Raw genomic sequence first — 288,358 nt, 5'->3', positions numbered from 1 at the left:
TTTTCTTTCATTTGCTTTCCTTTTTTTGTATGTATTTAAGGACATTTCCTCTGTTGATGGTATAGCATATTCCTGTACCTAACACGTATAGGGCGCTGTGGTGATAAGACCATTGTAAATGGATGTTACAGTATGCTGTATGTTTTGAAGGTTATTTGTTGCATCTGTGTTGATGAAGCTAAATCTAGGTAATTCTGAGGAAAATTGGTAAGAAAAGCAAGCGTTTTTTATGCATTTTAAAAATTTAGTTTTAGGCAGGAGACAATGACATAGCCAGCCAATGGATGCCCCTACTATAAATGCATCTAGGCATCTTTTTTTGTGTTCACCATTCCATGCAGGAAAATAAACAGCTTGATTATGCAACATGATTCTTTTTCTTTTCCATCTCTTTCTTTTTTCACTGGCCCACAAGATCACCACCTCCTCTTCTTCCTCCTCCTCCTCCTCCTCCTCCTCCTCCAGCCCTCTCCAAACCTGGAGGTCCACTCTGATCTCCATCCATCCACACATCCACTGCTGCTCATCACAGCATCACATACATGCAGCGGATAATCGGCAGAGGAGCGACACGTCACCAGGATGACGGACACTTCCAGTGTGATCAGAGTGTCTGCTCATTTCCTTCAGGTTTTACAACTTTTATCGCAATAGGAGATATCGACTTTTACCTGGAGGTGGATTCACCTGTAAATAAGGGAGGACCAATTACACTCCTCAGCTACACGTGATGTGTTCATTTATATAAATTCAGCAAACAGAAGAAAGATGCCCATCAAATGCAAGATTTCCAGTTTACTTTTGCAAAGATAAAGAAAACTTTATAAAATATTCACAGTTTTGAAGCTGCTGTGTTTTTGCTTTAAAAACTGACTTAAATGATCTATCAAATATCTAAATAGTTTAGTTAGACTTCATTATTAAGCCACACTCACAAGTCAATACACAATCAATGTAGTTATCCATGCAAGCAGGAAGGAAATGTACTCACAACAGAAACTAGAGAAACGTGAGGCGTTACACGTCTCCGTCCTGATTCAAACCCACAGAACCTCGTTTTAAAGTCTAGTGGCAAATCCAGACACCAAAAGAAATCAAATCCTGTCGTGAATTTGAGGGAAATGTGTATACAATAACGCGTAAGAAATCCAAAGTGTTGCAATTTGATGAAACGGTGAAACCACACAAAATCATGTTGGGTTTGAATATTTGAAACAAGCAGAACCAGAACAACATGGGATGCTTTCAGAGGCATATTTTAAACAAGGCGACGTCTAAGCGGGAAAAGAAACGTCAAACTGTGTGTGCCCACTGAAAGAGAAGCGCAAATTTGACCGTTACGCCCAGGAATATTTTACTGTGATATAAGTCCAATAAACATTTTACTGTGATTTAAGTCCAATAAACTGATCAAAATAATGCCGAAATGACTACATCAAAATGCCAATTTGTTAATCATTAGATTTAATTCTTTTAGGTCTGTCTGCAAGATGACAAGCAATCAACTTTTAAAACTGTTTTTTTTGTTTGGATCAATCAAGGGTTTCATAGTAAAATACATTGACTTTGTATGCTTCGTTTTCTGTGTGAACACAGTAAGACATGTAGATTTATTGATTTCACACACTATAGCTGCAGGAAGAGCTTTGGTTTTGTGCATGTAAAAAACAAATTAAAGTAGCGGAAGAATGTAAAAAGAAATGAGCAGCAACTCAAATCCCACTGGAAGTGGAGTCCTAGAAGGGAAAGCTGTGAAGAGTTCCAGGTGGTGGTGACGGCGAGGAGGAGGGGCTGAATGTGAAGCGTTCTCTTCCTCCTCCTCCTCCTCCTCCACAAAACTAACAGCAGACACACAAATCAAAGCCGAGGCTGAGCGAGCGATGAGCCCATAAGGCCAGACGCTGCATCCAACCAGCTGAACCAACAAACACCACATGCTAACACACACCAGCAGGGACGATTTCTGGAAGAAACTGTCATGAATTCACATGAATTTTCTTCCAAACACAAATCTGACAAACCCCTCTGAGCTTCTAACCGCCCGACGAATCCTGCAGCTTCTTCCGTTTACCCTGAATCTAGAAAAACTCTCATCCAAAGCTCATCCAACCAGCAAAGACTCTTAAGAACTCCAGAAGAGAAGCACTTGCATCCGCCTCCCAATAACCCCCCCCACTTGCTTCACTCCCACCCCGCCAAGAGTTAACTTTTGGATTTTGCCTTTGAGGAATTCTGCCGCTCCATCAGGAAACAGGGTCGAATAAAGGCTGGGCTTTTTATGCCAACGCCTTTGTTGTCTTCACGTTTTATCCAAATTCTCCCGGGCAGAGATTACCCCCCCCCCCCCCCACCACCACCACCACCACCGGAGAAACAAATCCATCAGACCGGACCGCTGTGCGGTTTGGAGGGGTCGGGAAGTAATCAAATGTGTAATCGCTTGACGTGAAGAGGGGCAGAATTCTTCAGGCTTAGACCAGGGTATTTTTAATCCACCCCAGGACTTTCAATCACTTTAGAGACCTGAGTATGTGACTTATAGCACCGCTGAACGTACAGGACTCGCAGAGCAATCGTACGAGGAACGGGGAGAGCTTCAGTGACACCTGAAATCCGCCTCCAGCAGCTTTTTATTCGCTATGTGAATGAAAACGTTTCCCCTGTTGTTGTCTTCGGCACGAAAGCAGAGCAGAAGGAAGACATCCTTCACCGTGTCGGCCGTGCCGGAGCACGAGCCGGGGAAATGAGTATAAATGGCTTCACTTTAGAGAGATGAAGGAAAGTCATTGGACGAGGAGGCAGGTAACACTGAAGCTGCTCTCCAGCGCTCCACTGTAATGAATTACAGTGTCACTGCTCCTTTGCAAAGATATTTATTTATCCTATTGCAAAGACCATTACATGGTGCTAAGCGTTAAATCAAGCCAGTGAAGGGGAGGTAAGCTGGAAAATGTGACAGTTTGAACTTACTATCATGCTTCCTGACAGCGTATCAAAGCATAGCAGTCTAATCTGCATGGGAACTATGCACTGACTAAAATACAAACATCCACTCGTGCACGCGGCGCGGCTCACGTGCGTGCGCCCGCCCACGTGGACTTTGGGTATCTACTTTGTGAAAATTTTAGCCTCTGCCTTCTTTTACGATCAGTCCTTCCGTTTCCAGATCCCAGCTTCTACGGACCGAACGAGTTACACGAGAAAACCTGAAAAAGAAATGAAAAATAAAAACAAACCAGCATATTACATGATATATTGAAAAGATCAAATGTAGTGCCTGTTAAAAACTTGTATTATAATGCTCTTCTGAATACTGAATACAATAATTGTTTGTAACTGTTGAAATTTCTGACCACCAGTAGCCTTTGCTGTCTGTCAGGCCCCTCTGATTATAGCTAATGTACAATAATCATAAGATATAACTGCATGCTCTTCCATAATCGCCTAGTAAACTGTTACGATGACAACAAATGAGAAAAAAAATTTACAAAAACCAGATTGTTATGTTACTGTTTTGGTCCCTCCTTCTCCTTTTTCTTATCTCCTGTATGCCTCAAACCTTTTTCTGCTCACCGTCTCACCTCCTCTATCTTCATCTCGTCACACTCACACATGGGACCCCTTCATCCTGACATGAAACCACCACCGCGGGTTTCTACTGTGTGTCGCTTTATTGTCATTGATTTGATGTGTGTGCCACCATGATGACTGCCTCAGGCCATCAGCGGACCGCCGCAGCCTCGCGGGGTTTTAATCCGACAATCTCCAGCTAACTTTTAACATCACCCGGCTGGTCTGGCCTCCCTCCCCCTTGTTCCCCTTCCATTGACCAGCAGGCTGAGAAATCTCTGCGTGGCTCTGGGTGAATCCTCCTCCTCCTCCTCCTCCCCAGGCTGTTTCCTGCAGGAGACGGAATCGATGGCCTCGGCCTTTTTCTGCAGCGCTCAGCATTATCCGGGACTGAATCCCCCTCCTTCCTCATCGAGCCTCCGCTGCGTCTCCCTCGACAGGACTTCAAACGAGCCGCCGCTCCTCCAGGATGAGAAAGGTCTAGAAAGAGAAAGAGGTAGCCAGCACCTGGGAGACTCCCCTGCGCCTCCCCCCTCTTCCTCTCCCAGGCCCGGGCCGGCTGGGGTCGATTGGCTTGTCTAGCTCACCTCCAGTGACTCCTCTCTGTTTTCGACTCGCCGCCTGTCGATGCAGCTCGGCTCTTTGAAACTAAACAGTTTCTTCGACCTGTGCATCTGTTTTTAGGCAGAAAACTTTGTTGATGACCAGACGGTTTTGTTAAAGGACAATACCACTGATTTTGCAAGTTGTCTACTTTACATTGCTGCTAAAGATTTTCCAAAGACCGCTGTAGTGTTTTACATCTTTCTGCTAGGGCAGGGTGTTGTATGAAAGTTTTTAGTACTAGTTCAATATAACAATCTTCACAGCCTTTCATCTGAGGGGTGTTTGCTGTGGAACTGAACCCAACTGGAAAAATCATGCGGCCGAATATATTTGCCAATATTAGCTTACTGCCGTGGTATTGGAGTTGTAATACTTCAGCCAATACAAGAAATGTCAGTAGAGAAATGCCAGAGATGCTGTATGTTTGAGGTTATGTAGAAAGTGTTGTGTAGCTTGTCCACTAGAGAGCGCTGAAAAGTTTTAACTCTGTAAAAGGTCCTAAACACTACAGACCTGTGTCACAGGTCTTGAAAAGAAAAACCAATCTAAGGAATCCTCATCTAAACTTTTTTGAAGTTGAAAAACAAAAGTCATCATCTACAGCATCTGTATCATATCTGCCTCACACATCCAGAACTAATCGGGCTGAATTTAACACTTTATTACTATAAGAACTTCAGCTAAATAAATCCATCTAAATCTGATAACTAAGAGATTACACATTTTTCATACCAGTGGTGGGAATCACCAGAGGCCCCACGATAAGATATTATCACGATACTTATGTCACGATACAATATTATCACGATACTTATGTCACGATACGATATTATCACGATACTTATGTCACGATACAATATTATCGCAATACTTATGTCACGATACAATATTATCACAATACTTATGTCACGATACGATATTATTGCGATACTTATGTCACAATACGATATTGTTGCGATTTTAAACATATTGCGATTTAATAAATTTTTTCCAACTTCAAATTGTGTCCCCCAAAGAAAAACTATTTTTCTAGTAGACTGAAAAAGCAACTGATTTTATTATTATAGTACCAAAAAGTAAACTTCTCTTGTACAATGTCTATAATAAAAGGTCGATACTTGACGTTTGTGTATCGATACAATATTACCACTGAAAATATCGCGATACTATCATGTATCGATTTTTTTCCACAATGCCTATTTGATACAAGTTTCCATGTTGCTCCTGCTGGTTTCCATTCATTTAGACACATTTTCAAGTTGGTTAATCAAACATGTTTGTTAATTATTGTTTTTGAGCACATGATGGTTATTGTTTAGCTTCCTTCATAACCTGAGAAACAGCAGTTAACAAAAAGTCTCACCCTAAGGTCCATTTAGCAGCTTCATTATTGTTGTGAGGAACTTTTAAAGTCAGTCATAAACATGGACATTCAACGGCAGCCAGGAGATAAACTGTATTTTAAAGATGTAAAACACAACAGCATGTTTTTAAAATGTTTGCCAGTGTATAAGATCTTTAGTAGACGGCCTGAAATAGCCAAAAACCGGCATAGTCCTTCAGAAAGTGAACTAGAATAGATTAGAGTAGAAATCTTAGCAGCCAGATGTAGAAATTTTCAGCTAAAACAAACCAGGGATCCGTTTTCTTTTTAATCTACGGACCAGAACTGCCCACGTTCACCTGTTTTCCAGCACGTTTTCAATAATCAAGCCGAGTAGCGACGCAGATAATCGATCGGCTCCATTAGCATCTCTCGTTGCCTTTCGCCCAGCCCTCTGGAGGCGATGCTAACTGTAGCTAACCCACGACAATCGTAAAGGAAGGAGAGCTTTATCTTGACCCAAAGCATCGGCCGGCGGACCGCGTCCCGCTGCAGTCTGAGTCACACATTCACATCATCACCACACCGTCCTCACATTTCCCATCATCCCCTTCTCACTGCCCAAATCTCCAGACGACATTCGGTTCCTCCATCTCCTCCTCACCATCACCTCCATCCTCACCCTGAACTGACTTAAACCTTGTGCCTCTACAACTCTTTTATGGAACAGGGCGGCGTTTTCTGCCGCCGCCGTCGCACCGGGCCCACGGCCTGGTGTTACACCTTTGTTCAGTGTTAACTAGTGTCCATTAGTTGTGTCCGGTGCCATTGTTGTCCATCCTCTGTGTTCTGAAGCTGTGAGTTTGCACTGACTCCTCCGTTCCTCTTGTTTGTCACTTTGTTGTTCTGTTTTTGTTTCTTTCTGTTCTTTCCCTTTCCGACTGTTGTTTCTGTTGAACTGGTGAAGTGTAGGCCCATTCCCTCTCGGCCCCATTAGTGACTCCATGTCCACGCAGACTCAATTTACTGGAAGCAAGATGTGCATTTCCTATGCAACAACGACAAAAAATAAAGACGCTAATGCTCTATCGACCGTCTCTCTGGGTGTTTTTCTGTCGTGTTCATGTCTGTATTTATATTTGTGTTGTGTTTATGTGAACATCTTTTTTTGCAGCAGGACTACTGTGCATGTTGTTTCAGAGTTTAGAGAAAGCCTTGAGTTGTGCAGTAATAAGTGGTCATGTGATAACCTTTATGCGGCAGCTTTTGTTTAGATTGTATGTTATTATTTCTAAGTTTGTAATTACAGCAGAGATGGGGACTCGACTTGAGACTCGTCCTCAAAAGACTTCAGACTTGACTCAGACTCTAGGTGCGGGACTCGTGAACTCAGCGTGCTGTCATTCCCCTCTCTGCGTTACCTATAACCTGCCTACGTAACGCAACTACGTATCTGCTGCGTGCGGCCACACGTGAGAGAAACGCAAACATTGTGATGAAAAGTTGTGAAGAAAAGTGATGATCCGCCGAAAGCTGATGGCCACTGGCGGGAGCGCGCGCAGCGTGTTAAAGCTGCATCGGCCAGTCTCTTTACGACTACAGCTGCATCTGGGTCAAACCGACGTGTAAATAAACATCACTTTATGTCCGTGGTAACATCAAAGGTTTGTCTTTGTTAAGCTTTACCGTTTCTTTTAACAGAATAATCACAATTGTGGACAAATAAGTGTTTGCAATTTATAGCGTAACCAGGCCGGACATTCACGTGATTATAGGCAATAACAGAAGCCTGTTGCTGCCGATGGATTATGTGTTTGGTAGGCCTATGTCTAATATCCTTATATACAGACTGTGGCCTATAATTAAAGCCTAGTTCACACTTTTTTGGCCCGATTTGCCGCTCGGCGACAGTCGGGCTGTGATCGGGGGTAAATCAGCGGTCAGTCTGCGGTTGCCAGTAGTTTTGTGTGAACTACATGACGACGCACCAAAACAGCTCCCCGACACATTTCTGACACATCGCCGACGTCTGCCAGATATCTAGCACGCCAAATATCTGGAGGAGTCGGCGAACTCCACATCCAGCCAATGAGAGCAGGCAGCTGCTTTTTCACTGCAAAACACTTTTTCCTCCCCTCCAGCTCTCTGTAGCTCAGATGATCCCTGATACCTGCGTGTGCTGATCCATCCTTTCACACAGATTCTGTCTTTATAATAATAAACAACTATAAACAGCTATTTCGTGTGTAGTGTTGCGTCATTTCCCGTTTCATATTTCACGTGTTTTCTTGACTAAACCTGGTTTGGAGACCAGCGTCTGGTGACTCAGCCGCTGTCAGCTCCTGTAGTGTGTGACCCCCTGTCACCGATCAGTCACGCAGTGTGAACGCCACGACTTCAAGACTCCCGTCACAAGACAATAGGTTGTGTAGTGTGAACGGCACGGCCATCGGCGACTCTGAAAGTCGTGTAGTCTGCAGGAGGCATAACGTGACTTACTGCTAAGTTATATATAAAATAAAGACATGATCTCTTTTGCAATTATCCTTATGACTCTACATTATTTTACTTGCTGCGTACCAACCAATCCAGTCCTTTTTACCTGTTAAAATACCTTTAAATGGCCAATAAACCAATAACATGCAGTATTTCACTTGCCAGAAAGTGATTGCAGCTTCTACTTATTGACTGAAAGGTAGATTCTGCCTCAAAATGACCTGATTTCATAAGTTATATTTGACAGATTATAACTCACCTAGTACTTTTTACCTCTTAAAATACCTTTGTTTCCTATACAAACCATAAAATACAGTTTTCCACTTGCCAGAAAGTGATTGCAGCTTCTACTTATTGACTGAAAAGTAGTTTCAGCCCTTAAAGGTGTTGATTTCATTAGTGAGACACTGGTTTGAGAGTCTGCGGGATGTGTTGACTTACAGTAGTTAATAAGCTGTCATTAATTGCATTCCACATTACATGGTTGTGCTCTGTAAGTGGAAGTGGAAGGGACTTGTGAGCATCTCTGAATTACAGATTATAAGATACAATCCTAGATCATGGTGTAGATCCCCCTCAAACTTTTCTCCCACCTCACCGTTTCTGTACTGAAAGGTTCTCATTTCCAGGCCGCCAAATAGCTTTGCTCTGTCAAGACCTTCGGCATCTGGAACCAACGCACATGGCAGCCTGTAGCGCCATTGTTGAATGCTAAAAGTAGGCCTATTATAAATAGCACACAAGTCCATGTAAGGAGGTGGTTGGAGTAGACCAACACGTCACCTGAACGACAATATAGGCCGATTGTCAATTGTCCCAAACCGACACACATGGCCATTAGAAAGTCCAACAACACATATGACACGTTCCCCAAAATGACGCGTATGTTTTCTGTATCAGTCCAGCAACAGGCTTCCCGGATGTTACCAAAGTCACGTGATGTTTAATGCGTGTAGTTTGGTTTGGTTTAGGAAAAGATTGTCGTTTGGGTTAAAGTAAGTAAAGTTTCGTAAGTCATGTGACGGAAGTTCGTAATGCTATCTAACTTAGCTTGAAGGAAGGGCTGGACAATAAAACAATGACAAAATTTATAATTTTTTTCAATAATAATGTAACAAATGTTCAATAAACATTCAATAAATGTTTGATTTTATTCACTTAAATCATACACAAATTAGGACTTAATTTTTTTTATCAAGATGTTTATTTTGTTGAGGAAAAAGGACTGAAAAAAGCTTTTACTTAATTTTCCTTGTGCCTATTTGTTGACAAATATTTTATCATAATTGTTTTGAATGTTCTACCTCAGATTTGTGAAGGGATCCTCCACTGATCAGTGGATGGTTAAACCACAATAAACCATTAGGTTTATTCAATTTTCACTCAGGAGCAAAAATCAGCCTTTAAACCTGAAAGAAATAACGATTTCACACTTATCGGATCTATCGAAAGATATTAAACTTTTTATCGTAATAACATTTTTGGCCGTATCGTCCGGCCCTACTTAAAGTTCAAAATAACTCTACACTTGGTTTCACACGGGGCTCGAACGACGTTCTCCTGTATGACACCCCACCCTTCCTCCTTATGGGGACTTTGTCGCTATTTTTAATACATCTTCCCACTTCAGACCTCTAGAGGTCGCTAAAATGTGATTCTGGTGAGGACGCGCTGGGTGGACAGGTGGGTCAGAAGCCAGGCTTTCACCCAGGAGACTGGTGTTTGTTTCCCGTGTGAAACAAAAAGTCAACATTGATCGAGGGTGCGGGAAGGTGGGTGCGGAGGGGGCCACACCACCTATTGACAGGGAGGAACACCGTGTGCAAATTACACGTGCAGACTACATAGTGGGCACTATTGTTACTATATGAAAACATAAAATACAACAGGTTAGTGTTGAATGCAGAGGATGCTCTTGATAATACAGCATAATAATTTGACGTCAGCAGCTGTTTGCACTGTTGTCATGATTATAGGAGCTACATTGATGCGATGCGCAGATCGGCTCTGACAATGTCTTAATAATAATGTAATAATATAATAATAATCTTTATTTGTAGAGCACTTTTCAAAAACAAGTTACAAAGTGCTTTAACAAGTGTAAAGACAATAATACAAAAACAATACAAGATAAAAGCATGAAAACATTGAAAAGACTAAAATACACATTTAAGATAAATATAAAATTAGTAAAATAGAATAAAATAAAAGGGATAAAATAAAGTCAAATAAGATCGGGAAAGGCTCTCCTATAAAAGTATGTTTTAAGAAGGGACTTAAAAGAGTTCACTGACTCAGCCGACCTGATTTCCTCGGGCAGGCTGTTCCAGAGCCTCGGGGCCCTGACAGCAAACGCTCTGTCCCCTTTAGTTTTCAGTCGAGACTCTGGAACAGACAGCAGACCTCTGCCCGAGGATCTAAAGGTACGTGCTGGTGCGTATGGGACTAAAAGGTCAGAAATATAACAAGGCGAGAGGCCATGAAGAGCTTTAAATGTGATCAATAGAATTTTAATGTCAATTCTAAAAAGAAGCTAAAATAGGAGTAATGTGGTCATATTTCTTTGTTCTGGTTAAAAGCCTGGCAGCTGAGTTCTGGACAGTCTGGAGTCGATCAATAGATTTTTGGGTTAAACAGGTGAAAAGGCTGTTGCAATAATCCAGGCGTGATGAGATGAAGGCGTGTAAAATGGTCTCGGTGTCCTTAAAAGTTAACATAGATCGAATTTTTGCTATATTTCTAAGTTGATAAAAACATGATTGAACAAGCTTTGTGGTGTGCTGCTCGAAATTTAAATTACTATCAAACCAAACACCAAGGTTCTTTGCCGCAGGCTTAATGTGATTTACTAGGGAACCAGCAGATGGCAGTATTTGATTTGCCATCTGCTGAGACCCGATGACCAGGATTTCTGTTTTGTCTGAGTTCAGCTGGAGGAAATTATTTGACATCCATTTTTTAACTTCACAAAGGCAGTTGTTAAGTGAACTCAGCATTCCAGGATCTGTGGATCTGACGGGCAAGTATATTTGTGTGTCATCAGCATAAATATGAAAAGAAATTCCATGTTTATGGATAATATGTCCAAGGGGAAGCAGATACAAGGAAAACAAAATGGGTCCTAAGACCGACCCCTGAGGCACACCATATTTAACTGGACAGAACGAGGAGACATAGTTGTTTACAGACACACAAAACTTCCTATTTGACAGGTAGGATGAAAACCATTCTAGGGCAGTACCAGAGATCCCCACCCAGTGCCTCAGTCTGTCTAACATGATGTTGTGGTCAATGGTGTCAAAAGCAGCGCTAAGGTCCAGGAGTACCAGGACTGAGCACATGTCTTCATCAGCAGACATTAAAAGGTCATTGGTGACTTTAAGCAGGGCAGTCTCAGTGCTGTGGTACTTCCTAAAACCAGACTGAAACTTTTCAAATATTTTGTTATTTTCCAGTACAGTGAGCAGCTGTTTGGACACAATTCTTTCTAGAATCTTTGCAATAAAAGGCAGTTTTGAAATTGGTTTAAAATTATGTCGGAGGGAGGGATCTAAACCAGGTTTCTTTCAAAGTGGGTTCACGCAAGCCGTTTTAAAATAATCAGGGACACAACCAGTAGATAGGGAGCTGTTGAAAACAGAGATCAAATGGGGCCCAACAGAATCTATTACTTTCAGTAAAAACTTTGTAGGTATTACATCAAGTGGGCTGGAGGACACTCTCATTTGTGATACTGTTTTTAAAAGCTCAGACAAGTCGATGGGATAAAACTGGTTAAAACTCTGTTGTTGCTGGTGAGGAACCTCTGAGTAAGAGGCCACGGGGGTAATAGAGGCTCTGATTGACACCACCTTGTTGGTAAAATAAGATAAAAACAATTCACAGTCATCATTACTTCCAGCTGAGGCACAAGGAGGGGCTGGGTTTACCAGCTGATCCACAGTCTTAAACAGAAACCTGGGATTGTGTTTATGTGTAGTAATGAGTTCAGAAAAATAGTGTGTTCTCGCATCCTTAACCATGTTATTGTAGTTAATTAATAAATCCTTCAGACTGAGGTAATGGACTTGGAGACTGGATTTTTTCCATCTGCGCTCTGCTTTCCTGCATTCCCTTTTTAGGCTGCGAATGCTGTCATTTATCCAGGGTTGCTTACTAGCTTTAGACGTAGGCCTAACCTTTAGAGGAGCAGTAATATTTAGTGACGACAAGCAGATATGATTGAAGTGATCGACCAGATTGTTGGAATCAGACAGGTGTTGGCTTTGGCTCTGAAAGAATGCGCAAAACTTTGAAACACTTTGTTCATTAACGAAGCGAGAACACACAGAGCTTGGTGAGGCGGCATGAGTAACAGGCGAATCGCAGCTAAAAACAATACATCTGTGGTCAGATATGGTCATGTCCACTAATTCCACAGAGGAAATGCTGACACCCAGGGTAAAAACCAAGTCCAGTGTATGACCACGGTTATGTGTTTGCCCTTTGACATGTTGTTTGAAGTTAAAAGAAGTGGCCATATTTAAAAAGTCAGTTGCATTAACATTGGTGAGGTCATCAACGTGAATATTAAAATCACCACAAAGAACAATTCTGTCATAATTTAAAACCAGAGTAGATAAAAATTCAGGAAGTTCTGATAGAAATCCTCCAGGTGGTTTTGGGGGGTTAGATACATTCTAACAAATATGATAGGTTGCCGCCCTCCAACTTTAAGAGTGAGAACTTCAAAGGAGCTAAATTCATCACAGCGTACTTGATGACATTTAAAATTTTTCCTATACACGCTCACTAGCCCACCACCACGACCACTGACCCTCGGTTGACTAAAACAATCATATTGAGGCGGACACAGTTCAGCTAGCTGGCTATAGTCATTCATCTGCAACCAGGATTCAGTTAAAAACATAAAATCCAGATTTGCAGACAAGATAAAATCATTTAAGATAAAAGTCTTACTTGACAGAGATCTCACATTGAAGAGAGCCATACATGCTGTATGTAAGCAGCTAACATTTCTGAGCCCCGTTTGTTTGGGTGAAGTCCGTCTGTCTTAAAAAGAGACATTCTTTGCCAGAAAACATTAAAGTTATCGACATAACACACACGATGAGCCCTGCAGGCGGACTGGAGCCAGTCGTGGAGGCCAAGGAGTCTACTGAAGCGGCCAGCACCGCGACCAACTGTGGGAATGGGACATAAAAACGGACTTTCCACACTGCTTTAAAAAGTTAAAAAGACAGTTAAAATCTGATTTTGTCAGCTCAGACTGCTGAAGAGCTGTGTCATTTGTTCCCACATGGACTATCACTCTTGTGATGGAGGACGGAAGCGACGGCATCAGGTCCTCTAACCTCTAACTGCTAACCTCTAACATGCACTTCCTTTGCTCTTCTTCTTCCATCCCCTACAATTATCCTATATTGATTGCACTTTTTTGTTAACTCTTACTTCCTTCCCTAGGTATTTACCCCATTGATGCCATATGTGCTATTAGCTCTTACTAGTATGTATTGTCATCTGTAGTTCTCGTGCTGTATTTGATGCTCTGTTGATGCTTGTATGTTGTTCCTCAAATGTAAGTCGCTTTGGATAAAAAGCGTCTGCCAAATGAGTAAATGTAAATGCATATTTATTCTTGCTAACTTGCCCGTGGAGCCCTACACGTACAAAAACCCAGGGCTTTTAAAAGCGATGTCCATATGTGAAACTGTGAGCTGTTGAGGTTGGAAACACCAGTTTGTACCTTTGATTGTCCTGTTTTTTCCACCTGACTGCAAGTGTAATATTCCTTCTGAGCCAAAACATTTTAAAGTAATTAAAGATATATAGATAGATATAGGACTTTATATGGCAAACTTTTAATACAGGAAAGTGAAGGAGGACGCTATAGCTAGCAAAGCCAAGCTGATTATATAATCACAACACAGTGTTTTTGGGGTTGTGTACGCTGTAGATTTCCTACAAAGATCGGACTGTTTGTAAAAAGCAGCTGCGTTAGTCTGCAGCTGCAGCAAATCAGAGGACTCGAGTCACCAGAAATCAACAGAGCGACGTCATCTGGGCGACCTTGTCTGACTGCTGACCCACTGTTTAACACCACACAGGGAAACATGAAGACTGTACTGAAGGGTAAAACCCTCTGACCACACTTGGTGAATCTCAAACTCACACACTACATGAAACGAGTTAAGTTTGAATTAATACGAACAAAGTGACAGCTTTAGTATTTACAGCAGCTAAATCCAAGGGCGTCCCTTTGTGTTGAAAAGTTGTGGGGACATAAGGGCTCAGACTGGCGACTTAGCTCATGAGACGGGATGATGCAAAATATTGGGTTTGTGAGAACAAAACGAAAAGATATTTTAGATATAAGAATATTAAATGTGGGATAATATGAGAGTGGGTTCTGGGAAAATTTGGGGGCCCCAGAAAAATTTGAGCTTTAAACACTTAATTTCCTGCATCCTGGGGACGTTTCCTGCATGAATTTATGGTGCAAATTTCCCAGGTGACAAATCAAAATATAAAAATATAGCAGCTTGGTTTGTTGTTTTAGCTTGAGTTACTTTTTTTGGACAATACACATTTGTTTCTTCTAAATTTTAATTGCATTGCATGTTTTTATGTTGTGCAAATAAACCTTTCTCAAAGCATTTTCGTTGATTCAAAGATGTAGATGAGGAACAAGTAAAACACCAGAAATAACTAAAACCTTTACTACAAACAGAAGTAAAACTAGTAGAACTCTAGAAGCTAAAGTTTAAGGAAGACTATTGTTATTTTATTTTGCTCAGTTATTATCCAACGTTTAGGATGATATAAGCCACGCCCACCTCTCTGCGGGGAACAAAGTCTGTTGGTGTGTGATGTCCCCTAAAACCCTAAGCAGAGTGAGACCTCTGTTTCTGGCTGCTTCCAGTGTTCAAACAGAAGCACTCTCACTCTAATCCAGCCGCTCAGCATCGGTCAGATCTGCTGATGTCAGCCGCCCTCATGCCCACAGGAAGTGTAAGTGTGTGTGTATGTGTGCTATTGAATACCAGTAAAACAGTTTCACAGCTCAAGGATTTTGGGGGGTTTCACTATCTCTTGTGGCTAAAGCAGATAAATATATTCTGAATATACTTTGTACACCAATAGGTTTATTTTGTCCTGAAGGTGAAGTTCAGTAGCAAGTCCATAAGGACTTGGTTGGAAACTGGAGGGTCGCCGGTTCGAGTCCAGCTCGGACCACAGATACGGAGTGTGGACTGGTAGCTGGAGAGGTGCCAGTTCACCTCCTGGGCACTGCCAAAGGTGGCCTTGAGCAAACCTCTGAACCCTCAACTACTCGGGGCTCTGACATCTCTCCATGTGTTGTCCCTATAGGTCCTGTTTGTATTTGTTAAATACTAACAATTAACAATAGAGTGAAAACATTGAGTTTCCCCTTGTGGGATTAATAAAGTATATCTATTCTATTGAGAGAGATGTCGATCATTCTCACTCCAGCCTCGTCACATATGGTCAACTTAGCAACGGTTAGCAACAAGAAATATGCAACTTCTGGTTAGATTTTCAAAATAAAACGTTAACGTTGCCTTTTGCCTCCAAATTTGCACATCGTAAACAAACCAAACATGGCGACACTCGAGCAGGTTGTGATTTTAATGAGACATCATAACAATCTCGGTAATTGCGGACAAGCTCCAGGAGTTTGACTCTACACATCCCGCCATAAATCCATCCATTGTCAACCACTTATCCTGCGTACAGGGTCGCGGGGGCTGGAGCCAATCCCAGCTTACATTGGGCGAAAGACGGGGTAGACACTCAGGACAGGTCGCCAGTCCATCGCAGACAACCACTCGCACTCACATCCACACCAGAGACACCAATTAGCCTGCATGTCTTTGGACGGTGGGAGGAAGCACCCGGAGAGAACCCTTGCGGATACGGGGAAGAGCACACAGAAACCCCGGGGCAACCCTTGACCTTCTTGCTGTGAGGCGACAGTGCTAACCACTGCACCACTGCGCCGTCCCACCATAAATCTCCTTTAAGTCTGACCTTCTTCTTCTTTTGTATTTCATGGCGTTTGGCAAACCAACTGCATACCGCCTGGGCTGGTGTGTAGAACAGTAGAGTGGTGCTGACCTGCCGGTCAGGTCGACATACTGCCCCCACGTTCATGTGCTGAATTGCGTTTCGCGGACACGTAGCGTTAATTTCTGGAGAGGTCCACAACTCACGCTCCAAAGGAACGCAGGATACGCATGGCAGTCATCTTGCGTACGCGAACGCATAGTTAAAAGCAAGTATATCCAGGGCTTAACCCGCAGGTTAAGTAATGTTACTTGCGTAACTTATGCAATTTTTGTAACATATTTAATTTAATTTAAAAAAATATCTTGATAGACAGATAGCTGGACCAGCTGTCCATCATCATCATAGCCTGCCAAAAAAAAAACAGCCTAAAGCCCCTAAATTTTCTAAACGTCCACAGCCTCTTATTTGGGGCCGGGTCACACTGGCAGCCCGCTAACCAAGGGTTATTCAGACGTCCCTCTCCCCAGCATCTTGTGTCTAGTTTACACTGTGTGTTCGTGCTTGTTGGTCTGATGTTCTCTGTGTGTCTTGTTGGGAGTCTGTTTGTGTAGTTCTGATCTGTTTAGTTTCATTATTCTGATTTTGATTGTTCTGCGATAGTCTGTCCTCGTTATTCAGTTGCCTGTCTGTCCTGTTTTAGTTTTGCCTTATTATGTTTAGTGTATTTTCTGCTTGTGTCTATCCCCACAGCAATTCCCCTGCCTGTTTGACCACTAACTACTTAAGTTCCAGTTAATGTATGGTCATCTGTAAGAGTCTCTCTGCCTGATTAGTCCTGATCCCGGGTCACCTGTGTTGCTCCCGCCCTGCTCGTTAGTCCCAGGTGTTAAATGTTTGCTGTGTGTCTTCAGTCCTTGTCCGGTCATTGTGGTGTGAATACACGCCGTTGTGTCGTTTGATGAGTGTTCTGCCTTATTCAGAGTTTCCTGATGTTTTTGGATTTTGCCTGCCTTCAACCTGTAAGCCATCTTGCTTTTGTAGATTAAAACCCTTGAACTTAATCTCTGCTCTGGTGTCTTGTATTTGGGCTCTCACCTTCTCTGCGCTCACCCATGAATCCTGACAGAATTACAACAGTTCTGCAAAGATGAGTGGGACAAACTTCTTCCACAGTGCTGTAAAAGACTCATTGCCAGTTATGGCAAACGGCTGATTGCAATGGGGTGGATGCAATAACTGAAATTAAATGGTGCAAACACTATAAGCAAGTTGTAAGGAGACAGAGGAAGGGGGAAGTGCATGTTAGAGGTGATATTAGAGGAAGGGTTCCCCGAAGAGATGAAGTCGCTCATCTCTGTGTTGTGTTGTTGTCGGCTGAGCTCAGATTCTCCCCCGGGGTGACGCGTGGAGGGTGGGATCCTCCGCCTCACCTTCTCCTCTCAGGTTTCAGGGAGGGAGACGACCGCAGAGGAGCGTGAATAATTCAGCCAGCCGCCAACACCGGGCATCGCCTTTCCACAACACACACACACACACAGAGCGTGACCTGATACGCCCCCACAGCAAACAAGCTAAAGGTCAGCAGGTCAGACTGTGAACTTGAAATTGAGAGAAGACCACACCCGGTCACTGCAGACAGATATTACTACAACTACTGATACTTATAATAATGAGAATATTTAAAATAATAAAAACTCAAAATAAGTTTGCTTTTGAAAATAGAAAATTCAAATTATTATTTAGAGCATTTAAGGAGAATTCTTTAAAATTGGCCACAAACAGTGCTTCCAGTGTGACAGAGGACAGGCAGAGCTGCACTGTCTAACCTCATGCCCTAAATATAAAACATTAAAAGAAAAACACTTTGCAAACATTTCCCAAATATATAAAATATACCCCAAATTTAAATTTCAGACACACAGAAACCCTATTTTTTGTCTATTAATACACACACACACACTTACTGTTTTATTTATTTATTTCATTTTTTATATTTATTTTTACATATATATATATATATATATATATATATATATATATATATTTTTTTATTATTGTTATTTTGTTTTTTGACACACACTTAAGTGTTTTATTTACTTATTTAATGAAATGAATTGTTCTTTTGTAATTTATTTGTAGCTTTGGCAATATTGTTGTTTTACATTCATGCCAATAAAGCTGAATTGAACTGAATTGATTGGCCTTCTCAGCTGCCATAGGTTGTGGTTTTGTCAGGGGCTGAACTCGCTCCTGAGCTCACTTCCTGGTTAAGTGGATGTAAGAGGGAGTGGCAGGAAGAGGAGGGGCAAAGAAAAGTTTTAAGCAGATCAGTGAAATGTGGGAAACCTTTCCTTGCAGTTAAATTTTGTGGTGGATCAGCTGGAGGAGTCTGCAGCATCAATGTTTGTCCTTCACCGGATGAACATGAACAACATGTGAACGGCATCGATCAGGTAAGAAGAATCCATCTTGGGTCTTTATTGTCTTCAGGATTTCAGATGCTGGTTTTGTTCCTCAGCTGCTGTTTTATTGGGACTTTGCTCCACCACAGCTTCAGCGTTTAACCTGGCTGTTACATCAAGTCTGCCGTTGATCAGATTAGATTTACTGTCGGCTGAAACCCACTGTTCATGTTGGTGTCCAACCTGGCAGGTGTGCAGGCTCTGAGATCTCCTGTGTTGTTAATGAAATACTCCATACTGTGTTTGAAAGGTGGCAAGATTCATGGAGGATGGCAGTTACTATCAGCTTGGGGTTTTAATTACAGTAACTGGTCAAACCTCCCGTAGCTAAATCCTCTTCTCTGTGGTCCATTCAGCTGCACCTGAACAACCGTGATGAAGAGGTGAAACAGGCGGAGAGTAGAAAGTGTCGGCTCTGTAGTGTGGCGTGCAGCAGCAGAAAGAAAGGCAGAAAATATATAGAAGTAAAAATATAAAATATATCTAAGTCTACATAGGCCTGGGCAATATGGGGAAAAATATCATATCATGATTTATTTTAGGCAGGATCACGATTCTTTCTTGTTTTTTGAGACTATTAAGTTATTGGTTTAAAAGAGAAATAAACACTTTATTAATCGTATCCAATGTAGGCTAATGATTCATTCAAATAACCAATTCATTTTGTTCTTTTAACATTTTAATATACATTTATTGATTTGATTTCTTACGAATGTGCTGTTTGCTTCTGCATATTTAAAAACACAAGGACAGGGAGGGACTTGCAGATATTGATTGGCGTTTACAGTAGCAAATAGTGCTGAATGTGTGTTAACCCAAAGCAAAGCAAATGTATCTGTTCTACAAGAAACTCTGTAAAACACTTCCGTACTGGATTCACGGTTGGTCTCTGTGTTCGGTCTCGTTCACGCCGTGTTCACTGGGAGGCTGCTGAGCTCGGTTTCAGGTTGGCTCCGGTTCTGGTGTCCAATCCTGCGCCGCTCGCCGACGTTATCCAGGCCTAAAAACCTCCAGTGCCTGAGTAGAGGTGTATCGTTCAACGCAAAACACTCCCCAGGTGCTCCGAGCTCCCAGTCCGGGCTGAGTCAGCTATGACCACTGGGCTTCCTTCATAAATCACTGAGAGTTAAGGCAGAACACCTGGTGGACAAGGGGAACTTTAATGTTAATTTTATGACGGCCAACAGTTCCAGTGTTTCCTTTGTAGACAGCGGCCAGAGCAGCTGTCAACTGCATGTATGAGCATAACTAAACTGATTGTGCATTGTAGCACGATCGTGGAGACGTTTTCATCGTCGACAATCTAACATCGTAATATCGCACACACCAAAGTCTGTATAACTTGCAACATCTGTGCATCGTGCTGTGTGACGGAACAGCACATTTTGGAGTGGCCTTTTATTGTGGCCAGCCTAAGGCCTTTTATTGTGGCCAGCCTAAGGCCTTTTATTGTGGCCAGCCTAAGGCCTTTTATTGTGGCCAGCCTAGGCACACCTGTGCATTACCCATGCTATCCAACGAAGGTTAAAGTCAAGGGCAACTGGACTTGGTTAAAGATACTGGAAGACGTTTACTGAACTGAAGAAGTCCTTTGGATGAGGGACGAAACGTCTTCCAGTATCTTTAACCAAGTCCAGTTGCCCTTGATTTTAACCTTCGTTGGATAACTATGACCTGGATGACTGAGAATCTTCATAGACATTACCCATGCTGTCTGATCAGCATCTTGATATGCCACACCTGTGAGGTGGATGGATTATCTCGGCAAAGGAGAAGTGCTCACTAACACAGATTTTGACAGATTTGTGAACAATATTTGAGAGAAATAGGCCTTTTGTGTACATAGAGAAAGTCTTAGATCTTTGAGTTCAGCTCATGATGAATGGGGGCAAAAACAAAAGTGTTGCGTTTATAATTTTGTTCCGTGTAGAAGAAACAAATGTGAATTGTCCAAAAAAAGTAACCAAGCTACTGATCATAAAATGACCCAAAAACTTGCATCACCAATCAGTAACTTTAACAGCTTGTTGACAAAGTTTGTTTGTGGCCAAGTTTTCCGTTCTCTCTCTGTAAACATGACAAAAGAGGAGTGAAAACTAAATCATACCTGCATGTGTGTTGCCTCAGCTGGGATGATGTCACATGAGAAAAGTTGATCTGCAGGAGAAACAGATCTGAAAGCAGCACAGAATGACTGAGAGCTGCACTCAGTTAGATTCTGATTTTTATATATATATATATAAAAATGCCACCTGAATTTTGTTTCCTTTTCCATGAATAAAAACATTCCCACCATAAATTGGTGCAGACACTTTCACCAGAATGCAAAGATCAAAATTTCCTCATGTATGTTGGCATTGAGGATATCTTTAAAACACTGTTTGAGGATCTTTCTTCTCGTTCTTGTGAACCTAATCTCTACCAAACCTAACAATGCACTTGATCATGATTTTTGCATAATGTTGGATTTCTTCAGAATCACTTACTGCACCTTAAGTACAGTAAATTCAGGGGGGGGATGTCACTGGTGGCAGCAGCATGGGTTAGGACAGAGGTTCTCAAACTGTGGGGCGGGCCCCCTGGTGGGGCACAGAGACACTGCAGGGGTGAGCAGGAGAAAAATATGGTGAATGAATATGATTTATGTAGGTAGACCTGAATGATTTGTGTTATTTTAGGGTGCTTTACGCCTGTAGTTTGGTTCATTTGGTCCGGACCAAGTGAAAGAAATGATACGCTGTTGCATTTCAGTTCTGGTCCGGTTCATGTTCATACTGCAGTTTTACAAACGAACCAGAGAAGTAACCATGATGTCAGACAGACGTACAGGTAATTTGTTGATTAGACAGCTTTGGTAATTGTCATCTTGCATCACCAGGACTCACGTGAGGAAATCAAACTCCGGTGACTGACAGAAGTTTACTTTAACGCTTATGATCTGTATCGCAAAGAGATCACGAAATACTAATTTATTTAAGCATGATTAGTAATGTTAGACAACAGATCGACCGCAGAGCCTATTATGAATAATAACGTAAAAACAGGACATGTACAAGAATAATTCTGGGCTTATTCGCCTATAGTATACTGTGGTCACGCTGTCACACATTTTTTGTGGACTTAATGAACTGACAGGGTAAACTGAATACTACTTGCCCTCTTTTTTTTTTTTTCTTTTTTTTTTTAACCTATTAATCAGGGAAATACCCGCGCTGACAAGTAGGCCATACCTTATAAAATGATTTTCATAAACAAATCTGCTTTGTACAGATCAATTATAAGATCGCTGAACACTGTCGCTGTCAGCAGATGGATTTATTAGTGGTTTAGCTTTGGAAATAATGCTCAGATCACATCTCTGCTATCATAAAATCTGTGTTTGGTTCGTTTGCTTTCACACCACAAGCGAACCGCTCTAGAGTTTGGTTGAAAACGTACCGAGACCTCCTCTTCAACGTGGTCTCGGTACGCTTGTTTGGTGCGCACCCGAGTGCGATGCTGCTTCACACTGAAAGCACCCTTCTTTTTTTTTTTTTTTTTATTTCTTCATCCCTCAATGTTGTAAATGATTGACTGTGTCATGCACTTTTTTGGCTTCCGATGGGGGGTGCATAACAGAAAAGGTCTGAAAACCACTTTGTTAGGAGGTGAGGACGGTGTAGCTGTGAAGGGGAGTAGCCAGAGGGACATGGCAGACATCTGCTAACTTTTTCTTATTTGTTTTAGTTTTGTCTTGTTAATGTGATTAAATCTAAAAGGCCCCTGCAGCTGAAGAGGGGCTGCAGCTTGCTGGTCTTTAGTAGAAGAACACTCAGGCGGCACCTTGTTGTTGTGAAGGGACACTTTGTGCTGGCGGCTGCACTGTAAACACCAGAATCACCACCAGCCAGTGACTAATGAGCAGACGGGACGGTGTGGGCAGGACTCGCAGGGTTAATGAGGGAGCCGGTGCTGCTGGGAAACGATTGGCCCCAGGTGACGACACGCCTGACGGACACATGGCTGCAGGCGGTGCTGCGAGCCGTGGAAATTATAGCTGGAGGAGGGAGGCTAAAGAAAGGCGCGCACACACACAGTCACACAGGAATATACAGGCAGCACATATCTGAACACACAGCTGATCCTGACAAACAAACGGCTCCCTCAGCTTGTGTTTCAGTGTCTTTGGTTTAGTCAGTTAAATACAAACTGTTTTCTAACTTCAAGCAGTTTTCTGTGACATAAACATGTCTCAAACTTCACAAAAAGTCCCCACTGAAAATTACAATTTGAGTTATAAAGTAAACAATAATGTAAAAGACAAATTAACTATTTCTTTTCTTGAGAAGTTGATGCAGCCGCTCGACCTGTTGCACTAATCAGCACCATCTTGTATTTATGTCTTCATGTCAGAAGTGTTGGCTACCAGAGATGCTCACAAGTCTTTGAGCTAGAGGTCAAGTCTCAAGTCTCTCGTGTTATTACAAAGGTTTTATCACTTACTGCGTTCAATCCAGTTTGGTTATAAAACTGCAGAGCTATAAAGAATTCTGTAACTGTAACCTGTTTTTCATTTACAGAGCACAACCATGTAATGTGCAATGCAATTAATGATGGCTTATTAACTGCTGTAAGTCAACAAGCACTGTTGATTTTCAAGTTAACAAAATAAAACTGTAAAGTTACATGGTCAACAATAAACCTGTAACCTCTTTCCAGCCAACGGTAATAATTAACGTGATGGCAGCCATTGTAAATGATTACTTTAATCGACCACCACAAGTTTGGCAAGTAAACAAACGCTCATTCATTTTTTCATAACAGACGACAGTTGGAGTTAACCTCCCGTAGGTCGTAGCTGAAGCAAGAAGCAAGCTAACGTTAGATGGCCGATGCTGAGCTAAACATGTTCACTCACCTCAGGTTACTAATCTATTTTGTGTTTGTTTGGGTCTTGTTGTATGAAGTTTTAAAGCCAAAGTTTATGTTGTTCGGCTCAGCAGCTGCCGCTGTTTGTTGTCCTCTCTCACGTGCGGCCGCGCACAGCTGATACTACGTGTTACGTAGGCAGGTTATAGGTAACGCAGGGAGGGAATAACGGCACGCTCATCAGACGTTTAATAAAAATAAACACTGTTCACGAGTCCCGCACCTCGAGGTCGAGTCTGAAGTCTTTTGAGGACGAGTCTCAAGTCACTGTGTGCGCGACTTAAATCGCACTTGAGTCCGAGTCTCTAACTCGAGTCCCCATCTCTGTTGGCTACTGTTAGCGACATATTTCTGGCCTTCATCTACAATCCCACTGAAAATGTGTGTGGATTTTAACGTTGGATGTATTTAGTGTTTGTTCATAGAAAGGAGTCAGGATTAATGTTGACTGCTGAATGTCGACAAAATGATTAGAAGACACATTAAAGACGCACAGCAAACACCAGAATGAACATTTCTTCAGTTTTTGTTGGCTTGAACTAACAATAATCAAATAACTATAATCTGACATAAACTAATGTACATATTATTATAAGAATATATTATAATGTGTATATATATTTTTTCACTGTGGCCTCATCTGTTGCATCAACAACCACAATGTTCATCACTGTCTCCAGGCAGAACACATTCTCATCCCAGCTCGTCACATATGGACGTTTGGTCAAGTCCAGTTTCTGCCCCACCCGTCCACCTCCTAACTGAGTTTTCTGCTAATTATTACATGTACTGTTCAAAATTTCCTCTACAAACTTATATCTGCTTGGTCCAGAGATAGTCCGTGCCAAGTTTGGTGCCAATCGGACTTGCGGCTTCGGAGGAGTTTATTAAAATAGGTTTTTCAGTTTTCGCGATGTAGCGAAATGGGTGTGGTCTATACCACAAAATTCAGCTCGATCCCCCGAACACATGGATATAAGGTTTTGATAGGCACCTCCGTATGCGGGAGTTGCAATGATTTGAAAGTGCCAAATTTTGGACCTTGCTTATAGCGCCCCCTAGAGGTAGAAGTGTGCAAATCTTTTCGCCTGCCGTCGTTTTATGGGTCTGAACCTACCCTGTGAGTTTCGTGTCTGTTGCCCTTACAGTCTAGGCCACAGTATCAGTTTCAGGCAAAAACGCACGGAAGAATAATAATAAAAACGAATACGATTAGAATTAGGTTCTAATCGGCTGGTACTGGGAACGGTTCCAAGTCCACTTGGGCTTGGACCCCTAATGAGCATAAAAACAGGTGGGTGTAAGCATAGCTGTAAACAGAATAGCCTTGTTTGTTTTTTTTGTTTTTTTTTAAACAAATGTTTTCGCTATTACAATCAGTCATAGTGACCTTTAGATCATAGTTTATCTGTCCGGCTGCAGCCTTCTTGTTCTGGTTAATTCTCGGCGCTCTAAGAGTGTCGTTTCCAGAGAAGAAGCTGTAAGAAGCAACGAGAAAATGCACAGCTGCCCAGCAGCAAACAGCAGACAGACACAGTTATGCCTAGTGCAGACTACATGATTTTCAGCAGGTCGCCGTGCCGTTCAGACTGCACGACTTGCTGTCTTGTAACGGGAGTCTTGAAGTCACTGTGTTCAGACTATGTGACTGATCGGTGACAGGAGGTCACTCACTACACGAGCTGACAACGAATCTGTCACCTGACGACTCTGTCTGGTCTCCAAACCATGTTTGGTCATGAAAAAACACGTAAAAAGTGACACAGGAAATTAGGCTAAACCATGTGTGAAACAGAAGATGTTTATTATTTTATGAAGATAAAGATTATAAAGACCTAAGGAATGGATCAACACACGCGAGCAGCAGGGATTGTCTGAGCTACAGAGAGAGCTGGATGTAAATAAAAAATGTTTAGCTGCCTGCTGTCACTGGCTGGATGTGGATGTCAAGTTGGCCAGATATTGAGAATGCTAAATATCTGTCTGGCGTTGGCAAGCCTCTTTGATGGGTCGTTCAGTAGTTCTAACGATCACAGCCGGATGGACAGCGAGCTCGGCGACTTGTAAATCTGGCTTAAAATTGTGTCGTGTGAACTGGGGTTTTAGAGAGCAGCTGACCATGAAGCGTCATGTTGCTCTGCAGCTGCTGGAGGAGGAAATTAGCTGCTGTTTGCTAACTGGTTCAACATATCCACTTTAAAAGGTGACAATATGTTAATGTTGTTCCTTCTGAACTTTTTGGGGCCTTTTTTCCATCCAGCTTTTAATGTTTTAAAAGTTTTATCTGTTTGTCCGACTGGTCGACTCATCCATTCACACTGAGCCACCATAACCACAGTGACACCACCTTAACGAAGGGCCACGGACACGCCCCCACCACCATCCCCCATACCCCCTCAGCCATAATGAAAGACCAATTAGAGAAGAGGATTAAGGCGCTTCACGTCCACACACAAATTAGCATTAATCAAAGAGTCACTGTGGTGTGTGTGTGTGTGTGTGTGTGTGTGTGTGTGTGCGCTCTCCACAGTGAATAGTGATGAGCTGCAGGCTCAGTGTGAAGTCGCTGCTGGTGTTTCTGATCAATACCACACCTACTGCCGGGCTCAGCCAATGGGAGCAGGCCTCCAGCAGGTGTGTTTGTTGGTGGTTGATCAATGTGTCAGCCTATTACTTTTACTTTTTTTTTTTTTTTAATGCAGCGATAATAAAAAGCCAGACTAACAGGAGGGTCTGTTCTCACAGGAGAAGTTACTCAAATATCGCTAAACAGAATAAATGCACAAGACCATGTGCACGCTCAGCAGCAGAGCAGCAGTCACCTGCATGTGATCAGTTTATAAAGCCATGTGGTTGCAGCACGATTCCTCCACATTCAGACGGGGTTAACGTTAGAGGGGGAGGTTGGGTTAACCTTTTATTTAATCTCAAGGAATCATCAGTCAAAATAATGAGAAAACAGACAACTACAGAAGACTAACTGTTAATTACTGTTGCAAATATTGTTTTTAAAGTGTGATAAGTTTAAATGTGTGTTGTCAAAATTGTGTGCAGCACAAAAGCTAAAAGAAGTTTCCCCAAATTTAGTTTTTGCATGCTTGAACAAGTCAAATAATGATTATTGGACCAGCTAATAAGGAAATGATTTATGGTGGCAAGATATCACTTAGGGCTTTATAAATAAATAGAAACCAATGCCTGTTAGAGATGCCCACCCAGCCTTTAAGGACAAGATGCAATGATGAGTAGAAAAAACAGCTCCGGTAATAAATCTTAGTGTGGAGTGATAAACTGAGTCTGGTGGTTTAAAAGGTAGTTTTGATATTTTTAAACCTATGTTGGTGTTGAAATGAATCGTAGCTATAGAAGGTTTTGAATCCGTGCAGCAGATGCTTCAGTGGCTACAACATATTCCTTCGGGGCAACTGCGCCCGTCAAAATGGCGTCCACAAAAAGTGCTTCTTGTTGCCAACGACAGGCTCAGACTGTTATACCAGGTGTCTGACAACATCATGGGAAGGACAAGTGTCGCTCTGAAATCTCGTGGGAGGTGAGTTGTTGCAGGAAGACGGTGGTGTTAACCTAAGTCAGAGTTAGAGAGGAGTTTGTTGTGTTGGAGTAATGTTAATAAAATCTAGCTAGCAGCTCCTCTACATACACAACAAACTCCTCCCCCTCGTTTCAACCGGCGTCTTCCTGCAACAACTCGCCTCTCACGAGATTTCAGAGCAGCTGAAGCATCTACTGCACGGATTCAAAACTTTCTGTACCTACTAGTCATTTCAACACCAACATATAAAAATAGGCCCCAGGTTTGAACGTACAAAAATTACCCTTTGAGAGTGGAGGCAGAGCTGTGTCGGTACATAACATCACCGTAATCCAAGACCGACAAGAAGACGGCATCAATTATCTGTTTCCCGCTCAGCATAGGAAAATCGGCTGTTTCTGTAGTCCGTGTGATTCCAGCCAGATACCAAGGTATCATCATCGAGTCCCTCTCAATAATTTGTCCATTCAGTGGTAATATGCATACGATTGTCCAGAATATCTCTGGCTCTAGAGAATAGCATCTATTTAATCTTGTTTGCATTCAGGACTCATTTCAAATTAAAGCGTGCATCTTGCAGTTTGTCAAATGTTTGTTTTAGGATGTCACTGGCTAGAGTGGGCAGAGTTAACAAAGCAACACAGAACTGTATCATCTGCATATAGATGGACATTACACTTTGTTGTAGTGGATGTAATATCGTTAATGTAAATTGTGAACTATACAGAGCACATTATTGATCGTTGTGGAAATCCCACTGACAGTGACTGGTGGTCCTGAAACCATTTACATGACTTACAATAAAAAACATCAAATAACCTCTGTAGGAACAGAGCATGGTCGACAGTAAGAGCTAGTTATCCAACGAAGGTTGAGGTCAAGGGCAACTGGACTTTGTAGAAAAAACTAGAAGACATTTCGTCCCTCATCCAAGAGACTTCTTCAGTTCTGACTGACTGGTAAGGAAACTCAGCTATTTAACCTCTGTGGGACTGTTAGCTAGGATCGTCTATACCGCTGGTTCGTTAGTGCTCCTGGCTGTGGTAATGACAGTCGTCATGGTCGTTAGAGCCACCCGTGGCCAAGTCTAAACGACCATCGTTGGCATCTTCACCTGAGGCCAAGTGGAAATGCTTGTTCTATAAAAGCTGCAAAAATAAAGTAACAAAACAAACACTACAATCAAAAGAAACACCAGGAACAGACGACCACGCTACAGCAGGAAATGAAACCGGAACCGAACAGACAGAACCCACAGATCAAAAGCTGACTAAACGGAAACGAGCATGAAATGAAAACCTGACACAGACAGCTTAATAAAATAAGCCAAAAACAAACAGGAATATGGACACAAACAGATCAGATCCTGACAGATCCAATAAGCAGCGACAGTCCTGTGTTTGGCTCTGAAACCAGATGGGTGTGGACACAGAATTTCTTGAGAGGAATGATTTGAGTGGATTATTGACGAATGACTTCACGGCTGCAGCGAGACAGGTCAGTTTGAAAATTGGCCGATCATTGGGTCTAAATGTGGAGACATCCACTTCTACTCCAGCAGGTATGAAAAAATTAAACACATATAATTTTCTCTGCAGTAAATGGGGCACAGTGCTTTAAAAAATAAGGTTGTAGCTTATCCTTCCCAGATGCTTTCCTGCAGTCAATAGTTTGAAGTGCGTCCTTTTACAACAGAGGAAGAGGAGGCCTGCAGGGTGAGCTGGGAGGTGCAGTTTGAGGAGGGCACATGATCCTGAGTATACAACATCAGACTGAGTCCAGTAGCAGCAAAATGTGTGTTGAAAGCAGTGACTTCTACAGTAGCTGTCACTTAACGTAACATAAGAAGGAAAAGATGCAGAAGGTTGGTTTTTATACACACTTACTGCTTTCCAAAATGTTTGTCTGCTTTAAAAAAGAGCTAGAGATTAATTCCATGTGATAAATGTTTTTTGCTTTTCTTAAGGAGGTTGTGCATATATTTCATGAGTTGTCTAAAAGTCAACCAGCTTCTCCAGTACGCCTCGCCGGAGCCCAGGGTTTGTCCCTTTCCTGGAACATCATTGATAATTCTGCGGAGTACCAGGGGCTTGATCTTTCTTTAACCCTGAGCAGAGGTGCATGTTCATCAATGATGGCAAATAATTAATCTGTAAAATATTCCAATGCCAGTTCTACATTTGATATTTCAGAGGCGTGATGTGAGCAAGGTTACTGAGAAGTCTGTGTTAAAGGTTTTTACATTTCTTTTGCTGACAGTCCGAGAGCTTGATAGCTTAACTTTGTTATTGTGATTATTGTCTTTGACGGCCTTGTTTTGTTGGCCTTACCCATTTTGTTTGCTATGTATAGATTGTCTTTGTTATGGCTTTGTTGTTGAGTGGTGTTTGTACCCTTTTCCTCCTGTTTTTGATAGAAGTTTAGAGTTTTGTCTTCTCTTTACTTTTTGTTTTTGGTTATAGAAGTTTTAGGTTTTCTTAGTGTTTTGGTTGTTGTTTTTTGGGCACTGCTCATCTCCAAGTGTAATAAAAACTGCTAATTTGTATTTTCTTTCATGTCCGGCCTTGCTTGGGAATGGGAAGAGTGGGGAGCCACACCTTTATGTTGCGTCCAGGATACCCCATAGATCTTAGGACGTAACACTTTCCAGTCCAGCACTTCCTCACGTAACTGAGGCCGAGCGCAAAAACTCCAGAAAAACTCCTCCTTTTATTAATGTTGATTTTGAAGGATGCTTCAAATTAAGTGTTTGCGTCGTCCATCAGCTGTGACAGATTAAGATTGTCAGACATCTCTTTTAGACCATTTGAAACATATCAATTTAGCTTTCATTTCAGCCCGTCCTCAGCTGAGAAATGGCCGTACAGACTGATGATGTAGCAGCTTATTACAACCCATATTTTGGTTTCTTGTTCTTCCGCGACCTCTAGTGGCTGAAGAAGTCAGGTGACGTTGCATAAAGAGCGACGAAGTCTGTGTAAGGGGGTGGTGGGGTGGATGGACGAGTCAAGTAAGGGTTCGAGGTTCAAGTCCTGTATGAAAGAAAATCAAAGTTGACATGTTTTAACTTAAATAACATTTTGTAGATGACTTGTGTCACGTGATTTACATAATGTACTGATTTTAAACCAAACCTAAGTAACTATGTATTTTCTCCTCCTCTAACTTTCACCGTCACGTTCTCCCCGTTGTGCTGCTCGCTCGCTCTCTTTCGCTGGCGCACACACTCGCTTTGCACACAGGAACCAAAACAGCAATGAGTGTTGCTGCACGTGTGCCGGTGAAAATCAATGTCGTGGTCATATTGATGACCGTGTGAAATTTTAGTAGCGTGGTCGTTCATTCAGCAGTGGCGAAATGCGTCGAATACAACACTGGTCTCATACCAGTAACAGAGATCACAGGTCTCTGTTATGTGCACATCTCCGACTGTCCGGGCGCTGCACTTCCGCAGTTCTGAAGGTTCCGCCATTTGCGTTCCGTGAACATTATGGTATAGTACAGTACAGTATACTTCTTTGCGATGCGGACGTGGAAGATTCTGAATTGATTATGAATGAGAGAGAGCGAGCAGCAGAACGTGACGGTGAAAGTTAGCGAAGGAAAATATTACTAGTTACTGCGTAAGTTGTCAGTCAGGCAGACATGTGCAGTGTAGGTCACAGTGTGTCCGTTAAGTCTGTTGTTTCCGCAACTGCTGGAAAAGTGAAGGCGGTTAGCGCTAGCTAACAGTATTCCCAATTCCCATTTCAATTACGTCTTTTAATAGGCTACGTTTTGTGCAGTGGTTGTCTTTAATCGTCCACTGCATCTGTTAGGGCCCGTCCATAGGCTGCCGTTCATCTGCGACAACATCTGAGCCTCTTCTTACATGATCTTGGTCGGCAACAGGTCTTCTCTTCAGCGATCTTTCACCACCCTGACAATGAGTTTTCTGGATGTTATTATGTTGTGTTTTTGTGCTAAACTGCAAAATGTTCAAAATTCAAACAGATTGTTCATCAAGTGAATAAACATAAATAAAAGTTGTTTTCCTGCGCAAAATGTGTGTCACTTTACTTAAAACAAACAACTACGTGTTAGGTCTTATAATTAGTTCATATGGTATTATGTCCACCTGTAATATTATACAGGGATGGATATAACACTTAAAGCAAACAGACATGCTATATAACTTTAAACATTACTATAAGCTATTATTCCATTTTATATCACTAATTGTAAATACTGACTAAAGTGTATCATAACGAGGCAGAGTCGATGGTTATAATGTGTTATGGAACATGGTCGGAAATTCTTGCCGCACATTGATATAAACTGGTATTTCTATTAGTTATAAAACATTAAATCAAAAGGTCATAATACGTTTTGAACTTTGCTATAGCGCCTAATACATGTTTGTAAGTGATTATAACAACTATGTCTTATGGACGCATTATATCGTATTATAAATATATGCATAAGTCATTATAGCGTGACCTTCATAGAAAGTGTTACCAAGGGGAGCTCACAGTCAGTGAGCAAGATTATCCCACACACAGGATGCAAAGCCAGACCATCAGAAGGGAACAAAACAAGGAAAAGAAAACCAAGACAGTGACTCACTACAATCCAAAACACAACTCCATACAGTTGTTGCATTCATATTATTTTGTACACATGTATGTATAAAAGATAATAGAAAATGTTCAAATCCCACAAACTACGCAGCTATTTCAGTTAACGACAGTTTTTTCACATCTAGTTTTCGTTATTTCGTTCATCTTCTGTAACGATTATAACCTTGGTTGTCACATGAAAAGATATAATCAAATATTTATTTATTTAAATAAAGTATGAGGGGTGTACTCACTTTAGTGGGCTACTGTAGGCCGGTTAATTTATTAACTGCATCAGAAAAGGATGAGGGTGGTTTGTATACACCCACCACCTTAATGGCATTGTTTACTTAATAATCTCACTTTCAGAGCAATACATTCAAAAGAACGAGACCAAGGATAAACCAGCCTGTTCTCATTCCCAGGGTGTTAAATATCTACGCTTTGTCACTTCTGGTGCCAACGCTCATGGAAGCCTTTCCTAGGGTGACGCTGGCTGTGTTTGAAACGGAAGGCAGTTGCCTCGCTACCGTAATAGACAACTGCCTCAGAGGGCATCTCTGTTAACTTTGGTTTCGAACTTCTAGGGAAGCACTTATGGCAACGTGTGTTGTCAGCACGCTGTCTTGCATCTCTTCTGGCTATCAGATGCCGGCCTTAGCATCAGCCAATTAGCTATTGAAAATGCCAATGGCTTACTGAACAAACTCAGTTGGTTACAGTCACCGGCTTTCTCGCTAACTTATCAAAAATCAATGCGAGAAAACTACTAAAAACTTTTAAAAACATATATTTGTATACGAATCTTGACCATTGTTTGTTAGCTGCCACAGCCCCAGCCACACTGGTTTATGGGAAATGGGCAACATCAAGTCAGCATCGATGCTGCCTTTCAAACCTGCGGTTACAGGGGCAGTTTGAAGGCATCTTACGAGCCGATCACAGCACAGTAGAGCGGGACTTGTCAAAACTCTGGCAGGGAAAAAAAATAAATCCTGTTTACGCCTTTTAAGAATAACATAGTTAGCTAGATAGCTAACGTAACTAGCTAACGCTACGAAGCTAATGCTCCTTAACTTTATTAAAAAAACAACTTGTTTCACATGGGAACCAAATGCTGGTCTCCTGAGTAAAAAAGCGGCTAACTTGGGAACCATCCACCCAGCCCACAACAACCGAAGCACAACTTTCTGGCTATTTATAATACGTCACCGTCTTTGTCATGTGTTTGTGTTTAACAGTTGGGTTTTGGGGGCTGATGCCGATAATAAAGTGAAAAAGAGCTGATTTATGAGCCGATATTTAGATTTGGAGAATGATTTGGATGGTAGACCCCTTTACCCCTTTAGATTATTGTTTTCTTCTGTGGTTTTTGTGGTGAGGCAGTGTTGTTAACAGGAGAGCTGCAGCTGGTCGCCCTCTGGTGGGCAAACTATGCAACACCCATGACATGAGTGAAGGATCTGACTTTTTGTTTCTTTTTTAATTGTCATATATCTGCCGATAGTATCGGCTGGGCTCTAGTCATGAGTGTTAATTGTGGCTGAAACAACCTATATGGAAGAAATAATAATAATAATCTTTATTTGAAGAGCACTTTTCAAAAACAAGTTACAAAGTGCTTTAACAAGTGTAAAGACAATAATACCCAAAAACAATACAAGATAAAGAAAAGACTAAAATACACGTTTAAGATAAATATAAAATTAGTAAAATAGAATAAAATAAAGTCAAATAAGATCGGGAAAGGCCACAGGCTTAATGTGATTTACTAGGGAACCAGCAGATGGCAGTATTTGTTTTGCCATCTGCTGAGACACGATGACCAGGATTTCTGTTTTGTCTGAGTTCAGCTGGAGGAAATTATTTGACATCCATTTTTTAACTTCACAAAGGCAGTTGTTAAGTGAACTCAGCATTCCAGGGTCTGTGGATCTGACGGGCAAGTATATTTGTGTGTCATCAGCATAAATATGAAAAGAAATGCCATGTTTATGGATAATATGTCCAAGGGGAAGCAGATACAAGGAAAACAAAATGGTCCTAAGACCGACCCCTGAGGCACACCATATTTAACTGGACAGAATGAGGAGACATAGTTGTTTACAGACACGCAAAACTTCATATTTGACAGGTAGGATGAAAACCATTCTAGGGCAGTACCAGAGATCCCCACCCAGTGCCTCAGTCTGTCTAACATGATGTTGTGATCAATGGTGTCAAAAGCAGCGCTAAGGTCCAGGAGTACCAGGACTGAGCACAATTCTTTCTAGAATCTTTGCAATAAAAGGCAGTTTTGAAATTGGTCTAATATTTTGTGGGAGGGAGGGAAGTAAAGTTAAAAACTTAAGTTAAATAAAAAGGATATAAAAAATGTAACGAAAAAGTGTGGATTAAAACTGGATAAGAGTCCGGTTTAAGACGGAGCTTCCGACAGGTAGCTACAGACGTGTAGATTACGTCAGCGATCTTATGACTTACCCAAAAGTCAGGATAAGCCTGTAGAGTTAAAAACAAAACTACTATCCAAATAGTTTAAAAAATTACTGTGTACTCTTTGCATCCTTTGGGCTAGATTTACAAAAGGTTTGCGTGAGTAAAAACGTGTGCAAACTTGATATCACCAGCAAATTAACTCGTAAGCTGATCTACTCAGGGAGTGCAGCAGAATGACGTCTTTCAAAAGTGCAAGATAGCACTTGTTGTTCATTTAGTACTTTTGCCTTGATGAATATGCAGTTTGGGGCGTTTCAATTTTATTGTGCAAAGTAATGGGAGGGTAACATGCAACTATATTTATTTACTACACGCAATGTGATCTAACAAGCCTAAACGTTTGAAAGGAAGGTGCAAACCGCTAAGTGCTGCAGAGGTGGCTGCTGTTATCGATGTGAGGAGACACAGCTGTAATGAAAGAAGACTGAGAGAAATTAACAATATTAGATAATAATCTATATCCAATAAATTGAAATACAATTATTTTATTTATTGGATGAACTATATTAATTGAATAGTTTTTTTTGTTTGTTTGTCTGTTATGTTAACATTCATGTCAATAAAGCAAATTTCGTTTCGACCTGACTTCTTTTCTTGGTGAGATGGAAGAGTTTAGAAAGTTGCGTGGCGCTGCAGAGAGCCCCCAGCTGCAATAGTGCACGGATCACGCGTAAAATCCACCCAGCCAGAGATCCCCAACTGTTCACAGCGCGCCGGTCGTAACGGCGACACAACCCACTGTAGGTGTCGGAGAGCGAATGGGGCGTTGGGGCGTACAGGGCCAGGAGATCGCAGAGCGACCGGGCACGCTGCGGACGGTCGGTGGTTGTTCCCTCTGGCTGGATGAAACGCGATCTGCTGGCATTTCCTGGCGTCCGGGTCATTGGGAAACCCCAGCAGAAACGGCTACAGTACGCTGCAAAGCGGTTTTCCAGGTGTGCTGTCCCAAGACGATTTCCACTGAACGAAACCAACCGAGGTTTTTAGTCAGCGGCTGCTTTCCCTCCCGACTCTCCACGGCGGAAACCATTAAAACACGCGAAACCCTCATTTGAATACTGCCGCCTCCGTTGTGTTTGCACCTGTTGTCTTCTACGCAATAATTGATAGCTGATCACCCATAACAGGTCCTACAATTACACCTGCAATATTTTAGAATGCACATGCAGTTTAGTACGCTTTCTCCGGGATGTTAGTAAATCCGGTCCTGTGTATTCTCTATATTCTCTCTGTACGTTCATACTTGAGTTGTATTCTGGTACTTCAGTTTAAGTGAAACAGTAGAATAGTTTAACCTGTTAGTACTCAGATTACTGCATGTTGAGGTCGAACACCATCCCTCCTCCTCCTCCTTCGTCTCCTTCAAGGTTCTTCAAACAGAGAGCTGGTCGGGATTTAAAGCTTCTGATCTTTAAATATGATTTTATCTCCCTGCAGAGGAGACATTTACTCTGACAGGTCGACGTCTCCCCTGAGGAGGAAACTTACCCTCCTCCTCCTCCTCTTCCTCTCATCTCCTCCTCTCTTATTATCTCATGTCATCTTGACTCTCTCTCCTCCACTTCCTCTCATCTCTCGTCATCTCCTTTCTTTCTGTTCTCTCCCTCTCTTCCCTCCCGATCCTCTGATTTACAGGCTGACTCACTGACTTCCTGTAAGTACTGTGAGCGGTTTCTCTCTTCGTCTTTCAGTGGAGGAAAACACAACATCTCAAGCAAAGGTGGAGGAAGTACTCAGATCCTTTACTTCAGTAAAAGTACTAATACCACACTGTAAAAATACTTTGATCAAGGGCGTCACTTTGTGTCGAAAAGTGGGGACATAGGGGCTCAGTTTAGGGGTGTGGACAGACACTTAGCTCACAAGACGTCATATGCAATGTTGGGTTCACGAGAACAAGATGCGAAGATTTTTAAAGGGGCTATATGTAAGTTTTTCAATGAAATTAATTTTTAATAAATCAAATTTTCATTGCTTTGTCAATGGTTTCATTAGCCACTATTCTGCTTTTAATGTGAGGTCTCCGGGTCGGATTCAGCCCTGTGTGCGCTCCAGAGCCTCTCAGACTACAGCGACAACACGGCAGCTAACGACATGCAGTCCGCTAATCCATAAAACATTGACTCCAACATAAACTCCACGTAAGGATAAAAACAACAGTAAAGGTTCATGTGCTGAAGCCCATCAGACCAAACAGGTTCAGATGATGTCGAGTAAGAAAAAAGTGAGCATTAGTGAAGCTGGAGAAACACAGAGAAAGTCACGTTAGCTTGCTGGCTAGCGCCGAGCAGTTGCTAACATTATCGGGTACAAAGTTGTATTGCTTTCCACATTATTTCACCAACTAATGCGACCCATGTTACTTTCCTGCGCAGCACTGGTATTATGTCAAATTGTTGATTTAGCCTGCAAGAAATTATGTAACGGTAAAAAACAAATGTGGAGCAATTTGGTTCAAATGTAGTAAATGTACCGTGATCATGTAACAAGCGTGGATTACTTCAACCTGCAGCTGATAAAAACATTACTGTAATGTTGAAGTGGGAGTTCAGCTGAGTTTCCAGCATGTTGTGTGAAGCGGTCTCCCTGTGCTAATATGCCGGTGTCTCGCTGCGCTGAATGATGTAACGTTACGGCGCCGGTGTTGATCTGCCTCTGAGACGGGAACGTTGAAGTAACAGAGCCTGAACATGTCTGAAAAGCCACAGCCTGCATGCTGGTGTTCCTGCGTTTATTGCAGCATCTCTGTATGAAAGCGGTTGTGTTTCGGATTATGCTCGCTCATGAGTTCAAGCGAGCACACGTACGAGACAATCTTAGAACCGCACCACTAGTGGCCGCTGGAAACTCCATAATGCCCCTTTAAATAGTGTTTTAAAGAAATTCCTCCCTCCCCCAAGAAATTTTGAGCATTAAATACTTAATTTCCTGCATTCTTGTAAAAGTTTTTACACCAATTTATTGTGGTAATGTTTTTATTTATGTGAAAGGAAACACTATTTCAGGTGGCAGGTGAAAACTGAAAATATAAACCTCCGTCATGTAATATCACCCCTGCTGAGTCAGCACACATGCAGCCATGATTTAGTCTTTTCTTCTCTATGGTCACGTTCACAGTTACTGATTGGTGCAGCACGCTTCTGGGTCATTTTATAATCGGCAGCTTGTTTTTTTTAGCTTAAGTTAAATGTTGTGGACATTTTTTTTCTTCTATAGTCAGTAAATCAGTGCTTTAAGTGGGGAAAAAATACTCCCCATTCACATTTTCGCAGAAGAGGGTAACGGCAGCTTGTGAGAAGTGTCGGAACCAGGGGCGGACCGCCCATCGGAAATTTCGGGAACATTCCCGAACGGCCGGTCCATTTGTGGCCGAACCGGATGGTGTTCAAGAGTTTTTATTTTTCAGTTTCTTATGTTCAACTTTAAATGATTCGCCACTGCGCGCTGCACTGATAAGTAATGCATTACTTATCAGTGCAGCTGTGGCAAACACAGCACAGGCACTGATAAGTAATGCATTTATTACATTTATGTATAGCATATAGGCTATATTATATATTTTTATATATTATAAACAATAGTAGAAGGAACAAGGAAGAGGAGAACAATGGAACCAGTGACAGGTACAGGGGCAGTGTGCAGGGCTGGGTAGGCAATCATCCATAGATGGAATTAGAGAATGCATTATTGTTGGTTATATTTATTACTGATGTTCTTAACATTCATATGTAGTTGTACAATCAATACAAGCAGAGTCGGGGTCCAGCACAGGTGAGCTGAGCCAGATACAGGCCTGCTCAGAGCAGAAATCTGAGGGTTTTTTATGCGCACACTGCTCTATTTTATGGGATCACATTGTAGTTTTTGATTATATTTAACTATTTTAGCAACAAGATATTACAACAGTAGATATTAAAATAACTGCAAAGAATCTTTCTCTGCGCTCCCACACGGCGCTCGCATAAAAGGCCTCTCCGTCTCAAAGTCCTGGGCTGAATTTGAGTCCCAGTACACCCCTGGTCGGAACGCAAGAAGTAGTCCCGGCAAGCCAGAGAGTAAAATGTAGAAGTGCAGGTACTGTACACGAGAGTACCGGCCCACTTCAACCACAGATTTAAGTTGCATCACATGTTTTATTATTGTGCAGATAAACCTTTCCCAAAGCATTTTCACTTGATATTTAACATTTCATGTTGCAAGCTATTTCACAGAACATTTCTAACCAATGATGCTTGGAAAACAGTGACGGGGACAAAATCAGCCAATTCATAGAGCGATGGAGACATGGTCCTAGCGTCCCCGGTTTAAAAACTCCTATTCTAGCAGATGTGTCTGCAGCAGAGGTGTAGGTGTGTGCGTGTGTGTGTGGGAAAAGGGAACTGAAGAGGAAAGCAAGGTGATAGTAGTAGTTTCATGTATAAAAAGCCTCAGTAATTTCCTCAAACAGTTTCTCGCTGTAGTTTCAGGAAGAAATAGTGCATTTTTTTGGGACTACTTTCAGCAGTGGATGGATAGAGGGGCGCTCTAGTGAGTGTTGGAGTGTCGGTGGAGCTCTAACTGTGCATTCAGAACAAACAGGAATGAAATCTTTGCGTCACGTGACTCACGTGAATTTGATTGCTTGACTACTCGCCTAGTGTTCCCATACAACGCAAATAAGATGCAAGTTTACGGGAGTAAACACAAACTGGTTTTCTACAGCTGTGTGATTTAATTGCAATAAACTGATCAAACTGATGCCGAAATAACTACAACATGATGCCGTTTTGTTAAAGATATGAATTCATGCTTTGTCAGGTCTGTCAGCAGGACAACAACCTTTTAAATGTTTTGCTATGCTATGCTAACTTGTTCCCAGCAAAGTACAACGACAGCTGGAATAAAGTTAATGACATAAATTTTCTGAACTTTCCAGGTAGTCCAACTTCCTCTCTTACTTTTCTCTATGCAATGTCCAGTTTTGTCAGTTTTTAAGAAGCCATAGGTGATGTCCGGACAATCTCTAAGCTGATAGGCTATCGAGTCACAGCATCAGAAGACATGAAAAATTTCAACTCATGTTAATGAGCGTAGGACACGAACAATCGCTTGATCGTGCACTTCGCAACGTGTCCTGGCAGGAAATCTCGTTTCTGAGTCTTTGCAGTGACTTTGTTTGTAATCGAGCTGCAGCCAACGCTCGCCACACATTTAGTCTGAAAGAGACATCAGGCTGTGAGACACACGGGACTCGTTAGGACGTACGTTCACTGTTTGAGTCTGTGCATTAAGAGAAATATAGAATACCACCAGACTGATCCTTTAAATAAACTTGTGACGATTTCTTTTCATTATGTGAGAGGAGAAACACTTTATATATAAACACACACACACACACACACACACACACGCGCACACACGCACACTCTCTCTTGTGCAGCTGAGCCCTGACAGGCCGAGTGTGAATATTGAACTGACTTATCTGGTGACACACCAGGCCTGACTGTCCAAATTAACACACACACACACAGGGATTATAGGGAGGGAGAAAGACCAGAGCTCTGGGATTTCTTTATTTAGTAGACCCCCCTCCCCTCCAACACACACACACACACACACACACACAAGCTGTATACACAACTCACACTTAAACACACACACAGCTTGATGAAGGTTTGCGTGAAGCCGCCACCTTATCGGTGAAGTTTCCTCCTGCGCTCCGTTCCAACCGACGCAACTGTAATTTCATGCTTTCTGTGTTTTCCATGCAGACACTGTGTGTGGGGTGGGGGGGGGGGGTTAACTGGGTTCATTATTATTCACATGTTTTGTCTCGTACAGACGCAGCTACACAACAAACATGAGGAAATGTAGGAAAAAACAATTCACACACCAATTACAACCACAAAAAAAATAGTGCCGATGCGTCTAAACCAATCAGCAGCCGCATCAACTGACCTGCAGCTCCTCTAATGTCCACTAGATGCTGCATGCTGCTGTGACCAAACTATGGCTTTAATTGAAGTGAATGGGGAAAATCCCCTCCTTCTTTTATATTTACTCATTTGGCAGTCGCTTTTTATCCAAAGGTTCTTACATTTGAGGAACAACATGCAAGCATCAACAAAGCATCAAATACAGTACGAGATCTACAACTGACAATACATACTAGTATATAAGAGCAGCAATACTAGTAAAAGCTAATAGCACATATTGCATCAATGGTGTAAATAATCAATACAGGATCATTTTAAGGAGATAGAAGAAGAGCACAGGAAGTGCATTTTAGAGGTTAGGATTTAGAGGTGTTATCAGAGGAAGTTTTCAGGAGCTTCTTGAAGTTAGAGAGGGACGCCCCTGCTCTGATGGCGTGCGGTAGCTTGTTCCACCATCGTGGTGTCACAGATGAGAGCAGGGACCGAGGTCGCTTTGTGTGAAGGGATGGCAGAGCCAGGCAGCGTTTGTTGGACAAGCGTAGTGGCCCAGAAGGAACGTAGGCTTGGATTACGGAGTTTAGGTAGATGGTGCAGACCCAGACGTCACTCTGTATGCAGCATTAGGGACTTGAATCTGATTCTGGAGGCCACGGGGAGCCAGTGGAGGTCACTGAGTAATGAAGTGACATGAGTCCTTTTGGGCTGATCAAAAACCAAACACGCTTCTGCGTTCTGAACCATTTGTAAGGGTTTCACCGCACAAGCTGGAAGACGTGGCAGGAGGGCATTGCAATATTAGAGGCGAGAGATAACCATGGCCTGTACCAGAAGCTGGGTGGCGTACTGAGAGAGTTACGGCCTGATTTTCCTTATGTTGTATAGAGCAAAGCGGCATGACTGAGAGACAGTAGCAACATGGTCTGAAAAGGACAGCTGGTCATCAATCATGACACCCAAGTTTCTCACCACCCTGGTTGGAGTGATGGTTGCGGAGTCAGTTTGTAGTGTGATGTTATGGTGGATAGATTGCTTGGCTGGAATGACCAACAGTTCAGTCTTAGAAAGGTTTAGTTGAAGGAGACAGTCCGTGATCCGCGTGATAAAACCAGACTGGTATGGATCTGATAAGGAGGTCATTCCGTGAGAGGAATTCTGAGACCAGTTTGAAGACTGCCCGTTTGATAGTTTTGGATAAAAATGGTAGAAGAGAGAGTCTCAGGAGCTGATTTCAAACTGTTTACATAATAACGCTGCGTGTACGTCATGGATTTAACTTTTTATTCTGCAGAAGTAAATAAAGTTTATTTATAAAGCACCTTTCACAGACACAGGGAGGTCACAAAGTGCTTTACAGTAAATAAAAACAATGTTAATGCTCCGTATTTGTATAGCGCCTTTCTAGTCTTGACCACTCAAAGCGCTTTTACACTACACCAAATCACCATTAAGTGCTGGTGGAACAGCCACCAGGGGGTTCAGTATCTTTCCCAAGGACACTTCGACATGCAGACCGGAGGAGCCAGGGATTGAACCGCCAACCTTCCGATTAAGCTATACCTCCTGAGCCACAGATGCCCATTGCAATTATAAATCTCCCGTGACAGATCATCTTTTCAAACAGACGGCCGCTATAGAAGCACACCGCCACCCATCTCTTTGGTCTCTCTTGCTGCTGTCTTCTCCTTTCCTGTCGGCGACATTTTAATGTTCGCACAATGAGGACGTTTAATTGTGACTAGCCTTCAGTATAGTTGGTGCTGCAGGTAGTAATGCCATAAAATAATATAGTGGCAAATATGCAAATGTTCTTTTTTTGTTCATTTATTCTTGTCAAAGATACCCGCTGAACTGTTTAATATACCAATCAATGTCAAATACAGGAAGACGCAGCCCACATAGATGATGACAACAGGTCTGTCATGTAAAGTCTGTTAGTGCGGTCGCAGAATTGCAGCGTGAAACCAAACCAAAACTAACTGAATGGATCAAAATGTCTCAAAACATGAACTTTGGTTCCGACTTACAGATGTGAAAGCCCCCTTAGTCAAAAAGCCTTGCAGCTGCAACTTGCAGTCGGTCCATGGATGATTTGTTGTTGTTTTTTTGAAATCCCATCAAATCATATCTTTGCAACAGGAACAAACCACAGATTTTACATGACTTTTAAAATAAATGACAGATTGACAAGACAAGATTCTCATGCCACGCAATCAGAAGATGATAAAAACCCAGTCTGCCTAATTTTTGGAGGGGATGGGTTTTAATCTAGACTCAAACTTCATCTGAACTGCTCGAAACTTTCCCCAAGTTTGTTGGTTTTTGACCAGAAACTAAATGTGAATGCTCCGTATAGCACCTTTCTAGTCTTTTCCACCACATTTGCATTCACCATTCACACACATTCATTCACTGGTGGAACAGCCAGTATCTTGCCCAAGGACACTTCAACATGCAGCCTGGAGGAGCTGGGAATTGAACCGCTACTTCCTGAGCAACAGCCGTCCTACTAGCAAAGTAAGCACAAACTAGCAAAGTAACTAAGCACTGACGCCCCCTGTACCGGGGGCAGCAGTCAGTTTTCGCGCAAAATGCAGATTGAGAAATTCATGTCTGAATTTTGTCACCCTAAGCATGACACAGAACTTTGTGAAGCTAGGAGACTCAGTTAGAAGCTTAAATCAACCATTTTATCCACACCAAACACAGAGCATCTAAATGAACTGATATCACAACATAAATCGCTCTGTAATCACTGCACATGGCTGCAGTTATTGCCTCCCAGATATCTCTTATCTCATCCTACATCGCAACTCTGATCAGCTGTGTAACTTGCATCACAAAACTCAGTTATTAGTCAGATGATGATGTTGTTGTTATTATCATTATCAACAACAACAACAACAACAAATGCACCAATGTAGAGAGCTGCATTGGGATTGGGATCCCGCGGGTCCCAACACAAATTGCGCAGGAGAAGGCGGTTAAAAAAATATACTGTGGGTCCCGCAGTGGCGCTGATAAGATGGAGTCAACAAGCGAAGTTGAAAAGAAGATTAAAAAGACCACATGCGACTGCTCACAAGAGCGTACTTCACGGGCCTAACTCAAACCAGCTGCTGGGCATCCATCCATTGTCAACCGCTTATACTGCGTACAGGGTCCCAGCCGAAAGGCGGGGGACACCCTGGACTGGTTGCCAGTCCATCGCAGGGCCCCGCATAGACAGACAACCAGTCACACTCACACCTAAGGACAAATTTTGGAGACACCAATTAACCTAGCCTGCATGTCTTTGGATGGTGGGAGGAAGCCAGAGCACCCGGAGAGAACCCACGCGGACACAGGGAGAACGTGCAAACGCCACACAGAAAGGCCGGGGCAACCGGGGTTTGAACCCCTTCTTGCTGTGAGGCAACAGTGCTAACCACTGCACCACCGCACCGCCCAGCACTAATGATGTTCATCCTAAAGATAGATCACATTTTATTTTGAAACAAAATACTCACCATTACTTATTAAAATAGTAGTAAAATATAGCCTGTTTCTGTGAATGAAAACCCCCCTCTCCGGAAAATGGTATGAGTAATGTTTGTACGCAACGTCAAAACATCAAAAGTACACAAGGGCGTCACTTTGTGTTGAAAAGTGGAGGCGATATAGGGGCTCGGGTTAGGGGTGTGCAGAGACACTAACCTCCGAGACATCACGGTACGAGAACGAGATGAAAGATCCTTAAACAGTGTTTTGAAGAGATTCTCAATGCCAACATATATGAGCGGGAAATGCAAGAAATTAAACACTTAACTTCCTGCATTCTGGTGACAGTTCCTGCACCAATTTATGGTGGAAATGGAAATTTTTGGAAAAAGAAACTCTAAATTCAGGTGGCAGGTGACATCTATAAAGATAAAAGAATCTAAGTGAGTGCAGCTCTCAGGTATTCTGTGCTGCTTTCAGATCTGTTTCTCCTGTAGATCAACTTTTCTCCTGTAACATCATCCCTGCTGAGGCAACACACATGCAGGCATGATTTAGTCGTCCCTCCTCTTTTTTATGTTCACTGGGAGAGAACGGAAAACATGGCCACAAAAAAACTTTGTCCAGAAGTTGTTAAACTTGTTGATCGCTGCCGCTGCATGTTTTTGGGTCATTTTATAATCAGTAGCTTGTTTGTTTTGGCTTAAGTTACTTTTTTTTGGACAATGCACGTTTGTTTCTTTTATATTTTAATTGCATTTTTTTTTTTTACGTGCAAACCTTTCTAAAGGCATTTTTTTTAGAATAGATTCAACTTTACTGTCATTGCGCATGTCACTGGTACAAGGAAACGAAATGCAGATAGCATCTAACCAGAAGTGCTTAAGCAGTAATTAAATACAATATGATACATTATTATACAAGTGCAAAGTATGAATTATATCTAAATATATGTATACATGAATATCTATGGCTACAGGTAAATACAGGCTATGAACAGGTTATGTTTATGGCAGTACGGTATGAATAAGGCAAGTTTATTTGTATAGCACATTTCAACAACAAGGCAATTCAAAGTGCTTTACATAAAACATAAAAGCAACACAGGGAAATTGAAAAAATAAAAGGCAATACAAAAACAGACGTTACAGTGCAGTGAAAGGTACCAATCTATGGCTTTGATTTAATTTAAAGCAGCAGTAAAAAGAAAAGTCTTCAGTCTTGATTTAAAAGAACTGACAGTTTCAGTTCCAGATATACGGAGCATAATAACTGAACGCTGCTTCTCCGTGTTCAGTTTTGTCTCTGGGGACAGAAAGCAGACCTGATCCCAGACGACCTGAGAGGTCTGGATGGTTCGTAACGAAGCAGAAGACCAGAAATGTATACAATATGTACAGTAGTGCAAATGTGATTTATTGTGGGGACGTTCCTACAGTATGTCTGATTTACAGTATATACAGACTGTGCGGTACAAATGTACAGTAGTGCAATGGTATGCTTAGATGAAAGGTGCGGTTAATAGTGCAGTGGTGTCACAGTCCATTATGGCAGTGCAATTGGTAAGTAAATTGATAAATTTTTATTTGGTATTTAACTACAAGCTATATTTCAGTATGTTTTTTAGCTAGCATCCCCAGTGTAAATGACACTGATGGAAGCACACTGCATGCCGCAGGCCATGTATGTGTTTATGTAGGAGAAGGAGAGAGAGAGCACAGCACGTGTTGATATTAGAAATGCAGATTTGCGGAGGGATCATTTACTGGGTCCCAGTCATTTCTGTGGGCTGGCCTGGGCGTGGAAACAGGCATTGCTTGATGGTCACGTGCAGAACCGCTAAGTAGCGGATCGCCACATACATCCACATCGTGAAGCCTATGTTTAATATTTATAATTTATATATATACAGTATTTAGTAGTAGTATTTCAGACCGTAAACTTCTCTCCTTTCATTGTGCCTATATATGCACAGGGTATTTGTTAATGAGCCATGTTTCCAGCTTTCCATCCATTTACAGCATAAATTCCCACAGTTTTAGCAGCTGAGGATAAATCATTTACCAATTTACGTAATGTTCTTATTAACTATTTAACCCGAGTAGCAGCTCTCACAGTTAACATTAGCTTGATACTTTCAGCCTGTGTCGGTTGTGATAAAAATATTTATTATTAAAGTGTTTCAGAGTTGAACTGTTAGTTACTTCAAAACTAACATTCGTCTGTGTGATCACAGGGAGATGGGAATATTTGGCCGATAGACAGAAGGGTTTAAGTGCTTTCATGGAATTACTTTTTAGTGCAGTAGTACTTGTACTGCACTATTTTTGAAATATAAAAATACAGTAGTATATTTTGATACATGGCTTGGCTGCTGTATTTTGTAGTTTAACTTTTATAGCTTCCTCTGTGTATCTACCCCACTGATGCCTTAATAGCTCTTACTAGTTGTTGTTGCTCGTAGATCTCTCACTTTATTAATGCTTCTATGTTGTTGCTCAAATGTAAGCAACTTTTGATAAAGCGTCAGCCAAATCAGTAAATGTGGTTTATTTTGTAACACTTTAAATTAGGGTATTTGGTATCTTATTTTAAAACACATTTTGATGTATCTTCACCGAGTTAGAAACCCACCTGAGACTGTTTGACCTGGGCCGGTATTCATCAAGCTTCTCAAAGTGCCATTTTAGTCTTAAGTGCTGAGAATTCATGAAATTTACTCCTACTTTTAAACTTAAGAAGTTATCAAATTTCTTAGTTAAGTATCACTCTCATTCTCCCAGTTATTTAAGAAGCTCCAGAGGCCTCTCAGGAGTTTAGGAGCTGCCAGTAGGAGCTTGTGACGGACTGTGGAGACAGAGACAGGCGCATTATTTCTGAATTATTTGACGATGTGCAGTTAATTATACAGTATCGGTTTTAGCTGAACTGAAGGTTGTGATGACGCTTTGTTTATTTGCCGCAGGAAAAATGCAGCAATGCTGATGGTTTGGCCCGTCACAACAATCAATTAGCTGAATTGTCTTACAGCACCACACGCGTTCCATCGACTTCCCAACAACACCCCCTAAAATCCGACAGAAGCAAAGACAGTTCATGCAAATAGCCGGCTTCCCCGGAGCAGCTGATGGTGCTCATATAAAGATCAACTTTTTTATCTCTTAAAAATTCTTTATTGTCAAATGTCTGTTGGATGTAAACTGCTCTTTCACCGTTCAGTGTGAATTTATCTGAGAATATTCTTAAATTAGGAAATCTGTTCAGCGATTGGTCCTTGCCTCAGTCGTCACAGCAAAGTGTCGTAAAACAGCTCTGAGACTGACACTTAAGATTTAGTCCTACACTCCACTCAAATTAGGACTATGATGTTTAACAACTCATTTTTAAGCGCAGCTTAGAGCCATGAATTTTTTTTACTCTTAAGTCAAGCTTTTATATTACCATTTGGTTATTTACCCAAACTAAAATCTGGTAGAGTTGCAAATTGTCCGTGTGACAATATGTCATTAATAATGTGAATAAGTGATTAGCTGTCGACTGTTAAATTTATCACTGACTATTGGGATAATCGATTAACTGGTTTAAGTCTTTTTTTTTTTTTTTTTTTTTTTAGAAAAATGATTTGTGAATATTTTCTGGTAAACTCAATATATTTGGGTTGTGGACAAAACAAGACATTTAAGGACGTCACCATTGACTTTGGGGAAACGCTAACATTTTTCACCATTTTCTGACACTTTATAGACCAATCGATTAATCGACAATTCACTGACAAAGGCCACGCCTGCGAAGATGTAGATTTTAGATGGTTTATTGCTTATAATGGAGTTGAGAAGGGATTGTACGAAAAGAACGGATCGAGGGCCGGGAGGCAGGGATGAGGGCTAGTGGGGGAAGACAGGTGAGGGGAGGAGTCGGATCCGTAGCCGATGGATGTGGGAGAGAAACGAAGACCGGTGTCTGCTGGCGAGAAGGTGTGCGGGAACCGGTAGGCGTCGAGACTCTGAGTGGGGGAACAGTCTGTACGTCGAGCTGGGGGAGAGAGAGAGAGAAAAGAGAGGGATTTGGGTGGGATGAGAAAGCTGAGTCAAGGGGAGGTGAACGGAAAAAGTGTGCAGAAGGAAATGGGATGCGTTCAAGGCCTGGTCTTAGTTCCTGAATCTAGTTTATGAAACTTGCATTAATTGCAGCATTAATCCTTTGGTCCAACTAACAATACAATGATTTTAAAGGTAGAACTTGAGCTTGTGTGTGACGCCGGGGTCAAAACAGCGTCTGATGTTCCTGATCCTCGAGGTTTTCAGTTGGAAACACGAACGAGCTGAAAGGAACTTTAATCACTTGGAGTTCAGTCGAAAGGATTTGATGGAAAAGGACTGAGAGCAATAAATGAAAAGAGAGACGGAGAGACGATGTGGATGAATTTTAAACAACCGGTGCTGGGTGGCTGCACTCCACCTCTAACCTCGGAAGATATTCATCATATAACAATCCGTAACACACACACACACACAGACCATACTGAAACTATTAAGACACTCCCTGTTTCTGCATTCTCCTGGACCTGCAGTGTGTGTGCGTCCTGTGAAGCGTGTTACAGTATGATAATTGAATTTTGATGAAAGCCACATGGCTGCTAACTCGATGTGGAAATACAAACACACACACACACACACACACACACACACACACACACACACACACACACACACACACACACTCTGTATCCGGTCCTGTGTTAAAACAGAAAAAAACTCGCTGCTCAAGATTTTAAAGAAATGTTAAGATCTGTCGATATAATAATAATATCCACAGATTTCTGTTTCAGCAGCAGGATTAAACCCAGTTTGCTGTTAAAACATTAAAGCTGTGGAGCTTTACTGTGAACAAACAAAATGTTTACATCCAGAGTTTCTCTCCAAAACCGCCTGGTTTAGTTTAGAGTTGGGTTCAGCTGCCAGCTCATTTCCGTCCGCCGTCCCTCAGCACGCCGACACTGATACAGCAAAACAAAGAGTTAGAATTGGCTTCAAGTTGTTTAAGCCATGTGCCAATTAACAATAAAGAGTGTAAACGGAATACTGCATTTAAAAAATAAATCTCTTAATGGATATTTCTGCTGCAGCGACAGAAAGTTGCACTGAAATCAAGTGCTGTCATGGAGCAAACAGGTAAAAACACAGATGACCGTGCAGCTGATCGGAATCAGAAAGAGCTTTAATTCCCTAGTTTTACACGTACGAGGAATTTGCTGTGGTGATAAGGTGCTACACGTAGACAAACATACAGTTGACATAAATAAATGTAAATATATAAATATGGAATAAAGAGATGCAACTTCTAAAAGAATAAAAGAACCGTGTGTACAGAAAGAACATGGCAGATATTTATGTGTTTGTGTCACAGGGGGAGAGGATTTGTATTTATATAAATTGACAAAATATAGAAGAATAACAATGATTAAGCTCAATTATGTGTGATCTGCTGTTAAAAAGGCATATTATTTATCTAGTAACAGAGCAGCTTACTGCCGGTGCTGTGACAATTATGCTTCTTTGTGGACAAATGCTATTGTAGTGCAGATCAATGGTGTCTAACCCTAAAGTAGCACATCTTGATAGGTAGCACATATCGACACACCTAACAAACTAAACAAAGTTCACTTTTGGCCTCAGGTGATAACGCCAACAACAGTCATTCAGGCTTGGCCAAGTCGCTATGACAGCCAGGAGCACCGACGAACCGGCGGTATTGATCACTTGATAATGACCCCACAGAGGTTAAATAGCTGAGTTTGGATGAGAGACGAAACGTTTAAGACACTTACTACTTCCCCAATGATGCTGTGCGTGCAAAAAGCTCTTTATGCTGCTTTATTAACCCTTGCATGTTCCTCAAATTTAAGTCGCTTTGGATAAAAGCGTCTGCCAGATGAGTAAATCTAAATGTAATCTTTAACCAAGTCTAGTTGCCCTTGATTTTAACCTTCCTTGGACTCAGCAACTTACCAAACTCTGTGATTTAAAAAAATAAATAAATAAAATTTATGGTGCCAACTCAAATTACTCAGGCGCCAGTTTTGGAGGACAGAGATCCGATGAACGGGAGCTTTGTGTATAATTATTTGCTCCTCTCAACGCCATCAAGAAGTCATTGATCAAGAGGAATTTACAGCTCATAACGTGAAGAGATGCTCCACCATATCTGCTATTATTATATTAATTTTATTTATCATTTATTTAACCAGGTGAGTCTCACTGAGATTAAAATCTCTTTTGCAAGAGAGACCTGGCCAAGATGCAGCATAAAAGAACATAAAGGACAAGTTTCCTGTCACAGGTTGGCTGAGTGAAGGCTGAGGTGTGGACCCAAATGCAGACCAAAAGCGAGGAGGATGCAGTTCAAACGAAGATTTATTAACTCAGAACTAAACTGAAACAGGCTTACATGGAGCTCAGGGCAAAAGTCCAAACAAAGCTAATCCAAATCCGGGGAACAAACCAGAAATCCAGGGACCAGAGCACAAGGCGGAACACTCAACATCAGACTGAAGACAACTGAGGACAATACACTGGTAAAGGAGCAGGGAGGGAAGCACAGCTGAGATACATCAGGTAATCAAACAAAGCTAGACAAGGACACCAGGTACAGAGGGTTACCAAAATAAAACAGGAAGTAAAGTTCACAGGAACACACAAGGACTGATCTACCAAAGTAAAACACCAAAACATGAAAAGACAGAACAGACAAAAAAAAAGACAGACAAAATCAGGGCACGGACAGAGATGGGACCAAACAGGAGACAAGACTACACTAAAACATGGAAATATAAGACTAAGGACTAAGACACAGACCATAATGATAAAACACAGAAGTACACAGATCAGGAAAACACTAAACAAGAACTAAAGCACAGGACTAAGAACTTACTAAACAAGACTACACAGAGAAACACAGAACCAAAAACGGACTTAAACAGGAAAGACATGAACACAAAACCACATTCCTAACAGTTTCCAACATATAAAAGACATCAAGTACACACGCATAAATAACACAAGCCCCTGTGATGAATAAAGCAGAATGCAACTTTATAAACAGCGACAATGACCAATGTTCACCTGCTCCAGATCCTTCAGAGTTGAAACAAACTGTCTATAAGAAATAAAGGCAGTCAGTTTCAACAAGTTCTGAAGAAGGTTCAGCAAACACAGAGGGCCAACAAGTGTAGGACGTCCTTTGAACGTGATCCATAATGGCCTACTTTTTAAAAAGATAATAGGTAGGAGCTAGTCCAAGAAGAGCCTTAAAGATGAAACACAGCCAGTGAGTGTACCTGCTTGCATAGAGAGAGGGCCATTTAGCTTTATAGTAAAGGGTACAATGATGTGTCCTATAACTACAACCAGTGAAAAAACACAATGCACAATGATAAACAACATCCAATTTCTGTAGGCACTGGGCAGAAGCGCTCATATCAGCATGATCTAATATGGGAAGAAAAGTGGCCGTCACCTGGTGTTTTCTAGCTCGAATGGATAAGCATGATTTTGATCTGTATTAGTAGTTCTGTAGTTGAGATGCTTGAAGTAGTGACTGGAAGTTGTCTTGAGTTTGTGAATACCATTACTTTGGACGTTTTTCAGCATTTAAGACCAACTTAAGCTGTTTTAAATGGTAACTGGTTTGCTTTCATGCCAGGAAAGCTCAGCGAGTCACAACCTTTTTGGCCGAATGAAGAGTGAAACGCTGCCACACTTTGAAGGTTTTAGGTTGTGAAAGTGTTACTACCACGGCTGATGTTGCTAACTTTACTGTTCACTCCAGTAAGAGGATGGTGTCACTAAAATCATCTCAAAAATACTGGCGAAAGTTGTTGCCAATCCGCTCACTGACACTCTCACTGCCCACAATATACTTGACAAGTTCCAGTCTGGTTTCCGTCAGAATTATTCCACAGAAACAGCACTTCTTAGGATCTCAAATGACATAGTGATGTCTTCTGATGCGGGGAAGTGCACTGTTTTGGTGCTGCTCGATCTTAGTGCAGCATTCGAACAATAGACCACTTTGAATTGAATCCTAAATTTAACAGGGAGCCAATGTAAAGAGGACAGAATGGGTGTTATACGAGTTCTCCAGCTGGACCTGGTCAACAGCCTTGCAGCAGCATATTGGGCCATTTGTAAACGGTCCAGGGACGACTTGCTGAGAGACGTAAAAAGGGAGTTGCCATAATCTAAGCAGGAGGAAATAAAAGCATGGATTATCATCTCAAATTCTGGTTTTGAGACAACAGGTTTGAGCTTTGCAATGTTTCTTAAATGAAAGAAACACGACCTGGTCAGAGTTTTAACATGTCGATCAAAGGGCATTGATGTGTCAAACATTACACCCAGATTCCTAAGATTTGATTGTACTGCTGATGAAAGTGATCCAATATGCTGAGTGATCGAGGGAGCTATGCTATTGGGTGCAACAATAAGGACTTCAGTCTTGTCTGTTTTCAGTTGTAATAAGTTTTTAGCCATCCAGCTTTTAACGGCAGTGAGGCAGTTGCATAGTGTGGTCAGTTTGTCATCCGACCCAAATGAGACATACAGCTGGATGTCATCAGCGTAACAGTGATAAGAAATACCCTTGAAATTACTAATAATGTTGCCTAAGGGGAGAATATACAATATAAATATAATCAGGCCCAAGACGGAGCCCTGTGGCACACCACAGGATAGAGCAGCAGTTCTGGACAGCTGGAAGCTCCTCTCTGAGAGGAAGGAATAGAACCAGTCCAAAGCAAACCCAGAGATACCCACCCACTTCCTAAGCCTGTCAATCAGGATGCTGTGCTTGTTTTAACATACAGAGCGCTGCACCCGGGCACATCTCCGACATGCTGCATCCGTATATTACCACCAGGCCACTAAGATCCTCACACCAAGGCCTACCAGCTGTAGGACGTCTCAAAACTAGAGGTGACCGTGCTTTCCAAGTGGTTGCACCGACACTGTGGAATACTCTTCCGTCAGACCTACGCTCTGAGGTCTCAGTCGAAGCATTCAAAAATCAGCTGAAGACTTTTTTTATTTAAAGAGGCCTTTGTCTCCCTGTAAACCTTTAACTGTGAATATTGATGTTTTCTTTAAAATGCATTAATTTTTGAATTAATTTTTGATTATTTATGCACCTGTTAATAGACACAAGTACATTGATTATATTGATTGGTGTCTTTATAATGTTTCATGCTTATGTATGATTGTCTGATTGCTCCACTGTTTTATTGTTGCTTTTATTATTATCATTGTAAAGCACTTTGACTTGCTCTGTGAAAGGTGCCTGTTTTAAGGTGCCTTACTTACTACAGCCCGATGTCGCCACAATAATTGTGGGAAGTAATTGCATCATCGATTTTTGTCGACTACGTTCAGTATTTGTTGCACCCCTAATCCAAAAACATGATAAAATATAAAATGAAAACAAACATCACATTCTCAGCTGATGAGCGTCAACGGTGACGTTTAATAAAGAAGTCAGAAGTAGATGAACACAAAAAGAAACTTTATTTACAAAGTCAGCTTTCATGAAATAAATTAACTTAAAGACAGAAAAGTGACACGTCACAATATATTAGGACCGTATTTTCATATTAAATAAAAGCCGCAGAGGCGTACATTACATGTGACCTATTCAGAGGAGGTAAATTATTCTGTTCATAGAGAAGTGAAACCTGTCAGGAGATCAATCTGATGGATGATTGCGTGAACGATCAGCAGGAATGTGAAGGTTTACAGTTTTTTTTATTTTTATTTTTTAAACGTTCTGTCTGTTGAGTCAGCGTGTGGATAAAGTTGAACTAAATGAACAGAAGTGATTTTTAGGAGCGTGTCCTCGGCCGTGTGCAGTCCTCTCTGTGTTCACATGACTGACCTGAGGGGAGAAAGAAAAGGAGAAGGTCACGTTAGGTCACTGTAGATCCTCAGGACGTCGTGTTGGCACAGATATCTGTTTGGATGTTTACGTTTTCACATTAGGAAGAGAGTCATATTTCCCCCCTGTTAGCTTCTCTGCACCAGAATGCAGGGTTACTTGTGGTTCCTAGAGTCTCCAAAAGTAGACTAGGAGCCAGAGCGTTCAGCTATCAAGCTCCTCTCCTGTGGAACCAGGTTCCAGTTTGGGTTCAGGAGGCAGACACCATCTCCACATTTAAGAGTAGGCTTAAGACTTTCCTCTTTGATAAAGCTTATAGTTAGGGCTGGCTCAGGTAGTCCTGAACCATCCCTTAGTTATGCTGCTATAGGCCTAGACTGCCGGGGGATTTCCCATGATGCACTGAGCTCCTCTCTCCTCTACTTTCTCTCCCTCTGTATGCAACCTCATCCCATTATTCCATGTTACTAACTCAACTTCTCCCCTTTCCGGTAGTCTTGTGCTTTCTCGTCCCTCTCCTCTCTCCTCCTGTCACTTCCTGCAGGTGTTTCTGGTTCTGGAGTAGAGATGCACGATTTGGAGAAAAAGTCTCTTGGGGACAATTTTGCGATTTTCGATTAAGTTAAACAATATTTATAACGATAACAAGTAAAACAGAATAAGGGGAGCGTGTTGCTATCAGGAGGTGGCGGCTAGAAGCAGCACATATTGGCACGCTGGCACCGGCTCAATGGACGTCTGTCTAATGCAGAATCTCGGTCCACAACCTGGAGGAGGAACTGTACACGAGTGTATTAGATAAAGAGTATAATGTTTAGTTAATAGTTTACTATAATATATTAAATACTAGATTCATTAGAATTTCGTATAACAGTATACTTTTTACCACATGTTGAATATTAAATCCAGTTACAGCCGTTTCATTTCTGTGGGTTATTTTTATTTATTTAATCCTTGTGTAAGGTAAATGCTCTACATCGGTCTCTAATTTGTTAATGTTCAGAACTAACTTGTCAATAATCATATTGTTCAACATTTAATGATTTGCTGTAGCACATTAAACTTGTCCCACCCCATCCAGCCTGTGATTGGTCTGTTGACGAAAAGTGAAACCGACAGGCACGTCGGCTCTGTGAAAAGTCGAGCGTGTTGAACAACAAAAGGCACCGATACAGCGAACGTTAAACGGTCAGCGAGTCAAACCTTCCTTATCCTCTCCCAGTTTTCTTCTGTCTGACCGCTTAAGCTGCTGCCGACGTCGCTCTGTCTCTGTCACAGAGCGACCGGAGCACGAGTCCGACTAGGTTTTGAATGATTGGCGGCGGCGGGGCAGGGAGGGGAGGGGGGTTAGGGTAGGTTCTTGTCTTAAAAGTTAGTGGCACACTGCTCAAATATTTTTTCTCATTTTAAGCTTATCTGCCCGGTGTGGGTGAAGATAATGAGCAGACTGCAGAGCACAGAGAGTGTCGCATACTTTTTCTGTTTTATTAAATCACACACTTTTTGCGGTTATGTAATCGCACATGACGACATCGCGATTAGATTAATTGTGCAGCCCTACTCTGGAGTCTGGATCTGTGGTTGCGTGCTTCCTGCTGCCCCACCATCACAGGGGAAGCCCTTTAGTGCCATTGTTCAACGCTTAAGACACAGAAAACTAAGGATAAGGAAGAAAAAAAAAAAAGACTTTCACTCAGGAGACCGGTGTTTGTTTCCCGTGTGAAACAAACAGTCAACATCGATTCATTTTAGTGATGTAAAATACGTTTTGTAAGTTACGTTGGTATTTTAACCCAAACCATAATCTATTCCTAAACCTAACCAAATAGTTTTGGTGCCTAAGCCTAACCAAATTCCACCGTTTCACAACGTTAAGTCTAACCAGACTTTGCATATTAGTTATTGCTACCTTGCCCTACACGTGCAAAAATGACACTAAAGGGGACCCAGGGCGTTAAAATGGGTTGTTTATCTCTACCAGACATTTCTATCATCTAATCTGTAATCTTAATAGATAATTAATGCACAAATAAACAGAACATAGCCTGAACATTACAGTTTTTATCACATATCTCCATCTAAGATCAAAACCAAACTGACCCACTCGTTTAGGCCTGAGGCTCCACTGTGGTGCAGGCACCTTTAACTATTAAGTTTTACTTGTGAACTGTTCTGGTCTGGATGAATGAAAGTGTTTCTCACATTATTCACTTATTGTCTGACACTTTTTGAAGCATCTGGGAGAGCAGAGACAGTAGCTGATGTTTAATTTCAACGTGGCAGCTGTTTCGGTTTCCCTCCGTTTTCAGTGAAAGCTGCACATCAGCAGCTTCAGGGTCGTACTGGATCAATTTGGAAGCGGTACTGCTGTGGACTCAGGAGCAATTAGGCAGCGTTCAAAGTCCAAAACACAAAAACTGAAGTTACTTTGGAAGAAAACTGAGTCGAGGCTTAAAAAGACACTCTGGGCTGCAGTTCCACGAGTGACGCGTGAGTCTACGGACAGCTGTATTGATTAAAACAGAAACGTAGTGAACTTCCAAGTTCCTCCACATCATTGCCAACACTTTAAAGACTCCATATTGAACACTTTGAGAGTTCTGTCAAACAATGTAACCCAACATCAAATCAGACATTTCAGTGGGAACCAAAACAGATTGTGAACTTAACGGTGTTTCCTGTCGGTGTGTGTTCACAGAGACGGGTGTGGCTTCCTGTAGGTCTCGTTGGTGATGGACAGGCGGGTCAGCCGAGCGCCGTAATAATCCACGATGTAGTTTGATCCGTCTGCGGGACCCACGATCTGCAGGACGACAGGAAACACACGAGGCAGGTGAAAATAATATTAACACACAGAGTGCAGGAAAAAACTATGACTCTATCACGATAGAAAGAAATTTAGAAGTCGATACCAATACCAGAGAAATTCCATTATTTGCAATGCCACGGTAAAAAACCATGTACTCCAACATACACTCCTTTAATAAAAACATCTGAACATTACAAACAGCTGTGAAAGCTGTGATGTCCAGGTTTGATTTCAATATATTCATAAATGAGCAAACAACCTTGCACTGTGCATAATAACTTTCTTTTTTTCCCATTGCAGGTGTGTGAAATGTTTAAGGGTGGTCACTATCTATATTTGCAGAGGTTTGACATTTCTGTATTGAAAAACTAAACGGTTACTGATGATTGAACAGTAACAGGCGCGTTGGACAGACGTTCAGTTCTTGGTTCTGCAAACTGCACCGTCACCTTTGATGATTTTGAGCTGATCTAAACTGTGAAACGTCTGTCTGAATTAGCTCTCGATCAGATCCTAGAACTGGGAGAAATCCAGGCTCTGACATGGATCTGTTCCATCTGTAACTTCATCCTGTTTTCAAAACTGTCACTGCAGCTGCGCTTGTTACCATCTTTTATGTGTTGGATCTCCGGTACCTAGAAAAACGTGTACCGACAGAATTTGTTCTCGGCTCTTCTGACATTTAGGAATGCACCGAATGTTCGGCCACCGAAATGAATGGGCCGAAAATAGCAAAATAAGCACTTTCGGTGTTGACATGTCAGCAGTGTGGAAGCATTTTAAAGTGTCTGAGCCGTTTGCAGATGCTGTTCTGCTGAATTGTTTCCCAGCACATCCACTCCATCTGTGGCTGACTTCTTAGAAAAGAACCGCTTTGTGTTTCTGTCTCTCCTCTGTGAGAAGGAGATTAAACTAGCCGCACCTAAATTTGGAGTGCACACGTATTCAAGCCTTTACGGTAAGTGAAGCAGCCCAGAGCGAGCTGACAGGCAGGTTAGAGACTTTATCCTGTCAGTTTGTCTCTTTAGTATGAAGAGAGGCTGTGAAGTCTTCATGTTACAACATTATTTATCAAACCGGGTCGGACTGGATGGATTTAGCGTGTGACATGTGACAACGTCCGGTTTTCAAAATAAGATGTCTGTACAGGATGGAAATAAGATTAATTGGATTATATTCACAGAAAGCCAAGAATAGTGACATCCCTATTCCATTTAGACTTGAACACCTGTTACCTCAGCAGCTGGACTGACAGAAGACATCGACTCATCGGTGTGTTTTCCTACACTTGTTCCTGATCATCTGATTTGTTAAAAACAGCTGACTAACTAATCCATAACACTGAGGCCCCATCCACACAGTTATAAAGCGAATACGATCTCCGTCCACAGCAGCGTTTTAGCTGCGTATCAGAGTTGATCTATATTAAAACAACCGAAAACGCACATCTAGTGGCCGTTCATGTTCACTGTGCATCCACGTGCCGGTGTAAACATGAAGCAGATGGTCTATTCCGTAGTTACAGAACATTTGGTGAAAGAATAAAGTACTACAGACGAAGAACCACAGCAGGTTCAGTTAAAAGCGGCGGAAAACAGACTGGGAGTCGTCTCAAAGTAAATACGGCGACATGCAACGTACAAGCGTAGGCTGTAAGTGTTTGCACGGTACAAAATATTTTAATAAAAATACAAAATCTAAAACTCAGCAGCATTGTGTTTCTGCTCTGCATGTATGTAAGCGTCTGCATCGTCGTTTCTAAAGTCCTCCGTTTTTGCCCGCCTTCACTAAAACACCACCCCGGCATTTTAAAACGAAAAACGGGGTCAGTAGCGTTTCCAAAACTTTTTTTTTTGCCATTTCAGTCTGGACGGGAGGTGCAAACGTAGCAAAAGATCTGTTTTAAAACAAAGACGCAGCAGTGTGGACGGGGCCTGAGGGTGTCCACTCTTAGAATCCCAGATCTGGGAAAACCTGCACTCGACAGGTCCTCAATCTCACTGCGAGACTCGTCCACCGGTGGCTGACAAATACATGCCACGACAAAAAATTCTGACAGAATCAGAAATTTAGGACCAAATTCTCACAATGTTTCTTCTGCTACGAGGCCACAGCTACGCGCCAACCAATCAGCATCAAGCATGCCATGATGCAGAATACACAGGCAGACATATACATGAAGATCCCACAGCGGTGGATGTTGAATGAGGTTAAATAAAGACCAAACGCAGGGGCCACAAAGTCTCTTGGTGCTGATATATTTATAAAACAAGGTTATTTAGGGGGGGGGCTATTTTATAAAAGGATAACAAGTGATATCCTGGCGTTCTGTATGTTACAGCCCGGCGGGTTAATGACAACATTAACTGCTGTCACGCTCAAGTTTAAACTCCCCAATCAGTCAAACATGGCTGATGACTCTGATCCACCGCTGGTCCCCTTCACACCTTCCTGTGATGGATTTCCAGCTCCTATTATCTAAAACACTTGAACAGGAAGGAGTGATTCGTCCCTTCACCTCTGGTTTCCCCTCGCTCCATCCGTCTGTCTCCGTCCTCTCAGAGTCCATTAGGAACTTCTGGAAGCATCATTCATCCTGAGGCTGAGACGCCGCGCCGCAGAAGGATGGATGGGCGTAAATAATAATTCAGAAGGCCGACGCCTGTTTATTCATCAGGCTCGGTGGTCCCCCCCCCCCCCACCTCCACGCCGGGCAGTTAGCGGCTAAAGTATGAGGGGCCGCCACCGCCGCGTGCCACGCTGAAATGGATCCTCTGGGGAAACAAGGAACTCTTCATCACAGGCGTCACTCTTAAAGAGGACATGTGAATGTGCGCTGAAGTCGGGTTCAAGCGTTTTGGAGTTTAAATCACTGCTCGCGGATCAGTTTGAACAAAGTCAGTGCAAATGGTCGACAGATACGGGTTTTACAACTGCCGATATTTAGAGAGCAGAAAAGTCACGCACAGCAGGGGTATTTAATTTAAGAGGTCCAGTTAGAGAAAATTTCACATCCAAACGACTAACTTGCGTTAACATTCAGTACCATAACGTGTGGTTGTCTCAACATATGTTTTTAGTCAACTGACTTTATTTCAACAATATTTACTGTCACTTTTCACATCAAACTGGACGGATAATAAATAAATCATAACAATAATAAATAATAATAAATTCTAAATTGTAGGTAAAATAAAATAAAGTGCTTAACTTCATAGAAAAATGAAATAAAAAGTGCAGCCTGAAGTGATAAAGTGCAGTCTCAACCAATTTTATAATAAACACTCGACACATCTTAACAAATGAACAGCTGTAACACCTCCTCTTCTCTTTATAAACATCTTCCATACTTTCTCTTGTTCGGTGAGAAACGTGAGCTCTGGCTCGGATTGGAAATATGAGATATATCCTCTGTCTGTCTATATCCTCTGGTGTTTCTCGCAGACTCGACTCGCAACGCTTATCGGAATGCACAGATTTGATTGGCTGAGCAGCGTCACATGAGACGCTTTATTTACATTTTCAATAAACAAACGGGCATCTTTGTAATGTTACATAGACCCCTAGGGCTGGGCAATAAAACAATAATGATCACAATATAATTTTCCTCAATAACTATATAACAATTGTTCAATATATCAATAAATATTTGCTTTAATTCATTTGAATCACAAACAAATTAGCACCTAATTTTTCTATTAAAATATTTATTTTGTTGAAAAATGAGGCCTGAAAAAAGATTTACTAACCATATTTGTTGAAAAAGATAATAGTTTTGAACGTTCTGCTTCAGACTTGTTTAGTGATCCACTGTTTGGCATCAAGTGTTTGTCACATTCTGACCATAAAGAAAAGTTTTACCACATAATTAACCATCAATTAGTGACCTCTGATGTACAGTGTATAATCCATTATTCCTGCAGAGAACAATCTAATCTATTGTTTCAGATGGAAGTCTTATTAATGAATGAAACAGAAGTTTACGTTGGGTGCTGCTGGTGTTTTAAAGGAGAGCGGGGTTCAGTTTGTCAGACGTCATTCGGCTGCATCATTCTCGACAGTATCTGTATTTAACGCTAACCAGTAATGCTGTTAGATTAGAGCTGCTGGCATTTAGGAAAAACAAGTTAACATTTAGAAAAGACGATGGTGACTGTGGACGTTTAGGACTCCAAACTAACTCTTTCACTGACTACCGAAAAATCCCAGAGCGCGAGCGCCAACATCGCACAGCGTCCGCAGACACTTTCTGTTAATTGGTCCTGCGAGTGCATGTATTGGTCCGGGTAATCGATCTATCGCTAGTCAGTGCAGAGCTCAGCACTCTTCTTGTTGACAATCATTAAAGATGGTTGTAAAGTTTTCTATTTTCATGTTGTATAACCACATGGTACCTTCCTTTTTCCAGGAAAAACAAAATAATAAATCAGTAATATCTCCTCAACGGTCACACAATCTTTCAAAAATACACAAGGCGAATGTCCAGGTTTTGGCCATATTTACTGTTTATATGTTCACTTTTATTGGGAGTTAAAACATTATTTCTCTCCACACAACCACGTTCCAAATAACATCAAGCTTCCAAAACATTGAAATATTGATAAAAACTGGCAATATTCCTGTGGCCTGTAAAGCACTCCCACGCTTTACAGGCCACAGCTTGAGAACAGAACGTCCTACAGGGCTGTAAATGGGCTCTTTCTCTTCGCACTGAAGAGATGAATCTATTGATATCCTGCATTGTCATGTAGCATCTACGGGTCGCCAGCAGAGGCACAATAAAGACCGCCTCCTCCAAAGCAAACTCTTCTTCTCTACTTCAATCTGATGACAGAAACAAAACTTATCGGCTCAGCCGATCTCAGCAAGATGGCGGCCCGCCAGACGGTCTCTGTGGATACAAACGGCCGCTGTTTTTGGACAGAAAACAGCTAGAACAGCGAAAATTGATCACCTGCCAGATTTTGGGCAGATCCGGTACCACATCGTTAAAACAATGAATCGCTTTCAGGGAAAAAATTGGCAAATTTTGACAACTGATAAAAATCTTGAATATGAAAGTTTGTTTTAGGAGTTTCACAAAATATTCTTAACTCAACGTCCACCTTCGCTTTTTATGGAGCTTTCAACATCATTTCGTCAGCAGATGGAGTTTTCTCAGTTGTCAAAACGTGACTTAAGTACCGAAGTTTAGTCTGTGATATTAGCTGGGAGGCTAATTTTGGCTAGCGACAAACTGGGTTAGAACAAAACGTACTCAGTGAAAAATGAGCAGCCGACTCCTGATGAGCTTTTTCAGCAGCGCTGGTTAAACGTACACAGAGCAGCAGATACGAGTTGCCTCCATCCTGATTGACAGGTCGCCATGGTAGCGACTTGTCAATCACAAGGTAGCCCCGCCCTAAAGCCTCCCCTGCTTCCTGGTCTCTGTTCCTCTAAATGGGACCATAATTTACTAAATGAACATCATGCTGTGTTGAAGAAGACTTGAAACTAGCGACTGAGACCAGAAACTCATCAGGAAAGTGTTTACTGAGGGAATAAATCAGCTGACAAGTAGAAACAGTTTCTTTCTGCAGCCGCTGGAGTCGCCCCCTGCTGGCTGCTGGAGAGAATGCAGGTTTAAGTTACATCTGCATTGGCTTCAGTCGTGGGAGCTGGAGGTTGCTGTTTGCAGCAAACTGCATACATTTGGGTTTTTTGCACGATTTAATACAAAAACACTGTTTAACGTGTGAATCAGTGCACGTTACAGGGGCTGTTTACCTCCGGACAGAGCCAGACTAGCTGTTTCCAGCCTTTCTGCTATGCTGTCCAGCTACTGTCTGTAGCTTAATATTTACGGCACACGAGAGTCTGAACATCTAACGCACTGCAAGAAAGTGAATAAGCGTCAAATGTTTCCTGTTCACAGGAAACTGAATCTCTTTGGACTGCTGGTCGGACATTTTAGTGATTTTATTCGAAAATTAATCAACCAAATAATTAACACAAACTGCTAATGTACTATAATATATACCTGAACCGGGCGTCGACGGGTACCTCAGTAAGTTTTGTGACTCACCTGCATGGCGATCAGTATGAAGTCGATCAGAGTGCCGATTCCACAGAAACCAACTGTACAGAACTTCAACAGTCCTGAGAGAGACAAGTAGTAACAAGAAAAGTAGGTTTATTTCATGGCTTACGGCAAAATTCCACCCAAAGAGTCAACCTCTGTAAACAATCACTGAATCTCAACTTCAGTTTCCATCATTATAAGGAAGTTTATTTATACAGAGCACCTTTCAAGAGCAGATGTCACAGTGCTTCACGGTAAAAGCTAAAAAGATGCAGAGCAAAAGACATCCAGCTAAACTAAACAAAAGTACATCTGAACTAAAGGTCCAATGGAAGAGTTTTTAACGTCTCCTTTTGACTTCAGGGTTGGAGGCTTGTAACGCACTGGGAAGACCTGTAGCGTCATAGTTCAACCTCACCAGTGGAAGCCCTGAAGCAGCTTTAATGAACGCTAAAAGCTGGTGTAATAAATAACAGAAACGTCTGTTACAACAGCCAGGAGCACAAACGAAGGGGTATCGATCTTCTTGACAAACGAGTTTCCATGCCAGTCAGTCAGAACTGATGAAGTCTGTCGGATGAGGGACGAAACGTCTTCCAGCATTTTCAACCAAGTCCTGTTGCTATTGACTTTAACTTTCCTTAGATGACGTTTCACAACATTAACCACTAGTTTGGCCTTTTATTGTGGCCAGCCTAAGTGTTTTTATTGTGGGGTTTTTATTGTGGCCAGCCTAAGGGTTTTTATTGTGGCCAGCCTCTTGATATGCCACACCTGTGAGGTGGATGGATTATCTTGGCAAAGGAGAAGTGCTCACTAACTTTTGACAGATTTGTGGACAACATTTGAGAGAAATAGGCCTTTTGTGTACATAGAGAAAGTCTCAGATCTTTGAGTTCAGCTCGTGATGAATGGGGGCAAAAACAAAAGGGCTGCGTTTATAATTTTTGTTCAGTGTATATGAAATTATACAGACTGGCAGGGGAGGAGAAAAAATCTAAACAAGTCCTGCTTTCAGGGTCAAATGGCCAAAACCTTAACCCGCTTGTACACAAGAAGCTGCAGGTTTCCACAAAAACGTCCCGGTCCGTTACCTGCTGCTCAGAGGATGAACCCTGCAGATGTCAGTGACCTTTCCCTCTAGCGCCACCATCAGGACAGACTTTACATGTCTAGTACCTCTTCCCGGGTTGTATCTGCGTTTGCTCTGTGAGGCTCTTTAACAAAAACCTGGAAAACGAATTTTTCAGAAAGACATCTGATTTGGCTCGGCTCAGCTTGGCTCGGTTTGGGGCCGACCTGTGCCAAATCAGGCCAGGTGTCTGCCAGTGCAGCTGCCCCCCCACCACCACACAGCCTCTCTCAGCCTTTGTATTGTTGCAGGTGTCTCATTAAAAGAAGCACGAGAGCGGACTCCGTCTGCTGATAATAACTCGTGTTGTGGTGGTAATCATAACTGTTGTTCTTCGGGTTGTTGCGGCCTTTTGTGTGCAGATCAGAGACAAACAAAGACTAATTTAATTTAATTTCAGGCTGGAAACCCACAGAAGTGTGGAAACAGGTGAAGGCCAACGCTGCTCATTTCATCTTTCTACAAAGTCTTTATAGATTTCTGTCAGTGGACAGTTTCACTTCTTCTAATTTGACTAAAGTCATGAGTTTGAAATTTACTTTATCGTTAAGATACTAAATGTTGCTCCTCCCTCTGCTGGTGTCTGTCCAGCTAACTAGACTTAGCTCTCCGTTCTGCAACTTCAGTGACAACAGATTCGTCATCTTAATGCCGGCTGTGGCTGAATCTCTCCCATGTTTCCTCTGACGCTAGCCACCGCGATGCTCACCGCTCTTTCACCGGTCAAGCTAGCAAGCAGCGAGGTCGGCGGGGCGTTCAGAGATCTAGAGTTTCCCAGAGAAGTAGAAACAGTAGATGTGTTTCCAGCCACCTTTCACAGTTTTCCTTTTCTACTTTTTGTGCAGGAAAACCATATTAAACTTTATTTGTAACCCATTAGAATTATTGGCTTACTTTATATGTTAACCTGTTTTTATTTTCTATTCAACTATTTTTTTAAATTCTGTTTTTTATATATATCTACGTTGCTTTTAGGGCTGTCCCGACTAACGATTCACATAGTCGAATCAGAATTGTCCTGCCTCGACTGATAGACGGCTAAACTGAGGCTTTTTGAAGATCTCTCTCGCTCTCTCTCTCTGCTTTATTGGCATGAATGTATTGCCAAAGCTACAAATAACAATTAATTTTATTAAATAAGCAAATAAAAAAATTAAAAATTTAAATATAAAAATTCTGTAAAAATAAATATTAAAATAAAAGTAAATAAAACCGTAAACTTGTAATTAATAGACACAAAAAATTCATTAAAAAAAATTTCATACAAAACAATTAATAAAATATCAGACAACAATCAAAATAATAATCCCTCTCACCAGCCTTGTGCAGATAAAACCTTTTACGACTTAAAGGAGCATTTGGGGTCCTCAGCCGCTTTCACGCTGCCTTATTTTCCCGGAGTCTTGCGCCAATTTGCAACGCAACAAAATAAACTATAGAGTATAATTTTAAACGATATATATCGTCACATCGCACAGCCCTAGTATCGGACATATAGGCGCCAGTTCCGTATTGTCACCGGGTTTCGGTTCCCAGCTCTGCACATGGTTGCAGGATTATGCCACAAATGTTTGTTCAGTAACAATGAGTGAATGCGGCGTGTTGGCGGATATTCTGTCCCCTTTTATTTTGGGTTCTCTGTATGAAAGCGGCTTGTGTCAGCCGTGGAGGGGGACGCCACCTGCTTGTCCCACCTCAGATCCGCCTCTTTGGCGTGTGTGTGTGTGTGCGTACCTAGCGCAGGATATCCCAGGTAGAAGCGGTCTGCTCCCAGCCAGCCCAGAAACAGAGATAAAGCCACAGCTACTTTATAGGAATAACCACTCCTGAGAGGAAATACACAGTCATTATTTTACCAGAGTAATCAAAGCGTCCATCACAAGTATCAAAATCAGACCGTTGCAACACGTCTGCACAGCACAAATTCAGAATAATGCACATTTAAATATCTGCGACGTTGTTCTTCTTTTTATTATTCTTGTATAACTTGCATTGTCTAATCCATATTTCTATATTTATTTATGTCAACTGTATGTTTGTCCACGTGTAGCACCTTTATCACCAAAGCTAATTCCTTGTATGTGTAAAACACTACTTGTTAAATAAAGCTAATTCTGATTCAAAATAAATCAGTTACCATAACAGATCATGTTATTATGTTAAAAAACGCAGTTAAAGTGCTACATAATACAATGAAGTCACGAAAATCTGATAATTCAGCCCCCCTTGCTGAGCTGATGGGTGGGTGGTTGGGTGGGGGTGTGTGTGTGTGTGTGTGTGTGCACTCACACATTCCTGCAGGGGATGGTTTTGTTGAAGCCCACCTCCTCCCCGCTGAACCTGAACTCTGTCCCGTTAGAGAGTCGACAGCTGATGTTCGGAGCTGGGAGGCACTCCACTGAGAAAACACACACACTTTATCTTACTTTTTAAATCTTATGTCTTCTGTTTACTTTATATTTTGTCTTCATGCTTTTTATCCTTATGAATAAACTCGCTTCGCTAACTTCAGTTTTCAAACCAGGGAGGTCAAAGGTCATGAGATGCTATCACCAGGGCGTCACTAACCATCAGTAGTGAACTCGACCGTGTGTCGGTCAGTTATTTCTTCAAGCCACAGACGAACAGCGATGGATGAAGTGTTTAGAGCCTTTACTTAAGTAAAAGTACAAATACCACACTGTACAAATACTCTGTTACAAGTTCTTCATTGAAAATTAAAATTAAAAGTATAATCAGGAAAATGTACTTCAAGTATTAAGTGCTCAAAGCAGAAAAATGTGACCGTTAAACTTATTATTATTATTATTCCTCATGCATTAATGTAAAAGCAGGATTTTACTGCTGTAGTTGTTGAGCTCATAATTATTTTCCTTACAAATTCATCTATTGATTATTTTCTCCACTGAAAACAGTGCAAAATGGCCCAAAGACGCAGCTTCACAAGGCTTCGTTCCGTCTGACTGACAGTACAAACCTCAACGTTATTGACAAACATCCGTTATTACTACAGTTCAGAAGAAAAGCTGCAAACCTTCACATTTGTCAAGTTGGAACAACAAAATGTTTTTGCCTGCATTTAATTTTCTGTCACTCAACTAATCATTTAAGCTGGACTTCTATAAACCGCTGGAGTTTAATTTAACACAACACTCGTGTGTTAAAGTGGTGGGAGGGGCTCAGATTCAGGACACGATGACGCACTTGTGTCAAGAGGACCTGAAGATGCTCAAAAACAAGATGAGAAGATTTTTAACAAGACGAAATATGAAATGTTGAAATAAGAGCGGGGGGTCAGGGGGTCCTTCCCCCAGAAGATTTTGAGCATTAAGCACTTAATTTCCTGCCTTCTGGAGACATTTTCTGCTCCAATTTACGGTGCAAATGTCTTCATTTATAAAAAGACAAACACAAAATTCACCTGGCAAGTGACAATTCATTAACAGAAAAATATAACAGAATATAAAGCAGTAATCAGCAGCCTGTTACTTTTTTGGACAATGCACATTTGTTTCTTCTGTATTTAAATTGCTTTGCATGTTTTCTTATTGTGCAAATAAACTCTTCTCAAAGCATTTTCATTTGTTAGTTGACATTTCTTGGTGCGAGCTGTCAAATCATTTTTCACAAATGCTTTCAGAATGTGGTGGGGGACAAAATAAGCCATTTCAGAACGTGGTGGGGGACGTGTCCCCAGTGTCCCCAGTTTAAATGACAAAACATCATATTTTATAAACTCTTCATGTGTTTTGTGTGTAAAAATCTGTCAGATAAATGTAGTTCAGTGAAAAGAACAATATCTCCCTCTGAGGTGGAGGAGAAGGAGGAAGTGGCATGAAAAGAAAGTACTCAAGTGAAGTACAAACTTGTACCGTACTTGAGTAAATGTCCGGCCCTGCAGACGAATGCGAGAGCGGCTGCAGATGAAACATCAGAATCGTTCCAGCTGTCAGAAAGACGTCACACTCACCCCACGCCGTCGTGTCCCTGCAGTTCTCCGGCTCCTGAGTGGCGTCGTCTATCTTCGGATCTTTACAGAGATACGTGAGGAGAGTGAAGGAGTCCAAACCAGCTGACTCAACATCGATACAACAGAAAGAACTAACAGGAGCTTCAGTTCAGACACGCATCACCTCTGTCAGTGTTTCCACTTGCTGTTTATGTCAGAGGTCGCACGACTCCTGGTGACAGCTTTGTGAAGATGTGCTACTTTTCCTTTTAATTATTTGAATGTATTTTTAATAATTATGAGTCCAGCATTGTTCTGTCGGGCTCTAGGTTGTGACGGCATTTCTCACTTTCTTCAGAATTTTTACAGTCGATTAATGGAGCAAATAATCAGCAAATTAATCCATAATGAAAGTAATTCAGTGCACTATGATACGAAATAGTTCAACCTCGACAAAAGTAAAATCCTGCTTTTAAATTAATGCATTTTAACGATAAAGCCTATTTGTTTACTTTTAACACTTTAAGTACATTTTTTCTGATTATACTTTTACTTAAGTAATATTTTCAATGCAGTACTTTTACTTGTAACAGTATTTTTACAGTGAGGTATAAGTACGTTTACTTAAGTAAAGGACCTGAATCCTTCCACTGAAAACAATTTTTCCTAAACAAAATAACTTTCTTGTCATAAAACTTAAGGGCTAATTCGTTCATTATTCAAATGAGTTTAATCAACCGTTTATTGAACCTTTTGTTTTTATTGTTGTTGAGGAACATTTTAACATTTTATTATTATTATTTACTGTTGCTTTATTGCCCAGCCCTACATGTCTGCTGCAGGACCCCCCTCTAAATTAGATGGCACATCTCAAGGGGCTGTCCTTTAATAAATTAAATGTACTACAGCACTAAGTTTTAGATAAATAAAGAATAATTAAAAACCCTGTTATGAAAACAGGACGGTTCAAAATGTGCTGTGTTGTAAGTTACAATATTTATAAATGTACAAGGTGGTTTTAATTGAAGCAGTTTAGCGTACAGCCTCTTTACAGGAGCTGAACATCCCACAGTTAAATAATACAAACGTTGTACGATATAATAAATCGCTCTGTTGATATTTATGTTTGTAAGTTATTGCTAAGCTAGCTGCGGCTAACGTTGGGCTTCCGGTAAGTAACCTCCCGTTAGATCTGCGCTGCGCCGGTAAACAAACGTTAAAGGATATTGTCCGAGTCTCAGGTTCTCGCAGCTTTCAGCCTCCTCCGCCAGAACCACCTTCAAATGAGAGTAAACGCAGTAAAACAGGAGGCTCCAAATCCCGGAGCGTAAACAAACCAGCCGTCTCCGGGAGGACGCCATGTTTCACTCTGTCACGTGACGGGGAGACGCCTTCAGGAGCATCCGGAATTTAAAATACCGTCACATAATAACTACATAAGACGCCGGAACAGTGATTTGATTTACTTTTTTTTTTTACTCCTGTCACTCACTTCATATGTTGTTAATTGATAAATATAATCTGTTAAACTGTCTAATTTTGAAAGAGTTTTTTTGCACAACACAATTTGTTATATTTTTATGGCTAACAACACAATTTTATTTGAATTATTTACTGCTTAATTTATGTAATTAGATTACAAAGATTTTATATATATTACATATACATGCATTGATATATGTAAACATTAGGGCTGCGACTAACGATTTGCTTGTTAATATCCCGTAATCGTGTCCCAATGTTGCTTTTACGTTTCATGTAAAGCACTTTAAATTGCCTTGTTGTTGAAATGTGCTTTACAAATAAACTTGCTTAATATCCTGTATAATTTTTGCATTCTTTTTTTCCATTATTGTTATGGTATTATTGTTTTGTTTTGTTGTGCAATTTTGATCTGTGCTTTATCTTTTTTTTTTTTTTTTTTTTTTTTATTGTTGTGATTTTGTATTATTGTATGAGTAAGCACATCGTGACCAGTGTACAATCCTGAGTCAAATTCCTCATATGTGTACACATAGCTGGCAATAAAGCTGATTCTGATTCTATATTTATGTTCTAAAGCACCAATATATACCAAGGCAAATTCCTCGTATGTGAAAATGTACCTGGCAATAAACCTCATTCTGATTCCAATTCTGATTCATTTTTGATCTATAGCGTGTCAGAAAATTGTCAAACATGTCCTAAAAATGTCTCCTTTTGTCCATAACCCAAAGATATTCAGTTTATCGTCATAGAGGAGCAACAAAACCAAAAATATTTATATTTAAGAAGCTGGAATCTGAGTTATTTTTTTGAAATGACTCAAACAGATATAATCAACTATCAAAATAGTAAATTTCATAGTTGACTAATTGATTAATCATTGCAGCTCTGGCAAACATGTAAATTATTTCACATATTATTATTATTATTCTGCAGCTTGTATATTTTGTCAATTCATATTTTAGTTTTTTCCATATTTTATGGATTTTGTTTATTGTTGTTACGCACCTTGTCGCCAAAACAATTATTTGTAAAAACTACTTGGTAATAAAGCTGTTTCTGCTTCTGATTATGTGTGCACGTGGATAGATAGACAACTAGATATTTCTTTTTCCTTAATCTGTCTTTTAGTCACTATAATATATGCATTTATAGCATATCTAGAATGACAACATGTACCAAAAAAACCCCATCAAACTGTCTTCAGGAAGAGGGAGAAGGTGAGAAAGTTGCACACAGTGTTAAGTCAACTCAAAGATTAAAGTTCATAAAGTTGATAAAACTTAACCATCAGCGTTCTAGATTTCTAAAACAAATCTTATTACCAAAAGGAATGAAGAAACATTGGTTAAATTAATTCTAACTATATAGAGACATAAGTAAATGGGGCTGAAATTATTGACGGCTCTACTTTCCCACGTTAATTCAGACGTCTTGAAACCATAAACACGCACTGGGAGTCGATATCTCCGATAGTACGCGAACGCAGCATTAAAGCGACACTGGTGCCAAACTGGATCCAGTTCATGTGAGTTTCACACCAGTTCAGAAACCTTTTTTAAACCCGTCTGTTCTCTATTAATTCACCTTTTCTCTGGCTGCTACATCCTCCGACTGTTCCCGCGCGAAAAGTTAGGAAGCGACAGTTTTATCAGACGCCGTTTAACAAGCTAACTAGCATGCTAGCGGCTAGCCGACTGTTAGCGAGCGGCTGTGTTGCAGTTTCTGGAGTTTGGGAGCTGATGGAGGAAGAAAAGTTTGTTTTGTAAGGTTGTTTTAGCTCCTTTAACGCCCGTGAAGACTCGAAGAAGTTCGGTTTAATGTTGTCACTGAATGAATAATGTGTGTTTTCAGACGTCGCAGCTGGTTTGAGGTTGTTTTTATTTTAAGTTTGATGCACCTGTTGCGAGTTGAACCTGCTGATTGAAGTTCGCTCCCGACAACAGGTTTAACTGTTTAAAGATACACTTTCAGACTCTTTAACAGTATTAATGGCGAGCAGGTGTGTGTGTTTCTTGATTATTAGTTTCACCCCCTCCCGTCTGAGCTGTTGAGTTTCACTTCCTGTTTTTTCAGGGACAGGTGAGCTACCCGCGCGCACAATCACAGCTTTTAAAGCGTAAACGTGAGCTTTTCAGTTCGGTTTCTGTCTCCTTATTTGATGTAAAGGTTTGGGAATGTTTGTGCTGTTTGGTTTTCTGCCTGTATGTGCTGATAAAGCGGGTCACGCCGAGCTAACCGTCTGATAACCACACCTGTGGTGCAGACAGAGACACCTGAACGCAGCACAGAGGCCATGCCTGCTGTGTTCACGTGTGGATGTTAAACCGGGTTTTCAGATGTCTGTAGAGCTCAGCAGGTGTGAAGCTGTCTCTTACATCTGTTTGATTTCACAAACAGAGACAACAACAGGTTGTTGTTGTTTTTATTTACCAAACAGATCATTAAGGTTGCTGGTTGGCAGGTAAATAAAATACAGGTAGTTAGGGCTGGGCAATAAAACAATAATAATTATCGCAATATAATTTTTCTCAATATAATAAATGTTCAGTATATCGTCAATAAATATTTGCTTTAATTCATTTGAATCACAAACAAATTGGCACCTAATTTTTCTATTAAAATATTGATTTTGTTGAAAAAAAGAGGCCTGAAAAAAGATGAACTAGTCATATTTGTTGAAAAAGATAATAGTTTTGAACGTTCTGACTCAGATTTGTGGAGTGATCCACTGTTTGGCGTCAAGTGTTTGTCACATTCTGACCATAAAGAAAAGTTTAACCACATAATAAACCATCTGCTTTCTTCAATTTTCACTCAGGAGCAAAAATCTTGAAGGAAATAATGATTTGACATTTATCGTGATAATTATCGATATCGAATGAGTGTTGAAACAAATAACTAAGTCTGTTTCCAGCTTTACACGTGAGGTTTTGGTGCTTTTTCTTTGCTTTATTGCACATTAAACTGAATATAATATGGCTTTTGGGCCGTTGGTCTGACAAAACAAAACATTTGAAGACGTCACTGTGGAATTATTTAAATAAAATGGCAAGAAAATAGTTAATCCTCATTTGCATATTTTTATAAAACGTATTACATGCAAACCCAAAACATGTATTTTAAAATATTTAGTTGATCGACCAGCTGTGGTGAGGAGAGCAGCTGAAGCTGCAACAATAAGTCGATTCACTGATTAATTGTCAGCTAGTAAATTAATTGATTAATCACTAGCGAGTCCTTGAGCAGCTCAGGTTGTGGACAAAAGACGACATTAGAGGACATCTCTTTGGGATTTATATTTTTTTTACAGTTTTCTGGACCCAAAAACTAATTGAGAAAATAATCGACAGAGCAATCAATAATGAAAATACTTGTTAGTCACAGCGAAACAGCTTTATTGCCTAAGTGTGTGTAAACCAGATTCATAAGTTACAGCCCAAAGTATATTTTAAAATTATTGTATATTACATCACCCGTAAAACAAATCAGACTCTGGTTTTTAAGTTCCTCTCATTGTGACACATTTCCAGGAAGACGTTCAGCTAACAGGGACAACAAAGCTGCTTGGTAAACAAAGATAAAACTATTTTATACAAGAAGGTGAGAAATATGTGTGTATAGTAAAAAAAACAAAACAGCAATGAATAAAAACGTATGCGAGTGTTTTCTGTAGATGTCCGGTATCTGCATGAGTACGTGTTTAAACCGCATGCAGGATTTATGTTTGACAATGAAGGATGATCTGTGCATGTTAATATGTACAGTGTGTATTTAAACTGTAAATATGTGATTTGTAATTTGTTGGTAAGTGAATGTTTGACAGATTTTTTATATATATATATATACTGATACACACACACACGGCAAACTAGAAGTACTAGATTTTGTAAATGGAGTCTGGTGTGATGTTGAGCAGCAGGTGTTTGGCTGCTGTCGCCCTGCCGAGATCAGAATATATGAAATGTAAATGAGATCAGCTCGCTAACGATCCGACTGGGCAGATGTTTGAATGTTTAACCCCTGTGCAGTCCTTCCTCACCGTCTGACGAGCTGCGTTATTACACGGATAAATCGTGCTTTCAGTCAGTCGTTCTCTTTTTAAAGCTGCTCTACTAGTCAACTGTAAGATTGCAGTTTATTTCGAGCTCGTTTGAAAGGTTCATCAGCACTCGGCTCTGTCGGCGCTAAAACTCAATAGCACCTTACTGTCTGTGTTTCTGTGCTGTCACCTGTTCGTCCACCTGGATGTCTTATGTTGCACCGAAGTGATGTTATACATGTTTTTTATTAACCTTAATATCAGAGTTTCATAGTTTTAACCAAATAATGTTCTGTCTGTTCAGATCAGTGATCGAGAACGTCAGACGGAGAGCGAGGGACGACGATGTTTGAAAATGTCCCGGCAGGTAAATCCTCTCGGCTGTTCATTCAACATTTGCAGATATTATCAGGTTCAGACTGACGACTCTACGTCCTGTGCTCGTCCTCAGTGTCCACAGCGGAGCGTCAGCAGGTTCTGGGAGCTCTGGAGCGTCTGCAGGCCAAACTGGCCCAGAGGGAGGAGTGGACCCACAGTGAGACGATGGGAAACCTGAGGGAGACTCTGCAGAATCCGCTGTTCAACCACATCCTGACCCTGCAGCACTCCATCAAACAGCTGCGGCACCAGGTGAGACACAAAGAAAGACCGCGCTGCTAGTGAGTCTTCTACTGAATTTAAAATATTTACCTCTCTTTACATCCCGACAGCAATCAATAAATCAAATTAGACTGATGTCGCAGGACTGAAATAAACACTAGTTTCTCCAACTTTACAACAAGTTACAAACTCCTGCATTCATTCTATCTTACTTAAAGGTCCAGTGTGTGATATTTAGGAGGACTTACTGACAGAAATGCAATACAATATCAATAACCATGTTTACAAGGTTGTTTATTAGTCATTATACAGCACAAGGCTGCATAACAAACGAAATTTGTAGTTTCTTCATGCAGCACACACAACATAATAAGTGTAGGCCTGTATTAAAATATTGTATCATATAAATTAAATTATAAAACGGGTAGCTCAAATCAAGCAATCTGATTGGTTCATAGTAGTGATATAATGAGCGTATACAACGGGCATGATGTCGAATTCCTTCACACAGATCCAAATCACTACGCGACAAACAGGGTTCGAGTTATAATCTGAGCTTTGTGGCGGTCTCACGCCGCGTTTACACCTGGTATTAAAATGCAATCTGATGCAGATCAGATTTTACTGGCGGAGATGGATAAATAAATAAATAATAAGAGAGAGAAATCATTGCTTATTACGTGATTCCCTCTCTCTCACACGAAAACACACAAACACTGGGACTACTTTTTGTATTCATAAAGAAATGTTGATGAAATAAAGTCAAATTGTAGCGCGTCTGTTAGCCTACTTTCTTTCTGCCATGGTAACCGTTTTATAAAACCTATAGCTCACTTCAGGCTGTTGGTGAACAACGCCCCTTAACTGTGCACCACGGCCTGTCGTGAGCTATTCGTAGTTTTCAGTCACGTGACATGCGCGGTGACCTGGAGGGCAAAACAACGGACCAACATAGCGGCTCACAGCGCGACTCCCCCGTAGAGACGCCGCAAAAGCAGTCAGATTTTATTTAGATCACCTTTCAACTCAAGAAAAAGAAAGATATGAACACAAACTGCACGTGCTCGGCACTTCCGATACATATAACGTCACAGCATCCACTGCCGCATTTCTACCGTTACAAACCGCCAGGTCCCTGCCTGCCGCTCGACTGCGGTAATGTTTACTTTAACCTTCTGGGGAATCCCTCACCTAACGCAGCCCAGGCTCGTCTCCTCGATTAGTAAATCCCAAAGCACAACAACCATCCAGCATATTTGTTGGCAGGCAGCGGAAATTAACGTCTTTTTGCCCTCCAAGGGGGCGTTTTCATTGGAATGTGACGTCACGTGAAATCTATGAATTGCTTAAACAATATATGCAGTTATTTATATACATACATACACATATTCACCCAGAATATTCCACAGTGCATTTTTTTTTATTTGCATCTGGGGTGAATGTAAAGAGCAGCAACCAGATGATGATATGAAAGTTTCATCTTCACAATAAGCAGTCTGAACAGAGTCCGTCTTCACTGTGTTTGAGCACCGAGTACCATCGATGTAAAACCCAGAGTCCACCTCGTCTCATCTCGCCGGAGTCTTGCGCTGACAGCTCGGAACACGGACCGCCTGCAGAGTGCTTGACCCGGGGCAGGTCTCTGTAACGATGTGGACTCTGAATTCCGTTTTCTGGTCAAAATGAGTCCCGTTTTGTCCAGACCGGCTCTATAGGAGCAGAATTAAGTCCAAGCTGGGCCAGCATGGCTCCTCTCCTGGCTCTCTTTCCTCTCCTCTGAGCGATCGGTCACCTGGTCTGGTTGTTTGGGCCGGGTGGGTCGTGGTCTGGCCCCGTCTTCATCTTCCAATGACTGTATTTATGTCAGTGCAGTTCAGTGGTGTACAAAGACCTCCCATAATGAACCTTTGTTTTTATTACCTTTTAGAATGAGAGATTTCTATCTATATACATCACCATGTTGCACTACCATGTTTCTACAGTAGCCCAAACGGACAAACTGCTCTACAGAGCGCGTCTCATCGCTACGTTAAATACGTACAAAGACGAAGTAGAAATGTTATTAGTTGTCGTCTGAAAAGTAAGAAAAGAAGATAAATTTGGACAAATGGACGACCACACGTGTTGTTTAGCTCAGAGCCGACGGAGCGTGTCGGCCGCTGTAGCGTCTCCTGCACGCTTACAAAGGGAGAGCGGTGACTGATGGTGCATTCATGCGGTGTCGGAATAATCAGAATCTTTTTTTTCTTCCTTAAATCATTATTGCACAAAGAGAAATAAAGTGTACATGGGACATAAAGAAGTATACAGTACTTTGATTCGTGCAAAATCACGTGTTGCATATTCATATTTAGCAAACATATAATGTGTAATCTGGTTCTAACGGTTAGTCTGCTGTCCATGTAGAGTGAACTGGATGTCTGCATGTTGTTTATAAGCTCTGATAATGTTCATCCAACACATCTCTGTAGCAGCGTCCATGTTGATTCCACAATAAGAGCACATGAACACGCACTGAAGTCGGAAGAACGACTTCACAACTCGGGAAATGGGACCGTTAGAGGAGCACGTGAATGCACCGTGAGCCGCTGGTTGCAATTCACCACCCTCACCACTAGATGTCGCTAAAACTTACACACTGAACCTTTTTAAGCGTTTAAAACCCTGTGAAAAAAATAATTTTACCCACCAGATGTTGTTGTAGGATACAGATAATCAAGGATTTTAATAAAGGTTTTAAAAGTTTTTAGGTAACTGTAATATTTCAACAGCAGAATTTCCACATTTGCGCTCAAACTGTCAGAACAAATATACAGAACATCTGAGGGTCCATTTGCAGTGTGGATTGCTTACAAAGCACTAAAACAGTAAATATCAATACGTTATCAGTCAGTGTGAACGCACTTATGGACTCGTGAGTGTCAGGACGCAAATTGAGACGCAGCATTAATCTTTTCAGTGAGATGTTGTTACATGACATCAGCAGGTGTTTGTCCTCCGCTGCTCAGACAGTGTTATCTTTATTAGTGTATAACCGGCTTTTTCCACAATCATGAGTTGCAGCAGCTCTGCAGACCGATGAACGCTTCCCATCTGATCTGACATGTGTGACTCCGCCCAGGTGTCGACAGCCTATTGGGTACCGGTACGCCGCCGCCTCCTGTCCAACACTGTGACCTGTCAGCGGGGCTGAGCGGGGACATTGAATTGAATCCCCTCTGCATCGCCATCTGTATTCAGCTCCAGCCCGTTGTGACGCGGAGCCTTTACAATAAACAATCTGCAGGCCAAATTAAGATAATGGCAATAACTGACGCTGGGCTTCATATTCTAAGTGCTGCGAAGGTCAGAGCTGAGTCTATGAATGCGTCGGTGGGAGCCGGTGGAGGGTATATGAAGCAGGGACTCTCTCTTTCTTTATTTTCCCTCCCTCCCCCGGCTCTCTGCGGATCTATCAAGCTTTAATATCTAGTGTCTTGCTTTGAGTAACGGCCTTGTCGAGGCGGTATTGATGAAATGGCTCGGGATCCTGCTCCGTCAGCCTGGCCTAAATAAGCCGCAGACTGATAAGTTTCCACAATGTGAGTGTAAAGGTCATTAATACATTACCTGTTCAGAGAGAGAGCCTGCAGAGGAATCTATTGATTTCTTTTTCTTCTCTCTCTCCTCCTCACTTACCCCCCGGCCTCCCTGCCTCATTTTTTTTTTTTTTTTTTTCCCTCCATGTCTTTCTTTATTGTCGACAACGTCCTTGCATATAACACCTCTCTCCCTCTCTGTCTGTCATTTCTTTCAGTTTCACTTCTATGTGCTTTACTGGCATGAATGTTTCTGTTAGACCATGTTGCCAAAGCAGTTTTCAAAGCAAAATCACAAAGTTTACATTTTGAACATAACGAGAATTAAAGCAACCCCGACTGTTCAGTTTAGCAGTTACAAGTTACAACAACCAATAGAACAAATACAGATAGAAAGTAAACTACCAACAATAATGAACCCGATTTAACCTGCCGTGCAGCGAACACTGAGTGCAACAGCCCGCCAAGTCCCTCAGGTATGTGACAGGGACACTTACTTGGCTGCGAGGTTTACCGTCTGTCCTTCTGCTAGGATAATTAATAATTTATTGTTATCTTGAAGAAAGGTGAAGTCTAGTTTGGTCTCTCTCTCTTTATCAGTAGTCGTGTTTCCATCAACGTTTTCTTGGTCACATTTTGAAGTATCGCGTTAGAAAAGGTTGAAATGAAAAATCTTGTCCCAAACCGAATATAATGAGAATTTTTTTTTTTTCTTTTGTTGCCTTTTTCCCCACTGCATAAATTAAATAGTCAAAATGTGCTTTTTTTCCCTCAGTCTTTCCCACAGGATGTGGAGAGACTATGGGGGGGGGGGGAGTCCGGGGCCCGAGAGGGTCCGGTAAAGTAAATTACATGAGTCCGTTTACTTTTAAAGGTTGTTTTTAACATGTTTTATACTTTCTGTGAATATAATAAGTTAATCTTATTTCCATCCTGTACAGACGCCTTATTTTGAAAACCGGACGTTGTCACATGTGTTTCCTCCTCGTGCTAAATCCATCCAGTCCGACCCGGTTTGATAAATAATGTTGTAACATGAAGACTTCACAGCCTCTCTTCATACTAAAGAGACAAACTGACAGGATAAAGTCTCTAACCTGCCTGTCAGCTCGCTCTGGGCCGGTTCACTTACCGTAAAGGCTTGAATACATGTGCACTCCAAATGTCGGTGCGGCTAGCCTTCTTACAGACGAGTGACAGAAACACTCAAAGCGGCTCTTTTCTAAGAAGTCAGCCTCATATCTCCCTGTTCTGAATGCTGTTTTAAACCATTTTTTCTATTAACGGCTCGGTATGATGTCATTCCGAGGCTGGATTTCCATATATGGTCATTTGCTCCAGGCAGAGCATGCTGGCCACGCCCACAAAGGAACATGCAGCCCTATCCCTGCGGCAGCCTGGTAAATACATAAGACAATGGCCAATCAGAAGACAGTGGGCTTTGGAGCGGGGGCTTAAAGAGACAGGAGCATCTACAGCTTGTTTCAGACAGAGGCTGAAATGAAGGCCTACATGAAGAGTCAGTATAAGATAAAAAATAATTTTTTTTGAACTTTGAATCATGCAAAGCTGCCATACAGGAGTCACAGAACTACAATGTAGGACTGGAAATGCAGTATAACGGGTCTCCTTTAAAATGCAACATAATTTTTCCGTAATTTGACTTATTATTATTTTTTTTGCTATTTTTGGCCGATTAATTTCTGTGGCCGAACATTTTGTGCTCCAGTTGTACTGAACGTTGTGTGTTTGACAGTGCTGGGTATGAATAACGTGTTTGTTTCTCTACGACGGCCGATGCCTTTAGTTTCAGTACCAAATGTGTATGTATGTTTTCTCAGTACCTCACACAAAAGAGAAGTTATCAAATGTAAAAGAAACCATCTGACTTTGGAAAAGAATGAGTGAAGAACACCGTTGATTTCAACTAAATCTACAAAACATGTTTCACATCGTATCTGACAAACCTCTCCTCCCTCCCTCCTCCTCCTCTGTCTGTAGCTGAACAATATGCCGCCTGACACCTGCAGCGAGTTCAGTTTCTCCAAAAAGGGTCAGCTGATCATGAGCGCTGTTAATTCAGCCAGCAGCTCCGCCCCGCCCTCCCTGTCCTCCTCCTCCATCCTGACCAATGGCTTGTCTCCACCCATCCATCAGACTCCGCCCTCATCTGACCTCCTGCCGAAATGGATCCTCGCCGCTGCCAAGGTGGGTGGAGCTGCGAGACACACTCAAACACACCTGCAGAGTCCACGGCATGCATATAAACCTGAATGTGTTTGTGTGTGTGCAGGGCCGTCACACAGAGCTGGTTCGCCTGACTCGGCCTCTGTCTGGAGGTCTGGGCTTCAGCGTGGTCGGCCTGAACCCTGAAGGAACCAGCAGTCAGGGCGTCTTCGTTAAACACATCCAGCCTGGAGGCGTCGCGCACAGGTTCAGCTAAAGCTTTGTTTGCTACAGTCAGAATGAGCAGCAGGTCATGAAGAAGCAGCTCCTACGACTGAAATGCAGTTTAACATGGAGATAAAAGATATTAAGTTCCTTTCACACATTGAAGATCATGTTTGCTTTTATTTCCGACAAAATTAGATTTTATTAGATGTTTAAAGTCATTTTTTTATAATTCAAATCACAGCTCATTGTGAAAATTGTACTCAAATAGTGTTTTGGATATAAAAATAAGAGTGTAGGTAATAAAACATTTATTGTAAGTGATCTAAAACAACCTCCCCTCAGACAAAGCTTGGGAAAAGGTGCCCCCCTCAGTTTACTTCTTTAGTTTGCTCAGTTTCTGGATGCCTTTGGGAACCATGATTATGTTATTTGATCTCATAGACACTCAACAGTTGAGGCAGTATAGCATAATATTGCCGTTTGACATAATTTCAGACTGCACCAAATAAATTCAAAAACGTCAGTCCTAAGGCTTTTATTACTTTCTGACTCTGGTAACGTTAGAAAAACTCTCTCATTAACCAGGTCACACACGTAGGCTATTCTGTGTGATCACCATTTGAAAACTAATACAATAACTAATCACTGTGTGATCACACTTCTGGGCTAAAACATATATAACTATTTTGACCCTTTTAATCAAGTCAAAAAGAAATCGAAAAGGTAAACAAACTTGATAATCAGCAAAACTGGAATACAGTTTACATTGTGCTGTTTTAGCATTTAACAGCTACTGTGTGTTATGGCCAGCCGTTTTAACATTTATTCCTTTAAACTTACTACTAGCTATTTAAAAGTTTTCATTAGGTACTAGTAACTAATACCATTTTACAAGTAACTACTATTTAAATGCTAGTACATATTCTAATAGTCACTAGTAACTTTTCCAAAAGATACTCGTAACATTTTTATTCTTACTAGTGCATTTTGGGGGTTACTAGTCATTTATCAATAACTTGTTATTGACGGTTGAATTCTTACTAGTAAAATGGAAAAGTTACTAAAACAAGAGCACTAGTAGCTAAAGAATATATACTAGTAAAATGGAAATAATTACTATTTACTAAAACAAGAGCACTAGTAGCTAAAGAATATATACTAGTAAAATGGAAATAATTACTATTTACTAAAACAAGAGCACTAGTAGCTAAAGAATATATACTATTAAAATGGAAATGATTAATATTTACTAATGAAATGGTGTCTGAACTGCAGAGCCCCATAGATTTCAATGGTAAAAATGTGCAATTAGTTAAAAGTAAATAAAAAAACAAAACAAACACTAGTAACTAGGGGTGAGAAACACCAAAGGCCCCATGATACAAATTTTATACGATATAATATTGCAATTTATTATTAACTTCAAATTGTGTCCCCAAAGAAAAGCTCTATTTCTATTGGACTGAAAAGCAACTGATTTTATTATCGTAGTTCTCATGTACAATTTATATAATAAAAGATTGATACTTGACCCCCGTGTATCAATACAATATTGCCATGGAAAATATTATGAAGTGAATTACTAAAAGCTAACCAGCTAGCTGTGTAACCGTGGAGATTTCTGCGGGAGAGTTTGGTTTTTATCGTGTTACTGGAAAGTCCTGACTGGTGTTGTGGCTGCAGGAACGGGTGTCTCCAGGAGAGGGACCAGATCCTGGTGATAAACGGCAGTCCTCTGGAGGCGGGGATCAGCCAGCAGCAGGCGCTGACCCTCCTGCAGCAGCCCGGAGAGACGGTGGAGCTGGTGGTCGCCAGGGACCGCCCACTCAACGCATCATCACAACCTGCCGCCGCCATCAACACGGTAAGACGATCAACTATTGCTCGTTTTATTTGTGACTCTTAAAGCGTCACAAATTGAAATCTGAAAAAGAACAAATATCTTTCTGCAAACCATCTCCAGGACATTTGTAATTTTAAAAATACTTCTACAAGCACCTCTAACCCCTAATAATTAGCCCCAAAACCACAAACTTGGTCTTTACATATTTGTTTGTGTACAGATTAAACAAGAAACATGTTAATCAGCATTAGACGTGCTGGGAGGTGGATTTGAACAGAGCCAGGTTAGCTGTTTCCCCTGCATCCAGTCTTTATGCTAAACCAGGCTAACCACCTCCTGCAGCACAACATATTTATTATTTAAATCTCCCAACACTCCGACGGGATTGGTCAGGATGCACTGACAGCAGCCTCTCTGATCAGGAAAGGAAATTGTAAAAGAAAACTTACATAGAATTACATTTATGCATGATTCATGATCCATATTGTCACTATTTTAGAGACCCCCCCCCCCCCAAAATTTCAGTGATAATTTTTTCAGGGGAGCTCCCGTCTTGTTAAGAGGAGCCCAGTTTGCACCCTGCCTACAACTTCAACCATCAAATTCCAGCAACAGGAAATAACGTTTATCTTGTACTTTTTTTTTTCTGGTGTCACAATGTTTCTCTGTGTTGGTGATTTATTAAAAAAACAAAACACTTTATTTTGGGTTGAAATGCGTTGTAACGCGCGTTACTGAAATTGTAACGCGCGTTACTGAGATTGTAACGCGCGTTACTGAGATTGTAACGAGTCTAATATCACCAAAATCTGCATTACAGCAAAAAGTAATACATTATTGTACGGCTGTACAATGATAAAAATGTTATCACCATAAAAACTTTCATATCTTTCGATATAGATAATTATCATAAGTATCAAATCGTTATTTCTTTTGAGTTTAAAGGCTGATTTTTGCTCCTGAGTGATGGTGAATGGTTAATTGTGGTTTAAAATCTTCTTTATGGTCAGAATATTTGAGGGCAAACAGCGGATGACTTCTCAAATCTGAGGCAGAATATTCAAAACAATTATGATGAAATCTATATCTATCTAGAGTATAAGTAAAAGCTGTTTTCAGTCCTTTTTCCTCAACCTCTTAAAGGGGCTATATGTAAGTTTTTCAATGAAATTAATAAAATTTTCATTGCTTTATTGTCAGTGGGCTCAAAACTCACTTAGAAATGAAGCACACGCCTGTTTTCTCCGTTGCTTGCATCAGCCACTATTCTGCTTTCAATGTGAGGTCTCCGGGTCGGATTCAGCCCTGTGCGCTCACGAGCCTCTCAGACTACAGCGACAACACGGCAGCTAACGACATGCAGTCCACCAACACCATAAAACAACCGGCTCCCAGCAAAACACAGGCTCCACGTAAGGATCCAAAACAACAGTAAAGGTTTATGTGCTGAAGCCCATCAGACCAAACGGGTTCAGATGATGTCGCGTAAGAACAAAGTGAGCATTAGTAAAGCTGGAGAAACACAGAGAAAGTCACGTTAGCTTGTCGGCTAACAGCGAGCAGTTGCTAACATTATCCGGTGCAAAGTTATATAACGTTAGCTTTCCTCATTACTTCACCAACTAACGCGACCCATGTTACTATCCTGTGTGCCACTGTTGATTTAGCCTGCAAGAAAGGATGTGACGGCAAAAAGCAAATGTGGAGCGATTTGTTTACTAACGTTAGCCTATAGCGATGCAGCCAGCTAACGCTACAGCAGGACCTGCTGCTGTTTGCTTCGTAACATTCAGTTTATGTTTATTGTGGTTTTACCGTTACTCAGCTCCACAGCTTCTCCACGTCTACGTCGCTGTAACTAACGAGACCCACATAACATAAAACACTGCAACAAAGGAAGAGCCATCTGCTATCACTAGTTACAGGAAAGTTACTGACTGCGGTCTAACTGTTATAGTCACTTATAATATTCAGTCCAGCTCACTAACAGTTTCATTATCATCCAGTACATGTAGCTGTGCTGACATTGCTGAGCCTCCGGTGACAGATTCACAGATAGTAAAGGTGGTTACTGAAAGCAGCAGGCGAGCTAACGATGTAGCACGTCGGCTAAATGCAGTAAATGTAACGTCATCATGTAACGAGCGCGGATTAGTTCAACCTGCAGCTGATAAAAACATTACTGTAACGTTGCAGCGGGAGTTCAGCTGAGTTTCCAGCTCTGTCTTTAGCTGCTGTCACTCTGCCTTTTTTCCGGGAGGATTGTTCCGATATGCGGCTCGCTGCGCTGAATGAAGTAGCGTTACGGTGCCGGTGTTGAGACGGGAAGGTTGAAGTAACATCTGTGTGAAAAGCCACAGCCTGCATGCTGGTGTTCCTGCGTTTATTGTGGTATTTCTGTGTGACAGCGGTTGTGTTTCAGATTCTGCTCGCTCTTGAGTTCAAGCGAGAACGCGTACGAACACACGCCTGGTTGCAATCTTAAAACCGCACCGCTAGAGGCCGCTGGAAACTCCATAATGCCCCTCAATCAAAATTTGTGTGATTCAAGTGAATAAAATCAAACATTTATTGAACATTTGTTATATTGTTGTTTTATTGTCCAGCAGCCCTACGTTATTGTACCTGCATTACTGTTGCGACACGTTATTCCCAGCCGTGGTTTGTCGCTATAGAAACAGTTAGCTTATCCATCTGCAGCAGATTCTTTAATCTGGAATAAAAGAGGCAGTCCAGATGGGCCTTGCACTTCTGATACTAAAGTTTTAATGTCAGTTGTTTGAGCGAAACAAGAAAACAAGCTTAGGTTGTAAAATAAAGTCAATTCCAAATCTTTAGCATCCATTTTAGGGTAAAAAAATTATATATAAACCATTTAAAATCTATAAAATTATATTGTCCAGAGTTAATAAACGTCCCTGCTGTGCAATTTAACATTAAAATGAGTTGGTGCATGTTGAGCTGCAGAACAAGGTGTCAGGTTTTTTCATTTTCCAACAAAACTTGAAAGAAAAGAGTTTGCACATTTGTTCCTTGTTGAGTTTTATGGCTCAGTGTGAAATTATATTTAAGGTCAGATCTTAAACCAGCTACTGTAGAGATTTGGAGCATCACTGAAATCCGCTTTATACTGTACTGTGTGTTCAGCCAGCTACACAAACACACCTCATCCAGCAGCTTGGCTGTCACTCAAAACAAGCATTGCAGCGAGGGCGTCAATCATAACTGGAGGGCACTTTGAAACCACGCCTCCGCCTCAGAGGGAGACCTCCTGTTTATGATGAGCCGTAAGTCTGCTGACATTGACTCGGATTATTTTTATGACCTTAAAGCCTATAGGAAATCAAGTTAGTGCTCCACTTGCAGCTTCGCTCCTGACAATATGTATTTAAGTCTGAGTGGAGGCGCGATCAATGAATGTCGACATGACGGGCGAGTCAAAGACTGGCAGCGAGGCAGGAGAGAGCGAGGACAGAGACACGGATAAATGTCTGAAACGCACTCTGAAGTGAGATGAAGGGTCAAAGGTCACACTGTAGATAACTTCACCTGTGGTGGATTTGGTAGGTGAAGCTTGTGTTCTGTTTAATTGGCTTTAATTAATCCAGCATTTCCCGATCTGAGGAGCCTTTGCTCATAATTGTTTTCTCTAAAGCAACAATAAACCAGCAAATAAAGCTGCTGCTGCCAGTGAGGAACAGTCAGTCAGTGAATGTAGGGGAGAGCCGGGACCATTGATCAGAGAAACGTCATTTTAAAAGATAACGTTACAGACAGCTGATGGTTTTTTTTGTTGAGATCAGCAGCTTGTGTGTGTGTGTGTGTGTGTGTGTGTGTGTTAGTCTTAACGCATTCACAGCAAGACTAGATTTGTGTAGTTTGTAGGACTGCAGCTAATGATGGTTTTAGTAATTGAGTATTCTATGGAATATTTAATCGATGCGAAGAATTTGTGTCGATGCTTTTAGTAATTGAATAAATCGATAAATTGTTTCAGCCCTTGTAGTTTGTTGGAGAGAGAAGGAGAATAAAGTGAGACAGGCTTGCCTCTGTGTTTTAATGCAGCCGAATTCACTATTTAATTGTTTTTATCTACATATTTTTCTGTTTCTGTTGTCTAACTGGGGACGGAGCTTCATCACGGGGACCACCTGCTACAGAGCCATTTAAACCAAGTTTACATGACCCCGGACTCGCTCCAAATGTCCGTCTGCCTCGCTGCTGCCGGAGCTGATCGCAGTTATTCTACTAAATGTTTGTGCTCACACCAGGAGCTCTGCAGTGCGTCCCAGAAGCGTCCCAGCGTCAAGCAGCACAGCGCAGATGAACCTGACAGGAAGCCAGACGCAGAAACGGCACAGAATCCATTTCATTTTCAAAATAAAATACCCAGTACAGACTTCCGATCGTTTATCAACAGTCAACACAGTAAAATCAGACAAAAAAGAAACATTTTTACTACGTAGATTCTTAATCATAGTAGAAGCACAAAAAGCACTAATCACCAAATCAACAAAATTTAAACATCCAACAAAAATCCAGCATGCAAAATGCTCTTGACGTTGAAGTTGACGCTGTAAATAAACCGCTGCGCAGCCTATGTCCGTCCCTCAGAATTCCCATAATGCAGAAAGGGGAAGTGGGTTTTGTTAAAATGTGCTAAAAGGTTTGCCATTTGTTTGAAATAGAAATGTCACTTTATGATTTATGTTTATTAAAACATTATCTCCTTAGAAATTAGTGTTTAAGTTGGTACATGTCATTCTTGTGGTGGTTTACCGTTGACACCATGAGTGAAGAGACTGTTTGATAAGAGCTGCTGAATTTTGCCGGCTCAGCAGAGCTGCATGCAACGTTATTGTTCATCCGCGTCCACCTTAACTGAGCTAAACTGTACGGCCCACGTATCGGGCCCCCTACCAACCAGGGCCCTGGGGCGGCCGCACCCACGCTATCTCCACTTATGTGTCTAAGGATGAACACTCTGTTAACCAGCCGTCAGTAGCTATCCGCGATCATCGTCAGACAAAATGACCAAATCCAGCAGCTCTGCTGAGAGATCGGCTGTAACACGAGTGATCACAGAAAGTTAGAGACAAGTAAAGGTTTGAATTGAATTGACAAAATACGTTATAAGTTATGGAAGAATAATAAAGACACAAGTCTTGAACAGTTTTTGTCTGGGAGGAGTCGGCCACAATCTTCCCTGCTCGCCTCAGAGTCCTGGAGGCGCACAGGTCCCGAAGTGATGGAAGATTGCAGCCAATCACCTTCTTACAGAGCGAATGACACGCTGCAGCCTGCCCTTGTCCCTGGCAGTGGCAGCAGCGTACCAGATGGTGATGGAGGAGGTGAGGATGGACTCAATGATGGCGGTGTAGAAGTGCACCATCATTGTCTTTGGCAGGCTGAACTTCTTCAGCCCCTGCAGGAAGTTCATCCTCTGCTGGGCCTTCTTGGTGAGGGAGGTGATGTTCAGCTCCCACTGGGAGATGATGGTGCCCAGGAAGCGGAAGGAGTCCACAGTGAAATAGTTTACTGTGACGGACCGGCTCAAAAGCCTGACATGATTGATCACACAGCAACAACAACGGGCTGCAGCAACGGTACTATTACTTTATTTACAACAACTTAAACATTTACTTAACACAATTACTCAAATAAAGCCGTGTCGTGTGGTAATCAGTAAGTCAGTAGTTTCTGCAATAATGAGGAGCGAGGAGTAGAGAGAACTGCGTCTCCCAAAGTGCAACAGGTAAGATGTGCTTTATATATGGAGAACACCGGGGCCCAGGTGGCTCCAATACATGTTGTTGACGACGACCCCGCCTACTGAAACCTACTACAGAACACGCATAAACACTCCACAACCTAATGGAGACGAGGACGTCCTGGGGACGTCGCATTACAGACAAAAACAAGAGAAAACAACGCCCACCAAACTTCCGCTGCGCCATCATCCTGGACGAACACGCAGTAGATGTTGTATTTTCAGAGTAGGCCGAAGAATCACCAGCACTGTAGATGTTAAGTTATTGGACCAAAGACACGAGAGGACGTGAACATGTTTGAGAACTTTGGCATTTAAATGAGCAAAAGAAAAAGATTCCAGTAGGAAAAACGACGTGGTGACAAACTGGAGCAGGTCTGGACTGTTAATGTGAGCTGAGGATCACAGGTTAGCTTCAGCCGTAATGATTCTGCCCGGCTCTATTGTCGGGTCATTATCACACAGAATTACACTGTCCCCCTTGTTTGTTACCCTCCTCCTCCTCCGGGCTCATTGGATCCGGGCCACGTCCTGCATACCAAGGCTCCAATCCTCCTGCTTTTGTTTTATTCATGTCCCGTTTCTATCGAGGTCACGTTTAATGGAGCTGTGGGCATTAAAAACACAGCTCTGGCTGAGATTTTATTGCTCATCGTCTGGCCTGGCTAACTATCCGTCTCCCAAAGCCAAGACTCCTCTGCCGGGGAGATGCAGGTGGCTCTGACCCGCCGTTCACAGCTGATATGTTGTCCTGGCTTCGAACTCTTCAGCTGGAATCGACCCAATGCCGGTACAGGAAACTGTAACTGTAAAGTCACTCATAAAGACGCGAATAAATCAGCGAGTCAGATATGATTTTACAGCTTTTGTCTTGTTAGTGAATGTTTTCCCACCCTCTGATTAGGACGGTGTGTTGGCGGATTTACTTACTTTAAGTTTAGGCTTAATTTATGGCTCTCCTAAAAATGATGAGAAGCAGAAAGAACAGAGATAAAAACCCAACAGATTGCACAATTAAGGGAACCTGAAGGGGCCTTTTAAAACCAAGAGGACATGAACTAAAGAACAACTGGATAAAGTTTCTAAATGTTCCTGTGAAGTCCTCTCAGTCATCCTGCTCACATGTCATACATAAAAATGTTTTTCTCCCAGTACGCATCTCTGCGTATCGCTGAAATGTGAATATTGTCTTTGCTCCTCTAAGACCATAAACTGAATATTTTTGGGTTGTGGACAAAATAAGACATTTTAGGAACGTCACCTTAAACTTTGGGAAACACACATTCTCTGGACCTAACAACTGATCAATTAATCGAGAAAATGGACACATTTCCAGTTTGGTGTTAAGCAACAAAAGTCCGCCACCAGATTGGTGTTGCGATTCAGTGGTGCATCAGGACTCGCCGTGTCTGCCGCATGGTCAGGATATTTGGAGTTTAACTTTATTGGTCACTTCTGCTGTGGGCTGGGCGATACGGCCAAAAATGTTGTCACGATTAAAACATTTCATATCATTCGATATCGATAATTATCATGATGTATGTCAAATCATTATTTCTTTCAAGTTTAAAGGCCGATTTTTGCCCCTAAGTGAAAATTGAAGAAACCAGAAGGTCAAAACTTTTCTTTAAGGACAGGACACTTGATGCCAAACAGTGGATCACTTAACAAATCTGAGGTGGAACATTCAAAACTATTATGATAAAATCTGTTTTCAACAAATATGATTAGTTAATCTTTTTTCAGGCCTCTTTTTTTTTTCCCAACAAAATAAATATTTTAATAGAAAATTAAGTGCTAATTTGTCCGTGATTCAAATGAATTAAAGCAAATATTTATTGACAATATATTATAATATTTATTATATTGTTGTTGAGGAAAATTATATTGCGATAATTACCATTGTTTTATTGCCCAGCCCTACTTCTGCTGTCTGTTACTGGAGCCAGAAAATCCTAATTTTCAAGGAGGAAGGAGAAGGAAGCCTGGGTGGAGCTGCGATGGATGATGAAGCGTGATGTAGTATAGAGAATCCCTTCCCTCACATACACGACTTTTGGGTGTGTGTTCTTTTGTCGTTACATATTTTCAGTCTTGTACTTCGACAGTTTTACGACAATGTGCGACTCAAACTGACAAACATCATGTGTGTAATTCAGGACACAATTCAAACGGGATTTAAACATTAGCTGTGTCTCGCCGAGCAGAACCAGAAGAAATCCAACACCTTTTACTGTAGTAAACTACCTGCAGTAACAGATCCTCTCCTGTGAAAAGAGTGAACTTTTGTTGGAGAGCGAAGCGTCAAGCGCATTCAGTGTGATCCGACTTTATCAGGCAAACGGCCTCGTCCGGCGTCCTGGGATCAGCCCATGAGGAGGTTTGTTTCATTAGACAGAGGGAGACCTCCTCCTATCAGATCAGAGCTGTAATAAGAGACCAGGGCCACCTGTGATTAAAGCCACTTCATAAAGACAGCCTGTGTGTGTGTGTGCACGCTGCAGCCTCTCATTGATCAGCAGCTGGTATCGGAGAGGAGGAAGTGCTCTCGGCTTGTAATTACCTGCTGAGCTTCAGTAATGAACTTTCACCTCAGGACAGATAGCCAGCAGCTCTGTGAGGCGGCTGCTGAGCTGCCCAACACATTCTCAGGCCCAACTCGTCACACACGGATGCCTGGTAAACACCCTTTGGCGTCGCTTTTTAGAGTTTTTCGGGCTCTGCAGTCAAGTTGGCAATAATAAATGTGCAATTTCCAGTCAGGCTTTCAAAAATAAAACTACTTAACGTTGTGAAATGTCGCAATTTGGTTAAGTTTAGGAAAACTTAAAATATTCAATGTTTTTTTTCACACGGGAAACAAACACCGGTCTCTTGAAGTCTGGTTTCTGGCCCACCGTCCACCCCAACCAGCTCTTTACTCAAACTTTATTATTAAAGGTTCATTGTGTGAGATTTAGTGGCATCTAATGGCGAGGGTTGTGTATTGCAACCATCCGTCCAGTCTACCACTGCCCCCTAAAGAGCTTCTTCAAAGAGCGCAGGACAGCTATGGTGGCTGACAACAGCACAAAAGGTGTCTCTTCTGAGACAGCAGAGAGTGGCCAGTCAAGAAATGAGGTTTCTTTAGGTAGATTTATTAAGAAATTACATTTACTGAATTATTCACTAAAACCATATGTTATTGTGACTTGGCCACTGACAGATAACATGGAAACACTGTCACTGTTTCTGCACCACAGTCCATTATAAACCACATATTAAATAAAGTTTATACAAACACTGACAAGGGAAACACATTCGTGCTCTGTGATTATGGACACTCGCCAAAACTGCCCGGCAGCAATAATATCTGGCCCGCTGCCAGATTACGGTGCTTTGATAGCGGTAAAAAATATAAATGTATGATAGGGGTGCTGAAATAGAGTTCAGTCAACTGTTACTCACATAATCACTTCCTCTGTAGTGGTTTTGTCTACAAAATAAATAATTGTTTACTGTAATACAGTATTGGAGTTGAACTGAGCTTTTACTTTGAAAAATTCTGAACGTCATTAAAAGAGTCAGTAAATACCGAAACAAAAACAGTGCAGCACATGCTGTGATCTGAGAAACATTCGCTGCAGAATCCATTTGTTGAAGAGAGGGGGAAAAAAAAAAAAGAAAAAAAGTTAGCCCAAGGTGGGATCAAACACTCAACCCTTGGATTGAGAGTCCTGCACCTTGCACCAACTGAGCTAACTGAATAGTATGCCTTATATTCTCATCCACCATGTAATGGTTGAAAATATTGCTCCGATGCAAAACTTATTTGCCGACCGCTGCAGTATATTACTACTACTTCTTCTAACGTACGTATTTAACGCAGTGATGAGTGTCTGCACTGCCTGAATTCTACCAGAAGTAGAACAAGAGAACGTAGCGATGAAACGCGCTCTTTAGCGCTGTTTGTCCGTTTTCAGCTACTGTAGAAACATGACATGCAACGTGGCGACGTCCATGGAAGGGGGGACCCGCAGTTATGTAGATATAAATGTCTCATTCTAAGGTAATAAAAACATAACGGTTCATTATGTAAGGTCTTTACACACCATCTTTATATTGCATTTCTGTCAATAAAGCCTAAGACACACTGAACCTTTAAATATTTTAAACCTGCCTTTAGGGTTCAAAAGTGACACTACACTTTCCCCCAGTGTGTTACAAAGTGACGGCTAGAGGTCTTGACCATGTGAGAACTGGTTGAGCTGCCTGCGCACAAAATATAAATAAAAATAAAATGATCAGAAGTGTTTAAAATCATTGATGCACGAATCGGTTTTAAATTATCCTGGTTTGACTCATTGATCTACTGATAGAAATAATTTGATCAGATTGTTCTGCTTCCATCAATAACTGTACAAGATTCTGTGAATCAAATGATTTCAGCCCATTAACGTTCATCAGGTTTGGTGGTAGGTGGCTTGAATGTCAAACAAATCAGAAACATTAAACATTAAAGAACATAAGGCAAGACAAATTTATTTCTATAGCACAATTTATACACAAGGCAGACTCATAGAAACAGCATGTTGTACCATAAATACATTTTATAAATATAATATAAAAGAGTGCATAAAATTACATTAAAGAAAAATAGAAAAATAAAATCAAGACCTATTTGATCATTTAAAAAGAATAAAATCAAAATGTAGTGCAAAGTTTTTAGCCTAGCAGAAGGCACAGGTGAACATGAACGTTTAATGACGTTAACATCAGTTATCTTCGGTAACGTTAGCCGCAGTGACGTTGGCTTCAGTTATCTACAGTAATATTGGCTTCATTTAGCTTTAGAAACGTTAGCTTTAATTTCAATTAGCTTCAGTGATGTTAGCTTCCGCAACATTTGCTTCTGTAATGTTCGCATCAGTTCTGTTAGTGACTTTAGCTTAAGTGACTTCAGTGACGTTAATTTCAATTAATCTCAGTGACGTTACCTTCCGCAACTTTAGCTTCTATAATGTTAGCATCATTGAAGTTAACTTCAGTAACGTTGGTTTTAGTGACGTTGGCTTCAGTGAGTTCAGTGATGTTAATTTAAATTAGCTTCAGTGATGTTAGCTTCCGCAACGTTAGCTTCCGTAATGTTAGCATCAGTGACGTTAACTTCAATTAACTTCAGTGACGTTGGCATCAATTAACTTTAGTGACGTTAGCTTCAGCGATGTTAGCTTTAGTAACTTTAGCTTCTGTAACATTAGCTTCAGTGACGTTAGCTTCAGTAACATTTGCGTCAGTAAGTTAGCTAGCATTAATGTTGGCTTCAGCTCGGAAAGCTAGATGTCTATAAAGAGAAGTGTAGATGTGATGCATTGTATTATCATGTATGTGTGTGTGTGTGTATATAAAATGTCAGTGAGACTTTTAAATGCTGTTTTGCTGCCTTTCTTGAAAAAGAGATTCTATCAAAATCAAATATCTTCCTGGGTAAATAAAGGTTAAACAAAAATCATCATGCTTTAAAGAAAACCTACGTTATTGTCCTTTTTTTAAAAATCAATCCAAGTGTGTCTCTTTTCTATACAGATTTGGAAAAAGCAGATGAGCAGTCATTGTGAAGGCGTTTACAATATTTGTAAATCAACGCCCAATCAAAAGACTATAGATCAACTGTTTCAGTGGTTTTTTTATTTTATAAAATACACATCTGCAAAACACATGAGGACCAAATGAAAATGTTAGCAGAGTTATTCATTGTAACAGTAAACCTGTTCGACATTGGTTTTGGGCGACAGGGGAAATACAACTGGTTCAGTCAAACACCTCGCTAACGTGTGTCTGCGTCTTCTCGTCCGAAGGATCAGTGGGGTCACGCGGAGGAAATCGAGCTGGTGAACGATGGATCTGGTTTGGGCTTCGGCATCGTGGGAGGGAAGACGACCGGGGTGGTGGTCAGGACGCTCATCCCAAACAGCGTGGCTGACAAGGTGAGTTACAATAAGCTGATGAGCACGATATCAAAATCTCTATCTTGATATTTTGTCTCCTAAATGATCTTTGTTGGGAGTTGCACATGCTCAGTTCCTAGTTAAGGACTACTAGCCAATCAGAAGCAGAGAAGGGCGAGTCAGCGAGAAGCCGGTAAACGGCTCGGGTTAAGCCGTACGTGTTGCCGACCGGCTCGGCAACACGGACTGTAGCGAGAGTTTCAGAGCGGTGAGTTATTAATCTGTATCCATAAAGTTTTAACTGAGCTCTGTCTCTACATCACAGGAACAACTTTCTGTCCACTGACTGCCTGGAGGGTAGCTAGTGTTTGGAAGGGAGAGGAGAGCTGTGTGCTGCAGCTCGCTGTTTCTGAGGGCGTGTCGGAGTCGCCGCTCGGCGAGCGTTATATGAGGCGCGTTTAGCTTGAAAGGGAAGCGGCTGGACTACAAACGAGCTGTTTTCAGTTCAGAGCAGAGTTTTCTGTGGGAGATGGGAACTCACTTTGGGCTTTTTCACTTTGCAAACCTGTTACATGCACAAAAAAAAAATATATATATATATATATATATATATATATATATATATATATATATATATATATATATATATATAAAAAAATTAAATAAAGGAGAGGGGAAAAGCCAAAAAGCAGAATACCACCTCTTTAATTTGTTATTGTGAACAAAAAATTTTTACTAGCTTGCTGCTGTGTCACTAGTGCAGTTTTATCCTCTGTCCAAACAATGAAGCCTGATTAGAGTAAGAGCCAAAGATATCAGTCCAGACATTTAGGTTGAGGAAGTCAGTGCAAGTTGATTTTCATGGAAATTAACTGAGACCAGCGGTTGTAACCAATTTAAAACTGATTGGATCTGGAAAAGGATCAGTTGGATTTTATAGAGGAGATGTTTTGAAGGGCTGCCTGCAAGGTTAGTGTAGTTATGCATTTCACATTAGTTTTTATTTTCGTTTTGACTTTTTGTTTTTAATTTAAGTTTACTTTGAATTAGTTTTTAAAGCGGGTTTGTTTATTTTAGTTTTTGAAAATGCTTATAGTTTCAGTCTGCCGCCATTTCATGCCTTTCGCAGCCATGATGCCAGGCGAGGGGCTGACAGTTAAAAAAACAGGAAGATAAATGTCATATCCACCCATAATAGCAGGCTCATGTCGGCCTTATGAAATAAACTGACATTTTCTCTATATTTTAGTTTATTTTAGTGAGCTTTGCAAAAAGACAATACAGTTTATTTTGTAAAGCCTTGTTTTTGGTTTTATTTTCGTTAAATAAATGGTTAAAAACATCTGTTATTATTAACACTGCCATGTCTCAATAATAAATTTCCACAGCGTTAAACCCATCTGTATAACAACAGTTGTGTCTTTCTGTAATTAAAGGCCAACTCTGTTTTCAGTCACTAATTATTTCCTGCTTTGCTATATATTGATCTGATTTCTTTTTGTGTGAAACATGCTTCACAAACTAACTCGCCTTTTCTTTAAAAAAAGAAAATATACTATTTTTAAATAAAGAGAAAAGAGAAAAAAAAGAGTGTTTGAGGAAAGACGGTCTGCTGATGTTTGGTACAAATATAAATGTATTGTCTCATTAAAAAAAGGAAATATAATATAAAGCCTGATGTGAATCAGAATTTAGTCAAAGATCTCTGAGCTCAGTTACATCCAGGTACACTTTGATTAGCTGCAGCTCTACAGGTCAGTTTAAGGTCTCCCTGAAGAGGAAATGCTGTCTTTGTTATGTGATTTAGGTGAGACTTAAGGCCGCTTTATGTTTTATTACTCCCAGGATGATGATTTAAGGGCTTTACCTTTTAGCAAAGTCTCCATCTCTGGTGACTCGTTCTGGTCGGATGAACATTAAAGACTTGAGCTGTGTTTTAGGACAAAGCTTGTGATGTTTTATGTAAGAAGTTCTATTCTTTTCTGACAATTGATTCACACCTGGACACTTGGATGTGATCTACTGCTCCAACTACTACTAAAAACTAGGAAGCTTAAATGCAGGGTGGATAATAATGAGTGCTTGAGGTTCAGTTAAAGGGGGGAGGAGAACATAAAAGTTTGTAGTAGTCTGCAATTTAGTTCCAGCTCTGTGGGATCAAATAGTGGTCGACCGATATGGGTTTTTCAAAGGCAGATGCCGATATTTAGAGAGCACGTCGAGGCCGATATCACAACAAAGAAAAGTCACACATTATTCCATGCAGAGTAGAATCTAATATACATGTTATTTGAGCCAGTAATGTGTTGTTTCAGATTATTAGAACCTTTATTTAACCAGGAGAGTCGTATTAAAAATATCTTTTCCCAGGGCAACTTGCTGCACAGGTGCAGACAGACGACTCAAGACGCTTTTCCACCAAATGTACTGGGGACTTTTTAGTCCCTAGATCTCTTTTGAAGGAACTAAAAGGTTCCTTCACCCCCACTATTGTGAGTTTCCACAGCGGTCTTAAGGCCTGCTGAGATTAGGCAGATTAACCAGCTAATGTAGGCTGTAGGCCGGCACGCTGTACAAAGTGATGCACAGGCATCATTATTTAGAAACCACTATCCATGAGCAACATTTATAACACAGACAGTTTGGAAGGTTATTACAACATTTCCAGCCAACAAGAGCTGTAGCATCACGTCTGTGTCGCCTGAGCGTCGGAGGAACAGCTGTTCCACTTGTTTTTGAGAGGAGGAGACGGACTTCAGCTCTGTGCAAAAACCTCCTGATTGATGAAAAATTCAAACGACAACTCTGGACTCAGTATTTCGCTTAACTCCATCAGCTGTTCGCTGTAAACACACTGCTGCACGCGGGCTGCGGTTTCCCAGCTACACATTTAATACCGACGTTCGATCTCAGGTGACATCGTGAGACTCGTGCGGCTCTCTGACTGATGGTTGTGATTTATTGGTTTGCAAACAGTGGAAAAGAGAGGAGCAGTCGTAGAAAAACACCGGACATTCTCCAGTTAAAGCCAGTAGCCTCTACTCACCCATTCAGAAATTCACAAGGAGTGATTTTTTTAAATTAAGGTACAGCACATGTGGCTTAAAAGTTAGGGAGTCATCAATTCAAATACCCAGCTATTTATAAGAGCGAACAACCTCTGTTTCACTCCTCCCCACAAGTGACTGAGGGAATAATTTGTGGCATATTCCTAGACTTGTAAAACAACACGAGTTTGAGTTGATCTGCATTAAGAACTGGATTCAGCTAAATTCGGGTATGATGGTATGGTAGATGGCAGTGGTTGGCAATACGCTGCCTGATTACTTTTATAGCGGCAAAAAAATATATAGGCTATAAATATATTGATAGCAGCTGCTGCTGAAATAGATGTCATGCCAGCAACAGTTACTTACATGCATACATCACTTTCTCTTAAGTGACTCTGCCTACAAAGTAAAAACGCAAGAAGGTTTTTTGTAGCAATGCTTTATTATGAGTTTAATTGAGAGATTTTACTTTGAAATGTTCTGAAAGACATTGAAAACAGTGTGTGGTTTGCTTGACACATCTCTGAAAATCGATTCCCCTGAATGAGAAGCATTGAAACGGCTTCTTCATAATCAATTTATTTAACAAGGGAGAAGACAAAATTCGCAGTGTGTAGGGATCAAACGCAAAACCTTCCCGATGGAAATCCTGCGCGCTACTGACTGAGCTAACTACGAGCATGTAAACTAATTGATTTTAGATCATCATTTGACGATATTCTGGCCTGCAATCTAATGGGTTTTAAAAAAGTGGCCCGATACCAGACTTATTTGCCATCCTCTGTTCTGCATTATAATTATCGTGACGTGCAACTCCTCAAAAATGTAACTACACGTTGAGGCGACTCAGACCGTAAGGTAGGCTGGGTAGCCTTGCAATGCTTCCGAGCCGACAGGAAGTGACCGTGCTCTGAAGTAACTTTTTATAAGCGGCCAAACCAGCGCAGTGAATCAATATATTTATAAATGACTCGTTTCGCTATCAGAATGTGATCCATTCTGTCGATAACATTTGAAAAGGCTACACCAGCCGCACGTTTACAATTTTACCCCCATTCACGTTAGCGGAGCGCTAAACCGGAAGTTAGCCTGCACGGCTGGCAACAGTCAACACAGTGGACGCTGTAGCGCAACTGCCGACTAGCGTTTGGGGGTGTAATTGCAGAACGAAGGAGACGCCGACACACAAGTATAAATGCATGGCTACGTGCGTAGCCTAGCATGTAGCCCTGGCGCAGGAGTATAAATCAAGTTTGACTCTGGACACTTTCTGTCTTTCTCTGTGGCCTGTCTTCTTCGTCCCTCATTATTTTCTGTCTCTTCCTCCACTTTGCAAGCCGCACCGTCAAATCATGTCATCTTCAAATGTCCAAAGCGTGACAGTAATAGTCGTCTGCGCGAAACACTGTGTTGTGTGTGTGTGTGTGTGTGTGTGTGTGTGTGTGTGTGTATAGTTGTATGGATTAAATGAAGCATTGATGTTTTTTTAGTAATAAAATTAATTTGAGTTTCTTAATGACTGGTTTAAGCCCTAAACTCACCATAAATTCACCCAAAAAAATCTTTGTCTTTGTTAGAAGAGAGTTCTGAATGAGCTGAGGGTAACCGCAGTTAGACTCTTATTGTGTTGGTTTCATTGGAATGAAAATATGGAAAAGTAGAACCAGTTGGAATTTGCTAAAGAGAAAGAACCGTATTTCTGTTAAAAACAGGAAGACTTATTTATAAAATCCGATCATATATTTATTGAAAAGGGTAAAGACCTGTCTCTAATATAAGCCTGGTTTTCTCTGCAGCAATAAATAAATAAAGACTCTGGGCCACTATTTGAGAATTTACAGTTGTTGAAACTTGAAGACCGACACTTTTTCCTGTAAAGTGATGTATATTTCCCTCTGATTGGCTCTCATGCTCCTCCAATCAGGACGGACGTCTCCGCACAGGTGACTACATCCTTCGCATTGGGGCGACGCCCACCAGTGGCCTTACTAGCGACCAGGTCGTCAAGGTGCTGCAGGCGTGCGGGAGTCACGTGACCATGCTGATAGCTAGGGATCCCCGGGGTCAGAGGTCAACTGCCCCGCCTCCCCCACCACCTCCAAACTCTGCCCCCGTCTCCTCTTTACCCCCCCAACCCCCAGACCTGCCCCCCCAACGTCGACTCAGCAATACGGTAAGCAGCCATGATCGTTACAGAGTTCTCATTTTAGTCCACTAAGTTGTTGAATCATCTAAGAGAAAATCTCAGAGATGAATTTCTGTTTCTCTGCGTCCTCGCCGGAGAAGATGAAGGAGTTTGTTTTCTCTCTGCTTTGTGCTTTATGTGCTGCCGGCTATTGAGGCGGTACCGTCCGAGCTCAAATATATGGTTTGTGTTTCAGCCCAACCTGGAGGGGTATGAGATCCACGAGGTTCCACTAAGCAAGAAGGATGGCCAGAGCCTCGGCATCTCCATCATTGGCTACAACCCCCTGACCAGCCAAGGTAGGACAGGAAGGAACAGTTAAAGCAAAATCAAACACAGCAAGCTAGAAATACATAGAAAACAGCACCACCAGCCCAAATCGGCGCACACAGCTCTTCATTCTAACTCAAAATAGTGGCTGCGGGGGTTTTACCAGGATGCGGGTGTTTTACCAGGATGCGGGTGTTTTACCAGGATGCGGGTGTTTTAGAGTGAAGCGAGTGTTTTGCCGGGAAGCTGCTGTGCGGGTTTTACCAGGATGCGGGGGTTTTACCGTGATGCGGGTGTTTTAGAGTGATGCAGGTGTTTTACCGTGATGCGGGTGTTTTAGAGTGAAGCGAGTGTTTTACCGGGAAGCTGCTGCGGGTGTTTTAGAGTGATGCAGGTGTTTTACCGTGATGCGGGTGTTTTAGAGTGAAGCGAGTGTTTTACCGGGAAGATGCTGTGCGGGTTTTACCAGGATGCGGGGGTTTTACCGTGATGCGGGTGTTTTAGAGTGAAGCGGGTGTTTTACCGGGAAGCTGCTGCGGATGTTTTAGAGTGATGCAGGTGTTTTACCGTGATGCGGGTGTTTTAGAGTGAAGCGAGTGTTTTGCCGGGAAGATGCTGCGCGGGTTTTACCAGGATGCGGGGGTTTTACCGTGATGCGGGTGTTTTAGAGTGAAGCGGGTGTTTTACCGGGAAGCTGCTGCGGATGTTTTAGAGTGATGCGGGTGTTTTACCGTGATGCGGGTGTTTTACCGTGATGCGGGTGTTTTAGAGTGAAGCGAGTGTTTTGCCGGGAAGCTGCTGCGGGTGTTTTACCGGGAAGCTGCTGTGCGGGTTTTACCAGGATGAGGGGGTTTTACCAGGATGAGGGGGTTTTAGAGTGAAGCGAGTGTTTTGCCGGGAAGCTGCTGTGCGGGTTTTACCAGGATGAGGGGGTTTTACCAGGATGCGGGGGTTTTAGAGTGAAGCGAGTGTTTTGCCGGGAAGCTGCTGTGCGGGTTTTACCAGGATGAGGGGGTTTTACCGTGATGCGGGGGTTTTAGAGTGAAGCGAGTGTTTTACTGTGAAGCTGCTGTGCGGGTTTTACCAGGATGAGGGGGTTTTACCAGGATGCGGGTGTTTTAGAGTGAAGCGAGTGTTTTACCGGGAAGCTGCTGCAGGTGTTTTAGAGTGATGCGGGTGTTTTACCGGGAAGCTGCTGTGCGGGTTTTACCAGGATGAGGGGGTTTTACCAGGATGCGGGGGTTTTAGAGTGAAGCGAGTGTTTTGCCGGGAAGCTGCTGTGCGGGTTTTACCAGGATGAGGGGGTTTTACCAGGATGCGGGGGTTTTAGAGTGAAGCGAGTGTTTTGCCGGGAAGCTGCTGTGCGGGTTTTACCAGGATGAGGGGGTTTTAGAGTGAAGCGAGTGTTTTGCCGGGAAGCTGCTGTGCGGGTTTTACCAGGATGAGGGGGTTTTACCAGGATGCGGGGGTTTTAGAGTGAAGCGAGTGTTTTGCCGGGAAGCTGCTGTGCGGGTTTTACCAGGATGAGGGGGTTTTACCGTGATGCGGGGGTTTTAGAGTGAAGCGAGTGTTTTACTGTGAAGCTGCTGTGCGGGTTTTACCAGGATGAGGGGGTTTTACCAGGATGCGGGTGTTTTAGAGTGAAGCGAGTGTTTTACCGGGAAGCTGCTGCAGGTGTTTTAGAGTGATGCGGGTGTTTTACCGGGAAGCTGCTGTGCGGGTTTTACCAGGATGAGGGGGTTTTACCAGGATGCGGGTGTTTTAGAGTGAAGCGAGTGTTTTGCCGGGAAGCTGCTGTGCGGGTTTTACCAGGATGAGGGGGTTTTACCAGGATGAGGGGGTTTTACCAGGATGCGGGGGTTTTAGAGTGAAGCGAGTGTTTTGCCGGGAAGCTGCTGCGGGTGTTTTACCGGGAAGCTGCTGTGCGGGTTTTACCAGGATGAGGGGGTTTTACCAGGATGCGGGTGTTTTAGAGTGAAGCGAGTGTTTTACCGGGAAGCTGCTGCGGGTGTTTTAGAGTGAAGCGAGTGTTTTACCGGGATGCGGGTGTTTTAGAGTGAAGCGAGTGTTTTGCCGGGAAGATGCTGCGCGGGTTTTACCAGGATGCGGGGGTTTTACCGTGATGCGGGTGTTTTAGAGTGAAGCGAGTGTTTTACCGGGAAGCTGCTGCGGGTGTTTTAGAGTGATGCAGGTGTTTTACCGTGATGCGGGTGTTTTAGAGTGAAGCGAGTGTTTTGCCGGGAAGATGCTGCGCGGGTTTTACCGGGATGCGGGTGTTTTACTGGGATGCGCGTGTTTTAGAGTGAAGTGGGTGTTTTACTGGGATATGCGTGCGTGGGTTTTACCCGGAAGCGGCTGCGCAGGTTTTACCGCAGAGGGCTTTTATATTTTCCGCGCTTTGTTCAAACTTAGAACAGGAAAATTGTTATAAGTTGTTCTTCATAGTCTGCAGGTCTGTTTTAAATGCTCCAATAAAACCTGAACTCACTCACACTCTCTCCCCCCCCCCCCCCCCGCTTCAGATGCAGTCGGTGTGTTTGTGAAACATGTCGTCCCAGGCAGCGCAGCAGATCACAGCGGAAACGTCCGAATCCACGACCGACTGCTCGCTGTAAGAACTTGCTCAGAAATGTTTTTTCCTGTCTCATTGATTGAACAAATTAAACCTGATATTTGTACGTGTCATTTACTGTTAGAAAGTCAGACTGCTAATCAGGTGTTTGCTGCAGTGTTTCCTCTAGGATTTTTTTTTCTGCAGCAGAGGCAGTCCAAAATCCCACAACAAAACCACCCCCACTTTGAAAAATTAATTAAGTTTTAAGTAAAAGTATAAAAGTACTTGGTTAATAAAACAAACTACACAAAGTAGTTACTTTGTGTTTTAATATTGTTGTTGGCCAGATACCTTTTTTTGCTATTATAGTGTTTTATCTGCTGAGTATCGTTATTATTAACGTGTACTAGTTATTGAATGCACTTTGCTTGTTGATTATCTCATATTTAGCTATTTCTGTTTAATACAGTTATTTTACTTGTTTTAATCTACATGAAGGTAAGTACTGAGGCAAAGAATTACTGAGGCAAAAACACAGGAGCAGCCCCGTGTTTAATGAAGTAGTAAAGCCTACATATTAGAGGAAGACCTGTGCATCACGCATCTGAAAAGTTATTGTTTGCTGAATAAATAACAGCTGGTAGCCTGAGTGAAAGCCAAGATCAGTTTCACCGGCGACATTCAATTAAATTAATTTACTGTCGGACATCGCTATAAAACAAATGGCAACGAAGCAGAAAATTAAAAGAAAACTATCAAAAGATAGTCAGGCTCTGCACAATGACAATTAGGAATCAGAATCAGTGCAGTGATCATCTGACCTGCATGAGTACTGCTGAGACTAAATGGGCTTTAATACGCCGTTAATGGAAAGTGAAAGTATTTATGCAGCTTTTCATTCCATTCAAAAGGTATTTGCCTACTTTTTTGTAAATGTTTGCATCAGCTCATTAATATCTGGCACAAGCACACCGGCTAAAGCTCTTAGGCGTAACCGTGTGCACACAGGTTGGTGTACCAAACGTTACTATGTGGTTTGTCGGCCCAATTTTTCAGCAGGCCATCAGGAAAACGGTACTCCTGACCCCCAGTAGTGTCGCCGAAAGATTCTACAGCATACCTGTCTTCACTGTCGTGTCAAACTAAAAGCCTTCGCAGAGTTGTATAATTACGACTTCATGACATTTCGTAAAAATCTGAAGCAGCGACGGCGATAACTTTGCAGTGGCAGGCCGCCGCTGCTGAATGTATGTAGCGGAAACCCTGCACTGTACATTTCAATATAACATGTGACCAAGAGGGGCGGAGTTAGACACTTAGCACAGTGGGGGCAGAGCTACATCGTGGGCCCACCTGCTACAAAGACATATTAACCAAGTTTACATGACCCCAGACTCCCTCCGAAAGTCCACAGAGTCCGTCTGCTTCGCTGCTGCCGGAGCAGCCTTTCTACTAAATGTTTGTGCTCACACCAGAGGCGCTGCAGTGCGTCCAAGAAGCGTCGCAGCGTCAGGCAGCAAAGCGCAGATGAACTGGACAGGAAGTCAGACACAGAACCGTTACAGACTACCGATCATATATCAACAATAAACACAGTTAAATCAGACAAATAAGAAACATTTTTACTACGTAGCTACTTAATCATAGTAGAAGCACAAAAAGCACTAATCACCAAATCAACAAAATCTAAACATGTCGGCAAAGTCTGGCTTATTCTGAAATGCTCCCTGTGGTAGCTGCTAGACGCACCCGTCAAGACGAGGAACGAAAGCGAGCCACGGAGAGCTTTGAAGAATGTAGTAGAAACACAAAAAGGACAATTAAAACAAGTCGCTAACGTGGGGCAGAGAGGCTTCCAGAGGAAGTTGACGCCGTAAATAAACCCTTGCGCAGCCTACGCCCCTCCCTTGGAATTCCCATGATGCACGAGGGGGAAGGGAGTTTAAAATGTGCTTCATTTGATAAGAGCTGCTGAATTCTCCAGCGTATCGTCATATACCGTTATTGTTTGTTCGTGTCCACTACAATCAACTGAGCTAAACTTAATAGTCCCCGTAGTGGGCCCCCTACCAGCCGGGGCCTGGGGCGGCCGCCCCCATGCACCCACGCTACCACCGCTTATGGTGACAAATTAAGTTTTCGAGACTTTACAGCCCAACCTGATCTGAGCCCATAGTTGTCCACAGCTCTCCCTGACTTACCTGTCTATCTCCTGTTGTCTCTTCTCGTCTTTCCTGCCCTTATTAATTGTTTTACCCGTCTTTCTCTCTCTCTCTCGTCTGTCTCAACAGTTGGACGGCGTCAGTCTTCACGGTCTGACCAATCAGGAAGTTCTGGAGGTGATGAAGAAGACCGGTCAGACCGTCGTCCTCACTCTGGTCAGAAAGAAACCCAGAACCCTGGAGAGATCCCTGGACAAAGGTAGATGGACGGACCGGAACAAAGACAGCAGACAGTCTGTGTGCCTTGTGATTTAGTGGTTCATACAGCTAAAATTACCACAAAGGGATTCCCACATTAAACCGGGAGCTTTTGGGCCTTTGCCCCCTTTTCCTGGTTGGTAATCCTTAGTCCCATTAGAAAGCGCACTACAGATGAATCTCATACAGGTGTTCATTCACACAAGTATTGGGAAACACCTCTTGATCATTGAAGTCAGGTTTTTCATTCAGTCCTGTTGCCACAAGTGTATAAAATCAAGCACCTTCTGCCTTTACAAACATTTGTGAAAGAATGGCTCGATCTAAAGAGCTGAGTTCGAGTGTGGAACTGTAACAGGATGCCTCCGTTGCAACAAGTCAGGTTGTGAAATTTCATCTCTCCTAGATATTCCACGATCAGCTGTAAGCGGTGTTATTGCAAAGTGGAAGCGCTTAGGAACCATACAAACTCCGCCATGAAGTGGTAGACCACGTAAAGTTATAGAGCGAGGTCGCTGAGCGCTGAAGTGCACAATGAGTAAGAGTCTCGAGTTCCAGACTTCCTCTGGTATTAACATCAGCACAAAAACTGCGTGCCGGGAGCTTCACCACAGGGTTTTCCATGGGCGAGCAGCTGCATGCAAGCCTTACATCGCCCAACGGCAAGCGTCGGATGTGTGAATTACAAACGCCACAGGACTCTGGAGCAGTGGAAAAGTGTTCTGCTGAGTGACGAATCGCGCTTCTCCATCCGGCAGTCTCATGGACGAGTCTGGGTTTGGCGACTGCCAGGAGAAAGTTACCTGACTTGACTAAAAAGTTTGAATAGAAGTCCTTCAGTCACCCTGAAGGGAAAATTAATGTCTCAGCTTTCCAAGACATTTAGGAAACTTCTATGCTTCCAACTTTGTGGGTACAGTTTGGGTTTGACACTGATGTTGGACGAGTTTCCTCTCGTCCAACATCAGTGTCTGACCACACAAATGCTCTTGTGGATTAATTGGGGGAAAAATTCCCACAGACAAACTCCAACATCTTGCAGAACGTCTTCCCAGAAGAGCTGCAAAGGGGGACCAACTCCATATTAATGGCTTTGGCTGTCAAATTAAGCTCCTGTAAGGGTAACGTGGAGGTGTGTCCCAATACTTTTGTCCATATAGTTTTCATATCAGGCTAAAATGTAGTATGGCTTTCTCTGGGTTTTCTTTCAAAGTTCATGATATTAAAGCAATAATCTGCTGCTGTGAGAGAAGTTAACTCTGTGTGAAACTTCTCAGAGCTCTGCTTCCCTATTTCCTGTCTGAAGCCTCTCTGCCTCTGTCCTCTCACCCAGATTAAGATGACAAATTTGTTTACAACTCGGTGTAATTTTCCCAAACTCCCCACAGAAAGCCTGCGATGCCTCCTCCACCAGCGCCCAGAGAGATTAATACCCCGGGTTCAGGGTCATTTTTTGTCTTGCGATCGGCCGGCAGCCTGCACTGGTCAGCCTCCGGGCCAGAGAGAAACAAGTGATTTTTAAAAAAGCAGAGGAGTGCAGGGCTCTTATCTCCTCCAGACGTCTTTTTATTTCATTACTGAGAAAACACAGAGAGCTGGAAACCAGCTGAGTTCAGTCTGCAGTCTGGAGTTTTGAACTTCTTATATTCTGGTCATTTCTGTTTCCCTCTTATCTGCAGATACTCGCGATGAGTTATGAAGAGCCTGACAGGAAAATAAACATTAATTTTTTATAGATTACCGGCAGTAGTGATGAGTCAGGAGGTCAAAGGTCAGAGCACGCTGTACCCTCTAAGGGTGAATCGGACAAATGGAAGATGGAGAACGCTTTCACAGTCTCTCCTGGAAGATGTTCATGTCATGAATACTGAAAAATGGAAGATATTTGAAGAAATATTCTTATGTTTCTGCTGTTTGTGTGTTTGTGTCAGTGGAGAGGGAGTCATCTCGTGTGTCATTCAGGAGATCGTTGGAGGTCAAGTCTCGCTCATCTGGGTTGGACTTTACGACGCCAAAACTGGAACCAACGTACCCAAACGCAGCACAGCTAACAAGGGGTGAGCTCATACCAGGGTTTCTTTAAAAAGGCTCCATAAATCATCTGAATTTGAGTCTTAAATATAATTTTGACACGCCTTAGAAACTGACTGGATTGTGAAGTTAATGCTACTTTTATAAAGTTCAAACTTCAGTCTTGCTTTTAAATGTGTTTCTGGTATAAAAAAGAAAAGAAGTACTGATCATGCTGTAACAAATCAAGCTCTGGGGGGTCTTTACTGCTGCAGGGGGGTCCACACTGCCAAAAATAACTACTACAAGCAAATAAAGTCTTGATGAAGTTGAACTACAAAACGCAACCAACATGGAACCAATAACCACCAATACAAACTGTGTGATCCCAGTCAGAAGCTGCGTTTCCATGAAAATTACCCGAGCCTTTTACTACCAGGATTGACTTTTTAAGGAACTAAAAGGTTCCTTCAGCTGATTGTTGTGTGCGTTTCCTCCGCGGTCTAAAGACCTGCGAAGATTAGGCAAATTAACCAGCTGACGTAGGCTGTAGGCTGTACGCCCTCCAAAGCGATGCACAGGCGTCATTATTTAGTAATGAAATAATGAAAAACTACACTCACCTAAAAAGATTATTAGGAACACCTGTTCAGTTTCTCATTAATGCAATTATCTAATCAACCAATCACATGTTGCTTCAATGCATTTAGGGGTGTGGTCCTGGTCACGACAATCTCCTGAACTCCAAACTGAATGTCAGAATGGGAAAGAAAGGTTGTTGGTGCCAGACGGGCCGGTCTGAGTATTTCACAATCTGCTCAGTTACTGGGATTTTCACGCACAACCATTTCTAGGGTTTACAAAGAATGGTGTGAAAAGGGAAAAACATCCAGTATGCGGCAGTCCTGTGGGCGAAAATGCCTCGTTGATGCTAGAGGTCAGAGGAGAATGGGCCGACCGATTCAGCTGATAGAAGAGCAACTTTGACTGAAATAACCGCTCGTTACAACCGAGGTATGCGGCAAAGCATTTGTGAAGCCACAACACGCACAACCTTGAGGCGGATGGGCTACAACAGCAGAAGACCCCACCGGGTACCACTCATCTCCACTACAAATAGGAAAAAGAGGCTACAATTTGCAAGAGCTCACCAAAATTGGACAGTTGAAGACTGGAAAAATGTCGGCTGGTCTGATGAGTCTCGATTTCTGTTGAGACATTCAGATGGTAGAGTCAGAATTTGGCATAAACAGAATGAGAACATGGATCCATCATGCCTTGTTACCACTGTGCAGGCTGCTGGTGGTGGTGTAATGGTGTGGGGATGTTTTCTTGGCACACTTTAGGCCCCTTAGTGCCAATTGGGCATGGTTTAAATGCCACGGCCCACCTGAGCATTGTTTCTGACCATGTCCATCCCTTTATGGCCACCATGTACCCATCCTCTGATGGCTACTTCCAGCAGGATAATGCACCATGTCACAAAGCTCCAATCATTTCAAATGGTTTCTTGAACATGACAATGAGTTCACTGTACTAAAATGGCCCCCACAGTCACCAGATCTCAACCCAATAGAGCATCTTTGGGATGTGGTGGAACGGGAGCTTCGTGCCCTGGATGTGCATCCCACAAATCTCCATCAACTGCAAGATGCTATCCATCAATATGGGCCAACATTTCTAAAGAATGCTTTCAGCACCTTGTTGAATCAATGCCACGTAGAATTAAGGCAGTTCTGAAGGCGAAAGGGGGTCAAACACAGTATTAGTATGGTGTTCCTAATGATCCTTTAGGTGAGTGTATAAGCTTGATCATTAAAAACAGCTTTTTTGTGTGGGAGTATAATGAAAAGACACACGATTAAAGTTCGTTAGAAATGTAATAACAAACTGGATAAAGCCATCAAGTTCTTTAAATAACTCCAGCACAGAAAAAAGCAACACAAACATACAATCACAACAGTTTGGCAGGTCATTAAACATCTCCAGCCGATCAGCTGACAACATGATTTTTAATGAGTTTTATTACCTGCTGTAATCAGCTGTTCCACTTGTTTTGGAGAGGACACCAACTTCAGCTCTGTGTAAAAACTTCCTGACTGATAAAACGAGAACTCCAGACCCAGTTTTTTTTTTCACACCGCAGGACTAGCTGCACAACAGCTGCTATTTCCGAGCTATAATGCTGACGTACGATCTCAAGCCGACATCGTGTGTGATATCTTTTGGTGTTGATTGTGATGTACTGGTTTGACGGTGGAAAAGAGAGGAGCGGTAGCAGCAAAACATCCGAAATGCCTCCACTCGACCATTCAGAATGCGTTTTGTACAAGATATTGGAAAAGAAAAATGGCACAATTTTAGTACTCGATTCTCCCCACAGTTGTTGTTTTGCTTGCTCCAGGATCATACGGAACATCATACTATACTTTAATCTCAGAGCAGGCAATGCAAAGTTTGTCCTGAGGGTGGCGCTAGAGGAAAGCTCATGGGGTCAGTAACAATCTAAAGGGTTTATCCTCTGAGGAGCAGGAATATCCACAGCAGGTTTCATGGCAGGATGTGCCGGCAGTTGTTGAGGCTCAGGATTAAAACGATCGGCTTCGCCATTCCAGCGTAGTCCAAAGTATCATGATGTAATCATTTAATCAATTACTTAACTAATTGCTGCAGCTGTAATCCCAACGCTGTACTAATTCTGTACTGTATTCTGCATGGCCTGTGGAGAAACTTCACTGCTCTGTGCATCTGAGTTAATTACAAAAACACATTATTAAATACACGGCACAAACATCAACCCCAAAGTCCCCAAAAACAGTTATATTTTAGTGTCAAATCCATTAAATGACAGTTATAAATGACTGATTTTACAGTTAGAGCTTAATATTTCTCAAATGATTTACTTAGAAAACTAAAAAGCATGTCCTAAAAAGAGTGAACCTTACAGTGTATCTACAGTTACATAAAACAGGATGGGGATTCGTGGAATTAGCACATGATCACACTGTCCTTAATTTTAAAGACTTTAAAGAGTATGAGTCAATGAAAACCCTTCTCGGTGAAAGCTCCTGCAGACGTGTCAGCGCAGGCCTCTTAACAGCACTCCTCTCTGAATTATTTCCTCTCTTTTTATTCCTCATTAGCTTTGCTAAGTGGCCAAAACGCCACGCTAACACTTAGCACGCCACCCGCCTGCTCCTGGCCAACAGATGTAAAGTGTCCGAGCTGTCTGACAGCCTCGTGGCGATGTATTACCCTGTTTATTCAGCCAAACGCTGCAGATTAATTGCCCTGTGAAGGCAGAGGTTAGCAATGCTAATTTAATCAGAGGCTGCTGTTGTAACACCGCCAGACCTGCTGCAAAATACCTCAACATATGAGGAGATTTGTGAGAACATGGAGGTGTTTTTCTTTGGCTCAGCAGTGTTGGTTTCCTCCCTGAAATCAGCCTGAAGGGTTGGAGAGCAGACTGACGACCGTTGAGCAGGTTTTCCTCTAAGAGTCGGTCTGTAATCTGCTCCGACGTCAGTGTTTCATATTCAAACTGCTGCAGTCACTCTGCTCTGGAAAACCCATTTATTATATAAGGTATTGTTGCTGGTACACATTTTGTGTGTGCAGATACATTAAACACACACAGCTAAAGTTGCTTACTTTACAGTTTACATTTGAGGCATTTAGCTTTTTTGCTTCTAACTGGTGAATTCCAATGAGGTGACCGTAGCCTGGAGAAGAGATGTAGTGAAATGTTTTTACTGCAGCAGAACTACAGTACCGGGTTTCTTCAAGCTCCACTGCAGTACTACCACATGTGTAACAAACTAAATACATGACTGTACTGGCCGGGGGGGGGGGGCCAAATGCAAAAGACACTTCACTCACACGTGCACCAAATCACAAAACCTGAAATGAAGGAAACACCAGCAGCCAGGTAATCATTATCACAGCTTAGGCTATGTTCAAATATCCATATTTATGATTTGATTGAGCTAAAGTGCAGCAAAAACAGGTGGTGGCTGCAGACAATTGCTAGCTGGACGGGGCCATGGGGGGGCATTAACCCAGCAGCAGGACCGGTATCTGCTCCTTTGTGTGAGGAGGACACTGCCAGGGCCCTACAAAATGACCTCCAACGAGCTACTTGTGTGCACGTTTCTGACGAAACTGTCAAACAGACTCTGTGGGGGCCCGACGTCCTCTTGCGGGATCTTTGCTCACAGCCTGGCACTGTGCATTCTCCAGAGAACGCCAGAACTGGCAGGTTCACACTGAGCCCATGTGACAGACGGGAGTCTGTAGATGCCGTGCTGAACGTTGTTCTGCCTGCAACGTGATCCAGCATGACTGGTTTGGTAGTGTGTCAGTGATGGTCTGGGGATGCATATCCTCAGAGCTGCTGTCAGACCTTACGCTGGTGCATTGGGCCCTTTGTTCCTCCTGGTGCAGTGGGCCCCGGGCTCAATCCTGGTGCAGGACAAAGCCCAGCATCATGGTCTGTAGCCGATTCCTGGATGATGAAGGCATTGATGCCATTGACTGGCCCTCACGTTCCCAGACCTGAATCCAGTTGAGAACCTTTAGGACGTTCTGTGTCGGTGCCTCCGACACCGCCAGGTAGCGCCACAGAACGTCCTGGAGCTCACTGATGCCCTGGTCCAGGTCTGGGAGGACAATCCACCATGACACCATCCGTCGTCTGATCAGGAGCGTGCCCAGACGTTGTCTGGAGTCCATACAGGCACGTGGGGGCCGAACACAGTGCTGAGCCACGTTATGAGTTGCTGTGATGAAAGTCAGGCAGGTTGGGTCAGCCTGTGGTTTCAAATCTTTTTACTGTGGTGGGATTCGGTGGGATTTTGAATCCAGCCCTCAACAGGTTCATAAGTGGAGGTGATTTTGGTCATTTTGTTCTCAACGAATTCTATGATGTACAGTAAAGATTGTGAACTGAGAACTATTTTGTTCATCGATATCTGATGTGTGATTGAAGTGTTCCTTGAATTATTTTTGTGTGTGTGAACAGCTACAGATGCAGAACTGATGGATAAATGGGAGCAGGCTCTGGGACCAAAGTACCAAGTTCTGGTGGGACCACACAATCTAACACGTATTCACTGATACTGCCCATGTTGGATGTTCAATCCTGATGGTTTTAATGCTGCTTTCATCCTTCCTTGTGTTTGTGTGTTCTCAGGTGGTGAAGTTGGATCCTGTCATTGAAGACGATGCAGAGCTGCAAAGATCCTCCAAGGTGAGAAACACTTTGAGGAAACATCAGACCTCTAAGCTGAAGCTTTAGTTTGCTGATCTGTCTGAGTTGTAAGCAGAGAACAGCATCGGAATAGATTAATGTGGCTGCAGCTTGTGATGCTGCTGACTTGCATTATACTGAGAGGTGTTTCTAATATATTTTACAGCCCCAATGTTAGAAATACCTCGTAGCACAGTACAGTTCAGCAGCATCACATACTACATCCTCAAATGAAACGCTTCTGAACTCTTTGTTTCGTCCTGTGTCTTTTCTCCCTGATGTGTTCAGCTGCTGCCCATCCACACTCTGCGTCTTGGTGTGGAGTTGGACTCGTTTGATGGTCACCACTACATCTCCTCGGTGGTCCCTGGAGGCCCCGTGGACAAACATGGAGTCTTGAGACCAGAGGATGAGCTCCTGGAGGTAAATATACATGTAGACAAACTCAAACACTGTAGATTTATTGTTTTTGTGAAAGAGCTTCAATGTCGGGCTAAAATCAAAATCACTATTAATTGAACATTTAACCTCGATTACGATTATTGAACGATTATTCTGTTTTTGAATGTTGTTTTTTTGCCCTCATAGTTCACTGACAAGGTTTGTGCTCTAAATTTGCTCAGTTATTGAAGCTGTTTATTTATTTGATTCACAGATTTAAAAAAATCGATTATCTAAATGTTAATTGATAAGGTAATGTTGACGTCCACGTTATGGTGACACAGTCCCGCTATCGCCACTGCTACAAAAATTTCACTAAATTATCAATGTCAATGCGAAACTACTGATTTACACCCACGCACTGTGCGAGCACCGCAACACACGCTTTGCTAGCTTCCTCTCCTCATTCATCAAAGAGCATTCAAGTTACGTGAAAGCTGCTGTTATAAGAGCAGAGGAGATAACGTCAGGTCTTAAAGGAGTGCAGTGTCGGTGCGTAACGAGTGAGTGGTGGAGCAAAGGAGAGAGAGCAAGCGGCAGGAAGTGGCAGAAAAAGCAAGCGAGTTGTTGTCAGTCTGGCAGTAAATGTACAGAGTAGGTCACGCCGTCCACGTTAATAAAATGGATGTCTGTTGTTTGGCCATCTGCCTGACTCCGGTCTGGAAGCTCAGTGGGACTGGATGGGGCGGAGTCACATGACCCCACACACAGTAGTAGTAGCATGTTTTTAAGGGGAAAGTACATGAACACACACTGTAGGGAAAATATTTATAAATAACCGACATGGTAAAATTACGTCTGTTAGAGGCTCTGAATTTCGGTTTTGATTACTTTTCAATTAATTGTCTAGCTCTACTTCAATGCTTACTGTCTCCTTTTACATTTCTATTTCTGCACCTGTTCAGTAAGCAACATAGAACATGTAAATCAGACCGTTATTTTAAGCAGAGCTAGCAGTTTGGCGGCTCCCTGTTGTGCACCTATCGCTACCACTCCATGTGGAGTCCCACAAGGCTCAATTGTTGATCCACTACTTTCTGGTCTTTGTATGTTACCATCGGTGACATCATCGACCCAACTCTTTATAGCTGTTGAACCTGATCATCTTTACTGCTTTAAAATCTCTATTAATGAATGGCTGACCCTGAGGCCGTGTGATATTTATCACATCATCTTATACTGAACAAAATTAAAAAGGCAACACTTTTGTTTTTGCCCCCATTCATCATGAGCTGAACTCAAAGATCTAAGATTTTCTCTATGTACAAAAAAGTTTTCTCAAATATTGTTCACAAATCTGTCAAAATATGTGTTAGTGAGCACTTTGCCGAGATAAACCATCCACCTCACACGTGTGGCATATCAAGATGCTGATCAGACAGCATGGGGATTGCACAGGTGTGCCTTAGACTGGCCACAATAAAAGGCCTTAGGCGGCCACAATAAAAGGCCACTCCAAAATGTGCAGTTACCAATTACTTACCAGTTTTCCTGCTCAGTAGCGCAGTCTTAAGGGGAGGGGAGATGTTAGCTAGCGCAAACTGGCTTCACTTTTCCAGCAGGGGGGAAACAACAGACAGACATTTCTTGATCTTGAGAAGCTGATCCATCGTAACCGACACCGTAAATTTACTGCCAGAATATTTTCCTCGCGTTCAGTCACTTTCTGCCGCTTGGACAATCAAACACTCGCTTGTAACATCACCTGTCACGTAGATGCTCTGTGAAGAACGAGGAGAGGAAGCGAGCCAAGCGATGAGTGTTACCGTGCTCGCATAGTGTGTGAGTGAAAATTAGTAGCACATTGATATAATGCGGCATTCAGACCAAACGCAAATTTAATCCACGCAGCGCTCTCCTCGCGGGGTTTTTATCGCTGGACAACTGCTGAGTGTTCACACGCAACGCGATAACGCGAATAAACACAACTCGACATTACTATGGCTGTATGAACCCAAAGTAAACATTTTGCTGTGATTAAATAGCAATAAACGGATCAAACTGATGCCAAAATAACTACAATATGATGCAGATTTGTTAAACATGAATTCACGCTTTGTCAGGTCTGTCAGCAGGACAACAGCTTTTAAAATGTTTGTTTTCTGAATGGAGTTCGGATCGATCAGGGCTATGCTATGCTAACTTGGTCACAGTAAAGTACGATAGCTGGAATAAAGTTCCATACACATGTTTTCTGAACTCACCAGGTAGTTCAACCTCCTCGCTTTCTTTTCTCCCAGCAATGTCCAGTTTTGTCCGGTTTTTATATAAATATGAAGTAGTGCCAAACTACGCTAACAACACTGGAACTGAATGTGCACAGAATGTAGCTGCTGAGAAGCTCGAGTGAAGAAACATCACTGAGCATAATCCAGTCCTACTACGGGTGTTTATTTGTCCAAAAGCTGGAGCGCTGCTCCCTGCTCCTCTAGCCCAAGTTTAGCAGCTCTCAGCCGGCCAGCAGATTTTCAATCGCCCGCTCTGCCTGGCGCTCTCCACACAACGCTCTGATGCCTCTGTGACATACGGATAATCTCAACGTTGATAGGCTATCGTGACTCAGCGTCATGCAAATTTCTCACGAATTCCTTCGCGTTGCCTTCGCTTCACCGGCACCGCCCCCCAACAGGAAATCGCGGCTCTACGCGTCTTTGCATTGCATAATGTGGAAAAATCATGGACGCCACTACAAATATGTGTTTGATTAGCATTATCAGAGTGTAAACACGCCCTTCAAGGACAGCAAACTAACCACTATAACCTAATACTGTCTTACAAATGACGTTAGCAAAGAAATTATATGCAACACGGGCTTTTGCACCATTAATAAAACGTTTCTAACCATCAACCATCTTGTCCGCCATGTTTCTACGTGTCTGACGTCAACAACTTGGCAACCTCTTTACCTAAGTTTTCTTCGACTTTCTGAGGTGTTGTTCCAACTTTAGGGAGCGTTCGCCTGAATTTTCCCAGTAGTGAAATCATTTTTCTGATTATTGCAAGTTGTTATTTGCCAGTAAGAAGCTACAATGAGTGCACATATACTGTAACTAGACAGCTGATTTAGTCATCCGTGCTACTTTTGACTGAAAATTACTTTTTTCTACATGTCGTAACACCTCGCAGACAGAATCACATTTATTCTAGATGAACCACAACTTCCTTCAGTTAAATAAGTGGAAAGTTAAAGATCTAATGTTAGAGTGAGCTGGAAGGACGTTTTGGAGGTTTGCGGCTCTATATCTTGGAAAACGAGGCTGTATATTTGTAATTTAATTGTGCGTGTGTTTGTGTTTTGTAGGTGAATGATGTTCAGCTGTACGGTAAGTCCCGTCGAGAAGTGGTGTCGTTCCTAAAAGAAGTGCCTCCTCCGTTCACTCTGGTCTGCTGCCGACACCCGACCTCTGGCCTGGAACTACAATCTGAATCTGAACCAGAACCTGAACCTGAACCACTGCTGCGAACTGGACCTGGACCAGTAAGACACTCTCAACCCAGTGTGGAGGAGGTGAGAGAGCATCCAGGAACACACTCAATATCACAGTATTAATGTTATTGATAATTCTTCCTAAGATAAATCACATACGAAATAATCACATGTATGTTTATTACAATTAATTGTCAGTTTTACCATCTTAAATGCTTTCACATGTGTGTGAACCTAAAAGTTCAGTAACTCCATTTAGTTGGTTTTCTTTAAATTACAATTAACTTTTAAGTATGTATTTTGACATAAAATGATTGTTGAATGAAAACGCGTCACTGTCATATTGTCGCGATACAGTTCCAGTGATAAAAAATCAAACTTAAAGGAGACCTATTAAACTGCTTTTCCAGTCCTGTATTGTAATTCTGACTCCTGTATGGCAGCTTTGCATGATTCAAAGAAAAAAAAAAAAGTTTTTTCTATATACTGGCTCTTCATGTAGGCCTTCATTTCAGCCTCTGTCTGAAACAAGCTGTAGATGCTCCTGTCTCTTTAAGGCCCCCCCCTCACAGCCCAGTGTCTTCTGATTGGCCAAGACCTGAAGCACGTTACCAGGCTGTTGTTGTTGCTGGGCGGAACAGGCAGACTGAGTGTTGCTGTGCCGTTGCTATGGGAGCACATGACCATATATGGAACAGCGGCTCCGTCTGGCTCCGTGTGTTGATGAACGGCGCCGTTGGTAGAAAAGGCGTTGAAAGCAGAGCGTTCAGAACAGGAGGAAATCTGAGGTTTTTGGCTCAGTGATTTCTTATAAAGGCTTTAACCTCATATTTGAAGCTTTGGTCATGTTTAACATGAACATCCAACATTATAACATTGTAGATAAGTCATAAAATTAGGAAAAGCATAATGGGTCTCCTTGAATCTTTGTCCTACACGCACACACACACAGAGTAAACGTGAACCACACATGTGACCTCATGTGTCGTGTTGTGTTTGTCAGATCGAGCTGAAGCTGTCGTCGATGCTCTGCAGTCAGACAGAAGTGAGACAGAGCGGCGTTGAACCTCAGCAGGCAGTTAGACAGGTAACCTGTCGCACTCTGTCTCAGGTGTTTTTCCTGCACACGCATGATATCACACACACACACGAGTCATGAAAGTGAAATTACTTTAGTGGAAAATGAAACTGTCTTTTTTTAATATATGCAATTACAGGAGGTCGGCTCCTCCCTCCTAATCAGAATGTCGGTGGTTCAGTACCCGGCTCCTCCAGTCTGCATCTCGTAAAGTGTCCGTGGGCAAGATATTGAACCCTTGACATGTAGTGTAAACCCCAAATTGCACCTGAAGGCTGCCATCATCGTGTGTTATTGTGACATGTAGTGTAAAGTGATCTGAGTGGTCTACACTAGAACGGTGCGTTACAAGTGCAGACCATCTACCATAACGGAGTCATTGCTTACAGTGATGTTTTTGGATTCATTTAGGAATTAGATTGTAAAAACAAAAGCGTAAATTTAAAATATTGCATTTGTTAAGGAATTCACAATCACATTATCTTTTTACAAAACATGCAAAATGTTGATTTGACTGCAATAAACAGCTGTTTGAACACGAGACAAGCATTAAATTCATTACTGCAGGTTTTTTTACTTTCTTGTTTTATATCAGAATCTCATCATTGTTTTAGAAAATAGCATAATGTTATAATAAAACGTTGGGGCAGTTGGTGTGGACATTAGGATAGGATCCCTGCAGGTGCAGTTTGAGCTGTGAAGTGATGTTGCAGTGTATACTTGTCTCTGTCCTGTCTTGTGTGTTGTCTTCATGTTGTTTTATGGTGTATATGTTTTAATACCTGAATAAAATTTGTCTTGACTTGGTTGTCCTGAATTTAGGAGTCTGTTGTCACTTGTGTGCGTCAGGAGCAGGAATACCCTGAAGAGGAGGTGCTGACGGAGGAGAGGAGTCAACACAGCCAAGCGGGGGAGGAGGAGGAGGAGGAGGAGGAGGAAGAACAGGATGAAGAAGATGAGGAGCTGGCTCTGTGGTCTCCAGATGTTCAGGTGGTAGAGCTGCGTAAGGAGAGAGACAAAGGCCTCGGCTTCAGCATCCTGGATTACCAGGTAATACGTGTCCTCCTGCAGCTGCTGTACAACATCTGTCTGACATTATTTACATTATGATGGTTTGTTTGCACCTTTCAGACAAAACAACATAGAGCACTACAAACTGTTTAACTCTGTCTGGTTCAGATTCAAAACCAACACTAAGAACGATTAAATTACGTGGTACGCGCACATAATTTAATTAAACAGATTGGCCCCCCTGTCAAAGATACTCGATCCAGCTATTTGAGTAAGTATCAGGCCAATATTTCGAAATCGGATCGGTGCATCCCTAAAATGGAGGTGAAAAGAAAAGTCAAATTTCTGTGATACCAAGCATACAATATTTGGTGAAGATGTTTAAAATCTTGGAACTTATTGTGCACACTCTACTCCCCCAAGAAAGAAAGCTGTACGTGAGGAAACGGCTAAACCAAAGCTCAGAGCCTGGAGCAAAAACATCTGCTAACCGCAGTGTGGCGGGAGTTAGACAGGTCCAAATGTTATGTCTTTATTAGCCAAATGTCTTAAAAGCAACCCATAAAAATTATCCAGATACGCTGTTAGATAAGGACATTATAGGATGTATAAAAGTTCAGGTCCAAAGTGTGTGTCGGTCGCAGGATCAGAATACACTCTGTGAACTGAAGTTTAAAGCTTTTATTACAAACGAGCTGGAGAGATGCAGGAAATTGAGATCTGAAGGCGTGTTAGGCATGGATCATGTGGAGGTGGTTGTCCCTTTGTAGTTTAACCATCAGGTTTTTTTAGAAATGCTTCTTCCTCTGTAACAATTCACCTTGCACCAAAACAGCAACGTTTTAACGTGTATTGGGGATAAATCAGCATTATACCATGTCGGGCAGCACACTCAGGTTGAGTTTGTCTGGCAAACCTGACACCAAACACAGAGTTCCCCCTAAACGTCACTTCCCACTCTGCTTTTAAAATCCGGCAGCAAAACAATAATGAGAAGGAAAAAAATACATAAAGGAAAGTCCTTAAAACAATCTGAGCTTACACCACAAGCCTCTGATACAACGGTTTCTTTTTTTTTTTTACATGTGAAGGAAAACAACAACACACACAAAGCATGTTCACCATCACATTAAAAGCCGTTCATGAAGGCAGAATAGGCGGCTGTTACACCTCCTATGTTTTAATTGTGTCTCTGTAAATTATAAACGCTGCCATGTCAGTTAGTAGATGGTGGCTTAAGCAGGAGTCTCAGTCATTAAAATATATTGCATTTGCTCTGTGAACTTTTTTCCTGGAGGATTAATGTTTTATTTTATAAAACCTGTATAGTTGTGTATGCTGACGTATGCAGAGGTGGCCTTTTATTCCCAGTGAGGTTTTTCCACCTCAGCTATAAAACAAGGCAGAAAAGATATTTCACTGTTGACTGCTGTGCAAGGAAAAGTCAAGGAAGCACAGAAGTCTTGAGGTTTCATTCTGCGGGGAACAAAATTGTCTGAATGCAATTTCATGACAATCCATCCAGAAGTTGTTGTGATTTTCGGTGGTGGACCAGACTGAAGTCTGTGTCACAGAACCAAACGCTCTCACACAGAGTTAATTAGCTCCCTGTGGTTGTTTCACGGCGGAGGTGGATGAACACACGGTGAAGCTGGCGTGGTTCGGCTCTCCGCTCTGTGGTTTGTTGATGGAATTAAAGCACCAAACCGTCTCTGCAGAAAGTACAGTGAATGTTTCTGAGAGTGACGCTGGACAGCAGGACAGAGAGTGACTCATCTGATCTGTTCTTCTTCTCTGGTTGTCTGCTGCTCTCTGTGTCCCACAGCTGCTCTGCAAACGCAACACAGTGTCGGGTCCTGGTGCAGAACCACGCTGCAATAATAATAATGAGAATACATCCTATTATTCAGTTAACTTGACTTTTTTTTGTCAAAGTGACTTTCATCCTTCATGTGACGTTACTTAAGAGTTGACAGTGGAGCTGTAGTGGTAGAGGTCTCTCTTTTTCCCCCCCTGAAAGGTTTTTTTTTTTTAAATCTGAATCGAGGTTCTAAAGACTTGAGTGCAAAAGCTCCTCAAGGCAAATTTGTAATATTGGGCTATATAAATGCTCTGTACTTGCATAGCGCCTTTCTAGTCTTTTCAACCACTCAAAGTGCTTTTACACTACATCTGCATTCACACACATTCATTCACTTCAAACAGAAACTACCATACATACACTGGGGCAGTTCGGGGTTCAGTATCTTGCCCAAGGATAGTTCGACATGCAGCCTGGAGGAGCCGACCTTCAGATTGACGGGCAACCCGCTCTACCTCCTGAGCCACAGCTGCCCCTAAATAAGAATTGTCTTAAAAAACATTAAGTAAGATGTGTTTTTTGTGTGTGATTTGGTGCCCCTACCATTTCAGAGTGTAATTCCAGGGTGTCCGCGGGGTCTTAAAAAGTCTTAAAAGGTAATCAAAGGTAAATCAATTAAGGCTTTTAAAAAGTATTAAAAAATCTTAATCGCCATTTAACAAGGTATTAAATTTTGTAGATATTGTTCAATGTGAAAATCCTTTCTGCCCAAGAGTTTGTCTGCTAAAGGTGTGGGTGAACGTATTTATTTATATTGCATAGCCAAAAACACTTGATAGGCAGGACGTAACTTTAGCGGCTGTGCAATGTTCAGTGTAACGTTAGGCGCGGGGATCTACAATGCGAGTGTTTCACTGTCATACGGCCCTAAAAGTAGATCCCTGCGAACCAGAAAACAGATTTGCGAGCACAACCGACCGTATTCTTCCACCACGCCGGACCCCCAATGCTAATCGTTCAAAACATAGTCGGACTGAGCTCTGTGGCCGCTTGAACGGCCCCGTGACTCAAAAACAAGATGCGCCGTCAGCAGGTGAAGCAGTAAGACAGAAGACAACAGGGGAAATATAAGCAGCGTTTTGGTTTGGCTGACGAAGGCTGTCTATTTAGCTAAATCGGTGCCTTTTATTGAAACACGTTCAACTGTTCATAAAGCCGATGTGCTCGTCAGTGTCGCTTTTCGTGAACAGATCAGTCACAGCCTGAATGATGCGCGACATTAAAAAAAGTCATTGTCCTTCATAAACAATAAATATGATTGACGCATTAGTAGGCTACTTAAAATTAAAGTTAGAGACTAACTACTACCATGTAGAGCATTTTTCTTGCACAAAGTTAGTGAATAAAACAACGGCAAAATGAAACGACTTCCACTGGAATTATTATAATAGTGGGAAGATATATACAGTACTCTTACATGAAACTATAATGAATATACTAACATAATTTACATATTAATATCAAACTAACAGTTTACTTTTAATATAACCTCCAGGTTGTGGATGGATCCTCTGCAGCAGACTGGTGTAGATTTAGAGCCAGGATGCCGTTGTGCTAATATGTGCTGCCTCCAGCTGTTATTATGTTTTACTAAAGTTATTGTTGTAAAAATTTACATAAAACCCTTTTGTAAAGGTGTGTGTCCGACTTAACCGGTTACAGCTCAAACTGGTGCCGCAGTCTTAAAGTATGTTGCACCATCCTCCATCATCTCTTTGGTCTCTGTAATTGCTCGATCCATTAAAATCTGATTTTAATGCCTTTTTACGACACTGCCCGCCCCTAAACTGTGCATTCAGACCAAATGCGTATTTAATCTTCTCGTTGTTTTTCTCGTGTGAGCTTTATCGCCGGACTACTGCAGTGTGTTCACACACAGTGTGATAATGTGAAAAAACACAACCCGTGATTACCACAGCGGCATGAAACCAAAGTAAACATTTTGCTCTGATTTAATTGCAATAAACGAATGAAAACGATGCCAAAATAACTACCTTATGATGCCGATTTGTTAAACATATGAATTCATGCTTTGTCGGGTCTGTCAGCAGGACAACAACTTTTGAAATGTTTGTTTTCTGAATGGACTTGGCTTTGCTATACTAACTTGTGCACAGTAAAGTACAAAGATTTCTCACCACCTTCCTCGATTACTTTTTTCCAAGCAATGTCCAGTTTGGTCCGGTTTTGTGCTGCAGCTACAGCTCAAATTCTTTAACACATATGTTCCTGATTGAGCATTGTTATTTTTAGTTGCAGCAACCCGAAGTCTCCACAGCAACGGTGAAATGACTTTCTAATTAAAGTGAAGTAAAATAATTTAAACCAGACTTCAGTTCATGTTTAGACTCATCGCTGTCAGGGGAGAAAATTTGGGAAACCCTGCTGTGCCCCCCCCCAAACCTGTTCAGCACTTTATCTTTAGGCACAGCTTCACCTTCAAGACCTCAGCCTCCTCCTTTTCTCCTCCTCCGTCGTCTTCTTCCTCAGTCAGATCCAGCTGAGGCGGTGGTGGTGGTGGGGGGGAGCTCCAGGTTAACTCCCTGTTGGTCTGCACACACAGCATCTGCCCGGGGGGGGGGGGCTTGTATACGTGTGTGCTGGAAATCATTATTTCTCTTTAGAAGACAACATTTGAATTACATGATAAGAAACGAGAAATTACCTCTTAACGTTTATTTACATGTGTTCCGATAGCAGAGGATGTCTTGTGCCCGAGGCTGTGTGTGTGTTTGCACTCTCCGTTTACCAAAAAGGACGTCCTCGCTCCCTTTAGCGTCATGTTGGGGAGACAACAGCTACTCATGACGCACGACAGCATCTGAACTGTGGAAAAAGAAGAACCAGTAACAAGGAGTGTGATATTAAAACGTGACTGTTTCTAGACGAAGTGAAATGGTGTCTCACGATGATCAGCATGACGGAGTGTGAGGGTGAAATTAGCGTAGAAGATGCCTCCTACTCTTCTTGAAAGGTTTGTGTAGCAGCCTCTTGGGAACACGATGGAAACAACAAACACCCTTACCCGTAGCAGTTTAAAAGGGAATTACCTGGCGTCGCATGACTGCTGCTCTTATACTGATTAAAGATTCATTGAGGTGCCTGCCATCACAGTATGTGACTGTGAATGGACCCCATGGCCCGGCCTTAAAAGTAATTACAAGAGTTTTAAAATTAATCCTAAGAAAAACCAGGGTGATTTGGTAACAGTATATGCAGCAATTCAAGCTGCAGTGTTTTGGACTGACTGTAGGCGATGAAGTGGTTTCTGTCTGAGACAGGTGAATAGGGAATTACAGTAGTCAAGCGGGAGGATATAGAAGACGTGGATGAGTTTCTCCAGATCTGTGGTTGAAATAAGACTTGACAATGACAAAAACATAACTAAACAACTTTAGACCAGCCTGAGATTTCTGACTGAGAGCTAAGCATTAGCTGCTAGTTCACCTAGTTTTGCCTTGATTGGAGTTCTCTGAGTGGGGGGGGGGTGGTACAATGACATCAGAATTTATCTGATTTAGTTATGGACAATTGTGTGACAACCAGTAATTTATTTAAGCAAGGCAAGGGTTGCGATGTTAAGACAGGTCACTAGGTCTGATTGCGATATAGAGCCGTGTGTCATCGGCGTAACAGTGGAATTGTACATTTTTATTTGCGGAGAATATCACAGAGGAGGAAGCATATAGATGGAGAACTGAATGGGACCTGGAAATATCTTTGCAAAAACAGCCCATGCTGCTCCTGATAATCCACAGAGCACACTGTTGATGTCATACCTCAGAGTGCACACAAAAATTTGTCGAGTGGGACAAATTTTTTTCCCCCTGGTCTCTTGGTGCACATAACATTTCTCAGGCCATAACTTTATGTGTGTGTGTTTCCCCAAACTCACTTGTGGAAGTAGGTGAAAGCCAATCAGAAGCAGGAAAGGGTCGCTGGATTTACACTCCTGCTGTGACTCGAACACGATACCTATGGCGTTGGAAGCGCACGTACCTCGCGTTCAAACTTGTGTGTTGGTGTCTGCGCTGCTCTGCAGTTAAACCTCCAAAACGCTAGTTAGCGGTGGGTGTTTCTATGTTGCACTGTGTTAACTTCTGCCAGTGAGCCGGTGTTCTGATGATTTATGCTTCCTTGTTGAAAGATGCTACCTTAATGGAAATCGATGCTATCTAACCCTACCATTACCCCTAGCCATAACCGCATGCAAAGAACTTCAAAATAGCAATAGGATAGGTAGCATAAAGCGTCAGAACACCGGCTAACTTCTGGTTTAGCCCTCTGCTAAATTGAATGGGGTAAAATAATAATCATGCGGCTCTTCTAGACTTTCCAAATGTTATCAGACTGAACGGGTAAAACTCTGATAGTGAAACGAGTCATTTCACAGGGATTGTGACACTCAAAAGAAAATATACCCCGTTTTTCTGCCGCTTGTTTGGCCGCTAGTAAAACTGGCTTCTAAGCATGGAGCACTTCCTGGAGGCTCGGAGGAAATGCGACGCCACCAAGCCGACCAATCACAGTTCTTGCTGCCTGCGTTGCCGGTTTGTCAGCACTTTTTAAGTTTTATTTTACAATAATGATGTTTTGTCCGTTTTTTTTTTTTTGTTTGTGCTGTGATTGAAATAAAGACAAACATTTACTTGCCGGTGTTCCCGTTTACAATAATTTACAAAACTATCAGTACGTATGAGAAATGGCAGAAGGTTAGAATATTCTGTTATGGTGCTAAAGGTGCTGTGAAAAACGCACCAGTGCAACCAATGCAGAGAGTTAGTCTGGAGCCCTGTTTCTGGTGTGAAGTGGTTCACACTGACTCCGGAGGTGGATTCTTCTTGTTTCTCATCTGTCACAGTTCATTTAGCACCTGTACGTTTTTCAGGCTTAAACAGCAGCTGCGACTCTGGCACACAGGACACGCCCACACTCTGACCAGCCAATCGGAACCCAGTTTCTGATTCCTCTCCCTCTCACATTCATGATGACATCAGGTGTGTGTGTGTGTCATGGCTGCCTGGTCTTCTTGGCTTCAGCCTCAGATTTGGACAATGCAGCCTGTGTTCAGAGACCAGCTGGAGCACACACGCATGTTTGCACATCTACACTTGTGAGGACCCTCTTTGACGTAACACATTTCCTAAAAGTCTTAATTAACCCTAAAACCAACTCAAAAACAGGCTTTTAAAAGAGTGGTCGACTGGTGCGGCTGATGCTGATGTTTAGAGAGCGTTTAAAATGACTTTAAATGCATCCAGGGAGAGCAGCTCTGAAGATTCAGGTGAATTTGCGACACACCGAAACACCCCTTTTCCCAACTCACTCCGGACTTTAGGGACAGAGAGTAGGAATAGGACCAGGGAGCAAAGGCAGTATCTTCCCATACTTTTCTCAAGAATGGAAATATGTAGTTAGAATGGAAGCAATACAGTAAATCAGCAAAAACAAAACAACCAAAATACAGTTTTCAGTTGAAATACAGTGAGAAGAAATATAAATAAATATTCCTTCCATGTGTAAAGTGCATCGAGTTATGATTTAAAAAGAAAAGTAAATCTGCATCAGTGTAAACCAGAAACCGTCTCAAGCTCTGACTCAAGTTAAACTGAGCCTTCGACAATTTCCACAAAGTAAAATAAATCAACTTCTCTCACAAATCTTCAGTCTCTCTCTCTCTCTCTCTCGCCCGGGGGCATGTCAATGTTCCTGCCAAAGTGTTTCCTGTTACTGGCTCTCCGGCTGTCAGAGCTGAGTGAAAGATGGTTGGAGGCAATAAGAGAAGAGCCGATCAGATCTGTCCGTCTGGACTCAGACTGATAGCTTCCACTAAAAACTGACACCTTTTTTAAATGTGACTGTTTTCATACCTGGAAAAACACGTTTTCTCCAAATATTTTGTTTGTATCAGAGTAGAAAAAAATCTCTGATGCAGCATGTTGGTCATCAGATAAACAATTAAAAAATCAGGTCCCGTACTTAAGCAGAAAGATACTGATCAACTCTTTTAAAGGTGGCGTAGGATACTAATTTTTAGGTTCATATTTGTACTTAGGGTTTCTACTGAGAACATGTTCTCATGCTTTATTGTTTAAAAAAAACACATTATTTTTCTCTTCCTGTCCATTGCTTCAGCTCTGCTTTTCACCCTCTGTCTGAACAATAAGTTTTAGCTCCTGTCTCTTTAAGACCCTGCCCGAAAGCCCACTTGTGATTGGCCAACTTCCCCGAGCACAGCAAATAAAAATCAAATCAAATTTATTTAAAGTGTAAAATCACCAGCTGTGTGGTCCCAGTACATTTTACAGAAAACAGACATATAAAGTTTGATTGAGAATTGGATTAAAAAGGCTAACAACACATAAGAAACACATTAAAAAAAACAACAATAAAATACACAATTATAAAAGTAATAAAATAAAATAGCCCATTAAAATGTATAAAAATTCATAAAATCCCCAAACTATAAGCCTTCTCACAAATTATAGAAAAAACGTCCCTTTTTTAGCCTACTCTTAAATATGGAAATGTTGGTTGCTTCCCGAACCCAGACAGGGGTCTGATTCCACTGCCAGGTTCGTGATGGCGAAAGGCTCTGGCTCCCATTCTACATCTAGAGACCCTCGGCACTGCAAGTAGCCCTGCAGTTTGGGAGCACAGTGTTCTAGTGGGGCAGTATGGTGAAAGGAGTTCTTTCATATAGGATGGTGCCTGACCATTAACACTGCAAAAAGTGAGCTCTCAAAAACAAAAAAGCATTAAAACTGGGGGAAATATTACTTAAACCAAGCAGAAGTATCTGCCAATAGAACAAGAATATTTCACTTGCTACTTAAGGACAAAAACACTTGAAACAAATGAAATTCTCTAACATAAAAGCTGCCTGGTAAGAAGAAATATCTTGTCAGACAAGTATATTTTTCCTTCAATTAAGATAATTAATCTTACTTAGATTTTAGTTTTTGCAGTGAAGGACTTTGCATGTAAGAAGGAGTATTTTAAAATCAATTCTCAGTTGTACCGGGAGCCCGTGCAAAGTTACTAGGGGTGATATGATCTCTCCTACTGGTTCTTGTCAGTATGCGTGCAGCAGCGTTTGTATTAACTGGAGAGACTTCAGAGATTTGTTTTAGAGTAGCCTGAAAGCACAGAGTTACAGGAGTCGAGCCTTGAGGTAACAAATGCGTGGACAAGTTTCTCTGCATCATCTCGACGCAGAAGGTTTCTAATTTTCACAATATTGCGATGGTGAAAATAGGCAGTCCTTGTGGTTTGCTTTATGTTTGAGTTAAGGTCTTGATCAAAAATAACTCCCAGATTCCTGACGGTGGTGCTGGAGGCCAAGGCAATGCCATCCAAGGCAACTATGTCTGCAGACAATGCAGAGGGGCGGAGCCGGGCTGCACAGCGCTGAATCGAGGCCTGTTTACGGCGTTTGTATGTTAAGGTGACCAGATTTCTCAAATGAAAACCAGGGACATTTTTGGTTTGGTGGTCAGTATGTCATCAAAAAATATAATGTTGTTATATATGAAATAAAAAAGGGGGACAATTTCAGTTTTATAATCTGTCAAATATAACTCTTCTGAATATTAAGTCATTTTGAGGCAGAAACTAGCTTTCAGTCAATAAATAGAGGCTGAAATCACTTTCTGGCAAGTGAAATACTGCATTACATGGGTTGGCTGGCCATTTAAAGGTATTTTCAACAGGTATAAAGTAATTGATTGGATGGTACACGTCAAATTAAAGAGTCATAAAGATAATTGCAAAAGAAATTCTTTATGCAGATGTCTTTATATATAAATCAGTAGTAAGTCCTGTTAATTATAGTCTACATTCCATTTTCCAAATATAAAGAAGGACATTAGACATGCAACAAACACACACGTAAATGTCCGGCCTGGTTACGCTATAAATTGCAAACAATTATTTCGCCACAATTGTGATTATTCCGTTAAAAGAAACATTAGGTTTGTCTTCGTGGTAACAACAAAAAGTATCACAGACATAAAGTGATGTTTCTTTGCACGTTATGTCTGTTTGATCCAGATAAAAAGCAGCTGCAGACGTAACATTAAAGCGATGCAGCTTTAACATTCTGCGCGCTCTCGCGGACAGCAATCAATTTTTGGCGAACGATCACTTTTCGGCACAACACCTGTGTGCTCTGCTGTCCAGTCTTTCTGGCCCCGTAAAATCTGATTTCAAGTCTGTTAACACCACATACAGTCTATGATTAAGTTAAAAACGGGGACATTTTCATACGGGGACCGGCCACCAAAACCGGGGAGTGTTCCCGGAGAACGGGGACGTCTGGTCACCCTATTGTATGTCATTACTTTATCCGCTAACTACTGCTAACGGCTGCTGCTGGTAGCTACTGAGTTAGCCATGCAGCTAGCCGTCCTATTGCTGATTCTGCTGGAATACCGGAAGCATGGCGCTTCGGAGGTGTGTTGGTGTTTACATTAGTACAGAAGCTTTGGACTGCTGGTTCAGAGCCAGCTGATAACAGCAGCTACCGTTAGCAGCAGCTAGCAGTTACTGTAGCGATAGCAACAAGTAAAGCTATCTGTCCATCAGGAAACCTCATAAATGACTGAGTTGAGGCCGAGCAGCCGGAGGACGTCGGAGGGAAAACCGTAAAAACGGTTGCTCACACTGAACAACCTCCAGCTCCGTTAAATTGACCGCTTCTCTGGAACGTGGGCTGGTCTGTGTAACTTTTGGGGGCGTAAACATTAATGAGCCCAGATGTTACGTCACATCTAGCGCTTGTTGGTGTTCGCCCGTTTTTCTAGTGTCTTTTGTATGCGCAAGATTTATAAATAAGAAGCAATGAGGGACCAATGGAGATTGAGGCTCACGGTTTGTCAGTTTCATGTATTGAACTCTTTATTCAACTATAACAAGGTAAATACAGTTTCCCATTCTACGGCACCTTTAACGATACCACTTCCATCAAAGTGGAGGGCTATGGCACTGATGTCCAGTCCACTGTGTATCATATATCCTCAAAATAACAATCGGACTTTTAAATACATTTTTGAAAATATACAGATAAAGCAAATCATCCACTGACCCAAGCCTGGGTTGGTGGTTTGATCCCCGTCCTGAGCAAGGCACTGAAACCAGTTTGTCAGCTAAAGTAGGAAAGTCACCCAATTAAACAACAAAGCAGACAGACACACAACAGGACAAAACCATTTTACAAGGATGCAGGAAAAGTTGCATCAGTGAAAACTTGTCCGTTTGTCTTAATTTTTGAGCTCTCGCTATTTTTCTCGGGCTGCAGTGCGAGTCAGTGGTGTAAAAACCACTCAGTTTTCCTACTCAAGTACAAGTAGAGATATATAACTGAAGTAAAGAAGTAGTAAAAATGTACCTGGTTTTAAAAGTACTTAAGTATCAAAAGTAAAAAGTACTCCACATTCAAACCTATTGATCTTACAAAAAGTAACGTATCTTTTTAAATTCACTGAAGACCAGTTTGAACAGCAGTGTAAGTTACAGTGAATCACAGCAAAACTGAGTCGCAAGAGGACAAGTGGATATTTCCTGAACTGTGTGGGGGGGGATTAGCCTGCATCATTGCACTACTGATGATGATGATGATGATAATAATCTTTATTTATAGAGAGCTTTTAAAACCAACATTACACAAGAATCAAATACTCTTCAATAGACGTGTCTGATTCTGCTGTTTCCCCTTCACACAGTTGTGACTGTATGTTAGTATGAGGAAAAGAAGTTAAAACTAACTGAAAACAGTTGTGATGTCTCATCACACATGTTAACTTCAGCAGCTCTGATCAAGTGCCGCTCACAGTCCCAAACAGCAAGGCCGTTGCAAAACTCGGTTACGTTGTCACGACACACAGCGCGAGAGTGACTTGATTACTATCGCAGCGTGCGCTGGTGTCTCGATGAAGCAGAGAAACAACACAAATAATATTGTATGCTGGAGCATTAAGATGAGAATTCGGTGGAATAATACCAGGACTGTTTGTATTCAGAAAGTGGAAAAAAGTATGGAAGGTTTTTTGTTCATTTTATCGAACCTCAGAGACCCTGAAAGGTCTCAAGTTTAAAATAAAAAATCTGAAGCCAGAGTTTCGTTCTAACTGGAATCATAAAGGTCTTAAAAAGTTTGTGTAGACACTTTGCAACCTCCATACCCAAAACTAAAAACCCTCCGTTGTTATCTGCGCATGAGAAGCCAACCGTGGAAACATTTCACTACTTCTGGCAAAGTACGTTTTTAATTTCTTTATCTTTTCTTTTTTGTTTTTTGTTTTTTTTCTCCTACGTTTCTGATATCTCCACTTTTGACAGCAGAGGCCTTTCTTTTTCCGGAGGATCCTGTAGGAGTGGAGGACTTGAGTTCTGACTCCTCACCACCTGTAGCCATGTTGTTCAGTCTAAAAATACAGCGTGGCTTTGTTCTGGCAGCCTGAAACTTGGCACAGCAGCTCGTTCTGCAGCGCGGGCGATGCCCAGGGTTCAACACGGGGGAATTCACAAAATATACATCCGCTCTAACCAGAAGAGGATTTTGTAGTTGGTATATGAACCTCTGCGGTGTTTGGATTGTAGCAGGTACCGGGCCGTCCTTCTTCTGGTTTCTCTGGTTAAACAGACGGCGCCGACATGACGTGCTGGTGCCGAGTCCAGTCAGAGCTGGATAAAGTTAGGGGGTAATTAATTACCTCTGGACTTCTATTTTAAAACTTGTTTTAAAGTTCAAAACATTTTAGAAAAGCTGAAACCACTGATGCTCCATATACTTATGATGGATAATTCCTAATAATTTCCTCAGAGGTTTCAAGGAAAGAACTCGTATTGTTCATTAATAACAGGTGAAATAGAAAAAGTGAACAATTGATGTGCTTCTAATTACTGATAAATGCAGAGCTGGTCAGCTGAACAGGAACAAATCTGCCATTTCTAGATGTAAGAATGTAATTAAATGGATATATCAATGACAAATATTTTACTTTACTATAAATTGAGCAGTGTTTTTTTTTTTTGCTGGCAAAACATATTAAAATGTTGGAAGACGTTTGACAGACGTTTGTCTCCATCTTCCCCATGATTTAAACACAAAATTTCAAGAAGTGAGAGAAACTAGTCTCGGTCTTCTTGTCCTGGAGCAGAGCTGGTTTCTCTCTTGTTAAATTTTTCCTCTCGGGGTGAAAGATCATCAGTGTGTCAAGTTGCTCTATAAAGGACGTGGGAATAGTAATGTAAACTCAAAGGTCCACTTATTCGCCATTTGGAGCTTTCAGCTTCATCTCGCAGTCGCCAAAATCCATCCTTGGACAGAGACGAACGTTCGAACCCTGGTCGACCCAGGCCCTTCTGTGTGGAGTTTGCATGTTCTTCCTGTGTCTGCGTGGGTTTCCTCCGCCATCAAAAACATGTTCGCTTCTCCAGTCAGTGCCACTGGTACAGATCTGGAGCTGGTGCCTCGCGGCTCCCTTGAGGGAGGGTTAAACGCAGAGGACAAAATACCTTTACCTGTAACATTTACCCCAGTGCCTACAGCTGCTCGGTAAGTTTGTGGGTATTTTCTGCTTTGCTTACACAGCGTCCGAGCAAACAGCATCCGACAGATGAAAGTAAAGAGTGACGGCAACATGTGAAGATTTCAGACGGTCCGTGGCCTGAAAGTTGAGACTGGATATTTCTTTAACTACTGAGAACTGGTTAGAAGATCTGTCATGATTTAAATCTGAACGTTCACATCGACCTCCAGCTGCTGTTTCATGCTCCACCAGTTTCTCTGGTGGAGCATGAAAATGTCTCTTTACATGACTTCAGACTTACTTGACTAACACCGATTTTAAAAAAAAAAAAAAAAAAACTTGAGACTTGACTCTGACTACATTTTTCTAAATCAAGAGAAGTCACGTTTTGTTTTTGAAACACCACTGAGTGATTTTTTTTCTAGATTGATATAAGCCTCTTCCGTCACTGACCTAAAGTTTTTTTTTTTTTTTTATGGCGTGTTTGTTCTGTGGTCGGAGCGGCCGTGGAAGAGGCATACGGCATCAGTAAAGTCTTCCAAGTTTGTGATGTGATCTGCTTTTTCCTGCCCCACGTTAATGACTTGTTTTTAATATGTCTCTTTTGTGCTTCTACTCCCTTCTTCACGGCTCTCTGTGACCCGCTTTCGTCCCTGCGCAGGGTGTTTTATTTTGATAATGGCTGCTTGTTCTCTCCAGAGAGGAGCGGCGAGACGCTTCTGGTGAGAGCACAAACATTTACTGGAGTGGCTGCGATCGGCTCCGGCAGCCGCAGATGGACTTTCGGAGCGAGTCCGGGGTCATGTAAACTCGGTCCAAATGACTTTGTAGCAGGTGGTCCACGTGATGAAGCCCCGCCCCCACTGTGCTGAGAGTCTAGCTCCGCAGTCAAACATCATTAAGGTTTTTAAGTTGTACAAAGACTGCAACAGTTTTTGTTGAACTCCACTTTTTGTGAGCGCTGTCTTTCAACTGATTCTGATGTGAAACTGGGGGGAGGTCATCAGAACGACCTGGGACTGGATTCTCACTCCCACCTCTGCTTTTTCCAGCCCTTGTTGCAAAGCCATGAAACTCTGCACCATCTCCTATCTCACTGTAGAGCTATTAGTGGATTAATCAGTTAACTCTCAACTGTTAAATTAATCGCTTTGAGTCAAGATTCTAGCTCCTTAATTGTGAATATTATCTGGTGTCGTTGCTCCTCTGTGACAGAACATATTTGGGTTGTGGACAAAAGAAGCTCACTGTGTAAAGATGGAAGTTGAGGAAGTGCGTCCTCCTCCCGCGTCGACCTCCCCTCTGCATGTTTGTGTGTTGTTGTGTGTTTGTGCAGATGGTTTTCCCGTCGGTTCTCCGGTCTCTGTCTCCCCCTGCCTGTCTCTCTGCTGCTTTGCCTCCCTCTCTCTTTGCTGGGAGCCAATGATCTCCCCCCTCTCTGTCTGTCTGACCCGTGTTGGGCCAGAAACAGGGAGCTTTCTGTATCACACCTGTGTCACGCTCTGAGCAGCTCGAAGGCAGAGATGGAGTCTTTTGAGTTCTTTGGTCCAGTTTCTTGCAGGACCCTTCACCTCACGGGTCTTTAGCTTGTGGTTTAGCTTCAGGGCTCTGCGAGGTTTGTTCATCTCCATCTTTTAAAATGAGGGAAAACCTACATTGGTCCGTTCCGACCTGCGGCGCCCTGTAGAAAAGCATTTTAAAACCTGAGGCCCTGTTGGAAAACAACCTCCTAAAACCTGAGGGGGGGTTTCTGAAAAACTTTATTTCTCAGCGCCTGTAGCAGATAGAAACATAACATTAAAACCATTTGAGAGCTTATATATTATTTTTTGCCAGTAGTCTCTGCTCGCTTGCAGCTGAAGAAAGAAGGCTCACAGGGTGACACACGGCCCAGAGAAGGTTTTCATTTCTTTCACTCCTGCTTTGTTCTGCATTTAAGTTTGTCTCCGTCACACCCGGCAAACTCGCCGAAATCCTCCTCCTCTTCCATGAACACCTCGTCTCTCACCCACGGACCGTTGGCTAGCGGGTCAGCAGTCGCGTCATAATCTGGGACTGAATCTTCTAATCTGTTTCAGAGTAACTGCTGTAATCGGCATACATGTTGTACCGTTATCAGCCATTATCACCTGCGGTCCACACAGAGGCTAAAAACATTTTAAAATACAAATCCCATAATGCAATTTGCCTCCCCTCACTGGTATTTCAGCGGATCACGATGCATTTCATCAGTCACGCGTCTTAAAAACGTTATCTACTAAAAGGCCACATGTTGCATCCGGCCTTAAAGCTCGAAGCACGTTCTGTTCTCAAGCAAATCGAAATGTAAGAAATGAGCAACTCGCTGTTGGCAAGTTTGCAGCAGAGTGTAAAGTGTACAGTGACAGTCAGGGGTGTCCAGTTTTTTCCTTGTTGTAAAGGAAACCCAGTCCAGCTCAGTGAACTAACGTCTTATACTATCCTTGCTTGTTAATGTAGTGTGTGCAGTCTATAGATTTCTTACACCTGTTCAGGGTGCCCCATACCACAGCTCCTGGAGTCTGGGGTGGAAAAGTATTCTAGAGCAAAACTGCCAGCACCAAAAAAGTGTTGAATATTTCCTTTGCTCTTGCTCATGTCAACTGTGAATAAATGTAATGTGTAGTCACACATTAGAAATAAAATAAGCTTTTTCAGTGACCTGGACAGGTAAAACTCCTGAAAAAAGACTCATAAAAGACTTCAAATTAAATGATAAGCTCTATATTGATGTCAAAATAATATTTCTACAATAATGAATCCTCAATTTCACAGCTCATGTCTTAACTATTAGATAAAATATGACATTTTATAGTGGTGATGAAACGCCAAGCCAGCACTGGAAATGACAGGGCAGCTGTCTGAAACCGCATTTCAAGAGTCAGGAGGCATAAATATGGGAAATACTTTGTAATATTTATAATTACAGGTAAGAGACTCCCTCAGCTGTTGTTTTTGCCTCTTTTGGAGCGTCCACGTCAATTAAAGGGGTCAGATCCCCCCCGTAATTCATACCTCGTTTATGAGAGTTTTCTGCTCAAGGGTTTTCCAGGTACAAACCCCTCAGAGCAAACGATGAAAAGATTCTTTATCTCTCTCTCTCTCTCCAGGACCCGCTGGATACCGGTCGGTGCGTGATGGTGATCCGGTCTGTGGTTTCTGGCAGTTCAGCCGAGCGTCACGGCGGTTTACTTCCTGGAGACCAGCTGGTTTCTGTCAACCAGACCCTGTTGGACCAGCTCACCTTGGCCCAGGCGGTGGAGGTCCTGAAGTCTGCCCCGCCTGGCACGGTCCGCCTCGGCATCCGCAAGCCTCTGGTGGAGCATTCACACCTTCTAGTTTCTAATTACAAACTTATGGCCCGTGTCCACCAAAGCGTCTTCTTTTCAAGTCATTGCAATGGGAGCGCCGCGTTTTTACAACACGGTGAAAACAGCAGCAGCAGCGTGACGAGGCGCCTTTTCCGCTCGCCGAGAGTTGAAAAATGTTCAACTTTGGGGGAAAAACGCTGCGCTCATCACTGTGACTTTTTACCCAGCCGTCCAATCACAGTGCAGGAGGGGCGGGACAGACACCACACCGAGCGTATCCGATCTTGAATGAAACGATGTTTCCTCGCCCGCAAAATCTCATGAACCCGCGTACGGACAGTCTGTGCTCTCATGTTTCAGTGCTTTGTGGTGACATTTTTACTCAGCGAAATTAGTAGCCTACCTGCAGCACATCACCTCCATGGAAATTATGTATCATAGCAACCACAGCGCCTCCAAAGCGCACCTTAGCGCTCCCAGCTAGACATTGTAGAACAGCAGCTGACTATTTCAGCTGGTAAAAAAAAAAAAACTTTGTTGGACACGGACCCTTAAGCGTGATCTTTTTCTTGCAGCTTCATTGATTCTGACCTGAGCTCTGTTTGTGTTCAGGTGGACGGAGCAGAGAGGAGGGAGGACGGCAGCCGGGTGTCTCTCAGCGCGCCGCTGCCTGTGCCAAAGGTAACACATATACAGTATATGGGTCCCTCTGTCCACATCCTTCAGCGTCTTTTTGGTCCGGGTCTGTTACAGGTCTCATTGATTCATCTGGCGATTCATTTCTCAGTTAACCAATGAATCGTTTTTATAAGATAGAGAAATATCCCACTGCCTAAGATGATCTATTAAAATAGCTTGTTTTATTCAACCCACAGTCAAAAATATTCGGTTTACTATCAAATATGACAAAGAAAAGCCTAAAATCCTGACATTTGAGAGGCTGGAACCAGAAACTGCAAAATAACACTAATTTATGGACCGAGAGTTGCAGCTGTAGTCTGTTTTTCTCCTTTGTAGGGAATCTTAATGCCACACACAGTAATAACCTTTTTGACAAGGAGCACTGTAGCCTCTAACTGAAACTTCAGGGCGCACATCTTAAATGGACTTGAAACACAAATTTCCCCATTTTAACAGTAATACTGAAAAATTATTTTTTAATATACAGAAACTACAATGTGCAGTTTTATTTTAGTTCACAGTCACATTTTAATAAAACAGTGCTTAACAAATAGAATAGATAAACCTTTCTTAATCCCGCGTAGGGGAAATTCGCAGTGTGGCGATTTTATTTATGTCGAGGCAGATCTGCCTCAGCAAACTTGGTTTTCCCCGCATGTTGTGGACCACATCGAGTGCAGCAGATACAGTCACGGAACGCATTTAAACTTGGTCGGGCCCAACAGGCAATATTCACAATACCACCTGCGTACCACCACATGCGTGCACACTAACCCTCATCTGCATGCTCGTCGTCCTCATCGGGGTCTCGACCTGACTGCAACTTTGCACAGCCATTAAAAAGGAGTGGACCAACACTCCACAGGCCACAATCAACAACCTGATCAACTCTATGCCAAGAAGATATCTTGCACTGCGTGAGGCAAATGATGGTCACACCAGATACAGACTGGTTTCCGGACCCCCCCAATACAGTGAAACTGCACATTTTGGAGTGGCCTTTTATTGTGGCCAGCCTGAGGCCTTTTATTGTGGCCAGCCTAAGGCACACCTGTGCAATCCCCATGCTGTCTGATCAGCATCTTGATATGCCACACCTGTGAGGTGGATGGATTAACTCGGCAAAGGAGAAGTGCTCTCTAACACAGATTTTGACAGATGTGTGAACAATATTTGAGAGAAACAGGCCTTTTGTGTACATAGAGAAAGTCTTAGATCTTTGAGTTCAGCTCATGATGAATGGGGGCAAAAACAGAAGTGTTGCGTTTATAATTTTGTTCAGTGTATAAAATAAAGTTTGCTATTTTATCGCTGCCGCTAGTTAAGTTGACAATTATGTTCAGGCCACCAGAAATTTACTGGTGCTCTTGATGGCCAAAACTAATTGTTGTTAAATTAGCAGGCCGAACACGTAGATTTTAAAAATACTTGCCCTGTTTAAAAAAAAATGGTTGCAGTCTTGAGCCCTGCTCCCCCTCCACCCCGGACTCACACAGGCGGCATGTGCGCCGCCTTACGGCTGCGCCACAGCTGCCGTAGCTAATCGCTGCCATTGTAGTCGATGCTTGTGCTCACACTACAAGTACCGCAGCGTGTCCCAAAAGCACCGCTACGCGGAGAATAGGCAGCCGTTCTATTTTTGATGTAAGACGCGTCAAGCAGCACAGAGCAGATGAGCCGGGCAGCCGGGCGATTTTCAAAATAAAATGCATTGTACAGACTTCCGGTTGTATATCAACAATAAACAGTTAAAACAGACCAAAAAATAAACAATTTAACTATGTAGCCTTCTTAACCACGGTAGAAGCACAAAAATCAAGGACAACTTATCAAATCAACTAAATCTAAACAATTCAGCAAAATCAGGCAGGCAAAACGCTCTTATTCTGAAATGCTCCATGTGGGAAATTCAGGGCGGAGGACGGGTCAAAACCGTGGCGCAGCCATAATGCGGCGCGCACGCCACCTTTGTGGCAGTGGTTTGGTGAAGGCCTCTTCAGAGCGCAGGCTTTTACTTGATGACTGATATTACAATTGTGATATTAAAAGAAATAATAATTTTTACATCAGTATTCATTATGGTGTGATTTATGAGGGGATCAGTACCAAACAAAGATGTCTTCTTTAAGAAATGAAATTACTTATCAAATTATCATTGCTTTATTGTCAGTGGGCTCAAAACTCACTTAGAAATGAAGCACACGCCTGTTTTCTCCGTTGCTTGCATCAGCCACTATTCTGCTTTCAATGTGAGGTCTCCGGGTCGAATTCAGCCCTGTGAGCCCTCCCGAGCCTCTCAGACTACAGCGACAACACGGCAGCTAACGACATGCAGTCCACTAACACCGTAAAACATTGACTCCAACATAAACTCCACGTAAGGATAAAAACAACAGTAAAGGTTTATGTGACGAAGCCTGTCGGACCAAACAAGATTCAGATGATGTCGAGTAAAAACAGTCCCACCAAAAAGTCAAGGAGAGAGTCACGTTAGCTCACCACCTAACAAAGCAAATGTGCAGCGATTTGTTTATGTTACTAGCCTATAGTGATACAGGGCAGCTATCGTTAGCACGGACCTGCTGCTTTTTGCTTCGTAACTTTCAATTTAGATTTATCGTGGTTTTACTGATACTCAGGTACACTCCGTTCGCCGAGAACGTTGAAATAACAGAGCCTGAACATGTCTGGAGAAAAGCCACAGCCTGCATGCTGGTGATCCTGCGTTTATTGCGGGATTTCTGTATGAAAGCGGTCATGAGTGCGTACGAGCACACGCCTGGTTGCCAACGTTTTTGGCCGCTGGAAACTCCATAATGCCCCTTTAAGTCTCTAGAATATGTTGTGTACGCCAGGACGTCTGCAGCACGACAATATTTATTTAATTTAAAATGGTATTTTGACACACGCACATATCCTTTAACAAATATTGCACCTCCTGCGATTTGACAATTGAAGTAGGCCGTGATGTGATTTTGATTAATTGTTCAGCCCTGGTGTTAAATCTGAATATTTACAGCGTGCAGCAGGGAATTTCATTCTTGACCTTTGAATCAATATTATCAGTAAATAAAGGTCCACTTACTAGCTTCCTCTCTTCAGGGCTTTGAACAGCATGTCTTGGTGTTCTGTACTCAAACCCCTTAGAGGCACATTTGGGTTTATTAAATAAAATGGACGTTCATATCTAGAGACCATCTTTGAAGAGAGACCGGTGTTACGTCTCTCTAAGTATTAATTAATTCAATCCAGACTCATTTGATAATTAAGATTTTCTCCTCCTTCACATTACTCCCCTCCCTCCCTCTCTGACTCTGTCCTCCCTCGTTCTCCTGCCTCTTCCCTCCATCCCTCTTCATCTTTAGTTAAATCTCTTCCCTCGTAGCTCATTTCACTCCAGTTTGCTTTATTGGTCTGGATGTCAGATGAGCGGCGCTGCCAAGGCGTTTTGACTATAAAGAAAAATGAATAGAGAAATAAATAAATGGAAATAAATACGTGGAGCATGACAGGGTCGGAGAGAAATGGATGCAGAGTTCAGACTGGATTAATCTCTGTGGAAACATCCAACATTTACTGCTGTAAAATAAGACGATGCAAAGACTGATTACAAGTCCTGCACTGTCCAGATCAGTACAGTTTATATCTGAGCTGTGTTTGCATCATCTGGAGAAAGTAGCGAAGATAAAGAGTCAGTCAGTCAGTAGAAAAAGTAGAGCTGTGTATCGTTTCTATTTTATATAATCCGTTTCTACTAATGGAATCCAGTTCTTCTGATTCCAACCCCTTAACCACAGAGCTCCTTCCTCCTCGCTCCTCCTCCCCTGCATGTCTCTAAAGTGAAAGGAGTCTCTGTCCTAGAGCGGCGTCTCTGGGACTCGTCTCATCTGGAGCCATCGTTGGTTTCCCTGCAGTATAAAAGTTGAACGTCGGCTCACCTGTGTTTTGTACCTGAGGCGTCGCTGCTGTTGGCGTCAGCTGGATCTGGGAGAGCGCGACACGTTGAACACGGTGAAGCGTTCCTTCAGATTCACGCCGTGTTGAAGGAAACGCTTCGTCACGTTAGAGCCGCTTCCTCCCTCGCACCAAACCTCCTGACTGCAGCTGCTGCAGTTTGTTAGTGAAGCTAAAGCCAAACTTTGGAGCGTTTGCTGCGGTCCGCCACGATCCAGGACCGGAACCAGAAGGACCCTCTTCTTCACGCTTTGTTGACGTAACAAACAAGGTGATGTTAGGTCGGCGTAGCAGCTCCTGGCAGATTAGAGACACTTTGATGTAAAATGCTCACTGCAGTTCAGTCAGGAGCTGAGATATGCAGGAAGTTAGGAACCGAGGAGCAGAATCCAAACGCACGGGTCTTAACGAGTCCACGGTTCTTGGAAATTTGGTACCTGTTCCAACTTGGAGCCGGTTCTCGATACCCAACCCTAACAGAAAGTAGAAACTGTGTATGAAGGTTGACAGCATACTATAATTAGAGGTTCATTTATTAGTAGTTAGTAGAGAATAAATTAATTTACTTTCCTGTTGTGTTCTAAAAGAAAATAATAGCAAAGCAGGGAAATAACAAATAGCAGAGACTGGTGGCTGAGACATGTACCAGGTTATATCTGTGGAAGATATGTATATGGAATTGCTTTTTACATTATTTTTTTAGCATTTTTAGTTCAGTTTGAAGGCAAGAAACAGACAGGAAACAGAAAGAATAGGAAGTCCGATCCATTTCGGGAAAAAAAATCTACACACACGTTTGTCAAAGAAAGTCGCAGTTTGTCGTAAAACAGTAAAGTTATATTTAGTTTTGTGTGAAACCGCTCAATGAACAACGTCACCAACATGGCCGTCACGTCCTTCTTCCGGAACGAGGGGGGAAGTATTAAGGCCTTTTCACGCGGGAAGCGATTTACGCGCCTCTTAATTCATTTTCCATGAGAGGCGAGCAGGAAGGGAGGCGCCGGCATTGCGACAGGTGTAGCGACAAGCGGGCGTGTTCATCTCACGCAAACGCCCGCTCCTGCCAAAGTTGAATTGACTTGAACTTTTTGTGCCTACGCAACACGCAGCACAAAACAAGATGGATGAGACACTGATCCTCGCCGTCTGTGACTTCCCCGAAATATAAAAGTGTTCACTGAACAGTTACCAGGACATTAACCGGAGGGCGTTTGCATGGCTAAGTTTATCAGCTATATGAATGATATCTATATTGTATTTATAGTTTTATTTTAAGCTAGGCTATGAAGGAATACAGTGGCGCACAAAAGCCGTTGCCGTGGTTACTATCTATTGACCGCCTTCCGTTTACTCGCCGAGCGCTTGTCTCGTTGTCTGTTCACATGAGAAGCGCAGAGCGGCCCCGCGGGGCCAGACGACTACGCAGGCGGAGTGTCGCTTCCCGTGTGAAAAGGCCTTTAAAGTAGGCGGCCGTGTTGCTCGTATGTTTACGTTCTTGTACAAAACACAAAGGGCGTGATGGCGTTACGTTATTACAGGCGTTAGCTTCAGTGACGTTAGCTTCAGTCATTGAGAGAAACAGTTTTGACGTCACATGCGCAGCTTTTGGGTTTGTGGTCTTTGTAATTAAGTATTTTCAGTCTAATACTTCACCAGTTTTACGACAAACTGCGACTTTCTTGACTTAAATTATCATTTGAATTGATAAATATTGTGTTTGTAATTCAGCGTAAAATTCAGACGGGATCTAAACATTAGCCGTCTCTCTCCGAGGACGTTGCACTTACAGGGTATAAACCACCTCCGTCAGAGGTGGAAACTGTAAAAATAAACTTTCTGTATACGGATAAATATGTGACGAGCCGATAACATCAGCGGTGTCAATACACTCTTCACTTTTCCTGAGGTACATGCTGACTCTGAAGCGTCCAGTGTCACATGCACTCAGTTTAGAGAAGGAAATATGGTTATTTAGTTGTATAATGGCTCTTTTCTTTCAAGGCCTTTACTCTGAAGCAGCAGCAGTGCATGCTCTTATGCTGGAAAATTCTGCACATAAGTAGTACTGACTATTAAATATTTGGACATATCGAATGTGCAAAAGATTTGATGAAATTTGCAAAACAGTTGTGAGAAAATGGCAGAAAGCCTGTGCAGGTGGAAACGGGAGAGATAGACGATGAATTCAGGCTCAAAAAAATTAGCTTCTGCAGCCAAAATCTAGTTTGTAACCAGAGTTTTGCACATGGCCACGTGGCTCCTGCTCCGGCTGCTGAGCAGTTTGTGAAATTCATCAGAAATCTGGTGAGGAGTCTTTGTGATGTTGTGCAGGCGGACAAACGGGAGTGAAAGTCTTTGTGTTGGTGATAAATCGGCGTATCATCTGCAGTCGGGTGGCTGGAGACACGTTTCTCTTCAGGAAGTCATGTTTACTTCCTGTCTGCCGTTTTCAAAGCTTTCTTCCTCCTTTTAGATCGTCTCACCTCTGTCGTCCTCCATCTCTCTTTCTCCTCCTGCCTTACGTCTTTTCTCTGTCATCTCTGTCCTCTTCCCCTCCACTTTCATTGTTCACCTTCTTTCACCCTCTCTCTCTCTCTCGCTCTCTCTGACTCTGTGAAGCTGCTGACTCAGCTCGACGGCTGGATGGTATAAAGTGCTCTATCAGCTCAACCAGCAGCATCTCTCTTAAGTGAGTCGGGGGGTGGAGAGGGTTGCGGGGGTACTCTAAGGACACTTTGGTTCTCCAGCATCAGACACTCAGTACTGCAGTACTCAGTGGGAATACTACTGCAGTACTGTTGAGCTGAGGACAAAAATGATCCACATGGATCGTTAAATTAAACCTCTCTTCAGTTTATTGTCTCGTCTTCGCTTTTACTGTAAAAGTGAAATCATCACTTTGATGTTTGGCAAAGCTCGCAGAGCTGTAAGCACAGAAGTACAATGTGGAAAAGAGATCACGTCTTCCTTTCTGCTAACAGAGTTGTTCAGACAACGTGGTCAATCTTCTGGATTATTTCGTATTCATAAGTTATATTAATTCTCCTTTATGTGTTTCACTTGTTAATATTTTATGTTTTTCTCAGACAGATTAGTGAAGTAACATGTATATGTGTAGCTGTGCTCCATTAGTTCGTCCTGTTAACTCAGAGCTATTCAAGTGCCGTGAAATTCAGCTAAGTGTAGTAAAAATGAGGTGAGAGCACCTGTTGGCACGTGTTGCGGTAAAAAGCTCAGCCAAGCAGGACACGGAGCAACAGTTCTGTGACCGTTGCGTCCTGTACAGCAATAGGAAAGTTGGTACCTGTGTGCAAGTACGTTTGATAGAACACATATTTAGGACTCTGCCTGGAGACGTTTATTTTGTGTTTTAAAATATCCACACAGAAAATGCTTTTAGATTATTTATCTGAAATAGAACTCATGGGTTGGTCTTTTAATCGTGTTCACAGAAATGATATTATATTTGTACATTTTTATCTTTGTTTAGTGTTTAAGTACCAAGTCTTATCTTGTACCCTGAAGTTATTAAGATCCTTTTCTTCCAAGATATAGATATTTACAACCTGAAAGTGCAAGATGATGAAGTGCGTGGTAATTTTTAATGTGTAAGATCTGATATATTGTGCAAACACATTATTTTAAGCACACAAGCTGTGGATTTTGTGCAAACAACGATAACACAGTAAATTAAATGCACTACATAATATTTTGTCTGCAACATAATTTGAGAAAGTAACTTCTGCTGTGCTCTGCAGTACTCTGCTGTACTCTACTCTGCAGTACTCTGCTGTACTCTACTCTGCAGTACTCTGCTGTACTCTACTCTGCAGTACTCTGCTGTACTCTACTCTGCAGTACTCTGCTGTACTCTACTCTGCTGTACTCTACTCTGCAGTACTCTGCTGTACTCTACTCTGCAGTACTCTGCTGTACTCTACTCTGCTGTGCTCTGCAGTACTCTGCTGTACTCTACTCTTCTGTACTCTGCAGTACTCTACTCTGCTGTACTCTGCAGTACTCTACTGTGCTCTACTCTGCAGTACTCTACTCTGCAGTACTCTGCTGTACTCTACTCTGCTGTACTCTGCAGTACTCTACTCTGCTGTACTCTGCAGTACTCTACTGTGCTCTACTCTGCTGTACTCTACTCTGCAGTACTCTGCTGTACTCTACTCTGCTGTGCTCTGCAGTACTCTGCTGTACTCTACTCTTCTGTACTCTGCAGTACTCTACTCTTCTGTACTCTGCAGTACTCTACTCTGCTGTACTCTGCAGTACTCTACTGTGCTCTACTCTGCAGTACTCTACTCTGCAGTACTCTGCTGTACTCTACTCTGCAGTACTCTGCTGTACTCTGCTGTACTCTACTCTGCAGTACTCTGCTGTACTCTACTCTGCAGTACTCTGCTGTACTCTACTCTGCAGTACTCTGCTGTACTCTACTCTGCTGTGCTCTGCAGTACTCTGCTGTACTCTACTCTGCTGTGCTCTGCAGTACTCTGCTGTACTCTACTCTTCTGTACTCTGCAGTACTCTACTCTGCTGTGCTCTGCAGTACTCTGCTGTACTCTACTCTGCTGTGCTCTGCAGTACTCTGCTGTACTCTACTCTTCTGTACTCTGCAGTACTCTACTCTGCTGTACTCTGCAGTACTCTACTGTGCTCTACTCTGCAGTACTCTACTCTGCAGTACTCTGCAGTACTCTACTCTGCAGTACTCTGCAGTACTCTACTCTGCAGTACTCTACTGTGCTGTACTCTGCAGTACTCTACTGTGCTGTACTCTGCAGTACTCTACTGTGCTGTACTCTGCAGTACTCTACTCTGCAGTACTCTACTCTGCTGTACTCTGCAGTACTCTACTGTACTCTACTCTGCAGTACTCTACTGTACTCTACTCTGCAGTACTCTACTGTACTCTACTCTACTGTACTCTACTCTGCAGTACTCTGCAGTACTCTGCAGTACTCTGCAGTACTCTGCAGTACTCTGCAGTACTCTACTCTGCAGTACTCTACTCTGCAGTACTCTACTCTGCAGTACTCTACTCTGCAGTACTCTGCAGTACTCTACTCTGCAGTACTCTGCAGTACTCTACTCTGCAGTACTCTGCAGTACTCTGCTGTACTCTGCAGTACTCTACTTTGCTGTACTCTACTCTGCTGTACTCTGCTGTACTCTGCAGTACTCTACTCTGCTGTACTCTACTCTGCTGTACTCTGCAGTACTCTACTCTGCTGTACTCTGCTGTACTCTGCAGTACTCTACTCTGCTGTACTCTACTCTGCTGTACTCTGCAGTACTCTACTCTGCTGTACTCTGCTGTACTCTGCAGTACTCTACTCTGCAGTACTCTACTCTGCTGTACTCTGCTGTACTCTGCAGTACTCTACTCTGCTGTACTCTGCTGTACTCTGCAGTACTCTACTCTGCAGTACTCTACTCTGCAGTACTCTACTCTGCTGTACTCTGCTGTACTCTGCAGTACTCTACTCTGCTGTACTCTGCAGTACTCTACTCTGCAGTACTCTGTTGTACTCTGCTGTGCTACTCTGTCCCCTCTCTGTATCTGCCGCGGCCGTCCTCTGCGCTGCTGTTTTATTTCCTGTTTTATATGCAGCCCATTTGGCTGAAGAGGGTTTTTCACAGCCCACAGGTCTCTGATGGGTTTCCATAAAGACAGCCGGGTCGGCGCTGTCACTTCGCCGCGGGATCGTTCTCTGTCACGCCAGCCCGCTGACCAGAGAGAGACCCCCGTTACACATCCACACCTCGTTAACTTTTAGAGGTCATACGTAGAAGACGGCTGCTGCAACGAGCTGCTGCTGCTGTAGTTACAGGCTGCGATCACATTATTCTGATCTCCTCTGTGCAGATAAAGAGCTGCTGCGCCCACAGTTCAAACCGATTCGAACGTAAATACACAAGAGAAAACAAAGTCAACACGGTAACGACAACCGTTAACTTTACTGCCACTTTTTTCTTTTACTCTGGTTGTAAAAGCAACGTCTGCTGCCGACACTGTTCACTTCGAGTCTTTTTGTTTTTTATTTTATTGATTATTACCTGGACAGATATCTGATTCCTTTTCAATCCAGTTCTTTATTGTCATTCACCTTGTAAACCATGAAGGAACAAAATTTGTTTCCCAGGTCCAGCAGAGTACTGAATAAATAACAATTTAAGATAAACCCTTTATAAAAACACTTAAATAATCTAAAACTATAACAAATTATACTAAACACATAGTTAAAACCATACAGCCTCAGTGCCTTGTGCAGTAGCAGCAATCTAAGAGCAAAGGGGAGGGAGTAGCAAGTACGCCAGTCGTCAGTAGCTTAGAAGCCGCTGTGCTGCTGCACGCCGCCATCAACAACAGTTTTAACATCTAAACAGATGACACATGTTGTTACAGCTGATTTCAACTGAAGAAACCTCATTAATGTTGGCATTAAAAGTCTGATCCAGAGCTCTGACTGCGAAAACAAAAAGGATCTGAAGCACTGACAATGTTTTTTTTTTTTAGAAATGGCTGTGTGGAAGTGAGTAAAATTTACTTGGGTGGCACTTTTCACAGACAAATGGCTCACAAGGTGCTTTAGAAAAACTGTTATACAGCATACAGGAAATAAATTAAAGATGAAGTGACCACCTGAGCCATGTGTGGAATAGAATAGCCGTTATTGTCAACGAGCTTTGGAGGGTGAGGTGCCAAAACACAGCTACACACATATTTCATTCATGTCCATAAATAAATAATAATATAAATGCACTTAGAAATTTAGAAGCTAAGAACTACTGTTTAAATTATTGCACATATGGAAGAAGCATTCACTTTGGATGTCTGAGTCGATTCTGGTGCGTATTTCTGTAGGGAGGGAGATGTGATTAAGCCGGCTTTTGAGGGATCTGTAGCGCTACCTGGAGGGCAGAAAGTCAAACACAAGGTATCCTGGGTGAGGACCGTCTCTGACGATGACTTACGCTCCGCTGAGGTAGCAGGTCTCTTCTGGGGAGGACAGCCCCTCTCTTACAAGTGCAAAAAATACACAAGACCTGGTGCACACAGTTTACCCAAACATCTGTCCGAACAGGTATGTCTTTATCTGCCTTTTAAAAGGCAGATTCAGCAGACAGGATGCTGGCACAGCAATTCACCACAGGCCTCAACGCGAGAGCCTGAGAGAGAGCGAGAGAGCTAATTTAGCTTAGTTGACCTGAGAGAGCTGATGAGTGAGGGCGTAGTAGTTCAGCCACATGTGGAGGACCCTCACCGTGCAGTGCTCTGGAAGAAAGACAGAGTTTAAAAGTGAATCCTAAACGCAACAAGGAGCCAACGGTGAGATCTGAGGATCCGGGTGATGTGAGGCCGTGGCTCTGGATCACCTGCAGACGATCAAGGGCTGGCATGCTAAGTGAGGAGAGAGGTGTGTTTGAGATGAGATACAGACGAGAATATAAGCCTCTCTAATTCAGCAGTCGAGTGTACTGATCTCAGTTTACTAGTTGTTCTTATTGCTTTCAGCTGCTTTACCTGGGGTGTTAAATGCCGCGGATTGATCAGATATTATCCCGCAGGTTGGAGCGGGCAGCAGAGGAAAGAGGCCTAATATTTGCATTTTGATCATGGGGGCGACTTTTTCTGGAGCAGCAGAACCTCCATCGTATCAGCACTGAGCTGTAAAATAAAAAAGAAGTCCCTAACAGAGTGTAGACAGTCACAGGAGCCTATCTGTCATCATCCGCAAGTATAATATGCATTATGAAAGGGCAGCAGATATAAAGTGGATAACAGGGGCCCCAGAAACGAGCCCTGCGGGACGCCACAAGACCTGTGTGGGCAGTTTATTAGTCACGCAGAGGTGCAACAAACAGTCATTCCAAACACATATGTTTAGTTATAAATAAACTACCCAAGTACAGCTGAAACGATTAGTCGATTTAATCAATAAGTCAATTATTTTTTTATTTAACCGGGGGGAGAAAGGGAGCAGGACAACAAGTCTAACAGTATGAACATAAAACAGTACAAAATACAATCAAAGCATTTACCCTTTTAACTACAAAAGCAACAGACGTAACCCACTGTCTAACCCGTACATTAAAGGAGATCTATTATGCTTTTCCACATTTTATGACTTATCTACAATGTTATAATGTTGGATGTTCATGTTAAACACGGCCAAAGCTTCAAAAAATGAGGTTAAAGCCTTTATAAGAAATCACTGTGAGCCAAAACCTCAGATTTCCTCCTGTTCTGAACGCTTTCTTTTCAACTGCTTTTTCTACCAACGGCTCCGAGCCGCTGTTCCATATATGGTCATGTGCTCCCACACTAACAGCATGGCAACGCTCAGTCTGCCTGTTCCGCCCAGCAACAACAACCTGGTAACATGCTTCGGGTCTTAGCCAATCAGAAGACAGTGGGCTGTGAGGGGGGGGGGCCTTAAAGAGACAGGAGCATCTACAGCTTGTTTCAGACAGAGGCTGAAATGAAGGCCTACATGAAGAGTCAGTGTAAGAAAAATACATATTTTATTAAACTTTGAATCATGCAAAGCTGCGATACAGGAATCACAGAACTACAATAAAGGACTAGAAAAGCAGTGTAATAGGTCTCCTTTAATAAAACAATCAGTAGTTAAAATACATCAGTGCTTGCTTATTCAAAAACAGTTACATCCATCTGGCAAGTCATTTTTCATGTAAATAAGATTCCGGCTTTTGGATTGGACACAGCAAGTATTGAGAAGGTGTGTCTTTGAGTACAATTAATACTTTAAGTACATTTTCATGATTATACTTACATTATTTTAGTTTAGTAACATTTTCAATGCAGGATATTACTTAAAGAGTATTTTTTACAGTGTGGTTTCTTTACTTTTACTTAAGTAAAGGATCTGAATATTTGTCTGCCACTGCTTAAAATACGCCTGGATCAGAAGTATGACAGGAAGTACAGGGAAACGTGCAGACTATGCTGCCAACACATTATCAGATTTCCCGCTTTAAACTGATTCCTGGTTCTCTTGGATGGTTTGACACTTCTGTCCAGACTGAAATATCTCAACAACTATTGGTTGAAACATTCATGTTCCCTATTAATTAAACTTGTCATTTAGCGCCACCAACAGGTCAAAGGGTCCACTTGTCCATCGTTTCAGTTCACGAGAAAATACCTTTTGACACGAACTGTTTCACTGCTGTGCTCTGGACAGAACCAGCAGTCAAGACAGTAATTTACAGATTTATCAATAAGTAAAATGAGCATTAATTGCAGATGTTATTTACAGCTTGCTGAGATCAAAGTATGAGCCAGGCTTCCTCCAGATGTGGTTTATCTGGTCTGATCGCTTGAGTTTCTGAGATGTCCAGATAAAACAGAACCAGGCACATCTAATCACTTCTCACCATTTATTGACGTTTTAATTGTTGGACAGTAGATGCCATTTGTGCAGCAAAACACGTCCAGATCAAAAAACCGTCTCTTTGAGAGCTGCATGATCTGAAAACAGGCCTTGTAGTTTGTAGCTGCTCTCCCAGCCGACTCGTCATCTCCACTGTCCTCATCGCCTAATGGCAGAGATATTAAATGACAACGTCTTTAAATCTTATGAATATGAGGCCAGGCAGTCACGGCCAATACACATCAGTCTGCAGAACATCCTGTTAGCGTTATGAGCTCTCTGCTGCTGCTGCCGTCTGCTCCTCACCTCCATTATACGGCCGTGATGGGCCAGCTTCCCAAGCCCAAATTAAAAGAAGAGGAACAGAGTCCTTGACGATGAGGCTTCGTCGATGGAAATTAGCCTAAGTGTTGTCATTAATATTTCCCAGCGCGGGCTAATGTCTGTGTCGTAATGTTAAGAACAGGATATCCCCTCAGTATCTGCTGAGGAAGGCTCTTTGGGGAGTTGGAGAAAACCTTTATGTGTTCAGAGATGAAGGCTAATGTTCAAAGTAAGTCAAGTTTTAGATTTAGTGCGAGCTGTGGTTTCACAGTTTAGTTTCTTCACGGAGGAGATGAAGGCAGACGGCTCAGTGTCTGGAGCCTAAAGTTTGACTGATTTAATGAGTCTTTTTCATTTACCTGCAATTCAGGATGTCCAAAAAAATAGTCCCAGACCCATCTTTCTTGTTTGCTTGCTCGCTTTCTTTCTTGCTTGCTTTCTTTCTTGTTTGCTTGCTTGTTTGTTTGCTTGCTTGTTTGTTTGCTTGCTTGCTTTCTTGTTTGCTTGCTTGCTTGCTTGTTTGCTTGCTTGCTTTCTTTCTTGTTTGCTTGCTCGCTTTCTTTCTTGTTTGCTTGCTCGCTTTCTTTCTTGTTTGCTTGCTCGCTTTCTTTCTTGTTTGCTTGCTTGCTTGTTTGCTTGCTCGCTTTCTTTCTTGTTTGCTTGCTCGCTTTCTTTCTTGTTTGCTTGCTCGCTTTCTTTCTTGTTTGCTTGCTTGCTTTCTTTCTTGTTTGCTTGCTCGCTTTCTTTCTTGCTTGCTTTCTTGCTTTCTTTCTTTCTTTCTGGCTTGCTTGCTTGCTTGCTTTCTTGCTTGCTTGCTTGCTTGCTTGCTTGCTTGCTTGCTTTCTTGCTGGCTTGCTTTCTTGCTGGCTTGCTTTCTTGCTGGCTTGCTTTCTTGCTGGCTTGCTTTCTTGCTGGCTTGCTTTCTTGCTGGCTTGCTTTCCTGATTTCTTGCTTTCTTTCTGGCATTCTTGCTTTCTTTCTTTCTGGCATTCTTGCTTTCTTTCTTTCTGGCATTCTTGCTTTCTTTCTTTCTGGCATTCTTGCTTTCTTTCTTTCTGGCATTCTTGCTTTCTTTCTTTCTGGCATTCTTGCTTTCTTTCTTTCTGGCATTCTTGCTTTCTTTCTTTCTGGCATTCTTGCTTTCTTTCTTTCTTGCATTCTTGCTTTCTTTCTTTCTGGCATTCTTGCTTTCTTTCTTGCTTTCTTTCTGGCTTTCTTTCTGGCTTTCTTTCTTGCTTTCTTTCTTTCTTTCTGGCATTCTTGCTTTCTTTCTTGCTTTCTTTCTTTCTTTCTGGCATTCTTGCTTTCTTTCTTGCTTTCTGGCATTCTTGCTTTCTTTCTTTCTGGCATTCTTGCTTTCTTTCTTGCTTTCTTTCTTTCTTTCTGGCATTCTTGCTTTCTTTCTTGCTTTCTTTCTTTCTTTCTGGCATTCTTGCTTTCTTTCTTTCTTTCTGGCATTCTTGCTTTCTTTCTTTCTGGCATTCTTGCTTTCTTTCTTTCTGGCATTCTTGCTTTCTTTCTTTCTGGCATTCTTGCTTTCTTTCTTTCTGGCATTCTTGCTTGCTTTCTTTCTTTCTTTCTTTCTGGCTTTCTTTCTTGCTTTCTGGCTTTCTTTCTTTCCTGCTTTCTTTCTTGCTTTCTGGCTTTCTTTCTTTCCTGCTTTCTTTCTTGCTTTCTGGCTTGCTTTCTGGCTTTCTTGCTTTCTTTCGTGCTTTCTTTCTTTCTTTCTTTCTGGCTGTCTTTCTGGCTTTCTTTCTTGCTTTCTGGCTTTCTTTCTTGCTTTCTGGCTTTCTTTCTTTCCTGGCTTTCTTTCTTGCTTTCTGGCTTTCTTTCTTTCCTGCTTTCTTTCTGGCTTTCTGGCTTTCTTTCTGGCTTTCTGGCTTGCTTTCTGGCTTTCTTGCTTTCTTTCGTGCTTTCTTTCTTTATGGCTTTCTGGCTTTCTTTCTTGCTTTCTGGCTTGCTTTCCTTCTTTCTGGCTTTCTTGCTTTCTTTTTTTCTGGCTTGCTTCCTTGCTTTCTTTCTTTCTTGCTTTTGGCTTTCTTGCTCCCTTGCTTTCTTTCTTGCTCCCTTGCTTTCTTGCTCCCTTGCTTTCTTTCTTGGTCCCTTGCTTGGTCCCTTGCTTTCTTGCTCCCTTGCTTTCTTGCTCCCTTGCTTTCTTGCTCTCTTGCTTTCTGGCTTTCTTGCTTTCTGGCTTTCTTGCTTTCTGGCTTTCTTTATTTCTGTCTTGAAAACTCACCAAACTTTGCACAAAATTCAGGCGTGGCAAAATGGGTTGATAGCGACGCCAACAGAGCAGTCCCCAGACAATGTTTCACCTACATGTAAGAAATTTCTGTGGTACGTTTAATTTGGATTTAATGGTAATTTTTGCCGATTTACACACTTTGTACTTTAACTCCTCCTCCTAAGGATTTAGTCCGACCGACTTCAGATTTGTGCTGTGCACTCTAAACCCATTGGCTAGATTAAAAGTTGTGCAAACGGTGAGTTTTCGTGGAACGGCGTGGCGTGGCATCCAAAATGTATTATTCCCCATAAAACAGGAAGTTATTGTAACTTCAGTCTACATGCTCACATCTGCACCAAATTTGGAATACATAAGAGTCGCGCCCTGAACCCATCCATATGCCAATATTCACTCAAAGTCATAGCGGCACCTGCTGGCAACAGGAAATGACACGTTTACGCTGTAATGTACTACTCCTAACCGGTCGGACATATCAAGTTCAAAACTGTCCCAGAAAACCCTTAACACATTGTTGAAGCCATGTTGCAAAACTTGTGAGTTTGCAGTAAACGGCGTGGTGGTGGCGTGGCAAAGGAAGTTGTTGTAACTGTGTACATGCTCAAATCTGCACAAACCTTTACGTGCTTGATAACTGTCCCAACCCGAACACATCTACACACCAATATTCATTTATAGTCGTATCGCCAAGTGCTCTACAGTGCCACAAAGGGGGCACAGGAAGTGACGTATAACACCTTCATGCAGCGTCCGAAGCGCGTAGCAAACTCACAGATGCACTGGCAGAGCTCCAGAATCTGCAACGCAGCCGCCTCACGCTACAATTGTGAGGGCCCGCCCAACACTTTCGGTGTTCGGCCTAATACATCACGCTGACATGTTGACAGTGTGGAAGCATTTTAAAGTGTCTGAGCCGTTTGCAGACGCTGTTCTGCTGAACTGTCTCTCAGCACATCCACTCCATCTGTGGCTGACTTCTTGCTTTGAGTGTTTCTGTCACTTGTCTGTGAGAAGGCGATTAAGCTAGCCGCACCTAAATTTGGAGTGCACACGTATTCAAGCCTTTACGGTAAGTGAACCGGCCCAGAGCGAGCTGACAGGCAGGTTAGAGACTTTATCCTGTCAGTTTGTCTCTTTACAAAGACAAGTGTTGCAGTATGAGAGTCCTGCCTGAAGAGAGGCTGTGAAGTCTTCATGTTACGCCGTACGAGAACCACGTACAACATTATTTATCAAACCGGGTCGGACTGGATGGATTTAGCGCGACGAGGAGGAAACGCATGCAACAACGTCCGGTTTTCAAAATAAGGCGTCTGTACAGGATGGAAATAGGATTAAATTCACAGAAAGAGGATTATATTCACAGAAAGTATAAAACGTATTGCATGCGTCTATTAAAAGGAAATGGACTCATGTAATTTACTTTACCGGACCCTCTTGGGCCCTGGACACCCCACCATAGACTCTCCACATCCTGTGGGAAACATTGAGGAAAAAGCACATTTTGACTAATTTATGCAATGGGAAAAAAATGTGAAACTTTGTTCGGCCAAGAATTTTCTTTTCGGTGCATCCCTAATTTATAATACAGAAAGTTCAACCTGAGAAGAGCTCCAATCAGCTGATTAACTCAAACTCAGAACCCGAGCCTTTAATGTTTAGCGTTGTCATTGTGAGCATGTTAGCTTTAGCATTTAAGTGTTTAGCTGATCTTTAACGTGTTGTTTTTCAGGGTTTCGGCGATGGCTCCATCCTGCCAGAGGACCTTCGACAAGAAAAAGAAGATGAAGAAGAGGAGGAGCCGGAGCTGATCCTGGATGGAGGTCTGCCTCGCTACACCTCCTTCTCTCGGACCTCTACCCTCCTGCCTCTGGAGGAGGGTAGGGAGATGGCCGTGGACGAGGAGGTGGAAGGAAAGAATGAGAGGGAGGTGAAGACGCAGAAGAAAGTCGAAGACAGCTCGGCCTCCCTCCCCAGGGGACCTCCTCCGTCATGGGAGGAGTGGAAACGCACCTCCTTCAGCCAGGCCGGAGGAGCAGAGGAGGTGAGGGCGTCGAGCTCAGCGCGTGAACCAATGTTAAGCCATATTATGCTGTAGATTCTGGCCAGAGAGATCAAGACAAGCTTTTTATTTCTAGTTTCCCTTTGAATATTAAAGTTAGTGAAGCTTAGACATAAACATAATTTGGCTTTGTCAGGAGAGACCTGTGTACAAGAACAACAGGAGGAGATGTAGACAGGAAAAACAGGAGGATAGAGAAAGGGCAATGAGTCGTGTATCAAAGATCCCTGACCAGCGTGAAATCACGAGGACGCTCCTTCTCGCTCCATTTGAAGATTTTAAAACATTGTGCTGTAACGCCACCAACTGAACGCCACAGTTTTTCTCAACTTTACTCATATCACAATAAAACTTTACAAATGAAATGTAAACATAGCTTTTTTTTCTCAATTACAACTATGTATGTTTTTCATTTTTTAATATGCAAATGAGGTATTTCCTCATTAAATCTGCGCTGATTTGCATATCACACAAATCCATTTTCCAGCACATTGATAAGAGTCAGATGGATTTTTTTGGTTTTATTGTGATAATATACCAAATGGCCCAGATATTTACAGAACGGTTGATAAAAATATTGTTTTTTCATGGATTTATACAAAAATATTCCACTCCACTTTTCCCCACATATTTACAGATAAAATGAGAATGATAAAATATATTTTTAAAAACTCTGTAAATGTCTCGCTATAAGACCTCAGAAGAAGAGTGTAAAGTGAAGATCTAGCCGCCTTTAAAGGGCGAGAAAATGACGGCATACAGGAAAAAACGTCTTGTAAAGATTAGCTAACGCATTGAACACATCTGTCACAGACATTTGATATACTGTGTGAACTGGCTAACGTTGTGCTCTAGAAAACGATTTATGATTCAATATGGAGAGTTTTAAAAAGACCGGCGTAACTTTTAAATGTAAAATGCAACAAAGATGAAATTTACTCGAACTGCAGTTGACGAACTCGGTATTAAATAGACAAATAATGATTTTTATAAATATTATTGTATTGTACAAAATTCTTTCATACATTTATGAATGTCTGGTAATAATAGTAGCAAAATAATTCTTATCATTTTGGACTGTGGTGTCTGGTTTTTGGCTTTTTCCCTCTCCTTTGTTGAGTTATATATCTTTTTTGTGCATGTAATAGGTTTGCAAAGTGAAAAAGCCCAAAGTGAGTTCCCATCTCCCACAGAAAACTCTGCTCTGAACTGAAAACAGCTCGTTTGTAGTCCAGTCACAGGGATGAAAGCTAAACGCGCCTCATATAACGCTCGCCGAGCGGCTACTCCGACACGCCCTCAGAAACAGCGAACACTAGCTACCCTCCAGGCAGTCAGTGGACAGAAAGTTGTTCCTGTGATGTAGAGACAGAGCTCAGTTAAAACTTTATGGATACAGATTAATAACTCGCCGCTCTGAAACTCTCGCTCCAGTCCATGTTGCCAAGCTGGTCGGCAACACGTACGGCTGAACCCGAGCCGTTTACCGGCTTCTCGCTGACCCGCCCTTCTCTGTTTCTGATTGGCTAGTAGTCCTTAACTAGGAACTGAGCATGTGCAACTCCCAACAAAGATCATGTAGAGACAAGATGTATCACTCCATAGCTAAAACGAAGCCTTCAACACAGGCTGAAAAGAGGAGCTGCAGCAATGTGCAGTATGACAAAACTCTCTCTCTCTCAATAGCCCACTGCTTGTAGTGCACAGTACAAATAGGCTATGGTTAAGAATAAAAGAAGCATTCACAAGCGCAATCAGAAGACGACAGAAGACATTTGCATTGTTTTTCTCTCTTTAAAAAAAGAGGTCTTGATCTCAGTGAGACTTGATGAGATGTTCCTTATTGATCCCCTGTAGAGGAAATTCAAATTGGCACTAAAAAGGACAAAAGACAATAAATTAGATCCAGCATTGCAGGAAATGTTGAGCTGCAGTGAGGGTAAATTAACGGCGAGGTGACTGGATTTAGTTGGTGAGTGAAAACAGTGTTGTCGTTGACAGTATTTTCACAGCACTGTTTTCACACACAGCAAACTCTCTGATATATTGATCATTGATGTGCAGTTTTAAAATCACTTATTCCGTTCTCTGATATTCCAATAATTTGTTTGACTGTTTTCAGACTTGGAGAAGAGAGAATCAGGAGGAGCTCAGAGACAGAGAGGACGAGGAGCTGCAGAGATCAGACCATGAAAGCATCGTGTCTGTAGGAAACCTGAGTCTGGGTGAGAGAGAGAATCAGAATATTTTTTTTCCAGAGAGCCACCTGATGCTGATATCCTTTGTTAGATTCTTGTGATTTTTAAAAGTTATGACTGCTATGATTTGGGGTTTTTAAACACATGCGTAAAAAGGATTCTTGCAAAGGGAAATGTAAATATCCAAACCAAAGAAGATAAATCAAGTAGAGCTTTGAACCGTATCCCACAGCTGTCTTCGGAGACCCGAAGCCTTTGCTTAGGTCACAAGTTCCATTCACTGAAGAAAGCCATGAGATGTGGGTGAAAGCTGCATTAATAGCGACAGTACTGATGGAATATAACAAAGTCAAGATGAAGATCTGATCAAAAGGTGTCAACATAACATACAAAAGAACTCCCTGATCACAGATTGGTTCTTCTGTTTCGTGTCAAAATTCTTTTTGCAACCACAGAAAAATCTTTTTGAGATCACAAGACAACAAAGCGTTTTAGAAATGTACACGATTCTTGTTTGTGTCCTTCCATCAGCCTTAAACACGTGAAATAACGCTTTCTCTGTCGAGGAATCAAATGACGTGACACTACAAAGCTTTTTATTACAGACTCTCAGGGTCCAGATTTTACCCACAGAAATACACGAATACACACTAGAGCTGCAACGATTAGTCGATTAATACAGTACATAATGATGCCTGTCTGTCCCTTAGTTTGGTATACAGTGTATAGGTCAGAGGAAGAACATACGTCAGCGGACTAATTTGCATAATCTTCATGGGTCTTTAGACCGCAGTGGAAACGCAAACAGCAGTGGACTGAAGGAACCTTTTAGTTCCTTTCTGGCTTTCTTGCTTTCTGGCTTGCTTTCTTTCTTGCTTTCTGGCTTTCTTGCTTTCTTTCTTTCTTTCTTTCTTGCTTTCTTTCTTTCTTTCTTTCTTGCTTTCTTTCTTTCTGGCTTCCTGGCTTCCTTTCTTTCTTGCCTTTCTGGCTTTCTTTCTTTCTTGCTTTCTGGCTTTCTTTCTTTCTTGCTTTCTGGCTTTCTTGCTTGCTTTCTTTCTTTCTTGCTTTCTGGCTTCCTGGCTTCCTTTCTTTCTTGCCTTTCTGGCTTTCTTTCTTTCTTGCTTTCTGGCTTTCTTTCTTTCTTGCTTTCTGGCTTTCTTGCTTGCTTCCTTTCTTTCTTGCCTTTCTGGCTTTCTTGCTTTCTTGCTTTCTTTCTTGCATTCTTGCTTTCTGGTTTTCTTTCGTGCTTGCTTTCTTTCTTGCTTTCTTTCTTTCTTTCTTTCTGGCTTTCTCTTTCTTGCTTGCTCTCTGGTTTTCTTTCGTGCTTCCTTTCTTTCTGGCATTCTTGCTTTCTTTCTTTCTGGCATTCTTGCTTTCTTTCTTTCTTTCTTGCTTTCTTTCTTGCTTTCTTGCTTGCTTGCTTGCTTGCTTTCTTTCTTTCTGGCTTGCTTGCTTTCTTTCTTTCTTTCTTTCTTTCTGGCTTTCTTGCTTTCTTTCTTTCTGGCTTTCTTTCTTGATTTCTTTCTGGCTTTCTTGCTTTCTTTCTTTCTTTCTTGCTTTCTGGCTTTCTGGCTTTCTTGCTTTCTTTCTTTCTGGCTTTCTTTCTTTCTTGCTTTCTGGCTTTCTTGCTTGCTTCCTTTCTTTCTTGCCTTTCTGGCTTTCTTGCTTTCTTGCTTTCTTTCTTGCATTCTTGCTTTCTGGTTTTCTTTCGTGCTTGCTTTCTTTCTTGCTTTCTTTCTTTCTTTCTTTCTGGCTTTCTCTTTCTTGCTTGCTCTCTGGTTTTCTTTCGTGCTTCCTTTCTTTCTGGCATTCTTGCTTTCTTTCTTTCTGGCATTCTTGCTTTCTTTCTTTCTTTCTTGCTTTCTTTCTTGCTTTCTTGCTTGCTTGCTTGCTTGCTTTCTTTCTTTCTGGCTTGCTTGCTTTCTTTCTTTCTTTCTTTCTTTCTGGCTTTCTTGCTTTCTTTCTTTCTGGCTTTCTTTCTTGATTTCTTTCTGGCTTTCTTGCTTTCTTTCTTTCTTTCTTGCTTTCTGGCTTTCTGGCTTTCTTGCTTTCTTTCTTTCTGGCTTTCTTTCTTGCTTTCTTTCTGGCTTTCTTGCTTGCTTGCTTTCTTTCTTTCTGGCTTTCTTTCTTTCTGGCTTTCTTTCTTTCTTTCTTTCTGGCTTTCTGGCTTTCTTGCTTTCTTTCTTGCATTCTTGCTTTCTGGTTTTCTTTCGTGCTTGCTTTCTTTCTTTCTTTCTTTCTTTCTTGCTTTCTGGCTTTCTTTCTTGCATGCTTGCTTTCTGGTTTTCTTTCGTGCTTCCTTTCTTTCTGGCATTCTTGCTTTCTTTCTTTATTTCTTGCTTGCTTGCTTGCTTTCTGTCTTTCTTGCTTTCTTTCTTTCTTTCTTTCTTTCTTTCTTTCTTTCTGGCTTTCTTGCTTTCTTTCTTTCTTGCTTTCTTTCTTTCTTTCTTTCTGGCTTTCTTGCTTTCTTGCTTTCTGGCTTGCTTTCTTGCTTTCTTGCTTTCTGGCTTTCTTTCTTTCTGGCTTTCTTTCTTTCTGGCTTTCTTTCTTTCTGGCTTTCTTGCTTTCTTGCTTTCTTGCTTTCTTTCTTTCTTGCTTTCTTTCTTGCATTCTTGCTTTCTGGTTTTCTCTCTTTCTTTCTTTCTTTCTTTCTTGCATTCTTGCTTTCTGGTTTTCTTTCTTTCTGGCTTTCTTGCTTTCTTTCTTTCTTTCTTGCTTTCTGGCTTTCTGGCTTTCTTGCTTTCTTTCTTTCTGGCTTTCTTTCTTGCTTTCTTTCTGGCTTTCTTGCTTGCTTGCTTTCTTTCTTTCTGGCTTTCTTTCTTTCTTTCTTTCTGGCTTTCTGGCTTTCTTGCTTTCTTTCTTGCATTCTTGCTTTCTGGTTTTCTTTCGTGCTTGCTTCTTTCTTTCTTTCTTTCTTTCTTGCTTTCTGGCTTTCTTTCTTGCATGCTTGCTTTCTGGTTTTCTTTCGTGCTTCCTTTCTTTCTGGCATTCTTGCTTTCTTTCTTTATTTCTTGCTTGCTTGCTTGCTTTCTGTCTTTCTTGCTTTCTTTCTTTCTTTCTTTCTTTCTTTCTTTCTTTCTTTCTTTCTTTCTGGCTTTCTTGCTTTCTTTCTTTCTTGCTTTCTTTCTTTCTTTCTTTCTTTCTGGCTTTCTTGCTTTCTTGCTTTCTGGCTTGCTTTCTTGCTTTCTTGCTTTCTGGCTTTCTTTCTTTCTGGCTTCTTTCTTTCTGGCTTTCTTTCTTTCTGGCTTTCTTTCTTTCTGGCTTTCTTGCTTTCTGGCTTTCTTGCTTTCTTGCTTTCTTGCTTTCTTTCTTGCATTCTTGCTTTCTGGTTTTCTCTCTTTCTTTCTTTCTTTCTTTCTTGCATTCTTGCTTTCTGGTTTTCTTTCTTTCTTTCTTGCTTTCTTTCTTTCTTTCTGGCTTTCTTTCTTGCATGCTTGCTTTCTGGTTTTCTTTCGTGCTTTCTTTCTTTCTGGCTTTCTCTATTTCTTGCTTGCTCTCTGGTTTTCTTTCTTTCTTGCTTGCTTGCTTTCTGGCTTTCTTTCTTTCTTGCTTTCTTTCTTTCTTTCTTTCTGGCTTTCTGGCTTTCTTTCTTGCTTTCTTTCTTTCTTTCTTTCTGGCTTTCTGGCTTTCTTTCTTTCTGGCTTGCTTGCTTGCTTGCTTTCTGGCTTTCTTTCTTTCTGGCTTGCTTGCTTGCTTGCTTTCTGGCTTTCTTTCTTTCTGGCTTTCTTTCTTTCTGGCTTTCTGGCTTTCTTTCTTTCTGGCTTTCTTTCTTTCTGGCTTTCTGGCTTTCTTTCTTTCTGGCTTTCTTGCTTTCTTTCTTTCTGGCTTGCTTGCTTGCTTGCTTTCTGGCTTTCTGGCTTTCTTTCTTTCTGGCTCTCTGGTTTTCTTTCTTTCTTGCTTGCTTGCTTGCTTTCTGGCTTTCTTTCTTTCTGGCTTTCTGGCTTTCTGGCTTTCTTTCTTTCTGGCTTTCTGGCTTTCTTTCTTTCTTGCTTTCTTTCTTTCTTGCTTTCTTTCTTTCTTTCTTTCTGGCTTTCTTGCTTTCTTTCTTTCTGGCTTTCTTGCTTTCTTTCTTTCTGGCTTGCTTGCTTGCTTGCTTTCTGGCTTTCTTTCTTTCTGGCTTGCTTGCTTGCTTGCTTTCTGGCTTTCTTTCTTTCTGGCTTTCTTTCTTTCTGGCTTGCTTGCTTGCTTGCTTTCTGGCTTTCTTTCTTTCTGGCTTTCTTGCTTTCTTTCTTTCTGGCTTGCTTGCTTGCTTGCTTTCTGGCTTTCTTTCTTTCTGGCTTGCTTGCTTGCTTGCTTTCTGGCTTTCTTTCTTTCTGGCTTGCTTGCTTTCTGGCTTTCTTTCTTTCTGGCTTTCTGGCTTTCTGGCTTTCTTTCTTTTCTGGCTTTCTGGCTTTCTTTCTTTCTGGCTTTCTTTCTTTCTGGCTTTCTGGCTTTCTGGCTTTCTTTCTTTCTGGCTTTCTTTCTTTCTGGCTTTCTTTCTTTCTGGCTTTCTGGCTTTCTGGCTTTCTTTCTTTCTGGCTTTCTTTCTTTCTGGCTTTCTTGCTTTCTTTCTTTCTGGCTTTCTTGCTTTCTGGCTTTTTTGCTTTCTTTCTTTCTGGCTTGCTTGCTTGCTTGCTTTCTGGCTTTCTGGCTTTCTGGCTTTCTTTCTTTCTGGCTTTCTTGCTTTCTTTCTTTCTGGCTTGCTTGCTTGCTTGCTTTCTGGCTTTCTTTCTTTCTGGCTTGCTTGCTTGCTTGCTTTCTGGCTTTCTTTCTTTCTGGCTTGCTTGCTTTCTGGCTTTCTTTCTTTCTGGCTTTCTGGCTTTCTTTCTTTTCTGGCTTTCTGGCTTTCTTTCTTTCCTGGCTTTCTTTCTTTCTGGCTTTCTGGCTTTCTTTCTTTCTGGCTTTCTGGCTTTCTGGCTTTCTTTCTTTCTGGCTTTCTTGCTTTCTTTCTTTCTGGCTTTCTTGCTTTCTTTCTTTCTGGCTTTCTGGCTTTCTTTCTTTCTTTCTTGCTTTCTTTCTTGCTTGCTTTCTTTCTTTCTTTCTGGCTTTCTTGCTCCCTTGCTTTCTTTCTTGCTCCCTTGCTTTCTTTCTCGCTCCCTTGCTTTCTTTCTTGCTCCCTTGCTTTCTTGCTCCCTTGCTTGCTTTCTTGCTCCCTTGCTTTCTTGCTTTCTGGCTTTCTTTATTTCTGTCTTGAAAACTCACCAAACTTTGCACAAAATTCAGGCGTGGCAAAATGGGTTGATAGCGACGCCAACAGAGCAGTCCCCAGACAATGTTTCACCTACATGTAAGAAATTTCTGTGGTACGTTTAATTTGGATTTAATGGTAATTTTTGCCGATTTACACACTTTGTACTTTAACTCCTCCTCCTAGGGATTTAGTCCGACCGACTTCAGATTAGTGCTGTGCACTCTAAACCAATTGGCTAGAAGTTGTGCAAACGATGAGTTTTCGTGGAACGGCGTGGCGTGGCATCCAAAATTCTCCATAAAACAGGAAGTTATTGTAACTTCAGTCTACATGCTCACATCTGCACCAAATTTGGAATACACAAGAGTCGTGCCCTGAACCCAAACAGCAGTGGACTGAAGGAACCTTTTAGTTCCTTTAAAAGTAGAAACCTGGGACAAAAAGTTCCTGGTACTAACGCAGCTTCGTCTAGGCCAACATTATTTGATTTCCTTTCTACACAATGCTTCAAGTGTGTGTTTGACATCCTGCAGATATGACTTGACTAACTTACTGTGTGCGCAGGTACTCCTGGCTGCAGAGACAGTGAAGCAGACTCCGAGCTTACTCTGACAGACACCGACACAGAGTCAGTACCTGCCGCACCTCCTCCTCACCTCTCTCTCTTCACCTATAAAATCACTTCTTCTTACTTTGCCTCATACTGGTTGTTTCCTCGTCCTCCTCCTCCTGCACCGTCACCTCCTCCTCTTCCTCTCCTGTGTCTCATTTCATTTCATTTATTTGTTTATTTGGCAGGGACAGTGCTTATTAATTAACAGGAAAGTAACTGTAAATGAGCCAGAATTAGCTCAGCTGGCTAATTTTCATCTTTTGTTCCTGCCCAGTTATTAAAAAGGCAACCTAAAATAAAGAATTAAAATTAAAAGTTCCTCTTCTTACTTTGCCTCATACTGGTTGTCTCCCCCTCCTCTGTTCCCGTTTGTTTCACAGTCCTGTGTCGCCCTCTTCTGGTTTAAGTTGTCAGTTTCTTGGTGTTTCAAACACCACTTACTGTGTGTGTGTGTGTGTGTGTGTGTTTCAAACAAGCATCTGGTTTGTTGAAATCAGTCGGTTTTTTCCTTGATGAATGTTAAGCACCACCGTGCCAATTTCACTGGCAAAACTCTTAATACTGACAGACACAACATCTTTGTTTTTTCCAGAGAGCCCCCTGATGCTGATATCCTTTGTTAGATTCTTGTGATTTTTAAAAGTTATGACTGCTATGATTTGGGGTTTTTAAACACATGCATAAAAAGGATTCTTGCAAAGGGAAATGTAAATATCCAAACCAAAGAAGATAAATCAAGTAGAGCTTTGAACCGTATCCCACAGCTGTCTTCGGAGACCCGAGTCCTTTGCTTAGGTAACAAGTTCCATTCACTGAAGAAAGCCATGAGATGTGGGTGAAAGCTGCATTAATAGCGACAGTACTGATGGAATATAACAATTGGAATATTGGATATTGATGAATGTTATGCACCACCGTGCCAGTTTCACTGGCAAAACTCTTAATACTGACAGACACAACATCTTTATTATCTTTTATGTTATGTTTTTTCCAGATTTGTTTTTGCTGTATTTTTATGGCTTTACAATGGCTTTTAATGACCGGTAGCAGACGTGGGCAGACGTGGGCGGCCGGTAAGAGACGTGGGCGGCCGGTAAGAGACGTGGGCGGCCGGTAAGAGACGTGGGCGGCCGGTAAGAGACGTGGGCGGCCGGTAAGAGACGTGGGCGGCCGGTAAGAGACGTTGGCAGACGTGCGCGGCCGGTAGCAGACTTAGGCAGACGTGGGCGGCCGGTAGCAGACTTAGGCAGACGTGGGCGGCCGGCAATAGACGTGGGCGGCCGGCAATAGACGTGGGCGGCCGGCAATAGACGTGGGCGGCCGGTAATAGACGTGGGCGGCCGGTAATAGACGTGGGCGGCCAGTAGCAGACGTGGGCAGACCTGGGCGGCCGGTAAGAGACGTTGGCGGCCGGTAAGAGACGTAGGTAGACGTTGGCGGCCAGTAGCAATGACCGGTAGCAGACGTGGGCAGATGTGGGCGGCCGGTAAGAGACATAGGCAGACGTGGGCGGCCGGTTGCAGACGTGGGCGGCCGGTTGCAGACGTGGGCGGCCGGTTGCAGACGTGGGCGGCCGGTTGCAGACGTGGGCGGCCGGTTGCAGACGTGGGCGGCCGGTTGCAGACGTGGGCGGCCGGTTGCAGACGTGGGCGGCCCGCCCAAATAAAGTCGGTATGTTAGAAGCGCTGGGAAGTTTGATGGAATAAAAGAAACAGGAAGTTGTTTAGATGTAAATATGATGAGTGAAAAGTCCTTGATGACAAACGTTTTTGTTTTCTTTCTGTGGAGGTCTGTCAGGATGATTGGTACAGAAGGAAGGAAGGGGCGGAGCCAGCGAGGAGCCTCTCTACGATTCAGAGGAGACCACAGGTAGGAGACATGCTGTACCTCCAGCTGGTTATAACGGCCACTACAGAAACATTTAGCTAACATCGTGTGTCCCCACAGGGATCTTCCTGAAAGAGAGGAGGGGGAAGGAGAGGAAACTCCTGCCTTCAGTCACTGGGGACCCCCCCGCAGGTAAGACACATACATACAGTATCTCACAAAAGTTAATGCACCTCCCAAGTTTTTGTAAATATTGGATTCTATCTTTTCATGTGACAACACTGAAGATATGACACGTTGCCCCAGTGTAAAGTAGTGACGGTACAGCTTGTATAACGGCGTAAAGTAGTGAGCGTGCAGCTTGTATAACGGCGTAAAGTAGTGAGCGTGCAGCTTGTATAACGGCGTAAAGTAGTGAGCGTGCAGCTTGTATAACAGTGTAAAGTAGTGAGCGTGCAGCTTGTATAACGGCATAAAGTAGTGACAGTACAGCTGGTATAACGGCGTAAAGTAGTGAGCGTACAGCTTGTAGTGAGCGTACAGCTTGTAGAACAGTGTAAAGTAGTGACAGTACAGCTGGTATAACAGCGTAAAGTAGTGAGCGTACAGCTTGTAGTGAGCGTACAGCTTGTATAACAGTGTAAAGTAGTGAGCGTACAGCTTGTATAACGGTGTAAAGTAGTGACAGTACAGCTGGTATAACGGCGTAAAGTAGTGAGCGTACAGCTTGTAGTGAGCGTACAGCTTGTAGAACAGTGTAAAGTAGTGACAGTACAGCTGGTATAACAGCGTAAAGTAGTGAGCGTACAGCTTGTAGAACAGTGTAAAGTAGTGACAGTACAGCTGGTATAACAGCGTAAAGTAGTGAGCGTACAGCTTGTATAACAGTGTAAAGTAGTGACAGTACAGCTGGTATAACAGCGTAAAGTAGTGAGCGTGCAGCTTGTATAACAGTGTAAAGTAGTGACAGTACAGCTGATATAACAGTGTAAAGTAGTGAGCGTACAGCTTGTATAACGGTGTAAAGTAGTGACAGTACAGCTGGTATAACGGCGTAAAGTAGTGAGCGTACAGCTTGTAGTGAGCGTACAGCTTGTAGAACAGTGTAAAGTAGTGACAGTACAGCTGGTATAACAGCGTAAAGTAGTGAGCGTACAGCTTGTAGAACAGTGTAAAGTAGTGACAGTACAGCTGGTATAACAGCGTAAAGTAGTGAGCGTACAGCTTGTATAACAGTGTAAAGTAGTGACAGTACAGCTGGTATAACAGCGTAAAGTAGTGAGCGTGCAGCTTGTATAACAGTGTAAAGTAGTGACAGTACAGCTGATATAACAGTGTAAAGTAGTGAGCGTACAGCTTGTAGTGAGCGTACAGCTTGTAGAACAGTGTAAAGTAGTGACAGTACAGCTGGTATAACAGCGTAAAGTAGTGAGCGTACAGCTTGTAAAACAGTGTAAAGTAGTGACAGTACAGCTGGTATAACAGTGTAAAGTAGTGAGCGTACAGCTTGTAAAACAGTGTAAAGTAGTGACAGTACAGCTGGTATAACAGCGTAAAGTAGTGAGCGTACAGCTTGTAGAACAGTGTAAAATAGTGACAGTACAGCTGGTATAACAGCGTAAAGTAGTGAGCGTACAGCTTGTAGTGAGCGTACAGCTTGTAAAACAGTGTAAAGTAGTGAGCGTACAGCTTGTATAACGGCGTAAAGTAGTGAGCGTACAGTTTGTATAACGGTGTAAAGTAGTGAGCATACAGCTTGTATAACGGCGTAAAGTAGTGAGCGTACAGTTTGTATAACGGTGTAAAGTAGTGAGCGTACAGCTGGTATAACGGCGTAAAGTAGTGAGCGTACAGCTTGTAGTGAGCGTACAGCTTGTATAACAGTGTAAAGTAGTGAGCGTACAGCTTGTATAACAGTGTAAAGTAGTGAGCGTGCAGCTTGTATAACGGTGTAAAGTAGTGAGCGTGCAGCTTGTATAACGGTGTAAAGTAGTGAGCGTGCAGCTTGTATAACAGTATAAATCTGCTGTCCCCTCAAAATAACACATCACACAGCCATTAATGTCTAAACCGCTGGCAACAAAAGTGAGGACACCCCTAAGTGAAAGTGTCCAAATTGGGCCCAAAGTGTCAGTATTTTGTGGGGCCACCATTATTTTCCAGCGCTGCCTTAACCCTCTTGGGCATGGAGTTCAGCAGAGCTTCACAGGTTGCCACTGGAGTCCTCTTCCACTCCTGCATGACGACATCACGGCGCTAGTGAACTGTAGCTCCCCAGTGCCGGCAGCACCAGACCAGGACACTCCCACCACCATGCTGGACTGTAGGCAGGACTCACTTGTCTTTGTACTCCTCACCGCCACACGCTTGACACCATCTGAAGTTTATCTTGGTCTCGTCAGACCACAGGATGTGGTTCCAGTAATCCATGTCCTTAGTCTGCTTGTCTTCAGCAAACTGAAGTGCATCTTCTTTAGAAGAGACTTCCTTCTGGGACGACAGCCATGCAGACCAGTTTGATGCAGGGTGCGGCGTCTGGTCTGAGCACTGACAGGCTGACCCCGGCACACAGTAGCAAGCATATTATCATTTGTTGCTGTACTAATAGGAGGATGCATCAAAAAGCCAATAAATATTAAACAAATAAGCTGCAGTCAATACAGAGTTATACAGTAGGCTACAATAGTTAATTTTTGCGTGTCGCAACCTCAAGTTGTTCGGTCAAAACTGTGCGCACAATAGTGGCTGATGGTGGAGAAGTGCAGCCAGTCCTGCGATGCGCAGCGGAGTTCATTAGGAAAGTGTGTTAATTTAAGTCTGTTTATCTTGTTTAATGTAAATAATAGCACTAATTACAATGAAAAAGACATTATTTGTGACTCAAAATAATGGTTGTTGATAAATGAATTAGACCCACAGACACATGATTTCACTGCTTCCATGGGAGCTCAGACCTCCTTATGGGAGCTGAGCTCCCACTGGCTCCCACGTGACTCGAACCCTGCCGTTCTGTCTCCGACTTCCTGTCTGGTTCGATCTGCGCTGCTTGAGGCGGCTAGCTTCAAAAATAGACCTGCTACCTATTCTCTGCGGAGCGGTGGGAAGCGCTTCTGGGACGCGATGCAGCCGCCTCTGGTGAAGCATTGACAAGAATGGCTGCGATTAGCGACGGCGACCGCCAGGGCACCCAGAATGGGCTGTGTGGTGTCATGACTGAGGAGAAAAAAATTAATGATTATTTATGTTTGTCTGTCCCATGTTTGTGGGACAGACAAGTGGGTAATAAACAGTCTTCCTGCCCCCGCAGGGTGGAGGTGTGGCCTGAGGAGGGTCAGTCATTGGGTCTGAGCATCGTTGGAGGTCACCATGTCATCAAGCGTCTGAAGAACGGCGAGGAGCTGAAGGGAATCTTCATCAAACAGGTTTTGCCAAACAGTCCTGCTGCCAAAACAAAGTGTCTGAAGACCGGAGACAAAATCCTGGAGGTAAGGCTGGGTCTAATACCCACGTCGACAGCTGCAGTACATGCATTGGCTGTGTTAAGTCATGTGATGTGCTTCTGCCTTCACTCTGAATAACCAGTGAACCAGTGAAACCGCAGAGAGAGAAATCATTAGATGAAGAGTTTAAGAGGAGAAATCTTCAAACGTCATCAAACAGCAGCAAGTCTGAAAATAACTGAAATTATGCAGGAAAATAAGTGTTTAAACTGACTTCTCCTGACTTGACGTCTCACTTTCAGACATCATCACTAGAGAAGAAACATGAAGCTTAAGATTTAATTTGTTGACAGGTGACTCTGTCTACACAGTGTCACACCTGAGATAAGTGTTTTGCTTCCTATCTCAACATTGTCGTGTGCGTGTGTGCGTGTGTGCGTGCGTGCGTGCAGGTGTCAGGTGTTGACCTACACGCCGCCAGTCACGAGGAGGCGGTCAGTGCCATCAAATCGGCTCCGAGCCCCGTTGTCTTCATCGTGCAGAGCCTGTCAGCTACTCCACGGGTACTAACACCGACACACTCGACCTCATTCAGACGGCCGTTCATAACCCGGCGGGGGGAGGGAGGTGGGGGATGAAATCTTCACTGTGCTCCTCACTCAGGACACCATTTTAACCCCTGGGGAAGTGACAGGATCTGTTCTGTAACAGACGGTGGGAGGCTTTGGTCTTAAAGGACATAAAAATACAAAGGACGAAAAGTGATCTCACCTCCCCTGCAGACAGAAATCCAGTCCACACAGATTACACATCTGTAAATACAAACACATATATAAATCTGGTGCACATGCATGTCTCACAATCTGTGTGTGTGTTTGTTTCAGCCTTTGTCTCTAACAGCTTCCAGCTACAATAAACACAAAACAAAGAGGAAAGAGTCTCCGGTAAGAACTGGAATTACCTCACCTGTAGTGGCACGTTAGGAAGGCACTGGTTTCTATTTATTCGTAGAAGTTTCTGTTCTCCCAGAATCCTTGAGCCCTGTGGAAAGATGGCTGTCACAACCTCTCCTCTCTTCTCGCCTGTCTTCATCTTCACTAACAAAACAAAAACAGACTGACAGTGCTTTAGAAGTCTAGTCTTTCAGTCCTGTAGACGCCAGCAGAGGGCAGCACAACCTCAACTTGCCCGACTGACTGGGAGGGGGGTGTACTAATCCCTTTCACTGCCATCAAACACAACACTAATACCCACTAACAGCTCAACTCCTCTGATATGTTCTATGAAGACTGGGTCACAGAGTTTGTTTGTTTCTTTACACCAATACAGCAACCAGGTGCAGCCCCGCCCCCTCTGAGACAGCCCCCGCCCTACAGACCTCCCAGCCAATCAGAGCAGCAGATGAACCCTGACCTGGAGCAGGCCAGAGGTCAGTAACTCACACACACACACACTTTAATCCTTCAGTTGGATTTCGTTGAGGTCATCTGTTAATCCAGAGAAGACGCATTCAGTTGGTGATAAAACCATAGACAGTATAATTAATGGAGGAAGCCACAAGTTTGACTGGAGAGCAGTGAAGCTAATTTTGGTCCTATGTAGGACTGCTACATGGCTACTTCCTGTTTGCACCAGGGTCTGCTGCGCATGATCGCGAGTTTAAGAAGCAATTTAAGACGCAGAGCGACGGCAGAAACCCGGTAATTCTGGTCGCTGCACGGCTGCACCAACAGAAAGTCTTCTGGCTCAGTGTGTTCGTCTGACTTCAACTGTAACTCTGTTTAATCAGCCCATCGACAAGACACTGTCACTGATGGCCAAATAGGTTTTTTAGATTCCCCTGATGGGTTTTGATGTCAGTATTTGGGTCTACATGGAACCCTCCATGCAGGCTTTGGTCGGCCTCACTGTTCAAACTCTCGCTGACCCCCCTTGGACAAAACATTCAGTATTTCTGTTATCTGTGACGTGCATCAGTCCACCCAGCGCTGTGGTTCATGTCAAAAAATCTCATGAAATATTCCTGGCAGAGTCCCATCAGTGGGACAAAATCCTCTACAAATGCATTCATGTGTCAGTGTTGCTCTGCTGGTTGGAATGATGAAGCTCAAATATCTCTCTACATAAACACACCTGCACATAAAGGTTTCGCAGAAACTCAGCAGTGTTTCTGGCGCCTGCAGTGAGCGTCCAAGGTGATGACAATGAATGGAAACACTTATTCTGAATTTATAATAAATGTGCGACACTCACAGCCTGATAATGTACGACTCCGCCGCCCAGTGTTGTGGTGGTGCTGCTACGGTCAACAGTTTAATCCTGCTTTATTTTTTATTGCCATAGAGATGCGTAATCTCTGCAGTAACTACAAACAGAGCCACAAAACGCAGCAGCTGAATCAATTCATGACAGAGGAAAAACAGCTGAACTCCTGCTAAAGGAAACTGGATTGGCAGGTTTCAGTAGCTGCAGCTTTTTCATGTGTTTTGGTGATTAAGCTACATTTTAAATTGCATATTTAAATGTATTCAATTACAAATAAGAGGCGTGGATCCGCCTCACAAATTAGACTTTAGATTTGACTTGACAAAATCAAAAAGACTTGCAACTCAACCTCGACTTTAACATGAATTACTCGTGACTTCACTTGGACACTTGAGCCTTTTGACTCAAACTGACTTGACACCCTCCTCAACCCCAAATATAAATGATGATATCAATAAAAATTGTGTGCATCAACTCTTCGTTTAATTCATGAAATTATACAAAATGTGTTGTGTGAAACTGCTTCTCTGCCTTTTTTCTGTACAAGTTTAACTCTTGTTAAAAATATGAAATGGTATTCAATTTGGTGAAGAGCACATTATGATGTGTTAAGGACTCGAAACTCAAAGTTTAGGACTTGGGACTTTGATTTGACTTAGGACTTGACCTTGACTTGGGACTTGACCTTAACTTGCCTGTCTCAACTTGAGGCTTGACTTGGGACTTGACCTTGACTTGCCTGTCTTGACTTGGGACTTGACCTTGACTTGCCTGTCTTGACTTGGGACTCAACTTGAGCTTGACTTGTCTCACCATGGGACTTGACTTGGGACTTGACCTTGACTTGCCAGTCTTGACTTGGGACTTGCCTGTCTCGACTTGGGACTCGACTTGGGACTTGACCTTGACTTGCCTGTCTCGACTTGGGATTCGACTTGGGACTTGAGCTTGACTTGTCTCGACATGGGACTCGACTTGGGACTTGAGCTTGACTTGTCTCGACATGGGACTCGACTTGGGACTTGAGCTTGACTTGTCTGTCTCGACTTGGGACTTGAGCTTGACTTGTCTCGACTTGGGACTTGAGCTTGACTTGTCTCACCATGGGACTTGACTTGGGACTTGACCTTGACTTGCCAGTCTTGACTTGGGACTCGACTTGGGACTTGCCTGTCTCGACTTGGGACTCGACTTGGGACTTGCCTGTCTCGACTTGGGACTTGCCTGTCTCGACTTGGGACTCGACTTGGGACTTGCCTGTCTCGACTTGGGACTCGACTTGGGACTTGACCTTGACTTGCCTGTCTCGACTTGGGATTCGACTTGGGACTTGAGCTTGACTTGTCTCGACATGGGACTCGACTTGGGACTTGAGCTTGACTTGCCAGTCTTGACTTGGGACTCGACTTGGGACTTGACCTTGACTTGCCTGTCTCGACTTGGGACTTGAGCTTGACTTGTCTCGACATGGGACTCGACTTGGGACTTGAGCTTGACTTGCCAGTCTTGACTTGGGACTCGACTTGGGACTTGACCTTGACTTGCCTGTCTCTACTTGGGACTTGAGCTTGACTTGCCTGTCTCGACTTGGGACTTGACCTTGACTTGCCAGTCTTGACTTGGGACTCGACTTGGGACTTGACTTGGGACTGTAAATCAATGACTTGGGACTTGGGTCTTGACTTGGGACTTGACTTGGGACTGTAAATCAATGACTTGGGACTTGGGTCTTGACTTGGGACTTGACTTGGGACTGTAAATCAATGACTTGGGACTTGCCTGTCTCGACTTGGGACTTGGGTCTTGACTTGGGACTTGACTTGGGACTGTAAATCAATGACTTGGGACTTGGGTCTTGACTTGGGACTTGACTTGGGACTGTAAATCAATGACTTGGGACTTGCCTGTCTCGACTTGGGACTTGACTTGGGACTGTAAAACAATGACTTGGTCCCACCTCTGTTGCAGATGTATTTGAATGATTTCTATATCAGTATTGATAGTAGTCAGTCAGACATCTGGCAAAACCAATTCCTACAAGCTAAGACTGCAAAAACAAATCAAAGTAAAGTTTATTTTCTTAAACAGACCGGACAGCTGAGGCACCACCATCTCTGACTTTAAACCCTTCTGCTTCTGTAGTTGCTGCTTTCAAATAAATCGGTTCCTGTTGCACTTCTCTTTATGGATCCGTGTTTCCTCCGCTGTCTGTTTCTGATAGTGAAACTACAGAATTATGGCTGCAGAGTGAAAACTGCCTTCTGACTCTAAGAATAGAAACATCTCTGGTATGCTGTTTGTTCATGCTGTGGCTGTCATGAACGCTGCCGCCTCTAGGGGGCGCCTGCGGCACTCTGGACTCTCCTGACTGTAATGATTTATTGATTAATGATCGGCTGCAGCTGGAGTTTCTTCTCTGTTGATTAATGGAGCGTGGCAGCGTTTGGGCAGCTGAAACCAGCTCATTAATAAAAACTTTCTTTCTCTCTCTCACACACATGCTGTACTTTTAACCAATTATAGTTTGATTGGTCTCTAGCTCATAGTGCAGCGGTCCATCTTCTTCTACTCTTCATTAAATTCTCCTTGTCTGCTGTTTTATTTCAGCTCCTTATTAAATAATATATTATTAATTAATATATTAGTTATTTGATCTTGTGCTGATCCAGGGTCAGATCCAGTGTTGATATTTTCCTAGTTGAAAACTGTTATAAATGAGTCTACGTCACCGTGCAAACAAAATACCACAGTTTAAGAAATAATAAGAATATCCGAAGCTCTTTCAGTATTAAAATAATACGGATGATAGAAAACCGATCACCTGATTAAATATTGGGCAACTGTTAATTATTAATGGTCAAGAATATTTTTAAATTCTCTCTGGTTGCAGTTTTCTCACATGTAGGAATGTTTGAACTGATCAGTTCTCTGATCAGTTCTCTGAGTTTTGGACTGTTGGTCAGACAAGACAAGACGTCTACTTTAATAAAAGAATAATGAAAATAACCTGTACTTGCAGCGCTGAATTTGTCTCCTTCCATCTTTAACTGTTTGTGGCCGCAGTGCAGTTGGTGAAAATACAGCAAGGAGCTTAATGTTAATAACGTGGAACAGTTCACGTATATTTAGATCAGCTGTTGAAGATACGGTGATTCAGGGAAACCGTCTTGTTCAAGTCATCAAGTCTCAGTATAGATTTAAGGGCTATAAATAATTTTCCTGAGCTGGTCGGTTTGTTTGTTTGTTCTGCTTCACTTTACCTACATGCACCTTTTTTTCTTCGCTGTCGGTGGAAGTTTGGTTTTTAGGAAAATCACAAAGGCTGCAGTGTGTGTGTTTATTCTGAGCTGACGCCTTCATCTTCTGACAGACTGAAAGTTCCCATCTGCCATATTGGAAGAGAGAAAGAAGAGCTCTGTTCATTGGTCATTAAACACTCAAGCTCCGTGTGTGTGTGTGTGTGTGTGTGTGTGTGTGGTGTTTTGCCAAATAGCAGTAAGTGACTCTGTAATTAGTGTCAGCTGTTCAGCTCTGGCGCTCTTTGGCTTCCTTTACACTGAAAACCTGAAAATCAACCTCGGTGTTGAAGTGAAGCAGATCTTTTGTCTATCATTTAGTCCTGAGATCAACTACAACTTTGGTGTATATCTACTAAATATCTAAATATTTTCTGTTTGACAAACTTCCAGGAACGGGGGCACGCTGTCCGTCATTCAGCAATTGGAGCAGCAGTGGACTTGATGGCGTCCGGACCCGTTAGCGGGCGGGACCTCACAAATCTCCGAAAACGTAGTAGCAATTTTTTAAATCGGCTCCGTCTTGAGAAATCGACCACGTATTTGGAGTTTAAACAACTATATTCCCACATAAAAAAAAAAACTGTGACACGAGAACAGCAGCATTATAAAAGTTACAGTTGTGAGTTTTCTCCTCCGACATTTCCGCTTTGCAGGCTCGGTAAAACGGGCGGAGCGAGAACACATCCGGGTCTTTGACTGCACTTGGCTCGATGCGGACTTTGGATTGGAACAGTACTTTGGCTGCGACTGATGGCGTTTCACAAGAACAGAAAAGAACGCAGACTGACGGCTTAAGATTCAATGCTTCGATGGGCGGAGCCTGATTCGACTGTCAATCTCACAGTCGAAGCTTCGCAGTGAAACGAGGATCTCGCCATTTTGGCGATATGGGGGTGCTCAACGTCTGATTTTACACAGAACTACCAGTTTTCTGCCAATAAGTTAATATACAGCCTGTTACAATAAACATTTCAACGTTTAATGCTGTAAATAAACTTTAAAATTTCAATAAAGGTTTTTAAAGTGTGTAAATAAATCCTAGGCGTCAGATAATTTATCACTGTTGATGAACCACACAGAATATTTTATCGTTTGTAAACAGCCAGCTACTAGGAACCGCGACGTGCACGCAGCTGTCGGCCGTATGGCATGCACGCAAAACTCTGCACAAGACCGACGAACGGCAGGCGAGCAGAGAGGAAATGGTCAACAGTAAAACTCAGTTTAGCTGGAAATGTACAGTTTAAGTTACACTGACTAATGAACAGAGACTGCAGCTCTGCAGCAAGATTAAAGCACCCATGAGACGTATTTTTTGTAGGCTCACCCAGAAGTTAGCGTCGCTCTGGTTCCCTCGGCAAAAAGCCGCTTGGATTTTCTCCCTGGGTTTTTGGAACATTGCCGAAAATAAACGGTTTGGTTTATGGTTCTTCGGAGTGTCTCCATTTATCTGAGGTTATCTACATTTTTCTCAGAGTATCTCAGTATTTTATACCATGTCGTTTGTAGCCACAGGTATTTCTGTTTATTTCAGAGTATCTCAAAGAGTTCGAGCCAGCGTGTCTCCGAGCGTGTCTCAGTGTACCTTGCTGTATTGTTTAGGTGTTGTACTTTAGCAGACAGGCTGTTAATGTGTGTGTTTCTGTCTTTGCAGGACTTGTTTGAACCAGCAGTCCCTCCGTCCCGCCTGTTACAGGCCTGTCACAGCTCAGAGTGGAGGACGTCTTTCTGTACTTTCATTCCTTTCGCCTCCCTTCGGTCTTTCTTTCTCTGGATTTTTGGGGTTTCCTGGCTGCCTCCCTCTGGTTTCTGTGGGCTTGGTTGGGTGCGTTTGATGCGGTTGGACGGGGCCGTGAGGGGTCTTTTCTTCTGGCTGCTGGTTGGAGGGTTTAGCTGTTTGTGGGAGGAGCTTATTTGCTGCTGGTTTTAATGTGTTTATTGCAGGGACCTGAGCTGTTTGGTAAAATATGTGTTGTTCTTCTGACTGGGTTTATTTTAAAAACTTGTCTTCAAATCAAACAAATCATCGGATATACTGTAGAGAATTATTCTGATTGGACTGAGGGGGGAAGTCATTTTATTCTGGACTTACTTTCATTTTAATTTCTTCAATGGGTCAAGCTGGGGAGGCCCAGTTTAAACAGGATTTATATTACTTGGGGATCTCTCTTGTGATTTAGGACTTTACTCTCCATGTCTGTGTTTCATTCAGCAAAATGAAGGTCTGCATTTCGGTCGTATTTACTGACTAGACCGGCTATTAATATCTATAAAAACATAGCAGCCAACAAAGTGAGCAGAGGAGCTGAATGTGATGCTGCTGCAGGAGGCCTGTGGAATCATTTACACCACTGCCAACAAATTAATAATTAAATCTAAAGAATTACATCCGGTTTACTGGAACATTGATTTACACAGGATTGATATGTAAGATAATATGTAAGTCAGGGTGAGTCCACTGAGACCAAAACTGACCTGGTTCTAGTAAAACAGCAGATTCAGCACAGATACTAAACTGTCTTCTGAAACCAAAGTGAAGTCCTGAAATATTCAGTTTCTCAATAGGTCTTTCATAAAATTAAATAGATTGGTTTTATTTGTTTTTTTTAAGTTTTTCAGTTTGTAAAATGTTGCTGTTAATCAGATGTGACAGAAGTGCTGGTATAAATTTGACAACTTGTTTTTACTGAATAAAACTTCCTGTTTAAAAACAACATAAACTAAAGTCTCTGGCAGATTAATTTACATTAACGTGATAAACGACTTCTGGGACAGTTGAGGCTAAAACTCAGTGCCTGATCTTTAGCCTTTACTCAGAGGCTCAGTCCCTCTACGTCTTTACCCCGGACTCTGGGTCAAGTTCGGCTCAGTCTGCCGAGACTGCGCAGTGAGTAAACCTCACTCCCCGCCACCTTAAGAGACGCACTGGTGACTGGCGCCAGTGCCTGCGGGGTTTAGCCTCCTCGTCAGCGTGTCCGCCTCCTGTTCCCGAGGTCGCCGGTTCGAGTCAGGTCCGTGCAGTACGTTCTGGGGAGCAGCCGCATGCGCTCGCTTTAACCTCATGGTCCCTCCCACCTACTTCCAGGAAAAACACCTAAAACAACAAACCCAAAATAAATCAGTAATATCTCCTCAACCATCAGGCCTAGATGCGTAATCTGGTCTCCTTTGAAAGGTCAGAAGCTGAGGAATATAAATCCATTGTACATTAACATATTTTCCCATTACAGACTACATGGAGATGCAATACAGAAAAAATCTGATATTTTCATCCTCGCCTGGTAAAAAAAGCACTATTTTAATGCAATAAACCATCAAAACCATCATGAGGTAGATTATAATGCACCTGAATATCTTCTAATCCACCTGGAATAAAACTGTAACTGTAAATCTGATGAAAAGAAACTGATATACAACAGTTATTACACAATCTTTCAAAAATACAACAGGCGAATGTCCTGCACAATATATCGTTTGAGCATCGTCATCACAAATGTGGCCTTGCACAATAGTCACATCGCAGGACAAAGCAATGTCAAGCAAGTCAAATTATTTCAAACACCTCAACTTTTTTGCTGCTTGATACAAAAGAAATGTGGTGTATAGCTGCTCTTTAAATTTTATTTTCATCATTTCTTTAAAATATGTTTACTGCATAAAAGCTTTAGAAAGGATTGGTAGCACTCAAAAAAGTATTCAGACTATAAAGACATTTTTGAGCTAATTTATTTTCATTTCCTACAAAATCACCCCAATAATTCTAGGATGCTTAATTCATTTCGCAGAGAGCAAATGAAGTCATCTGGTGAAAATTGCTGTATTCTTTCATATCGCAGAAAAGAAAAATATCGCAGTGTCATTATTTTCCAATATCGTGCTGCCCCAGTTCACTCTGTCATAAAAAGATCAGATCTGAGTCACATACAGGCAAAAAAAATCAGATGTGGGTCACTTTGGCCTGCAGTCTGAATGCAGCCTCAGACTCAGTCCCCGGTGAACAGTAAACAGTGGCAGTAACATTTTAGACCGTGTAGGACACTGAAATAGGTTAATGTGATCCCTCGTAGTGTCTTTGTCTTTGGCCGAGGTTTGGACAAAGTGACGCTTGTCTACGGCTTTTGGATGAAGTGCGTTAAGAGTTTAACACAGACCACATGACTGAATCACAGCTGATAAACCTCCTGCCAAAGACATCGTGTTTGGCCTTGTGAGGGACGGAGCATCTGTCCCGGAGGTTTGTGCCCAAAGTGCCTTTTTATGGCTTGTTGTTGTTGTTGTTTTCTGCCAGCTGTCACATTTTTATGAAATGTATGAGTGCAATGTCTTTGCCAAGCGCCTGGTTTCTGCTGGGTCGAGGGCTTTTTTTGTACCGCAATCTCATAAGAGTTTGACACAAATGCAATAAAGTCACTTGTTTGTGATGGCATGCGGTACATGAGGAGGGACTGGAAGCCTCAGGAGCAGAGTCGCGTCTCATTTGTCTGTCGGTGATAAATCTGTTTTGGTGATGGTGCTGATTGCTGCTGCTCGTCTCTCAGGTCGTCTCGCCGCCTCTTTCGGTTTGTTGTCTCATTTATATTCCTGGTGAAAAATGATTGTATTGGCTGGTGCTGCTTCAACAATAATAAATGATTCAATTCAATTCCAAATGCTGTTTGAGGTTGTTTTTCTGAGAGCAGAAGCAACAGCAGAGCAAATATCCAACATGTCCAACATGCGCTGCTCAGCTTCTGTTTCATGAAGGTTTTACTGTACAGCATCGACGTCCGGACGCTGTCAGACTGTATCATGGTTTGGTTTCCTTTTTTACAGAACCGCTTGTAATATAAATAGAACATTGTTCAGACATCTAAAGGCATTTTGCAGATTCATTCCTGTAACAGGTGCTGGAACAATGCTTGTATTAGAGCATGAAACCTCCATTTTACTGCCTGTAAAAACACGTCAAGATCCGATGTTCCTTCACTCAGTCTGTAATGAAGTTGTACCAGCATATTATCTTTTGTTTTCTTTTGATGAGGGACTGAATGTTTGAACCTTTACATACTTGCACATTAGCAAGCTCTGCCAAAATGATCATGCTTACGAGCCAACGTTCAGAGCATTGTCTTGCAGCTTTTCTATGGGTGTAACATTTGATTGAGCTTGGAGGGAGATTCAGTATTGCTGAGGTCGGTGCATTTTATGAGTAGGCCTATCGGGGGAGGAAGGAGGTCATCACAACTCAGTCCTCAGGAATTTTGTTTAAAAAGTTCAAACTCATAATTGTTAAAGCAAGTATTGATGAAAAGTTAGTCATGTACAGTAGGGGTGTGACGAGAATTCTCATCAGGTAAAAAGAGATTCATGCAATTGACATTTTTCTCATTGCTGTCTAGCCACACAGTGAAATACAAATGTATAACTGATCAGATAAACGCATGGAGCGAATCAGCTCCGCCCAGCTGATGCCACACCGGCGTACGCCCTGATAGTAACCAACCGCACCACCAGCGCTGTGAGTCCAGACAGCTTTGACGAGTGATGACGTAGCTGGTCGAGTTTTGCAAAGAACATCTAAAAACCGAAGCGCAGCTCTGTCTGTGTGTGTTAACTGCACAATATAACTGTTTCAGTTACTTTCGGTTTCACGTGCAGCGGATCAGGAACGTAATGCACAGCAGAGTAAAGGGCAGGTAGACGTCTCATCAAATGATGTCGTTAGTCTGGTAACATTCTGCCTTTTCTCTGGACCTGTCGGGGAGACAGATCTGTGGGAGAGATTCTGAAGTTTTGAACATGAGCAGAAAAAATAGAATTTCTCATTGAGGTGAAAAGGAGCCACAGTCACATTTAAAGAGGTCACTTCCCCAAACAAAGACACAAAGAGGAGGGAAGACTGAATCGTGACTCAGCAGGGATGATGATAAATAAGTTGATCTACAGGAGAAACTGATCTGAGAGCAGCACTGACTTATTCTGGTAGAGTTGGGTTAAAGCGGCGTCACCTGCCACCTGAATTTTGTGTTTCTCTTTATATAAATAAAATAAACATTCATCAGAATGCAGGAAATAAAGTGTTTAACGCTCAAAATTTTCATATAATTCAGCTTTAAAGATTTCTCGATCTCGTGAACCCAAACTCGAATCTCTTCTCGTGAGTCAAGTGTCTCGCCACACCCCTAGTATAAGTAGGGTTGATCAGCCTAAATCTGGAGACCTAACCAGGTGTCTGGGAATGTTCCCCCAGAAAGTGTCTCATCACAGATGCTGTTTTGTTGCATTCTTGTTAATTTATGGAATAATTTTGTTGTTAAAATGCGAGAGCATAGGTTTAGCTTTAACATTGGAGGGATGGAGGGTCCTCCCCCAGAAACTTTAGCATTAAACACTTCATTTGGTGGAAACGTTTATATTTATGTAAAGGGAAACACGATATTCAGGTGGCAGCTGATAAACAGAATGTAAGTCATTCTGTGCTGCTTTCACATTAGTTTAATATCAGCTGAGTCGGACATGCAGCATGATGTGTCTTTGTTCGGGGAAGTAACCTCTTTAAATGCGATGCGGCTCCTTTTCACCTCAACACAAATGAATTCATTATAACTCAGTTACAAACTCCTGGACTTAAATAGCTTCTGTGTTTCAGCAGCTTTTCTGCTCATGTTCAGAATCTCTCCCACAGATCTGTGCTCTCTGACAGGTCCAGAAAAACATCAGAATCTAATGACAATAAAATCATATTTCTGCCTGCTCAATACTCGCCTGTACTTGTGTTATTTCTCTGCTGATGTGGTAGAATGTGTTAGCATGCAGGTCTTAAAGAGACCGAACAATAAAAACACCTGTGTGACGCAGCTTCATTGTTAAAGCAGAAAACGTTTTACCTGGACGTCATAAAGTTTCATCCAGCAGGAAGAAGACACACAGGCAGGTTGATAACAAGGTGTGCGGTTGTGTGTTTTCTGGGTTTCAGTTGAGACAAACAGCTTTATCTCTTTTATCTGTGTTACCGGCTGCTGAGCTCCAGTCAGACTGATGGATGGATCCAATCTGCTCTTTGGTTACTAAACAGGATCTTCAGCTTCATCTGATCAATACTGTTTAACCTTTTTGGAGTTTTGTGACCTCATAAAATGAAGATGACTCGAGTCATCAGTCAAGAAGAACCGGAGTCGACTCGCAGTCTGTCAGTCGAATTACTGCGCTTTCTTTTTAGCTGCGTCATTGGACACAGAGCAGCGCAGGAGCAACAGCATGGCAGGATGTTTACATTTACGCTTTTATCCAAAGCAACTTACATTTGAGGAACAACATACAAGCATCAAATAAGCTATGAAGAGCTATTAACGCATACGGCATCAATGGGTTAAATGTCTTGGGGAAGAAGGAAGAGTTATTAAATAGTTTAATCAATACCACAGAATTGTAAGGAGATGCAAGAAGAAGAAGAGTAGCGCAGGAAGTGTGGGTTAGAGTTGTTATCAGAGGAAGTGTTTTCTGAAGAGCTTCTTGAAGTCAGAGAGGGACGCCCCGACTCTGCGAGAATTGCCCTGGGATCTTTAATGACCACAGTGAGTCAGGACCTCAGTTTAAAGTCTCATCTGAAGGACGGCAGCTCCTACAGCGCAGTGTTCCCATCACTGCACTGGGCGTTGGGATCTTATTAGAGGGAAGACTGCCCCCTACTGGCCCACCTAAACCTCTTCCAGCAGCAATTAAGTTTTCCCAGGAGGTCTCCCATCCAGGTACTGGCCAAGCCCAAACCTGCTTAGCTTCGGTCATTCAGCATTAGCAGGGTTTACATTGGTATGGTTACTTATGAACTGGGTTTTTTCTCCCCTGTTTAAAAAAAAAAAAGAAAAAAAACACAATTGAAACACTGCCTAGAGCATGGTAAACCAACAGGCGGTGACATAATGTCGAAGCCATCTTGGCCAATCGGTAACTTTCATGTAGACTGTCGGCAAGGGTGCACCGTATGTGTGGACTGACAGTGAAGTCGAGTTATTCCTCAATGTCACACTTGAATATAAAGTTAGCAAAACCTTACAGTAAGAAATGTTAGAACAAGCACTGTTTGGCCATTGCACAAATATCACTGCATGTAAAACAAAGGAGATTACAGCGTGCACTTTGACACAAGCACCAAAACTCAGTTTTCCCTGTCTTACATGAGAAATGAATATGCAGAAGACAACAATAGGGCATCATGCAGTAGTTTAAAGTGCAGACAAATTGCAAATCCTGACTGGGGACAACCCTAGTTCAAGTATCTTTACTGTCATTGTATAAAACAACAAGAAAGAGCGAAGCATCTCCTTCAGCCACGTGTGCCGAATACATGGTAAAGTGGTAATAAAATAGAAAAGAATAAAAATTGATGGATACTTGTGAGCCTTCATCACAGGTTATGAAGTTGAGAGGTGACAAAAAATGTTTATTCGTTCTTCCGTTGTTGAATTTAGAGATCATTTATCAGCCTGAAGAGGTGAAAGTTCCTACTAGCCAATCAGAAGCAGAGTTGGGCAGGTCCTGACAAGCAAGCTTCAGTTCAGCTGTACATGTGCTCCAACAGAGCGGTAAGTTATTAATCTATTAATCTCTTGGGCTTTTTCACTTTGCAAACCTATTATATGCACATATAGATAGATATATAGATAGATAGAGAGATATATATCTATATATCGAGAGACAGAGAGAGAGAGAGATGTAGATATAGATGTATAGATATATCTATATATTGAGACAGAGAGAGAGATCTATATATTGAGAGAGATATAGATATAGAGATAGATATATAGAGAGATAGAGAGAGATATAGATGTAGATACAGTGAGGAAAATAAGTATTTGAACACCCTGCTATTTTGCAAGTTCTCCCACTTAGAAATCATGGAGGGTCTGAAATTGTCATCGTAGGTGCATGTCCACTGTGAGAGACATAATCTAAAAAAATAAATCCAGAAATCACAATGTATGATTTTTTTAACTATTTATTTGTATGATACAGCTGCAAATAAGTATTTGAACACCTGAGAAAATCAATGTTAATATTTGGTACAGTAGCCTTTGTTTGGTCAAACGTTTCCTGTAGTTTTTCACCAGGTTTGCACTGCAGGAGGGATTTTGGCCCACTCCTCCACACAGATCTTCTCTATAGCAGTCAGGTTTCTGGGCTGTCGCTGAGAAACACGGAGTTTGAGCTCTCTATTGGGTTTAGGTCTGGAGACTGGCTAGGCCACGCCAGAACCTTGATATGCTTCTTACAGAGCCACTCCTTGGTTATCCTGGCTGTGTGCTTCGGGTCATTGTCATGTTGGAAGACCCGGCCTCGACCCATCTTCAATGCTCTAACTGAGGGAAGGAGGTTGTTCCCAAAATCTCGCAATAAATGGCCCCGGTCATCTCCTTAATACAGTGATCCTCTCCTTAATACAGTGCAGTCGCCCTGTCCCATGTGCAGAAAAACACAACCAAAGCATGATGCTACCACCCCCATGCTTCACAGTAGGGATGGTGTTCTTGGGATGGTACTCATCATTCTTCTTCCTCCAAACACGGTTAGTGGAATTATGACCAAAAAGTTCTATTTTGGTCTCATCTGACCACATGACTTTCTCCCATGACTCCTCTGGATCATCCAAATGGTCACTGGCAAACTGAAGACGGGCCTTGACATGTGCTGGTTTAAGCAGGGGAACCTTCGTGCCATGCGTGATTTCAAACCATGACGTCTTAGTGTATTACCAACAGTAACCCGGAAACGGTGGTCCCAGCTCTTTTCAGGTCATTGACCAGCTCCTCCCGTGTAGTTCTGGGCTGGACCTTTTTTCACCAAGCTGCTTGGCAATTTCCCCGTAGCCCTTTCCAGCCTTGTGGAGGTGTACAATTTTGTCTCTAGTGTCTTTGGACAGCTCTTTGGTCTTGGCCATGTTAGTAGTTGGATTCTTACTGATTGTATGGGGTGGACAGGTGTCTTTATGCAGCTAACGACCTCAAACAGGTGCATCTAATTTAGGATAATAAATGGAGTGGAGGTGGACATTTTGAAGGCAGACTAACAGGTCTTTGAGTCAGAATTCTAGCTGATAGACACGTGTTCAAATACTTATTTGCAGCTGTATCATACAAATAAATAGTTAAAAAATCATACATTGTGATTTCTGGATAATTTTTTTTTTAGATTATGTCTCTCACAGTGGACATGGACCTACGATGACAATTTCAGACCCCTCCATGATTTCTAAGTGGGAGAACTTGCAAAATAGCAGGGTGTTCAAATACTTATTTTCCTCACTGTATATCTATATATTGAGACAGAGAGAGATCTATATATTGAGAGATATAGATATAGAGATAGATAGAGAGATATAGAGATATATCTATATATCGAGAGACAGAGAGATATAGATGGATATAGATATTTAGATAGAGAGAGAGAGAGAGATGGATAGAGATATATCTACATATTGAGAGAGAGAGATAGATATAGATAGATATATCTATATATTGAGAGAGAGAGATAGAGAGATAGATATAGAGATAGATATAGAGAGATATATCTAAATATTGAGAGACAGAGATATAGATAGATAGATAATCTATATATTGAGATACAGAAAGAGAGATAGATATATATATACACATAATAAAGGAGAGGGGAAACGGCCAAGAAGCAGAATATGAATATTTGTGTGCTCCATTGAATCACACATCCTGTACGACTGAAATGATTCTACACTTAAAGTACCGCACACACAAATCTACTGTGATAATGAGCTAGCGCTGTGTGTGTCTGGGCCCTCAGTACTTTGGCTGTGCTGTCGTCGACCTGATCGGTGTGGCCTTCTTCAGACAGCAACACACACACACTCATGTTAGTTCTTCCAGCCCTGTGGGGACATCTCATTGACCTAATGCATTCCCTAACCCAAACCTTAAAGGTGAAATGTTTTCTGTAGAGACCGGAGCATCTACCGCTTGTTGCAGACACAGGCTGAAATGAGGGCCTGCACGAAGGGCCAGTATAAGATGGAAGATTACTTTTGGAATCACGCAAAGCTGCAATAAAGGGCTGGAAATGCAGAATAACAGGTCACCTTTAACCCAATTGTAACCTGAACCCCAAGACCCCAAGTCTCAACCATAGACTGTAAATAAGAAGTGGACGTAGTCATGGTGACGACACCTGTTGGTTTGTGGACCGCCGTTTTGAAGCCTTAAATTTGGCCGATAGGGCGCCGCCATGTTGAGTTTTTCAACCAGGAAGTGTCCTGGTTGAAAAACTGTGACCATATTTAGACGTGACGGTGGAGCTAAAGGTCGTGTGCGGAGCTAGCTAGCTTGCTTAGCTAGGTGCATCTGTAATTTACGTTAACTGTCATTTTAACAGGGCTGATAAGTTCGTCCAGCGAACAACAGTCTGAAAACTAAATGTGCTCACCAGAGAAAGAGAACAGCCGACTCCTGATGAGCTTTTTCAACGGCGCTGGTTAAATTTACACAGCGCCGTGGGTAATCTAGCCTGATTGACAGGTCACCATGGTAACGACTTGTCAATCACAGATAATCCCGCCCTGGACTTCTTTTTGCAACCAGAAGAGTTGCCCTCCCTGTTCACGTCTCAGACCGGAAACTTCCCACTTGGTCTCAACCCCTTTAAAAAGAAGTCTCCACAGTGACACAAGTCGCCATTGGTCAGTGTGCATTCAGGTTAAAGTCCCCACCTGGATATAAAAACGTGAAGCACACACACGCCTTGTGAATGGCGAGAGAGAGAGAGAGGGAGGGAGTCCTGTATCGAGAGAGCAGGGTTTGTGATTCTGAGGTCGTTGGTTAGAATCACAGACAGAAAGCAGAGAACTGCAACCTGCTTATTATTCTCACCATACAGACACAGACACAGTCTATTTGAAGTTTATTAAAATCTCAGACGCGTCCTCCCCCAGGTGGTGCAGCTGTCCTTGAGAGGAGGATGAATCCCTGTGTCTCTTCTCTCTCTGGCCTTGTTTTCTGGAGTTTGTACTACTTTTTTTTTTTTTTTTTTTTTGTGCCGTCCTCGGGGCTCAGACGACATGATACCAGCCTGATAACGGCCGGCCTTGCAGTCGTACTGCTTTTATCTCGTGTAGTGAAAGACATCTCTGCAGCGATGTCGGTGTGTGTCAGTCTGAGATACAGTGGGTACGGAAAGTATTCAGACCCCTTTAAATTTTTCACTCTTTGTTTCATTGCAGCCATTTTCCAAAAATCAAAAAAGTTCATTTTATTTCTCAGTAATGTACACTCAGCACCCCATCTTGACAGAAAAAAACAGAAATGTAGAAATTTTTGCAAATTTATTAAAAAAGAAAAACTGAAATATCACATGGTCATAAGTATTCAGACCCTTTGCCGTGACACTCATATTTAACTCAGGTGCTGTCTATTTCTTCTGATCATCCTTGAGATGGTTCTACACCTTCATTTGAGTCCAGCTGTGTTTGATTAACTGATTGGACTTGATTAGGAAAGCCACACACCTGTCTATATAAGACCTTACAGCTCACAGTGCATGTCAGAGCAAATGAGAATCATGAGGTCAAAGGAACTGCCTGAAGAGCTCAGAGACAGAATTGTGGCAAGGCACAGATCTGGCCAAGGTTACAAAAACATTTCTGCTGCACTTAAGGTTCCTAAGAGCACAGTGGCCTCCATAATCCTCAAATGGAAGACGTTTGGGACGACCAGAACCCTTCCTAGAGCTGGCCGTCCGGCCAAACTGAGCTATCGGGGGAGAAGAGCCTTGGTGAGAGAGGTAAAGAAGAACCCAAAGGTCACTGTGGCTGAGCTCCAGAGATGCAGTCGGGAGATGGGAGAAAGTTGTAGTAAGTCAACCATCACTGCAGCAATCCACCAGTCGGGGCTTTATGGCAGAGTGGCCCGACGGAAGCCTCTCCTCAGTGCAAGACACATGAAAGCCTGCATGGAGTTTGCTAAAAAACACCTGAAGGACTCCAAGATGGTGATAAATAAGATCCTCTGGTCTGATGAGACCAAGATAGAACTTTTTGGCCTTAATTCTAAGCGGTATGTGTGGAGAAACCAGGCACTGCTCATCACCTGTCCAATACAGTCTCAACAGTGAAGCATGGTGGTGGCAGCATCATGCTGTGGGGGTGTTTTTCAGCTGCAGGGACAGGACGACCGGTTGCAATCGAGGGAAAGATGAATGCGGCCAAGTACAGGGATATCCTGGACGAAAACCTTTTCCAGAGCGCTCTGGACCTCAGACTGGGCCGAAGGTTTACCTTCCAACAAGACAATGACCCTAAGTACACCGCTAAAATAACGAAGGAGTGGCTTCACAACAACTCCGTGGCTGTTCTTGAATGGCCCAGCCAGAGCCCTGACTTAAACCCAATTGAGCATCTCTGGAGAGACCTGAAAATGGCTGTCCACCAACGTTTACCATCCAACCTGACAGAACTGGAGAGGATCTGCAAGGAGGAATGGCAGAGGATACCCAAATCCAGATGTGAAAAACTTGTTGCATCTTTCCCAAAACGACTCATGGCTGTATTAGATCAAAAGGGTGCTTCTACTAAATACTGAGCAAAGGGTCTGAATACTTATGACCATGTGATATTTCAGTTTTTCTTTTTTAATACATTTGCAAAAATTTCTACATTTCTGTTTTTTTCTGTCAAGATGGGGTGCTGAGTGTACATTACTGAGAAATAAAATGAACTTTTTTGATTTTTGGAAAATGGCTGCAATGAAACAAAGAGTGAAAAATTTAAAGGGGTCTGAATACTTTCCGTACCCACTGTATCTAACTGTAAAGGAAGGAAATCTCCGTCTGCTCATCCGATCGACTTCACCCTTGGTGGGTGTGTTGCTGAGGGTCAGTTTTGGTTGCTATAATGACGACCTTAATGCTTTGGCCTGTAACTTTTGAACAGTGAGAGACAAATTATTTTCCTGGATTCTGTGTGTAAGTGTGCAACGTCTGAATAATCTTTCAAAATAAAACTAGTGGTTAACGTTGCGAAATTTTGAAAAACATTGCAGTTGGGTTTAGGAAAAGATCATGGTTTGGGTTAAAAGAACTACATGTCATCACACAGCGATGCTACTTATCGAAGTTGCGTAACATCACTGAGAGGAATCAATGTTAACTTTTTGTGTCACACGGGAAACGAACACCAGTCTCCTGGGTGAAAGTTCGGTGTTTTGTCACAGCTTTTCACCTTAGCTTCCTCCTTACTCATTAATTGATTTCAAATTGAAATTGCGTTTTGAAAGAACACGATTAGCTAATCATGCAGTTACAGATTCATTCCATTGTCGTCCTTGTGTGACAAACTTGCTTGCCAATCACAAGCTCCATGCGCCTCCTGTTACGATCCTACTCACCAATCAGAGCGGGCACACAGGCGGCGGCTGTGCTGCGGTTTTGTCCGGCGTCAACTCGCACTGAAGTGTTTCAGCAGCGGAGCATTTAGCTGCCCTACGTTGTTGGCGGCTTGTTAATTTGTCATTTTTGCTTCAACTACGGATACCAGCTCTCTGTGAAACGGTTCTGTTCCACTCTCTGCAGGCTGACGTAGAGCTGGGCGATATGGCCAAAAATGTTATCACGATAAAATGATTTCATATCATTCGATATCGATAATTATCACGATAAATGTCAAATCATTATTTCTTTTAAGTTTAAAGGCAGATTTTTGCTGCCGAGTGAAAATTGGAGAAACCACATGGTTAATTATGTGGTTAAACTTTTCTTTATGGTCAGAATGGGACAAACACTTGATGCCAAACAGAGGATCACTACACAAGTCTAAGGGAGAACATTCAAAACTATTATGATAAAAAAAAACAAATATGATTAGTAAATCATTTTTCAGTCCCTTTTCCTCAGCAAAATAAATATTTTAACAGAAAAATTAAGTGCTAATTTGTTTGTGATTCAAATTAATTAAACAAAATATTTATTGACAATATATTGAACATTTATATTGATATTAAGGAAAATTATATTGCGATAATTATCATTATTGTTTTATTGTCCAGCCCTAGGCTAATGTTACATATCCACAAGGAGTATTTCAGAATAAGAGCGTTTTGCCTGCCGGATTTTGCTGAGTTGTTGAGCTGTCCTCCATTTTTGTGCTTCTACCATGGTTAAGTAGCTACGTAGTTAAATTGTTGATTTTTCTTTGTCTGTTTTAACCGTGTTTATTTTGGATATACGATCGGGAATCTGCACAGGGTGTTTTATTTTGAAAATCGACCGGATTCTCTATGCCGTTCTGTGTCTGACTTCCTTCCCGGTTCATCGGCTCTGTGATGCTTGTCGCGACTTCCGTCAAAAATAGACTGGCAGTGAATACTGAACTTTTGCAAAACTTCAATAATCAATCGGAAATCGAATCGTAATTGCAAAATATCTGCCAGAAAATTGCAATTATTTTTCCCCAAATCGTTCAGCCCTACTTATTATTATTATTATTATTATTATTATACTTACCTATTTATAGGGCTGCGTCTCGAGTTCAATACTTTTTAGGCACCGACCGAGTTGCCTCGATACCATCAAGTATCAAAAAATGTCTCGTCTTTCGGTACCAAATTTCGATACCTAAAGGTTCTTGTTAACGTCAATGAGCCAATCAGCATGCAGCATGCTCAATGTGCCCACATCTTAAAATGATTGTAACTGGCTGTGGGGATGTAAACACTAGTTCACGCCGGTTACGCACAGAGAAGTGGCTCGAGGATGTAAAAGATGTGGAGAAAATCAAAAGTGCAACGATGGATAAAAGACCAGCAACACGACAAACCCGGTGAAGCTCTTGTGCATGGAATAAACTTAAAAGCAGAAAGTTGCTCCGTCGTTGACTGCAAGAAGACAGAGTCGGTCATCGTCTCAGCGCCCTACTGCCCAAAAATATATAATTAATAAACAATGAAATCATATTATAAAAACTAACGAATGAGCAATAAAAACACAATATAGGCCTTTGTTACATTGAAAATATGTCAAGTGTGACAAGCAGTGGAATTTTTCAAAGGAACAATTATTAAAATAACAAACAATATTAATGATGATAATGTGATAATTAAGTCACTTTAGAATAGAATAGAATACCACTTTATTGTCCAGCTAAGGCTGGAAAATTGTCTTGGTCTCACCAGACCTAGAAAAACATCACTATACAAACATGGACATATATAAACATTTTTCAGTTCAATTTTATTTATATAGCGCCAAATCACAACAACAGTTATCTCACAGCGCTTTTCATAAAAGAGCAGGTCTAGACCGTACTCTGTGATGATATTTACAGAAGCCCAACAGTTCCCACCAAGAGCAGCACTAGGCGACAGAGGCAAGGAAAAACTTCCTTTAAGAGGCAGAAACCTCGAGCAGAACCATGACTCAGGGTGGGCGGCCATCTGCCTCGACCGGTTGGGGGGGGGGGGGGGGGGAGAGGGAGGCAGCCTACACAATATCCACACAGAGGTACAGACAGTAAAGGTGATGTTGCTATAGACTAAATGAAAAATGGTACAGATATTTATAGTAGTGTTAATGATAACAATCGTAATGTTAATGATTATAATAACAATAATAACAATAGGACTAGTAACAATAGGACTAGTAACAATAGTCGTTGCAGCAGAGGGTGTCGAGCAGGAACACGGGGGCAGCAGGTGACCCGCAACCACAGATCCAGACTCCACAGCTCCAGAGCCAGAAACACCTGCAGGAAGTGATAGGAGGAGAGAGGAGAGGGACGAGAAAGCACAAGACTACCAGAAAGGGGAGAAGTTGTGTTAGTAACATGCAATAATGGGATGAGGTTGCATACAGAGGGAGAGAAAGTAGAGGAGAGAGGAGCTCAGTGCATCATGGGAAATCCCCCGGCAGTCTAGGCCTATAGCAGCATAACTAAGGGATGGTTCAGGACTCACCTGAGCCAGCCCTAACTATAAGCTTTATCAAAGAGGAAAGTCTTAAGCCTACTCTTAAATGTGGAGATGGTGTCTGCCTCCTGAACCCAAACTGGAACCTGGTTCCACAGGAGAGGAGCTTGATAGCTGAACGCTCTGGCTCCTAGTCTACTTTTGGAGACTCTAGGAACCACAAGTAACCCTGCATTCTGGGAGCGCAGTGCTCTGGTGGGGTAGGAAGGTACTATGAGCTCTTTAAGATAAGATGGTGCCTGACCATTAAGAGCTTTGTAGGTAAGAAGAATGATTTTAAATTCTATTCTGGATTTTACTGGAAGCCAATGCAAAGAAGCTAAAACAGGAGAAATGTGATCTCTTTTCCTGGTTCCTGTCAGAACACGTGCTGCAGCATTCTGGATCAGCTGAAGAGTCTTAACGGACTTTTTCGAGCAGCCTGATAATAAGGAATTGCAGTAATCCAGCCTAGAAGTAACAAATGCATGGACTAGTTTTTCTGTATCATTTTTAGACAGGATGTTCCTGATTTTCGCAATATTACGTAGGTGAAAAAAGGCGGTCCTTGAAATTTGCTTAATGTGAGACTTAAACGACATGTCCTGATCAAAGATAACTCCAAGATTCCTCACAGTGGTGCTGGAGGCCAGGGCGATATAAACATACCAACATCATATCACATCGGCGCGGTACATGTCTCCGCCCATCACATCATTGCAGTGTATCCCGTATACACCGTGTACAATATACTTTCTGTTCAGAAAAATACCAATTTAAATTCATTACACTAGGTATAAAAGATCGCTTATACATATTCCTGTTTGCCAGAGGCACTCTGTATCGTCGACCGGAAGGGAGAAACTCAAACTCAATATGGAGGGGGTGTTTATTGTCACCAATGATACTCAGGGCCTTTCTGTGTAGAGCTGTACTGTGAAGGTCATCCAGTGACTTTTGTTGCCGGCCTATTACCTTTCCTGCTGTTTTGACTGTCCTGGCCAGCTTATTTTTGTTTATGTGTTAAATGACCGAATCAGACCGAAATTTAAAAAATGAGAATACTCTCTATCAGGCTGACATACACTTTCTCCAGGATGTTTTGACTGACACCAAACTCCTTCAGTTTCCTGATTAAAAACATTCTCTGCCCGGCATTTTTACAGATGCAATCAGTGTTTTCAGTGAAACTCAATTTGTCATCCACGGTGTGTACCTAGATGCTTAAAACTGTTTACTATCTCCGCTGTTTGACCACAGAGAGTAAGCGGCAGGGATGGTTCAGCATGATGTAAAATCAGCTCCTTTGTTTTCACAGCATTGATTGCCAGATAGCTAGACCTACACCATTGCTCCAGCCTGGAAACCTGAGCAAAATAATCAGACACAGCATCATTCTTATAAAAAAGACCAACTAAGGCCATATCATCAGCATATTTAAATAGTTTATACTTGCTGTCTTGCAGTGTCATCTCATTGGTATACACAGAGAATAATAATGGTGATAGAACACAACCCTGAGGTGCTCCTGTGCTCAAGGAGCACCTCAGGACAATTTCCTACAATAATGTTCCTCTGACACAGACTCTGTTAAAAGTCCTTGACCCAATGTACAAGACCCACATTGACACCTAAGTCCAAAAGCTGTTGCAGCAGAACATGGATCTGCATTGTATTAAAGGCAGAGATAAAAATCTATAAATAAAATCTGTGCATACGTGTTATTCTGCTGGAGATGACTGGAAACCATGTTAACCATGGTAAGCGTAGCATCCTCAGTCCCCCTATTTGTCCTGTAAGCAAACTGTAATGGATCGAATTGTTCTTTTATGCATGAGGTAAGATGTTTGCTGACAATCTTCTCCATGCACTTAGCCAGTATGGGGGTTAAGGCTACAGGGTGGAAGTCATTCAGGGATTTAGACCTTGGTTTTTTGGGTACTGGTCTTATGATGGAATGTTTCCATGTCTTAGGTACAGTGCAGGTATATAGTAAAAACTGGAATAATCTAGTTAAGACAGTCCTTAGCTGGCTGGCACACACCTTCAGAGCACGCCCACCTAAGCCATAACCAAGGAGGGAGTGTCCAGCATCCTTCCCATCATTGTTTTAAGCCCCTTCCACGCTTGTCTGGGGTTCCCTGTACAAAACTGGTCCTCCACCTTATGCTTAAAGTCCATTTTGGCCATGAGTCATGAGTCAAAGAACATGTCCCTGTCTGTGGTTTCGAAACAGTTCCTTAGCTTGTCCTCACTCTCTCTGTCCCAGAACTTAATTGTCTTGACAGTGGGCTTTTCCCTCTTCACGCGTTGTCTGTATAAATGAATGACATTATGGTCTGATTTACCAATGGGAGGTCTGCATATTGCCTTATATGCATCCTCGATATTGCCATAACATAAGTCAAGAATGCGTGATGAGCGGGTTGGACATTCAACATATTGTTGTAACGTTGGGAGATGTATTGCTATTAAGACAGTGTATTAAAGTCCCCAAGAGTAAACACAGGTTGATCAGCTGATCTTGAGAGCACGGTTTTCAGATATGTGCTCGGCTGCCTGTTTGTTGTTGGGACCTGGAACATACACTAAAATAATTGTGAGCTGCCCAAATTCTCGGGGTAAATAGAAGGATCTAAAAGATACCCCCAGGATCTCATAGTCTCTTGTGCATGTCTGTTCAACCACGGTAAATTGTGTTGCTCACGTTTTGTCAACAAACATGCAGAGCCCCCCGCCGATAGTTCTTCATGATTTTACCTCATCTCTGTCCGCTCTGATAGCGTCGTATCCTTCTATACTCACATTATGGTCCTTATTTAACCATGTCTCGGTGAAACAGACGACATTACTGCATCTGAAGTCCTCCTCATGTACAAGTATTACCTCATCCAGCTTGTTGTATTTCTTCTTCCCCCACTTCAAAGGGCAACTGTTGAAGAATTTCCAAGTTTCTTAGAGAGAGCAAAAACTCCAGAGAGTAGGTAATAGTGGGTGGAATCCAAACTTCTGTATTATCCGGGTTGACAGCGTTGCCTCCAGGTATTACTGACAAAACTGCCAGGTCGGCACAGGCAGCGGAGTGATTCATGGCGAGAAAGCGTATAACAACACAACACTAGGGATGAAAACTAAAAACGTTAAAAAGTAGTAGCGGTTAGACACAGGGTCAGCAGCGTAACCGCGCCCCCATATAATAACAATTTATAAAATTGGTATTGAAAAAAGTATCGTTCAGGAACCGGTATCGATATTGAAAATATTTGAACGATACCCAGTCCTAGTTATATGTACTTTTAGTGGTGAACAATGGCGATAAAAGTTGCCATGTGCGTTGCTACCAGACGCTGAAGGACGTGTCGAAGTGTTGCTATTTGATGCTCTGGGAATGAGAACGGGCTGCATATTCCGGACAGTTTTGCTGTAGCTGGTCCTCACAGTTTCCAGGGAGGGACCATGACACAGTTGGTGCCATTTGGCCAATAGGTGGCGCTGAGCATCATCATCTAACTATAAAGGAAGGAACCTCTGTATGTATGCGTGTGTGTGACTGTGCTTTGCACATCTCGAGAACCGTTCATCCGATCGACCTCGCACACGATCCGATGGAGGGCAATGTCGAGTGTGAAGTCCATCGGATGACAGATGAGCGGTTCTTGAGAACGCTGCAAGCATCGTTTCTGGGGACCAAGCACTCGGCCCGCTCCGTCTTAAATGAAACTGGCCGTGAAATTTGGTTCCAGAGGATGAATCCATCGGACTTCATGGTCATCTTCGGACTTTTTATTTTGTGCCACTGTCAGCTCAGTATTTCTGTTGGTTTAATACTTTTGTTTACCCGTGTTTACAGCCTCACAGAGCCGCTTTAGGAGGTGTTTAAGTCATCTGTCTCACGTGGAACACTTTCTATTTTAATCAGTCCAGCGTATTTGAATCTGTACACAACAAAGCGTATTTTTATGCTTCTAGCCTGTTTTCTTACATTTTGCGTGGATAACTACAGGGATTGATTGCTGCCGAAACGTGGATGACCTGCACTTAATACTGTACCTGAACACATCCTGCGGAGACACACAGGCTAACATGCTGCTGCCTGTAGACACGGCGTCTTGTTTTGTCTTCTTTTACCAACTTTGACGATGTGTTGGGTGACGTCGACCAATAAGAGGAATGATGATGTTGGTGCTCTCTGGTGAAAGTCGTCACCTCTTGCACAAGCTGTGAAAGACGACAAGCTCTTATTGGCCGGGGTCCAGCTCGTCATGTGCCTGAGCCAAGTCACAGCAGGAATTAATATGATGAGATCACTACTGGTCAGATTTACAGAAAGTCTGCTGTGGGTTTTTATGGTCCACGTAATAATACTTCAAATATATATAGGTGTTTTTTTCACACTGGATTGTCGGCGTGTTAGCAGCACGGCTGCAGGGTTTGGGAGTTTGTTGGTCCAGACTGGAACATCTCCGCTGCAGGGTTTGGGAGTTTGTTGGTCCAGACTGGAACATCTCCGCTGCAGGGTTTGGGAGTTTGTTGGTCCAGACTGGAACATCTCTGCTGCAGGGTTTGAGATGAAATGTGGTTCAGACCTTCATGTTCCCCTCAGGCTGAACCGTAATGACTTTGGTGATCCTCTGACTTTTCATCCATTACATTTACTCATTTGGCAGATGCTTTTATCCAAAGCGACTTACATTTGAGGAACAACATACAAGCATCAACAGAGCATCAACTACAGCACGAGATCTACAGCTGACAATACATACTAGTAAGAGCTAATAGCACATATCGCATCAATGGGGTAAATACCTAGGGAAGGAAGTAAGAGTTAACAAAAAGTGCAGTCAGTACAGGATAATTGTAGGGGATGGAACAGAGACTGTGAGGTCGCTTTGTGTGAAAGGATGGCAGAGCCAGGCGGCGTTCGTTGGAGAAGCTTAGTGGCCGAGAAGGAACGTAAACTTGAATTATGGAGTTTAGGTAGATGGTGCAGACCCAGTAGTCACTCTGTATGCAGCATTAGGGACTTGAATCTGATTCTGGAGGTCACTGAGTAATGGAGTGACATGCGTCCTTTTGGGCTGATCAGATGATGGCGATCCAGCGCTGTTTACCAACAGACATTTCATGGTTCCATATGCATGGAGATACTCGGGTCATGTCCCCGTCACTTTTTAAAAGCAGAATCTGTTGAAAAGGTTTTGAAAAAACAGTTTGCAACAAGAAATGTTAACTAACAAATGAAAAAGCTTTGAGAAATGTTTATTTGCACATTGGCGAAACAAGTGTGCATTGTCCAAAAGTAACTTAAGCTAAAAAACAAAACAAACCCACTGATTCTAAACCGGGACGCTGATCACTAACTTTCTTTACACAGTTTCTTCTTGTCTAACTTTTCTTTTCCCTCCCTGTGAACATGACCAACAGCTGTCTTGTTTCTCTAACGTTAAAAAAGTTTGCAGCATCCAAACAGCAAGACAGTTTAATTATTAGAGTTTATTGTCCACCTTAGTTGAAATTTGTCTTTGACTTCTCCAAACAAATATACAACAATGACACCACAACTATCGCACATTAAAAATACACAGAGTTAAGAGTAGGACACTGTACCGCCATAAACATACAACACCAGAGAATGAAAAGCAGCGCGGCAGATGGAAATAAGGCAGGTTACAACATAGAAATGTCAGTTAGATTTAGCTAACACTGTTGAGGTTATTCCTTAAGTTGTTTTATTGTCATATTTCAGGGCAGTGACGATGGACAGGCCTGCTGTCATCACTGGGGCTGTCTGTACAGTAGTTTGTTGCAGGTGTGGACGTGATGGACTGTTGTGAGTTTAATGAATGAGTACTTTCGTATTGTTGACTCTGTAGTAGCCTTTTTGATGCGCCGTTATGCAATTTTCTTCCGACCCTACGTAATTTGTAATGAAGTACTCCATACAGATGAACACCATGTAAGACCAAGTTATGTTAGCAAGCTAGTTTTAGCTCCACTACTGGAAACTACCGGCTCTAAAAATAGATCAGTCATGAGGTCTTTAACCTGCATCTTTAGTCCTCCAAATAATGTATTATTGCTTAAATTAGTGTTGTCTTTTTTTCTCTTTGGTGACAGCCCAACCATCTATATTCACAGTCACTTCAAAGTTAATTAAATCAGATAGAACTTGATTTGAGCCTGTGGGGAAACTGGGTCGTTGCAGCAGCAGACGATAGTCACAGGACACAGCGGCGAGACAGACAGAATATAAATAGACATGAACAGAGGGAGAATAACTGAATACAACAAACTGAAAGGAGGAAACTGACACCGAGAATAAGAAATTAGAAGTGAGAAAATAAGATGTTGATCCCGTTGTGTCTCATGTTCTCTGAAGGTTGATGTTTTCTTTTAGCTTGAAATAATCCCATACTTTGGACACACCGCGCTATTTTCTCTCTCGTCTTCCACTTTGCAAACAGCGCCATCATAATCACGTCCTGTTCACACAGTGTAAGCGCAATGTGCGACAGTAATAAATGTCGGTGCGAAACGGTGCTCTGTATACTTGGATTAAACGAAGCCTCGGTGCATTTTAGTGATCAATTTAATCGAAGAATTGTTTCAGCCCAAGTCTTAGACGAACAATTAGTTACTTATATTAATAACGGAGTCATCAGAGCAGAGCTGCACTGAGAGAAAAGTCTGACATGAAGTGAGATGCTAAAAAAAACTTTCTAAAGCAAAGCGGTCCATGACTAATATGATCAAATCATGAAACCTTTTATAAACCCAGTAGAAGAATCGTTTTCCCTGGTTTGAAGAAGTGTACAGCAGCTTTGGGTGAATTCATAAGAGAATGTCATTAGAATCCTGAAGACAAACTTCATCTGCAGATGAAAAATATAGTCAAAAGCTCCAGAAACTCTACTAAATGAACCTTGCAGTGAGATTGTTTTCTAAAATGCTGAGAGTAGTTGCCAATAAAGTTATTTAAGAAGACACATTGCACCAGGGACAGTCTTTCATAAGAATTGACGGGTTTATAGTGTCAGAGGGTGATGCTGGACAGAAACACTGATGCAGCTGAGTCTAATTTATACTTTGGCATCAAATCTACCCCGTAACCTGACGAACATCTCCCCAAAAATGTAACTACACGTCGCGGCGACCAACTCCCAACGTGATCCGCTCACTTTCACTTGGCCTACACCAACAAAGAAGAAGAAACTCAACACCGTTGATCATAGAAACCCTGCTGCTAACTAGCAGAGAGACGCCGACACCAACGCACAAGTATAAATGCTTGGACGACTTAGACTCGACACAGAAGCCTTCAGTCCGGGAACCTCTGAGCTGTAGGAGCAAATCTAACAACCCCTCAATAAATAAAAAAAATATAAATTTATCTGGACATGACTTGTTGGACAGGTCTGGGACACTCACGAATCAAAGGTAGAATTAATGAATGTGACAAATTGTCTTTTGTCACTCGACGTGTCACTTAAGAACAAATCCGCGGGGCATGAGGTCCTTCGTTTCCAAATTACGTCACACTCCAGCTCGGCAGTTCTACGTCGCAATGTCCTGTCACTTGTCTGCCCGTGAACAGCAACAGCATTAGAAGAAGAAGAAGACGACAGATGTCTTAATGTTTTTAGTATTATACACACACAAGTGTGAAAAACACACTCATGCAAATGCACAAACACACACATGGAGAGATGTCAGAGCGAGGGCAGCTGCTGTGGACTGCCAGGTTTATGTCTCATTCAGGCACAATGAAGCGAAGCACATCTGAAAACAGCTTTTAGGGTTAAAGGCTCAAACATTTCAGCAACTTAACTGAAACAAAACTGAGTGACTCAACATCTTGACATAATGTTTGACTAACAAATACATTTCAGAACTGCCCTCGCTCACTGCTTCAGCCTCCAGTGTAAAAGAAAATAGTGAAATATCTCTGTAAATATTTCTGCTTCATTGACGAGAAACATTAAGAATAATAGCCTTTATTTGACCTTCAACGGCTCCGTTGTTTTTTATCCTGATGTCTTAAAATGAACACGCTGATGCTTGAAGTTTAAATGAAGCATCTTTAAATATCCAGACTAATCAGCATTTTTTACACCAAACCTCTCACGCACACTCAGTTACAGCATCAAACGTTGTTTTACTCCTGAGACTCCTTTCATTCTTCCTCCTTCTCTTTCTTCCCCACCTCTCCTCACTTCATTGTTTCTGCTCCTCCTCCTCTTCCTCCTCTTCCTCCTCTCTGTATTTAACTGCAGTGTTTTATCTGCAGTATCTCTCTAAAACTGCAGACCAGCTGCAGGTTTCAGCTTCCACTCTGAAAATGAATTCACATTCATAGTCTCCTCTTCCCTTATGTTTTACATTTTAATGTTCCGGTCAATCCACAGCCCCTCTTATCTTCTGCGCCTCCAATAAGGTCAACAGCACCAGCAGCTTCATTTCCCCCTGAGAGAGCACCCGTCAGGGCCAAACACTCCTTCGCTTGTTTATGTTTCCGATCTTCCTCCGGGGTGAACAATTCACTGCGGCTCTGCTTTTTGACAACACACGCTTCGATCTGCATACTTATTTTAGCTTCGCCATTTTGCACAGAAACAAAATTTGCACTGATATGCTCAAATGTTATTTGCCAAATATGGTGAGTGTTGCTCTTTGGTGTAGGACCACTTTTACTGTGATGCCACCTCTTTGAACAGACGTCTCCTTCCACAAACTGTATATTTACTTTCTACTGCATTTGTATTTTGTATGTTTATATGTAAAACTACATGTTTGCACTGCACGACTTTGCTTCATTTTGTCCGTTGTTGCAAATGAGAATCTGTTCTCGATCGGCCTACCCGGATAAAGAAAGGCAAAATAAAAAAAAAATAAAGTGCATGTCAGCTGAAGGTTTTTAGGGGCCCTCAGCAGAATTTTTAAATCCCCGCAATCAATGAACTGTGAAGGGACAGGGAGGCTCTAATGAAAGACACTATCCAGTTGCATTATGGGAAATGTAAAGTCAAACTATTTTATGGAAGTGAAATACAAAATCACTGGAGTGTACGGCCATGGTAGCAGCTGAGGCTGAAGGGGGGATGTCATCAGTTCTGGACAGGTTGACCTGTTGATGAATATTAGTTAATAAATTCATTGATTCATTTCATCACCAGCCATTTTGATAATCGGTTCATTACTTCGAATCCGTTTTGAAGGAAAAAAACATGCTAACTCTATATATTTTCTGGTTTCTTTGCTCCTCTGTGACAGTAAACAAAAGAAGACGTTTGAGGACATTTTTCACAATTTCCTTGACCCGACAGCTCATCAAGTAATCGAGAAAATAATTGACAGATTAATCAATAATGAAAATAATGGTTAGTTGCAGCCCATGAAAGGTCAGGAGAATTCATCCTGAGGGGGACGTGGATGTTTGTAGAAACATTCATGACAATCCATCCAATAGCTGTTGAGATATTTGAGTCTAGACCGACCGACACTGAAATCCACAGAGCACGGTTTAAAATAACAATCTACATACAGCAAGAGAACATTAAACTTTAAACTTATATATGTTGTGTACCTGCTAGTTTCAGCTCTTCATTGAAGCTCTGTTTACAGAGTCAGAGGTTCCCTGTGGAGGGTTTGGCCCCCAGCCAACGCTCTGCAGCTTTTTGGTGAGTGCGTCCCCGTTTCGTTTGTATCTCCTGCACGTGCGCGACCATGCGGGTGATTTGAAGAAGACGGCAAGCTGGTAAACATGTCTGTTTTAAATGTTGAAAAGGATCAAATAAATCCTCCAATGTTCATGAACGCACCACATTTGTCAGACCTAAACACACAGAACGTAAAGAAAACGACTCTTTAATTATTTAAACCAGACTGCGTGTTTTCATTTATTTAGCTGCACCATTTCATCAAATGGAAGAATTCTAGATGTTTTGTGCATCATTTCAGCCACAGTTCATTCTCACAGATTTGCTCTACATAAATTGGGTTTGCATTGTGTTTGGCTGCACAAAATAAGGCTGTTAAAAAAGGAAGCTTGTATAAGATTAAAAGATTTTATTAGAGTTGTAATAACCAGAACTTATAATGCTGCCCTTTAAAGTAGAATTTGTAGGTAAAGGTTTATCTAAGGACAGACAGCCAGCAGGTCGACTCTGCTGCTTTTTACTGTCGTATATTTTCTTTCAGCCTTATCATAAAAGGTGAAGTGACACAATTTCTATTTTCGTCAATAGTATTTCTTAAGCGGGGAGCCGGTTCAGTCGTCACAGATACAGCAGCAGCTACTGTCACTATAACTGACAGGTGCTAACAAGCTGTTTGCAGAATCTGCCAACTAGAGAAACCTTCCTCCACAGGCTGACAAATACACCTGCTGAAGGAAAAACTATAACACGGGGAAGATCCAACGTCGAGTAGTTTCTCTGCTGATGAATCTCCACACTATCTTTTTATTGTTGTGATGGGAGTAAGCGAATATTGAGAGATCGTAAGAAACCTGTTCAATCACATCTGGGAGGATCACGTTAGAAATGACCTGACTGAATAGCTCTCAAAACCTTCCTTTTGTTCAGAATTTTCAGAGTAAGAGAGAAAAAAATTATCCTTTTTGCCGGACACGAACGTTGATATTGGACCAACGTGCCAAACTCTGCATTACTTGCAAAGTATTTCTAATTACAGTATCTGTGCATGGAAACTATGGCACGGTCAATGCTAGAAAATAATCACAGGGATGGAAAATAAACTAAGGTTAAAGTTGGGCGACTAAAATTAGGCCATAGAAAAGAGTCTCCCACCTCAACAAAACATTCTCACTCCCGACTCGTCTCACATGGACGCTTGGTCAAGGCCCTTTGGCTTTTTAACACCCTGGGTCCCCCTTTAGTCTAATTTTTAGACCTTTAGGGCTTCGCAGTCAAGTTAGCAACGCTTAGCAACAGCAAATATGCAACGTCAGGTTAAATTTTCAAAATAAAACGCTAGCGTTTCGAAACATCGCCATTTTGAAACGGCACGTTATTAAAGCTGTGAAAGTCGCAGTTTGGTTTAGGCACAAAAACTACTTGGTTAAGGTTAGGAAGAGATCCTGGTTTGGTTTTAAATAACTACGTACGTAAGTTAACACATAAGTTAACTAACGTCACTTGCGTAACTGACGCAATTTATGTAACTTGCTTTAATATTTTTGTTTCACACGGGACACGAACCCTGGTCTCCTTGTTCAAAGTCCTGGTTCTGGCCCTCCATCCACCCCAACCACCTCCTGACTTTTAAACCTCATATACCTGCCTTTACCCTCATAAACTGACGCTACAGGGCTTCCCTCCCCCCCCACTGCGCTGAACTATGACAGGGATCCCCGGTGCGTTACAAACTGACACCGATGGGTCTTGACTATGCGTCCGTCGGGGAGAGAGAAAACGTTGACCTCAAAGTGAGAAGCCCGTCCGCCACCCTGACCGCCACGCCTTACTTTTCTTGTGCAGCAGTATTTAAGTTTACCCTTCTACCGTCCTCTTGTGGTTGTGTGAATTGTGACTGTTCTTCACCCTTTCGCCTTCGTCGTACCCGGAGTCAGAGTCCTGGTCGGAGTCCGGTGTCAAACTGGCCTCCGTCGGTCTTGGTGGCCGTGTTCAGCCCCGGCCCGGCGGTGATCTCTGGGAGGCTGCTGAGCTCGGATCCCGTACTGGACTGTCATGCTAGCTGCACAGTTAACTGAGCTAACAGCAGTTATGAACTGATACGTGATAAGCTGCCTGATTTCAACAGGTGGAGAGTCTCCACTCTTACACATCGAACCACAGAGGTGGAGATCAGAAAGCTGAATAATTTTTCATATTGCTATTTTGAAAGCCACTGATGTGTGACCGCGTACTTTAATTTCCTTCCTGTGAATGTCAGTTTTTTAGCTGTGGACATGGTTATTTCTCATTTTAAGAACTTGAAAGTTGTTTGTTCCCAGTGTGACTCACCATGCGAGTGTTCTCGAGTCCTCCTCCTAATTTAATGAGGCAGTCCCTCCGCATGGTGGCTTTCCAGTTCAGTTTCTGCACATGCTGCAAACTGGTGTGGCTGGACGGATTTCAGTGGTTTTAAATTAGTGGAGACGAGCCCAGTCTGTCACTCTGCCCGCTGCTGCTGGAATCCAGGTCGACGTAGACCAGTTTCCATCCGGCCCTCTGTCCCAAACAACAGCAGGAGATTATGCAAAGAGCTGTGTGTGTGTGAATGCTCTTAATTGAGGCTGCTGGCTCCTCTCAGATGCTGCGATGGTTTGGTTAGGTTTAATATGTGAGTCATGTCGAGGCAGAGGGGGGGAGGTGCTGGTCTGAATGGTGAAGAGGGGACGATCTGAACCGCCGTGTGTGCGCGTACCCTTTCCTGTGTGCATATCCGTGTGTGTCTTCGCAAATGCACACGAGCATTTGTACTGTGTGTGTGCTGGATCAATAAGCTATCATAACAGAACAGGTTGGCTGCCTGTATCAGCTCCCCACAGACTGTTAGAGCACATCGCTGCTGATTTAATGCATGGCTGTGTTATGACTGTGTGTGTGGTGTAGATTATCCTCCATCTCTGCTTTCTGCCCCCCCCCCCCCCCCCGTCTTTGATTGCAGCAACAATCACTCACACAAACACAGTCATCATGTCTGTACTGATTGGATCGTTGATGCTCGTGTGCTGAATATGCAAATCTTCAAAGCAGTGTTTTTTTTTAAAGCATGGACCCAGGGACTTTCAGGGGCTGCAGGACTCCTTGAGGAAGTTCCAGGGAAATTCCAGGAGGTTCTAAGGATCTTTGTGGATGTTAACAACGCTCTGATCCTTCATGAGGAGGTTGCAGAAGTCTTGGACGAGGTTGCAGGCATCGTTGTAAGAGGCTCTATTTTGTCATGAAGGAAGTTTCGGAGACAACTGAAGATGCCGAAGGTTTTTGAGGAGGATCCAGATGTCCCAGAAGGACCCCTCTGTTAGTGAAGAGGTGGTTCTGCAAACATACAAACGCTGTGAAATAGAAGTGTTTAAGTAATAGGGTTGAGTATCGTTTAAAATGTTACGATACCAGCACCAAAACCAGTACTCTTAAAGTGATACCAGTAGAGCACTTCATGTGATACCTTGCATAAAGTGCCACCTGTTGAAGCCACAGGAGTTGATTAGTTCCTCCTCACAGGTAGTTTTATACAGGGAAAGACTGCAGCCTGGAGTTTTTATATGTGAATGAGGGAGGAGGAGGGAAATAGTTTAGGGACCAAATAAGTTGTGGGAAACGAATTTAAGGTCATTTTTTGACACGTGTGTTGAAAGTAAACAACAGAATTATTTTGTTAACTTTCGATCTCCGAGTGTTTTTTCCTTTAGTGGTGAGTCGCAAACGAGTCAGAGTCTGTTTAAACAAAACTACAGAGTAAAGAGAGGCTGCGGGTCCAGCTGAGCAAACCGGCTGCACCTGAAGCAGCCGTCAAGAAAATTTCGGAGACAACTGAAGATGCTGAAGGTTTTTAAGGAGGATCCAGATGTCCCAGAAGGACCCCTCTGTTAGTGAAGAGGTGGTTCTGCAGACATACTCCTGTCTTCCAGGAGGTTCCAAGGAAATGTGAGGAGGTTCTTGGGGACTTTTTTCTTGGGAACATTTTTGGAGAGGTTAAATGGATCTTTTGAGGAGGATGCAGAATTCTTGGAGGAGGAGGATCAGGGTCATTAGTGATCGGTACCTTGATGGATGATTTTTAGGAAGTTCTGAAGAAGGGGTTTGAGGGAGATCCAGGAGGGCTTTGTTGTCACTCATGATGAGTGTTTAAGGATGCAGAAGTTTAAGGGGAAAATAGAGGGAATTACAGACAGGGAGGGGTTTGAATATGGAAATGAAAAATGTTTAAGTCAGTGGTTCTTATGTTGTGAACCCAGAGAATCCTTTAGGAGGAAAATTCCAGAAGACTATATGGAGGTTACGAAGTTGGTTTTTGGGATCGTTGAAGAGAATCTGGCTTGTCGATGTAAAGTCTATGAGGAGGTTCTTTATTAGTTAGGTTCTTTAGAGGATTCAGAAGGGTGTCACCAATGAGGAGGCTCACCACTCCAAAAAATCTGTTATTGCAGAGGCGTCAGGATTACTGAAAGGGCTTCCTAGTTATTCTTGAGGAGGCTCTGGGCAAAGAGGAACATATATGATTTTAAGGAGGTTCCAGGCATAATTTAAAAGGCTGAGTGTCTTTAAGGATATTTGAGATTATTGCGGAGGTCCTTGAGTTGGAGTTTTTGAATGGCTTCCCCCTTATCCGTGACAAGGTGACGGGCATTCGGAGGAGTTTCGTGAGGAGATTCTGGCCTTGACCTCTGTGACAGTGAGGGCAGTGACATCCAGATCTCCTAGAAGGGCCTCCCTGTTATTGACGAGTAGTTGCTAATGACACATTAGAAGTAAAAGAGGAACAGAGGTGATTAAGGTGTTGGACATGTATTTTTTAGAAGGCTGACTTGTTGTATTGTATAAGCCCGTGTGACGGAAACCAGTGAGACTGTGCAGAGAGTAAACCTCACTCCCCGACACCTTAAGAGATGCCCACGGGGTTTAGCCTCCTTGTCAGTTGTTAACAAGGTTAGGCATCACATCAGGTAGGCGTATTACATTCATGTAAAAATAAACATCATAAACATTCTGGTAAATAATTTAAGGAAAATATAAAACTATAGGAATAACAAATGAAAATATAAATGTAGAGAAAAATAAGAAAGTATTTGCATATTGCTAAAGGCAGTATAAACATTACATTTCTATAGATAGTTCCTGTAACAAAATTAATTGTATAGGCACATTAATGTCATTTATAAATTGGATAGACTCACAATACATTCTGAATTCTGTTCTAAATAATTCAAATGATGGTCGGGATCTTGAGATCTTGATCTTATGGACGTGGTACTTACCTAATAAGATGAGTAAGTTAACCATTTAACCATCAGATTTTTGTTTTCATAGTGTAGTATTACATCCTCGGCTTCTAGTTGATTAAATGATTAGATTGAGTTACAAAATAATCCAAATTTTTTCCCAGAATCCCAATGTGTATCTGTATTGACGCTCAAAACATTAGTGCAGAATCGTCTCGTCTTCATCTTTGCAGAATTCACATTTTTGATCAATATCTATAAATTGTGACAACATTTGGTTAGTAGAGTAAATGTTAGGCTCGATTTTGTAATGCATTTATTTCACTTTATTGGGTATAATGGAAGTTTAAATGGAAGTTGTCACTTGCCATGTTTGCTTTCCTGATCACAGCAGAAGTGACGTAGATAGTAACGTGTGCAAAACTCTCCCAATTCTGCTCTTCACAGCTTCGGGCCCCTGCGCACTTATTCCACTAAGTGCACTTTAAACAAATGTTCACTTCGAGGAAGACCTTAGGGCGTAGTGTGAATACTGTGACAGGGCCACTGTCTCGTGGATTCAGAAGGATTTTCAGAATAAGAGCGTTTTGCCTGCCTGATTTTACTGACTTTTGCAGATTTTGTTGATTTGTTCAGTTGTCCTTGAATTCTGTGCTTCTACCATAATTAAATAGGCTACGTAGTTGAATTGTTTCTCTTTGGTCTGTTTTAACTGTGTTGATTTTTGTTATACGATCTGCACAGCGTGTTTTATTTTGAAAAATGTGCTACATCACCGTTTTGATGGTGTCTCATGTTGTAATGCTCCATGACATGTTTGATCTAACACACCATGAATATTGAACTTAAGCTAAACTTTTTTTAAAAAGTCGCAAATCAAATCATAAACACGATATCTGGCAGAAAAATCGCAATTCGATTCCCGCCCGCCCACAAATCGTTCAGCCCAAGAACAGGTTCTAGAGTTCTTTCATTCTTTATCGAGAAAGCGTCTGACCGCTTCTGTTTCTTAACCATTAACCTCTTAGTTGGTCATTACAATGTTTCTGACAATTAACCCTTCGCTAATCCACACCGCCGAATATGCAGCTGGCCAATCACAGCGCAGTATAGGACTCTCGCTAACGCGCCTTTTATTCACTGCACAGTACCAGCTGGACTCGCCTTTGTTTGGTTTTCCACTGTGGAAAAGTTGGACCTTTTTTTTTTGTATCACCCTGCTGATTGGTCAGAGAGGATCGTCACTATTCACTGCATCATCATTGTGTGCGCCAGACAGAGGCAACAGGAAGTTTATATTTTACAGTTTTCGTACGTTATTTCATCACTAAATCCACTTCTGAGAAGTTTTGAGGTGAGAAATCAGCTGTGTAGATTTCAAATATTGACAGTTTTACGAGAAGTGATGGCGGAACAAAAACGTGCTTGAAAGTTTTCGAAGTAGAGGAGCTCCGCAGGTGGCGGCGAGGGAAGCCTGCGGCGACCCGCGGGAGACTGGCGAGGCCGCACATTACGTAGCGGCAGTTGTGTGTGGCGTCGCTATGACGACGAGCTACATTGAGGGATGCTATCTGCAATGGAAAACGGAGCAGGGTCGAGTCAAGGCGAGTTGAGCTGGTAATGGAAAAGCGCCATAACTGAGGTCCGACATTTTCATGGCTGCGCTCCATTGACTCTGATGCAAAAGAAGTCGTTGTCTAACCTTTTTTTTGGCTGTATTTTTCTAAGATCTGGTCAAACGCTGTTCCTGCTGCGTTTTTACGTCACTTTGAGTCAGACTGACAGCCTGAATAAAACCTTCAGATGTATAATGCAACTGCAAAACTGTCTTTCTGAGATCGCTTTTTCCAAAAAATGTTTCTCTGCAGTAATTGACACTGGCAGCGCCGTGATAAAAGTCAGCGACAGTAACTAAGAGGGGTGTGGCTTCAGTTAACTGATAGAAATAATTAGTTAAAACTACAAAAAGGCCAAAGTTGTGACGAACCAGAATCATCCTTTACGTCAAGGAAGTGTTCAGTGATGGGAATGAAATAGTGTTTTTAGATTTATTCATCTTTACCCGGCAGTAATGAATCTGTAAGTTTCCATTCCAGTGTGTGTTTAGCAGGAGGGGGGTTGGCATAGAGCGAGGAGGAAAAATAGATTTGGATAGAGTGAGGAAGATGGATGGGAGGGGGAGAGAGAGAGAGGGAGAGAGAGAGGGAGGGAAGGGGTGGAAGAGGTGGGGATGGTCGAGCAGCAGGAGGAGGGTGACGAGCGAGAGAGATGATGATGAGAGAGAGAGAGAGGGTGATAGAGAGAGTAATCGACGTTAGAGTGTATAACAGAGCTGTAGGTCGCTCTCTGCCTCAGTATCACAGCAGCCAGCTCTCTCTCTCTCTCTCTCTCTCTCTCTCTCTCTCTCTCTCTCTCTCTCTCTCTCTCACATCGTTTTCTGGATATCGTTGCAGCAAACCTGAAACTCACACTCAGCGTCACATGTGGATTTAACACGGTGTGTGTGGAGACTGAAGTATGGACAATGTTGCCGCCGGGTTAGTACGCTCTCTCACTGTGTGCGTTTGATCTGTCTCGAGTGTCGGTCACGGCAGAGTTATGAGACGGCCGATTGTGTGTGTGTGTGTTTCTGTCGGTGTGTTGAGTCCAGGTAGAGGTCACCTTTAACCTGTCTGCATGTCTGTCTGCTCATCTGAGAACGCAGAAACAGGTGGGTACAGACTTCCACACATCAAGGTTATCCTGCATTGTTTTGGTGTGTGTGTGCGGTGAGACAGCAAACTGCATATCACGATCCAGTCAGCCGTGCAGGTCCAGGTGTTTTCAGTGTTAGTGGTTATCGCAGCTTGACTTGGCGGGCTCCCCCAGGTGATGCTGCATCACTCATTCAAGCTCCTGACACACAAGCAATGACACACACACACACACACACACACACTCAGTGAACACGCACAGATGCAGACACACAAGCCAAACACACACATTCATCTACACGCTTGTACGTCTGTTCTGTCTCTAAGTATTTTTGTCAAATGTTCTTCATTTGCATGAATAATAATAATAGTAGGTTACATCCATTATTACTCTCTGCTGTCCTCTGTGTGCTGCACCGATTGGAGTAACCTGATTATTTGTATGAGAGGATAAAGTGCATGTTGGAAAAGGTATGTTAAAATATAACTTGTGCTTTACATTCAAAGAGGCTAAAATGCAGTGACTTGACATGGGATGTATCGGCCCAAGTAGTCTTTTTATGTATCTGCAAGGACTATTAAATGTTGCCTTACATTCCTGTTGAACGCTCTGGCAAAACAGCTGGTGGGCCTGCTGGAGCCCAGCGATCAAATTTGATTAATGAGGCAGGGAAATTAACTCAAAATGAACTCCTTGACCCCGTCCACATGCACACGTATATTTTTAAAGCGTAGCTTTTTCTCTGCGTTTTGTCCTTCCATCCACACTCAAGCAGCGTTTAAGGTAATTGAAAACGAACCATTTTGAAAACCTCGTGCCAGGCTTTGCAGTGTGGACGTGTATATTTTTGATATTTTGTGCAGTGGCCTAAACACTGCTCATTCTGACATTTTTGTTTTGCTAAGTGGTGCTATTAAGGAATTATTCCACTTTGCTGTCAGTCCACACATTTGATTCCTCCCCTTCCTCGATGCATGGGGGGTGACGATGGTGCAGTGGATGAGACGCATGCCTTTGGTGTGAGAGACCCGGGTTCAATTCCACCAATGTGTCCCTGAGCGAGACACTTAACCCCTAGTTGTTCCAGAGGCGCACGACTAGCAATGTTCAGACCAACCTCGAATTTTCTCCTCGCGACGCGAAACGCGAAAACATGAATAAACACGACTCACCATTACAACAACTGTATGAACCCAAAGTAAACATGTTGCTGTGATTTAATAGCAATAAATGGATCAAACTGATGCTGAAATAACGACAACATGATTCAGATTTGTTAAACATATGAACTGATGCTTTGTCAGGTCTGTCAGCAGGACAACAACTTCTAAAATGTTTGTTTTCTGAATGGAGTTCGGATCGATCAGGGCTATGCTATGCTAACTTAGTACAACGACAGCTGGAATAAAGTTACAGACACATGTTTTCTGATCTCACCAGAAACCTCCTCGCTTTCTTTTCTCCAAGTAAAGTCCAGCTTTGTCTAATTTTTATATATATGAAGTCGTAGTCCGACAGAGCTAAACACGAACAACAACATTGGAACCGATGTGCACGGAAGCTGCTGAGAAGCTCCAGTGAAGATAAATCAACATTGAAATCCCAAAAACTAAAGTAAAAAGCTAATTTAATAAAAGCAGTTAACTCCGAGCTCCTCCCGCGAGTAAACGGTGTAGTTGTCAGAGCAGAATCCGACCGACTTCGGGTGTTTATTTGTCTAAAGGTTGCAGCGCTGCTCCCCGCTCTGCCCGGCCCTTTCCACACATCGCTCTGAAGCCGTCGGTGACGTACAGACAATCTCAACAGCGACTTCTTCGCTTGAGTTGATAATTCAATTCCAATTCCTTCGCGCCGCCCAACAGGAAATTGCGACTCTACGCGTCTTAGTATTGACTTTGTATGTAAACTAACCGCCCCCGAACGCTCTCTTCGCTTTTGGTCTGAAAGCTCCATCAGACAAAAGCTAAATGAATAAATGTAAATGCATAATTTCCGTAGGTCAGTGGTCGTCAATAGGCGGCCTGCGGGCCAGAACCGGATTGCTTTGATAGCAGAAGAATAAAAAATAAATAAATTGATAGCTGAAACAGTTACTCACATAATCGTTTCCTCATAAGTGATTGTGCCTCCAAAATAAAGGCGTGAGAACTTTTTTTGCAGCAATTCTTTATGACAAGTTTATTGAGAGCTTTTACTTTGAAGAGTTCTGAAAGAGACTCTGGCCTGCTTGACGCAGCTCTGATAAAAGCCGTGGGTAAACGTGGGATTGGGTTCCCCTGAATTTCCTCAGGGAAATGAAAATAAGCGTCTACAGGTTTATGGATGGGGACCAAACGCCGGGACGCACACTGCAGCACGTGCTTTATTGTGAGCATGTGCAAAAGTGTCCTTTATAATCAATCTGTTTAACAAGGGAGAAAAAAATATCCACAGTTAGTTGGAAACGATCTAACAACCTTCCAAACGAGAGTCCCGCACAGAACCGACTGAGCTAAACGTGCACGCAAGGATGTGAAATAATTTGACTTTGTTTGGCCCGATGCCAGACTTATTTTCCGACCCCTGCCGTAGGACCCCTGGAATATTGTGTTCAGGCTTCTGATTGGCCAACATGACTTTAGGGTTATATCGCCTCCTTCTAAGAACAGGCTGTTGATTAGGAATCACAGTGTTCCTGTTTAAAACACCACATTAGTGTTAATGAGGAAACTCTTGTTCACCTTCTGGATAGGAATAAAGAACCTGTAGAGGGTGCAGACCAGGGGTCGACAAAAAGGTCTGGCATCGGGCCAAATTTAGTTCAAGCCATTACCTGACGGGCCAGAACAAAGTCAAATTACTTCAAATCCTTGTGTCCTCATGTGCATGTTTAGCTCAGTGGGTACTGTGTGCAGGACTCCAATTAACTGCGTGTATTTTCCCCCCTTATTACTTGATTATAAGGACACTTTTGCACATGCTCACAATAAGGCACGTGCTGCAGTGCGTGTGCGCCCGGCGTTTGATCCGCATTCATAAACCCACGGACGCTTATTTTCATTTCCCTGAGGAAATTCAGGGTGCGAACTACGAGGCAGCCGGGGGGGCTTAGCTCCCCCTAATAAGACATCAGCTCCCCTAAACGCAGGATTTGAGACATTTTGGGGGTCTCTAACATATTGACAGCTGCTTTATTGACATTAATCTTATGGATCATGCGGAGCCGACATTTTTGGATTTATTTCAGGTTTTGGAAAGAGAATAAATCGTCCTTCTCCTTTCAGCCTCTCTGGGTAGCTGCTGTAACTATTACAAGATGCTCCAGGGACAGCGTTTGACCAGATCTTAGAAAGGAACAGTCGCTCTGTTCGCTCTGCGATCTCCTGCCCTGGTCAGCCCCGCCCCCTCTCCGGTGCCGACAGGCTGTGAACGGTTCGTGATCGTTGGCTGGATGAATATTACGCGTGATCCGTGCACTACTGCAACTGGGCGCTCTCCGCAGCGCCGCACAACTTTCTACATTCTTCTGAGTAACTGTATCTGTCATGACTGAAATGTATTTTAGCCGCTATCAATTTATTTATCTTTTATTTTTCTGCTATCAAAGCCATCTGGCCGCGGGCCAGATATTAATGCTGGCGGGCCGGTTCTGGCCCGCGGGCCGCCTATTGCCGACCACTGGTGTAGAGCATGTGAGTGGAGCTGCAGCGGAGCAGAGCGTCATTAATTTAACCTGACTGATAGAGAGCACACTTGAGCCATTGACATATATAAGAACAGATACTTGAACTTGAACAGAAATCACTCAAACACACTCAAGGTTGCTCAAATCTGCTGCTCAAGATGTTACACTGCCTCAGCAGCGGGATATATCTGCCATATTCCTTGGTATTAAATGTTAAATCCCCACTTTGACCACAAAGTAGGCATACGTACAGCCAAACGCAGCCCCTACGTCAGAGGAAAAAACTGACATGTCTTTTCTGTCGTCTTAGGACAGATTTGACACATTAATTTGTAGGTCAAACTACACGTATTGGTCCAATCTGTGTTCGATGTGCTGGCTCACTGGCACGGTTTACCGCGACCACTTGATGGAACGGAGCCATTGTTAATTAAATTTGTTTCACCTGTTCTCCTTTTCCTGCTTCGACAAGCCAGAATGTCTGCTGTGAGGAAGGTCTGTGAAGTACATGTTGTGAAAATGATTGGTTGGACTGGAGTGAAGCAAAATCAGTACTGCAGCTCAGAAACACTTGGGTGTCTCAGACATCTGCCGTGTTACTGTCCACCTTCCACCCATCCGTTTTCTACCTCTTCTGTAACGTGGTTAAAGGTGGTGTAAGTGAAGAAATCAAACACCAGGACAAATATAACATGATGTTCGGCTCTATTTTATTTATGTAGCGCCAATTCATAAAAAAAAGGGGGACAATTGTAGTTTTTATAATCTGTCTAATATAACCCTCAGGAATATAATCAAGTCATTTCAGGGCAGAAATGAGGCTGCAGTCTAGCAAGTAGAATACTGCATTTTATGTGTTGTTTTTGCCATTTAAAGGTATTTTATGGGGTAAAAACTACTAGGTGGGTTATAATCTGTCAAATATAACTCGTCTGAATGAAATCAAGTCATTTTGAGGCAGAAATAAGGCTCCAATCACTCTCTGGATGTGGAATACTGCATTACATGGGCTGTATTGGCCATTAAATGTTAAAAGGACTGGATTGGTTGGTACACAGCAAGTTAAATGTGGAGTCATAAGGATAACTGCAAAAGAGATCATGGTTTTATTTTATATATAACCAAGTCCTGCCACTCGGCCGCCATCTTGGCAACGCCTCCGGGCAGCTATTTCAGACTAACAAGACCAGGCTCCTGTCTGAATGAATGGGCAGAGAGCCAGAGCTGCACTTTCACAGGCAAAAACTACATGAATAGAATCAGCATTAAAATCTGATAAAAAAGACTTTGCCCCAAAATAAGGTTTAAAAAGCGTTTTTCCCGACCGGTTATACTTCTACTACGCATGCGTAGTAAGCGTAAGCATCTTTATTCAACACTCCTTTTCCATGTTTACCATCGCCGGGAGGGGGGGGGGCAGTCGTTAACGGGAACAACACATTTTTATTTAGGGTTATTAGTTGCATTTAAAGAAATATGTTTTACATCCAATCAAAGTTAGGATGTTAATAAATACATCAGACAATGCAAAAGCAGTTTATTGATATTCCCAAAGTTATGGTCTTGAAATAAAGTCCAGAGACGAGACCATGACCATCAAACCGGACTCAAGTACTACAACAGTAGTTACCAGTAAAATATAGAGTCGATTCTAAGGTGCCTTTTAAGGCCCTGCATGGACTGGCTCCATCCTTTTTTTAGATCTCCTTATGTGTCATCATCACTCTTCCAGGCCCCCTCAGATCTGTAAGCCAGTTCCTTTTTAACTATTTCACAGTCTCGAATGAAAACAAAGGGTGTCTTTTCGGTTGTGGCCCCAAACTGTGGAATAAAATTCCCATTCTCATTAGGTCAACCCCGTTTAGCGAGTCTTAAAACATGTTTTTATTCCTTGGCTTTTGAATCAGTCTGGGGACACTCCTGCTTATCCGTCCTGTCCGCTTCATGTTTTCTGATTGTTATATTTGACTTGGCTTGATGCTGGTGCTTTATTATACTGGTGACACCGGAGCTGCTCCTCTTTCTGTTTCTCTGCACAGAAACTCGGCTGCCTTCAGTCTGTTGTCGCTGACTGGACCAGTCCAGGCAGTGTAGGTAGCAGATTAATGCCACCTCCTCTGGGAGTGTGTGTGTGTGCAGCAGCAGGATAAGCTACTGTTGCATTGCAGTGACCTCCACGAGCTACTGCAGCACTGCACTGACGGAGGATACCACAGCCTGCTCAGTCTATTTTACCGTCTTTCTTTCTTTTTTCTTTCTGTCTTTATTTCCACCAGACAGACCAAAACCAAAACACAGAGATTAGAGATCACTGGCAGTGTTTCTGCTCTAAACCTCCAAACTGTAAAGACCTTTAAAGGTGACCGTTATATTTATAATGTTACAGTTAGGGCTGGGCGATACGGCCAAAAATGTTACAACGATAAAAACATCGATATCGATAATTATCACGGTAAATGTCAAATCGTTATTTCTTTCAAGTTTAAAGGCTGATTTTTTTCTCCTGAGTGAAAATTGAAGAAACCAGATGGTTAATTATTGTGAAACTTTGCTGCACGCTCAGAATGTGACAAACACGGGATCACTTAGAACATTAAAAACTATTTTGATAAAATATTTTTCAACAAACATGATTTCCTCAACAAAATAAATATTTTAATAGAAAAATTTAAGTGCTAATTTGTATTATATATATATATCTATAATATATATTATAGATATTTATTGACGATATATTGAACATTTATTATATTGTCATTGAGGAAAATTATATTGCGATAATTATCATTGTTGTTTTTTTTGCTCAGCCCTACTTACAGTATCAGATGAAACCAAAGCTTCAAATAATGAGGTAAACGTATTTAAAAGAAATCTCTGTGAGCCAAAACCTCAGATTCCCCTGAACGCTCCAGTTTCAACAGTTTTTTCTATTTATGGTCATTCGCTAGCTCCCCGTCCCCCTGGCAACCACTCAGCGCAGGACGCCACGCCAGTCTGTGGAAGTTGTTCAGGATTTCTTCAAGAATAGGAAAAGGGTCCCGTCTCACCTGAAACACCGAGGTCCGAACCAAAGTTCTAGTTGGTTAGTTTTGGTTTGGTTTCACGCTGGAATTCTGTAAAACGTTACATGGCGTACTCGTGCGTCTCTGAATACTTGACATTGATTGGTTTGTAAACAGCTCAGCGGGAAGTTTTAACCAGAATGAATGAAGGATGAACATATAGATTCATATCGTTTCCATTATATTGTTATTATAGCATTATTACCTGCAGCACCAACTTAACCACGTGGTACCTGGCACCTATTTCCAGGAAAAACGCCTAAAACAACAAACCCAAAATAAATCAGTTACACTCCTCAACCATCTGTCCTGGATGCGTAATTCTGGTCTCCTTTGAAAGGTCAGAAGCTGAGGAATATAATCCATTGTACATTAACATATTTATTTTACCATTACAGACTACAGGGAGATGCAATACAGAAAAGATCTGATATTTTCATCCTCGCCTGGTAAAAAAAAATGCAATAAACCATCAAAACCATCATGAGGTAGATTATAATGTCACCAATGACCTTTTAATGTCTGCTGATGAAGGTATGTGCTCAGTCCTGGTACTCCTGGACCTTAGCGCTGCTTTTGACACCATTGATCACAACATCATGTTAGACAGACTGAGGCACTGGGTGGGGATCTCTGGTACTGCCTAGAATGGTTTTCATCCTACCTGTCAAATAGGAAGTTTTGTGTGTCTGTAAACAACTATGTCTCTCGTTCTGTCCAGTTAAATATGGTGTGCCTCAGGGGTCGGGCTTAGGACCCATTTTGTTTTCCTTGTATCTGCTTCCCCTTGGACATATTATCCATAAACATGGCATTTCTTTTCATATTTATGCTGATGACACACAAATATACTTGCCCGTCAGATCCACAGATCCTGGAATGCTGAGTTCACTTAACAACTGCCTTTGTGAAGTTAAAAAATGGATGTCAAATAATTTCCTCCAGCTGAACTCAGACAAAACAGAAATCCTGGTCATCGGGTCTCAGCAGATGGCAAATCAAATACTGCCATCTGCTGGTTCCCTAGTAAATCACATTAAGCCTGTGGCAAAGAACCTTGGTGTTTGGTTTGATAGTAACTTAAATTTCGAGCAGCACACCACAAAGCTTGTTCAATCATGTTTTTATCAACTTAGAAATATAGCAAAAATTCGATCTATCTTAACTTTTAAGGACACAGAGACCATTTTACACGCCTTCATCTCATCACGCCTGGATTATTGTAACAGCCTTTTCACCTGTTTAACCCAAAAATCTATTGATCGACTCCAGACTGTCCAGAACTCAGCTGCCAGGCTTTTAACCAGAACAAAGAAATATGACCACATTACTCCTATTTTAGCTTCATTACACTGGCTCCCAGTATGTTTTAGAATTGACTTTAAAATTCTATTGATCACTTTTAAAGCTCTTCATGGCCTCTCGCCTTGTTATATTTCTGACCTTTTAGTCCCATACACACCAGCACGTACCTTGAGATCCTCGGGCAGAGGTCTGTTGTCTGTTCCAGAGTCTCGACTGAAAACTAAAGGGGACAGAGCGTTTGCTGTCAGGGCCCCGAGGCTCTGGAACAGCCTGCCCGAGGAAATCAGGTCGGCTGAGTCAGTGAACTCTTTTAAGTCCCTTCTTAAAACATACTTTTATAGGAGAGCCTTTCCAATCTTATTTGACTTTATTTTATCCCTTTTATTTTATTGTATTTTACTAATTTATATTAAATTTTCATGCTCTTATCTTTTTTTTGTATTATTCTTTACACTTTTTAAAGCACTTTGTAACTTGTTTTTGAAAAGTGCTCTACAAATAAGGATTATTATTATTATAAGGATTATTATAATGCACCTGAACATCTTCTAATCCACCTGCAATAAAACTGTAAATCTGATGAAAAGAAACTGATATACGACAGTTATTACACAATCTTTCAAAAAGACACCAGGCGAATGTCCATGTTTTGGCCACATTTACTGTTTCTATGTTCACTTTTATTGGGAGTTATCTTCAAAACATTATTTCTCTCCACACAACCACGTTCCAAATAACATAAAGCTTCCAAAACATTGAAATATTGATTAAAAACAGGCAATATTCTATAATATGTTGTAAGCGAGCTCTTTCTCTTCGTACTGAAGAGACGAATCATTGATATCCTGCATGTCTCTGTAGCTCTTAGCCCGATAAAGACCGCCTCCGCCAAAGCAAACTCTTCTTCTCTACTTCAATCTGACAACAGAAACGAACTGGTTAACTCGAGGCCAGTTCACATTCGCCAAATAAACATCTTCGTTAACGAGGAAAGAGGGAGAAGACAGCAGCGATCCTTCTGCACCCGTTTGAGGAGAGACTGAAGAGGTTTGCTGTGACGGGAGATTTAGAATCGTGCCCTTATTCCGGTGCATTTCTCTCCGCATTTATTTTTCTAGTTTTTCACAGGAACCATTCGAAACGAACCGAACCGTGGTTCAGTTCGATCCGGACCGAGACTACCTCTTTTCATCGGATGAAATTTTGTCTGGTGTGAAAGCCTGTTTGGTTTTCTTAAAGAAGAAAGCACCAAAAATGTCTGGACACGCTTTCTTTTTTCGAGCAAACAGCGTGGTTAAACACGCTTCAGGGTTTTGGCCAATCAGAAGACAGTGTGCTTTTGGAGGGGGGGGGGGGCTTAACGAGACTGAGGCTGAAAAGAGGACCTGCATGAAGGACCAGTATAAGAAAGAAAACTGGAACTGAATCATGCGGCGCTAACAAACAGGAGACACAGAGCTTCAGGATAGGGCTGGAAATGCAGCAATAGGTCACCTGTAAATAAAAGCACAGATCAGTTTCACGTGCAGTATATCTAAAGAGAACAGGTCTCCTTACTTTACCTCAGAGCCCAGATTGTGGCTATTTTTCTGAAATATGTGGATCTTATGTGTGAGTTGTTTAGATCAGACTGCAGGAACACTGTAGTGACTGCATGTAGAGCAGGTCACCCGCAGAGTCACACGGTTGTAAAGATTTTTGACAGGAGGGTCGACTGTTTGTGCAGCTGCCGTTTTATTTCCAGCAGCTTTTCCACTCCACTTCAGCTCAGGCTTCAGTCCTGCTGCCATCACACAGGTAACCCTGTCCTATTTCACCCTCCACATCACTATTACTGCCAGTTACATTAGCAGCACAAACACACTCTCAGACTCTGTGTGTGTGTCGGATTTAATCCCAGCGGTAAATATTAAATCAGGAGCTCTCCTCTCTGTCCCTGATGATGCTGAAATGAATCAGCTGATAGATTTTCTTTTCACGCTGCTCTTCTTTGATTGTGACTGTTTTGACGTCGACCCTCCCTCAGCTGCTCCAGGGTGGAGCTGGGACACACATTTAAGATCCTTTATTGGACAGCTGACGGCAGCCGGACTGACAGGAAACCAGGGGCGAGCGAAGCAACACGAGGGAAGCTGCAGTTATACACTGAAGGGCCAGACAGTCACATGTTCACCTGATATTCTTGAGTAAAGCGAGTGCTGCTGTAACGTCAGCTCCTACAGAGTGTTGCATTATGGGTTGTTTGTAGTTTTAATGTTGTGGCTGCCGCTCTGTGCACCACTGCAGCTCTATTAACTGTTAACCTGGAACAATCTCATCCCGCAGCTCAGTAGAGCAGCTTGTAGTTTAGAGGAAACAAGATTCAAAATATTCTGATCTCTCACTGCTGGTGAAGAGTCATGTACCGTCTAACGTCCACCAGACTCAACCTGCCGTAGCTTCTGAAGGCTTGTGCAACGTGTTCTTCTGCCACAGAGGAGATAAAATCACGACAAGTGAAAAGAAGAACTGCACAATCAGACAGAAGGATGAAGCGTCTGGCCAGCAGCTGCTGTCACAGAGGATGAGGAGCTTTATATGACAGTCTGACTGATTGGTTCTGATTTTGATGAAGGTATTTCACATTTTACTTTTCTCACAGGGCTTCAAAAGGGCTTCAAGGACGTGGACTCTCTTCCCCTGATTAATAGTGTCTTACAGTGCTAGTGTGAAAGTCTGTGTTGGGATTTCACGATACCAGAAATTTAGTAGTTGATACCAATAATGGGGAAATTCCACAAATCTCAATTTGATCCCACATTAAAAAATGAAAAAACAAAACATTAAGTCTCTGTAATTCAACGTACGCTCCTTAACTTATAGGTATAAAAGTTTTACGTCTACTCAGAGTGCAAGGTGACAGGCCTTTAGTCTGGAAATATTTATTTAAAATACTAACCACGACAGAGGGCTACTACGAGCTATGTTTACGTTAGCTTAAACATGGTAGCCTTTAGCGTTTAGCCAATGCAAACATAACAAAAAAAAAGCAACAAAGTTTTTCCAAACATGACTTTTAAGCCCCGGATATACTTGCTTTTAACTACGCGTACGCAAGATGGCGTCCGCGCGTATCCTGCGTTACTTTGGAGCGTAGGTTGGTCACGTCTCCAGAAATTAACGCTACGCGTCCGCGAGTTGCAGTTCAGCACATGAACGTGGGGGGCAGTATGTCGACCTCCCGAAACTCCTGCTCCACACACCAGCCCAGGTGGTGGCGGTATGCAACTGCCGTTAAACGCAAAAGAAGAAGAAGAAGGTCAACAGCAGACTTTAAAAAAGGGGATTTGTGGCGGGATGTTTACAGTAAAACTCCTGGAGCTAGTCCGCAATTACCGAGATCGTTATGATGGCTCATTAAAATCAACCTGCTCGAGTGTCGCCGTGTTTGGTTTGTTTACGATGTGCAAATTCAGACGTTTTGAAGGAAGATGATCGGGCCCTGATCTGCCCCCTAGTGGAGTCACGTTTAATCTAGGGCTGAAACGATTCATCGATAAAATCGATTCATAACATGCTTCGACACAAATTCTTTGCATCGATGCTTCGTTTAATCCCGAGCGGGAAGCTTCCGGTCTACAATATGAAGCGAATGCTGAAGTCCCTTAAATCTGCATATTGAAAATCCAGCAGGGGGCGACTCTTCTGGTTGCAAAAAGAAGTCCGGCTCCGTTAGAAATAACGGTAAAATGTTTCTACTTGCCAGCTGATTTATTCCCTCAGTAAACACTTTCCTGATGAGTTTCTGGTCTCAGTCGCTAGTTTCAAGTCTTCTTCAACACAGCATGATGTTCATTTAGTAAATTATGGTCCCATTTATTTTAAAATAGACCACAAAGCAGAGAATGTTTCAGGGCGGGATTATCTATGATTGGCAGGTCGTTACCTGGACAAAATGATCAGCCCTGTTAAAATGACAGTTAACGTGAATTACAGTTGCACCTAGCTAAGCAAGCTAGCTAGCTCCGCACACGGCCGTTAGCTCCGCCGTATCGTCACTTCCGGGACTTCCTGGTTGCAAAAACTCGACATGGCGGCGCCCTATCGGCCAAACTCAAGGCTTCAGAATGGCAGTCCACAAACCAACGGGTGACGTCACGATGACTACGTCCATTTCTTATAGACAGTCTTATGTTTAATCCATGTAACTGTACAGCACAGTGTTTCACACGGACATTTATTACTGTCGCTCATCGCGTTTACGCTGTGAACACGACGTGATTATGATGGTGCTGTTTGCAAAGTGCAGGAAGAGAGAAAACAGCGAGGGACGAAGAAGAAAGGCTCCAAAGTCTGGGATTATTTCAAGCTAAAGAAAACTGAAAAACTCTGTAATGTTACCGTCCGTCCACCGTGAAACCAAACTGGTGTCGCCTCGGCAACAGCACGACGGCGCCTGATCAGAAAGCAGCCGGTGTTCTGCCAGCGGACCACAGACAAGCTAACAGCAACTTTAGCATCTAACTGAAGTCATGACTGATTGTTGAGTTGAAGCCAAAGTAAGCTGCAGACCTCAGCTGATAATGTGACCACGTGTTTGTTGTTCTACTTTTTGGGCCGTGAGTTGTGACCTCACAGTCAGGAGTTAATGTCGGGGAGCTGCACCTTTTAACTCCGCTGCAGCTCTCTGTAGCTCAGATGATCCCTGCTACCTGCGTGTACTAATCCATCCTTTCACCAGGATTCTTTGTCTTTATTATCGCCATCTTTATAATAACAAACAGCTGTTTCCTTTGCAGGATCGCTCATTTCACATTTCACGTGTGTTTTCTTGATAAAAGTGGTTTGGAGACCACCGTCGGGCGCCATAGCTGCTGTCCTGTAGTGTGTGTGACCCCCTGTCACCGATCAGTCACGTAGCGTGAACGCAACGACGACTTCAAGACTGCCGTCATATTACAGCAAGTTGTGTGAACGGCGCGTCCATCGGCCGACGCTGAAGGTCGTGTGTTCTGCAGGAGCCTGTAGTAAAACTTGTAGAGCATTCGGGTGATGTTTGTGCTTGTAAAGCAGCCGTCTGGTTGTTGGTCTGATGTTTGCTGTATGACACACTATGAATTTACCTGTAAACGTGCACGGCTGATCCCGTTACCGAGGGGGCGCCGCCGTCAAGCAAAAGTACTTCTTAAACGACGCATCGATGAATCGTTTAAATAATCTATCAAAGCTTCGAATACTAAAATCATCGTTAGCTGCAGCAGGCAAGTATGTAGGGCTGGACGATACGGCCAAAAATGTTGTCAAGAAAAAAAGTTTCATATCTTTGGATATCGAGATTTATCTCAAAGTGTCAAATCGTTATATTAAGTAAAAGCTTTTTTCAGCCCTTTTTCCTCAACAAAATAACCATCTTAATAAAAAATTAAGTCCTAATTCATGTATGATTCAAGTGAATAAAATCAAACAGTTATCAAACTTTCATTTCTTCGCCCGTGTCAGCAGGTTAGAGCAGCCGCCCGGCCTGCGTCTGCAGCGGCGCTTCATCCAGAGAGGAGGAGTCCGTGTTTACATACAGTAAAAATGATCCGTTCATGTTGACATCGTACCAGGAAAACGGAGAGTCTGTATTTCAGATTAAAAGCCCTCGAGCGTTTCTGCGGACAGAATGCATTGCAAAGCTTTTATTGTTTTGTGTTTATCAACGTCGGCCTCAGTTCAGACAGACGAGAGGTCGGCGTCTGTTTCATCTCTGCACGTCTGTCTGTGTGAGAGATAAGTGAATCTAATAAGCATGCTTCACCTTGCTTTGACCTTGTTGCTTTGTGTATAGACATTATTCAACAAACACACACTCGTGTGATGCCTTCTACAATCCTCGTCCACCTTGGACCTGATCCTTACTAAACGGGTCTAGAATTAACCCCAAAACCAGGTCGTTTCAGTATCAAGTACTGCAGTAACAAAATGCATGGGGCTGATGGGGCGGCAGTGCATTTTTTTTGCGATGGACTGATCGACTAATCGTTTTGGGTCTACGCATCCTAACACCACTTCCTGTGTAGCTTCTGTGACTCATTACAATCTGTCATTTAGAGGGTTTCTTTATTTGCTCTCTGTGAAAAGGTGAAGGCCTGCAGCTTAAGACGAGACACTGCAGGTGACACGGGTGACATATCACCATGACACTTCTTTTTGGATTACAGGTTTTCTGAAACATTATGTTTAAATATGCAAATGAGGCCGTATCTAATGAAATATGTGCTAATTTGCAGCTATTTCAGAACCAAAATCTAAACTCTGGATTAAGTCAGATTCAAAATGATTTTTACTTTTTTACAGAGGGGATTTTGGATTTCCCTTTTTATTTCATAAATACTGTCAACAGGCATGAATAAAAATCTATTTTCGCCATGTTTTTGGGAATAAAATGTTCTATAATTCAGACCCCTCTGTAGAGACCTTCAGAATATAGTCAGGAATAAAGTTTGGTGTCTGTAAGAGCTGCTGAAGATTTCAGGCTCAGAGGATGAAGAAAACGGACTTAAGATAAGTACTGTGAAATTCCATTAGTGATGGGAAAAGTCACTCTTTTGAAAGACCCGAGTCACCAAATCTCGCTCATTAAAATGAACTAATATTTTTTCATTTCGTTCATTTGAACTTGGCGGTTATCAAACACAGAAGGACGCCTGGTTTGCTCTAATTGACAAAGTATAACGCACAAATTCACCTCTTGATCTTCCTCTATTATCTTTCTATAAAGCCCCGTGGAGCCACAACCAAATTCAAACCATGTAAAAACCACAGAAATATGTTGTCAATATTCAGTGAAACCACTACTCCGGCTAAATCCGTCCATTTTCACAATCTTTCCTGAGTGTGTGTGTGTGTATATGTGTATATACTTGGTCTCAGTCCCTTAAAGTCTTGGTCTTGTCTCGGTTTGGCGGACTTGACTACAACACCAGGTACCAGTGATGAAATGGCGCAGACAGCGGGAGGAGATGTAGCGTTATAAAGCTAAATTTTAGAGAAATCTACAGACGCACAGAGACAAGCTGCAGGAAAATAAACTACTAAATGTGGATTTTTGACGTTTTCTTTCCTCCTAGTCTGAAAGAAGACATGTCAGCCCAAAATCTCAAATTTGGCTGCATGATAAAAATGCTGGTTTTGCCTGCAACAATTGTGAGCACACAAAAACTACAGCTCCCATGAACACGTACCAGCGTTGCATCGAGATTTCACTCCGTAACTTGGTTTCATCCATCTCATCCGTTAAACTCAGCCACACGTCATCTTTCCATCTCTTAAACTGTAATCTCTCATCAACACTCGCCTCTGGTTTGTGGGCTTATGGGAAATGGTGTTTGTCTCTGAAGCCCTCTGAAATATTAAACAACAATGTTATAGGGTGTTTTCTTTAAATGTTGTCGTCGTTAGCTCACCAAACGCAGGACGTACAGAGTCAGCTTGTGTTGGAGTCTTTGGTCCAAACAGCAGCGGGACGTTGACCGAGCAGCTTCTGGTAGAGAACAGTCTGGAAGCGGCACGCACGCACGCACACATGCACGCACGCACGCACGTGGCAGCACGCTGTAGCTGGAGGGAAGCTACAGTCTCTGCTGCTGTATTCACTATGACAGCGTGCTCAGCCACATTCAGCAGGTGTGTGTGTGTGTTCATGCTGATTTACTGTGACAAGTCACCTTGCTAGGAGCACACAAACGCACACAGATACACACTAAAACACAAACGTGGATTCAGATTTCAGGAAACGGCTGAGGGCAGTGAGAGGGCGTGTGTTCATCAGCGCTGTCAAACGCACCGCAGGAGGTGTGTGTGTGCTGAGATGTTTTAAGTCCTTTGATTCGTTCATTTTTAATTTTATCTTTTACATGACTGTAACGGACAGTCTGAGCGAGGGATTCGCTCATTTTCACGCACGCACGAGTGTTCTGGGACTCTCGACGTGCACTCGTCACACGGCAGCTGCGTTGGCTCTGTACGGGAAACGGAGATGATTCGATTGTGACTTAAATTTCCGCGTGACAGCTCAGCCACAACGTTGTGTCGCCGTTTTATGAAACGGTCCGTCGCCTCGAGGCTCAGTTTTCCGCAGTGTAAAGGAGCAGTGAACGCTCCTCTCTGCTGCCTCTGCAGACCGATAGAGAGCCTAAGTCGCTCGCATTCGCTTCCGGCACACGGGACCTAAACTTTTTTTTTTTCACAATTACACACGATGTTTGTCAGTTTAAAAGATAGTTTTGTCCATCAAGAAAGTCGCAGTTTGTCGTAAAACACTAAAGTTGCATGTTATTTTTGAGTGAAAACCGTTCAGTGAAGGACATCTCTCTGGACTGTGACAAGAAAATCAGCCCAGGCGGCCCACCAAAATCGGTCGGACACCCTCGCCAACGCCATGCTTCAGTTGAAGGGCTCAGATCAGGGGTGTGACGTCCCATGAGACGTAACATTTTGCAAGATTGGGGCGTGACAACAAGACACGAATGTATTTTAATAGGCCTCCTGTTTAAATAAATGTATTGATGAAATAGTTGATGGGGCGTCTGGGGGTCCTCCAGAAGATTTGGAGCATTAAACACTTGGTGGTGACAATTCAGAATATAAAAATATAATATAAATAGCTTGTTTTTAGCCTAGGATACTTTTTTTGGACGACGCAGAGGTTTCTTCTACATTTACGTTGCATCGCAGGCTTATTGTGCAAATAAACCTTTCTCGTAGCATTTTTATTTGTTAAGCAACATTTCTCGGTGCAAGATATTTTTCAGATCATTTTTAACAAATGCTTTAAGAAAATGGCGGCTGCAGGTCCCCGGCGTCCCCAGAGTGAACGAGCCTCCCTCCCTGCAGGTCGAGCTACTCCACGCTCACCGCTTCACCTCCTCTCTCCTCCTGCGCTCTCTCTCTCCTTTGTCACTCGTCCTTCCTCTCCTCCTCCTCTGCCTGGCAGGGGCCACGGCTCTCCTTCACCCCTTCAGGACCCTGTATATCCCGGTGGATAGAAAAGGACCAATGGGCCGCTGTCCTTTACCTGATGTGTTTAATCCAACGACGAAAAGTTACGACGTCACATACGCGACTTTTGGGTTCGTGGTCTGTGTACTTATGTATTTTCATGTCTTGTACCTCGCCAGCTTTACATCAGACTCGGACTCTCTTGACTTTTAAATGTATATTTTAAATTGACCATCATCATGTGTTTAATTTGGGGCACAATTCAAACGGGATCAAAAATTTTGTTGTCCCTTGCCGTCGACTACCGAACTTATTTTTATCCTAATTAAAGTCCCCTGGTGGTCGACCCGGAAGGGGAGGGGCTTAGGCTCTCTATTGAACCAGACTTTGTTTCTAGTTTTCCCTTTTTAATCTCCTGCTGATACAAACTCAAGATCTCTTCCATGTTTACCTGCTGTTTCCACAGATCTCACTCCGTCAGTATAACATGGAGTCGTGTCTCTGCAGAGCGGCTGTTTAATTAAAGCTGGATTTATACTCTGACACCCACAGCATATGTTTTGATTTGTTGTGCGGTGTACCACGGCGCCTTGTACATCATCAGACCATATTGTGCTTTATTTATATTCCCAACAGCAACTGTGTTAACATCAAATGTCCCAATCCTGATCTATAATTATTGATTATCTGCTGACAGTCTGATCCCATAGTTGCTTAAATATGTTTATTACACAATGAAATAACAGCCTGAATCTGACGCATCTTATTTTTCACAAGCTCCAAATACTGAAGGTCCCGATTCAAAACTATAAAGTTCTAAAATTATTTTTAAATTATTGATCTGATCTGTTGGTTTCTGATGGAGAAGTACTCTCACACACGCTCACTGTCCACGTCTCCACGTAAAGTGCCGCAGAAATGGACATTTGCTGAATTTGTTGCACTACAGGCGATCCTTTGTCTGACTAATTGAGATACTTTATGCAGGAAAAAAGCAGGTACTTTAATGGGGTTTTATTTAGTTTTTAGTGGCTTCTAGCGTTAAGACAATTCAAACTGAGCATCAGATGGGGAAGAAAGGGGATTTAAGAGACTTTGAACGTGGCATGGTTGTTGGTGCCAGACGGGCCGGTCTGGAAAGAAACTGCTGATCTAGTGGGATTTTCACGCACAGCCATCTCTAGGGTTTACAGAGAGTGGTCTGAAAAATGCCATGATGACGTCAGAGGTCGGAGGAGAACGGGCAGACTGGTTGGAGATGACAGAAAGGCAACAGCAACTCAAATAAGCACTCGTTACAACCGAGGTGTGCAGAACACCATCTCTGAACGCACAACACGTGGAACCAGCAGAAGGCCACACCGGGTGCCCCTCCTGTCAGCTAAGAACAGGAAACCGAGGCTACGATTCACACAGGCTCACCAACACGGACAATAGAAGAAGAAAAAACGTTCCCCGTCACCAGATCTCAGTCCAGTAGAGCCCCTTTGGGATGAGGTGCATCGTAGATGTGCAGCCGACAAATCTGCATAAACTGTGTGATGCTGTCACGTCAATATGGACCAAAGTCTCTGAGGAAGGTTTCCAACACTTTGTTGAAAGTATGCCAGGAAGGATTAAGGCAGTTTTCTGAAGGAAAAAGGGGGTCCAACCTGGTACTAGCAGCGTGTAATGTAGTGGGAATTTCATGAGAACGATCCTTAAAACACTGCCATGAAACTAATCTCACTAGGGGCCTCCAGCCTCTTGGTGTATGGGGTCAATGGAAGGTAAATGTCTGTGATGCTTTAGCAGATGTCCAGAGGGGTCATGACTTTAAGTGGTTCGCCACATGTACCTTGGACATGGGTGTCTGTCTATAGATCCAGATTGAGTGTCCCCTAGGGAACACTGGAAGACACCATGTTCCTCTGATATAGTACCCTGAGATAAAAGATAAAAGCTGCATGTGCTGTTACACTGCAGCTCACTCGGATGATACTGTATGTGTCCCAGTGTTCCTTCTGCAGAAGACTTGAATAAAATTCACAGAAAGACAAGTGTTTGCCTAATAAAGTGGCCAGTGATTGTATAGCCCCTTGTCATTTTTGTGTTCCTGTGCTTGAAAACCAAAGATGTAACTGTGTACGGTTTGATCAGTTAACCTGTTTAATGATGTTATGAGATCGTTTCTCCAGCTTCCCTGTCCGTTCTGTCTGAATGATGTGAGTCAGCTGAAGGTGAATGTTGCTCATAAAGAAAGTTTCCATTCGCCTGTTTTTATATGCATTTTTCATTTGCACATAAAAGAACCTGAGTGGAGAAACTCCAGAGTTTCCAGAGGTTTAGAAGAAGCAGCTGCATGGAAACAAGCAGCAAGTCAAGCTTTGCTTTTCAGGATTTTCTGGAACTTTGCGCTAAATTTGGATGGAAACCCGAATATTTACTACAAAGATGTAAGATGATGATCCAACCCGAAACACCACCAGCAGCAGCCTGCAGCTCCTTCGACCTCCGCTCCGTTTGTTTCCGGCTTTATCGCTGAAACACATTTTACGTCTGACAGAAGTACAGTCACAGCCGGGGTTTGAATTACAGAGCAGCGGACCTTGAGACAGATTAACCGGACCAGGTACCGCGGCGTCCCAGGGGAGAGGAAAGAGAGCCGGCGTAGGAGCCCAGCTTGGACTAAATGAAACTCAGAGGCTGTTGTGCCTTTACAGAGACCTGCCCCATCAGCATCCTCGTCCAGTTTTATTTACGTTAGCCTATTTTAATACACATTTATTTATGTGTTCTGTGTGTGCAGCATGAAGGGACTGAAACATTCCTTTTCTTGCACAACCTTGTGTTGTATATTGAATATACGTTGACCAACTGAATCCAACATGTTCTTTTAAGAAGCATGAAAACTAAATATAATCTGTACGTGGAACCCTGTGAGAACGAGACAGAACGTACAGTTTTCGTTCCTGCAAAATATATACACAAACATTTTCCCCTTCTTTGCATATTGATTAAACTTCAGCAGGTGAAATGTAATGAATCGGTGAGACATCTGTCTTCACCTACTGAGGACAGATTTTAGACTGCACACCAGCTGGTCTCTTCACTTTGGATGATGATTTTGTACCTGAGGCTTTCATACCGTTTCACACACACACACACACCGTGGACATTTCTTTTCTCTTCAGACTGACTGGAAACACAGTCGCTGTGGTTTCCTCCTTACGTTGAAACATTTCCCTCATGAATCTCTTGGATTGATGAGATCCTTTCTGAAGGTCGTGTCCTCAGCTTATTAAAGTTTGTCTCTGACTCCTCGTTTGTTTCGTACTGCTGCTACATCAGCTGCTAACGAGCCAGTGGTTCTTTTTTTTTTTTTTCATATTCAACATGCATCATGTGTACAAATGTGAAATCTGCATATTTCCTGTGAATCGCAGACCCAATAAGCACCCATTTAAAAAGGAGTGTGTGGAAATGCTGTGATGTTGGTTTGGTTTTGCTGCTTGTGCATGGAAGTTGGAACTTATTCACTAGTTCTCAGGTCTTAAAATCTCAACGTCTCTCTGAACGTTTTGGTTTCTGTGAACTTCTACAAGAGAGGGGAAAATATCACTCAGAATCTTAAACCGTTAATCCTGAAAGCACAGACAGAATTCAGGCATACCGTGTCAAAATTTGTGCATCGTGGCGCATTTAGTGAGAATCCGTATCTGCAGCTCTGGAGCTTTTTAGCCTTGTTTAGCGCCTGTTTTTTGTTTTGCAGCACATTTCCTGTCTGGTTCGGTCTCGAGGGGTTACTTTAATCTCAGTAGGCACAGCAGTCGGTGTAATTCATACAAGATCTGCAGCCAGAGGCAGATGGTGTTTAACAGCTACTGAGAGAGTTAATGACGCATCCTGCCTGAAAACACAATGAACCAACAACTCTGTGTGTGTTATCTCCTCCCCGTCTCACTCAGTCGTTCTATTATTATCTCGTTCTGTATCTTCATTATCTCACCTCAAATGACATCTCCTCCTCCTCCTCTTATTGCTTCACTGAAATTATCTGTATTAGACTGTTCACTTGATGTTAACATGGTGCCAAATGAAATGCTAAAATCTGTAGGAGCATGTAGTGATTACAAGTAATGTGGACAACATAGTTAGTCATCGCTTGTACATCATTCAGGTGGATTCTCTGTCTGCAGACACGATGGCGCCGACCCCCTACTGGTGTTTAGTTTTTGAACATCACCTGAGCACTAAATCATTTTTGTATTATCATGTTCCTTCGTTCATCTGGCCGTGAAGGAGTGAATCTTTGTTTTTGCTCCCAGCAGTGATTTCTGCCGCTGGCAATTTAGGGGGCTTTCACACCTGCCTCGTTTGGTCCGAACCAAAATTGCAGGTGTGAAACCTCCCACGGACCACGGTCCACACCAAACGGACTAAATTTGGTCCGACATAAAGAGGTAGTCTTGGTCCGGATCAAACTGAACCACGGTTCGGTTCGTTTCTAGTGTGAAAGCATTTATTTAGGATGGTTCGGACTTTCAGACTATTTACGGGAAGTTTCACGTGTAAACCGGAAACAAACAAATGCACGATAATAAGGACACAATTATAAATCTCCCGTGACAGCTCATCAAACACGTCTGTCGTGTAAAGTTCTTCAGTGCAGTCGCAGAATTGCAGCGTGAAACCAAACCAAAACTAACCAGATGTATCAAAGCACGAGCTTCGGTTCGGACCCTTTCAGGTGAAAGTGAAAGCCCCCTTAGTTATAAAAATATGTGAAGCATACTTGCCAACTTTCTCAGTTTTCCTGGGAGATTTTCCATTTTTCTGTCCCTGACAATGAGTAGGACAGCGTCTGGTCGAACTCCACAGGTTGACTTTTTTCCAACAAAGCTTGAGAACTGCAGTTTAGGGTCATACACTAAGGCTTCAGATTTCTCCTGTAAAACGTACTAAGTTTAATCCTCTGCTCTTAAAGTACTGTAACAACTGTACATACTCTCACTGTACTCACTTTTTGGATGCCCTGTTGTTAGTGACTTTTGGACCAAAGTTTGTAAAGAAATGGATATTATAATCAAGGGAAAACAATACAAGTTTTTTCCATGTTTGGGACCCCTTTCTGGAACATATTGGAGATGATGGGGCCCGTACTCTCGTTGTCTCTGCGGTCTGGCATGGACTGAGATTTCGGGTCATGTTTTCCGGTCTTAGTGCTTTATGTGCTGTTAGATTACCATGGATACATCTAACTATACGAACCTTTTGTCTGAGTACTTTTTAATTTCTTGTTAAATATTTATATCTGGGAGACAGGGCCTTCCAGGCAGTCGCCCCACGGCTCTGGAATGCCCTCCCAGAGCCCCTAAGGGCCCCACAAACTCTGGAGGTTTTTAAGAAGGGCCTAAAGACTTTTTTATTTCAAAAGGCCTTTTAACAGTCATGGTTTTAAATTTTTTGTTACGGTGTTTTATTGCGATTGTTATTTTCTGGAACTGTTTTTAACCCCTTGTTGTTGTAGCACTTTGAGATTTCCCTGAAATGTAAAGTGCATTATAAATAAAATTTATTATTATTATCTTTTTTTGAAGTAATTAGTTTTTTATGTATAATTTTTTTTGCCTTTTATTTATTTTTTTAAACTTTCTGGTTTGGCTATAAGATAAGATTATATATAAGATGATTTATTGTCCCCGAAGGGAAATTTGTTTTGGACTCTGTCCGTTCTGCAGCTTTGCAAGACAACACAAAATACAGAAATGAAGCATCTCTCACACATATTGTAACACAACACATGCTGTCGTGTACATTAGACAGTTACACATATAGTAGCACATCGACTCCTTCTTCCAATGCCGGTTTTGATTGAACAACCCTGTTGGCTGCATTCCCACAATGTAAAGCCTTGCACAATGAGATACTGCACAACCCCTACTGCTTATATGTAGGGGAGTGTTAAAGGGTTGAATTTTCACTTGTGATGTCTATGATCCTTTAAATACAATAAAAATACTTTACATAAAAAAAAAAACAAAGCATGAAGACGAGGGTCCTGCTGGTTCCGGTCCTGGACCGTGGCGGCCCGCAGCAAACGCTCCAAAGTTCGTCTTAGCTTCACTAACAAACTGCATTCACCGTGTTCAACGTGTCGCGCTCTCCCAGATCCAGCTGACGCCAACAGCAGCGACGTCTCGGGTACAAAACACAGGTGAGCCGACGTTCACCTTTTATACAGCAGGGAAACCAACGATGGCTCCAGATGAGACGAGTCCCAGAGACGCCGCTCTAGGACAGAGACTCCTTTCACTTTAGAGACATGAAGGGGAGGAGGAGCGAGGAGGAAGAGGAGGACGGTCACCGAGCGCTGACATTCAATAAGTAGAATCGGAACTGATCAAACTGAAATGATACCAAACCCTTAACACCAGCTGCACGTGATGCAGGAGAGGATCACATGCCCGTCTCCTGATCTCAAGGTTGGCAAGTTTGATGTGAAGTGGAGACCGTGCCTCAGTGTACGCCGTGACCGGGACCGTCGAGTCTCTGTGGTTCGGACAGAAGCAGGATTCTCCCGTCCCCCGTGTGAACGCTGGCTGTTCAGATAGCTGCAGTGACCTTTTAAATCCCAGAGCGTGTGAACGCTTCACATCACAGCCGTCACTTACAAAACCCTTCATATCTGCAGCAGAGCAGCAGCTGTCCAGGAACAAAGAGGAGTCGCCTCGTCTTCGGCTTTTTGTTTCAGGAAAAGGTCAGGAGCCATGTGATCTCTCAATCCAAACATTCCTCTTTATTGTTCTTTACTTTTACTGGTCGAGCTCTCAGACAGTCGAATCCTCCGTCCGTTTTAGATTTCGCTCACGTTTCTGTTTGGTGTTTATGTCACGGACTGTTAAGCGTCTTCCTTTCTTTCCTTTCTCCTCACCTCCTCTCCTTCACCTCTGTCTCCTCTCCCCCTTCCCTTCCCTCCTTACCTCCTCACCACTACTCTCTCTTCCCTCGTCCTCTTCTCTCCCCTGTTTCCGCCTCCTCTCATTTCCCTTTGTGTTTTGCATTTCTGTTTTCTCCTCCCTCCTCCTGTTATTACCTCATGCATTTTCTTTTTCTCCTCCTCACCTCCTCTCTCCTTAAAGGGAAATTCGGGTATTTTTTAACCTGGGTCTTAAAGTCACACGGTAGAGCTAGAAAGGTTCCACATTAACAATTTACAAGTGTTGTGTGATTAGAGTTCTTTTGTGTGACTGACGATATAACTTTATGTCAGAGCTATCTTATTCCTCAGCCTCCTTTCATTGGCTCCCAGAATGTTTTAGTACATATTTTAAGATCTTATTGTTGACTTTCAAGGCTCCTGGATTTAGACGTGTTTGCATAAATCTATAAATATTATTTGTATTATGATGTATGCCATCGCTGCAGAAAAGAAAGGACGGATAAGTAAATAAATGTAAAACCCTGGACATCTTTGGAGAAGAACACAGGTCTGAAACTAGTAATCGCAATAAGTCCGATATGACCTGAATGCGTCGTTGTCATAGTTGTGTCCCTAAAGCTTTTAGTTTTACACAAATCATTCATTCGCTCATGTCTGTAACTTAGCCCTCTGGATTAGCTGTTTGCTAAATGGATCCAGCAACATTTAACCTGTCTGTGGGTTTATGGGAAAGTCCGTTAAAAAATTAAATGTACCGATAATTTTTTTGTTAATGAACTGGATTTTTTTCGTTATTTGATTTATTAAAAATGTCAATGTAGATTTTAATGTGTTTTTCTTAGTTCTGGATCAGAACCGGTCAGTTATGGTTTCTCTTCAGCTCTCTGTTAACCTTCCTCCCCCTCTTCCTCGCCCTGCAGAGCGTTGGTGTGAGCGTTATGGAGACCTGCAGGGGGAGCTGCTGTGCGTGGAGCTGGACAAGGAGCGGCAGGGTCTGGGTCTCAGCCTGGCGGGAAACCGGGATCGTTCCCGCCTCAGCATCTTCGTGGTGGGACTCCATGCCGGTGGGCCGGCCGCTCGAGACGGACGCATCCGGGTCGGAGATGAGCTGCTGGAGGTGAGACCACGTTATTAAAATCGAGTCACATAAAGGTTATTTACAGGACTGACTTCTGGTCAGCTGGCCGTGGCTATCTCTGAATTTAATGGTCGCATCTGCGAGTCTGCACGCTGACCTGAGCTCAGCTGCTTTAACGAGGTTTGATCTCTGCTTGCTGAACAGCGTGCGGATTCTGTTTTGTTCAGTCCGTCTCTACCTGGCGGCAAGCTAACGTCGCTGCTTTTTAACAGCCGAGCAGGGGAACATATTCAGCCAATCGTGTGGCTCCACTGACGTCAGTTTCAGATGTTGCGGTGGCGGCGAGGAGCCAAGGATACTACGTGGAAAGGCTTCAGATGTGATAGGCAGTACTTGTAGTGTGTTAGAAAAACACAGGAGCGCCTTCCACGGTACATGCTGACTGTATCCATAACCTCAGTTAGCATAGCATGGCGTCGTGTCGCCGGCGCTCTGGATAGATGAAGGTGGTGAGGTGAAAGCTTGTGCATATATAACCTGCGGGGGAAAAACACTTTTTAAACCTTATTCCGGGCCAAAGTCATCAAACTGTTTCAGATTATCCTGCTGATTCTCTACGTGTAGGTCCTCAGGTGCCGTTCTGGCTCTCTGCCCGTTCATTTAGAGAGAGACCTGATCTCGTTAGTCCCAGATACCTGGAGGCGTTACAAAGATGGCTGCCGAGGGGCGGGACTTGCCTATATAAGTACTTTGGTTGTGTGGCGACGCTCTGCTCTCACCTTCATGTTGCCCTCAATATAAAGTGTAATAACTCCGGTGATCCTCTGACTCTTCCTCTAGCGCCACCATCAGGTCAACACGTTGAGGTGTTCATCATTCCCATCAGCCCCAGCTGTACACTGCGTTTACTGCTAATTAGCAGACATTAGCATGCTAAGTTGCTAAGCTCGGACTGCTAGTTAGCTAATGTTAGCATGCCAACACGGCAAACTAATATGGTCAAATGGCAAAGATCACACCTGCTGAGCATTAGCATGTTAGCATTGGCATTGTCTGTATACTAGCATCATATGTTATTAGAATGCTAACATTAGCGTTTAGCTCGGGCTGTAGGCTCTCATTTGAATAATAATGGCAGCTAACGATTATTTTCTCGATTAATGGATTGTCAGGTCCAGAAAATGGTGAAAAATGGTGATCAGTGTTTCCCAAAGCCCGAGGTGACGTCCTCAAACGTCTTCTTCCAAATACGTTCAGTTTACTGTCACAGAGGAGCAAAGACACCAGAAAATATTCACATTTGAGAAGCTGGAATCAGAGAATTTGGATGTTTTTTCTTTTATTAAAAAAATGACTAATCTATTATCAAAATAGCTACTAGCACTAACGATTAATCGACTAATCTTTGCAGCTCTAGTGGCTTTTTAAAAAAATTCTTACTGAATGTTCTTGAACACAAAGTCCTAAAACAACACGATGTTTCAGTCATGTGTTAGTCTCCCTGCATTTTGCACAGCTTTCCAACTCATATAAATATTAAACAGAGAAACACTGATCTCCTCTCTCTCTCTCTCGCCCTCTCGCTCGCCCCCTCCTCCTCATTACAGCAGTGTCAGAGACTCCATGAAAAATGGATGTTCAGCCGAGGACAGCCTGGACAATTACACCACGCACACTAAAACACAGACGTTTTAACACTCACACCGAAAAACCATTTGCATAGATGAAAGAAACATTACTGCAAAATATATATAAAAAAACATCAGGTTCATGTATAATATAACATAATATAATAGAACATTTTCATCTTGTAGCTGACTTGTACAGTGAAAGAAAGACACACAGCCTTCATTGATCTTTAATGTTTTGCATATCTTGTTGATCTCATATGTTTATATTTATTTATGTTTGTCAGGCAAAGCAAAGTCCTTGTATGTGTGAAGCTACTTGGCAGTAAAGCAAGAAAGACAATAGAAACATAAAATGGTTTTTAACTATTTTATCCTGAGGATGTGTGTGTGTGTGTTATAGATGAGATATTGATTTAACATTTGAAAGTGCTGGTAGCTTCTAACTCGCTAGTTTATGGCCTTACAGCTCATTGACCTTTCAATTAATGCCCGTCTCAGTTAAATGTGTGTGTGCATGCGTGGGCTTGTTTACTTGTGGGGTCCAACAGCTTTGTATGGATGCAAATGCTGGAACCCCACAAGTTTAAAGTCCTGTTTGAGGATCAAGACTTGGTTTTAGGGTTTAGGTTTGTAGTTGTGATGGTAAAGGTTAGTGTGTGATATTCAGGAGGATCTACTGACAGAAATGCAATATTACATAATGAACCGTTATATTTTTATTACCTATAGAGTCATTTCTATCTACAAACTCCTCTTACATGTTGTGCCGCCATGTTTCTACAGTAGCCCAGAATGGAAAACTGCTCTACGAAGTATGATTCATCACTACAGTGTATGGCTGGACGATACAACACTTGATGCTAAACAGTGGATCACTTCACAAATATGAGGGAGAACATTCAGAACTATTGTGATAAAAAAAAAAATTAACAAATTAGTAAATCTTTTTTCAGTCCCTTTTCCTCAACAAAATAAATATTTTAATAGAAAAATGAAGTGCGTGATTCAAATGAATTAAACCAAATATCTGACGATATATTAAACATTTATTATATTGATATTGAGGAAAATTATATTGGGAAATTATCATTCTTGTTTTATGGCCCAGCCCTACTACAGTGGATACGTACGAAGAAAAAGAACAACAAGTAGTAACATAGTAGTAGTAGTCGTCGTCTGGTTTATTAGAAGTAAGAAAAGAAGATAAATTTGGACAAATGGACGACCACACGTGTTATTTAGCTCAGCGCCGACAGAGCGTCTCCTGCTCACTTGCAAAGGGAGGGGTGAGCGGTGACTGATGGTGCATTTATGTTGTGTCGGAATAATCAGAATCTTTATAGGAATAAAGTGAACATGGGACATAAAGAAGTAAACAGAACACTATACAAACATATAAGAAGACACAAATAATAAAAACTTTGTCAAGGGTAGATTATATAATATAAAGATATTAAAAGAGAACCATATGTTTTCAGTTTTCAGCCTTTTTGTTGTTGGATTTAGAAATTAAATAGATATAATGTACAATCTCATGGAGAAAAAGTACAAAGTTAGGTTTTTTAGATGAGAATTTTTCACAAGAATTAGTACATTTATTATAAAGTACTTATTTTATCCGAGGAGCACGTGAATGCACAGTGAGCCGTTTGTTGCAATTCACAACCCTCACCACTAGATGCCACTAAAACTTACACACTGACTCTTTAAGCAAAAAAAACCCAAAACAAAAACATGTAAAAATCAATAACTAATATAAATGTCAGGTTTCCCAAAAGCAGAGCAGAGAGGGAAGGTTGGACTGAGGCAGAGTGAGTGATGAGTGAGTCGGGCTGAGGTTCTGTTGGAGGCTGACGGGAGAACAAAGCTGGTGTTTCAGGGGTTGGTCTGGTGGATTTCGGGCAGGCAGAGTGAACTGGGTGATCTGGAGTTTGGTGCGAAAGGGTTCGTAAGGACGGGGAAAACCCAGTTAGCGATGCAGAAAGGTTAAAAGAGTACTAGAACAAGTAAAATGCCTGACAACTGGCAAACTATTGTGCCGATGAGATGAGGGAATTCTTATTTTTTCGGCACCACACTTTTTCCCCCTTTCTTTCTTTTCGACATATTTACCTGCTTTGTTGTGCTTCTCACACAGCCCTGGGCTGAGTTTACCCCCGACAACACGTATTGAGAGTAAACTCCTTTGATCGGCGCTGTTGAGCGCCCATGGGACCTTATTTTGTGGAAAAATATGTATATGAGAGAACTTATCTTTTTATCCTGTTAGAACTGAGCCCTGAATCACACACGTTTGTCAATTTAAAATATAATTTTGTCCGTCAAGACGACTCCTGGTCCTTTTATCACATCATCCTCTCATGTAAGTTTTTTGACGTTGGCTTCAGTCATTGACAATTACGACATCACATACACGAGGTTTGGGTTTGGGTCTTTGTAATTATGTATTTTCACAGTCTCATACCTCAGCTGTTTTTGATCAAACTGCGACTTTCTTGACATCATTATCCCAATACAAGCTTTTTTTTATTGTGCTTTAGAATCTCCTGAGTTGTGGTTTTCATTACACTGTTGGTGTCATTCAACGTGGGGGGTCCATATTTTGATATATGGGTCCTTTGTGACGTTTGATTAAAAAAACAACAACATTAGTATCTTATATGTCAGGAGAGAGACCTGACTGGCACTCCAGACATAAATAAATTAAGAGTCACACTGTAAAATATGTGTAATTCAGGGCACAATTCAAACGGGATCAAAATATTTGTTGTCCCTTGCCGTTGACTACCGTTCAGTATTTTTCCACAATAAGTTCCCATGGTCGTCCACCGGAAGGGGAGGGACTTAGGCTCTCTATTAGATTTCAGCAAAAAGCGCCCGGACGTGACTGTATTTGGATGAGATGGTGGAGCTAACGGCTGTGTGCGGAGCTATCTAGCGTGCTTAGCTAAGTGCATCTGTAATTCACGTTAACTACCATTTTAACAGGGCTGATAAGTTTGTCTAGCGAACAACAGTGTTAAAACTAAAGTGAACAGCCGACTCCTCATAAGCTTTTTCAACGGGGCTGGTTAAATTTACTTTATTATTTATTTGATAATTTTACTTGCAGAACAGGCTTTTACTAAATCATGATGATGTATTATTTTTATTAAATACATGCAAATATACTTTGTTGTCTTTTAGTTTATGGTTTACCATTAACAACGTGTGCTTCCAAGGGAGCTGCTACTGATTTATTTTTTTTCTCCGAGTTCACAAAAAATACTTTTTCTACTTGGAAGTCGGAAATTTTTGAGCTCTGAGTTGCCCGTTACGCAGCATAAGAGTGCCGGAGGACACGCCCACCATCTCCATGCCGACCAGAAGAGAGAGAGAGCACAGACGGCCAAAACCAACACACACCAATCAAAAAGCCTCGTGATCCAAAAGGTCAAAATAAATCAAAACACATTCACTCTCATACCAAATGTCAGCAGGCAGGTGTCACGGTGACTAAACGCCTCTGAGCCAGCTGCCAGTAGGGACTCACTTCACCAAATTTAAAGGTTTATTTGCAGAAGTTGAAGTTAATATACAAAGAGAACAAGAACGCTATAATACAAAACATAGTTAACAACTAACAGGGATAAAAGAAAACATGTAAGATTATATATTAAAAATAAATACGTAGTCACATCAGGTCATTAAGTTTAATTTAACTATATATTTTTGTCCTGTGCAATCATATTTATTTTAGTGTATATATAATATACTACTATACAGTGTATTTTTCATTTCTATTTTTTATCTAATGTGTATTTTTCTGTCTGTTGTGTAGCTGGAGCAAGAACAAAAATCTGCAATAAATACTTCAACCAACCAGAACGATACTGTCAGTGACAGCCAATCACAAACAAGCATTAGGAAGATGATATGTACAGTGTGAACAGCTAATTCACACAGTAAATATTCAGGTGGATCCGCATCAAGTCGCTGTGGTACCAGAACCAGATACATTTCCTCTGTCGGTTGTTTTCATTAGAAATTTGAATATATCGACCATCGTATGTTTCATTTAAATTAAGGTTCATCATCAGTAAATGTTTGTCTCTCTTGTCTTTCTGCTAGATTAACAACCAGGTTCTTTATGGGCGGAGTCACCAGAACGCCTCGGCCATCATTAAGAGCGCCGCCTCCAAGGTGAAGCTCATCCTGCTCAGGTAGGACCGCAGGGCAGCGACTCAGAAGTCGGCTCTTTCTTGTCTTTTAAAATAATAAAATATTTGCCATACATAAACAAATCCTCTACATTGTGAATGCGTAATTAATTTTCTATAGGAAGGAAGGTAAAGAACCGTCGATGTCCGTTATCACTGCTCTCAATGGAGGGATTTCAAATCTTAACCGATGGGACACGACGACAGAACGATGTCGATCTGACAGAAATGCAATATTAATAACGATTAAGTAACGATCTGCGATCCCGGGACTTGAGATCTCACAGAATCTCGCGTGATCAAACGTGACTTCAGACAGAAACAAACGTGCAGCTGGTTGACCAAACAAAAAGAAGAGAATCAAGCTGTGGAGGAACTCGAGGCTGAGAATCAGCAGGTTTATACGTTTTATAGAGCAGAGACACAAGACCTGCTCAGCTCGCTCTCATTGGCTGCTGAGGTTGTGTGTCTGTTGAGTTGTTGTCAGGAGGGCGAATCGGACCCAACATTGGCCTAATTATCCTTTAGTGTGTGGCCAGCGTTACAGACGGCGTCTTCTCGTGTTTACTTTGACTCCTAGACGGGTGTTTGGAATCCTTCATATAAAACTCTGAACTTATTTACTGTAGGAGGCTCGACCTGACTCACATCGTTTTGTACGAGTCCTCGTTCCCCGGAGCAGTGGCAGACAGTAATTAAGTACATTTACTCAAGTCCAAATTTGCAGTACTTGTACTTTACTTGAGTATTTACTTTTCACGCCACTTCCTCCTCCTGCTCCACCTCAGAGGGAGATCTTGTACTTTTTACTTCACTACATTTATCTTTACAAAGTCAGATTGTTACACACTAGAGAGTTTAAAAAATATGATTTGTTATAAATTAAACTCCCCGACGTTTTATACAAGAACAGCTCGATTATCAGATTGACATTTATATTAACCGACAACAACTTTGACGGTTTGAGACATTTTTCAAGGAAAAAACATCTGATGGTTCCAAAGACGTGAAGATTTGCTGCTTTTCCTTTGAATTTATTTGCAATAATGTTGATCTTTGTGCCGTTGGTCGGACAAAACAAAGCATTGAGAAGGTGTCACTTTGGGTTCTGGTGTAACTGTGACAACATTTCTCATTATTTTCAGAATTTAAAAAATTGATTAATGGAGAAAATAATCAGCAGATTGATCCAGAAGGAAAATAATCCTCAGCTGCACTCTGATACTAAAGAGTTAAAATGAGCTCAACAACTACAGCAGCAACATCCTGCTTTACATAATGCATGACGAATAATAATAATCTAATGTATAACAGTAAAACAGTCACAGGGGACATTTTCTTTTACCTTTAGTACATTTTCCTGATTATACTTGCATACTTTTACTTCAGTAACATTTTAAATGCAGTACTTTTCCTTAAACAACCACTTCTAAGGTTAAAATAAAGCAGAATTTTCCTCTAAGGATGTCTCCAAAGTTTACTCCGTTATTCGTTTCCAGGTTAGACTGAAATGATGAATCTGTGTGTCAGAAGAGAAGAGAACATTTTACACTTACAGTAAAATGAGAAACACTGTTGTGATCTTAAAATGATCGTGACTGTTGGAGAGTGGAAGACATAAAGGATCCAGGGAGAGCAGGAGGAGGAGGAGGCAGGGAGGGAGTGATGTGTTCAGAGAGAGGAGAACGTGAAGTGTTTCTTAAACGGCAGCACTCTCTTTTCAATTAAAAAGCTGTCTCCCTTGCTGCCGGCGCCAAAAGTCCCTGAGCTGGTGGAGCCGACCTGAGGAAGACGGGCTTCCCTGTCTTTGAGTCCGCGGCCTTTTGCACGGCGCTGATGGAGGGAAACTGAAGGTGTCACATTCAGCAGGAGCTCCTCCACCACCTCTGGGTTCTCTCCTTCTGTGACTGCTCTGCCTGCATTTCCTCTGATTCTCTGGGTTTGATCAAATGAAACTGTATCGATCCTCGTGCAGGAATTGGGTCATCGCAGCAGCAGCAGGCGGCGGCGGGGTGCAGACGAGAAAAGAACAAATCAGAGGAAGTTAAAATAACATTGAGGAAACCTGCCAAGTGTCCCGACGCTGCTGCGGCTGGAAGCTCAGAGCCAACATGGCTGCCGTCTGACGTGAGAGACGGGAACAAACCCGCTGCAGCTGAGTGATGACAAGAATCCAAGAAGGGTTGGATCAAGGCCAACAGGAATCCAAGAGGCTTCTTCAGTTCTCACTGACTCCCAGGTTTAAACGATGAAGATCCTCTGAGAACATCCTCCTCGGATCAGCTGGAAAATGCAGCGTCACAAAGCTGCAGACAGGACAGCGACGCTACAAACACATGATGATCTTATTGACCATGATGCATTGCTGCAGATTAAACTACCCAACAGGGCATACTGTAAAAGCAGAAAAATGCAACATCCACATTAAGCGAGCGGGAATATTAATCCAGAAACATCAGATCTGTGGATAAACACTGCCACTAAGTACACGCATACTTTTACTGAAGTAAAATTTGCATGCAGGACTTGTACATGTAGTATTTAGAGTATTTTCACACTGGTGTTAGTACTTTTACTGATGTAAAAGATCTGAATACTTCTTCCACCTCTGACAGTATTTCAATCAAACAGTTTAGTTTGAGAGCTGCTCAGGGACATTTTCCACGTCCGTCCAACAGCTGTGGGTTGTTGTTGTTGTTGTTTTTGGAGTAGTATAGTAGTGTTTAATACTTTTCACTCGCAGAAACCGACGTGGTCATTGTGTCAACAGGAGGAGCACATCAGAGTCGAGTCCAACATTTTGAACGTGATCCAAAACTGACCCGTAGACAGTCAGAATGAACCCTCAGCCACTTGAAATGTTTCAGGGGAATCTGAGGCCTGTTCAGGATTTTAAAAAAAGCCAAGAAACATTCGTCACGAACTGAAGTCTGATCGCTCACACCGCACTGGACACGTACTAAATCACATCAGTTAATGTCCTGTGGAAGAAGCCTTTACAGGGTCGGTTCCCTGTGGTAACTCTGAAAGTAGACTTCATTCTCCCTCTCTGCTCCACAGATTTTAACATGTACGTCACACTGAGCTGTTACATCAAGTCAAACGTGTGGCTTTGACTCGGATGACGACGACAGTCCAACACATCTTTGTGGTAGCGTCCATGTTGATTCCTACTTGAAAGCACATGAACTCAACACTCGGGACAATCCGAGGAGCACATGAATGCAGCAATAATGTCAGTGTTTTGTCTGACAGAAGACAAACGTTTCATTTAGTGCAGCTGCAACAGATGTTTGTGAAGTGCCAATCGGTGTCAGGGATTGTCCGGGGAAATCCCATGAGCTCCGCCAATCAGATGGAGTCGCATCACACGAAGATCCCTGCAGGCAAAGAGCGCAGCTGGAACAACAGTCAGATTTTGCCTCGGGCTGTGAAACGTCACTGAGCGTCTGTACAACATGATCTGATCTCCACCCCGAGAGCATTTAGCTTCAGTCTGTTCTGACTCATGCTAAACGAGACGGGGACGGCAGCCTTCCTGGAACTTCAAAGTCCAAAACCCGCTGTCTGATCTGAAGGCAGAGTCGTCACAGGCGGCGGCGACAAAGCTGCGCGCTCAGCGTCACACCGTCACAAAGCGCTCAGTTTAACACTTTAGAGTTAATGAAAGCCGACGGGAGGAGGCCGTCCTTCACTTTCAAGACGAGTCCTTTGAGAAGGAGAGGAGCCGAGGACGGGGGATCTGCGACAGGAGATTAAACCCTCCCGGTCCTCCGCCTCCTCCTCAGCTGCAGAAATGAGCTTTCTGCAGCTGAGATTGATTTGCAGCTTTGAAGCGAGCAGGTGTGGTGAATTTTACCAAGGTCTCATTAAGACCAAAGCCCCTCTGTCAGGCAGGATTTAAACTGCAGGGCACCGATCCAAGAGGATAATCACACTCGAGTTTATCTGCAGAGGTTCTGTATCTGCTGTTTTACCTGGTGCACTATGAAACAGGAAATACCCTCATGATAACCAGAACAACAGAGAGAAAACACCAAAGGGAAAAAGGGGAAAGAGTTCCAGGTGAACTTGTTCTGTCACTGAATTACTGAAAGACTGAAGATCTTAAAAACATGATGATCCTCAGGAAAGTTCTGCAGCTTCTGTTTCTCTGGTTTCTAAGCTGATTTGTGGACGTTTGTTCTGGACGGGCATCAGATGATGATATCCTCGGGAACTGGAAGTCACACTGAATTCAATGTTTTCATGCTTTTATCTTGTATTGTTTTTGTATTATTGTCTTTACACTTGTTAAAGCACTTTGTAACTTGTTTTTGAAAAGTGCTCTACAAATAAAGATTATTATTATTAATTATTATTATTATTATTATTATTATTAATTATTCAACGTGTGTTTCATGTCTGTGTGATCTGATCTGGCTGAGTTAGGACTCTGAGAAGAAGATTTCTGATTCAAATTCACCTCACGCAGTATCTTTGCCTCCCCTTCAACTCTCCAGGGTTCCCCTTAAGCTGCGTTCACACTGAAAGCGAATTTAATATTCGCCTCGCTTTACTCGCGCGAGTTTGACCGCTGGACAATTTGAGTGTTCAAACACACACGTGTTTTAAGCGAATAAACACAGCCGCGGATACTACAGCTATATGAACACAAAATAGCAATAAACGGATCAAACTGATGCTGAAATAACTACAATATGATGCCGTTTTGTTAAACATATGAATTCATACTTTGTCAGGTCTGTCAGCAGGACGACAACTTTTAAAATAGGTGTTATCTGAATGGAGTTCAGGTCGATCAGGGATACGCTATGCTAACTTGTTCACAGTAAAGTATGACAGCTGGAATAAAGTTACAGACATGTTTTCTGAACACACCAGGTAGTTCAACCTCCTCGCTTTCTTTTCTCCCAGTGACGTCCAGCTTTGTCCGGTTTTTATATAAATACGAAGTAGCAGTCCAGCAGAACTCCGGTGCCATCCGACGCTAACAGTGGAACCGGATGTGAACGGAAGCTGCCGACAAGCGCGAGTGAAGATAAATCAAGTTGTGATTCCAAAAACTAAAGTAAAAAGCTAATTTAATGAAAGCATTTAACTCCGAGCTCCTCCAGCTGGTAAACGGCGTAGCTGTCAGAGCAGAATCCAGACCGACTTCGGGTGTTTGTGTCCCCCGTGCACGTCCCCGTTCTTTAGCAGCTCCCTGTCGGCCAGTGGATCGTCATGACGGCGCTCGCCTGGTCCTCTCCAAACAACGCTCCGAGGCCGCCGGTGACGTTTGGACAATCTCACCGCAACATCGCGTCAAGCGAATTTCTCGCCCCAAGTTGAAAAATTTGAACTTGCGCGAACCAGCGAATGTTGCAACAAAACACCTCATTCGCGCCGCCCAGAGCGAATTTGCATCTTTGCGTTGACTTTGTGTTTAATCAAGCCGCCCAAAACGCTGGATTCGCTTTTGATGGGAACGCACCTTTAGGCCCTCGATATACTTGCTTTTAACTACACGTTCGCGTCCGCAAGATGGCGTCCATGCGTTCCTTTGGAGCGCAGGTTGTGCACGTCCCCAGAAATTAACGCTACACGTCCGAGTTGACAGGGAGGGACAGTTCAGCACATGAACGTGCGGCCAGTATGTCGACCTGACCAGCAGGTCAGCAGAAAACTCCTGCTCCACACACCAGCCAGGTGGTGGCGTGTGTTAAACGCAAAAGAAGAAGAAGAAGGCGGTCAGCAGCAGGCTTTAAAGAAGGAGATTTAAGGCGGGATGTTTAGAGTAAAACTCCTGGAGCTTGTCCGCAATTACCAAGATCGTTATGACGTCTCATTAAAGTCACAACCTGCTCGAGTGTCGCCGTGTTTGGTTTGTTTACAATGTGCAAGTTCAGAGGTTGTCAATGAAGATAATCCGGTCCTGATCTGCCACCCTAGTGGATTCACGTTTAATCCTCCAGGTACACGCAAAGTACGCGGGCAAGTTTGTGAACACTGCCTGTCTACGACTACGCATTGTTAAAAAGCAAGTATGTCGGGGGCTTTAGGAGGCTTCAGTGTTTGTCCTGCTGGATGTGGATTAGGATTACCATATGCTGTAATTTCCTAATGGTTAAAATGCGGAGGTAAATGAGCTCATCGCTCAAGACAGAGTTAATTTACAGAGGAGTGAATATTTTATCCCCCCCCCACCCTCGTAATGTTTAACCCATCCGAACGGGGTTTCTGTGAGAGACTGGCATGAATATTTCAAGCTGTGCTGACAGAAAGGACCCTGGAAACAACGCAGTATGGTATGTAGGTTGTCGAGTACCCAGGGATCTGATGATGCAGATGAAACCACATAAACAAGACTTCACGCTGATTATTGCAGTGAAAAAAACATCAGAGAGGAGCAGAAAGATTAATCAGGACACGCTTCTGCTTCTCTGTGATTTGCAGCTGTATTTTTAATAAATGTACTTGACGGTCTTTGGACCAGAGTGAGTTATTCTTCTTATTAAAGCACTGCTGCAGAATCTCTCACTCGGGGAATAGTCATCATCATCATGAAGGTGACTTCCTGACCTTTCCTCTAGCGCCACCATCAGGACAAATGTCATTTTAACCAACACTTCGTTACTGGTTTGAATATAAATTTTCTCCATAAAAGATACCTTTTTCTCTCGATTCTAGGTAAGAAAGTACCGTAGGTATCAGGAATCCAGCATGCAGAACATGCTGACAAGTGCAGCGACAGCTCCGCCTCGACTCGTCATGAAGAAAAACAGCAAGAGCCGTGTAGAGAAGAACTTTATTACCATTATTTTAGTTTGAGACAGCTGGCCACTGCTGTGTCGCCTAGCTAACTATGTTCCATATGATGTTTCCAGCGCCTAAAGGCTACCGTGTTTAGTAGGGGTGTGGCGAGACACTTAACCCACGAGACGAGATTCGAGAAATCTTTAAGCTGAATTATATGAAAATTTTGAGCGTTAAACACTTTATTTCCTGCATTCTGATGAATGTTTATTTTATTTATATAAAGAGAAACACAAAATTCAGGTGGCAGGTGACGCTTCTTTAACCCAACTCTACCAGAATAAGTCAGTGCTGCTCTCAGATCAGTTTCTCCTGTAGATCAACTTATTTATCATCATCCCTGCTGAGTCACGATTCAGTCTTCCCTCCTCTTTGTGTCTCTGTTTGGGGAAGTGACCTCTTTAAATGTGACTGTGGCTCCTTTTCACCTCAATGAGAAATTCTATTTTAATTTTAATTCAGTTACAAACTCCTGGACTTTAACAGCTCCTGTGTTTCAGCAGCTTTTCTGCTCATGTTCAAAACTTTCTGCACGTTCAGAATCTCTGTTACCAGATAAGAATGTTACCAGACTAACGTCACCATTTGATGAGACGCCTACCTGCCCTTTACTCTGCTGTGCGTTACGTTCCTGATCCGCTGGTAGTAACGTTATCCCCTTCAGACCGTTTGACCGACGCAGGTTGGGACTGCACGCTGCACGTGAAAGAGAACGGAACTGAAACACTTGTGATCAGGCAGAAATCTCAGCACAGATCCACAAACACGTTAACTCTCAGTGTTTTTAGATGTTCGTTGCAAAACTCGACCAGCTACGTCACCACTCGTCACAGCTGTCTGGACTCACAGCGCTAGTGGTGCAGTTGGTTACTATCAGGGCGTACGCGGTGTGGCATCAGCTGGGCGGAGCTTGATTCGCTCTTGTCAGTTATACATTTGTATTTCACTGCGTGAGAAAATTTATGTGTGACTTGACTGACGGCATGTGAAAAATGTCAAATGAGTCTCGCGAGACCGATTGTTCACAATTTAATCTCATGGCACGAGATCTCGTCACACCCCTAGTGTTAAGGCTAACACAATGTAACCAGAGCTCGTGAAGTAGCAGGCCGCCGTCCCCGCCGTTCAGTCAGTCGTTATGTCATTAGAGATTTAAATAAATATTTCTAGTTATTTCTGTTTATTTTTTGTGTTTTTTAACGGTGGATCAGATTTGGTCACTTTCTCTTCCTCTCTCTCTTTTCGCAGCCTCTGCCATGATCAAAATAATTTTGAAGCTGTTATTTTAAATCGAAATTACTATAATGTTTCTTAATGAGGTTTCTCTAAGCGCCACCTTCAGGTCATGTTTTCTACACATGATCATTTTTTATGGATATTGATGCGTCTCTGAGAATGATTCCTAATGATTTTGTTGACCTCCTGACCTCTCCTCCAGCCTTTAGATGGCTTTTCCAGCGACAGAGAGAGATTTAATCGGTTTAAGAGTGACAAAAGAACATTTCTGCCTACATTCCCTCTGTGCTGTTTAACAGTCGATGGCACAATATGTTGACAGCATAACGCCTTGAAATGACCTTTATACACTACTAGATTGTTTAATAGCTGCCTGGAAGCAAGTCGTAGGGTGATCAGGCAAAGCGCAGGACACCCCAGATCCAAGTCCACATCCTAGGTCTGGGGCCAGGCCGTCACATTGTGTTGAAAGGCGGAGGGGACATAGGGGCCCAGATTAGGCGTCACGAGAACGAGACACAGATATTTTAGAGAAATCTTCAGTGGTGAAATATAAGAGTGATCTGGCTTCCCTCCCGCAGAAAACTTTTTACATTCTCAGGAAATCTTCAGCACCAATTTATGGTAGAAAGGTCTTTATTTATGTGAAGGGAAACTCTAAAGTCAGGCGGCAGCTGACAGACTCTAAACCTCTAAGAGAATCAGTGCAGCTCTCAGTCATTCTGTGCTGCTTTCAGATCTGTTTCTCTGTAATATCCCTGCTGAGTCATGATTTAGTCCTCACTCCTCTTCTGTCATGTCCACAGGGAGAGAACGGAAAAACCTGGCCAACAAGAAAGTGTGTCAAGAAGCTGAAAGATACTGACTGGTGCTGCACGTTTTTGGGTCATTTTATAATTGGTAGTTACTTTTTTTTGGACAATGCACATTTGTTTCTTCTATATTTAAAATGCATTGCATGTTTTCTTATTGTGCACATATTCATTTACTCATTTAGCTGACGCTTTTATCCAAAGCGACTTACAATTGCTGTACGTGTCAGAGGTCGCACGCCTCTGGAGCAACGAGGGGTTAAGTGTCTTGCTCGGGGACACAGTGGGGGATTGAACCCGGGTCTCTCACACCAAAGGCATGCGTCTTATCCATTGTGCCACCACCCCACATAAACCTTTCTCAAAACATTTTCATTTCTAACATAATGTAAATGACACCTATGATCAAAGTCGGACCCTGCAGCCTCTTTAAGATGAATATTTAAACATTTGCCTCCTCCGTCTGACACATGAAGATGGATAAGTGTGTCAGTCTGAAGTGAGACTCGACTAAAGACCTTCGTCGCTCTGACTGATGCGCTGCTCGCTGTGTTCAGGCGTCGGGATGATAAATCGCTACCACAACAAGTCATTGCATCTGTTGTCAAATCAAGAGTCATTTTCTAGTCAGCGCAGCTGTAAAATCTTTATCTTTATGTATCATCACCAACATTTAGTTGATACGCGTCGGATGTCAAGTACGAGCCGCTGACGTCCGTCACGTCCCAACAGCTGCTGCGAGTGGTTGAATGCTGCTGGGTTACAAACCTGCAGACAGGGTCACACAAAGCCTACTTGTTGAAGCGAACGCATATTTCTCATAGTTTAGACGCCATAAACAGCTGAACAGCAGAGTCCAAAGGAAAGTCAGGTCTTACAACTGTTCTGTCAGCAACAAGAACATCATGTGACCATATTTGGACGAGAGGGTGGAGCTGGCTAGCTTGGTTAGCAAGGTGCATCTGTAGTTCACGTCAACTGTGATTTTATTATAATTCAGCTTAACTGAGCAGGGACATTAATAAAACATGAATGTAAATGTGAATTAGCCAAAAGACTGTCGTCCCTGGACAGTTGGTACACAGTCAACCTAAAAGTATAATATCAAATGAATTTAACAGAGTAATTAAGTCATACATTATGAGAGCATGCAACAAAAGAAAATATTAGTCCAGACATTTTACTGAAGTACTTCTTCATGTACTTCATGTTATTCATGGCGAAGTTGCTGCAAGCAGATATTGTTCTGCAAGATCGGATATTTTGCTGTAAAAGAAATTAATTTGTTGACAGGAAACATTTTACTGACGGTATTTAATATTTTTGAGACTTGATAGAAACTTTAATAAACAACATTTCCTCGTTATGTTGATAAAACATGGAGTCGAGTGGCGTTGCATTTGAATGAATTTGAAGGTGTTATTTCTTCAGCAGGGTCGTCGTGTTGAGATCAGAGCTCCCCTTTTCAGCTGGCCTACAGGTCCTGCACACAGGATCAGGAGGGTTTTTCCTGCTGATTAGATCTGATCAGAGATGACGTGGTTCTTCCCATGATGCTCTCTTGTGTCGGATCTCTGCAGGGGAGCTTGGGTTCGGATCTCACTTCACCGGACAGTTTTCTCCCGTTATGACGGTGTCCGAGGGTTTTTTCCCCTCCTGGCTGTTGTGATTGAATCAGGTCGGTGTGTCGAGGCAGGACGACACAGAGAGGACGCCGCCGCTCTCGCTGTGTTCAGCCAGGTGTCAAAATCTTGTTAAAGTCGTGTCCTTGGGCCGCTGCAGAATGATTTATCTCTGGATAAAAGTCGCCATTCGGCAGCGAGTAATGGGATGTCGACTGGACTTTGGAGGTCATCTTCATGGAAACGGACCGTCGTGATGTCTGTCCCTCCGCACATCTGACCTACTGTGTAATAATACTGATTCACTGTAATTATATCGGTCCAAAGCAATCAGATAATCATTGCTCTGTAGACTAAAACGTCTTCAGATATCACAAAGCTTATCTGTAAAAGTGTTTAAAGGACATTACTCGAAAAAGACACAGAGAAATAAAAATGATTTCCACGTGGAGTCATTTGTCACGGTGGATAAATCGCTCGTCTCTTCTGAAATCTTGTTGTTGTGTTTTGTGCTGCTTCACAAAGACGTGCGATCAGGCGGTAAAGTCTTTATCACCTCTGTCCATCAGCAGCCGGTTATCAGCTTTAACGCACGACAGAAATAACGAGAGATGCTGCTGAACTGAACGAGCTGTCAGGAGGTCGTTGAGAATCGCAGATCTGACGGCAAATATCCACAAACAATAATTAGGCACAAAACAACACATGAAAGCGGCGCGTCATCGGCACGCAATGAGCGGAATTTAATTTGGGAGTGAGACGTGACAGACGAGATGAAAATAGACAAGAGTTTGGAGGGCAGACATGTTGGTCTCAGACTCCCTGGAGGGGCAACGCATTTAATTTGGACAAACAAAATAAACAAACAACAACAATGAAAATAATTGTGTAAACCTTCGCCGCAGGTCTGTTTATGAATCCTCTCTGTGATCAGATTGGTTGAATTTAAGTCGCAGCTGCACGCACACAGATGGTAGTTGGAGAAATGATTTGCCACGGCTCTGGTTAACCTTTTGATTGTGATCCTGGTTTATAGAAACCAGCGCTGAGTGTCGGTAATGAGCTTTGTTGACCCGTCCGTCCACCCTGACCTCCTCCCTCAGAGGTCTTCAGACACTATGTTGATGTCGTGCCCCTTCTGATCTGACAGGGGGGGTGACGATACACTTAGCTGATGAGATGAGACGTTATTTTAACAATTTCCAGAATATTCTAATTTTTTATTATACCTAATGTCATTTTCCATTTTTCAAAATTCATCATCATCATGTTCCCCCGACTGCTCCATGTCTCTTTCATTGCCATCCATAATCCATAATCTGGATATTTTCAGTGCTGTACTTTTTTCCCATTTGAAAAATACAAACCAAGCACAAATTACGGTGTATTTCTCCTCTGAATTGGTCAGTTTTTAAATTAAAATCGATGACCAAAAGACAATTATTATGAAGTGACTCTTGGAAACATCCAATCAGACTTTCCAGCTGTGGAAAGAACGCCTCCCTCCATCATTCTCCATTCTGGTTCTTGGCTAACGGCGGATATGAACAGCAAAGTCCGGTGCCGCTGACCTACGGCGCAGTCGCTCATTCACGTCCAGGATGGTGCGTTCAGTAACGCAGCGTAACTTGGATTAGTAACTGTAATAATATCACTGCTTTGGAAAAGTAATCCGTTACGCTACTAGTTACTGGGAAAGGTTATATTATTACAGTAACACGTTATTGATTGTGGGACAGTTTTTCAGTGGGTGTGAGTTTTCAGTGTTTCCTGTCTCAGTTTGAAGCTCGTCTGTCCCCGGTGTTCTCGTCTTGTGATCACCTGTGTTTAATTATCCTCACCCCTCCTGTGCGTGTAAATATACAGGGAGCGTCAGAGCGATAACACCGAATTTGAGTCACATGACACCGGGGAGGGAAAATGGCTACTTGGACCCAATGTGGACATTTTCACTTAGGGGTGTCCTCACTTTTGTTGCCAGCGGTTTAGACATTAACGGCTGTGTGATGTGTTATTTTGAGGGGACGGCAGATTTACACTGTTATACAAGCTGAACACTCTCTAAAATATTTATATGGTGGTCTGTCTGTTATTTGTTGCTTTTCGTGGACGTGTTTCCCTCGGCGTCGTTCCTGGTGATTTGTGTTTCCTCCGGTTTACCTCATGTCTCTAGCGGAGGGGATTTTGTTTCCCTGTGTGGATATTTGGACTTTATTTTAAACTTGTTTTCACTGAGTTTTTGGTTTTGGACTGCCTGCCGGCGGAACATTAATATCCTGAGTTTTGGTACGTCACACCCCTGCTCCCTACAGATGAGTCGAACCTGAGAGTTAAAAGTCAACATATAGTGTTTTTAGAACAATATTTTCTACATTAAATTTTTCTAACATTTCAAACAAGCATCTGATGCTGTCTTTTTTTGTCTTTGTGGAAAAACAATGTAAGAGACGGGCAGCAAAATCCACAGTGCTGCTTGTTAGTTTCATTTTAAGGCACCTTTGCTAAATGACAGCAGAGTCGGTGTGAGAGGTTTTTATTTTAGACATTATTTTCAGCAGACAGGCAGCTTTTGTCCGCTCGCCTCAGCTCTTTAATGTCTGTTTTATAATAGAGGTAATCATCGATGCTTTCACAGAAGACGTTTCATCGGACTGAGATAGCATCTTGGACGGCACAGTAATAGATAATAAGAATAATTATGGGAACAGCTGATGACGATTCCCTTTGATAAAGTTCAGCCACCCTTCGCTTCCTGATCAGGCTACAGAACAACATGTCTCTGATTAACAAATTGATCATCTCCTCTGATTTTAGATGTTCTTATATATTTAAACTCTCAGCAGTTTTCAGCCCCTCTGACGATGAATGAAACCAAGTGTTTGGTTGAGCTGTTGATCGCTCTGCATGTTCAGTCCAGAGGAGTCAGCGTTTCATTTATTTAAATGTTTAAGTGATGACGTTTCCTTTAATATTCAGTGACCCTTCACTTCCTGCCTGCTGACAGGAAACGCGGAGCTGACAGACACGACAGAAAAACACTGTTTTTATGAAATAATATGAACCTGCCGATTCCTTTTTCTCAGCAGTTTGTTTTTCTGTGCAAAACTCTGCACACACAAGGTCAACCAGCTGACGACGACAGTCTGAAGTCACGTTTGATCACGCGTGATTCCCCAGAACCGCCACTCTGAAAGCGTTTAGTAGGAACGCAGAGTGTGTGCTGTGTTACAGATCTCTGTGAAGTGCAAAATGAAAAAGCCCACAGGGAGTTCCCATCTCCCACAGAAAACTCCGCTCCTGAACAAACGTTGTGAAAGACGAACGTGTCGAGGTCGTGAAGCTGGTTCAGGAACGCGGGGCCTTTTCGTTCTTGTGAAATGTCATCTTTTGTGCCCAAGTACTGTTTCAATACACACATTTGCATTTTGTCAATAACGGTTAAAATTCCCAGAAGTGTTCTTGACACGCCCGTTTTTACCCAGGATGCATCACCACAGCTGTGAGCTGTTTTTCTGTCATTACATTCTGAGTAATGACGTTGAATGAGTTGTATGTATTAGACAATGTAAAGTCGCGGTTACAGTACTTGCTTTGTATTTGCTTTTATTTCATATCATTCTTACTCATCCACCAATATACTTTGTAAGTTAAAACCTACTTGCCAATAAACCCGATTCTGAGCTTTTTGTTTTGGATGGTAAAGCCTGGCTGTTGTATTGGAGCTCTGCAGGCGTGCTGGGGTTATTGCACAATACCAGCAAGAACGCATCGTCTCAAACCGTCAGCAGCGTTCTGCGCGCTCGTGGCATTGCAAGTTCATTCCTCCAAGAACCACTGGCAAGAACGTTCTCCCCAAGAACACAAGTCCGTTCTTTGCAAAAGAGGAGCTGCAGCAATTTTGTTGTTTTTCAAACATTAAACCATGTAAACGTGTTCTGGTGGAACCCCTACATAACATTATGAACCTGAAAATGAGCAGAATCAGAAAGACTTTATTGATCCCCGAGGGGAAATTCTTTGAATGACCATTTTATGTCAAAATTATTAAATATTCTGTTGTTATGTCTGTGTTTTGAAGTCAGTTAAAGAGGCGGTATTCTGCTTTTTGGCTTTTCCCCTCTCCTTTTATTGAGTTAAATACCTTTTTGTGCATGTAAAAACGAAGCCTTCAACACAGGCTGAAGAGGAGCTGCAGCAACGTGCAGTATGACAAAAATATAACCCTGTAAACTTGTTCTGGTACAAACTCTAAATAAGATGAGGAACCTGAAAATGAGCAGAATATGACCTCTTTAAGATTTGAAAATCCTCTAGTGCACACCGGGCAGAACTTTATTGTTTATTTCACACTAACTGAACCCTAACCGTAGTTAATTTAACACCGTCTGCTGTAGTTTCCACAGATTGTGAAGAACGTTGCTACTGGACATAATGGAGGTTTTACCTTTCATGTCTGGTCCTTTAGTTTCTTACACATAGAGCTGTAATGTTTGGCCGTCCACAAACATTTGGCTATAGAGTTTTAACCCGTTAGCCAAACAGACGGGGAAAACGGCGCCTGTTTGACAGGTGATCTCTGACAAGTGGAGTCTAGAAGCACAATAATGACGATGTGGTCTCAGTAACAGGGGGATCTTGCTCGCGTCCACTCTGAGACCTCCCTGCAGTGTTCTAATCTTGGCGCTCCACAGATGGCTCAGATCAAAGAAGCCAGCTTCAGACGGCTCCACGGCGGCGGGTTAAAGTGCCCTGATGGTGGATTTGTACCATATGTCGTGCTGGAGCAGATGTCCTCTGCTCCCTCAGCGCCTCCTCCTGCCTGTCCGTCGGCACACTTTGGGGAAGTGTTGTTGGTTTCCGTTACCCGGGAGGCTTGTTGTCGTCGCTGATCTTTGACTGTTAGCGTGAGTTTAGATCGCAGCGACGTTCCCGTCAGGAGCTCTTAGTGAGTCACCAGCTGCTGGGAGAGAAGACGTGCAGGAGAGGAGGTCTTTGTCTCCTCTCTCCACGTCGCTGCTACAGCTTGTTGGACTTCAACAGATGAAATTGCTCAGCAGAAACACGGCTGACGATGCCAAAGTCAGACTCCCTGTTATCAGTCCGACCCAACTCACAGGAAGTGAAAATGAGCGGGAAAACAACCCACACAGCATGGACAAAGTTCACAGCTTCCACGGCGTGTCCGGTGGCGTCGACCTGTAGGAGCGTCCCAGACGACCGCTGAAAGGTGTTTTTTAGACTGCAGAGATTACAACTGAAAAGATGGAAGAATGACTTTGCCTGCAGCTTTGCTCTCACGCTGTTTACTGTTTACACACACCTGTGACATCACATCCTGTTTCAAGACTGAATGTTAAAACCAAAAAGGCTCAAGATCGATGCAGCAGAACCAGAGACGTTCTTGCCCACAGTGCCAGTAGCGGCTGATGTAGCCTGCGGCAGCTGCAGAGGTGACTCCACGCTGAGCCGCCGCAGATCACACAGCTCGCTCTGCGACGCTGAAGGTGTCGCGCTACTTTACTGAAACACCTGGAGACTCGCTGACCTGGCAGGAGAACGTAAAACAACAATACTGCAAAAGCTCCAAATAAATGAGCCAAGAACAATTCATGTCATGCACTTCATTAAATAAAACAGCTCCTCTCAGCTCCTCTCAGCTCCTCTCAGCTCCTCTCAGCTCCCCTCAGCTCCCCTGCAGCTCCTCTGCAGCTCCTCTCAGCTCCCCTGCAGCTCCCCTGCAGCTCCTCTCAGCTCCTCTCAGCTCCCCTCAGCTCCCCTGCAGCTCCTCTCAGCTCCTCTCAGCTCCCCTGCAGCTCCTCTCAGCTCCTCTCAGCTCCTCTCAGCTCCCCTGCAGCTCCTCTCAGCTCCTCTCAGCTCCTCTCAGCTCCTCTCAGCTCCCCTGCAGCTCCTCTCAGCTCCTCTCAGCTCCTCTCAGCTCCTCTCAGCTCCTCTCAGCTCCCCTGCAGCTCCTCTCAGCTCCTCTCAGCTCCTCTCAGCTCCTCTCAGCTCCCCTGCAGCTCCTCTCAGCTCCTCTCAGCTCCTCTCAGCTCCTCTCAGCTCCCCTGCGGCTCCTCTCTGTGTCCTCAGGTGGTGAAGCTCTGCATTAATAAATAAACTCCTTCACTGAAGAAATGAAACTGTGTTTTTGTTGTTCTCTCTCTCTGAGTTCACCTCTATGTGCTTTAGATATATTACTGAATATTTTGGTTGAAACATGTTGCCAAAGCAGATTGCAGCAAAATCAAAGTTTACATTTTTAACACATTCTCAGTAACACATTTCTCCCTCCAAGGTCCAATTATTAAAATAACAAACATTAATAATAAATGTGATAATATCTATAATAATGTGTCTCTCTCTCTGTAGAAGTGAAGACGCTGTAAACCAGATGGCCGTCCCCCCCTTCTCGACTCCCCCTCCTCCCCCTGTCCTGAGCGCTGAGGTCACAACACATCCACAGGTACAGATACATGGCATCCCTGTCCACATACTTTTGGCCAGGTACTTTGCACCGGTGTTATCCTTTCTGATTGGTCAAACCCCCTTTCAGAGACGTTCAAGGAGTTCATTCACCTCCTCTGTAGATGCTCGGGTCACGTCTCCAGCAGGACTGGTATCAGTGGCGGTCCTAGACCAGTTTTATTGAGGGGGCCACGCTGGGGCCAGTTGTTTTGACAGAGGGGCACATTGTTCAAGCTTTCAAAATGTCTTGTTTAGTATATTTTATAATGTTTCAGTATGTGTCAGTAACAGGATCTTTTCAGTGACTTATAGTTTTATTAAATAACATTATTACCCCAAGTACCAGGACATTCTTTGATGCAACACTTCTTTGAGAGGCTAAATGAACAGTATGTAAGTGTACTACACATTTTCCGGACCCCAGTTTGTATTTTGTATCCCACTATAACTTTTGCTAGGAAACAACAAACTTCTCCATATTCACCCCTGTTATTAGTCCAGATATGAAGTATACACAAAATTAAATACTTGATGGTAGGATATCATCTGTGCATTATGGAGGGGGATGCATATTTTACCAGACTGCATGTCCAGCCGGGTGGGACCAGTAGGTCAACAAGTGCTGTTTAAATGCATTATGAAATTGTTATGATGATAATTTACCCTTTAAGGAGGGCACGCAGAACAATTTCGACAGTTTATTAAAACTCAATTTATAACATCGTTAGGCTATCGCAAAATAAATGTTGCTTTACTGCTCGTTTTATTTAGACATTCTCAATTCAGTGCATTGAATAATACAAAGTTCAATAACAGGCAACGTTAACGTTAGCCTATAAAAGCGTTCTTATAATCCGTGTGCCAGCTTGCTCTGCAAAAACCTCGTTGATAAAACACTAAAAACGACAGATGAAACAATCCACATGTTATATTTTTCATTTACTTAGTCGAAAGTCCGCCTTCACCGCTGACAGCACGCACGCTTACATTTACATTTTCTACAGTTTCTATCAGGGATAAGAAAGTCCTTATGAATCGTCTCTGGGGATAACTACCTCGGCACGACACCGGACCGCGGCGGTGTAACGTCCTAAAGGATCCCACTAGTTGAGACACGTTTGTTCCACCTTTCGCATCAGCGCCGTAACGTCGCAAGGACGATTTATTACTATGATAATTGTAGCGTTTTCGTTCAGAGGGGGGTCCAAGGGCACTGGCCCCTGTTGACAAATAGTCCTTTAATGGAGCTGCAAAGACCAGAGGGGCACCTGTAGACTGACCTTCTCATATTCTGTATGTGTGTCAGTCTGTCTGTCCAGCTCCTCTCGGTGTCTCCGCCCCCACAGATGGACCGCGCCTACCCACCGCCCTGACGCTCCACCCGGCCTCAGACACACTGGTCAGTTTACATCAACTCAGAAACAAGTTCCCCCATTTGCTCTCATCTTGGCTGCTGCGTCATTATTTACGTGCCTCAGTGATGCTGGACTCCAGTTTGAGAACCCAGTTTAATTTGCGTGTCTGAAGACGGCTGCACCGGGAAATGGTTTCATAACATGGGTGTTACTCGAGCTGTCGAACCACCCGAATCAATAAAACAAAATCCTCCACGGTGGAGAGGGTGGTCACATGCAGCAGCGGAATCAGCTCCAAGGGTCAAGAGCAGAGGAGCACTTAGTCTTTTCATGGACGACCTTGTGGCGGGTGGGCAGGGATCTCTGATTTCTTCACAAAAAAGAATTCAGCTTTAAGATTCTAATGATTATGTTTAAAGAGGTTTGGCTGATCTTTTATTCTGCATCTCTGCATCAAGCGGCCCTGGAGTCTGAGCTGTAGAAGCTTCAGCCGGCAGCTGCAAGTTGTTGCAGGAACAAGAAGCACTTTTTGTGGACGCCATTTTGACGGGTGCAGTCACCAAAGAGGTTGCAGTCACAGCTGAAGCATCTACTGCACGGTTTTAAATCTTTCTGCACCTGCTAGGCATTTCAACATATGTGAAAATAGGGCCCAGGTTTAAGAAGTGCTCCTCAGTATCAGAGTATAAGAGTCACATCGTCACTCACTGTGGGCATCCATCCATCATTTCTCATGATAAACTAACGAGTGATCTGCTGAACAGGACGAGACGAGCGACGAAGCAGAACAGAACAACAACAACAGAAGCAGCAACGGCGCCGCCAAGAGTCTGAGAGAGGCCGACACTTTCAAAAAGGTACTGAACTCATTCATGCACACAGTGAAGATCTCTGGCACAACGTTCTAAACTTAAACACAGCTGAAATAGAGACATGTTGATTATAAAACACACATTTCTCCGGTAACGTAGGCCAGCAGATAATATTTTGTTTGGGCATGATGTAATCTTGCAGTAGAAAGAGAGCCACGCCCTCACCGACAAAACAAACAAGCTACTGATTATAAAATGACGCAAAAACGTGCAGAGGAGGGAAGACTAAGTCATGACTCAGCAGGGATGACATTACAGGAGAAAAGTTGATCTGCAGGAGAAACAGATCTGAGTGCTGCACTGATTCTGTTAGAGGTTTAGAGTTTGAACTGTCTCCTGACTTTTCCCTCACCAGAAAGCAGGAAATTAAGTGTTTAATGCTCAAAATCTTTCCAGCCCAAAGTGACGCCCTCGGTTAGTGTGATAGTGACATTTTGACGTCTTTAAAATCTGTCCCGTGTTCTTGGCTGGTGAAATTGAAATCATTAGTGGTTCGTTCCAAATACTCTCCTCGACCTGTGGCCTGCACTACGAAGGGAGTTCAACCTACTCAGAGTTTAACTCCGCCTACGCTGGAGTTAAACGGTGGATCAGATGCTGGTCAGTTAGAGTCCGTGCTAACTTATTAGGAGTTGGTGCACGTTCACATAAAAGCGGCGTGTTCGGCCGTGCAGGCGCATGCTCCGTATTTCTCCAGAGGAATGCACGTTGGTAGTCTCAGGAAATTTTGACTGTAAAGACACGTTAACTCTAAATCTAATATCGTGGCAGCCGACAGAGTCAGGGAGGCTTGTCAGCTTCGCATGGAGTAAATCTGTAGCCTGATTATCTTCCCAGTGTTCTGATTGTAGATCAAATCTCTATTCTGTATTCTTTTATGTGTAATATGATGAAGATGTAAAGGTCCAGCTGCACATGAGGTCCACTGTAATAGAAAAAAGGAGCCAGCGGAGAGAGAATTTTATTTCCAAGATTAATCTACAAGTAAAAAAACTAGAATATTCTGAGATTATAGTCACACATTTATGAGAGAAACTTCACTTTGCAAGGCTGCAACATCACACACGTCTGCAGGCAGTGGAAAGTTATATTAGACTTCACAATCAGATTCAGCAGTGAGGAAATACTCGTGAGTTTAGCCCACAGTCACTTTCATGCATCTCAGACTTCACCGTGGATCAGCAGAGTGATTTTTGATTTTTATGTGACTTTAATTTCAGGGATTTTCTGATTTTTGTTCCTGTAAATTTCACACTTTCATCTTGGATTTTTTTTCTTGGTTGACCCTGGCTCCCTATTTTTTGGACACGTAAAATAGTCTAAATATCTAAATATGTGAAAACACTCAGGAGAATTCAATTATAGCCTTAGAGACGGGCTGCATCTAAGAAACTGTCCCGTTAATTAGCTAATTAAGATTCCTCTCTAAATCACCAGGCTGCAGGGCTCGCTGTGTGAACGGGATGCTGTTGCGTTCAGAACTTCAGCTGCAGCCTCAGTGGAACAAATCAGGATGAAATCTAAACATATTTTATGAAGCGGTGTGTATTAATACTTCTCATCATTAACACTGAGTACAGATGTGGTGTGGAGTCCACGTGCAGGGGAACCTCGAGGTAACCACCAACAAAACCTTCTCAGAGCAGTTTAGAGATGCAGCTTAAATTGCCATGGCAACAGACCTCGGGTAACACCTGTCCAACTTTCGTTGTACAGGTGAATCGGTTAAAGTTACTCCTGACGTTACCTGGATAAGCCAGTTACCTCCCTTTCATAGTACACGCCACTAGTGTGCTGTGTGTTTGTGTTTCCTGTAGAGGCCAAACGTTGCAGAGTCTCCAGAAAACGAGTTTCTGGCTCCGAGGGCGTCGCTGGAGCAGCAGGTAACAACAGAATAGCTGAATTTACCATCACAGAGCTTGAAATAATTATGATTAAAACCCTGACAAAGATGGTTTCGCCTGAACCTGCTGCTGGTCTGTCAGTATTTTCTAACATGAACTATTTAATGTTTCTTTCAGTTTCTGTCTGCTGCTTCACCGAGCTGATCACTAACTTTAATCTGTGCGTGTCCAGTCCTGCAGGTCTCACAGCAGCTCCAGTAAACCGACAGCAGCATCTCCTCCTCTGATCAGCCCCGACCTGCAGACCGTCAACAGAGGTACACAGTTTGACATCTGACAACACAAGCATTTCTCCATTTCCCGTTTGTATAAAGCAGTAGTGTATGTTGTAAAAACTACAGTATAAATATGTAGTACAGTATATAGAGTTAATATGTAGTATCGGACTGGGACCCTTAGGACCGTTGGACGACGCGAGGACAAAATGTCTGTGGACTAAACGTCTTATTACAAGTCCATGTCCTGGACTGATCTCTGCACTGGGTCGTAGTCGGGGCATATTTTCTTCATGCAGTCCAGAGCAGCTTTCTGTTCTTTAACAGGATCTCAGTACTTGTTCCACCACAGCGCTTGTAGAAGCAGCAGCCGGTAGCTCCTTCAAACTTCGCTACACTTTTGTTGTTTGTCTGTTTTAATGGCAAAAACGTGTGTCTGACATAAATACAGTCATTGGAAGATGAAGACGGGCCAGACCACGACCCACCCGGCCCAAACAACCAGACCAGGTGACCGATCGCTCAGAGGAGAGGAAAGAGAGCCAGGAGAGGAGCCATGCTGGCCCAGCTTGGACTTAATTCTGCTCCTATAGAGTCGGTCGGGACAAAACGGGACTCATTTTGACCAGAAAACGGAATTCAGAGTCCACATCGTTACAGAGACCTGCCCCGGGTCAAGCACTCTGCAGGCGGTCCGTGTTCCGAGCTGTCAGCGCAAGACTCCGGCGAGATGAGACGAGGTGGACTCTGGGTTTTACATCGATGGTACTCGGTGCTCAAACACAGTGAAGACGGACTCTGTTCAGACTGCTTATTGTGAAGATGAAACTTTCATATCATCATCTGGTTGCTGCTCTTTACATTCACCCCAGAAGCAAATTTAAAAAATGCACTGACAATATTCTGGGTGAATGTGTGATAGAATATGTTGTATATAAATAACTGCATATATTGTTTTATTTATATGATACCATATTTTATATTATATGTTGTGCGTATCGTGAAGGAACTACAAACTGCGTTTCATTATGCAGCCTTGTGCTGTGTAATGACAAATAGCCATTGTCATGTTGTGTTTTTTGGAACAAGACGTGACCATATTTAATTGAGAGGGTGGAGCTAGCTAGCTTGGTTAGCAAGGTGCATCTGTAATTCACGTTAGCAGTGATATTAGCCGGGATGCTAATTTTGGCTAACGACAAACGGGCTTTAAACAGAATGAGCGTCCGACTCCTGATGAGCTTTTTCAGCGGCGCCGGTTAAATGTTCACAGAGCAGCGGATACGAGTCGCCTCTATCCTGATTGACAGGTCGCCATAGAGACTTGTCAATCAGCTTGTAGCCCCGCCATAAGCGGAGGTAGCGTGGGTGCGTGGGGGTGGCCGACCCAGGGCCCACACTGGTAGGGGGCCCGCTACCTGGACTATGAAGTTTAGCTCAGTTGATTGTAGTGGACACGGACAAACAACAACGGTTTATGACGATACGCTGTACCTGGAGAATTTAGCAGCTCTTATCAAATGAAACGTTCCCTTCATTCATGGTTTCAACGGTAAACGACCACAAGAAGGACAACTACCAGCATAAACACTGGATTCTAAGGAGACTAAGTAATATTTGTATTTCAAACAAATGGCAAACTTATTAGCACATTTTAACAAAACTCCCTTCACCCTCATGCATCATGGGAATTCCGAGGGAGGGGCGTAGGCTGCGCAAGGGTTTATTTACGGCGTGAACTTCCTCTGGAAGCCTCTCAGAAGCGTTTCAGCAGCGCAGCCTGCCCCACGTTAACGACTTGTTTTAATTGTCCTTTTTGTGTTTCTACTACATTCTTCAAAGCTCTCCGTGGCTCGCTTTCGTTCCTCGTCTTGACGGGTGCGTCTAGCAGCTACCACAGGGAGCATTTCAGAATAAGAGCGTTTTACCCGCCGGACTTTGCCGACATGTTTAGATGTTGTTGATTTGGTGATTAGTGCTTTTTGTGCTTCTATGATTAAGTAGCTACGTAGTAAAACTGTTTCTTTTTTATCGATTTATCTGACGCTTTTATCCAGAGCGACTTACAATTGCTGTACGTGTCAGAGGTCACACGCCTCTGGAGCAACGAGGGGTTAAGTGTCTTGCTCAGGGACACAGTGGCGGATGGTCACAGTGGGGGACTGGCTTCAGTCTTGAGAGCCGGAGGTTCCTGCTTGGTCTGATCTAATCTTCCCCTTCCTCCCCCTCCTTCTCCTCAGACCCATCATGCTGTGCGGTGGTTCCTGGCCAGGAGACGCTGCTGGAGATCTGTAAAGGTCGATCAGGACTCGGACTCAGTATAGTGGGAGGAAGAGACACACAGCTGGTAACGCACACACCAGTTAAAAATGGAAAACAACATGTTGGAGATAAATGTGTTTTAATTGAGAGCAGATATTTGTGAACCGACACCAGGATGGTACGAGGTCCTGCAGGTGTGTCTAGCTTCATCAGCAGCTTCGCCTCGGTATCAGTTTCTGCTGATCAGTAAAAAACACAGTAACCAGCTGGAAGAGCTGAAATGATCTCTCTCTCTTTCATTGTTTCTCTATGTCTCTCTACCAGGACGCCATAGTGATCCATGAGGTTTATGAAGAAGGAGCTGCAGCCAGAGACGGACGACTGTGGGCAGGAGACCAGATACTCGAGGTACCCACACAATACTGCAGTACTGGGAGTACTAGTAATATAAATACATATATAAACAGTCACCTTGACCTTAATTATTATTGTCAACACCGTCACTGCTTAAACTGTCATTACTAGTATGTGTATATATGTATATATATATACATACACATATATAATATATATATGTGTGTGTATATATATATGTGTATGTGTATATACTATAACTACTACTTCTTTATACACTAATGTGTTATATAGAAACAGTAATACTGCTGTAACCGCTGTACTTTTGATCCTGAGTATTAAACAGGGCATATTGTGTACTAGTACTGCTATTTTAGCTCTTCCTACTCATATTACTGTTAGTACTAATGTCTAATACTGCAGTATTATGACAAATGGAAAATATAAACAACATCTCCCTCTGCTGGAAAAATACTGATGATACATGATGTTTGTTAAGCAATATCAGCAGGTGTAAAAATGGCATAAAAATGTTGATCAGGTAGAAAGAACAAAATGTTAAGGATGGAGGAACACAGAGATTTTGGGCCATGAAGGCTGTAGAGATGTTTTAAAAAGTGACTGCAGCAGAGAGTCTAAAGATCGATCCAGAGTTTCTAAAACTCACCAGGTGGCAGAAAAACAACCGGATGTTTTTGCAGAATTGAGTCTGAAATCAAGCGTGACACCTGAGTCAGACAGAGGACGAAGTGAGGATGTTAAAGAGGTGGTATTCTGCTTTTCCCCTCTCCTTTACTGAGTTAAATATCTTTTTTGTGCTGTAACAGGTTTGCAGAGTGAAAAAGCCCAAAGTGAGTTCCCATCTCCCACAGAAAACTCTGCTCTGAACTGAAAACAGCTCGTTTGTAGTCCAGCCGCTTCCCTTTCATCCCTGTGACGTCACAGGGATGAAAGCTAAACGCGCCTCACGTAACGCTCGCCGAGCGCCGACTCCGACACGCCCTCAGAAACAGCGAGCTGCAGCACACAGCTCTCCTCTCCCTTCCAAACACTAGCTACCCTCCAGGCAGTCAGTGGACAGAAAGTTGTTCCTGTGATGTAGAGACAGAGCTCAGTTAAAACTTTATGGATACAGATTAATAACTCACCGCTCTGAAACTCTCGCTCCAGTCCGTGATGCCAAGCTGGTCGGCAACACGTACGGCTGAACCCGAGCCGTTTACCGGTGAAAAGAGCTTTTTGAACCTGAAAATGAGCAGAATACCATACCACCAAACCTTTAATGTTTTCATGTGTGAGTGCAGGTGAACGGGGTGGACCTCCGCGGTGCGTCCCACGAGGAAGCAATCGCCGCGCTGCGTCAGACGCCGGCGAAGGTTCGCATGACGGTGCTGAGGGACGAGGCTCAGTACAGAGACGAGGAGAACCTGGACGTCTTTAAGGTGGAGCTGCAGAAGAAGAGCGGCAGAGGGCTGGGACTCAGCATCGTCGGGAAGAGGTCCGCCTTAAAAAACACAACACAGACACTTTGTGTTTTACCTCTGTTGTTACCATCATGTAGCTCAGAGTGTGTGTGTGTGTTTCAGGAGTGGCAGCGGCGTGTTTATCTCTGAGGTGGTCCGAGGGGGCGCTGCAGAGCTGGACGGTCGCCTGATGCAGGGAGATCAGATTCTGTCAGTCAACGGAGACGACACGAAACACGCCTCCCAGGAAGCTGTCGCTGCCATCCTGAAGGTAACACACACACAGAATGTTTCCTTTTTATTTGATAGTTGGCAGATAGACAGGAAACAGGGTCGTTTTTCACATATTTGTCTTGTACTTTTATCTGTATGTAGAGCAGGGGTCGGCAAATAAGTCTTTACATGGCGGGACAGAACAAAGTCCAGTTATTTCAAATGTATACTCGTGTGCACGCTTAGCTCAGTCGGTTCTGTGCGGGACTCCTGTTAGGAAAGTTGTAAGATTTTGCACATGCTCACAATAAAGCATGTGCTGCAGTGTGTGTGTGTGTGTGTGTGTGTGTGTGTGTGTGTGTGTGCGTGCGTGCGTGCGTCCCAGCGTTTGATCATAATTCAAAAACCTGTGGATGCTTATTTTCTTTCCCCTGAGGAGATTCAGGGGAATCCTGTCACACGTTTACTGACGGCTTTTTCAGAAGTGTGTCAAGTAAGCCAGAGTCTCTTGTGAATGTCCTTCAGAACTTTTCAAAGAAACGTTCTCACGCTTTTATTTTGAAGGCACAATCACTTAAGAGGAAGCTGCTATCAATTTATTTATTTTTATTTTTCTGTTATCAAAGCAATCTGGCCGCGGGCCAGATATTAATGCTGCGGGCCGGTTCTGGCCCGTAGGCCGCCTATTGCCAACCACTGATCAAGAGGATGATCTCTTTTCAAAATAATTGTAACTCAATTATTTGCTCAACCCCTCAGCCTGTTTTTATTTTCCATTTAACTCTTTTAACCCTGATTGTACGCTGCACTGTAACTGTTATTATATTTTAATGTGTATTTTTTCAATTTCCCTTTGTTGCTTTTAAACTTTTCTATATTTCCCTGTTGCTTTTATGTTTGATGTAAAGCACTTTGAATTACCTTGCTGTTGAAATGTGTTACACAAATAAACTTGCCTTGCCTTTATCCAGTAGGGGGCAGATTCGGACCAAATCATCCCCGCTTGACACAAGAATATTTTTCGATTTTGCAAAACGTAAATACAGGTGCAATATCGTGGAAAGTTTCTGTGGGCACCAGAACCAGACTGAGAGATTAAAGGCTCAGGAAACCTTTGCAGGTGTTAATCAGCTGATTAGAGCAGATTTTTAAGTTAAAAATTCTTTATTCTGAAATTCTAATACATTTTGAGATACTGGAGTTTTGATTTCCATGAGCCGTAATCATCAAGATTAAAACCCAAAAAAGGCCTGAAATATTTCACTCTTTGTGTAATGTGTGTGTGTGTGTGTGTGTGTGTGTGTGTGTGTGTGTGTGTGTGTGTGTGTTCTGCAGTGTGCTCGGGGTCCGGTCCTGTTGGAGCTCGGACGGCTCAAAGCTGCGTCCTGGATCTCGTCCAGACGCAACTCACAAGGAAGCCAGGTGTGTGTTTGCTGTTTGTCTGTCTTTGTGAGAACCGGGTTAGACCTTTGGGGTAACGAGGTTCTCGCCGCTTTAACGAGCTGTTTGAGGGTTCAGACTTGGTTTAGGGTCAGTGTCGGAACCACGTTTAAGGTTTTAGGACTGTATTAAGCCAGGGTGGGTCCTCACAAGCGTTAAAGCACAAACGTTTGTTTTTATGAAGGCCTGGTTTTCTAATCCCGTGTTAGTTTCTCTTAAGGTTCAGACACGTTTTAAAGATGATCTGGATGAGTCGGCGTGTGAAAAAGAAAACAACCTGCTGGTTTATAAATAACAGAACATGGTTTCGTATGAACTCTCTCTGTCCCAGATGAGTCATGTGAGTGGGAGCAGCTCAGGTGTTGTGGCTCCGCCCCTCATGCAGACCCCGACATCATGTGACCCCGCGACCACCGACCCCCCGACATTGATCTCCAGCGGCGCCCTGCCCCTCAATAACGACCTGAAGTCCACCAGTGACATCACTTCCTCCTCCAACGGCGCAGGTGAAGTTAACTAGAAACAACTTTCTGAACGTTTCAGCTTTTTGTTCGTCGCAGGACGTCGAACACGCGACAGCGCGGCGTTTAAAGGAAAAGGAAAAACGCTCGTGTCTGTCTGACTTGCATGTTGGATGTTGTTAGTGAACATCCAGTGGTCAGCTGGCTGTAGTGGATCAAACCTGACAACCACAGAAAGGACTGAGAGACCTTGCAAAGAAAAGCTCCCCTAAAAAGACAGATTTATCCAGAAACTCTGCAGATTTGGGGACAGATTTGTACTTTTTAAAGGTACAAGAGGGAGTTGAATTGGTTTTCTTCATGGTTAATGATTTCTAAGGGGTAAAAAAAATCTTTTATCTACCAAATCGCAGTAAAGCCACATGAAGGTTTACATTTATGGGTTGCTTTCATGCTATTCAGCACATTTTAAGGTGTTTTAAAGGTTCAGTGTCTACGTTTTAGTATCTGTACACTACTTTAGGTCCCATGTACACTTTGTTTCTCTTTTTGCAATAAAGATTTAAGGAGGAAAAAAGGATTCTGATTATTCCGACAGTCACCGCTCACCCCTCCCTTTGCAAGCGCTCTGAGCTAAATAACACATTTAATTTCTCTCCTACTTCTAACAAACAAGACTACTACTAATACTACTACTTGTACTTCTTCTTCTTCATACATATTTAACGTAGTGATGAAATGTGCTCTGTAGAGCAGTTTGTCTGTTCCTGTAAGAGGCCCCGCGGTGTCTGTAGATATTAATGTCTCATTCTAAGGTAATAAAAACATAACGGTTCATTATGCAAGGTCTTTAAACACCACTGAAAACATAGTTCTGGATCTTATATTACAAACTGGACCTTTAACAGGTAAATTTTATACAACCTCAGTTCCAATGAAGTTGGGACGTTGTGTAAAACCTAAATACAAACAGAATACAATGATTTGCAAATCCTTTTCAGCCTGTGTTCAACTGAATGCACCACAAAGACATTTAATATTCAAACTGATAAACTTTATTGTTTTTAGCAAATATTCACTCACTTTGAATTTGTTGCCTGCAACACGTTCTGAACAGCTGGGACAGCAGCGTGTTCACCGCTGTGTTACATCACCTTTCCTTTTAACAACACTCAGTAAGCGTTTGGGAACTGAGGACACCAACTGTTGAAGCTTTGTAGCTGGAATTCTTTCTCATTCTTGCTTGATGTACAACTTCAGTTGCTCAACGGTCTCCGTTGTTCGTAATGCGCCACACATTTTCAATGGGAGACAGGTCTGGACTGCAGGCAGGCCGGTCTGGGACCCGCACTCTTTTACTACGAAGCCACGCTGCCGTGACCCGTGCAGGATGTGGCTCGGCATCGTCTCGCTGAAATCAACAGGGACGTCCCTGATAAAGACGTTGCTTGGATGGCAGCATGTGTTGCTCCAAAACCTGTATGTACCTTTCAGCATTAATGTGCAAGTTCCCCCTGCCATGGGCACTAACACCCCCCCCACACCATCACAGATGCTGGCTTTGCAACTTTGCGCTGATAACAGTCCGGATGGTCCTTTTCCTCTTTGGCCCGGAGGACACGACGTCCATAATGTCCAAAAACTATTTGAAATGTGGACTCGTCAGACCACAGCGCACTTTTCCACTTCGCGTCAGTCCGTCTCAGAGGAGCCCAGAGAAGCCGGCGGCGTTTCTGGGTGTCGTTGATATGTGGCTTTCGCTTTGCATGGTAGAGTTTTAACTCGCACGTGTTGATGTAGCGACGAACTGCTTTAACTGACAAAGTGTTCCTGAGCCCGTGTGGTAATATTCTTTACACACTGATGTCTGTTTTTAATTTGAAGGTCACGAGCATCCAATGAGCACGTGCAGAGATTTCTCCAGATTCTCTGAATCTTTTGATGACATTATGGATCGTACAGGATGAAATCCCTAAATTCTGTAAAGAATCTTGACTTTGTAGTGTATTAAATTGAGGTTGAAAAGGATTTGCAGATGAATGTATTCTGGTTTTATTTACATTTTACACAACGTCCCAACTTGGGGTTGTATAACTACATACTGATATCTGCCCGATCCTCACTCAAATAGCTAGATCATCTGTGAGAAGAGGCCGATCTATTCATGCTTTAAATACTTTCTTAAAAACTTCTATTCGTACTACGACATGCGTCAGCAGTGCGCTGGTAGACATTTTATTTCACACTGGTATCGGATCGGTCGATACTCAAAGCCTACGTATCGGGACAGAAAAAGGAGAATCAGTGCACCGCTAATTTTAATGGCTGTTCTCTGTGTGGCATTGAAGCATCTATTGATGTCCAGTGAAAGGAGAAAGGTGAAGGCACACAGTGCATTTTCATCTGTAACATGATGTGATATAATGAGAAACCCTTCAGCTGACTGGTTTAATGTTGATCACTGTTCTTTGTTCTGTGCGTGTGCAGGGGTAGATGGAGGCATCCGCACGGTGGAGATCACACGGGTAAAAATCCTCACACACTCTCACACACAGCAAAGTTAGTAATACTATAATGAGGCGTAATGATCCCTTAATTACATCCTCATTTTAATCCAATAACTGTCTTAATCCCCAGTGTGGCAATGACAAAGTACATGCAGCAGCAGCGTATACACAAGACCAAATATTACAGTATGTTTAAAAAAAACTATACAAAGTATAAAAAAGTGCTTTTAGGGGCCATGAGTCAGTTTTCTAAGTTCAGGCCTGGAACAAAATGGCTCTGGAGGATTTTAATGGACCTTTGAAGAGAAGCATTACATGTAAATGCAGTAGAGCCGGGGCGATCCATCAAGGTCATTGGTTATGAAAATACCAAATGAGTTGGATCTGCCGGTGTTACACAATATTCTCTGAACTCTTTTAAGTCCCTTCTTAAAACATACTTTTATAGGAGAGCCTTTCCCGATCTTATTTGACTTTATTTTATCCCTTTTATTTTATTGTATTTTACTAATTTTATATTAATCTGTATTTTAGTCTTTTCAATGTTTTCATGCTCTTATCTTGTTTTTTTGCATTATTGTCTTTACACTTGTTAAAGCACTTTGTAACTTGTTTTTGAACAAAAGTGCTCTACAAATAAGGATTATTATTATTATTATTATTTATTATTATTATTATTATTATTCTGTGACCCTTCAGACCGTTTTATCGTACTTCATTGCATGTTTTATTGTGATAGTTGTCACCAAACACAATGGCGCCGTAGGGAAGGAGCTTTATTGCCAAGTAGGGTTTTACACATACAAGGAATTTGCTTCGGTGATAAGTTGCTACACGCAGACAAACATACAGTTGACATAGATAAATGTATTAATGTATAAACACGGAATCGACAATGCAAGTTAAATAAGAATATTAAAAAGAATAGAGAAAATAATACAAGTAATTTGCGGAGAAAGAACAACCTCGCAGATATTTACACGTGCATTATTCTGGGTTTGTGTTGTGCAGAAATGTGTGACCCGTCAGATTTTGTGACACTAGACACTATACAACCGGTCTCCATTTCCTCCCTTCAGGGCGCCAGTGACTCCCTCGGGGTGAGTATAGCGGGAGGGAAGGGCAGCCCGCTGGGTGACATCCCCATCTTCATCGCCATGATTCAGGCCAACGGAGTCGCTGCCAAGACGCACAGACTCAAGGTAGACTGAGACGTGTGGGGGTGCGTTAGTTTGTGTATGAACTAATTAAGTCGCTCCATCCTACACACAGTAATACTACATGTAAATAAAATACTACTGTCTGTCTCAGTGAAGTTCCCGTGTGTGTTCAGGTGGCCGACAGGATCGTCAGTATTAACGGTCAGTCTGTGGACGGCCTGTCGCACAGCGAGGTGGTCACCATGCTAAAGAACAGCTACGGGAACATCAGCCTGAAGGTAACACTGCCGCTGTCATTCTGACCTAAAGCTGCGTTCACTCAATTTATGTCTTCTTTTATTGACTGTTCACATTATTTTTTAAACGTGGCCCATATCAGAAACCAGTGTGAACGTCTGCGGCCTGAAAGGATTATACGACGTCACACGCAGCACGTTGTCGTACGGAGGTGAACATAGACGTCAGCACGTACTTGCTAAGGCCCCAACTGCACCACTTTTTAAAAACCCGCCCAGACTAAAACGGCGAATCCGAAGAGCTAAGTGAAGTCTGCGCGACTGACCCGCCCTTCTCTGCTTCTGATTGGCTAGTAGTCCTTAACTAGGAACTGAGCATGTGCAACTCCCAACAAAGATCATTTAGAGGCAAGATGTATCACTCCATAGCTAAAACGAAGCCTTCAACACAGGCTGAAAAGAGGAGCTGCAGCAATGTGCAGTATGACAAAAATATAACCATGGAAACCTGCTCTGGAACAAACTCTAAATAAGATGAGGAACCTGAAAATGAGCAGAATACCACCTCTTTAAATTCAGCTTAACCAACTGACACACTCTGTTTCTTTATGTGTGTCTCAGGTGGTGGCGGACACCAACATCAGCGCTATCGCCACTCAGGTAGAGAGTTTGTCCAGCAGCTCCAGTCTGTCAGCCAGCACGGACGCGCACACAGCAGAGCCAGAGTGAGTACGCACGCACACACACAGGTGACAGGTGGTGCTAACCTGTATCTGACCTTCCTCCTCCTCCTCCTCAGAGGTCCGCGACCCCGCAGCATCAGTCTGGAGAAAGGCTCTGAGGGACTCGGCTTCAGCATCGTCGGAGGATTCGGCAGCCCACATGGAGACTTGCCCATCTACGTCAAGACTGTCTTCAGCAAGGTCAGAACCTGCCTGTGAACCTCTTAATGCTAAGCTAGGCTAACCAGTTCCTGCCTCCGGTGCTGTAGGAAACATTTGTTGCGCTGTCCAATCGAGAGCAATTGACCCTTCGCTAAGCCACGCCCCAAATAACACAGCTGTCCAATCACAGCACAGTATAGGACTCGGTCTAATGGAGGTCCGACACTTTCGTGGCTGCGCTCCATTGACTGTAATGTAAAAGGAGTCGTTTTCTAGCTTTTTTTTGGGTGTATTTTTCAAAGATCTGGTCAAACGCTGTTCCTGCGGCATCTTGTAATAGTTACAGTCGAGAGGCTGAAAGGAGAAGGACGATTTATTCTCTTTCTAAAACCTAAAATAAATTCAGAAAAATGTCGGCTGTGGGTTGTTCCTAATGTGATGTTAGTTAACTAACTTCCTACTGACTGTAACGTAATAAAGTCCTGCTGTTCTGCTTTTTAATGACTGTAATAATGAACAGAGGCCGATCAGCTGTACAGGAACACTGTTGATAATATCGTTGTCTTTTGTTTGTTTACTTTTGCTGTGTCTCAATTCGGGTACTTCCTTGAGTATACTAACATGCAGTACACTGTGTACACTATGTACTTACTTTCTTAGTGCGTTAATTTCCACAGGGTAGTGTTAAATCAGACACTGCTGTTGTGCACTAACCGGAATGACTATTGCAGGATTGCCCAATCCCCCCAGCAGACGCCTGCAGAGCTCCAAAATAAAATGTTCGGAATCAGGTTTCTTGCGAAGTTCAAACTTACACGTGATTGTCCTTGGTATACTGGTGCATAAATAAGAATTATATAAAATAAAAGCAATAGAAAGCAAGTACTGTAACCACGTCTAAGATGATAATAATAATAATAATAATAATTAATAAAGTAAAGACATTCCCCTTTTCATGCTACTTCTGTTGTTCCGCCACATAGCTAAAATGGCGGTCGTTGAGGGTGAGAAGTGTTCCACACTCAACTCTTTGGCTGTTATGAGTGCACCGTCCGGGTCCTCTCAGTGCACTGCATGCTGCTGTACTTCTCAGTGTGAATGCACTTATGCTCTCAAAATAGTAAGTATGGAAGTGCACAAATTGAGACACAGCATTCGATACTGCAAGCTAGCTGGCTGGCTAGCTAGCTAGCTATGTTACTCTTGACAGCACCCCAAAGCCAATTACCCTCACCACAACCATCACCGAGTGTGTGCCTAAACCTAAGTTATTGATGCATGTCGACCAGTGTAACTACAGTTGCTGTTAGAAGCATAGACTGTATAAAAGAAGTGGACGTAGTATTGCTTTGAATAATACAGAAGGTAAAGAAAGAGCTTAAAAATTAATCGCATATTAAATCGCAATATCGGTAAATATCGTTCAGCCCTACTTCTCAGCTGATTTATTCCCTCAGTAAACACTTTCCTGATGAGTTTATGGTCTCAGTCGCTAGTTTCAAGTTTTCTTCAACACAGCGTGATGTTCATTTAGTAAATTATGGTCCCATTTAGAGGAACAGAGACCAGGAAGCAGGGGAGGCTTTAGGGCGGGGCTACAAGCTGATTAACAAGTCGCTACCATGGCGACCTGTCAATCAGGATAGAGGCGACTTGTATCCGCTGCTCTGTGTACATTTAACCAGCGCTGTTGAAAAAGTTTATCAGGTGTCGGCTGCTCATTTTTCAGGTAAGTGCGTTTTGTTTTTGTTTGTCGCTAGCCAAAATTAGCATCCCAGCTAATATCACAGCTAACATGAATTACAGATGCACCTTGCCAACCAAGCTAGCTAGCTCATCCAAATATGGTCACGTCTGGTTCCAAGCAAAGATGGCGACGGCCAAAATACACTGGTGTAATTGTGGCCCTTTATTTTTTTATTGCTAGCACCATCATGCCGTGTTGGTGTGTGTGTGTTTCAGGGCGCAGCGGCAGTGGATGGGCGTCTGAAGCGAGGCGACCAGATCCTGTCTGTGAACGGAGAGAGTCTGCAGGGAGCAACGCACGAGCAGGCGGTCGCCATCCTCAAGAAACAGAGAGGAACCGTCACACTGAACATCCTGTCATAACACACAGAAACACACACACCTGCATGCACACTGACACACACACACAGAAACACCTGTGACAGGTGGAGGTCAATCACACACATTTTGACTCTTGGACTACGTATCATCATGAATCGTGAACTCTGAACTTCCCAACATGCAAAAAAAGAAACACACTTCCTGTTTGGGCTGGCGCCACTACACACTGATGTCAGCACGGACAGATGCGTCTCACAACAAGAGTTTCTCAACCTTGGGTTCTGGTACGCAGATGGGGTCATAAGAAACGTCTGATGTACTGAGCGGGTACTTAGCGGGTCAGCTCATTGTCATATCTTAACAACTACTGGAACATCTTTGCATGAAATTTGCTGTTCATATAATTCTGCTCCCCAGATCATCGTTTTTTTAAAGATTCTTGCAAAATACTGACTTTTCTTCATCAGGACAAATGATCCACTCAGACAACAGTGATGATTGTGATGGAAATCCGATCCAGGCATTTGTTAAGTGTTTTTATAAAGCTTTAGAATTGAGTAAAGTAGAATTCAAGTTGAAACAACTGTCTCTTTTCTAGTTGACCATGTTCACAATCATAGTTTAACGTGTTAGCATGGTAATATTTGCAAATGGGGACTAAACACAACTAAGGACAATGTCATTTGTTTTGCAAGTATTTGGTCATAAAGCAAACAGAGTATTAGACACATTACCTGGAAAAAAAAGTCGAACAATGTATGATAAATCTATTAATGACATAAAGAAGTATAAGCAGATGAATAAAGCCCAAGTCCCTCCCTTCAACCCCTATGGGATCTTATTTCGGGAAAAAAAAACTGTAAAGTAACATTTAGTTTAGTGTGAAACTGCTCAATGAACTCCATCTTTTATCTCGCACAATATCCAACGTGTTAGCGCAGTAATGCTAAGCTAACATTCATCACTTGCTTGCTACTAGCTAGGTAGCTTAGCTATGTTCCACACACAGATGTATCTCACCTGATGTGTTTGATCCAACGACTCCTGGTCCTTACATCACATCATCTGCACATGGAAGCTGTTTAACGTTAGCTTCGATAACGTTAGCTTCAGTAACGTTAGCTTCAGTGTTAGCTTCAGTCAATAAGAGAAACGCAACTTTTGGGTTTATGGTCTTTGTAATAACGCAGTTTAGCATTCTTATACTTTTTTACAAGAAAATGTAACTTTCTCGGATCAAAACATTTGTCTATTAAGTATTAAGGTCCCACGGAGGTGCACAGGAACTGGAGGGACTTCCATCACGTAGTTCCGTCTTCTCAAATGTGTATATTTGTTGGTTTTCTCAATCTTCTGTGACTGTACAATGAATATTTTGGGCTTTTGGACTGTCTTGGCATTTTCTGGACCAAACTATTAATCGATCATTTGAGAAAATAATTGGTTGATTGTTCGACAATGAAAATAATAATTATTTGCCGCCCCTAAAATGTGTTTCATTAAATTAACCTGAACTAAATTTCACAGCAATCCATCAAATAGTTGTTGAGATATTTTAGTCTGAACCACAGTTGTGTAGATGAAAACACCACCAAAGTTTGTAGGATTCATCCTCTGGGCACCACAAATGTCGATTGTCAACATATTTCAGTCTGCTAGTGTCCCAAAAGAGAGAAATCTGACTCTAAAACATGGTGTTCAAGCCAGAAAAGGTTGAGAAACTCTTTTTAGATCCCTTATCAGTTCAGTATATAATCTAAAACAAATAAGAATCAATATGGAGGCAGAATGGAGTGACATTTAAATCCAGCCTGCACTAGTTCATTCAGCTCTACAGACAAACAACAGGGAGGTTTGTTTTCATGGATGGAAAAAAAAATGTTTATAATCAAGAGGAACAAAAGGGAAATATTGGTAGAAAAGATGTGACTGACACTACTGCACACGTTAGCTTAGCATCTCCTCTGTTAGCCAGTGAGTAGCAGGTTTATGAATGTGGAAACCACCAGAGAGGAGAAGTGTGTGTTAACATGCCATGCTAAGTAGCTAGCCATCAAAAAAGGTACTTTTCATTCATCAAACTGGCAGGAAATGATCATTTCCAAACATGAAAATTACAACAATAAGGTTTAAAGAAATTATGTTGTATGTCATGGGCACACTAATGGAAAATTAAACTTCAATTTAATTAAATGATTTCCTTTAAATATTGACGGTCACAGTCTTTCATATGGAAAAGTTCCACTGTTTATTGTTAACATTAAAAACATTAGTAAAAGGTAACAAAATTGGATTAAACCTTGTAAACTGCAGCATTTATTGAATCAGAAAACTTATTTGTAAAAGCTAAAATCAGTGAGCCTTAATTAAAACACTCTTCTGTAAAAGACAACACTAAAATGTTTGGTTATCAAAAAGCTTTTCGTTAACATTATTTTAAAAAATAAAGCCTCTTTTCAGGTATACAATAACAGTGAAAGCTAGTGTTGTTGTCAAGACCGCCCAAACCGAGACCAAGTCAAGACCAAGACCAGAGTTTATCAAGACAAGACCAAGACTTTTAGGGGCTGAAACCGAGTCAAGACCAAGACCAGTTCCCCACATTACATGGCACACAAAATGTGGAACGAGATCATAGGTACTTCTCAAATTGATCTGAAAGATCCACATTCCCATTAAAACACACACATACAAACACTAAGAGCTGAAATCAACATAAGCATCTTTATTCAACACAATACTTACAATACTAGAGAAGGGGGGACAGTCGTTAACGGGAACAACACATTTTTTATTAGGGTTATTGGTTACATTTAAAGAAATACGCTTTACATCTAATCAAAGTTAGGATGTTAACAAATACTGTAAATCAGACAATGCAAAAGCAATTTATTGATATTTCCAAAGTTCAAAACTTGAAATAAAATCCAGAGTCCTCAATGACCGAGACAAGACAGAGTACAAATGCGGTCGAGTCCGAGACGAGACCAAGACCATCAAAAAGTGGTCTTAAGACCGGTTTCAAGTACTACAACACTAGTGAAAGCCATCTGTTATTTTATACCTTAAGAGTCTTAATTTTTCATTTGTCATTTGGTAAATCATGTGGGTTCTTTCACCCATTAAAAATCTCCTTTCCTTGCAGGAAACCCAATAAAACGCTATATTACAATACATTATGCTCAATTAATCCATTAGTCATCCTCTTAAAACCCATAAAAACACCAAAATTACATAGTTATTTATGGTATTACAAAAAAAAGCTAGTTCTTTACACTCTTCCAAAAAGTGCCATCACATGAACGACAACTCAATATTTTGCTTCCAGTAATGAATCCTTATGTGACGCATAATATATATAATATATAAATCTCATAATGTCTGTCGATGACTCTCAGGACCTGGTGGGCTTGGAGAAGGACCCCCCTGTCGCCCCCCCAACAGATACAGTGTCTTCCACGTGATTGTAGGGATAAATCTAAAAATGTCATCTCTGTACGGAGATTTAAAATAATAACAAAGGCTTTCTAAAAGCAGGTGTAGATAAAAGCAACAGACGGACGCTTGGTAAAACTCTTGTTCTGTCATCTTCAGTCCGTTTCATTTCTGTGTGTCCAGGATGTGTTTAGCCTAGCTTAGCATAAAGACTGAAAGCAGGGGGAAACTGTTAGCCTAACTCCTTCAAAAACAGAAAAAAAAAATCCAACTTCAAAACAGCTCAAATGGTTTGATTAACGTGTTGCATGTCAACTACTTGCATTTGCATTACATATATTAAGGCATTTTAATGTGCTTGGATTAAGGGTCTTTAAGCACCTCTGAGTTTATACCTTAAAGTAACTTAAGTTAATTAAGGTTGGCTTTGTTACACGGAAAAAGCTACAGGATTTACCACAGATTTGGGTTCATTAATAGAAAATTTTAGATATTATAATGCTTTTCTGGATGGATTAAGACTTCACCCGAAAACCATCTTATTGGAAAATTAAGGCTCTTTGAAGGTTTAAAATAACAGATGGCTTTCATTATATTTGGGAAATCTTGAGGGGTTTTTGCCCGTTAGAAATCACCTTTCCATGCAGGAGACCCAATAAAATTATGTATTACCACCCATTATGCTTAATTAATCCATAAAAACACCAAAATCAGATCATTATTAATGGATAAATTAGTTTTAAAGATAGTGTCATACTAAGGATTTCAAAGAAGATATTTTGGGGCTAAAACACATATTTTATGTAAAATTTCTGTCTTTACATGAAGAAATCTATTTATAGTTTAGAATATGAGTTAGAATGCTAAGCTAACAGACTTAATTTACATTGTTAAGAGCAAAACATTTACTAATTTGAAGTATGTTGTTTGAGCATTTATCAAGGCTATACACTCTAAACGGCTCAGATATTAGCATGCTAATGTTCACTTTGTCAGTTAGCTACACAAACCGTTGCGGGTACCTTGCAGTTAGCAGGTGTAAATATTTACTAACAACAGCGTGAGCTCCATCTACGTCTAAGGTGCAACCTGTTTAGATACAGTGATGCGTTTAACTCAACTTTAGCACAAGGTTTGAACTCATGAAAAGCTCCTAATTTTTAGCTAGTGCTTTAGCGGTCTCTCGTGCTTGTTTCTCCCTTCTTGTAGAACAAAAGATGATTACAGCTCTCAGTTTAATCTCTGAGTTGCATTTAACTTATGTTGCTTACAGATGTTAATAGCTAACCTAAAAAGACTTCAGTTCAGAATTGATTGAAATGCTAACAAACCCCTGCCTCAGTTTAGACAGAACAAGAGGATTTATCAAAACGTCAGACTGTTGCTTTCAATCCTAAATTTTGCAACGTGAAGGTAGTTGTGCAGAGTTTTGCTAACTTCCAGTATGATGCAGCAGTACTCTGTTCAGATATTTAGATGTGTAACTGAACTATTTAGCATCAGCTGTAGATGTCTGTGTCAACAACGAAGGGAGATGTTCAGAGATGAGCTTCAGTCTCAGAAGGACCCTGTACTTCATACATATCAATCAAGTGCAAAATACTTTATTGAGCTTTTTACGTCATAATTACTGTCTTAATTTTTGGTACTTATTTTTAGATGTCAGAGTAGATGAACTGTAATTTATTTTTTTTGATCTCGCTGGAAATTAACAATGTAATTGTTTGTTTTATTATTTTGCGCACTAATGTGTTTTACCAATGTCTGAATGTTTTACTGCACCGTCAGAAATCACAATAGAAACCCCGCAGCTTTGGTTTGCCTTCACACAGGACTCATTCAGAGTCGCTGCCAAAAAACCAGCCGGGGTTGCACTTTATGTAACATCATATCTTGATTTTAATTTCTATAAGAAGTTTCCTGGAAAGAACTATGGTACTATTTATAGAGAAAATAGAGATGATGTTGGGTTGAATCTTTTAATCGGAGCACAATAAATGAAGGACATTCCTGTGGAAACTGCTTCAACTGCTACTTCCTAGAAAATAAAATTATGAGGACGTAAAGTTGCAAAGTGGGAAGAGTTATTTCATGTGCCCCTGGTTCCCTTTTCATATTCCCCATATACAAAATTGGAGCACTTCTCTATTGCTTGGATTGGCTTTAACCCCTTTAAATAATTAGTACAAATGATTAAGAACTGTACCTTCTTTTTTTCCCCAACTCAATATACGTTGACCTTCTGTGTGAAATTGCAGGAAGTCAAAAATGTTTCTCCAAATCTAGCTAACACCAACATATAGGCCTATTAAGGAACCGGTAAAGAGCCTAAGTCCCTTAATCGCTTCCACTTCCGCCCAATGGGACTTTATTTTGGAAAAAATATGTACGATAGTCAACGGCGAGATACAACTAATGTTTTGATACCGTTTAATTGTGACCTGAATTACACACGTTCTTCTGTTTAAAATAATTTTGCCGTCAACAAAGTCATAAAACCGTAAAGTAACATTTAGTTTTGTTTGAAACGGCTCAATAAACTAAATCTCTCATCTCGCACGTTAGCGCTGTAATGCTAAGCTAACGTTCACTGCTTGCTCGCTAGTAGCTAGGTAGCTTAGTTAAGTTCCACACACAGATGCATCTCACCTGATGTGTTTAATCCAACGACTCCTGGTTCTGTTTCGTATAGGCTTTGCCCTCTGAGGCCATCGCTATTGGGCGCTATTGACCCCCTACGCGCCTGCGCGGCACTGATGATGAAATTTTGTCTACGCCCACCCACAACGCGGGCCTCTCCTACATCTGCACCTTGTACATATATACAACACTGAGCTGTCTAAAGAGCAGAAGATTTCCAGCCGGGAAACAAGAAGAACGATGTCTACCAGCAAGCCGGCCAGAACGGGGCGAGACGCCGCTACAACCGGACGGGTGTGTGGCGTCTGCCACACGGGCTACATCGTGCTGGGTGATCTCTAGTGATGGGGAGATGAAGCTTCATGAAGCACTGAAGCTTTGCATCCAGTTGATTCACTCGTGGGCCGAAACTTCATGATGCGTCATTTGCTCTAGTGCGCCATCAAGTGGACATTAAATGTAAAACAGGCAGAGTGAGTATAATGGCACCACGGCTTTGGCGTGTGAAGCTTTGAAGTGACTAAATTAATGAATGACGTTCGTGATGCCATAAATGATGAACTTATTAATATGGCGTCTGTCTTTAAGATACAATGGCAGGGTCAAAAGGGAACGTGGAAACAAGGGAGAGGGTTATGATGACTTGGTTTGTGACTTTAGATAATAGAGACAAAATTTTATTCATTTTTATTTAAAAACAACTTTTCCACAGTGCCAGTGTTCTGTCGATTTATGCTTCCTATCGAGATGCGCTACTTAGGGGTTCTGCGCATGCACACGACCCACAAGCGTGGTTTGTTTCCACGCCCATAAATCTGCGCAACCTTGCAGTTGGGCATGCCGTCGAGACAGCGGCTGATCGGCAGCAAATATCAAAGAGAAAATAATTAGTAGTCTATCAGAATACGCTGCCCCTGATATCTTAAAGAAAGATGGTATAATCTAGTATTTCAACATGCTCCCTATCTCCGTACAGTACATAGGGTATATTAGTCTCAGAATACGATACCCCTGAAATGATGTTATAATATAATCAAAAAACAGAAGATGTCATAATACTGTGAGTTATAACTTTACGGGATTGGAAATGGGAACACATAAGGTAGCATTTTTCGATAGGGCAAAGCGACGCGATAGATTTATAATAATAAGTTTAATTCTTACAAAAACCACAAAATGCCGCTAGTCTGACTCGACTAAATATTTCTTCTATTTCATCACAATTTTTGAAGTATAAGTTGATCACATTTTTTTGTCATTTAAAATAAGCTGTAGTAATTGTGTTACAATATTAAGGAGGGCCCGTTGCATTTTGCTGCTCCTTTCGGATCGCACGCCAAACCCTGAATCAGTCACGTGGTACGACCGGCTCGCGAGGCTTCAAACGTCACCACATCCGTCACCAACACAAGCCTCGATACGCGCTCCGCAAAAATCATCCTATATTTACTCGACACACGCTTCGAAGCCTCGATACGGAAGGACAACCAACTAACCTGAAACGAAACACCAGTGTTTTGGGTCACAGAATCTGGTGGAGTTACGCCGCGTTCCAGACCGCTCAGAACTGGGAAATTTCCAAGTTGAAATATCCGACTTCCAACCTAAAAGCGTTCCAGGTGCACGGTGGTGCAAACGCACATTTGGACAAGTCAGCTTCATTTTGGAAGAAGGTGCTGTGGACTGATGAAACAAAGATGGAGGTATTTGGTCATAACAAGGAGCGTTACGCATGGCGGCAAAAGACCACAGCGTTCCAAGACAAACGCTTGCTGCTACCCACAGGAACATTTGGTGGAGGTTCCATCATGCTGTGGGGCCAGTGCCGGTACTGGGAGTCTTGTTGAGGGGAGGGTCGCATGGATTCCACTCAATGTCAGCAGATACTTGAGAATAATGTAGAGGAATCAGTCACAAAGTGGAAATTACGCGGGGGCTGGATGATTCGACAAGACGACGACCCAAAACACTGCTCAAAATCTACTCTGGCGTTTATGCAGAGCAACAAGTACAATGTTCCCGAGACCTGAATATCATTGAAAATCTGTGGGGTGATTTGAAGCGGGCTGTCCACGCTCAGCAACCGTCAAACCTAACTGAACTGGAGATGTTTTGCAAGGAGGAAAGGTCCAAAATACCTTCATCCAGAATCCAGACACTCATCACAGGCTATAGGAAGCGTCTAGAGGCCGTTATTTCTGCCAAAAGAGGCTCAACTAAATATTGATGTTATATTTCTGTTGAGGTGCCCAAATTTATGCACCTGTCTACTTTCATTTTGATGCATATTGCACATTTTCTGTTCTCATCCAATAAACCTCATTTCACTACTGAAATATTACTGTCTTTAGGTTATTAGATAGCTCAAAATTAAATTGCTGATCCAAACACCCAATTATTTATAAATGAAAATCATGGACATTGTCAGGGGTGCCTATATATGTATACGACTGTAAATAACCTATACGCTACTAGTTGTGTGTACTCTGATCGGTTGGTAATCCTCAAGTCAACACTAGGTTTCAAATGTTTTGGCATTTTAATCAATAACTTTTATGCAGAGAATAAGTGTTAGAACAGAAGGTGAATGAAGATAGTAACTAGGTTACAAATAAATCCTTTAATAATAAAAACCAAATGAAATGAAGAACAATAAATACATCTGTATCAATAACCTGGGTTTAAAACAGACACAAACTGGACATTCATTTAAATACTGCCACCTTCTGGCCAAACAGATCTGTTACTGGGTCAACAGGCCAATTTTAAAATACAAAAAACTAAAACATTTATTGGCGTTGTTCAAACATTAAGAATGCTGTGTACACAAAAAAGAATGTAATTTTTTCAAATTAAATAAATTTTGTGTTTTTTCAGCTACATAAACTGTCTTTGGTCTTACAAAATGTCATGTGGTGCGACTGTAATTTAATAAAAAAAATTAATTAATTTCCTTAACATGCTTAACAGTTTTTACAAGTTCACAGTAATATATTCTTTTGGGTTTTTGGAAATAATAAATAAATAAATAAATCCACTTCTTAAATGTAGTTAATTGATTAATTTTCTCTGTAAATTGCATAAAACTGATAAAAATGTTTAAAAAATACCATTCACTTAAAACTACTGTATCAGTAATTAATGTTTCAGTCACAGGAATGAGATTTTATTTTTAATTTAATAAAGTTATTGTTATAATTGGTCACACCACATGATGAGTGGTCGCTCCAAATGACATGAACACTGCATATCATTAAAAATATATTTAAAGAGATCAGTAAACAAAAACTTCTAAACAAAAAATATTTAAACCAGATACCATTATAGAAGTTTTCAAAACAGCAGTCATGGCCGGACAGTCGCACAGCATGACATTTTGACACTTCATTTATCAGAAAAATTACAAAAAGCTAATGTTTTTTAAAGTTACAGGTGAGTACATATATGGGAGAGGTCCTGCGTTTATATGGTATTCTTTTATGCTTTCAACCTTTTTTTTTTTTTTGCGAAAAAAATCCAGTTGGACACAAAATGTAGGCGTCACGTAATTGACCCTACGATGAGAACCATATATGAATTCAATATTAAGAATATAGTGCTAACAGTAACAACTCTGCATGAACGTGCGTTTATATGTATCGTTCTCTGTAAATACAGTATTCAGCCCATCCCTTGTGCAGATGGTAAATGTATAAAAGGAAATTGTTTGAATGGGCCTGATGCAGCTGATAAAATGAATGTGTTATCTATAATTACAGGTGCTATGCTTAAAGTCTGTCAGTCAAGGAGAAGCTGCCCCAGGGAGGTCAGGACGGTGTGACGGTTTAAGTGGTGGCTACATTAACTGGTGACAGTAGTGGCTTGTCAACCAGGAAACGCGTTCTGATGACTGTTTATCCACGTGATGTATATTTATGCACGAAAAATGCCTCTGAATGCAGTTTGCACAGAGTTACCCTGCATGTTGATTCACAGCGAAATCTACATACCTACAAAGTTAGTTTGAAGGAGGACAGTGGGACTGATCAGGTGACTGTGTCCATGCCTGTTCAGAACACTGCAAACGTCAATAAATCGTGCAAATGGGGCTGGATATAAACAATAAAACAGCAGGAGGTAGGTGAGGTAGGTGAGGTAGGTAGGGCTTAGGGCTGGACAATTAATTGAAAAGTAATTAAAACAGCTTTTTTGCTTGTACACTCAGATTTTGAAAGAACACAGTGCTTAATGTTAGCAGTAAGCTCTGGTTTTAATTTTTTGCATGAAACTGATGTAAATTTATATTGTCATCTATACAACCTTTTATTTATTTTTTTTTTATTAGGGGCAGATGGACCTAACAGATAAACTGAAAACAGCAATCCAATGTGTGCTCAATAGTGTTTTTAGCAGTTGCTAATTTGCAACGCCCGTCCCTAGAAGGGCTTTTAAAGAAACAAAACATTAAAACAGTGATGAAGTATAAAACAATACATTACAGTATAAGCCAAGATAAAAAGGGTTAATACAATGGAAAACATGTGACACTAACACAATAGACTCGACATGAGTATAAGTTTGTTGCTGAACCAACCAGGACTTGGCCTCTCTTTTAAAGTGGTGAACTTTGCAGCAGTTTTCAAGTGTTTAGGTAACAAGTTCAGAGACTTTGCTCCTTTCACAGAAAAGGCCGTCTGAGCAAAAGGAAGTTTTGCAAAATGAAACTTTACAGTCGCCACTTGCAGCAGCTCTGGTGGATCTGCCGCTGCTCTGTAGTGTCTTAATGTACTTAAAGACAGGCTGAGGAGCACGTCCATTTAAACATTTAAATACAAGCTTTACATAATGAAAATCAAAGTTTGCAAAACTTAAAATCTTTTATTAAACTGCGACAGTGATGGTACATGACTTGCTGTTTGTCCCGGGTTTAGAGCTGCAACGATTAGTCGATTATTCAATTAAAAATGAATCAACAACTATTTTGATAATCAATTAATCGTTTCAGGCATTTTTAAGGAAAAACATGAAGAATTAGCTGGTTTAATTTACTTAAATTGAGGAATTGCTGCTAATCTTTGTCATTAATGACAGTTGATGAAGAGTCTTTGGGTTTTGGACTGTTGGTTGGACGAAAGAAGCAATTTGAAAACGTCACTTTGGGCTCTGGAAATTTTTGTTCCCAATTTCTTGACATTTTATAGACTTAACGATTAGTCGATTAATCGTGAAAATAGTTGGCAGATTAGTCGATAATTAAAATAATGCAGCCCTACCAGGGTTTTGAAGGCTCCACTGTAAAGACAGGACCATAGATTTAATCACTGACTGGTTGGACCAGGTAGTTAAACCGTAAGTATCATTGCATTTAGAAACATCAAGCCGGGATCAAATGTGAAGCATTTTCTTATCTTAAAACAGGTAAGGTTAATCGATTTGTAAATCTTTTTAGTGTGACTTTTTAAATTCAGCTGGGAGTAAAATTATCCCTCACTTCAGGTACTTGTAGAGTAAGCTCACCTTTAATTTTAACATTCTGTTTCAGATAGCTTTTAATAGAAAACCACTTTGTTTTGTTGGTGTATTATTTATTTTTATAAAGGTTCTTGGTTTGTTTTTCAGGGTAATTTACATTTTAAATGACACTAGTGGAAATACTTTTATCTTATGAGTTAATGTTGGTGCTTTAAACCCCCTCACGATCAGCAGAGGGCAGCACAGCCCCGCAGGTTCTTCTGATGAGGAAGACTTCTCTGACTCCAGGACTGAATATGGAATGAAACAACTCTTCTTCATGGTTGTGATCTCGGCTGCTTGTCGTCCATCTTTCTTCCCGCTGCCTTAAATCAAAATGGCGGTTGCTTCCTTCACGGCCGGAGGTGAGCTGCCGTTGAACTGCGTTTAAAAGATTTAAAAGTCGATAATTGTGATTAAACTGTCGTATGTTGGTTGATATTGTGTCCGACTCGCCCTGTGCGTTGAGTCTTACTGTAATTTGAGGCAAATGTTTTATTTAATGAATCGCGGTAAAAAGCCTGAAGGCTAATGTTAGCATGCTAGGCGGCCCCAGTACAGAGGGGAGGAAACCCCGTAGGTCCGGCTAACGGCTGCATCCTGTCAGCTCCAGCCTGCGGAGTGTTTATGGTGATGCAGGTGTGCAGATGTCCCTTTGAATATTAATATTACTGTGTTTGTTTAATCGTGAACTTTATCACATCCAAGTTATTAAGTTCTCCTGTGTTTTTATTGTGATTGCAGATATCGTTACGGGTGATGGAGATTGAAAAACCGACTGAAAGTCCAGAACTGTGCCGGGGTTACTGATTGATGCCAGAACACAAGGTGGATTACATCGGCAGACACACAGGTCCTACAGTAACTTACATTAAAAAAAAACAATAATTTAGCTTTCATCCACTTTCTGAAACATTATTCATATCGACTCACTTTGTTTTGGTTATCTAAGTTTTGTGAATGTTGTTTGCGATTGATAATCTGCTGGCCGGCTGAGAGCTGCTAAACTTGGGGGAGAGGAGCGGGGAGCAGCGCTGCAACCTTTAGACAAATAAACACCCGAAGTCGGTCGGATTCTGCTCTGACAACTACACCGTTTACTCGCGGGAGGAGCTCGGAGTTAACTGCTTTTATTAAATTAGCTTTAATTAGTTTTTGGGATTACAACGTGGATTTATCTTCACTCCAGCTTCTCAGCAGCTTCCGTGCACATCCGGTTCCAGTGTTGTTATTAGTGTCGTTAGCTCTGTATTTATATAAAAAGAACACACAAAACTGGACATTACATGGAGAAAAGAAAGCGAGGAGGTTGAACTACCTGGTGAGATCAGAAAACGTGTGTCTGTAACTTTATTCCAGCTGTCGTTGTACTTTACTGTGACCAAGTTAGCATAGCATAGCCCTGATCGATCCGAGCTCCATTCAGAAAACATTTTAAAGTTATTGTCCTGCTGACAGACCTGACAAAACATCAATTCATATGTTTAACAAATCTTCATCATGTTGTAGTTATTTCAGCATCAGTTTGATCCGTTTATTGCTATTAAATCACAGCAACATGTTTACTTTGGGTTCATACAGTTGTTGTAATGGCGAATTGTGTTTATTCACGTTATCGCATAAAAGTCGCCTTCTCGCGGTGTGTGTGTGTGTGTGTGTGTGTGAACACTTGCAGCGAATGTACTGATCCAAGATGGCTGCTCTGAGTATCAACAGTTGGCGAAAGCTGTACTGTTTATTAGCACTTCTGTGTTATTGTGTCTCATGGAAAGTTTCGTACACAAAGTGCTGTCCAGCTGCTGTCTGTGGTAAGGTGACCAGATTTCTGAAATGAAATCCTGTGTTTAGTATGAGCAAATACTCACAATGCGTTTTTCTTTAATCAACTTTTTATTGACTTGTTACTCGGGGTGTGACGTCATTCCCAGCTCCGACCTCTGACTCCTGAGGTAAATGAAACGCCCCAGTGGACTAATGTTGAGATACTGAAGGACAAACTGTTTGAACAGTAAGCTTCATTTGAAGCTCACTAAGTAACGAGTGTAGTGTGTTGGATGCCTGCAGCAGATTTTCATGTTGCTTTCTGTGGAAATGTAGTTAACGTTAGTACAGCGCAGATGTTAGTCCCTTGTGCTCTGCACCGCGGTGTGTGCGCATTGCTGCGGTATGTAAATTGACGTGATAGACATGCCCTGAAGGTAACGATATAGTTACGTGTGACAAAGACATGGTCAAACTACAGAAATGAGTTTGATCGGCAACGTTGTGTAACTTTGACTTGCACCCAGCAGCTACCTTGCTCCGGCCATAAAGCTGCTGTTAGCGGCTGTGCAGTGAGGTGAGATCCACACACACACACTGCTGTGCTATATGGCACCAAAAATGGCAATAATACCGTTTACCGCGCTGTTGAGCCACAACAAATTACCGCGGGGGAAATTACTTCACTGCGACAACCCTAGAGACAGCACTAAGTGTAAACTTGTGTTAAATAGCAAGAGTTACCATTGGTTGATTGTCACAGTAGACAATAGAAGTGATGGTAGATAATGATAATACGAGATTAGAAACTGACATTTACGTTTTCCTTCAGCAGTTAACCTGCAGTTAGTGTGTAGTGTAGGAAAAATAGTAAAAATGAGTTCCCGACTGGAAAATTTCACTTGAATGCCCCGTCGAGTTGGAACAACAACTCGGAAAGTCAGAAAAAATTGGTACACGACCTGCCGAGTCGACATCATAGTACTTGGACAGCAGCATCACATAACACCCACTACCCAGACGCTATACAAAAACGTCCACATTGTTTCCACATTATGACTTAAAGCTCATGAACACACTAAAGTCGTAAGAACGACCTCCAACTCTGGAAATGGAACCATCCGAGGAGCACATGAATGCAGCATTACTCTCATTTACGTGTTGTGATTAGTAACTCGGTGCAGTTCCCAAATATCCCAAGCCACACATTTTACATCCGGTAGTTTATGTTCTTCATTTTATAAAAGGGCGCTGTTAGCTATGTTTGTTTGTTAAGTGATATTAAATTCTTACTTACTCTAGATAATTACCCTTTTAGCAGTCATTCGGTGCTACTGCAATGCCAATGCTACACTTTCAGCGAGGAAAATAAGTATTTGAACACCCTGCTATTTTGCAAGTTCTCCCACTTAGAAATCATGGAGGGGTCTGAAATTGTCATCGTAGGTGCATGTCCACTGTGAGAGACATAATCTAAAAAAATAAATCCAGAAATCACAATGTATGATTTTTTAACTATTTATTTGTATGATACAGCTGCAAATAAGTATTTGAACACGTGTCTATCAGCTAGAATTCGGACTCTCAAAGACCTGTTAGTCTGCCTTCAAAATGTCCACCTCCACTCCATTTATTATCCTAAATTAGATGCACCTGTTTGAGGTCGTTAGCTGCATAAAGACACCTGTCCACCCCATACAATCAGTAAGAATCCAACTACTAACATGGCCAAGACCAAAGAGCTGTCCAAAGACACGAGAGACAAAATTGTACACCTCCACAAGGCTGGAAAGGGCTACGGGGAAATTGCCAATCAGCTTGTTGAAAAAAGGTCCACTGTTGGAGCAAAAAATCATACATTGTGATTTCTAGATATATTTTTTTAGATTATGTCTCTCACAGTGGACATGCACCTACGATGACAATTTCAGACCCTTGGGAGAACTTGCAAAATAGCAGGGTGTTCAAATACTTATTTTCCTCACTGTACAGTAGGCAGTTGATAAGCTACTTTTGAGCAGTTTCTAGTTAACATTTATTTTCAACATTAGGTATATTATACAATACTAATATAGGAAATGTGCTATGCTTACCATGAAAACCATATATAATCTCTAGTTTTAATCTAAAGCCAGCCATAGTTACCTCAGCCCTTTGTCTATACTTGGTCAAGTTAATATTAATATGTGCATAAGCTAGGTTGTTAGTTATCAAGTCATTATTGTTGAGGGATGATTCTTAAAACAAAGATTTGAATTTGAAGGTCTTTGTTATGTCTGATTGGAGAATGTGTAAATTGTTTTAAATGCAGGTTATAGCTGATGCTTTTACCACTACTCAGTGAAGACAGCACAAAGATTCCTAAAGCCAACGGTAAGGAGGTCAAAGGTCAGTACTGTACTGTGTAAATTAGGACTTAACAAGATGATTCGATCCTATTAATGATTATATCTAATTACATTGTCAATAAATGCCATGCACACAGACCAAAAGGCGTTTCCCTATACACAATCATTGCAAAAGCAGCAATAGTAAAACTGTACATGTACATGAGCGTCACAAAAAGCCCTGGAATGACTCTCTTTACTATAAGACTTTGATGCATTCAATCCAGGAACATTGGGAAGTCTAGAAGAGCCTTATGAATATTTTTATCTCTATTATGTGTTGTATGCTTGGGTCTTACTTTCTTCACGACCGAGGCACTGAAGGGGCTGACTGTCTGATTGGAATGTATTACAGGCTCCTGCAGAGTAAACTTATTAATTGAAAATTAGCTGTGGACAGGTGCATTTCAAATAATCAGTTTTACTTTGTTGTTACCGTGCTCGTATAGTGTGTGAGTGAAAATTAGTAGTGCATTGATATAGTGATTGTGTGAAATTGCAGTAGCGGCTGTCATAATTCATGCATATAGGAGAAACAAAAGAAGGAACCACAAGCACATGACAAATACAATTAATTAAATAATAATTAATATAATACTACTAATATATCATACATTATGCAGAGCCTACATTGTATACACAATATTTTGATGTTTTAATCACTCCATGTCACTACTAATCTTAGATCTATACCGCTGCTGAAAATTACAAGAATGTATAAATAGATCAAATGTTTGTTAGATCTCACAAATAAAACTAGACAATTGAGACAATTTATAGATTTTTCAAGGCTTGAATTCAAAAATTGATTTAGACCTTGTTAAAGAGCTGTTGACAGCCCACAGAAATACCAGGTTGACACACCACCACGCCGCTGTGTCACAGATCATCTACAGATGTTTACCAATTTAAGGTTACAATAATTAAATACTACTAACAACAATTAAGACAGTACACAAGATAGGATTTTTATATTGCATAGTTTATGATTATAAAAACATGTAAAACTGACAAATAGTAAAATCTTTTTCTATAGAAAATGATGTCCACAACAATCAGGCACATTTCTCACACAAGATCAGAAGATATTGATCCCATTTGGTTACCTTTACTCATCTTTCTCCAATAATGTTAATGTTAAGCCAAACATAAAATAAAATAAATTGAGTGCTTTATCGTTCTCAGCTGGGATGTGGGAGCTTCAGAGCTTCTTGATCTCTTTGCTGGATGTATGATGTTTAGACGTGCCAGTGTTTCCCCTAGGATGGAGTTGTAGCAGCGGAGGTGAAGCTATTTTTTTGTGCGCGTAGTGCGCAGTATGTCTGAAGATAAAACCCCAACACAACATGTCTCAGCAGCAGTGCTCTTGTGTCCATGAGCATGCGATGAACATTAGAATAGCTTCAAATCACTTTCCCAATTTTATGTGAGCTTCAGATGAATGTTTTGGTGGGTGGTCATGGTCAGATGGGTGGGGGTTTGGGCTCCTCCGCCAAGAAAATGTAACATTTTCCAATGAAATATGTAATTTCACATCACATTGAGACATTATTTTTACCATATCTCTAGACAAATACTTGAAATGTTTAGGGCAGATAATAAAGAAACAACGCAATGGATAGACGCCTGCCTTTGGTGTGAGAGACCCGGGTTCAATCCCCACTGTACCCATCCACAATTGTGTCCCTGAGCGAGACACTTAACCCCTCGCTACTCCAGAGGCGTGCGACCTCTGACATGTATAGCAAGTGTAAGTCGCTTTGGATAAAAGCATCAGCTAAATGAGTAAATGTAAAAGATGAAATATCATAAAAAGGTTATAAAAACATTTGTACATATACAGCTAGAGCTACAGGATTGGCATATAACCCTGATTCTGTCTTGCGTATCATTTGCTCATGTTTTTGTGTTTGAAATTCCATCACAGTGAGTCGTTTGCTGCTGCACCTATTTTTTTCTTGCTGTACAGTTCGTGTCTCAGCGCTTGTGTTGAGCTTGTTTGTACAATCAACTGCCCTAGTTTTCTTACTGGACTTCATAAGTTGTGAATGTGCCACATCTGTGACAGTCAACAAATGGAAAAGGGATAAGAGAGGTTTATAAAAGTTTATAAAACA

At 42.3% G+C, this 288,358-nt stretch overlaps 2 protein-coding genes and 1 long non-coding RNA gene across 7 annotated transcripts; 2 read left to right on the top strand and 1 right to left on the bottom strand.

The window, feature by feature from the left end:
- Positions 1–52,967: 52,967 nt before the first annotated feature.
- tm2d1 (TM2 domain containing 1) lies at positions 52,968–68,694 on the bottom strand. The gene is made up of 7 exons (XM_038699892.1): positions 68,536–68,694; positions 67,330–67,403; positions 65,649–65,757; positions 65,094–65,185; positions 62,231–62,304; positions 56,028–56,160; positions 52,968–53,357 (listed from the first exon to the last, which is right to left on the bottom strand). The coding sequence occupies exons 1-6, from the start codon at positions 68,667–68,669 to the stop codon at positions 56,050–56,052; spliced, it is 594 nt and encodes a 197-aa protein (XP_038555820.1). The 5' UTR covers positions 68,670–68,694; the 3' UTR covers positions 52,968–53,357; positions 56,028–56,049.
- Positions 68,695–70,241: 1,547 nt separating this feature from the next.
- On the top strand, positions 70,242–273,064 carry patj (PATJ crumbs cell polarity complex component). Of its 5 annotated transcripts, none has more exons than XM_038698647.1 (48): positions 70,242–70,321; positions 73,140–73,202; positions 73,287–73,465; positions 79,015–79,221; positions 79,307–79,446; positions 81,091–81,271; positions 92,858–92,986; positions 97,922–98,170; positions 98,379–98,481; positions 100,975–101,063; positions 103,298–103,427; positions 105,358–105,483; positions 110,460–110,521; positions 110,631–110,687; positions 110,976–111,110; positions 114,430–114,636; positions 115,559–115,642; positions 116,483–116,683; positions 133,165–133,371; positions 133,978–134,046; positions 151,712–152,023; positions 154,164–154,266; positions 159,974–160,037; positions 161,811–161,891; positions 161,970–162,041; positions 165,157–165,334; positions 165,742–165,852; positions 166,174–166,233; positions 166,619–166,718; positions 230,218–230,414; positions 236,117–236,208; positions 253,040–253,133; positions 254,442–254,534; positions 255,255–255,347; positions 257,180–257,245; positions 257,439–257,523; positions 259,722–259,828; positions 260,068–260,151; positions 261,402–261,595; positions 261,684–261,831; positions 263,109–263,195; positions 263,545–263,719; positions 266,162–266,199; positions 267,261–267,383; positions 267,515–267,619; positions 268,199–268,302; positions 268,377–268,500; positions 270,424–273,064. In XM_038698647.1, exons 2-48 carry the CDS (start codon positions 73,181–73,183, stop codon positions 270,568–270,570), a joined length of 5,814 nt encoding a protein of 1,937 aa, XP_038554575.1. In that variant the 5' UTR covers positions 70,242–70,321; positions 73,140–73,180; the 3' UTR covers positions 270,571–273,064. The 5 variants fall into 5 exon arrangements, with proteins under 5 accessions (XP_038554575.1, XP_038554578.1, XP_038554579.1 ...); XM_038698649.1 differs by lacking the exon at positions 70,242–70,321 and adding an exon at positions 70,350–70,558; XM_038698648.1 differs by lacking the exon at positions 70,242–70,321 and adding an exon at positions 70,702–70,875.
- Positions 273,065–282,204: 9,140 nt separating this feature from the next.
- LOC119888731 lies at positions 282,205–286,242 on the top strand. The gene is made up of 3 exons (XR_005441940.1): positions 282,205–282,732; positions 282,838–282,946; positions 286,166–286,242. It is a non-coding gene; the product is annotated as an uncharacterized LOC119888731 (long non-coding RNA).
- Positions 286,243–288,358: the final 2,116 nt, after the last annotated feature.

Source organism: Micropterus salmoides, unplaced genomic scaffold (assembly GCF_014851395.1).
Source record: "Micropterus salmoides isolate LMB-PRFRI ecotype aquatic unplaced genomic scaffold, ASM1485139v1 Ms_hic_scaffold_5, whole genome shotgun sequence".
In the NCBI taxonomy this organism is placed as follows: Eukaryota; Metazoa; Chordata; class Actinopteri; order Centrarchiformes; family Centrarchidae; genus Micropterus; species Micropterus salmoides.
The sequence above is the reverse complement of the archived record's forward strand: the minus strand, read 5'-3'. Positions and strand labels throughout refer to the sequence as shown.

What these genes read in the sequence shown, in the direction of transcription:
- tm2d1 (XM_038699892.1), bottom strand. Translation starts at nt 68,669, where the DNA reads ATGGCGTCCTCCCGGAGACGGCTGGTTTGTTTACGCTCCGGGATTTGG. An exon ending in CAGGGACACGACGGCGTGGG is followed by an intron (nt 65,758 to 67,329) that starts GTGAGTGTGACG and finishes GTGTTTTCTCAG; the next exon opens with TGGAGTGCCTCCCAGCTCCG. An exon ending in CCTGGGATATCCTGCGCTAG is followed by an intron (nt 62,305 to 65,093) that starts GTACGCACACAC and finishes TGTCTCTCTCAG; the next exon opens with GACTGTTGAAGTTCTGTACA.
- patj (XM_038698647.1), top strand. Translation starts at nt 73,181, where the DNA reads ATGTTTGAAAATGTCCCGGCAG. An exon ending in AGGCCGACACTTTCAAAAAG is followed by an intron (nt 255,348 to 257,179) that starts GTACTGAACTCA and finishes TGTTTCCTGTAG; the next exon opens with AGGCCAAACGTTGCAGAGTC. An exon ending in CTGTCGCTGCCATCCTGAAG is followed by an intron (nt 261,832 to 263,108) that starts GTAACACACACA and finishes TGTGTTCTGCAG; the next exon opens with TGTGCTCGGGGTCCGGTCCT.